A 288358-nucleotide genomic window follows, 5' to 3' on the forward strand; every position below is an offset into this window, starting at 1 on the left:
TTCATGCAGCAGCTTTACAAAACCACCACATGGGCCACGTTGAATATTCCCCTTTCTCTTGCATTTTGAGAAGCCATACATTAAACGCTCATTATACAGCCTTTATGCGCAGGAGGAGGCTCCGTCTCTGTGACGGCAGCGCGGCCCGGGATGGACTATGATCTCGCTGCATATGCATGCATGGAGCATCTTTAGAGGCTTTCTGACATGTATGATATCATTATGACTGAGAGATTTGACTTTCATAAAGCTCGACCTCGGGAAAGGGAGGGTGTGTCTGTTGCAAGGCTAATTTTTACGGTGTGAATCAAATTGTGTGTAATGTTTAATAAAGTTGACTTTTTGGGGCTGTCAGCTTCTCTCACAATTTGTTTGCGGGGAATCAAAGGAGTGAAACTCTGCTGAAGTCTGGCATAGTGAAAAGTGTTTGAGTAGTAAAGTAAAATAAAAGGAGCACCATTGGAAGTCACTATCTAAAAGAGAGTACTAGACTTTTAAAAAAAATTTTATTAGTTCTTCTATTAACAAAAGTGAAACGCACCAAAGTTTAGAAGTGTCACTGCTCGGCTGGCCTTTATTCTCACACACACTGTGAAGGACACACTTTAGCTATGGACGACTTTCTTTCACTTTTACTTTTCATTTGACTTTTTAACTATATAATTTCGCTTTCAACTCCACTTTCACAGTCCTCTTTCCTTTTTTCCAACAATAGCATCCTTCTCTGGGGTTTCTAGAGGTGTGTGCGCTGAGGGGAGGGGCAAAGGTTGAACTGGGCATCCCATCATGATAAATCACTGGTTAATGAGGAGTCTATTGTGTCTTCACACATTGTCCCCCCTCCCCCCCAACCTCCTCCTCCCGTCCTCCCCCCCCCCCCCCACCTCCTTGTGTCCCTTAGACCGCTACCTTCGGGTTGTTAAGCTGACACAGATAATGAACTGGCTGCTTTGAACTGTCCTCACAATATTGACTGGTTGCACACAGCAGATGTCTCCCTGGCAAAAAGCAACTGGTAAAAGCACATTAGGTTAACAAAGAGAGCTTTGCTTTTGAGGGGAGGGGACTGCAGAGGAGGTGGCAGCGGGGTCTGCGTGGGTGTGTTGTTGGGTGGGGGTATGGAGGGATGGAGAGATGGGTGGGGCAGAGGGCAAGCTTTAGAGTTGACAGATCTGGAGGATTATATCAAAACAACACAGTTTTCGATTATATGACGAAGAGAAGAGGCAACAAAGACACGAGGCCTGTGTTTTGAAAGAGAATATCTTCACAGGCTTGTGTCCATCGTGCTATGAATGCCCTTTGCATGCTAATCTGTTATTTAAACTTGGAATAAATCGCTCATCCTAAAGTTTGAACACTAACCAAACAGCATAGTTAAGTGCTAAAACAAAATTTTCCAAATGGTTATTTGCATTTGCAGCCACGATGTTAGGGCACAGGCTGTTTGTAAAATCTATCTTCTTAACTATATCCATGAAGTTTACATTGTATTTTAATATGTTTGCGTGTGCATTATTTTGTACATTGATATTTCTATTTTGACTATATCCCAAATTTTTGTCAGCAGCCACTTTTTTAATTATAAAAAATCACACTCCCAAAGCTGCATAATCACTGAGTTTTGAACGAGTTTGAGCAAACTGGAATTGAAAATCTCTCTCTAACATTTAGAAAACATATTTTATTGTTGAAAACAACAAAAATGTGGTTTGAAAAGCGATTGACAAAACGTTCAAAACGTTCAAAACGTTCAAAACCACGGGTAAAGTCTCTCGAATGTGACATTTTTGATTGTGATGTATCACTGATTTACACACAGATAACAAACTGATTAACTTAATTTTCAGTCTCCTTCTCCGTATTGTTGTTCAGTGAATGCAGCGCAGCCTGTGAGCCGACTGGATTCTCTCTGGCAGTGGGACGGGTGTCTAATGGGTCAATAATAAGCCGTGACTAACCGTCTCCCTGAGGAGCAGCTCGGCCAGACACACACTCACAGAAAGCAGCAGAAAGGTATGAGCCACCAACACTGATTACCATATAATTGCTGCCATTGTATTTGACATGGAGAATTAGTAGCCCGCTAGGTGGCTAACTGGCCTTTTATTCAGCTTTGGACTGGACAAAATAACACACCCACACACAGACAGGCATACACCACTCATTCTTGATAGAATATGCATTTGTGTTGCACACATATTATTTGTTAGGTAAGTCTGGAAAATGTACATCACATGAGGTACGATCGCTTCCTACATGTATTTTTTTGGTTTGTCTGTGTTGGTTTATGAACACAGTTTGATCTTCTTATATAATATTGAACTTGGTCAAGGCAATTCAAGACAATGATTTATGTGGTATTCCTTGAAGATCACACTGCACTTTGTTTCCTTTTCCGCAGCACAACTTTTAACCCTCCGAGTTCACAGTTCAGTTTTCATACACCCTGGATAATCTCCTGTGGCCTGTTCAAGGTCCGTGTTTCCCACTCTGAAAAATCAAACACGCCACCAGTCGCGAAGTTGTGAGCTTATCCCACAAGGAACCATGTCCTCGGACTTTGAGACACACAACAGTCTGATGTGGGTTCTGGCGTACGAGTCAAGAGGGTTAACAAGACCCACCGCCATGGAGCTCCTTCAACCCACGTGTGGCTAAACGATCACTTCCCCGAGCGTCTCACATTGCAACAAATCTCTTTTCATGATCACTTTTCACTCTTTCTCTTTCTTGCCTGACTGGCTCCTTTTAAACTGAGAGGGAGAGGAGAGGGATTCAGGGAGAGAATTTCTTTTCCTCTTCAGGGTTTTGTGTGAGGACGGCTGAGTGAGCGTCCATTATAGAAAAGGCCCAGACCACCACTGGATGACCCTGCTAGGAGTGACAAAACCCAATTGGTCACGGCCGCCAGCAGCTAATGGGCCAGAGAGGAATAGCCCTGGGTGGGTAATGACTGTATTCTATGCCTTTCTGTTTACGCCCTCCTGGTGCCCTCGTACCCCCCCCACCTTACCCCAGCAGCCACCAGCCCCGTGCCCTCCCTGTACCCCTGCAACCAGCTCCATCTTCTCCTGGGGTGCCGTTCATGCGCACATCTACACAATGTTATTGGTCACAGCGATTGCCCGCAGTGCACTTGGAAACAGATGCTGTGGACGGATCAGGCAGGGGGAATCAGGGGCCATATGTTTGGATGAGTCATGGTCCTCCTGCCTTTCCCACACAGTGGTAGAGAGTCGAATCGAGTTTCGGTGCTGCTTGTCTAAAGACACAAATGGACTTGTTTGAAGAACGTAACCTTCGTCAGAAAACAAGACCCCAGATTTCAATATATCTGCCTGCATCCTCAAGGGCAGATACAATAGAGTTCTTCACTATGTTGTTTGTTTCCTGCACATTGAGGAATGTTTACTTCTGGTGGATCAGTGGTGAATCGTTGGGACTCACTTCAGCATCACAACCTAAAGCAACTCAACTCAGCTTTAGTTGCAACGCACTTTCAAGCAACTACAACTGAAACAACGATGCAGGACTAGTTGACCTGCAGCAACAGTCTCTGCAGCAAAATGGACTAAATGTGTTTGAAGGCAAAGCTTGTGGATCGATCCTAGTGCTAAAATCTACTGCAGTAAAACCTAAAAATGTTCCTATCTGAAGGAACAAATTTGCAATTTTGCTTGTAGTTCCTTTAACCAATTGGCTTGCTGATCATTTATCTTTATCTGCAACCAGATGAAGTTCTAGTCTTTGGTTCAGATTGTGTAAAAGAAGCGCACGTGAGGACAATATACATTAAAACACATTAAATAAAATGAAACTTGCAATTGTGACTATATATCAGGACACTCCAGCTTCCAACAAACACAATGTTTGTGCTACATGCCCTTGAATGTGACCTCCTTATACCGACATTGCTCACTGCCAGTTTTATTCATTGCCAAGATTCACTGCGGTCTACTTTTTATATACCGTTTGTTCACTGCTCTAACATCTGCAGACAAAAATATGAGAAGCCTATTGGAGATAATGAACTTTAGTGCAATCCATAAATGAGATTAGTTGTATAAATAGCCTCAACTCCCCAAATGTTTGGACAACAAAATGACACAAAACGATGTGTAAAGCTCCTAAAACTGTATTCCAAGATGTTCAAACTAAGACATTTTACAATTTCATTGAAAATATTTGCTTGTTTTATTTATATGAAGGCAGCAACAAAACCCAGAAACAGTTGGGACATTCTGTTGTTGGTGAATGGTGTTCATCTGTATTTTACATGTTCTGCATCTGAAACATTAAATAAAAAGTGATCAAAAAAAGTTGGACCACTTATCTTTGTGTAGCCTCCTCTTTTATTTTTATTATTTAAATAAAGAGGTGTACAAGTACATAAATGTTAATATGGAAGATTTCAGCCAGAACTCATTTCCATCTTCAGTTCCTTTGTAGGAAAATGTCAGATACACATCTAGAAGTCTGTGTTTGTTTGTTTTTATTGCCAGTTGCTTGTGTTTTGGGAAATTGCTGTTGTCTTATTCTTACAATTTCACCTTGAGAAACATTTTCATGAAATTGTTCCAAAATGTTTTGTTGCAGTTTGTTTTAGATGATTGAACTGCTGGGCATCTTTACATTTGAGAGGCTGTGCCTCTCTGAAATACAATTAATTAAATAGAATACATTTTTTTTAAATTCATTTTTGTATTTTAGCACTGTATTAGGAAAATTCCATCTCGAATTGACCAATAGGTAGCAGCCACCGAGCAGTTCTCAGGGGGGAGCTGGGGGGGGGTCTTGCTCAGGGAACCCCGGTGCATGTTTTTTGCATGTACCTGGAGGAAACCCACGCACACACAGGGAGAACTTATTTTTATTATATATATAATATACAGTATATTATTATTATTGTCGTAGTACAAGTACAATTCAATTAAAAGACAACTCTTGAGGTGCAGAGTTGTTGCCAGTTGATCGAATTAGTTTTCTTGTCTTTTTTTTTGCCCCTGTTCCATCTTTTTTTTAAAAAAAGCTTGCTGCCATCCAATTCTTAATGGCTTTTCAAATGAAAGTGTCAATTGTCTCTGTTTCAAAATCTCATATTGTTTCTGTTCTACTCGGAAAATAAATGTGAGATTTGAAAATAATCGCATTTTGTTTTTCTTTACGTCAAACACAGCATCCCAACTTTTTGTAGTTGGTGTTGTATGATTTTAAATGATTTAATGAAAAAAAACAAAAGCAATGTAGGACAACAGAGCCAAAAACACCAATAGTGTACATATATTACAAAATACTAAATCTTTCTTTATATAAGAACTTCCAGACAACAAAATGCAACTCAGTGTGCTTCACAAATGATTGATGGAGCATTAAAATGAAAAATATTTCTGAACATATCATTTGATCTCAAATCTCAAGGTAATACCCTCCAAAAACAATTGGATAAATCAAAGTGGTAAAATAGTAAAAGGCATATATGAAAACAACTATGACCAAATCAATCAAAGGGACAGTGAAATAAGAACACTATATTCCCTATATATCATCACAAAAAATCAAAAATGTTTTGTTAAAATGTGACAATATATATAATTAAGTTTCATAAAGAAAGAAAATTATATGAGAGAGTTAAAACAGAAGTGAAAAAGTAGGATAATGTCAACAGATTCAAATTATGAGATAGCACATTATGAAGCAAGAAAAAAAAAAAGAAAATAAGAAAAAATAAATATCGTCCTATTAAATCTTGACAGGTGGTATTACTTCCTGGTTAGCCACTATTATATATACGACATATATGTGTCTCATATGAGCAACTTAGTGTCTGAATGGATTTCAAAGTGTGGGGTTTTAAGTATACATAATTACAATCAAAGGATGAGGCAATATAAACATTATAAATTGGACAGAAACTGCACAGTGTCCAGTGTAATTTGGAATTATAAAAAAATGTATCGACTTACAGACATAAGAAGTGCGAAGGGACCATTGGTTGGTTATTGAATTTTGTTTTTCTAAGAAAAACAGACTCCTTTGGGGGAAATAATATGTTTTGGCAGCTTGCAAATATACAATTGCCTTTTGTTTTTTTGTTGAAGACAGCAGCTCGATGGCGATAAGACATTTATTGGCAGGATGGGTTGGAGATGGAAGCTGTGGAGTGGTTGGCAGCAGATAGGAAGGAGTAGAAGGAGAAAGAGGAGGAGGAGGAGGAGGAGGAGGAGGTTGTGGTGGTGGGTAGGTCACAGTGGGTCTATTCAAGCTCTAAGACAACACCACCACAGAATGATAGACTCCTCAGGATTGTTTGTCGCTCACGGGCCATTCTCCCCCCTGTCTCCCTCAATGGCACCCTTAGCTGCACATGAGAGACTCTCACAGGTACCAGAGTGCTTGTGTGTGTGTGTGTGTGTGTGTGTGTGTGTGTGTGTGTGTGTGTGTGTGTGTGTGTGTGTGTGTGTGTGTGTGTGTGTGTGTGTGTGTGTGTGTGTGTGTGTGTGTGTGTGTGTGTGTGTGTTTGAAGGGTTTTGCAGGCTGGTGGTGGCAGTGGTGGTGGAGGTGGGGTTGTATTTTAGAGATAAAGCCTCCTCGTCCTATGGTTGATTGCCCCGCTATAGACACTCACTCAGTGGCTCTGAAAGGCTCCCTCAGACACCAGTGAATAAACTCTCACTCTTACGCATCCATACATCACCCAGCCCTCCACCTCCCTGCCACCCCTCTCTTCTGGCAGATCCACCCCCTTCACTCTCTCACTTTGAATTTTCCGGGGATTTGAGCACAACCTCTGAAATCCTCCTCCCCTCCAAAAAAGTTTGCACATTTCTACCCCCCCCCCCCCCATACACACACACACATACACACACTCTACAAAAAAGGAAAGTTTTTTGCTTTCTTCGAGCCTTTTCATGCTTATAAATGATCAGGACTCACAAAGAACCATGAAGGTTTCAACACCCAACATTTCCGTATTAACTATTGTAGACGCAGCGCTGCTGTTTGGGTATTCATGATATAACGGACATGCTAAGATAAAGATGGTCTTTTTTGGGGGGTTATAAAATGTGCTTTTCAAATCCACACAGAGACCCAATTATGTTAATTTTCTCAAATATGATGTGTGCTTTTAGTCAAATCTTTCCACTAAAATGTATAATTTCATTTTCGTGGATTTTGTGCTCTTTAAACTGTTCAGGTTTGCTGGTGACAGGAAACACTCTCGCTCTCTGTCAGTTACTGTTCTTCCTGTCGACGCGTGAAAAAGACAGATGCTGAAACGCCGACGTTATCCCGGCGAGCTAACCTTTAGTTTGGGTCTTCAAAGGCACTAGTTGGCCCCGTTGTGGCTCCTGTCAGCAGTTTCCAGGCTGCAGGAAGAATTAATCTGACACTTATTGACATGACAGGATGAACTGGCTAATTCATCCTGACTGAGAGGTGGAGACTTGATACTTTTACTAAGTTACCGAGTACTATTTGTTCAGAGAGAGTACCATCAGCAGGACGGGAAAGACTATCAGTGGTCAAAAGGACCAATATCTTCAAATTAGGTTATTTTTCTATTCATTCTGACCACCGGCATGTTTTAAATGAAGGAATTTAGAATTAACTGTGCTGAATGAAAATGAATGTCTGTGTAACTTAATTCTAAAATTTGCTGGCTTTAGTATTGATTTAATGCCATCTCGTCTTAGAAGTATGTTTGTACAACTACAAATTTGTCATATTGATAAGGACTTCACTGTTAATCTGAAGGTCTAACGTTGCTCATAGTATTTCATAATCACTTCTGTTTTTGCCCAGACTTAAGTTTAAGGGATAAAGTACTCAGACAAGATGTTTAAGGTACTTAGATAAATTTGCTAACTAATTCAGATGCAAAGTCTCCTGACTGAACATTGTAAGGCAGAACATATTTAAATAACCCACTTTATTCATTTGCAATCATTTGACAAATTTATCTACCACTGTGACAGGTCTTTGTCTACAACATACAAATACGTTTAATTCAGTTTGATTTATACAACATCAATTATAGTACAATGCACACAATGGAGAGGTAAAGACTTTACAAACAGAATGGAGAATGCAAAAAAACCTCAAAACAAAACAAATATGTTTAGACAGAAAAACAACAAAAAAAAGAAACAAGCAAGCAAATGCAAGTGTAGGAATCTACATATTCACAACAGGTGAATGACTGAGGGAAGCTAAAACTCCTTCTTACCATGTAAAAACCTTCAGTAGAACCAGACACTATAGATGGCAGCCATCTGCTTCAACCAGTTCAATCTATTTAATTATATTTTTCAAGGTTCCAGTAACAGCATAGTCACCTTAGATAGTTCAGGAAAAATACCTTAACTTATTCACATGGACAAAGTTGGAAAAGTAAAACTCCTTTTTACTATAAAAAAAACCTGCAGAGCCAGGCTCAGAGGTGGAGGCTTCCTGCTGTTGGGGTTAGAGGACAGAAAGAAAGAAAGGAGGACAGAGACAGAGAGCAGAAAACAAGTCAGAAAGCAAGCTCTCGTTGCAGACTTGATAGGAGCAGAGATCCTGCAGGACGGTGCAGAGAGAGAATCAGTATTCATGACATGTAGTAGTGACTTATGAATGTATGAAGAGTGAGAGGAGAGAAAAGGTCAGTAAAGGTCTCCCAGCAGACTAAACCTCGAGCAGCATAATTAGAAAATGGTCCAGTTTGGCCTTAAACAGCCTTCACTGTAAGTTATCAAAAAGGAAAGTTTTAAGCCTTTAAAAACTTCTGATTGCTTTTTAACTTTCTGACTTCGAACAGAAGGCTTGCATAATAACCTTCCAGTGCCATTAGAGCTCCTACAGAAAGAGAAAGTCCTGGTCTAATAGTAGTTAAAAATGACTAAATGGAGAGAGAGAAGAGAGAAGAAAGAACAGTCAAGGTCTATGATGTGGAGAAACATTGCATTACATTTAATGTAAAGTTTAATGACTTTTCCAGGATATACTTGGCCATTCTTCTGAGCTCTGCATAAAGCAGGTGTAGGGAGAAAATTGGAGTGATACGGGGTGAATGATATTGGGTGAACATGTGTTAATGTTTGCAGTATTTATTTCAGTTTTTTCCACCACAGTTCCCACCAATAGTGTTAGAGAAACACTTGACATGGCTTCTATGAATCTCTTGAATGGCTATGAATATTAAACACATGTACAGGTCGTAAAGCTGAATGCATGATCCACTCCAGGTGGAAAGGTGAGCGTTCTCAATAAGACTTTACTCATACCCCAGCTCAAGAGTGCACAAAGATTAGCAAATAAGAATGTAAAGAATCATACATTTTATCATAAAATGCAGACAATAAGAATGCGCATTATCTATAGAAGGTCTGCATAAAGGGCAGTAACGCTCCATCTGATTGGACATGTGTTGAGTATAAGCAAACCTAATTTATCACACGTTTTGCCATATGGATTGGAAATATATTGTGAAGCCCTGCAGCAGAGAGATTTTTGACTTCGTGCACCAGCAACTGTGTTCGACGGAGTAAAGCAAACTTTTCTCTTTGCTTCCATGTAGTCATCTCACAGCAGTGGAGATGAATAGAGTCAAAGTCTTGGGCAGTGTGTCTTTCCACACAGTGGTTTGATTGACAGTCTATCACAGGGAATGAGTCTTTTTTTTTTTCCTCTCTCTCTCCGTTCACAATCAGGTATCAAGTCATAATGAGTCATCTAATAGGTTTCAACCTGTTTCTATACTGTAACACACTCACACACTTTCATTTCCATTCCTAAAGCCCTTCATTTCCCAGTCACTGTCGAACATTTACATTTTCTAACCTTTATATGTAAAGCCAAGTGGCTAGAGGAGCTGAATGTTGCCTCCTTATGGTGCAGCCTGGTTTAAGCCATTCAAATTCAGCCTCAGTGTGGAGTTGCGGGGCTTTGCATATTCCTCAGTCTTCGGGGACTTCAGCGCAGGCAGGCCTATCTTTGTCTGCCCCTCAGCCTGTGGACCTCAGGGATTTCTCCACTCTGATCAGAACACCATTTAAACAAGTTCAGCAAAAATAAATAAATAAATAAATAAAACCATTTAAACTCCTGCGTCTGAGATTTATTTGCAAGCTGTTGCCCTTCTGCTCCCGGTGTGATGGTAACTGCTTTGCCTGCAGGTACTTCATTTCCTAATCTCGTACTGTAACTATGGAAAACCTCCTGCCTATTAAGTGAAACAACATCCAAGGAAAAAAATTATTGTTCAGTTCTGTTTTAACAATAAAGAAAGTAGACCGTTTCAGTCCTCTTTTCCCCCCAACTGTTATTTTCTTGCAAATGACACATTCAGATACTTGAAAATCTTACCCAACAATAGATCTAATATAGTCTCCCCTTCAGCCCTCTCCCTCACTTCTGTTTCAATCGTCTCACACACTTGTGAGGAACTATGGCTAAATTAGCCTGCTTAGAAATAGAGAAGTGCCTTAATTAAAACTTCATCCTCTGTCCAAATCCCCCTCTCCCTGCTTTTATTCTCTTCTTCTCATCCTCTCGCCCTTCTCCGCGGCTTCGTCTCCTCCGGCAGACAGAAGGGGGACATCGTTGACTTGCACTCCAGGGCTTTCACATGTTTGCCAGCCTCAATAGAAACTCCCCATTAGATACAATGACCTCGCAAATTAAAGGAATGACTGTCCAAATTAAATCAAGCAAGCCAGCTCCATGGCGGCGGCGGCGGCGCTGCTCTCAGTTTGAGCTTAGCCTGCTCTCCCCCTCCTCGCCTCCTTCTTACCCTTCAGTCTGTCTCATAAGCGAGATGTAAGCGCAGAGGGTGAATGGAGTTTTTTTTTTTTTTTTTTTTCCACAGTGCTCCTTGAGATGCTACTTCTTGCTAATTAACTGGTGCTCTTTGTCATCTCCCGTGTGAGTATGAAGGACCTTGGGAGGAATGAATGGAGCTTTCTCAACTGGCAACCCTTGCCAACTGTCTCTTGCTCTCGTGCACTTTTCATTCTCCTCTCTTTGTGCGATGTTGCAATAGTGAATGAATTGATGGTGCTGTTATTAATTAGTTTCTTGCACGCCCCCGATGCCATTATCGGCACAAACCTGTGAATTTTTTGGGAAGGAAGCGGCTCATTGTGGTGGACATCTTTGTGGTTTCTGTCAATAAAATGAATTTTCATTTGAAAGAAAAGTATATACTACCCCTTCAAAGTGTGTGTGTGTGTGTGTGTGTGTGTGTGTGTGTGTGTGTGTGTGTGTGTGTGTGTGTGTGTGTGTGTGTGTGTGTGTGTGTGTGTGTGTGTGTGTGTGTGTGTGTGTGTGTGTGTTTTTTTTTGGTGTTTTAGGATGTGAATGCTCCCATGATCCCTGGCCTCGGGAGATGGCCTATCATGGCCTGTCATCTCTAAACCTTGAAATACTGTCTGAATTCACTGAATGGTGTAAAATTAGAACATCTGTGTCATGATTTCGTAATTCCTTTATAATTCTGTGATTGACAGTTTTTTACTGTTGCTGCATCCTCCGCAGACCAGCCCTCGATCGCAGCAACTCGCCGACGCAAACAAGCGCCAGCCAATTTTCCAGCAGACAGAGCAGAAAATACAGTTACTCACATTGCATGAATCATAACTGGAGCCAGACTTCAAGCGTATGTATGAGAACTATATGCCTTTTTGGCTGTAATGTCCCATCCGTCCACTGAGATTCCAGAGGTCTTGCGAGGCTACACTTGTTGGACACACATCGTAAAGTTAATGGGGTTGGACTCGCAGACTGTGACACTGAGATTTTCTTCTCCCTTGATCGATTAATCTGTGGTTGTCCCACTGTATTAGCCTCTGAAACACGACTGTGAAAGATCTGTAAAACTGTAGACATAAAAGGCAGGATGATGGGAAAACATCCAAGGGGAGAACCATGGCCATAGATAATGGCTGGGATCACACCGTGCCCAATGAAATTCCCCCCAAAAAACTGTCTCCGTGTGTGGCGAAGCGACCAATGGGTCACTCACCGTTTCTTATTCTTTCAACAAGAAGGCAAAAGTTTGAGCTTCTTCCGTCCTTGACCCTACTCATAATTTTCAAAGGGTGACGTCTCTCCTCTAAGCTACCTCAAGTGATCTTCTGAAGCCAAGTGAAAGTTTCACATTCCTGTTCCCCGCCTCGTTGTCTTTGGAGTGGACGCTCTCTCAGAGCATTGTGCTCTTCTTGACCTTAAGTGTCTTATCATTTGGCCTCACAGAGCAGAGGTCACTCCGCAAAAGGTGACCCTTCCCCCTTCCTTCTCCATTCGGCTTTTGTACGAGGGCATAAGACATACAAGAGGTCCCTAGGAAGACTCTCCATCCAAAGATAATATACAAAGTACTCTGTGATAACACCCCGAGGCAGCTTCGAAGGAATTGGAAACACTGAAGATTTGGCAGATTTTTGAACAAGGTCCACAGACTTCAGCATTCCCCTGTGAAGTTTCTTTATGCTTTTTATAAAGGTCGGCCACCTCTTCTATGTTCCATTTCTGCCAGACTGATTTAACCCCACATCCTGCTCATGAGTATATTAGAAGAGACCGGTTGCAGTCCTGGCGTCTCTTTGTTAGTTCGGCAAATAGTTGGGACAATGAGGAAAAAAAAAAAGCCATCAAAGTACTCCTGCGTGCCACAGTGCATCTGATCTGGATAAACTGTGTCATTTCTTGCTTATTATGCCAAAACAGCTCTGAGCTTAACGTAGCTGCTAAACCCGAGGAGAGGAGGTATGAAGAAGAAAGGGGCAAATGGACTGCAGGAGACGGTGAAAGGGAGAGACGGGTGACGGTTCGGAGAACTGACAAGCAGAAGGGGGAGTTAAAGACTCAGTGGGGCAGAGGTCAGCTCACCTAGGGCCAAGTAGATCCCCCATAAGGCAAAGATAGGATCAATCATAGGCCACAGTGGGACCGAGAAACCAGCACAGGTCAGCACGCTCGGATGACTTTGAGTTGCAAGACTTTGACAGCAGAAGGAATCAGACCTGGGTGGGGCTGTGTCGCTGTGTGGAAAGTCAGTCAGATCACATTACTGCAGTCTGGTAAAACCAAACACCCGGCCCGCCGCGATGGTCATCATGCCTCAAGGACTTTCAACGGGGTAAACGGACCGGCTGATGGTCCACATCCGGGTTGAAGAGAACTGCAGTGGGCCATTAGGGGATCACAGCCTCACACCGAGGCACACAGAATCGGGCTCCGGTCACCTCTTCATCACCTTTGTCGCAAAAAATATTCAAGAGATCCTTTTCAACTAAGAAAGTTACAAAACTTAAAACACATACAACTCCATTATTAATTATAGACTGTTCAATCAATAAGCATTAGGACAGTATTTATGTTTTATCTCTTTACTGCGGAACTTGATATGATACTATAAAAAGAAATTTAAATGCCAATTTTGGTGTGGATGTAACTGTGGTTTGAGTCTTCAATTATTATATCATAATGTACAATTATCATGAAAAAGTCCTATTCACAAACAGTGTTAACCTTTATTCTCACTGAACCTTAGTACAACAGCTTGGTGACGGCACCAGCTGTCTCGTTTTTTGTGTTAATTGGGTGTTTTGTTTGTTTCCATTTTGCCGCTCTCTTGTTTATTGAATTTGTGTTGGTTGAACTTTAGTTAAAGGCCTTCTAGAAAAGAAGCTGCCAGTTTGATTTTGTTCATGACCTTCTAGTGAAGAAGCTGCCTTTTTGTTATAGTAAATTAACCTTCGTATAGTTATTGGGCATTACCTGTTTGGCCCTCTTTTGTTATATTATTGTCTTTGGGGTTCTGTTTGAAGCCCCTGGCGAGCTCAGTCGGTAGAGCATGATATTCGCAATCTCAAGGTAGTGGGTTCAGGTCCCACACCGGGCGTCAGCTTCCCGTGGGCTCACCACCTGCAGGAAAGGTCTGGGTCAATGTGATCTGGGTGACGGTGCTCAGACTGCCACCCCCCTGGGTTCTGTTTGATCATTGTAGACCTGAGAACTACCAATAAAACCCTCACTTTGCCCAAACTCACCTGCTTATTGTTACTTTCTACACCAACATCCTTCTCTTAGCAGAGCTGGGTCGTAACATCTAATAGACATTTAATGTGAAAATACCAAAATGCTACTCCAGTGCTCATTTACACCAATGTAATCGATTTTAATTGTGGTGAAAACGGCACCAAAACCCTTGCTTTTTGCATGTTGCATTGGGTTTTGGGTTGTAGTGTTGCAAGCAACTCAAAAATAGAATTGAATTGATCAAATTGTTCACAAAGCTGGTGATGCAAAATGCATGAAAACAGAAATATATAAAAAAAAAAAAGTGTGAATCAATTTTAAACATTTGAGGTTATCATCATTTAGACATTTAAAATACAAATGTTAGGTTTGGCTAAGAGAACTCAAGACGGGGCTGCAGGTGGACCGGGGAAAAAAAAATTTTAATTATAAAAATAACAATAATGAGTCCACAAGATCACAGGAGAATCAAAAATTGACATTGAAACCTTTCCAGTGGGAAGTCCAAACAGAGAAACCTAGAACTACAGGGTGCGTCCAAATACTCCTATCTCCTTTCCTATCCAACGCTGTGGATGACATTACGGGGTTAAGGAAAAGTGTTAAGAGGCTTCCTTGAGGAATTAGGGAAAGGCAATCACGTTGTTGTGACAGTCGGACCACACTTCCACTAGGTGGCATAATAATAATGCGATGGCGGTGAAGCTTAGTGACGTCTGCTGTGGGGAAAAAACTACAAATGTCAGAAAATGTAGTATAAAGGTGGTTCCTCTCACTTTCCCCTGAGGTTCTAACCTCTGATATAATGTCAAATATCTCAGGTTTGAATGTAAATCAAAGGAAAAGAGGAACTAAAGGGAAACGGCTGCAGGTGAATAAAGAACCAATCAGAGTGAGAAGAGGCTGCACAGAAACTGGACTTTACTGTGTTGGTTCTACAACAACCAGAACATTCCTAGTTGGGATCTGGATTCTAGATGATTTCAGGTTGTTAAAGGAAGTTCTAAAGAAAGCATCAGTGGTTCCTTGGCTAAAGGAGGTTCTGAAGGAAGCATCAGTGGTTCATAAGCTAAAGGAGGTTCTGAAGGAAGCATCAGTGTTTCCTAGGCTAAAGGGGGTTCTAACTGAAGCATTGAGCCTCCTTTCCTTAGCTTATTGAGAATTCCAATGCTCCTTATCATGGCCGCCATTGAAACACTTCCGGGGGTTAAGGAGAAGTGGATAGGAAAGGAGATGGAAGGGATTATTAGGACGCACCCACAGACAGCCACTGGAGTATAGTGTATAGTGTATATACACGGCGGTCATCAGGTGAAAGACACCAGGACAGGCGATCAGACATGAAGGAGGGAAGTCAAGAAGCCTGAAATGAGAGACACTGTTGTCAGAATCTCAAAAAGAGCATAAGAAATGAAATGTGCTCCATGACAAGAAGGACACCTTCAAATTGATTGTAGAAGTTAAAACTCGAGCTGTGACACTGTTTTCAAACAATCTTAAGAGGTCTGTGGGACACACACAAAAAAATCGACTCAAATGTTCATTAAATCCTTCAAAAGTTGAATGATTTTAAAGAATTAGAGCAGGGGTGTCAAAGTCAGGTCCTGGAGGGCCGAGCCCTGCATGTTTTCCATGTCTCTCTGCTTCAACATGGCTGATTGCAGTGAGCGGCTCGTTATCTAGCTTTCTGTTGAATTCAGTGATGAACCATCATGAGATTCAGGTGTTGAAGAACGAAGACATGGAAAACATGCAGGGCTCGACCCTCCAGGACCTGAGTTTGACACCCCTGAATTAGAGTATTTGATGTAAAAATGTTTTAGGATGAGTGCAAAAGAGCATTACTCTAAAATACAGCCTCTGAAAAGACCTGCTTTATAAACTCTTTCTTTCCTGCAGTCTGGAGGTCAGAAGTATTTTCTTTAGCCTTGTTCACTGATGATAAGAAACACTGAACTTTTGCTCCTGATGTTGCTCTGCGTGTTGTTGTTTTTTTTGTCTCTCCGTGTGAAAGAAGTTAAGTGGAAATTAGCTGAATGTTCGGTTGTTTTGTTGTTGATCTTCGATTAACCACGAGAGGCCAAGTGCAAGAACCATGTCTAGCATTGTTTATGCAGGGCTCAAATAGGGCCCTTTTCAACACACACACACACACACACACACAGACACACACACACACACACACACACACACACACACACACACACACACACACACACACACACACACACACACACACACACACACACACACACACACACACACACACACACACACACACACACACACACACACACGGTAGCACATGCAAACACACACTTGTGCGGGAGAAGCAGTAGCAACACTGAAAAGATCATTGGTTTCCCCCTGTTATGCAAATGCATCAAAACGCTTGAGTGAGAATTATATATGAATCCAATGAGGCTTTTTCTCTCTTTTAGAAATGCTTAGCCACAAGTACTGAGAGCCCTCAATGGCAAGCGTCCGCTTCACTCCCTGGCCATGCGTATTATTCAGCTTGACGAGACGCAAACTGACATAAGCACCCGGGCTCACTTTCACCCACTGGCAATCCGATTATATGGCCAACACGGCATCAATGCTGCAGGGCCAACAGGCAGTGAAGTCCGTCAAGCATCCCCTCCTCCACCCAAGCCCCTTCTTTCCCCATTCATACCTTCTCCTTTAACTGCCCTGTGCAGCTACCCCTCCCAAATGCACTCACACACTTCTACGGGCCTCCAGCCTTCGTAAACAACAAACCTCCGGGACAGAGCTCACAAATAGCAAGCTTTAGCCCCTATATTACATTGAGCTGGAAACATGGTGCACAGAAAACATATATTGTTATAGGAATTTGGCATTGCATTATACACGATTGAATTGAATCGACTGCACGTACTTGGAAGAACAAGCAAACAAACAGTTCCTGGCATTTTCCTGCTAATCCCAAGCTCATCAGTGCTGCTGTGAGCTCTGCACAACACAATAAAAAGCCCCAGGCAGCTGCATGCAGTGGCCTCCTGAACTCTTGTCTAGTGCCCGTTCATTCCACAACAATCACATATTAGCAGCTATATCTATATCAAAGAAGTGCTGCAGGTCATCCCGACCAGTAGAGTCACCGCCGATGTCACAATGGGACTCCTAAGCTAAACCAGTGTTGACAACCACACAGCCTGTCCTTCTTTTCCGTGCTGCGCGCTGACGCTTGGGTCCTCAGACGGGGCACCCGTTAAAGCAGTGGGTGTTTACATGACGCTACCCCGAAAGACTGCCAGATGCGTGGAAGAGAGGCTCTTCTTGCAAATCGGCCCCAATCCGTGAAACCAATGCAGAGATGAGATTAAACTCGCAGAGAGATACATTTGCAATTGATTAACACTGATCCACTGTGACAAATTGAAAATACTTTTGAGGGAGTGTGTGCAACTCTTTGTGTGCGTGTGTGTGTGTGTGTGTGTGTGTGTGTGTGTGTGTGTGTGTGTGTGTGTGTGTGTGTGTGTGTGTGTGTGTGTGTGTGTGTGTGTGTGTGTGTGTGTGTGTTGCTAAATTAGTGTTAAAAATCGATTTGTTAAATACATTAAACAGTATCTAAATTGGAATTAAAAAAACATAAAAAAAAACAACAAGTTAATACCTGATATTTTTCTGAGGCACAAATTATATGTATTCCCTTAGCTGCAACAAAAATACTCATTTGTTTATAATTTTGAAGAATTTCAGGTAGAATGTAATAACCCAGTGGCAGATTCTCCACCTGCCTGCCTGCCTCCTTCTGAAACAAGGATTCAGAGGACTACTGTGTTTCCTTTGCACCCCTCTGTTTTGTCTGGTATTAATGAGCAATTAACTTGGCATACAAGGTCACGGACAATGGTATTGGTTGTCAGATTATGCTAATGCCGTTGGCTGTGGCTGCACTGAAAGAGGACAGGGGATCCCTGTGAATGGAGAGGGTTGTGGCCTTTCTCCAAGATCAGAAAATGATATGCAAACTGTACCAACATGCGCTTTAAGAGGATTAGGGCACCACTCGACATCCATACTGACAACTGCTAATAAATGAACAGCGAAAAAGGGGAGGCGAGAGTTTCTGTCTCCTCCAAAAAGAGCAGTTCTACTCCCCAAAAAATTTCTCCAGCTGAAACTTGTGGAGTTTAAAAAGACAGTAGCAATCAAAAAGAAAAAAAAAAAGCATGTTCCCATTGATGAGATTTGATGAGTTGTAAATTTAAGGGGTGAAGACGAGATCAAAAAAAAATGACAAAGGCTCAACTGAAAGAATTCAGTGTGGGGTGAAGCAGACAAAAAAAGAGCCTGGGGTGAAACTAAGAAGTTGAACTCCCATGACCAAGTGAGGGGGAACAGGTGCAGCCAGAGTTCATACAGAGCGCTTTGTGCGCTGATATGGCTCCAGTCCATTTGGGGAAGAGGGAGGGGCCCCATGTTTAATACAAAGTTAATATCGATTTAATGCTTGTCACTGTTCTTCTGAATCTTGTGGCATTGCTAATTCGCTCAGTGTTGAGCACCAGATGCTGCAGAGACCTTCAGTGTTGAGGTGAAGCCGCGGCCAAAACACCCCAAGTGGGAGCCACTGCTGAGGTGAAGCCCGGTCACTAACTGAATCCATTGAAATAGATGTTTGGTTAACTTCACATGGCAGGAGCAAGGACTCAGTCCAGCTTGATCTGAAACCTGCGCAGCCCGTGACACCAGACGCAGGAGCAAATCGTCTGAAATAGTTTGGCAAATAAGGCAGGAAGATTCAATAACTTTACTTAAGTGCTGTTAAAGAAGATAGTACTCTGAACATTTTTTTTTACTAAGTCCTTCATCAAAACTTGACTGAAACAGTTTATTATATAATCGAAGCCGCATTTAAAAGCTATTTTAACAATTTGGTGTCACAGTTCTTTGTAAAATTGTTAGTTTTTAAATAGAAAGACTTAAGAGTAACATATGAGCCGATGCAGACCTTAAAAAAAACTTCAAATAAATGTTATTATGGAGCAAAACCAGAGAAAATCAATGTGTGCACAGGGAAAACATGCAACTTCCACACTCAAACCATTGATTTCATCACTGTGATGCAAGAGAGCTAACAACTTCACTGCCCTGGAGCAAAATGAATATCTGAATCAAAGGACATTTGTTAAGTTTTCAGAACTCTTTACTTCATCCATCATTCATACAAGTAAAAATTCAACACTATTCCCTCAAAACATTTTCTGATAACCTCAAATACATCTGTCCAGTATTCCAGTAATATCATTAATAATGTTTAAAATAAGTATAGGGAACCTAAAGATATTACATGTACATGAAAATGGTAATCATGTATTGCAGCAGAAAGATAATCATGTGGACGTTGAATGGATGGATGTTTTATTTGGACTGTGAAAGTATTTTCTGATTATTAAGAAAAAGGTTTTATTCTAGTATAATAAAATAAAAACACTGTCCACAAAGTATCCCCAACAGTACAAGAATGCCCCCCCCTTATTTACACAATTTAGAAATATATCCAAATTAGTCATTCACTGCAGTTATATTTACTATCTACCGCTTTAAATAGTATATGAGTCATTTTTGATTCCTTAAAATCACTATTAGATTAGTATTATAGTTAAAAGGCATAACTATTACTTTCATTCCTTCAGAAACAAGCCTCTAATATACTCCAATACACAAATTCACGTTCTATAAATACATTAAAGTTGTCAAAATCGGTATTCCGTGAAGTTTTTCTTTCTCATTTGAGTTGAGTTTGAGTTAAGTTGTGTGTTGGACCCCAGCATGATGAGCTCCAAGCTGTTTCGGCTGTTTCTTCACAGTTTTCACATATTTCATGTACAAGTCAAAATCCCTGTTTGTATGTGGGAAATTGTGGGAAATAAACAAACAAACAAACAAGCAAACAAACAAATAAGTGAAGAGAACTTAGAAAAAAACGTTTAAACACACGCACATATATATATATATATATATATATATATATATATATATATATATATATATATATATATATTTATTCTTTTTTCTCATTTTCATTCAGAGGTTTTGAAACCTTTGTTGTGCACTAACTAACTAACTAACTAACTAACTAACTAACTAACTAACTAACTAACTAACTAACTAACTAACTAACTAACTAACCACCCTTTTTTTTTTACATAAAAATAGCAAGCTCATCTCAAGTGTTCAAAACAGTATGTGAACATATTACTTACTTCCTCCATTATTTACTCACAATTGAATGTTTGTGTTTGTATCTGCGTGGTGATCACGGAGTGTGGGTGGACCTGTGAAGCAGAATAAATGTTGAATTCCGCTCTTATTCCCTGGAGGTGCTGGATGGATGCTGCTGCTGGCCGAGAGGCTGCAGGCCTGCGAGATGGATGGACTGGTGACCGGTGTCATATACGAGGCTGTGCAACCAGTCAGCACAATCTGTTCATCCCGGTGAAGTGAAAGGATGGGGAGTTTCCTCTCCTCGATGCACCCACGTCACCGATAAATAATGAGGGAATAATAAACAGTCAACCACCTGTCGGACCGGCGGCACAATGGCACGGCCCATACAGAGCCTCTCATGCATGGGTAACATATTTACTCAGCCCCTTTCACTTAACGAAGCAGAAAGAACCAAAGACAATTGTTAAGTTCATCTATTTGGTAAAAAGAAAAGAAAAAAAAAGGCTGGGCAAAGTCGGAAAAAAAGCCCTCCAGACTTGTAATTTCTTTACATTGAAGACAAAATACGCATACCTAATGTACAAAAATACAAGAGATATCTGAAAACTTTGTTAGGAACGCAGTGCCTGCAAATATTATATTTATTTCTTATACATATATTGATATTAAACCATATCATAAACAATATTTTCCCCTGGTGGTTTATTGTATCTCTCTATTTTATCTCTTTGCATAATGGACAGAAACGCTTTGAGGTAATCCCAATATGAATATATCGAAGCTGTGATGATATATGTAGATTTAGGTTGATGAAATATTAAAATGAAGCGATCTTTATCATCGCATATATGATAACATATGTGCAGAATGGCTTGAAAGTGCTACAAATTGCCCCATAATGAGATGTAAGCTTCGCCGTTGGTCCCTGTAGAATAATCATGTGAAAATGATGAGACTATAGAGAGCCCCGACCGGGGGAGGAGGGTGAGGAGGAGGTGTAGTTGGTGGCAATATTTCTGGAGATGTGTTTTTAATGGCTTTTAATTCAGCCCCGGCCAGCTGTTTTTACTCGGCCTGGTAAAGGAGCGGGGACGTGGCAAGCTTGCAAAGCTCGTAGAAATTAGTCTCGGTCAGCCAGAGCAGTCCATGCTTCCTGCTAACCATCTGCTTACCGCTCACAAAAGAGGGATTTCGGGCAGCTAAGTAAAGGAATATGGGCTCATAAAAAAGCTTTGAAGGTCTCGTTACTTATTGGAGGTGTAGCGCTGTGTTAACGCCCGTTTTGTGCGTCCCGAGCGCGCTCATAAAGCAGACGCACCTCTGATAAGCGTTGACTCTCTGTATAGGATCATTTCACGGAGGCGTTCCCTTTTAATTATCGGATTGTGGCCAGTTTATATTAGATTGATGTAGAACTACTTATCATTATTTCAGCTGATCCAATACGGGCCGGTTTGCTATAATAGAAAGAGACACCAATCAATCAAACTGATGTAAAAATAAAACACAGAATTTTTTATTTCAAAGTATGGAAACATTTGTTTGCTTGCTCTCAAGTGTCAGTAATAATGTTTTCTATATTTTCTTTAACACAGCAACAGTATATATTTAAATTGTGACAATTAATTTTACCGTCGTATTTACATGTGTCTACATGAAAACCGTTCGTAAAACAATTACTTTTTTTTCAAACATATTACGCACATGTTTTAATAAGTTGAAAGTAATATTTGCATTATAAAAGCATAAATGTTTTCTGGAAATTTATGTTAAAAGTCGTATAAAAATATGAGCGTAACTTACAGGGATGTGACAAAGACTTCCATAAAAATTGGTAAATAGAAATATTGACTAAAGAAATTAACTTCGGAATGTTGTGATGATATTTTTATTCTACGCGTTTTTTCAATTAATTTTTATTGTATTTCTCCGCTTTAATTGGTTTTAAACTGGCAACAGTTACGCATGTCCCCCTTCTCCTCGGTCCGCTGTGTATTTTCGCCTGATTGCTCGGCTTTAACGGGTTTTCAGGGGGAAAGCTGACAGAACACGACTATCAGGCTCCAAGTCGCTTTAATAAGAGTTTTATATGGGGTCTCAGTGTCCGCTCATATGAATGCGTTTTAAATCAAATCACAGATGCACTTTTATTCAGCCGGTTAAAATAGCAGAACAAAACAGTCTTTAGAAATAAAGCTTCTTTTTTTTTTTTTTTTTTTATCCCACTGGGCTTTTTTTTTCTACAAGGGAGGGAGAGAGGGATGGAAGAGAAAGGCCGAGGGGCGCCTCCTCCGCAGCTGAGGGTGACAGTTAGTTCATGGTTAACAGGATCAGGAGCGCACGGCTCAGGCCGCACACTTCTCCTGTGCGCACTGAGCTGCGGGGCTGTGCGCGCTGAATGAGGCCTGCGCAAAAAGAGTGATATTTAACACATCTGTTAAAGCGTTTTGATAGCAGAAATCCCTTTAAGACATTATTCCATGACGAGGGCCAGATTGAGTGTTGAGAATCCTATGAAACCCTAAAAGTGATTTACATTCGAAATGCTGCCAACATGTCTGAAAAGAGTAGAGGAAAAGTGCGCATTCGGCAATAAAGAATGAATACGCTCCTATTCTGTTAATATTATACTGGATAATTCGGAATAATATTTTATCAGTTAATATTTAGGGGCGTAAATTTAGAAAATAAATAATTAAGCTTAGTTGATCCAGCATAACAGGAGGACACCGTGAAAGAAAAAAGAAAAGAAAAGAAAAGAATAAAACATCTTTTAAAGAAGTCATTAAAAGTCTCAATATAATGCCAGAATCTGAAGATTGCTCTTTAATTAGGCGGCTTGCCTCTGCCAAACAAAACAAACTGAAAGGAAAGTGGTCAACATGCAAAATTGATGACTGGGCCTCCTTTGTGGTCTGTACATTGTGTATTGCAGCTTATGAAGTCTAATGCAATCATAAATTGCGTCCTCTGGCCAATCAGCGTGCCGGGGGATGCGGCATGAAAGCGACCCATGTGGAGAACTTTGTTGAGGCCCATTGTTGACGCTGTCATCCCTGAAAGGAGGGCCGAGGGGGGGCAGGCTTCTATAAAACCGCTCTCCCCAGAGTGAGGCAACCAGAGGAGTTTACAGCCATTCACTCGACTCATTCTCCCCCAGCTGATACCAGGAGTATTTCGCGTTTTGATTTTTTGAAGACGGGACCATGATGATCCCCAGTGTCCTTGCGCCTCCTGCCCTCTACCCAGGGTTATACCGGCCTGCCGCGGCCCTGCCGCTTCAGACGCTGCCTTCCGCCTTCCCGGCCCACTCCAGCTTCTTGGTGGAAGACCTGCTCCGGATAAGCCGGCCCGCCGCCTTCATTAACCGGACTGCCACGGCGGCGAGCGCCTCCCTGCCCACAGTGACCACCACGGTGTCATTCAGCGGCGTGCCCGCGGAGCGCGCACTTGCCACGACCGCGATGACGCGCGAATTGTGCTCGCCGAAAACGTCGATAATGAGCAGCAAGGACCCAAGTTTTCTCAAGTTTGGAGTGAGCGCCATCCTCGCACCCTCACCAAAGATAGGTAAGTGCACAGCTCAGCCTCCCCTTGAGCTGTTTTCTCACCAGATTTAATTTTCTCATCCAGGAATTGATTAAATAATATTTGTTGTGTTCCCTTCACAGCGTCCACACCTCCAACAATCCACAGCATGCACAAGACTTTCCCACTTCCCTGCTTTGATGGAACCTTTCACCCCATCTTCAGGACGCCCTATTTACCAGGTAGGCAAAACCTTTTACGCGTTTACATCCACTTCTTTAACTCGGAACTCGGCGCCTACTAATTGCATTTAAATGCAAAACACTTTCACCTCCTGTCATACACTGTTTTAACTGAAACAGAAGCAGAAAATGGACAAACAGCTAGAAAAGAAGAAATCACTGTCTTATTAATGGGGACCCCTGGCTCTGGCCTCTGCCTGGACCCACCCATCCACCCCCTAATTAACCAATTATCCCAAATCGTCACGCTTTAAATTTGAGGCGGGGTGGCGAGTTACAGTCCCCCTTGCTTCTCAGTGGGGGCGTTTTGGCATTTCCCCGGCCCCGCGTTTTCCCACAGCGCCCGGGGGGCCACCGGGCCGCTGCAGCGGCCAACAAAGCCCTCTTCACCGTGACCAATTTGGTCAGCTCCCACCGGGGCGAACCACCCACACACCCCGGAGAGTGACTTTTACCAGGCGGGCCAAAGGCGTGAACCAGTCATGCACTAATTTCCCTATTAGGCGCTATTGAGTGTTTTCAATATTCTCACAAGACCACATAGCGAGTCGTTGTTCCTGATTTTGCTGCGGCCACAGGGCAGCTACAGCCAGGAGGAAGTCCAGTTAGCAGTGAGGGGCGCGTCACGCAGCACAGGGCTCTCAAGCCCGAACCAAGTTTCAAATACACTCTCCAATCAGCCAAAAAGTCCACAGCTTGGGAAAGTTTCTCCCTGCGTGCTGCACATGCCCATTGGATAGGTTACCACTGACCTCCAATCCGCACTCTCTGTGTGCCTTAAACGTTCCTCTATTCTCCAACCGGGCCAATCAACGAGTTGCGATAAAGAATAATCTCTTAGAAAAGTCTATAAAGTCGCTAGTCCATGCTTTCATTCAGACAAATCATAATGGGGATGGAGTCTTTTCATGGGCTCAGCTGAATGCCTCAACAAAACAACTCCAGCGTCCTGAATAGCTTTTCGTGTTCATTTAATGAAAATGATTTGAGGGCAAGAAGAAAAAAAAATGCGCCATTCCCCTCCACTCTTCACTCCCCCCTCCGGGCATCAGTATTCTGGTATGCAGTTGTGTTTAGTTTGAAAGTGTAAATCTCCCTTTGTTGCTATAATATATGGCCTTCGCCGCCTGTCCAGAGTCTTTTCTACGTTAGTTCATTACTACACAATTACCGTTCACGGTTTATTAACTCCTCTATCCGCCCTCACAGGGTTCCTTAAAGGATATGCTACCTCTTTACCATACCAATGCGGTTGGGGACCGGCCAATGTGCTAATTAGTCACCTCGTGCCATTTCACTCAAAACGGAGACGTATTGCACAACTCCAAAAGGGAAAAAAATATATAATAATTTGGGGCTGGAGGGTTTATGGAGCGCGATGGCTGAACTTTTAGATTCTTAAAAAAAAGAGAGAAAAATATTATGGCTATGAATTGTTTAATTTCCTAACACCTCACCGTGTCTGTTTGCATTACAGCATCTTCATCCGTTGTCCCCATCCCCGGGACGTTTTCGTGGCCACTGGCCGCCAGGGGGAAACCCAGGAGAGGGATGCTGAGGAGGGCGGTCTTCTCCGACGTGCAGCGCAAAGCTTTGGAGAAAATGTTCCAGAAACAGAAATACATCAGCAAACCCGACAGGAAAAAGCTGGCATCCAAGCTCGGTCTCAAAGACTCTCAGGTAAAACATGTTCTGAGCGACTCAACGTCGTGCGTAATTTGCGCGCAATTTGTGCGTGAAGACGCCGTTGAACTGCGCCAAACGCGCAACTTTTTTTTCTCCTTTTTAAAAAATTTTTTTAAACTCACCTTTTTCTCCCCGCTTGCAGGTGAAAATCTGGTTTCAGAACCGACGGATGAAGTGGAGGAACTCTAAGGAGCGGGAGCTGTTATCTTCCGGTGGATGCCGCGAGCAGACGCTGCCCACCAAAGCCAATCCGCACCCGGACCTCAGCGACGTGGGCAAGAAGTCCTCCGCTGAGGAGGAAGAGGAGGAGGAAGAGGAGGACCAAGAGTTTGTGGGAGAAAGAATGAGAGTGGCGGGGTCCAGCATTTCCTCTCCCTCCCTCTCCAGTAAACACTCGGACTTCTCAGAGTCAGATGAAGAAGAAATAACAGTATCTTAATTTATTTAAAACAAAAAACAACAACAAAAAAAACAACTTATAACCCATAATTTGTTTATATGTGACTGTAACCAGATTTGTAAGAAGCTGCCACCATGGAACAAAACCCCATAAATGTCAGTGTTAAAAGAAAACTTCATCACGTTGTATTTTTTATCTGCGCGTTGCGCTCTGGACAGGATCTGCTTCTGTGACACAGTTTGCTGTTTTTGCACAGCTTTGTTGAATTGTACAGTATTTTGTACACTTTTGTATGGAAATTTTATGCCAAGAATATTGAGTTACTTCCACCTTGACATTGAATAGAGTTGTTTATTGAAAAGCTGTAGTTATTTCGTTAATAATTTATATGAATTTGTTTAATATGTATGTTGTATCATGTGCCGTGTATATATGTTTATTTCACACGTTTTTGTACAAATACCAAATAAATTGTAAACAAGTCAAATGTGTGTGAAATGAACAAAGAAACACCACTCCTGTCACAAGAATTCAATCATAAATAATCATTAATTTTATTGAATCACAATAACTTAAGACTAGTACAGTGATATCAGATTAAATTCTTCAAGCCCTGCACAGATCAGTGACGTCAAATGTCACCAATCTGCTCTGATGTAAAGAGACTGTACACAAAATACTCCTTTTCAAGTACTGTAACAAATCGGCTAGAAAAAGTCATCAAAATGCTGCGAGATAATCAACTATTTACAAAGTTATGTTACATATAAAAAAAATGTACATAGCTAAGAAGGCTAAACATTCATTGAGTTTGTGAGAAACAAAATGACTGACCAGTCAAATGCTTCAGCAACACCCACACCTCTCAGAGCAGGCTTTACACAGACAAACAGGAGCAGCCTCTTTGTGCTTACAAGGACAGTAGCAGGAGAGTTCCATCAACTACACAGACACAAAAATGGAAAAAATAAAATAATGATAATTGGCCACAAATCTGAAAAGTCCTCACAAATCAGGCTCCACGCTGCAGCAGTGTCGAAACCTGCCGTCCGGCTTTTGGCTTCCTTTTAGAGATTAGAATGAATGTTGCATAGAATTGGTGACAAAAACCATTCAAAGCAACGGAGGCCATGTTTGACTACATGACCTCGGCTTTAAAACTTTGCCTCCCCTTTCCAAAGAGCAGGCTGGGAGGTTCAACACAAAAGTATATTTATTTATTTATTTATCTTTTTTTAAGCCACTGTAATAATATCGAACCACTTTTTTCATAATCATTCAACCACAAGTACCTTTAGAACTTTATCCTCTGATTATTATATCACTATAAACAAAGCAGCATACACTAGTGTTCACTTAATTAGTTCAAAACATATTTGTTATGACAGTTTTGTTCATCACAAATCACACAATGATAAAACAGACGAGAAGCTGTGGTGAAAAAAAAACACAATTAAAGGATGGAGACGAGGTATAACATCACCACATATTCTTAGACTTTCCTAACCCTCAACAACCTGTTCTCATTTCGAGCACCGAAACACGTCTAAATAAGTATTTCTGACTCCAGATATTTACACCATGTTCTTGGCAGTGGGTCCCGCATGCATACAACTTGAATGGAAACCCAAAGCACTGCCTTCCATTCATAACTTTTCACTCCCACTGCATTGGCGACTGATATGATGAAGAGGTTGACGCAAGTCCCCGACAACCCGAGGAGAGCGTCGACTTGGAGCCCTGTTAAGCTTACAGCCGTTAAGATAGACATTGAAAACAAGAATCGGCTAATGCACGTAGGCCGCTAGAAAAAAGTAAGGCATTGTTTGTTAGGAATCAGTCCAGCACCAAAAAAGAGATTTGTGCTACAACAGCCTGCTTGGGCCAATGTGCGTGGAGAAGAGCAAAGGATTATTAAGAAATAAAAATTGCAGAGGCAAAAGCTCAACACCAAAACGGACAACACTGAAAATCTAAGACAAATCCAATCCATGGTGAATGCTAACTTCCCCCTTTTTTGTAAAAATAAAAAAAAACATTTTGCAAATTAGATTGTACTCTTTCGATTGTGAAAAAAACAACCTTGATATGTTGGATAACAGCATTTAAAAAGGTATATTTAGCTAGTAAAGGCTCCACATTTTTAAATAAGCGACTTTGGTCGAGTAACTATTTCTCTACTTTGTAGTGTTGAGAACCTGGTGGCTGTTATTGATTTGTTTTTTATATTTATCTTCACAAACTCAGACTTGGCCATAATGAAGCCAATTTCCTTTAAATTGATCTTTACTGCAGTTTGTGAGTGAAGTAAAAATTAACTAATTGAAGGGATAGTTTGCTGCTATTGCATTACTTGTTGTAATGCAATAGCATTTCCATTTCCAAGTTTTTGCAAAGCAGTTTGAATTCTCTTGAGCCTGAAATAAATAAACGTGCCTAACTTTTCTTCCATCAGTCATCTCTTAAGTGCTCTCAGTGGACACATGGACATATATTTTTTCTCAATAAGTTCCATTATTACTAACATATTTTGGGGGGATTTATAACTAAAGCTGTATCAGAGAAGTTGACATTCACTTTGGTTGGATTTATCCACACAGGAAACTTCAGCCGTGCAGGAGCAGAAAGCAGCTGCTTGTTCCCTCATCCTTCACTGACCATCCAGCCCACTGCGGCCATTATTGTCCCCAGCAGGTGCTGGTGGTCCTGGTGCAGCGTCATGGAGGGCCTGTGCTGCCATCTGCAGGAAGCTGTGCAACACTGCAGCTTGTGAAAACCAGGAGCGGCTGAAACGCTGCACGTTTCTATGGGCGATGAAGGACTCCCTGTCTGATGGCTGGTGATGATCGACAGACACAGGCTGTGTGCTTTTTATTCAGTCTGAAGTCGACGACAGACTTCTGACGTGGGGAGCCACGGGCCACAGTGGTGAAAATAAAACCAAACCAAAAAAATAGAACAAACACAATCCCCTCCCAAAAAACAAAACAAAACAGCACAGTGCTTTAAAAACCTTTGTTGCCTTTTCACTCAAATGCATTTTCCTTTAAACATTTGGGTTACCTGCACCCAAATTAAGGTGGCTGGATTCTGTGGCACAGTATCCTCAGCAGAAGGTACTTGCAGTGAGAATAGTTCCTCTTATTAGAAAAACAAAAACAAAGTGACCCCAGTGTTCCGTTTTAAAGGCGTCACAGAGTCGATTCCAGCGACGAGTCCAGGAGGTCGTCCTGGTGGCTGTTGCTGTTGGAGTCGCTGTCGTAGCTCTGCGGGCTGGACGACGTCGCAGCCTCCTTCAGACGCATCAGCATGTTCATCTGTGGGGAGAAACCGATGGCTTTCAGTCTGACATCCAGGAGGGAAACACCGTGTTTGTTTACTCCGTGTTTAATGGGAAATCTTAAAACTATGAGACGTGAAGCGTGACCTCTGTCAGGGAGGGATTTACTCCCACCAATATCTTTAAAATTCACTTTCTAGTGGTTTTCCAGCAGTACTAATCGTCCCCATACCTGGACTGACGTCCCAGAAGTGAAGACAGTCTGTCCTCTCTGTCCCTGGCTTGTTTCAGGTTTCAAAAAGTGTGTTGCTCCAACCAGCCAATCAGAAATCAAACCCTATATAGTGTCATCGGGGGTTCAGCCAATCCCAATCAAGGTAGGCCCTCCCTTTGACTCCTCCCACAATTAGGCAGCTCTGCTCTGGCACATGGCACCACGAGAGGAAGTACTTCCTCCTCTTCCCAAGATGGGCGTGGCTCTATACACGTCGCCATCGTAATTTCATGAGTATCTTTATTATTCCAATTGGGTCACTCGTGTTGTAGCCAGCAACAAAAACATGCAGGAATGTTTTGTTCAATGGTTCATCTCAAGAGTTTTCCTCTGGGATTAATAAAGTATTTGTATTGTATGCAAGTAACAAGAAAAATGAGAACTACAAGCAATGGAAGCAGAGCGGCTCACATTAAAGTGCCTTCAGATACTTTATATTGTAATAAGATTCAGAAGGAAAACAGCTCGCATAACTAGTTTTAAAGTTTATATCAGCCAGATTTAAGATATTTCAGTGAGGTTTTACAAATAAATAAAGCTTTTTAATCATTCATGTTATCTTAAATGTTTTCTAGTTGGATAGCTGTATTTTTCAATTATTTGTCTATTTCATATAATGTTTTTTTTTTTACCTTTTTTGAACATTTGTGTTCATTTCTTACAGATTTGAATGTTCTCATCATATTAGTGTCGTCTCTTTCACTGAGTTTCTGTTAAGTCACATCAGTTTTTATTGGTTTCTTCAGTTTCTATCGCAGGTAAGATTCAGTTCTAATATCATTAAAATGGGCTAAACAGGAAGTCTTGTGGTGAAACATGAAACAGCTTGTGTGTGTGTGGCGAATAAGCGTGGATCTCAGTCTGTGGCCTTTGCTCACCAGGGGGTCTGCGTCACTGTCGCTCTGCGGCGGCTCCTTCCGGACTCCCTCTCTGGGGACGGAGTAGCCATCGAAGCCGACGTCCTCCGGGCGGAGCTGCAGCAGCGGTGGCCAGTCGCCCGGCGGGGGTGTAGCTGACCACGGGTGGGTGTCGATCACCCAGGCAGCCGGGTCCTCCCACCCAGCCCGGCGGCCATACAGCTGGAGAAGAGACGGAACATCACTCAGACAAAAGATTCAAATACTCATCCATCCATTCATTTTCTTCCGCTTATCCGTTTCCGGGTCGCGGGGGTGACAGTCTGAGCACCGTCACCCAGATCACATCGCACCTGATTAAGAACCTTCATGCAGGTGATGAGCCCACGGGAAGGTGGTGCCCGGCGTGGGACACAAACCCACTACCCTGAGATTGTGAGTCTCATGCTCTACCAACTGAGCTAGCCGGGGGTAGATTCAAATACCAATAACGACTATTCTTCATAAAAAAACTGGTTCATTCTGGGTCCAATAAAAATGTTTAGTCGACTTTCACAACCGGGACCAAAGCAAACTGACGCATATGTTGATGAGCTGGTGTGTCAGATGTGTTCAATACAACAATTATCATATGTTGCTGTAATTTAGTAAATATAAAGAAGCTGTGGGGTCACAGTGATATTTTTAAATACTTGTATTCCAACAATCAAGTCATATTTATTTATTTTTTCAGTATTTAGCATTTTTTAACATTTACATAAAATTAACAGCATGTCTAAATATTATTAAAACATTTTAATCTGGATGTTTGATAACATTAAGTTATTTATTCAACATAGAAAAAACATGGCTTATATCTGCACTTCTTTAAACCTTAAGTTTGACATGCTTTAGAAATGTGTTTTAACATAGATGTTTCACACACAATTGAATTGCTTCTCTTTAAAAGTGCATTTTGTGATGTCATTTTTTGAGAGATCACTTTATCACTATCTCTTGTAATTGAGTACAGTTTAAGCTAAGCAATGTACGTCACTGCAAATTTTCTGTGCTTTTGAAAAATGGGTCGGATCGGCTGTCAATATGTGCGTTTAAATATTTCAAACAAAAATATACCTTCAAATTTCTGATCTGCGATCACAGCATGTTTTAATAATTAATTTAATTTGGTTAGATTTGGATTTAACTATCCTTCTCTGGAAGACTCACGTCTCACGTTATCTTCAGCTGCTTCATTCTGAGGCTCATAACTTTGCTTGAGGCTGTAAAGTTTTCCAGCTTCATTGTGCTGAATTGACAATTGTTACCTTTTAAATTCATGATACAGAATGTAGAGTATCGACATAACATGCACATATAAAGAAGAATTGAACTCAGATAGTACATGAGCTTATCAACATCATGCCGCATATATCTTGAATTGAGATCAATTAATGGCTCCGGCACCCAGAGCAGAATTCATTTATCCAGATGGCAATAAGGAAAATATTTTCCTGTTCTCTGCAGTGACCTGTCAGACACACAGGTTTGTTTTTAAGACTTAAATGAAATGTATTAATGTGATTATCATGAGTCTAATAATCATTATAGTCTACTAAGGTGACTGCTGTTTTCTGATGATGCATTTCTTTCTTTTTTTTATGATTTTCTGTGTCATTTTACTTAAGCTGCATTCGTTCGAAAGATTACAAAAAACTTCAAATTTCTATAAAAAAATAGGAGTTTTCTGACTTTCTGAATGAAGAAAGTACTTCAGCGTCATTACATAGTTGTTTTCCTCTTACTGATGTTTTCCTCTCAGGTTCACTTCTAAAGCTCGCTCTCCCTCAGAAATCACTTCAGGAATGAGCTCCAGACTAATTTAATCACACATAGATTAGAGGAACAAATTAAATCCATTTCCCCTTGATGAACATAACCAGACCCCCCAGGAGGGCAGAGCCCATCATTTTCAAGCGTTATTACACTTCCTCTTTTACGTTCAGGACGAGTTTTAAGAGATCCCTAAGGAAGAAGAATCAATCTGCTTTACTAATTAGTAATATTGCCAGATTAAAAACTCAGATTAGAACCACCAAGTAATCACATCCACTGTTGGTTCACCAGAGGTCAAATAAATCACTTTTGGTTCAGTTTGAAGCTCTTATCCGCATTTTGCTCATGAACTTGTGAGACTGTTCACACAATTTCTTTTGACATAAAGGGTAAATTTGAAAAAAACAACAACAACTATGGAGAACAATAACACAGTGTCACACTGAGCATGTTCCAGATCTATGAAGATACTAATATCTTTTGTGACATCAATAGCAACTTTTATTTTTTTAAATGAATCGCAGCTCCTGTCCCTGCAAAATTGTAGCAACTGTCCCATTAATGAGATATAAAGTCAGATTCAACGCAGAAACTTCTTGGTTGACATGTTGGGTAGAAAGAGCTTCTACCTTGTGACGCCTGGAGTAAATTGTGATAACTGTTACGCTACAGTGATGAAGAGGCTGATCAACTGTGACAAACTGAGGTCATATTGCAAAATCTTTAATATGTTTCTGATTCACCGTGACAAATGTAAGCAAATTCTTTGATAAGCATCTGATTTATATCTTTTTTGCACTTTTCACACGTCATAAAAACTTCACACAAATCCATTTTGGGCAGAGTTTTTTTTCAATGAAGTAAAAGTACAGACATTTCTGTAAAGGTGGACTTTACTGAAAAAACAGTTTTTGAAATATTTTTCACTTTTTCCAGTAAAGAAGTTCTGGTTTTAAAAAGTAAAGCAAAAAAAAAAGAGAAATTCACCCTCTTGATGTTGAGGCAGATTATTTTTCCTACGTCTAAAAAAGCAGGATATAACCTGACTTTATCTGAGCTGCAATAAAATCTTAAGAAAAACATTTATTTGGGGAATTACGGCCTATTCTATATTTTATGTTGTGGATTTCAATCAATATTGATATAACTTAATTGGTCCTAAAAATAAATAAAGTACAGAACCTGAAAAACATTTCAATACAGTAATATTTGGTCTCTGTTTGTCTGCAGTCTGGATTTAGCTTTTAATAATCAGACTAAGCGACTGTAATGTTCCTGTTACCTGCAGTCCTTCCCGCACGGCCTCCAGCATGTAGGGGATGATGGAGTAGTTCCAGAGATCGGTGAACCAAACCCGGGATCCCTCCACGTCCATGGGACACGACAGGAAGAGACGAGGTCCTGCAACGGGGAGAGCAGGCGTGAACCAACTGACTTTCATTAAATCACCGCGACTCCCCCGGGCAACGTCCTCGTACCGATGGTGACGTCGGATGAGCTGTGCGTCTCCAGGAAGCGGTTGAGGTGGTGCCAGACTCGCGGGACCCAGTCGATGATTTTCACCAGCTCCATGTTGCGCGTTCGGCTGCCAATCTCCGTCTCGATCAGCTTCCTCCTCAGGAAGCGACCGAGGAATCCCTTCACAGGCTCCATGTGATTAGCACACAGTACCCATCTGATGAGAAAGCACACACATAGATCAATCACTTGTTGCACCCGTCTTGTTGTAAATATTTAGCTGTGACGAGTCAGAGGTTGAACTCGGATGATGAGATTACCTGAAGTTGTGGTGAAGCTGCAGGTTGGGAGCAGATGATGTGGCTTGGCTCATGGTACCAATAATGTAAGGGCTGAACGAACAAGAAGAATAAAACACTTACGATCCCCTCAATTCCAAAGGATACCAATAAAACAAGCCAACAGTTCTCTAATCCAGTTCAAAAAAGGATTCCTCCTTTACATATTATGAACTTTTAACCTTCAAATCTACACGACAATGAGTAGGAGTGTGTAGATGTGTGCGCATGCGATCTTACGATTGCTGGTGGTTGCAGTTGAAGAGGCCGTTGAAGATCTCGCCCAGGGAGCTGACGTGGTGCAGGTTGTCCAGGATGACCACCAGGGGGCTGTCTTCTGCACAGACCCTGCTGCACTGCTCTGCCAAACCTGACAGGTACTGACGCAGCTCCTACACACACACACACACACACACACACACACACACACACACACACACACACACACACACACACACACACACACACACACACACACACACACACACACACACACACACACACACACACACACACACACACTTCATCAGATGGTGGAACAATGTTGCAACGAATCTAAAACTGTGAATAGCAGAAGCTCATGCTGTGAATTGGATTGTTCATCACTTATTCACGCTCTGGATTCTGTAAAATTAAGCTTGAATTAAGTGCTTTGTTTCATGACAAGTAGCAGTATTTTTCATTGAATGTCGAGCTCTTCAGTATTTTTCATTTCAAATGTAATGATGTCAACAAGTTTTTGTGATCCATAAACCATGATAGCTGGAGGATTTTACTCAGAAAATATTTTACCTAAAGCATTCATCATCCATTGTACCTGTTTTAGTTTGACTCCAGTCCAGTTTAATGTTATTTGTTTTGTAGATTAAATAACATGATTGATTGGTTCTAAAATGTTGTAATTTACATTCCTACAATGGCAGTTTTACAAATATTTACCCTTTTATGTTTGGGAAAAAATCTGTAAAAGAGTTTAAAGCATCACAAAAACCTTGACAGGCAGACACACATACATAACACTGTATCTGCGTGCGGTCACCTTGCTGGACTTGTGATCCACGTTGAAAGTGACGACGGCGTGTGGGGTCAGAGGTCGGCCCTCCAGCAGCAGCAGGTGTCGGGACAGCTGATTGGCCAGGTGGGTCTTCCCGGTGCCGCTGGGCCCCGACAGGATGACCCGACGGTGCTCCTTCAGCAGGGAGACGTAGCGCAGCAGCATCTGCTTCGGGATCAGCGTGTTGAACACCAGCGAGTCCACGCTTTTACTGCTCACTCCTGAAAACACACGCGTTCGAACGTTCAACGACAAGTTGTTTAGGCTGCTGCTTGTAGTTTACTCCCATTTACCATCGACCATATCCCGTGTGTACCAGCTGTGATGGGCTCCAGCGAGATGTGGTCTTAAATCAAAGTCAAATTTATTATAGATACTAAAAACACGTACAGGACATACAGCGTTTTGAAATGCCATTTCTCTCAGTACAGTAAACATAAAAGCATAAAAATAAATAAAAACAGGAAAATAAAAACAGCAAACAGAAAGACAGAAAAACAGGTCCCTGACTTAATTTCCCATCTTTTAAGGGGGTTCAGTGTTGAAAGGTGGATGGTGGGTATTTAGGGGAGTCCAGGGTGTGTGTGAGTGTTTGTGTGTGTGTGTCAGGATCCAGCTTTCTTGTGTGAGCGAGGCAGTGGGGGCAGAGCCGGGAGGGAGTTGAGTGTCCTGACAGCCTGGTGGACGAAGTTGTCCTTCAGTCCTGGCTTGGAGACTCCGCAGTCTCCTCCCCAATGGCAGCAGGCTGAATAGGCTGTGTAACGGGTGGGTGGGATCACCTGCGATGCCGAGGGTCTTGCGGGTGGCGTAGATGTCATGGAGGGCGGGGAGAGGGGAACCAATGATCTTCCCAGCTACTCTTACGATGGGCTGGAGGGTTCTGCGGCAGGATGCGGTGCAGGTGCCGTGCCACACCGTGATGCAGCAGGTCATGAGTGACTGGATGGTGCCTCTGTAGAAGGTGCACATGATGGGGGGGCGGGGCTCTGGCTCTTCTCAGCTTGCGGAGGAAGTAGAGGCGCTGGTGAGCTTTCTTGGCCAGGGATGTGGTATTGATGGTCCAGGAGAGGTCCTCTGTGATGTGAACACCCAGGAACTTGGTGCTGCTCACCTTCTCCACAGCAGCACCGTTGATGGACAGAGGGGGTGCTGGGTGCACGCTCTCCTGAAGTCCACAACCATCTCCCTCGTCTTCTCCACCTTCAGGAAGACATTGTTGTGGCTGCACCACTTTGCCAGGCGGCTCACCTCAGTCCTGTAGTTCGACCCACCACGGTCATGTCGTCCGCAAACTTGATGAAGAGGTTGGCATTATGAGACACCCATGTGCAGTCATGGGTCAGCAGGGTGAAGAGGAGGGGGCCTTGATGTTTTCTATAACTAACCGTTCGAAGCACTTCATGAGGATGGGGGTGAGTGCAACCGGACGGTAGTCGTTGAGGCAGGAGGGTGGCGACTTCTTTGGGACCGGGATGATGGTGGTGGCTTTGAGGGGTCATATTATGCAAACTTCATTTTCTAACAGTTTTCCAAAAGTGACAATCGTCCCCATACCTGGACTGACGCCCCATAAGTGAAGACAGTCTGTCCTCTCTCTCTCTGGCTTGTTTCAGGTTTTAAAAAGTGTGTTGCTCCAAGCAGCCAATCAGAAATCAAACCCTATATAGTGTCATCGGGGGTTTAGCCAATCACAATCAAGGTAGGCCCTCCCTTTGACTCCTCCTACAATTAGGCAGCTCTGCTCTGGCACATGGCACCACAAGAGGAAGTACTTCCTCCTCTTCCCAAGATGGGCATGTGTGGGCGGAGCCAGTCCAGCTCACACAGACACAGCAGATTCTGAATGCAGCACCGAAGATCCAATATTCAAATGGAGGAAAATCAAGGAGAAGCTGGAAACTTTGAATACTGAAGGTTTCTGGACCAACAAGACCATAAAGAGGAGTTGAAAAGCTGGAAAATATGACTTCTTTAACTCGGAAGAGGCCGGTGTAGAAGACAGATGTTTGTTTTGTACCTTTGAGCTGGATGTTGATGGTGTTGTCCCCCACCAGGTATCCACAGGGCAGCAGCTCTGGCGTGTGGGCTGCACTGAGACTGCTCGGCCGGTGGATTTCTCCAATGTTGTAACCTTGCACGCTTTCTGAACTCAAGCCCAGCTGGGTCACCGGGTCCACGTGGGTGATGTACTCCTGTTAGGAGACAAATTTCGTCCATTAGCGGCTTTTCATGAGTCGTTTAGTTTCTGCTGGTGTTCATGTTTCTTCATGTTGGAGCAGAATAAATGCTAACTTGTATGTAACAGAGATAAACAACAAGTTGCATTCTTGTTAGTCGTTTCTTTATCGCCGTTTATAATTACCTTGAAAAGGCGTCGAACGACTCCATCCAGCACGTCCCACTTAGTTTTGCCGCTCACACCGATGCAGCCGATCAGAAAATGCCGAGCTCGTGCCTCCTGTGATGAAACAGAAACTTCTTTTAGATACTTAATGCATCAAATTTTACAAAGAAAAGCTATTCTTTTATAACCGATCTCACCCCCTCCCACTTGCTGTCCTCATCCAGGCTGACGACGATCTTCACATGTCGGCCCTCCTTCCTCCCTCCTCCCTCTCCGCTGGTGTCATCCAGCAGCATGTCTGACAAGACAGTGAGGTCACTTTAGGTTTCATACTCACATATACCTTTAGTAATATAAACTACTTCAGTTTGAACAAGCAATTCAGAGCATATCAGTTCCTAAACGTCGGCCGAAGCCCTGTCTGTGAACGTCCAGGAACTGAGAAGGGCTGGCTGAATGTTGTCCGTCATACCCAGGCTGGTGGATTCGCTGGTGGCAAGGTTGAGGCTGTGCTGGGAGATCCCCGGGCCGGGTCCCGGAGCCTGGCTGTGTGCGTGAGCGGGAGGAGAGGATGAGATGGAGGCCTGGGAGCCCGTCCTGCTGCCCTGATTCTCCAGCTTCAGACGGTCATTCTCCGCCTTCAGCTTCTCGATCTCCCCCTGCATGCGGTTCATGGCCTCCCTGAGTTGGTCCAGCTGATGTGCGGAGCTGAGCGCCTCCAGCCGGATGTCGGTCAGTTTCATCTCCTTCTCCCTGAGCTCACTGCGCAGCTGCATCACCGTCTCCGCCTCACTGTCCAAACACTCCGACAATCTGTATGCGCACCCACACACACACACACACACACACACACACACACACACACACACACACACACACACACACACACACACACACACACACACACACACAGGACAACATTAGTTTCAGTCAATAAAGGTTAAAAGAAAATGACTTACTTTTAAATTTGAGGTACAATAAAACCAAAAAACTACATCAGACTCCCATCAATCCTTTATTCCAACTGGCAACGTGAGACAAACAAATCTGAATTGTAATGTTTTTTGAGTGTGTTAAATCATCCATCCTTTTTTCTTTTTTCTTTTTTTAAAGTCTTGATGATTTTATGCTCTTATTCTCTGTAAGGTGACCTTGGGTGACCTGAAAGACGCCTCCAAATTAAATTTATAATAATAATAATAATAATAATAATTATTATTATTATTATTGTTATTGTTATTATTATCTTTATGTGTGTGGTTCACTGAAAAGTATTTCTGCTCTCGGAAACCTGCAAATGAATTAAAATGACGAGGAACGAAATCAGGAGGCATACAGTACGTACAGTGTGTTGGAGTGTGTGTTCCTGAGCATGTGGCTGGCGGTCGATGTGCCGTTGTGAGGCAGCTTCGGGGAGGACGGCAGCGACGAGTCGGTCATCTCCTCGATGTCGGAGTGAGACGAGGCCGACTTCGGGGATTTCTTCTTGCTGAAGGCCTGTTTGAAGGAGCTTCGCAGCTGCAGGTGGAAAAGAGAGACAGACAGGGAGGCAATGAACTTCCTGAATAAAAACACACAACCCAGAGGAGGAGGAAGACGAGGAGGAAGAGAAGAGTACCAGGGGAAAAGTGGTGGGGAAACAGCTGTGAAAAGGTGCAAGTGAGGGAAAAACAATATGGGTAGACTGTCTTATGACAGAGGAGGTACAACTCTCAGTACAAACAAGTGAAATCTGTCTTATTGCTTCTTTTTTTATTATTACTTAACAACAAAATAAATTTGAGACTCAGTTAATGTCTCACTATGAATATTTCTGAAATCTATTATATTTGTGATATAGTGTAAGTGATTACGTTTCATTTTAAAAACTTATGATACACGAATAAACCATAACATTATGACGTGAGTGAACCCGTGATCCAGAGAAAGTCTTTCTACCTGTTGGTGTGCAGGATATCAAAGGCAGCAAGTGAACATTTTGTGTTAAAAGCAATAAAAAATGAGCAGGCTTAAGAGTTGGAGAAGGGCCAAGCTGTGATGGCTGTTCTCGGTCTGCAGGGGGCAGCATCCACCAGAAGTCGGAAAAGCTGTGAACTGACTGCAGAGTCCTGAGTGGCCAAAGCTCACTGGTGCATGATGGAATAGAAAGCTTGCCCATTTGAAAAGCTAACGTAGCACAAACTATAGCAGAAGTTCTTGCTGGTTCTGAATAAACTGTGTCAGATTATATTCGTTTGTTGCATGGGGGGGGGGGGGGGGGGGGGGGGGGGGGGGACGCAGCTGAATACTGTCAAAATGTTGTGGTTGGTGTTGGTGTATTTCAAGAGAAAATGTTGCTTGATTGACGCAATTTCACTCCTATTTTAGTATTTCTAAGCTTTCATAAACATCTAACACCAATATAGTTAATGTGACAGCGTTTTTCACTTGTTTCTTGTGTCGTAAGAGTTGATTCCTACATCATAAGAGGAACTTTTTTTGTTGTTTAAAGGAAAAAGGGTGGTGTTGAAAAAGAGGAAAAGCACTACAGCGGCAGTGAAGGACAGGAGGAGAGGAAATAAGTTAGTAACCTCTAAAAGGTGCTGGGATAAGGCTGCTTTGTTTGTTTCATTTCACGCAGCATACCATTCTTACCTCATAGACCTGCCACATGAAGCGAAGCAAAGGAAGACAGAGAGACAAAACAGCACATGTTCATATGGGTTGGGTGTGTCGAGGTGGGGAGGGGGGGGCAAAGATTAAAAGCTGATTCACTCGATTACCAGGAAGCTGCCAGCTAATTCTACCTCACAACCGCTACTAAGAGTCTTTCATGATCCATTAAATACTCTCCACCAACACACGCAGCCCCTATGAGCTTCACACACTGCACAGTGTCTGAGGGGCACCTGCATGGAGGGGGCCGCCTGGGGGGTCTCATCTACACAAACCATGACTACACACACTCACACACACAGAACAGGACTGTTTATTATCTCTGCAACCTAAAGCAGGAAATTCTACACGAGCGGATGTGTTTTCAACAAAGCACCACGCTGCTCTAAGACATACACAACCACAGGCTGGGTCAGTCTACGGGAGGAAAGAAGCTGCATACATCATCTTCTCTGACTTGTCCTCCGGTGCACAAGAAAGTCTTTCAACAAAACGAAGAAAAAAAAGATCATGTTTTTAAAATTCTTAAACATTTAGTTTTTGTCTGATAAAGAGGGACGGCTCTGAACTAGTTGAATTGATTTGGCAATCTGCAGGTCAAATGAAGTCCTGTTCTCCTGGAAATATGTGATGATTTCAGTTCTGCAGATCATCGAATCAATGCATGCACAAGGTCACTATTTCAGGAGAACTAAGTGGATGAAAATCCAACATGTATTCACCTTTTCCCCAGAGAGAGATGGCTAAAGAGAAGACAGCCCAGCATGTGACACCAACATATGCATGATAATGTGTAGACACGACAAAACAAAACGAAACGTGAGCTGCTGCTGGTGGGCGTCCGTTTGACATTTAACCTCCCAGCATCTTACCCAGTTCTTCTTGTTCTTCTTCTTGTTCTTGGCGTCGGCGTCCATGTTGGAGCCCACGCTGGAGTGGCTGGTGGCGCTGGCGATGCTGCTCACGCTGTCGGAGGAGTGCTGCCTCCTGATGCGCAGGTCCGGCTGCGGATTCTGCTGGTGCTGCAGTTGTGGACTGCCATAACTGCCGGCTGAGGAGGCGAAAGGCGTGGGAAGAAGGCACGAGTTTTTAACGTCAAACGTCAGGTTCAATACCTGCAGGAAATCTCAGAAACACTCTAGAATGTGTTTTTACTGCTTCTGTAGCTTCGAGGCACAGTGGTGTACTGGTCAGCATGATGTATTGGGGTATACATGGCGACTCTATAGATATTGATCTCCCTTGATCTCCTCCATGAGGTACCTCTCCCATCCGCTCTGTTTGGGACATTTCTTTCGCAGTTTTTTGCGATTTATTCGGGAACAGTTAGGGGAATCGTTAAGAAAAGTCGGCCACTGCCACTATGGCAGGAACAAGAATAAGCTTCATGTACTAGTACAGCAGTTTTTCATGACTCCGGCAGTGTCAAAGTGCTTTATACAATAGGTATCATTCACCCATTCATGCCTTCACTCATGAATGCACTTCTATACAAGGTGGTGATGGGATTGGAACTACAAACTCTGGGATTAGAGAACGACCCGCTATATCCCCAGAAGATTAGTTTCTGTGTAATAGGAGAGTTACAGTAGAACAGCCGGGTTACCTGTGCGGTCTCTTTTGGGCGTGAGTTCAGGTGTGTTGATGACGCCGTTGATGGCGGCTTGAGCGACTGCGTTCTGCTTCTTCAGCAGCTCGATAGTCTTCCTGAGCTCGTTCAGCTCGGAGTCCTGCAAAGAGGAACAAGATCGAGTGATGATCCAGCAAACAAGTCCTCTATGGAGACTTTTAAAGTGAAGCCGCTTCATCAAACGAGGCTTGTTTTTATGGTGTTTACCTTCTGCTCTGCTGTCAGAGTGAGACTCTTCAGTCTGATGGTCATGTTGCCCAAACTCTGTTCAAACGCTGCCACCAGGTGAGCCTGAGGGACAAAGAGCAAGAGTTTTTGACTTAAAGGAGAAAATGTGGGTGAATAACAAATTCAATTCACATCCATTAATGTAAGATGTAACTGTGTTCTCATGTTTTCGAAAAAAAAGAAGTAGAGAGGGAGGAAAACCCATGTTCATTTCAATCGTTTGTGTCATTCTTGCACAAACAATACAGCTGCATATACTAGCATGTGAGAAAGAGATGTACCGAGAAATAAAAAAAAAACAACATTTCTGTAATAAACACATATCATATCATATCGTATCGCATCGCATCGCATCGCATCGTATCGTATCGTATCATATCATATATCATGTTTTATTTTAATATTTTATATACTGATTTGACCTTTTATTGTCATTGGAACACTTTATCTATTACATGTTTTCTTGTCATTATTTGTTCTGTCTTAATATCACCTTGTCGATCATCAGTAAGAATTTGGACCCATTTTAACCTGCTGTGTGAAAAAAGTTTGATTGATTGATAAAGGACGAGAAGCTACCTCGGTTGACCCAGCAGAGACCATGAGAAAATTACAGTCTATTCTACGTGAACAATTGGATGAGGTGAGATAACATGAGAACTGTTGAGATTCCTCCCTCTGCCTCTGGGGGGTCGAAACCCAAACATGACATCAGTCCAGTCGTCTGCGTGCCAAAATGAAAATATAACCGAACCCAAACAATCCGGTGCAATAATAACGCCGTGTGATAAGTGAGCCCTGAAGGTCAACTTTGGACACGTTCTGAACACAACACCAGGGCCAAACAGTCACGTCATCCGGACCGGAGTCAAATCCTTACATGCTTTAAGGTAGAACAACCTGAGATGTTTGGGTGACCTCCATTTTTATATTTTGATTTAATTTTGTTTTTATGATCGAGACCAGCGGTTCCCATTCCAGGGATTAAGATCAGAGTGAAAGCCAGAGGCTGTTCTGGTGAAAATGACATTTTACTGTAATAAAACACTTGAGCGACTACACATCATTTTTTTACTTTGAGCGAGAGTGGACAAACTCATCAGAAGTTTGCTTCACTGGAAGATTGTACAAAATCAAGAAGGTCTGTGACATTTTCTTACAGCAATTTGTTGTAACAAATAAATGCAATGCAAGTCCACGGCTTCATCGTGTCACCGTTTTTGCAATATTTGTCTTTTATTTAAACTTGACTGATCTATAGTTACCTTCTTTCCTCACTCAGTTTACATTCTGGTCGAGTAAAATAGAAGTCTGAGCGTTTTGCTCCAGTGTTTTGTTTTAGCCAGTTGGAGATGAGAGAGGGGCGATGTAGGGAGACTCCAAAGAAAACTGGAATCTTTTATCTAAACTAGTCTCTAAAGACTCTTATGGAAGCCAAAAGCTTTCAAAAAAAATCATGTAATATTTTCAATTTTGTGGTTACGAACAGAGTTTCTTTCACATTGACTGACAATTGCAGGTCGAGATGGGAAAAGTGACACTTGAATAAAAGAAAGTCAGTATAGTTAGTCAACCATGTTACTCCATCACGATCTCTCATCTTTAACTGTAGGTGATTAATGGTATTCTATAAGCGAACCATGGGAAAGTCCTCCCACAAACAAAGTCTTTGGACTAGAAAAACAGATTAATTTTTTGTGGAAACCTCACATACACTCATTTGTGTTGAAGGAAAACTGAAAAACAGAACAAGTTCTTGTAGTCAACCGTGAAGCATTTTAATTGGCTTTATGAATTGAAATATTGCCTTACAGTCAATGATGAAGAAGGAACAAAATATATTTACTGATTTTATTATTTATTTATAATGCTTATCTGCAGCAGACTGATGTGACCCGACACAGCAACACGTTGATGTGCTGAGATGTACTTACGTCAGTTTCTATATTTATTTCTTTTTCGGTTTTGCCCGTTTTTGCCTGCGTTTTGTTATGATTGTGTTTTTTAAGGCCTGTTTTTTTATTTACACGGAACTCTTTTAAAGCCTTTTATATTTATTAAGAGGCCTGTATTCATCTGTGGATGTTTTAACCCTCTTACTTTGATTTCAAATCAAAGCTGCATTTCTCTGCTTGGTGGTAGATTTGTATTTTTTTTTTTATTTCATACATATCTTAAAGTCTTGTAGTATGATTATAAGAAGCATTAATGTCTAAATTGAATGAAAAGTAGTGCCCATTGGATTTAACATCTGTACTGCATTCAAAGCTGATGTTTAATATGCTGCAACAGCTAAAAACAGTCACATAATATCAACGTGATGTTATCTAATATGAATAATGCAACATAAACTATATAATTAGTTTAAATAGAATAACTACAAGTTTACACAATGTGCTATCTTCATTGTGAAGATGAAATATGTCTTGAGGCTTCAGAGAACTCCAACTCCAACTGAATAAAAAGTTGTCTAATGACATCTGCATGTGTTTGGCTGTGCACAAAACAAATCGAGGATGTCGGCGGAAAAGAAAACAACAGAGTGAACATAAATATTTCCTGTAATTCAAACATGTCAGAAGAACAAGCCTGAGTACAATCATCCGTCACCACATTGTGCTCGCTGTGCCTGCAGAACTGAAGAGCTAAATTAAATGTTGACTGACTTCAGATTTTCAGCTCCACGAGATCTTCTTGAATTCTCTGCCTCGGGGGCTCAAGGTGTGTTCGTATATAATTCATCATCTGTCATTGGTGTGTAATCAAATGTTTGAGAAAAGCCCCCCCCCCCCCCCCTCCCCCATCCATTCAACCCATTAGTTCCTTCACTGCCTCTGCAGTTTGTATCTCTGTTTCTCTTTCAACACTTGCACCAGGGCCCGCCGTACGCAGGCGTCATTAACCGTAAATCTTGAGTCCACATCTGTCCCGCTCCGTCAGCAGTGTGACGAGACTCGACTCCCTGGTGTAACGCAACACCCTTCGCCTTCCTCTAATCCACGGGGAAAACAGCAGCGTGTCCCGACTGCGGCTGCAGATTACAAGCTGAGCGTGGCGGGACTTGTGCGGCGCAGCAGGGAAGGTGGCAGAAAGGATCGTGTCTCTAGATGCTTGAAGAGATTCATCTGAAGGTTGTGCCAGTGGGAAAATTATACCTTCTGAGAGCAAAGCGCTCTGCGGGAAGTTATCTGAAGTTGTTGGTAAATGTTCTTGTGTGTGTGTGGAGGATGTTTAGGTGCGTGACAGAGACAGATTACAAGGTTTTATAGGCAAAGTCTGATTTTTTCCCAATAAAAATGAAGTCTTGAGTAGTATTTGCACTCAAGATTCAAATAGACAGGAAGTACAGTTTGATTGTACAGTTTTAATCAATAAAACTATGTTTTTCAGCAAACAGTCCCGCTGCACAGTCTTTTAGTGGTTAATACTCTACTCGCCTCACAGCAAGACGAACTCATTCAACTGTGTGCATTTCACATATTCTCCCTTTACATGCAGGTTTTCCCCTCCAGGTACTCTGGTTTCCTTCTGCAGTCCAAAACAATGCATGAGGCTCATCTGGGACTCTAAATACCCTTTAGACTGTTTCTCTCTGTATGTTCATGGTGTATTGTCGACCGGGCTCCATTTTAAAGCCAGAATACTGAATATTTATCAATCGGAACAAGGGTTCTGACAACTATTATTATCCCATCAATTCAAGTGAAATTTAACAACGGTGCTAATTTTACAATGTCAAAACTACTGTCTTTAAACTTGCAGTATCGCAAACGGAAGTAATTCCACATTTGTGCATTAGGTGGCAGTAGTCAGTCGTACCCAGTTTTTATTCAGCTCAGGTCTTTTGAATGCGTAGATGATAACCTGAATGTAGAGTTACTAACCCAAGTACATCGCTGGAATAACGTTGCTGTTATTGATTGTTTGTTTTAACAATGTTTTTTGGATTAATAAGTGAAATATAAGACATATCATTTGATATATGCATGTCATGATAAATCTTTACAAAATATAGTGGATATGTCTTTGTGTTTTTCTTTGTATTGTTTGTTTGTTGACTTACATTTGCACTCAGCTGTGTCGTCAGGGCAGAAACTTTCTCCTGGGAGGCGTCCAGCTCCCGACGCAGTTTGCGGATCTGAGGACGTAAAAGAAACCCGACATCAAAAAGCATCAATACAAAAGCTCACATGCCTGCTCCATGGACGCACGCGATGCCCGACACGCACACACATCCAGACACATAATGAAGTAAAAAAAAAAAGAAATCACTGCAGCAACAAGCGAGGGAGGCTCCGAGATTGGAGGGCAGATACGTTCGAGGTTAAGAGATGAAACGCAGCAAACGCATAAAAGAGCAGGTACAGGTGGACGCAGGTGTTCAGACAGGAACAACAGCTTGTTACAGGGTCAGTCACAATAAAGTTACATGTGTAACTGGATACAAGTGAGAACCCCCCCCCATGTTCTGACAAGTTCAGCTGCTACAAGTGGAAAATGAAAGAGGATGGAAGAAGCTGTGGGCGGGCTGATTCTTACCTCCGACTGAGATTTCTCCTCATTCTGTAAAACAAACAGCAGAAGAAGAGAAAGTCATTAACATGCTCAAAACCCCCGAACGTTCCGATGGAGAAGCAGAGCAGCTCAGTCTGGAGGAAAGACTGCACATGTCCTCACTGCCGTTTTGATTTATTGGCACTGTGGAGATGAGCTTCATAAACTGTGGAGGATATCGTCGGGTGTAATGTGTCTGGAAAGCAGAGATATCCTCCTGAAGGCATTTCACTGACAAGTCGGTGTGTGCGCGAGTCTCTTTGTCTTCACTGGTTGTACATGGGACAATAGTGAGGAAAGACAGGCGTGCAAATAGTGCGTGTAATAGTGAGCAAAACAAGCACTCACACCCTGCCGCTGTTCATCAAAACACTGAAACATGTGCGACACCCACGTTTACATGTAAGCAGCCTGCACCGGGTATTTACATCCAGGAAATGTGTTTTAAGCTCCAATCAATTCAATTTTTTTTAAATTAAAAGCCAGCTTATTAAGATGTTAGATGGATTTATGCAACATGGCTGAAAAGCATTTTAGGAATTGCATTGATTTACTGTAAAAAAAATCTGATGAAAATCATCAACTTTTAAAAAAATGTTTAAAATATAGCTTAAGTGAAAGCATGTGATCTGCACTTGTGTACAAGTACACATTCTCCCAGTGGATCTTTCCATGGTTATGTTATTACATAAGCAGCAAAGCAATAACAGCCTCATAATTATGTGATTGTCAACGATCAGCCACTAATTGCTACAACCGGTTCCAGTGTGTTTGTGTGTGAAGCAGCGTGTGAGCACATGTGTTTGTGTGGTTTCCAAAGTGCTACCGGTCCCTGGTCCACACACCCAAACACAGCTGCCGTTCACACACTGATCGCAACATGAGCCCGGATAGACACGAGTAAACCAGGCTAAAACACAGGTCTCACTTTTAGTGATAAAGCATGAACCGGCAGCTCACTGACCAAATATAATCAATAATAAGAGGAATGTTTATATTACAATTTGGTTGGAAAATCTCTTTAAAATGAACAATATTGAATTAATATCAAAGTAAATGATAAATTAGCGTCAGATGTTTTTTATTTTATTATTACATGAACTTAACATCAAAAATTCACATTTGACGAAACAAAAATCAGACCAGAGCTTCATAAAATCATCTAACTGTATTTAACACCGACAGACGATAAAAACCGTGACGAGCAGTCCACTATTCCTCAAACTTACCGTCAGTTGCCAGGGTGTGACGGTGCCTGTCAGGGATAAAGTGGCCATCATTTTGATCTCCCCTCCCTTTACTCCCTCTTTCATTTTAAACTCTCCGGCTCCAAGGACCCGTTGGCTTATGAGAGTCTGTCTGTTTCACCTGCCCAGGTGAGTAATAGCAGCCGGAGGGAGGAGCCATTTTAGAGTAGAGCTTGAATGATTGGCTGTGACGTTTGTGTGGGCGTGGCCCCAGTCTGCCTGCACAATCACAAGTCATATATCTGGGTGGATTACAGTGTTTTTTAACTGAAACATTCTGAAATATTTCATCATTTCAGAAACTGGTTTCTCTAGTTTCCACGTAGAGTTTCATAAACTGAGGAAGACCTGCTGCTTGCATGTTTTTATATTAAATTAAAATGTACCTGACAGACCAGTGCAGGCTGTTATTCCTTTCTTTTCTTTGGGGGTCGATTTGACAAGAAGAGGTTTGGCTTCGTCTCTAACAGGGGCTGAGAGCTTTTGCGATAGTAAAGATGTAAATTATTAGTTGTTTATGGAGTACTGCTTCAGAAACACTAAGCAACTTCATGAGAAGAGCAAGGCTTGTTTGTATCTGTATATCCTCAGAATTATTCCATTTTTAAAAAACTGTGAAAGAAATGTGTGTTTATACATAAATATATGCAAGTCAGGCAAGATCAAATCTTAAAATGTCCTCAAAAAGGGCGAATCTCAGGAGAAAGTTTATATTGGTAGTTTTGTATAGTGGTTTTTGGATTTCGTCCAGATTGTTCTAGAGCATTACCATCTGTTAATCTATGTGTGCTATCAGGGCCGGAGGTGAGTTGGGGGCTGCAAGGCACCAGGTTGAGAATGAGTCAGAGGAGAGCGAAGGTCAGACTCACGATACATCAGTGGTCCAATCGAAACTTAATTTTTATTACTGGCTGAATGATCGTGTACTGGTCAGTATTAAATGTGTTAGTCGAGGTTCTTGTTATGGTTAGAACTGTCGTGGCTATGAACTGGGAAAAACTAATCGTGTCGTATCAACCTCAGTTAAACCCATATTTAACTAGACTTAATGGGGATTTTGAAAAGAATAAAATAAAATAAATATAAATGCGATATGAATAAATATTTTAATTGATTGGAATTTACTTGGGCCATGATTGTTAAAGGTCCGACCTGGTTGGGACTGAATTGTTTGGATCATGTGGTGACACTGACCTCAATAACTGAGCCACTATGAAGTCCGAATGAGCAAAATGAAAAACACAATGACGCATCAGATGAGGACCTGAAAGTTTGAACTCACCGTGGAGTAAATGGAAGAAGTGCTGGAGACCAGAGACAGGGACGATCCATGGACTGAGGAGGCAAAACCAACAAGTAGAAGCAGAGGATTATAGAATATATCTGTACACACATTAACCTGATTGTCAACAGACCTCCCACGGTCTTCCTACGCAAAAGCCACCCAGCCATGTCCCGCCCTGCTCTCCCAGTTCCTCCTGCCTGCCCCGACTCGACCGGCCACCCCGACCGGAAAGTAATTACTGCAGCTCTGCAGTCAAAGATTTCAAAAAAAAAAAAAAAAAAAAGAAAACTCCTTCACCTCACAGTCAGACTGTGGTGCAACTAATGACAAACTAAGAATTACTCAGTTAATGACTCTGCTGCTAATCACACATCAGAAGCAGGCGAACAAGGCCGACTCTGTTTCCTGCCTGAGAGCAGATCAGCAGCGAGACGTCACCCGCAGAGCCAGAGGTCGCTCCGAGCCCGGCCCATCCGTTTGTTCACCTATCAGCTTCAAAAGGAGCAGACGTGAGTTCACTAGAGACTCATTTTATCTGTAGCTGGTCTAGACAAAGAAGGTGTGCTGAGACCAACAGAAGAAGAGCTGGTCGGAACGCTGTTCTTAATGCCACAAGAAATCATGTAGGAAGTACTGTAAAAGTTGGTCTTTTAAATAAGTGGACAATATATTGCTTAAGCATACTATTATCATTATTGATGATAACTAACAACAACAATACAATACTAAATGTTAAGAATTATTACAAAATGATGGCTACTTTTAGAAATAATTCAAAAATAAATAAATTAAACAAAATCACACCACCACAATAATGTCCTAAAGTGTTGCAATAGCTTCTCCTAATTACTTTGAAAATAATCTATTTTAATTGTTTTAATGTTTCCTAATGTAGCAGCTTTTGTTAATTTGATTATCTTTTCAGTTTTTCTACCATATTTCGCCCATCTCATTGTTGTTGCTGGTGTTTTGTCGACGCTGTTTTAAAGGTCCTGTATGGATAAGGACCATATACAATCTGGAGTGGCCAATTTGAGGGACTGCATTGTTTTTAGCTTTCAGCATTTATCTAGTGTAAAAAAAAAAAAAAAGCTGGATTTTTGTGAGGATACATTTAGAAGATTGGCTTATTTTTCTCTGTTAAATATTTGGAGTCTCTAAATTCGAATATTAACCAGATTTACACATTTTATCAAGATCAATATGATATGGTGCAGTTCATAAGCAGGTAATGTGGGTTATCCAGAGTGAAGGATAACCAGCTCCTTCGGACATTAAAATGATATTAGTTACAGACTGTCTGTGCTCAGGTAGATTTACTAAGCCACAAGCAGGAATTTGAATGTGTATGGGAACAATTATTGGATTTTCTTGAGCAATGGGGTGTTTTAAGATGTGTCACTGTGTGTTGTGCATTTCATAACTGTTTGTGTAATTTTAGTGTGTTTGTTTATATATTTGTTTCTGTTTGAATACTTGTTTGTACAAAAAGGTTTATAAAAAAGTTCAATAAAAATATTGTTTCAAAAAAAAATAAAAAATCAAGCAACAACTCTTCAAACCCCTCTTCATTCATTTTCCTCAGATGTGGATTAATAAGAAAGATTTCTCCTTAAAAATCTAAATAATTCTCAATTAGCCTGAAAACAGGAAACCAAAGATAAATGCAACAGATACTCATGGTAAAGCCACAGTGGTCCGACATGACGGGGGTTAGAACACATAAAGGTGAAGAAAAGAGGGTTTGGGGGGCTTAAAGGATGATGTGACAGTGTATTGTGGCGTTGCTCTCAACGGGGTCCGACAAAGTGTTGGGTGGAGGATGTGACTTTTGTTGCGTCAGTCAAACGCCGGCCGTGTAACTTTACACTTCAGGAACACACACACACAAATACACACAAAGCACAAGGTGAGAGGGGGAGAGTTAGAAAGTCACATAGGAGGTTTCTTGAATGTCACCACGGCTCTCTCGCACCTCTCCGTGTGATCCCTGTAATTATCTCCTAGTCTGAAAGGGAAGACAGACTCATGGAGCTCGGATAAAGAACGAGGTCAATCTGCTACAGGGGCGGGGGCCCTGGGTATAATAATGCCATTATTACAACGGTAATAGGAAGTTTGCACCTGCCCTTTAGCACATGTGCACATTAGGTGTGAAACACCTGACAATTTTCATTACCTAACTTTCGTACTGAACAGGTTTATATCTTTTGAAGTAAGTCGTAGAATCCATGATTGACAGGTTTTTATTCTTAGTCGCAAAACAATGAAGCCGTGCTTTTACCACAGTGTCATTGACTTTTGTTTCAGAATATAAAGCTCGAATTGATCTTACATAACATTACTATATACTTATATTTTCTCTTATTTCATTAGCTGATGACGTAGTTCAAGAGTTAAAAGAAGTGAGGAGTCATAATTTTATGTTTGAATTCTATTTGTATATTCTGTGTCCAATAGAAATACACAGTTTATGTGGGACTTTCCTTCTCCTGGTTTCCTGTTTCCATCATTTGTTTGTACCGATTAGCCTGAAAACGACTTGTTGTCCAGAGCTGCTGCATACAGACACACACGTCTGCTCAGAGGGAAGAGTGAGGATGTTTCTCAGAGTCTGGTGATTGAATAAATAAACGAAGCTTTCATGTTGGACCTTTAAATAAAGAACCCACACAGCTGATCCCCCTGTGGTTAGTTTACAAAACCAGCATCAGTTGCAGGATTTGATGTCTTGGTTCATGTCTCCAGTCAGTGTCTGGGTCCCTTTAGAGGGACAGGTGTAAAACCAAGAAGTGATGTTTATCTGCCGAACGTTTTTTTATTTATTTTTTTGTCCTACATCCCCCAGAATACTATTTGAGGAAGTTCTCTGGATGAGACGCAATATGAAAAAGTTGAGCGTGACATAGGACAATTCATCTTGTGATTGGCCGCAAGGCGACTGATGTCTCTTTTAAACACTACAGAAAGCTGATTTGTTCTTTCCTTTTTGTCTGGATCATTTTCGGCTCCCTCTCCTCCCCGAGTGTTTTGTTCCTCTAAATTAAAGCACAGTGTTTCAGTGGCTCTGACGAGACTCCGTGAGCTGGTGGGAAAAGCACTGCTGGGTACTTTTTCCAAATAAACAAGATTAGGAAAATAACAAAGCTGAGGCAAAGCTGATTATGCATTTCTAAGGGGATGAAGGGCTTTTCTCTCAAAGAGGCAGTTGTAATCCATTCTAATGTCCTCTAAACAAATGGAAATATAATTTTTCAGCACGAGGAAGTGAAATGAGGAAGAGGGCTGGGCTTCATGGTTAAGACGAGGGTATGAAGGTCTTGGAAGCGGCTTAAACTTTAACAAACATGATTATATCTTTGTCCCATTTCTTCCTACCTTCTTCAAAGCCGTCCCTGAAGGAGCCCGATCGGCTCATGGTGCGAGTCTTCTCGTCAAGCGACATGCAGGAGTTTCTCAGGCGGTTGTCGCTGCAGGGGTCAAACGGAGCGTCTTGGTTGGTCAGGCTGTTGTTGCGCATCCCTGCGAGGTTGATCTGAGCTGCTGAGGTGGGGCTTGACGCTGCAGAGGCGATGAAACGCAATCACAGTCACACAGGAGTGTATTCAGTGCAGTGCAGTTGATGTAGTGGTGGGGGATTGGGTCATAAAACCCTGGAGATTGCATGTTATCCCTGTGGATGCATGCGTTTTCTCAAAGACCTGCTTCTACGTTTATTTGGTGATTCACAATTGTTGTCGCCATGAACCTGACTATGTGTCTCTGTGTTTATTCAGCATGCACATTGCCTTTCACAAATTGTCAGGTGGAAACGGCTCTGGATTCCAAAGATCCTAAACTGATTAAACTGATTATAGAAGATGAATTGGTGTATTCCTCTTGGATATAAAGAACTGCAATCAACTCATCTAGTCATAGTTAACCTTAAAGGGGTCATATTACGCAAAAATTATTTTTTTAAAGGTTTTCCAGCAGTACTAATCGTCCCCATCCCTGGACTTACGCCCCAGAAGTGAAGACAGTCTGTCCTCTCTGTCCCTGGCTTGTTTCAGGTTTTAAAAAGTGTGTTGCTCCAACCAGCCAATCAGAACTCAAACCCTATATAGTGTCATCGGGGGTTTAGCCAATCCCAATCAAGGGAGGCCCTCCATTTGACTCCTCCCACAATTCGGCAGCTCTGCTCTGGCACATGGCACCACAAGAGGAAGTACTTCCTCCTCTTCCCAAGATGGGCATGTGTGGGCGGAGCCAGTCCAGCTCACACAGACACAGCAGATTCTGAATGCAGCTCCTATGATCCAATATTCAAATGGAGGAAAATCAAAGGGAAGCTGGATTTGGGACAATAAACTGAATAAAATGTTTTTGGACCAACGGGACTCATGTGAAAAATAAAAAAGCTGGATAATATGACTTCTTTAACTAAGGGCTTTGCTCAGAAAGCCAGAGTGGCAACCTGTTGGCAGAGGGATTCCAACCTGTAGACCAAGCCCACTTCTCCCAAAAATTGTCCAAAACTACCACATATTTGGCATTATTAGGTATTAAGCCTGTAAAACAATAATGATGACATAAAGCTAGATAGATGAGATACTTCAAATTTGATGGACTGAAATGAAAATGTCAATTTCACCTGATATTTGACAAATAACTAATTGTATCATAATACACACTTAAGTGTATCACAGAGGCAAAGTGCAGCAGAACAAAAAGACACTTCGGCCACACTTGTTTTGGGCGTCTTCCTTCATTTCCAAAGTTGTGTCCAGTCTCGCCATGATCTAACCATAAGTCAAACCGTCACCCTCTGCGTGTGGGTTGCGGGATGCTGCTGGTTGGTGCTGCGTACCGAGCTGTCCGAAGTTGAAGCGAGTGCCGGAGGGGGAGGTGAGGCTGGAGCCGGGGGAGAATGGGGAGTTGCTGGCTGACTCCTGCAGCCCGCTGGTGGAGTGGGAGCGCAGCCAATCACGGGCCTCCTCATGACTTCGCAGCTGCGGCGACGGCCCGTACCTGCAAGAAGTAAACAAAAAGGTCAGAAAGGAAGCGAGGCCACAGCACACACAAGCGGCAGAGAGGATTCTGCTGATCTGTGAGTTCAATTTTTTTTTCTTTTTTTCCCCACAATCATTGCTGGGATTTTTGTGCCGAAGCAGCAGCTAGGATTTCACATCAGACGATTCAAGACGAAACAGGAAAAACAACATCGTGTTCCAACAGAGACTGAGGCAAAAAGCAGAAAAGAAGCCAATAAGGAGGTGAATCCCAAATCAAGCCTGCAGCAGCGCAGCACAGTGACAGCTCGGGACGGGGGACAAGTGACAGGCCTCTTCACAGAAGCAGACTACGACAACAACAACAACAACAACAACAACAACAACAACAACAACAACAAGAAGCACCACCACCAACACACAAGTGCCGAGTCAGTGCCAAACAAGAAAAACACTTCTGGAGCAATTGGAAAAGCGTGAGCACAAGCCTCAAAGAGTGAATACGGACGCAGAAAATAACACAATGGGAAAAATAAAGTACAGACACAGAAGACACTTTGGTAAAACGACGTGCAAAAGCGCAGTAAGTCCAGCAGGGAGTGAGTGCAGTACCTGAGTCCCTTCTTAGGCAGAGTGTTTCTACCACAGTGTATCCCGCTGTGGGAGAGAAACACTTCAGAAGAGGAAAACAAAGGAGGCAAGGACACAAGGAAAAAAAAATTTGGCTGCATTGCTCAAAACCTACCGAACACCATCTCTAACTTGCAATACGTCTGTATACAGTGAAAACTGTTATCTGCCACTGAGATACTTTTAAATACTGAGACATTGCTCAATGTGGGTACAACTTTTTTGTTAGGGATCTTTAAATTCAAAATGAAATAAAACCACATATGGCATTTCTTGTATGTCTATTGGAAGAGTAAAACTTGCCCCCACTTATATTTGAATAATGCACATTTTCTGTCACTATTCATACATTTTCCCTCTTTTTATGTTACAAACATTACTTAGGTGCATTGTCTCTGTCTACTTGAATATTTCTTTTCTAAAATGAAGGAGCAGCAATGTTTTTACAAAGTACAAAGTCCATTTATAATATTTGTCAAAACATAGTTATTTTTTTCATTTCTTTTTGTTTTCTCTGCATTTCTTTATTTACCTTTACCGAATGGTATTAAGCTATGTGATCATATAAAACTAATATTGCATTTTATTATATTATTTTATTCTTATATTCTTGCATTCTATATTCTCTCCTTTTCTTCCACAATTCCTGCTGTCTATGCTGCTGTAACACAACCATTTCAGGATTAATAAAGTAGATCCATCTGTCTATCTAACTATTACAGAAGCTATCCAAGTGTTTATATGATTATTTATTCTTCAATTCAGTATACTAGTTTAGGGACTGAAAAAGGGTTACGTTTGTTTATATTGGAAGGTTATATTTATCTGACTTTTTGAAGAAGAATATTTTTGACTATGCAATATTTCAATACATTATACAAGCTTTAAAAAAAATTTTATAAAAAAATTTATATATATATATATATATAATTATTTTTTTATTTTTTTTATTTTTTTTCAATCAAGTCAAGTCAATCAAGTCAAATCAAGACCCATCAGAAAAATAAATAAATAAACGGCAGGGTAAACTCATATACAAAACGTTCCATGCTCGAGCCAGTAACTAAACTCCACCACAAGGTGGCAGTGTGTGAGCGAGTCACAGCAGACTGGGGTAGGTTACTAAATGAAAACACTGAAGCTGTCAACATCCACACACAGACAAACCTCACATTTACACTCTGACAAGCGTCCATTCACACGGCAGCTGAGGTCCTAAAAATAACCACAAACTACCACACAGAGAACACGCACTTCCTCTAAAAGCCACGAGGCACAGCAAACTACCACACGGAGGTGCTCGGTGGCGCTCTCTGTGCGGCAGCAGGCGGTGGGTTGGCAGGAACCTCCACAAAGCTGCTCCACCAGAAGCTCTTCTAACGTCGCATACAGGCACATTTACCTGTCCTGCTTCCGAGGCAGAGTGTTTCGGCTGAATATAGGGCTAGCAGAGGGGGAGGAGAGAGGACTGATGGAAGGAACACACACACACACACACACACACACACACACACACACACACACACACACACACACACACACACACACACACACACACACACACACACACACACACACACACACACACACACACACACACACACACACACACACACACACACACACACACACACACACACAGACAGAGAAAGTTTTAGAGGATAAAGTAGATGAAGAAATCTTTCAGCACAGGCATCAAACCGCAGGATTCAAAGCGAGGGTGAGGTCATTTAGCCTCAGAGCCGTGTCTCGTCTCCAGATACTACCAGTTTCCCTGGGAGACAATCCCGTCATGTTACACAGTCAACCTGTCAGGGTGGAATCTGCTGCAATGACCACAATTACTGTGTCATCAACTGGGGACGCCGCAGGACCGTGTGTCTCTGCTCGGTGGCAGACAGCTAACAAGTCCTGACACCCGCTGCGACGGACGCTTCGTGGTCGTTAATATCAGGACTCGGCAAGAGATCAAGAGATTTCAAGATGTATAAACTCCATCATAGGCAGCGAAAATCAAGTGCACGTTCCACTAAAGGACTCTCTCGAAGCATTTCTACTTTTACCACTGAAAAGAAGTAACTTTAGTTCTCTTAAGTTCCAATCTTTAACATCAACATGAAGGGATTTGAAATAGTTTTCCTTTGAGGCAAACAGGAGCTGCACAGACTGGAGACCTCATCAACCAACACTTGCATGTGAGTGTCAACCAATAACGTGATAAGTGGCCAAACAAGTACGAACTTAGTCAATCTGAACTTAATAACTATAAATAGTGTAATAAAATAGTAAAATATTTTACAAGCATGATTGAAAGTGTGCTGCAGAGTTTCAGTCAATGAAAATGAGAACGATCCACTTCACCAATTTTTGATAAGCAAACTGCACAAAACCTTTTATTCCCAAGAAACGCAGCCGTATCAATGTATTAATTCCATTACTGGCTGCAGTTATTACATCTTCTGTAGATTTTTTTTTAAATGCTACTTAATGTAATAACTTTATAGATTATTGACAAAATGTTATTACAACAATGGTTCAAATATCTTATTACACTACTGACACGTCATTACATTATTGGCCTTAATACATTTAAAATAGCTCAAATGATTACGTTATTGGCAGGTTTCACATTACTGGTTGTTACTTGGGTGTTTGAGACTTTATGTATTTTAAACAAGGTATAAGCTACAATTCTTGTGAGCCGTCTGTCACGTCTAAGACAAACTTTACATTTTTAAATAAAATCACGAGCCGTGGAGGAGCCACACACATTATTCATTATAACATGCACACCATGCAACCTCTAAAAGAAATAAATAAATACAATTTAAAAAAAAAAGCTCTTCTTCAGGCCCAGTTTAAAGTATTAGTGGGTTCCATCGGTGCAGTTTGACTTTGGCCGAGTGGTTTATGGTGACGACTGTTGTCAAATGTTCCATTTTTCAGTTCCCTTCAATTGTGGCTGCAGCCATGGACTGAAACTTACATAGGATCCCTTCAAGTAGCCAGCAAAACATGAGCACAGCAACACAGTTACCCTGAAATCCCCTCAGATTGCCTCCTCTAAGGGCTGCTCATCCTGGTTTGCCAGAACATTACAGCGAAGCCAAATGTTGAATATGTGTACTCTCAAAGCTTCTCGCAGTTTCTCAGTTCAGCTGTAGATCTAAATGGTATTATAAGCAGACAAAGCCTTCATATAAAGCACTTATATATACCTAAACTGGCGAGTCCTCACCTCTCCGACATGCCGGTCTTGACGCTCCCGGTGCGGCCCAGAGCGGACAGGGTGTCCTCCCTGTGCGCCCCGTGGCCGGCGCTGCCCAGGCTCATGTCGATGGACTCGCTGCTGGTGTGCATGCTGCTGACTGACGGGAAGCCCACGCTGCTGGCGCCCCCGTGCCCGCCCAGCGTGCTCTCTCTGCTCGGGACCGACGAGCTGCTGAAGGTCGTCCCCCATGTCAGGCTGTTGGACGGGCCGGTGGAGGAGTAGACGGAGCCGGGGCTGGACGCCTGTGGATGGAAGTGACACTGAAGCAATACATTCGAAATGCCCCTTGATGACCCATTACCAATCACCTGGTAAAACCACGCTGTACCACTAGAGGGTGTAGTGAGACAATCTACCACTCTTCCTCCCGATAACAATAACAGGAATGACAATTCTGACACAAACTGAAAATATGAAAACTGCAACGATCTGCTGTTAATTTGCTGAACTATGACACACTGCTGCCACCAAGAGCCCAAAAGTGGTATTTCTGAATTTCAACAGTACCTTTAAGTGAGTTAGAGCTACAGATTGCTGCAAGTTTTGCTACTCAAAAACATTGATGTAGTGTTCAAAATTAATTTTATTAAGGCATCAGCATTCAGACAAAATACCGGCCACTTGATGGACAGGACAGCATCATTAGCCTCGATTAGGGCCTGTAACAAGCGTTTTTAACTGCCCACGCCAACATTTTGTGGTGAAAAATGAATAACAACAGCAGCTTTTGAGCGATTATGACTGTGATGATATTAAATGTTTCATAATTACACAACTCTTTGATAAAGAATCTGCCCACTTTGATAAATGTGACAACATTCACAACCATGTTTTTCATGGCTGTGCTTCAGGACGACTGACTTCTGAAGTCATGTGAGCTGCTCCAATAATACAAAAGCTACTTTAGAAAAAACAACCCCATACACATCACCTAATGATTCATTACCAGTCTGTGAGAACTCGAAGGAGAGTTCATGACTGAGCACGCTCAGATGTTTCTGCCCCTCAGCGAAACAGCGCCTTCAGTAAGTCAAACAATAACCTCTGATTGCCCTTTTTTATTTCTACTGAACACACTCATGAACCTTTCCAAACAATTTACTGCATTAGTAAGAACAAATAACCCTTGTGTCCCGAACAAAGGTTTACCATTATGTCCACAAACAGCTTCCCACCTGCCCAGCACAGGTCGCTTTATTCTCTCTAAGCTCGGAGGCAAACTATTATTATTGAACCTGAACCCAAACCTGACCTGCTTGTTTGACAGCTGCTGAATAACAATTAAGCACAAACCAGACTGAGAACAAGTTTAATTACAGAGAAGCCATTAATCGATGTAATTAGTATATGATAGTTGAGTATTAGGTTTGAACTTGTATGTAATGTTGTATTTGTTTGGCATTTATTGTGTGTATTTTTATGTAAAGAGTAAAATTAAGTGTTAATTAAAAAAAAAAAAAAACACACACACATATATGGTTACTGAACAAACTCCATTATGTTAACATTAGATAATAGCAGCCAGATAAACATGATTACAGTTTAATTGTTTAGTTTAAGACTTCAGATATAATAATAACTCCTACAAATAAAGTCTTATAAAGTGAGAGAACCATAAAAGTCAGTTAAATTGATCCACTGGGTACCTTTTAATATATATATATTCAACAATTCGTCACAATCTGCATTAATTATTGCTGAGATCAGACGTCAAGATCACCAATTTGTTTTCCACATATGACAGGAGAAAATGTTTTGGGTCAAATTACTGATGGCAGATCTTTTTTATTCTTAATAATAATAATAATGATAATGATAATGATGATGATAATGATAATAAATAGTGGCCTTACATGGTAATTTTAGCAGGTTGCTATATTTATTTTTTAACAAGCCCTTGGTTTTAAGTTCAAATGTGAGTTTTACATGATAATGTGATACTATATCAACACAATTATTGTTATTAATTATTGTTAATTATTGTTGTGATCAATGATTAGGATGTTGTAGTTAACATCCCAACATTTTATTCGGTTCAAAACTTGTTTTGGTATAAGACTTAAACAGATAAAGTTTTAGAGAATAATGAAAGAAGAAATAAACTATTACGTGAAACATTTTACATCATCGTGTAATGTCAGACATAACAGCTTAGTGTGAAGATATATTAAAACATATAAATGTGATGGTTAACTAATTTTAGGAGGTTTCTGCTCCAGCAACATGAATTTAATGAATGAATGTGTTCTCATTTAAAAGATGACGATGTGAATTTTGTCAAAAAGAATCAAAAAGGTGGACTAAGTGTCTGACTTTGAGAAATAAAGAAATCAAGCAAACAGAAGCCAGAAAGCAACAAAAACAAGCAATAGTCCCTCTTTCAGAGTAACAACAAGGTGACGGGCAGGAGGAGAATGTGGGGCTAAAAATAACAGCACAACCAATCAATCAGTTTCTGCTCTCGTGACACAGTTCCAGAAATAAACCTGGCGACTTCGGACGAGATTGACCAGATTATGACTGTAAAAACAGAAGAATAGATAAAATCTGAGAACATTGCTTCAAGTGTGATGCTATTACAAAGTCTGCTTTGTTTTATCAACTAATTCCTTCACTTTGCAGCTCAGATGTGATCCCAAATGCAAACATCAATCCAAGAGCTCGTTCTTATAACAGTGATTTTCAGATCCAGTGTGATCAATCGTCTGTGTCGTGAGCTCACCTGCTCGCTGCCCAGCGTTCCTGTTCCCGATCCCAGTGCTCTGCCACCAAACAGGGGGCTGCTGGTCTCGCTGTCCCCGCCTACCAGGCCCCTGTCTGGGGACTCCAGCACTGTGGCCACATGGTTCATGGTCGCATGGGGGTTGGAGATAACGGTTGAATTCTTCATGTTTTCTGCCGTGGTGACTGGAGCCTGTTTACTGGGCTTCCCACCAAATAACCTGTGTGACATCAGGGGAGGTGGAAAACAATGTTACTCCAATTCTCCGTTTTTGAGGAAAAGGACCAGCTCACTATGTTATATTGTGTGGTTCTAGCAAGTAATTTAATCCATCAATAAATGATTTGGCTGCTCCTTCTTGACAGGAGTCAGACCAGAAAGTCATTGAGCTCTATTGACTTTGTTCATTTTTATGCTGAACGTTCTTCTTTCTCCAACCTGGGCCACCCGGAACTCAAGGTCAAGACTCTTTTTGATGCAACACCATTGAGGACAATCAAATGTGTAAAATTTTGCTTTCTGTAGGAAGAAAGACGATGGTGAATGGCGAATGTATCTTAACTTTTTTTACAGCTAGGATACATTTTTGAACAGCCATTTCTTGTCTCTACGTGGGGACTTAAGTCTAACCAGGATGAAAATGAAATAAATACAATTTCTCTTCAAGAGAATATGATTATTTCAAGTTTACCAACAAATACAAGGTAAACATCGATGACCTCAGAGGTTCTCATTGATAAAAACTGTCAAATGTATCAGTATTATTCTGGGACTGCTGGGAAACAAAGTCGCAAGCTTGTCTTCAGTGAAGGTAGAGTCAATGCTCAAATATGAGTCAAGGCCAGCACACACACACACACACACACACACACACACACACACACACACACACACACACACACACACACACACACACACACACAACTCTCTCCCAGTCCTTTCCTAATCCTGGGTTAGAGTTAAGTGGCAGGCTGTGATGGCTGGAGCCGCGGTGGGCGATAATAGCAGCGCAGTCTCTTTGAAGAGTTATCACTCCCCTCACATTAATGAGGGCAGAGCGCTGAGGTAAGACACAGCTCCCATTACCCTGCACCACACCCTCTCTCTGCCCCCCCCCCCCCCACTACACCACCAAGGCTGAGGCTTGGCAGCTGATCAGCCCCGGCTCAGGCTCTGCATTCACAATGGCCTGATTTAACCTCAAACAGATTGGATATATGTGTGTGTGTGTGTGTGTGTGTGTGTGTGTGTGTGTGTGTGTGTGTGTGTGTGTGTGTGTGTGTGTGTGTGTGTGTGTGTGTGTGTGTGTGTGTGTGTGTGTGTGTGTGTGTGTGTGTGTACGTCATGCCCATACAAGAGAGCCCCACTCAGGGTGGCTCACCAGCTCACCGTCATTGTGTCTGCAGGATCACAGACAAAACAAATAGTGAGGAATAAGTGAGGGTAACCGATGTTTATCCAATTAGAACGTAAGTTAATATACTGTAAATTTCATAGAAGTGAAATGAAATTATAAAATTAGCTACAAACAGGTGCAGCAGTTTGTATAAAGCCTCTTTGTGTCTTTTCAGACTAACGGCATTAGAAAGTCAGCCAAAGATTTATACTTGAGACAAAGTGGGAGCAGTGTTGGTAGTCTGAGGGTAGAAATAATGGAGTTTCACTCTTGATGAAAGAGAGTTGGCAGTGCTTCATTACTCCGATTTAAAAAAGAATATTTATTTTAGTGTGTTTTGTTTAGTCTGTTGGGGATCATGCGTCAATCTGTGAGAGGGAGGTAGACCTTTTTAATTTGATATTTTCACTTAAGTCAGAAGGATGAGTTGGATCCCAGAGGAAATCGTATCCTGCCGAGGAGTCTGAGAGCTCACCTTCGAAGTGTAGGCGAGGAAACCTGCTGTCGCCCAGTCAGAGGAACCGTTGACGCGCCACCACCCTGTATCGCCACTCCGCCCCTGAGGTTGTCGATCTCCGAGACGCCCTTCTCCCGGTCCGTTTGATTGGCCAGCAGGACCCCGGAGCCATTGGCTTTGGCCATGCTGATGGCGTTCTTCCCCTGAGAGGTGACGGAAAGCACGGCGGCCTCGATGCTGCTGGTGGACGAGCGGTTTCCGTTGCGGGCGGCCGCTCCAGAGCGGCTCGGCCTCGGCAGGCTGCGGTACTGCAGCGTGGACCGGGCGCTCATGGGTAGGAAGCCATCATCATGGTGACCCAACACGGATCCTCCATCCTGCCCGCCAGCCTTCAGTCCTCCAGAAAGTGAGCGCGCCCCGGATTTAGGCAACTTCCCGAGGGTGGCGGAGCCGCTGGTGATGGTGGCCCCGCTGGCGGTGACCATCGTCACCATCCCAGGGCCCTGCTTCTTGAAGCCGAAGGTGCTGGTCGGGGTGCGGGAGGTCAGTGAGTGCGCCTGGGAGTGGGGGTCTGATACAGCGTGTGTGAGTGTGTTGGTTGTTGATGTCCGGCTGGCGGGAATCGACTGTTTCTTGGCCTCGTCGCCGCTGCTGCGTCCTGCGTCTGAGGGCGAGCGGTGAAGGCCATTGGAACGAGGTGAGAGGCGGCCTTTTTCTGACACCTTGACGTCATCGGTCTTACCTGCAGGACGCATACAAATGTGCTTTAATGATACTGTTGGAAGACTTCACAGTCTGGTAACATCTCAAGTTAAGAAACTTTTATATTTCAGCATTTATTTTCACATTAATCTTGAAAGTATTCAGAAATACAAAGTGTGAGCAGCAAACCAGCGACTTTGAGAGATAGCTCTAGTCCAGAAGCAACTGACAAAAACACTAAAAGCCAAACGGTTCATATGCGTGTCTGCTAATGCATAAATACGCAAAAACCAAAAACTTGGAGACCAATGCATGCTTGAAACAGTTGAGTCCAGAAAAGGTAACTAAAGTGAGAAAAACAGGAAGTGGTGCATATATTATATATGCATATGCTAATTAACACTAAATCATTGAGATGCATTATTGTTCTATTCCACATTTTTTTGTAAAACATCACTAGTAAATATATGACTATGTGTTTTTAAACACTGAGATAGGAGCAGCTTGTAGCATCTAAAGCCAAGGTACAAACATTTCTTATAATCTCTGGTAGAAACCTTGAGAGAAATGTCTAAAAGGGGTTTCTTAGGCAGTTTTGAAAAGGTATATAACTTCATGACATTTTGTAAATGTACTCTTAAGTCACAAAAGTACAAACTGTATAAAAACACCAAAACAAATAGAGCTTATACTGTATATTTCTTTAAAATGTATGATTTGTTCTCACATCCCGTGCAAGGCATTTAAGAAATGTTCATATTTTAAGAAGTGTAGACTGATTAGCTCTGAACTACAACAAACTATTTTTCAGAATACATAAAACTTCCCTCGTCATTGACCATGCTTGCTCTAATGCTACCGACGCTTTGTTCCGCCCGTGTTACCTGAACTGTGGGCCTTGAGGCCGGCGGATCCCGTGGAACCACTGCTGCTGGTGCTTTTGGTCCGGGGCGAGGTCACCCCCACTTGGGTGCTCATGCCTCTTCTCCAGGAGCCGGTGTGGGACACGGAGGGGGTCTTCCTCCCCGAGCCGCCCTTGTCGGACTCGTCGGAGATGTCGGAGGGGTTCCGGCGGCTCCACTTGGAGGCCGGCTCCATCTTGACTCCGCTGTCAGACCCGCCGTCTGGCCTCTTCACCTCGTCTCCTGACCAAGCCTGCTGGAGCACCGCCGTGGAGGCCGAGTGCTTCTCTGCATCGGTCACAGGCTACACACACACACACACACACACACACACACACACACACACACACACACACACACACACACACACACACACACACACACACACACACACACACACACACACACACAAGGGTTTACAACTGCTGAGCAGAGTGCCTTTTATGAGACGTTGCCAAGTGGCTTTAAATGGCTCTCCATTTTATGGTCACAGCCATCATCACCTGAGCAACTTGTTAGAAAGCTCTTTATCCAGTTCAATGTTTGAGCACAAGTTGTTTTTTGTTTTGTTTGATTTTTTTCCAGCTTTTGGGAGTTTTGTCATTAAACCTTAAGTAGCAACTTCTTACTAACAAATGCCGTCACAAAAGGACTACTATATTTCTGAATGAATTTGTCAAGACTTTCTCAGAAGAAATAAACATTACAGTTCTGTTTTGATGTTCTGTTTAGTTTTCTTTTGTACTGATCACAATGACAGAAAAAAAATTTATGGAATTTCTAAAAACCTGTCTGGTTCGGTCACATGTACTGATTGTGTCAGTCCCGGTTGAGGATCCACCCCCCTGCATGTTTTATGTTACCTTGCGCAAACATACCTGGTTGCTGTAAGTGTGCAGAAGCTGCTACCACACTGGCTTCATACTCAATGCAGCTCATGTTTTAACCCTATTCAACAAGTTTCAGTGAACAAGACAAATCTCAGACTTCAGTTTGCTGTTAATCCTTATTGTGCACTCGGAAAACTTGCTTGCAGCAGCTTGAAAGCATTTCCTCACCTGCTCTGAGAATAGCCTCAGTTTACCAGATGAGGCTGGTGTCAAATTACATGCCTTCAATGCTGCATGTCTGCACACTCGGGGTTTCTTAAAGACGGGTGTTCTGGAAACTAACCAATGAAAACAAAGGGCTTTTACCTAGGTTGGCTTTTAAGCAGAGTAGGCTTTAAAACGATCTTTTCTGTTCGGAGGATTGCTTGATGAGTTGCAAAAAAAGAAATGGGCCAAGAGAGGGTAAATAATAATTTTCTATGTTCCGAATGATTAGATGTTACTCTAGTGGAGTTCCGGGATAGAACAACCTTAACATTAAACATTAAAACGTCACCTGTACAGCAACAAGAACCTTTCAGTGCAGTGGTCTTGGTCTTTTTCTATATAATTGATTTTAAGACTCTGGTGAAGCTTTTACCGTTTGAAACGCTGGTGTGATGTAGAGAGCTCGCCATAGCCTTCATTTAACTGACAGAGTAAATTACAGCTGTTGGAGGGCTGACAACTGCTTTTGAGTCGAGTCTGCAGTTGTTGAGGCAACATGACAAAAATGCGGCACACAGACCTGAAAACAGTCTTGCCTGAGGACAAATGAGACGGCCTTTATTAATCTGCACTGTGTCCGGCAGCTCCACCACGAGAAAGACTCCTTTGTTTGTGCTCTCCTTTGTTTTTTCCACCCATATCGGACACATGTCACATGCCCAGCGGCTCAACCTCAGCCACAACACACACACACACACACACACACACACACACACACACACACACACACACACGTGAGTCAGCTGACAATAATTTTTGTGTCACCAGTCAGCTTCCTGCGGCTCTTGATCACTGTTTAATGATTTGAAGCCAGCGTCAACAGCAGCTTTAGCTTTTTGTGATTTCAGAGCTGTGCCACCCAGAGGCAGCCTGACATTCCTCCTCTGTGAATGCAGAGGAATGCTGCCACGGGCCCAGTTTAGAAAAGGATGAATGCTCGCTCGCATGCGTTAAAATATAGCGTTGTGCCAGTTTTATAAGTGTCTCCATTTAGTTTAATTTGAATGCAGCTTTTGTTAGCACTGCATTGCCGTAAAGCTGGAGGAAATATAAACTTTAAATGTATGTTGTGTGTGTGTATTCATTATCATGACTATAGTGAGGTAGCAAGCAATGTAATAAAGTACTCATTTAAAAAAAAAAAAGCATGTTTAGAGGCTTAACTTGAATTAACAAACACATGAATTGCAAAGCCCTTGATCTAGGTCAAGTAGTACTAAATAGTAGTACCAACAGTTGAAATCCTTTACTCATTACATAAACACTTGCAGAGTCCCTTTGTCTTTATTTTGCTCACTGTTTCACCGAACTCTTGTTTTCATGGAGACAAATTGTGTTTTGCATTACCTTTAACCTGCATCCACAGTAAATGTGATGAAGAATTAACACACAGGAACCTTAGCTTCTCTTTCTAAGAGCTGCAATTTTCTGTAAATTGGACCAATTGCTATTATGAAATGAGTGATGCAGTTACAACTTGTTGTGGGCTTATTACATGAATGGAAACTGTTGGAAAGGTTAGATCCAGCATTCGTCTCATTCAAAGCTGTTTGAAGAGAAGCTTTGTTGCGATTTCACTCAACTACTGTTTAATTGCAGAGAGGAGTCCTTCCTATCCTGTAATAGCTTAGTTAACAGTTTCACTAATTCATCATAACATTACCACACTATTCTGGCTTTGTTAACCACAGGAGGACACAGGCGATTAAGTAGGATAAAAGTAACTTCAATTAAGTGATTATATGTTAGGAAAAAAGCTGTTTCTTTTGTGCTTATCTTAAAACTGACAGCCAATTGCAACAATCACATAATAATAAATGTTTTCACTTTGTAGCCTCAGTGAAATAAAGATACTCTAAGTAACATCAGTTTATAAGATACCGTGTTTAGTATGGCCTGCTTCACTATTTAACAATTTGAAAAATACAAAATCCCTCATTTGTATAGAACCAACACATCCCTCTGAGGTGCATCACATTTTCAAATCAGGATAATTCAATACATCAAGGTTTTGTTTCTCCTAAATACCGAGGATACACAGAAAAAAAAAAAAAAAAAAAAAGAGAAGGTATTCTTACCTGTGTGTTCAGGCCCTTGCGCTGCGCTGCGGGTGTGTTGGCGTATGAGGAGATGGAGGAGCTGGTGTTGAGGTCATCTGTGTCGATGTTGTCACTGATGCCACTGCTCACAGAGCTGCTGTCATCCCAGCTACACACACACACACACACACACACAAATAGAACAAAAAAAAAAGAGAGAGAGGCTCACTTAAGTGCTTTTCACCCAATACATCACCCACGGTGGAGTGGATGAGGGAGTCCACTTGGCTCCTGTTCAACAGATGCTCTTTGGGAACATAATTCCTCTCCCCTCTTTGAAGAGGCAAACACTAAATTCACTCATGAGACAGTCGGCAGAGCCTGGAGACACAAGAGCAGAGCGTGATGCTCCAAATCCCACAATTACAACACGGGCTCAGAGACAGCGAGTCAAACTTTTCAGACACAGCGATGCTTTCAAGTGCAGCGAGGAGGTTTTTCCATCTTTTGAAGAAGTCCCTTTAATCGTGGGAAACCCACCCAGACCCCTGCGTGCTTATGCATCCAGTTGTTGCTACACGTAGGAAAATACTCCATGATTATTTCAACAAAACTGCCAGATCTCTGTATCGGCCCCTGTGTGTCTCACCTCACGTTTTGAATTAACCAATGATCTTCTCCCTCTGTGTCCTCCCTTTCCCTGTGTATTTCAACCTTGTCCCTCTGTTGTCTTGTCAACATGTCCCTCCTCTTGTCATCTTGCCGCCCGTCGTTCCTGATTCCCTGTGGTTTTTTGTGTTCCCTTGACATTTTCTAAAATAAACTCTGTTTTTTATGAGTCTGCACGGGTCCATCTGCACACCGCCTGACAAAAATGAGAAAGACCTGCCCAGTTGAATAGAAGTAAAACTGAATCTATTAACAATGACACGAAATGGAAATGAAATCTTCCAAAAAGAAGAAACTTGGCAACTGTCTTCTTTCTTCTCTTCAGCTAAACTGACTTCAACATGGGACACACACAAACGGACACACACACTTATACACAAAAAGGATGAATGGGGTTGTCTATCATATGAACAAAGGATCGTGGGAGGGGGCGACATCACAGCGTTGTTTGTGTACAAGTGTGTGTGTTGTGTGTGTGACTCTGCGCTGTTCAAACAGACCCATCTGAGCAGAGTAAACATGTCGGGAGTTAATGCTTGATATTTGTAAATATGCGTGCGCGTGTGCGTGCACGTATCCGGCTGGAGTCTGTCAGACAGGAAGCTCAGCCAGTTGGCAAACATTACTCTGAAAGGACAGAGGGAGGTCGATTATGTTGGTGAACGCATAGTTGGCTGAAGCTGAAGACACACACACAGACGCACACTCACACACACAAATGGCACTTTCTTTGTGGGAGCCTCCCCTAGACTTGGGTTAGATTTCCCGAACCTAATGATTTTCCTTCGCTTTAACCCAGTTCCTAAAAATAAGCACAACCCTACCCAGGTAGAACTTGAGGTGTAAAGTCTTACCCTAAAGTACGGGTGAACCGCTGATGTTTCCTGCACTCTGGGCCTTATAAAGGTCCGACTCACTTCAAAAGTGTGGCGCTCACATCTTTCAAGCCTCACAAAGTGTCGAAACAAATCCATTGCACACCTTCCAGGCTACTTGTGTAACCCTAACCCAGCATGTCTGCAGCTGAAAATCTCGTGCTTTCCTTCTATGGGGACGCCTACTTTCCCTGATTCCGTAGGCAGTCGGGTTGAAGTCTGCACCAGCATGTGAGCGGGGAGCACAAAAACACACACCCACTCTGGTGAAGTCTGGATAATGTTCAGTTAAGACCAATGATGCATAAAACTGACACACAAAAGGAACGCCGTGAAATCTTCGTAATTAGTTAATTAATGTTTACCAACTCACAAGTATTTACTTTTGTTTTAAATGAAAGAAAGGGGGCAAAATCCTCTATTAACCAGCTTGAAACCATCATTTAGTTTTAAATAAAGTAGTAGCTGTTAAAAAGTTCTTAGTTTGAATATTATAAATGTACTTTTCACCAAGAATGCTCCATCGTTTCACCAAATATTCAGCAAAACTTGAAAATTCTGCAATATTGCCAGAGCATAATGGCCCACACAGTCACTTTGTTTTGTTTAATTAAATGAGTTTGGATAACCGATGCCAGCTTTCATTACTTGACAGCTTTTTGGTTCAACACAAAGGCGTTCATTTATATCGGCTTCCATTCATTTGTCATCTTTCAGATTTCATTTTTCAACAAAACAGCAAGTCACGCGGTTGGATATCCCATTTGGAAGTCTTGAATGTTTCCCAGCAATGCACGGACACACAAAAAACCTCCAATGGCAAAGATCCCAGATTTAAATTACCACCAGAACCTAATCAGCCGGTTCCTGGCAGACTTCAAGCAACATAGATCTGCTGCTTTGTGAGCTGCTGCACTAACAAGCTGACAAACAGAAAACCAGTAGAAAACATGACTTTCTTGCTGGAAGTGCTTGTTGCAGGAAAGTTCCTTTCACAGACCTACACACAGACACAGATTACACACACACACACACACAAACACACAGAATATTATGTCTACCTGTTAAGGTTGCGTGCGTTGCAGTGGGCACCAGAGCACTGCGGGAAAATGCCAAGCTGGACAGAGAGCTTCATGACTCCATGCCGCTGAGAGAGTTCACACAGTCAAATGTCTTTCTCTCTCCCTCTCCCTCTCCCTCTCCCTCTTTCTGGCTGTCTGATCCCCCCCCTCTCTCTCGCTTGCTCTTTGGGCCTGGCACTGTTCCTGGATGCAGTTCCTTTGTCACTCGTTGCACTGATGCTTCATCCCTCAGGCACTGTTCAGTCTCTCTCTGGACTAACAGGCAGCGAGAGAAACCAGAGGGAAGGACCTGCCCTACTGCTGGTAACACGAGCCTCCCCCGGGACTGTTAACCACTTCACTGCTGCGGCCATGCCGCTGATAGCGAGTGCTGAAATACACACCAATACACCCCGGGTCCCCAAATAAGCCACTTGGGGCTCAACGGGAATCGAGTGGTGACACAAGTCAAAGCCACACGATCCCGGACAAAAGCGACGGACGATGTCTCGATCTCTCGTCCCACCGTTGCCCCACTGTGTCTTTCCCAGCTTCAGTGTGTGTGTGCGTGTGTTTGCCTGCGTACGTGTGTGCGTGTGTGTGTGTGTGTGTGTGTGTGTGTGTGTGTGTGTGTGTGTGTGTGTGTGTGTGTGTGTGTGTGTGTGTGTGTGTGTGTGTGTCTGCAAGAGCAAGACTGCAATTTCCCAGACAGATCCACCCTGACCAGCTGACAAGCCAGTGCTAATTAGAGATCAGGCAAAGCGGCGTGGCCCAGCCCACGGCCTCCCGCTGGCAACGCAACCCACCAGTTACCAACCGCCAAGCTCTTTTGGGCCAATCGCAGGAGGCAGAGACATTAACCACAGGCTGCCCCTCGAGGAAGTGGTGCCAGACGCAGGCCGCAAGGTCAGTGTCTAATACATCGTCGCACTGAGGGGAAGATGAGAAATGCATTTCACTGAAAATCATAAAAATATACGTTCTCCTCATTTAACCTCCTGTAACACCCAGTCATCAGGGATTTCAAGCTTCCTCCCCCCACTGTTGGTAAGATTCTGTTGCACTCAAAGTGGTAACTTTGATTGGAAATAAATTGCAACTGAACTTTTAAGTGCAAGTTTGCTATTCATCAGAATGAATGTGTCCCTCGCAAGTGGGAAAAAGCACAGTAGTGGACAAAGAAAAGTGGCCTAAATCAAGACATTCCAGAGAGTAATCTGGCCTCTTGCCAGGCCCTTTGGAAAAGTTTCCTGCTTTCCCCAAAGGGGTCAGGGTTCAGAGGCCAAACCTCTGAAACTTTTCTTGAAGAGAAAAGCAGAGAGAGCGAAGCGGGAGCGCCAACGAACAAATAGTGCTCCGTCACGGGCCAGCCAATAGGAGTGTCTGGAAGTGTCCTGAGAAAATGACTGTGGTTGTGTTTGTTTAAACTTTTCTTGTGCGTGTCCCTTGGGACTGTGGTCGGTTGGTTTGCCGGTCAGGCCCACAGTACTGTAACCCCCCCCCCCCCCCCCCCCCCCTCCCGTCCTGACAACACCCGCCCGACTCTGGCACATGCACATAGAAGCCGTGCCACAGAAATGTACACACAGACATGCAGCCACAAACAGAGCTGTGAAGCAGAAGTAAGGGGATTTCCTGTGTTTGAGGGGTGACTACTGGTCCTCACACTGCAGCGGGATCACATAACCCCCGATCTCCAGCCCTGTCCGCACGGCAGGCAGGCGGGGGAGGAGGACGGAAGGACTCTGACCAACAACCCTCTGGGCTTGTGGGATAACATCATGGACGAGCTGACAGGTGAAAAACAGCGCCGGTGTTCTGACTTAACAAAGAACACATCAGCAATTTGAAGCCAAACAAAATAATCTTCTCATTGCTGAAGAAATATTTTCAGTTCATTGTTGCACTTTAGAGAAATGCATGCACATGCATATATTCCAAGTCACTCGTTCATCCTTATAGACTCTAAATAACCAGCAGACATCCATCATACTGAAGCCACTGGTGGACACATCCACCCTCACAAATATACAACAGCCAGAGATTTCAAAGATGGGAAGAATGCTATTTTTACAGGTGTGCCTTTGTATGTATATAGTTTTCTTTGATCGCTGCAAATATAATTTTGACAACCTCAGAGCAGACAAAGTCTCGGCTTCCTCTCTGCTGCCACTGCCAACGGGGTCCTGCAGGTTGGGAACCTTTCCTCGATGCACCAGAGACATTTACTGGGTTCAAACAGCAAAATGATCAATCATCCATTCATCTCATTGAGAAATGAAGCATTTGGTACAAATGCGATTATTTCTTTCAACAAAGTGATGAAACACCAGATTTTAGGATTTGTCTACAATAACTTTGCATTTAAACAAAAGACGTCCACTATTTATAACTTCTGCATTCGTTTGACACGTTTCAAAGATGTAGTGACGATAGTGAAGATACTGGACACATAAGAGATCTACAGACAAACACAAATATTTGCATGCAAATGTGGCTCTTTGTGTTGGAAACATAGAGAACACCTGGTGCAGCAGGGAAATCCATAACAGCAGATGCTCCAATGGTTTGGAAAAGTTGTTTTGCTCGTTTAATTGCCATGATGCCTCATAACAGTTTCTGCACTTACGGCTGTTCATTGCCTTGAGGGCCAGAAAATTTCCGAATGGATCTGAATTGTGAGTAAGCACATGGAAATGTTTTACTAGCAATGAATATTTGAAAATAAATATTTCTTTAAATTACTTTCATAACATGTTAATTATCTGTCTTGTGAAAATAGAAAAAGTGAGGAAAATTTGACTGCAGGAAATAAGCCAGGGTCACATGTTCAACCTGGTGTATATAGTGTGAACAAGAAAGAAACATCAACAAACGCGCTGATCCCTGGACATTCCATTCAAGAATGTCTCCCTCTCCGTCTCGTGTCTCGTGTCTCGTCCCATTGTGTCCCATCTTGGAAAAAAGGTTTGCCATCTCGGAGAATTTACCGCAGCATTGAGATTCCTCCGGCTGCCTCTCCCTCACACAGACTCTGTTTGAATTTACTCTTTGTTCGTGTGTTTGATGTGTAAACACGAGCTTCTTTAGTTTCGACCGACTGACCCGGATCAGCAGTTAAAAAAAATAAACCCACAACAAAACAGTAACTCTTGACACACATCTTTTCACACGGCCACACGCCTCCACCGCGCTGCATCCGCTCGAGTCAAAATTTAAAAGACCCCTTGGACAAACATGGAATTTGTCACATTTGTGCAGATAAACACACACTGCACACAAACCAAGCTATTATCACTCCAGCGCTAGAATGAAACACATGGCTGTAATTTCTATCTTTGAATCGGTGCTCGAGCAAAGTGTCTTATGAGACGTTAAGAGAGGTAAAGCTACAACAAAAGCTTTTTATTGCCCTTTATGACGGTCAGCTCCTTTGATACTGTCTTCAGAAGATGATCAATCTAACGGAGATAAAAAAAACTAACTTTTATTTCTTGAGTTAGTACTGACCCACTCGGGTTTTCTTTTTTGCCTTCGAATGCTCACACTGTCATCTCATTGGTTGTCACACTAAAGGACTGGTTGCCGACATCATCCTGTAACAGTTTAGAAGCATAAATAAAACAAAAAACTGATGAATACTGACATCTTCAAGTCTTCAGGAGTCAGCTACAGAAATATTTTACTGGATTTAAATAGTAATGATCTGGCAACACTTTCTACCGCTGTGCAAAGGTTAAATGTCTGGAAATGTGTGCTGATTTCACATCTGAGGGGATGATTTGGTGATAAAGGCTGCACACCTATTAAAATATATAAACATCTTTGAATGCAGTTTATTGGTCAAATCCAAGCAATACAAATATCAACTGCTCCAAAATGTCAAAATAAGTATGTAACACTATAAGTAAATACTCAAACATAAATCAGCCACGTTAGATAGAATGTGAAATAGTCAATACAGACTATATACACAAATGCCAGAAGAGCCAGATGTTTTGGACCAATGCACATATAACACTGCAACATGTACTAAGGCACGACATTCCTAAGAGCTGCATGGTACTTTATTTGGGTAACCTAACGGAAAACAACATACATACAGGGGATAGATATCTGGTCAAAATATTACTAATAGCTGGAAAAAAGGCTATAACAATGAACTGGGGTAAAGTGGATCCACCGACATGGGAACAATGGACAGACATAATACATGAAATGTACACAATGGAAAAACTGACGCATCGACTAAGACTACTAAAAGCACAACGAGAAGATCAGTGGAAGAAATATACTCTTTTCAGGAACCCGCATTGGCAACAGACATTTGAAAGACTGATCAACATAGAAGATGAAAACTGAGCAAAAGAACAGACAAAACAGAATGAAGCTCCCAACAGGATATTACCCTTTTCCCCTCTTTCTCTTTTCCCTTTTGCTTTTCCATTTCCTTCTTTAGCTTTCATTTTTCTTTTTCTTATATCTCCTATTTCTGTCTTGTTATGTTAACTTCAATTACATTTGTTCAGGATATACTGTTCTGTCTGTTTGTGTTGGAAAAAATGAGAAAAAAATCACTAAAAAACTAAAGTGGAAAAAAAAGTATGGAACACTGGCTTTGAGGAAAACAAACATAAACATCAATCTTCCTTTAACAAAAGCTGGGAAAGCCTTTTTTTTTTATTAGAATCTAATGGTTATAACCACAAATATCCTGTTTTCTGTCAGAAATGATTCCATTTACAAAACAGTATGAGATATGCTATGATTTTCTACAGCATGCTTTAACTCTCCAGGCACTCTTCTCTTCTTGAGCTTCTTCTGAAATAAACAACTTTATATTTAGAAGCTGCAACCTGCCTAAACTGAGTTGACTTCTAGTGGCCCAACTTATGGAAAACATCATCCAGAGGAGGTATGGAGGTTTAAAACTTACCCTCTGAAGTTGGTCCCACAAACCACTTGATGAATCAAAGTCCGACCGGCTCTGGTCTTTGGCTCTGCTTTATATATCGACTGTTTACTCCGATGGTCTGGTTCAGCGAACGAAGACGTGGGCCGAGCCGCTGACCGTTGGCCAGTTCAGCTGGACGAAGCTCAATCTGGCTGCAGCCTGAATCTCATATCAAGCTTTTTGCTCTCTGTGGATTGTTACTACATCTTGTTGCTTTCAGCTGAGCAATAAAGCAAATAAACTCAAGAAAGCGGAGAAGCACGTCCCGCCTTAAACAAATAACGTAACTGAATGGTGGGCTTAAAGATCCTGAGAGGAGAACTGTGTCATTTTGAGGCACAGAGTTTGTGAATGCTTTAATTCCCCTGTATTGTAGCCCCTCCTCTTGTTTTGTTTTGGAGTGTGTGTTGGCCTGTAGGTGTGTGTGAGGCAGGTGTGTTTGTATGAAGCCCATGGGGTGGTGGTCTGCAGACACAGGAACCATAGCAACCCAAACCAAATTTCTCCTAGGACTCCATTCTCTTTCCATTGATCTCTTCTCATAACAAACACATTTCTCCATGTACTCAATTCATTTTCATGGTGTTTTTTTTAATGTAAATCAAGGCCATCAAGAAAAATGTTTTCCTTCAAATCGAAAACTGAAGGCACAAGCTCTAACATCTCCTGACTTTTAAACCTTCTGTTTTTTTTTCAAAAAAGAAATAAAGGCTACAACAATTCAAGATTGTGACAACGTGGGAGGAAGACTATTCGATAACAGCTGGATTGAGTGAGAACATCATTAGCTGTATTTGACCTTACATATCGAATCGAACTGCTGCTGATTCAGACACGTCCCACGAGTCCAACCGAGCCTGGCTTCATGTGTTCAGAAACCACCGGGACGCTGCAGAAAGCTGTTTCCAACATGAACATGGCTCGGAGGCAGTTACAACGTTTAGTATTCGAGAGGAGTCAAAGGCTGACTGAGAGTCTGCAGAAAAGCTCTTATGGTTGAACTGAGTATTTCTGTCTGAGAGCAGGAGATAAAGACTGAGGAGACAAAGGACAGGAAAGTGTAAAATAAATGTATTTCCAAACACCATCTTCACCTGGTTGTCTTCATATCGTCACCCTCAACATTATTGGCAACTCTGTTTTATTCAAAACAAGTGAGATCCCGATGATGTAAACTGAGTTTAACATTGCCAACAGAGGACATCAGGCAGATTAAAACAGCAAAACATTTACATTCTTACATACTGAGCTTTGTTTACTCTTTAAAACAACTTATTCTTGCAAGAGGGTGAGGGATGATTTATGTGTGCTCATCATTCCCTCTGGTGTCACTTATCCTGGTTACCCAACACTGGTTTGACCTGCATCCTCCTGCCATCATTAACCAAACACTCGCAGTATTTCAGGGTGGAGCCGAGGTCCGACACCCAAACACACACCCAGCTGAGGGGTTCGTGTTAAAAAAGACCTGAAACAGCAGCTGCTATCAGCAGAAAGGACCACGCAGGAAAACCAGGAGTGTGATCAGGGAACGTTTGAGATAGGTGGAGCTGTGTCTGTAATCATAAAGAAAATAAACTCCTGGTTCTACAGCAAACAGAACTGCTGGTTCATGAAATCACAGAACCGACCGAAGCAGACGGACGGGACGACACTGATCCGCCAATTATTATTACAGCGAGAGCCCCACGGGCAAACCACAACATTCAACCAACTGAGACAGAGGGAGGGGAGAAACACGTGGAGAGCCTCTCTTCCTCCACCTGAGGCCAAATGAGATCCTGCTCAGGCCCAGACAGGAGAAACAACATATTGGGTTCTGGGGCATCTGTGTGTGTGTGTGTGTGTGTGTGTGTGTGTGTGTGTGTGTGTGTGTGTGTGTGTGTGTGTGTGTGTGTGTGTGTGTGTGTGTGTGTGTGTGTGTGTGTGTGTGTGTGTGTGTGTCTCATACTCAAATCCACAATCAAACCACATCAGAGAGTTTTACCAACATCTGTCAGCAACACACACAATAGCGGTTTTCTTAGTAAAAAGCAGAAATATATTTCAATGAGGTCATTTCTCTGAGTAATTTGACTTCATCTGATGCAAAACAAAAGCACGGTTGTTAATAAAAAGAGTTTTTCCCTTTCAGGAGAGTTTTCATAGGAGCATTAAACAATTCACACCGCAGACTGATGCACCAGGAATGCGGGCCTGCGTGTGTCTGATTGGCCAACGCATTACCCACTGGTAAAAGTCTAATCAAGTTCATGCCGTGGAGGAATATTGGGAATGAATGAGTCGTATTTGTAAACTGTGCTAACACTGGTCTGAACACGGACTGAAGAATTTAGCCCCGATCAGTTTACAAAGGGGCAAGTTTACTCTTGTTTATTTGTATAGTACCTGTAAAACACTAAGGCGATGCAAAGCAGCTTACCAAAGGCATTCACTGTGCGATTCAGTTAGAAGGAGTCGGTTAGGACGAGGCATTCGGCGGCGATGGAGTGAATCATGACTGTTGGTTTAAGGTTTTGTCCAGAAAAGAAAAATGTTTGTCTTTTCTACAGCTAAATGAGTAATAAAAACATTTTGGCTACAGTGGATTACTTGGGCTCATTGCTTGAATAGAATACGTTCATTGTGATAGCATGTGTGCATTTATCTACATTGTTGTTGAAAGTAATTGTATATGGTGCTCACACAATTGATTTAAACAATATCAACTGTCCAATAAGTTCAGTTGGTCGATCATTATAAAAAAAAAAATCAAAAAACGTACAAAGAGGATTTGTACACATACAGTATTCCAAATAACTCTTGGTGGCTGTCCAAAGCTGTGATGATAGAAAAAACAACTGCATTTATTTATTCTTCCTACCCTTTTCAGGCACGTTAATCAGATATACGAGGTGTGTGTGTGTGTGTGTGTGTGTGTGTGTGTGTGTGTGTGTGTGTGTGTGTGTGTGTGTGTGTGTGTGTGTTAATAAGTATGTGTGGGCATACTTAAACATAGAATTATATATTTTGTATAACTATATTTTCATAAGCTAAAAGTTTATTATTTATTATCAACAAATGATATTTTTGGATGTGTGTGTGTGTGTATACAGGGATATTGGTTATGTATGTGATTGTACAAAATGTTTGAATGTCAAATGCCTGAAATGAATGAATAAGAAAATAAATAACAATAATAATAGTTTTTTTTGTTTTTTTTCCAATTGTATTTATTGAATTGTCAGTTGTAATGGTATGTGCTAATTTCTTCTTTTTTTAAGGATAAGAGATGAAAAACAACAACAAACAAGTAAAAAGAAAACAAGCATAACCAGACAAGATTAGTTACAAAAGAAATGAGTTATTTATTGTTTTTGCCTAATATTAGATAAATTGTTACGCTGCTTGTGACGTTGAAGACACGATGACATGAAAAAACAATGCCTCAAGTTTTTTTTCCTTATGTTTGTAGATTTGTTCATCATTTATTTCTCTCATAATGTCAGCTAAATGATAGTCAAAAAGACTAATAAAAGAGTAGTTTATCAATAAATGTCCTTCTTTCCACTTCCTATATCAGTGACTCAAATTGTTTGAGTCTCTCTCCACTTAAGGGTGTTTCTTAATTCTGCATTCAATAGTGTGTCAGCAAGATCTCACACAATCAGGTAGGAAGAATGTCAATCAATTCTCGACCAGGCCTCCTTTATTCTAAAGTTTTGGAGTTAAGTAATCATACTGGCGTCCAATAATAAAATCTTTAGATTTTCTTTCAGTCACCGACATCATTTCCTCGACCGGCGATGGTTGCCGAGGTCTTTTTCCTGTGATTAAACTTTTTGTTTCCTCAGGCTCCCTGTTCTCATCATTTGTGCAGAGACCAGGAAAACAAGAGAAATGTCCCTTTTCACAGGAGTCTGTATAATTAGCAGGATCCTTTAACCACTGCGCCGCCTCATTATACTGATTCATGTGAGGGCTTCAGCTATCGGTCTCTGGTGTCATCCGTGTGGCTTCGCTCTTGTTTCTTCTTTGTGTCACGTCCTCATTTGGGATAAAGAAATGATATCTCTGGAAGACGTAGGGAGGGATGAGGAGAGGAGGGTGGGGGGGACCTCTCTCCTTTGTCTGCCCTAACAAAGAGGATTCGAGCGAGAAGACAGACTGTTATAGATTGCTTCCTCTCTCTCCGGCTACAGAGATAAACGACAGGGATAAGCATGCGCGCACACATGGGGGACTGTCGTCTCTATTGTTTCTGCCGATGTCCTCAGCCTCGCAGGTCCTGTTGCCCGGCGATTCATTTTCTACCACTTAGCACTGCTTTACATACGGCTGACAGCTGGTAAAACCAGTTTCTGCGGCAGGGACATCCGTCATGATTGTCCATATTGTGCGCTCCCCGTTCATCAGTGCTGCTCACTCTGCGTCCGTCCTCGTCGAGTTTGAATTGGACGGTTTGAGCAGGAAGGCTTAAAGTTTTATTTTCAAAATGCTCTTAACTGTGAACCTCAACCCTTTGAAGCTCGTAACCTCTTCGTACAGGGGTCACAAGGTTCCCCCCCAGTGCCATGGTAACTCCTGACCCCTGACACTCTCATAGGGATGTTCTGCTGCAGCGTTACAAACCAGAAGCTGTACAAAGTGTTGGTGGCGTATTAATAAGTCATAAATCCAGTGAACAAACACTGAGCCCACACGCCTCCGAGCTCTGACTACAACCGGCACAAATAAAAAAATTGCGCCTGTTCACTCCCTCCACCTGTCCGAACTGCACCATTAACCCTTCCCTTCATGCATTAAATTAACAGCATCTTTTAACATAGAAAAACTAATCAACCCGCTTTGCCCCGCAGCTCAACGGGTTTATTATGCTAATGTATTTCCATATGCTCCCTCCCCAACATCCATAATTAATCCCAAAGTAAAAGCAGTAAGCACATTTATCAGACATTCCTTCAGGGGGGAGGAGGTGTGGCTGGGAGGAGGCGATTCGTCTCATCTTCTCCTCGTTTTTTAAACTCTCTTTCTGCCCTTCTCTCTAATCTCATGAAACTGAAGATTAAACCTTCTGAAGAATCATGAAAAAAGAAATGTGAAGTTTCGGGCGGAGAACATCTCCCTCCTTAAGTCCATGAGACCTCACAAAGAAACATGAAAGCCTCAAATCAAATGGAAAAGAAGGGAGAACCCCCCCCCCCCCCCCCCCCCAACCAACATTTATCATTTAATTGCTTTCTAGTAGCAGAACTCTCTAATCAAAACAACCTGCAGGAAGAAAGGGAGAGGTGAGGGGTCTGCATGTGGAGAGATGAAAGGTGAGGAGAAGGACAGCTTGTGCTCAGCTCCACCTCAGGGCTGGAGGTGTTTCATGTGAAGGACTTTGATGTGTGTGTGTGCGTGTGTGTGTGCGTGTGTGTGTGCGCGTGTGTGTGCGTGCTGGGTAAAATACTCCAGAAAGTCAAAGGTCAAAAGTCTGGAAGACAGGAAATTAGCCACACCTGAGGATTTAGTGATAAAGACTGCTTGAAGCACTCCAAACGTCTCCAAGACACTCTCCAGTCTCATACTCCAATAATAACCAACCTTTTCTTCCAAATCTTAAACCTTGCTTGACTGTAAATACAGGAAATGAGTGTGTCTCAATTAAATAAAACACACGTCCATACCAGCTGTTTATTTCTTTGTTTGATGTCGTTTGTCCCTTTTATTTTAATCACCTCCATCCATTCTGTAGTCCATGTTCAGATCAAGCTTATTCCCTCCCCCTGCACTCTTAATTTCCACCCCCCATCACTACATGGCGGGGGGGCTCGGCTCGGCTTGGCCTTCATCCATTTCCATCTGTCAACTAGCCAGGGACCAAATCCGTCTGCAGCTCTGACAGGACAAAGACCGCAGCGTCGCACCGAGACGAGATGCTCCAGAAGAGCCGACAGATACAAAGATGCTCACTCGTTTTTCTCACTTGTGAATTCAGTGCCCTACAAAATGGATTTAAAAAAATGTACCAGAACCAGCGTGGGTTACTTCACAGAGCACAGTTATCACTAAGTCTGAGTGAAGGGAGAAGCTAATGTCTCAAAAGAGAAAAAGAAAGACACAAACATCCTGCAGGACTGTTTGTATTTAATGCATTTGATTTCATCGGGATGTTTTTTGTTGCCTTTTCCTTCCAGATAGTGACATCCTGGTAATCAAGCGCTCTACGTCTCAATTTGTTTTTCAAGTAAAATAAAACTAGAATGTCGTCTCAATGATGGGAATTAATGTTCACATGTGTGAAGTTGGGATTACTGAGTTGGGGTAGAGCGGGTACAACCTGGTTTGATCAGCAGTCCGTCACAGGGCAAAGAAAATAAATAAAAATACAAGGAGACAATCACACACACTGGCAGGCATCCTTACGGGCAATTTAAAGTAACTGGTTAATTTTCAATGTGTGTTTTCAGACTGTGAGAGGAAACTAGAGTACCTGCAGAAAAGCCATGCCTGCACAGGAAGCATTAGTAATATTATTCCTGTGAGGCGAGAGTGCAAACCACTGCACAGACGTACGGCCCAGATAATAGTTTCATTACTTTACAGATGTTTTCATTGATGCCACAAAGGTCACCCAATCCCTAAACTGCATCAATACCAATACATCCATTGTATGATCAACGTATAACTCAGCTTTCTACAGTAGGATGCACATCCACTGGCGGATTGCTCTGATTTCTTTGTTTTAGCCTTCGCAACACAAAACCACTCCTTCGATTGATCAATGTGTTGTAATTCAATCAAAACTGGGAGTTAAGAGAGAAGTTCGGGATCTTTTCGACCTACCTGTCAGCGTCTCCCTGTCCCGACGATGCATTTCGATGCAGCGTCTCTCGAACGGCGGTCATGCTGTCGGGGAGGCGGTTCAGGCGCCGAGTGTAGAGGCCCAGACCTCCGTCGGTCATGTAGCTGCAAAACACAACGAAATACACCAAAGTGGATGAGAAGAGGAGAGTTGAAATTGTGCAAACTCTGGAGGGATTCTTCTCAGAGTGGCTTTTGTGATGAGCCTGAGGAGCTCCCATCAATCAGGGATAAACTGTTTGCAGAAAAGCTTTCTCTTTGCTGAAGACAGCGAAATGTCTAAAGAGACACACTTTTTTCTCATGGAGCCACTGGTAAACAACAGCAGCTTTTAAAAGACACACACGCTCGGTGAAGAGTGGGTGTTGATTTCTACAGGAAGCATATAGTAATAAATCCTCAATACTGGGTCTGCGAGCGCTGCAGGCTGGCATATTATGATTGATTGAGTAACCAAACATTCCTCCCAAAATAAACTGTAGATGTAAGTACGGGCTAAGTGGGGCATTCACATCATTTCAAAATGGAAAATCACATTTGAGGGGAGTAGTCATTGCTTCTTGGGAGTCGGTTCGCTGTCGTCCCAGTGTGAAGCTGCTGCTGAGGCCCTGAGCATTTACACAACCATTCCCATTCAAACTAAACGAACACTAACTCATCCCACAAATGTTTACCTGTGGAGGAGATCTCTAACGGAACTAAATATTGACTCATTAAGCCCATGTGTAATTTGATGAAGCGTTTGCTGATTTAAAGCTGAGGCAGGACTGTCCGAGTGGTGAATGCTTTCTGTGTGGCAGCGTGCCGGTTACCGTTACGGCAGTTAGGTGACTCGAAAAATAAGCCAACGTACTGAAACACTCCCTGTGTTATCTGTGCATGGATCTCAGCAGGAGGAATGCCGGTACAATCACAAACAGGTTCACGTTAATAACTCAATGTTCTCTGTGTGAAGAGCTTCTGAGCAGAACCAGCTGTGGCTGCTCACTGGTGACAGCTCAGTAATTATTAACAGGTACTTACTTATATATATCCAGAAGGAAGAAGATTTCCATAAACTTTCTTTGCAAGCCACTATGATATAATAAACATTTCCCGTTATTTTTTTTAACTTTGCATGATAAGCAACAACATTAACTGAAACTGACTCATCCATGTTGGTTTCATAGGAATTGCGGAGTGAAACTAAATTGTGCCAAAGCTCACCACTTCAGCTTTACACTTCCCATGACAACATAAACACTGTTGTGTTTTGCAGCTTCATTCCACGCAACCGACTAATGGCTTTAGCTGAGGGTATGAAAAAAAGTGAAGAAACTGCAACTCCACATTAGATTCCATGCATTTTGCACGGAATAAGGTAGTGCATGACACTAACGGTGGAGTCACTTTTCAAAGATACACCCCAAACACCCAGTACTTCATAATACAACTTCACCTCATTAACAGGGGTCACCAGAGCTCGTCTTTCTAACTTACATCATATATTCGGTGAACCTTTACACAATATTACCTTTTGCCACAACAGAAATTGAGCCCTTAACTTAACCCAATGTGCCCCACAGGGGAAGCCTGGGTAAGTCATAATAACAATCCTTCCTTTTTAATTTACTTTGCAAATAACGCATTTTTTCAGGTCCAATGTTACACAGGAAAATACAATGGAATTGTATTAGTTTTCACTGAAATTTGATGTAAAATCAATGACGTTTTAGGGTGGATTTTTATTAAACTCAAATTTGTGGAAAATGTGTGGTAATTACAACAAACAAACAAACAAACAAACAAACAAACAATCAAATAAATAGAAATCCATCATCGCAAAACAGTCACCTTGAAAACGGCCGGTCAGGTTGAGACACACAACAAAACACACACAAGACACTCCTGATTGACACTAAACTGCTCGCCACTAATAAGGAACTGAGCTCCTGTCGTCTTGCTTCAGACGTCTGTTCACCTGTAAACTCCTGCAGAAGCACAAACGTGTCGCAACAAGACAGTTCACGGGCTTAAGCCAGGTAAAAAGTTTACACAGTCATGCAAAGCCACAGAAGCCAGAGTTCTTGAGTCAACGCAAACGAGGATATTTGAGTGAGTAACAATGCACGCACTGTGGTACAGAAAGGAGGAAATTCACAAAATGTCACGCTCTGGAAACAACCAGCAGTCTCCCGCACAGAGCTTCGGACTCAGACATACCTGTCTGCCTGGAACATGGTAACAGTTAGTCCAGAGCAAAATAAACAGGATCCAGGTGAGTGTTGATCCTCGCTGATAGAAATCTCCAAAGAAACGTGTCCTTTTTCAACCGTCTGGCTACTGTCTGATATCAGGTCTGAGCCTGTGCGTGAGATCTGCCGTGATGTGAATAATATCAGCAGGCGTGAGCCAGTTTGATCATGGTGATATCAGAGGTGCGTGTAGAACATCGGTGATGTCTCCATGAGTGTACCGAGTGCCCATATGTGACCTGAATGTGTGTGTGTGTGTGTGTGTGTGCTGCTGTGAGGGAGCCCAGTGTTGGTATGCAGCCAATCTCCTCAGCTCCACATGCTTCACTCTGCTGACTGGAGGTTGGTCTGTGGAGGAGGAGGAGGAGGAGGAGGAGGAGGAGGAGGACCGAGGGAGGGAAGGAAGGCAGGAAGAGGAGTAGATTGTGTATAATACCCCCAAGCCGAGGAAGAGGGTAGGCGGGAGCCTTCGTCTTCAATACTACCGAGGGGGGGTGCAGACTGTGTAAATCCACTCCAGGCACTAAGATGCTGTTGTTGTGGCTGGTTGGTCTGTTGCACATTTCTCAGTTTAGATGCGATAATCTATCTGGATGTCAAAAGGTTTTAATGTTCTTACTGATATATAAAGACCTTTGATCAAATTTAAATAAAGACAAAAAAAATATTTTATCTAAGGCTGCCATGTGATATGCAATAATATTACCAAGTATTGCGATAGAACTATGATATGCAATGAATACAAACACATATGAAGATGATGCAGATTTTTTTTTGTCAAATAACAGTGTTTGTTTTTTTTTTCTTTTGCCCGTCACACATTTACTGGCATTTCACATTCCCAGATAATGATAAGCAGAGCATAAATGTATTGAAACTGATGGAACTAATTGCAGATAGTGATATGCATATTGCACATGTTGATATTGCCACAATGATCCATCTGTGGTATGTTCTGCAATTCCTTTCTATTAATTTTGTTTCTCATACTTCAGGTTTATCTTGGCATGTTTGTTTTCTTCTTCTTTTCTCTTGCTTACTACATGTCACCAAGCTGACATGGCTGAGCAAGAGTCAACATTAAAAATTCATCTTCCTACCAAAAAGGCCATTACAGTCGAGCATTTCTTGTTTTGTCTGATTAACAAAACCCAAATAGAAGCAATATGACATGTTTATAAAGCTAAAAAGTAGGCCTTTTCTCTTTCTTTCTTTTTTTTTTCAAATGTCCATAATGTGAGAGTAAAACTGCCTCAATAAGCATCAAAAATTGCTAGTTGGAAATTTGACACCCGCAATAGTTCAAATAAAAATTACCCAAAAGGTTACCAAACTGCTCATTCCAGCAGTAAACAACTAGTTTCTTGCGCTTTTCCTCCTCAATCAAGTCTGTAAATTACACAGGGTAACAAGTAAACAACATAAGTCAAAAGACTCTTGATGTGAGTACACTCAAACACAAGCGAGGGAGAAGATGTGTTCTGTATAGATGTGAATCAACCATTTAAAAAGGCATTTGAGAGGTAAAACGAGGTTAAATTGTCAGAGTTTACTTCTGTTTCCTAAATGGAAACTCCTCTCTGGGTAAACACGCCACCTCTGTGTGGCAGAGCTGGTTATTCCGTGGAGGCGTGGACGCTCACAGGCTTGTGATGGAGTGAACCGCGACATGGCCCGAGGACGTCGGGAATAGAGGGAGCTCATCAGTCTGTGTCTGCTTTAAATGGTTAACCCTGAGGGCAGCTCCACCCATCACACACATGCCTGTACCTACACACACCGACTCACGTACACAAACACACACACATTTTGTGACTCTGCTGGCTCCACCCCCCCCCCCCCCCCCCCCCCCCCCATTGAAACTTGGGATATAATCTAGTCAGCGCATCCATTTGAGAAAAGAACAAACTGATTTTACCAGTCATCCATCACTTAATCCCTTGAGTTTTTTAAGTTGAGCGCGCTAGATACACACTACACCTGTACTGCATGAAACCCTGAGAAGCATAAACACAGAGATAAGCTTATCTCTTCATTGTGTCATAAGATCTGTGCTACTGTTCTGACAAAACGACTTGACATGTTTGACTTCATTTGGGATACAGACGTCTTCAAAACAACCATCTCCTGGATGCTGCAGCAGCATGCTGTGCAAAGATATTGTGACCTCTCATAGCTGTTGCACTAACAAGTGACTGGATGGTGGTGCAATGTGCATTATGGCTTAAAGGAGAGGAGAACTTCACGTTTGAGATGCATAAATGGACTCCACAAAGAAACTTTAAAGTGGCACAAAGCAACAAATGCAGATGCTTCAAAAAAAGCCAGGATATTTTCTATAATCTAATTAATTCAAGCAACAATACAAAAATCTCAACAGGAACCATTTAAAGAAAAAGTGAATTATGGCGCATTTTAATGGTTGATGATGAGAGAGATGTACAGTGTTCCCCACTTCAGCTGAAGCGTTTTCTACTGCAGGACAAAGTGTAAACTAAATCTCCCCTGCATCGTAACTACAGCTACGTCAGAAACAAACCATTAAAACTAAATGAAATAAATATTTTAAAGTCTATGTAAAACTGTTTTAACTGTTTTAACTGTCAGTATAACAAGACCAGTCAGTCGATCAAAACCACATTTAAGCTTCTGATTCTCAATCGGTTAAAGCATATTCACCAGAAATGCTCGTCTGGAGATCAAGTTGTCAGAGCAGGAAAAATGCCCCAGCTCACCTGTCCATGTCTTTCACCTGTCCAGGTGAGGCTCTGACTTTACTTCCTCTGCTTGGCTACAGACTCAATCACATTAAGTACTTGAAGAGCACTTTGCTCTATTGCTTTGCAAAGCTGCCGCAGGGCTGGTGAATCAGTCCAAATGAAGTCATTCTACTTCTAAAAGCCGTGCATTTAAAAATAAATAAATAATGTGCACTGATCTTATACAAGCTTGCCAACAGTTAAATTGATCTGAAAAATTAAGCTACTCTCTACAGCAGCACTGATCCTGCATTCTCTGTTTGCCGTTTGGAGGAATCTGAAGGTAACTTGGCACCTTTTACGGGTTCGTCTGATAATAATGGTGACAACAGTTTTAAATTGCACAGTCTGGCAGACAAAGTATGCAAGAGGGCCTGTTAGGACATGGACAGTGGTTTTGAGAGGAAACAAACACTTTGTGAGTCCTGTGCTGCACTGAATAAGTGTTGCTTATGCTGCAGAGGCTAAACTGTGGGATATCATCTGACATCTGGACCAACAGACTGACAGGGAGTAACGCTACTGCCCTCTTCTGGCAACCCTGCATTAAGGGAGCGTCACACGTCAGTGTAAAACAAGAAAACGTGCATCTGTGGGAATATTAAAAACAAATAAAGTAAAGTACCCTGTGCAAGCATGGAAAGATGTGTGTGTGTGTATTTCAATTTCTGTGTGTTTGTAAAATCTAAATATGCACAAACTAATCTCGACGCAGACTCTCAAATGTCAATATGCATACACAGATCGAGATACACAGCAACTCCCCACATAGTCTCATCGTCTCCTGTTTAAAATGAACAATTTTGACTTGATGAAGGTAAACCCATGTCATCTATGTTATATTGGCCTTTTAAGTCTTAAAATGAAAATGATCCAGATGTACATACCCGCTGGTAACATCGTCAGTGCGTACAGCGTTCTTGCTCAGCACGTCTCCATCACTCATGTATCCGGTCACCTCCATGGGGATCCCGTCCAGGTCCATGTCCTCTCCGGCCCTGTCTCCGAGCTCCACACTGCAGAGGGCCCCCCCCCTGCCGGCCAGCTGCCTGCGGAGGTGCCCCGGGTACAGGTAGCGTCCTCCCTGACCACCAACCCGTCCGCCGCCATAGCCGTTCCCCAGAGATGGAGCGTCGCCTGCCTGCAGACGAGGGCTGGCCTGGCCCAGCCGCCATGAGGACAGTGAGGTGCGAGCAGACGTGAGGCTGAGGATGCTTCGGCTGCCTCCGCTGCTGTTGCCGCCACCGCCGCTGCTGATGTCTGTGGTGACGCTGCCGTCGAAGGTAGTTTCCAAAGTACTGAGCAGGTAGTCAGACACACAGAAAGAAGAGCACTAAGAGTCATTACATATGTCTCAAACCCAATGCAAAGCATGACGACAAATCAGTGTTTAATTCAGTTAACTCATGTAGCAGCAGAAAAAAATGGAATGGAAATCATCAGTCTTGTAAATAAAGTGTCATAAAGTAAATCACTGCTATAATGCCACATTTTTAACAATGACCTGCAAGTAACTGATTAACATAAACATGAAATGAGCTTCTGTTTCTCTCTGTAATGCAGGAATAGTTTTCTTCATTAAAGTGGAAAAGTACCTAATTAATCCTGAACCAACTCAGTCTATCTCTCTTTAATAGCTGCCTGCATGTTCGTAGTGTGTTTTGCTGCTGCTTCTTCTTGACATTTATTTTGGAATGAGTTCATTTCAAGAAGCACAAACATCCAGATTATTGAGCATCTTCCTCCCACTAACTGTTGCATCTTCAGCTGAACTTAATGAGTGAATCAGTCTGACCCAAACACTGCTGACAGCTCATTTATTCTGTCACCACAAAACTACAATAAGAGAGACATAAAAGTCACAAAATATTTACTATTTCTTTTCAGTAAGTAACAATTAGTCCACTGAGATGTTCAGTAAATGTAATCCAGAACCCCTTTATTGGGCAAGTGATCGTCTTTGATAACTGGCTTATTTCTTCTCATTTCTTTCAAACTAATTGCGTAGTATTTGTACTATATTGTATTGTATATGTATTATAAAATTTGCGTACACGACAAGAAAACATGACACTTATTGACACAAACACTGATGTGTTTAGCTCCTTTACCTCCGATAAATCAGTTTACTCCCACTAAGTGCACCTGATGGATACTCTTATCTTCCAAATATAGAAATATGAAGAACTGCGACACAGGATTCAATCACAGCAACCTTTAAATAAATAATTTACACATTGTGCTCATGTTTAGCAGCCGTTGTTGTAAGTCCACACTGTAGGACAGTAGTACTGAATATTTATGATTCCTTACAAACACACAGTGAGAAATATGTGGGGATTTTTCACAATTTTCCCACATGATCCCTTCAAAGTAAATACCACACTATGATGTTGAGACTTTAAAAACTATCTGGTAGAATTGAAAAACATAATAAAAACACATTTCATGACCAAAATCAAATCAGCTTTAATTTTGTTCTGAAGTTTCCATGCAACTAGTTGCAATAAGAAATAGCAGGCAAATAGATAACGGTGAGAAAAACTAAACAATCCAAACCAACACAAAGACACGAAGATTTAAAACCCTGAAAGCTTCTAACATCAGAACCTCACAGCTAAAGCTGGGCTGAATCCAGACTGCTGAAGGTCAGCATCAAGAGCACAGGTCAACATGCGGTGAGAGGAAACCTGATTAAAGCTTAACCTGGTGCAAAGACATGAAAGACATGGCCTGCGATCAAAGTTGAGAAAGCTTCAAAAGAAGGATGAGGCAGCTACAAGGGAGGGAAAAGGCAGAGGTAATACCTGTAGACGTAACCAGACACAGTCTGCTGGCCAGCCAAATCCTCTATAGAGGGTCTGATGTGGTGTTTACCAGTCAACCTGAGCGGCCATTGTGAGGCGCTGCAGTTGATGATCCCCAGACAGCGGGACTTTGTTTCCCACTGCAGCCCATTTCATAAACCTCTTTATGAAGATTACTGACTTGACAAGCTCAACTTAAAAAATGCAGAGATTTTGTTTTTAACTTGACATGATGATTTTGGTGCAGGAATTAGAGTAAACTGATAAAATTACTAATGTTAGTGGGGAAATGAAAACAAGTGAAAGTTACTCTACCAGATAAAATCTTTAAAATCTACTTTCCATAAAAGGTCTCACTTCTATTCAAAAATAATAAAATAAACCAAAACAGGAAAACAAGACCATCACCACTCATTTCCAACCAGAAGTTCCCCAGATCGATCGCACCAAACAGAGCAGAAATGGTTGCCCCATCAAACTGTGTTTTTTTTTTGCAAACTGACGTCATCTTGGGAAACCTGACGCAAGGGTTTCTGGGATATCAAAGATGGCGTTGCAGCTCCTCAAGCAAAAATATCAACATTTGACCAATTTAGGGAAAAAAAAAAATCCAGACTTTCTCAAAGAAAGAGTCTTCAAGCCACGAGAATAGTCTGAAATGTTGTGAACCTGATCATCTTTCCAGTGCAAATCGAGATCTCGTGAGATCAAATGAACAAACGGGATCTTGATTGCGACACTTCGGGATAGTTCGGTAGTTTTCTTGAGCGCCAAGATTTCAACACACGAAATTTGAAAGCTGAAAATACGAGTTTGTCTGCTTGTAATGATGAATTTCCTTCAGGAAGGTTTTGACAACGTATTAAAGATGGACATCAACAACTCAAACTGGGTCCTAAACATGTAAATGTTTCCTTTGTGGATTCTGGGAGAAGAACTTTAAGAGCCTTGAAGAGAAAAGTTGACTGATAGCTTGCTGGGTACTCAGCAGTGAATCGTTCCACTTTACCTGTGTGTGACCTGAGTTCCTCGCAGGCTGGACATGGTGTCCTCCAGGTTCTGTCGCAGGTCTGCAATGTTTTTGACAGTACGCAACCGCCTCGTCTCCGGGTCCTCACCTGAGCAGGACGGCAAAAACAGTAAGAACAAGCACCACTGATCTTGATCTGTAAGAGATGGACTATTCTGCAAGTGAGCACTCACCTGAAAGGTCCTCGATGGAGGTCTGGCTGGTTTTGGTGAAGGAAACGTCTCCACTTCTGACTCCTGAGTCGGCCTCTGGGTTTACACTTCCCTCTCCGTCTGTTTGGGATCTGGGAAAACAAATTGCGGAAGGGATCAAAATGGGGAGAAAAAATCATCGATTCTGAATCTTAGTGGCAACCTAATATTCAGCAAATTGTCACGGAAGGATAGAGGCATAAACCCGATTAGGACCTAAATCTGCTGCGTTTCAAGTCTTGTGACTGGGGTCCAAAATGAATTCCCGACTAAGCGCCGGTAAAGTTTGTCTTTGAAGGATAAATCAATACGGGTCAGCCACTGCGCTGGCTGGTAGCGCTTTGAAACGATGACGTTTGAATGAGTTGGTTTGCCTTTGGTCCCTGCCTGCTGCCAGACTTTGCCCTTGTTGACTGCTGTACAGTCGCTGTCGGCAAAACCACACACTGCCTCTCACTCGGCTCTTCCTCTAACTTCTGGTTTGAAGACATAAATCTGGTCGGAACAGGAAGTTATTTCCAATGCCGTAATTCTTGGGGTGGGTGGGGGTGTGGGATGGGCGTGTATGGGGGGGTGGGGTGTGTGTGTGTGGGCGACGGGGGGGTTCTGGATGTGGGGCAGTTAGCCCGGGGTCAGGACGTACAGAGAGATGGAGGGCAGTGGCACAGGGCCTTCAGGAAGCTGATGGGCAGTAGTTAGAAACAAACTTATTGAGAGTGAGAGGGGACCTACTTCCTCATCCCACTTGGACCAGGTCAGAGGTCAGGGGCACACAGCATCTCAACATGTGCAGAAAAACAACTCTGTGAAAAAAAATGTACTAGGTGGTGCATACTTTTGACGAATACAGCAACTAATGTAATAAAGTGTTTTTAGGTCAGAATTCTTATTCATCTTCCCTGGATACACAGAAATGTAATTGCTGCACAACCTACACTAAAAAAAAAAAAAGAGAAATTGAATTCTTGTTGTGTGTGTGTTTGCACTGCGATGACCCTTCTCAGCCACCATAGTTCAACACTTTTTAGGTGCTGCCAAAAAAAGGGCATACTTCACATAAACAAGTCTGCATGAGTTCAATTATGCTGGTAAACATTTCACCCATCATATTTCAGATTCACTCTAAAAACGGTGGGCTAAATGCAGTTAAATGTAACTTAGGGGTCAGTGGTATTGCTCAGGGACCGATTAAACTGTCAGCAGTGGGATTCAAACCTGCAAACTTCCAGTCACAAGCTCGCTTCTCAAACTTATGGAACAACCACATCTATATTGCTATAAGTCACTTGTATATACTTGTGATATCAATACAATCTGTCATGCTTAATTTGTGTGGACTTTTGAATTGTAGCAGTATTGAATACGTTGGATTGGTGGATTCCCAGGATGCACTGGTTCATAGGCTTTGTTTCATCAGTATTTATGGAGCCTGATTCCATTCACAAGTTTTGATTCAAAAATTGTGGCATGACATTCAAATAAATATCTAATGTTCTATCCTCAAATCCAGGTTTGAGAATCGTCTTCTTGTTTACATTCTTTATTTTGTTTTGTGAAGCTGTGATTTTAGGTGTAAATGGTGCATCTAGTATAAATTCAAATTAAGAAATCATTTTTTTAAATACATCTGAATGTCTGAGACCAAGACTGAAATGAACCTGGGCATTAATGGAAACAATAAAACCTCCACAGATATATGTGTACATTAGATGTCTCTCTGGTAGATGTAGTGTTAATGTGATATCATTACCCATGTTTTTCTGTGCGTCCCAACAATCAAAGCCGCACTGTGTGACCGTCCGTACCTGTACATGAAAGGCGCCACGGTGGCGGTGTTGGGGTGGCTGTGGTGCTGTTGTGTTTGAGGTAGCTGCACGCTGACGGTGTTGCTGGCTGTGCTCTGTGTTGAGCCTCCTCCCGTCATGGGGGCGGCGCTGGTCTTTCCTTCTGTGGAGCCCAGGCTGGAGGTAGAGCTGGAGTGTCTGCTGTCCCTGTCTTTGTCCATGGGTCCGCGGTGCATGGAGAGGCCGCCCCCCAGCCGCATGCTCCGAGGCCGCTCCCCTGCCTCCTTTGCTGAGGAAGCTTTACCCCCTATCCCCGGGGCTTTGCTTCCTGGCTTTGGTATTCCGCTGTGTGCAGATGTGGATCCCTCCTTCTTGGCCACTTTACCCCCCTTGGGGATGAAACTGCCAATTTTGGAGGTCTTTTTGTTGGAGCCGTCTGCGTCTGCAACAACAGGTGTTGCTTCCTCCTTCAGCTCCTCCCCTCTCAGCTCTGTCCTGTTGTTAACAGAGGTACGTTTCCCTGCCTCCTTGCCCTTCTCCTTCTCCTTCCCTCTGTCCTTTTCCTTCTCAGGGCCTTTCACAGAGCCCTTCTTGGCAGTCAAAGCTCGGCTAAAAGTGCGTTGGGCGATGCCCCTCAGAGCGATCTTGGGGCTGCTGGCAGTGGTGGAAACAGTGGTGCCGGCTGAAGGGGCAGCTCCGTGTGCCGTCCCGTTGCTGGTGACGGTGAGTCCTGGCCGGACATTGCCATCCTCCTCCTCCAGCGGGTCTGTGTTGGAGCCAGTCTCAGCTCTCTCCACCTGCCCTGCTCCAGTCTGCCTCACTGTTGCAACAAATTCATTTTGAGCTCCGACACCGTTGGAGGAAGAGGCGGTGGAGGATTTGGAGGCCCCTTTACTGTTGAACAGCTTCAGCTTCTCAAGCATCGACTTCTGAGCGACAGCCTTCGGAGGAGCCTCTGTGGCCAGAGCAGCCTTACATGAGGAGTCCTTCTCCGGCTTGCTGGACTGCATGGCGGACGAGGGACTGCTTGTGGAGGAGGCGGGATGAGAAGAAGCGTTCTTGGAGCTCGTCGACTTGCTCCTCCAAGGCTTCCCGTTGCTGTTGGGCAGCGGAATGGCCGTGGAGGCCGAGGAGGAGGAGGAGGACGATGAAGACGAGGGGGGAATCAGCGTGGAGGTAGTGGCAGGGATGCTGGTGGAGGAGCTGACGGTCACTGCGGACAACGGGGCATGCTCAGTCATCACCGGAGGCTGCGAGGTCACCCCCTCTGAGGAATCTGCATCGGAAAGAAGAAACAGTATCAAACTATGGAGAAGGAAGACAAAGATGAGAAAGGGAGGATCAGGTGCAGATGAGAAAGAAAAGAAAAAACACGCAGAGGGTGAATCTTCTTTGACCCCACACAAAGCAACCTTATATGGACATGGAGGTGGAATAGTTGACACAGCCAAACGTGGCATATACTTTCCTTTGCCACCGAAACGGTTAAAAACCTCTCAGCACTAACAATGAGAGGAGCCCATCACAAACTGTTTATAAAAACAATGAGGAGCAGGCTCAAGTGCTTTCAAGTTGTGCCAAGCAGGCCGAGTCAAGAAGCAGTCGTGCTTCACTTATAAGGCTTGGACTTATATGGCCTGCTTTTGGTCAGGGACCCTCAGCTCCACAAAGACACGCTGTCTGGACACATCTGGTTCAGTGTAGTCAGACCCCCATAAATTAAGTATAGAAATACAGTCAAACATGAAAATGCTTAGAGCGGACCCCCCCCCCCTTACAGATCCATCATCTATTAAGAAGGTATCTGGGTAAATGTGCAACGTGTGGCTCAGCAGCATCTCAGCAAGCAAACTTACCGAGGACTGACGGAGAGGAGGTGAAATGTCAGCTGTAAGTCAGAGCAATTATGAAAGTAAGAGTATCCTGAGGGCTGCCGAGGTTGTTTGTGAAGTCTGTGCAGAGTTGTGCTACCGGCACAGCCAGTGACATTTGAGTATTCAAATACCAACGGCCAGAGAGAGAGAGAGAGAGAGAGAGAGTGGGAAAGAGCGATAGAGAGAGTGAGAGAGAGAGCTCAAACAAGTTTTTGTTTTCATTTCTTTTCCAATATTTTACATTTAATTTTGCAGTATTTTCTCTATATAATTGTAAATACATGCATTGAGCAATGTAGTTGTTCTGTTGTCAAAATTACTACTACTAATTATGGCACAATGGATTTTACTTACTGAAATATTGGACAATGCAGCAAAAGCTTAGAAATTATATTAGATTTTTTGATTGATTTATTTTATCTAAATACATCAGTGCAGTTTCCCTCCCTTATGTCTGGTGCACAGTGATATTTCTGCTTTTGCATAAAGGAAAATGATCATTTGAATTAATTATGAGACGAGATATTACCTACAATTCACACTTGCTACCTAATTCCAGAAGCTTATGCGACCATGTTCTCATCTAGCCAGCATTTATGCAGAATATTTGAATACTGGGCCAGCTCCTTTACCTCTTTTTCATCTGCATGCATTTTTGAAACACTTTTTCCCTCCCAATTAGAAGTAGTCCCCCCCTCACCGCCTCTCCTGTCTCCCCCTGTTTAGCATTTACTGAGAGCAGCCTGAAACAATGCAGCCTTTAGGAAGTGATTAGGGCCCAATTAGCTGTCCCAGTAGTTAGTGGTCAGAAAAAGTGGGTCAGGTTACTAATAGCTGGTTTCCTATTGGAAGCGGCTGAAAGAGAAGCGGGATCTGGTGCGATTATGAAACAGGCGGGGAGAATCGGGGGGACCGGCACTGCAGGTTGGGGATGACGCGCTGCTTTGGTGCGGGACGATCTGTGATGTTGAAGAATGGGGTCAGCTTGGATTTCAGGTCAGAAAGGAACAGGACACGGAGAGGCCCCAGACCCCGGGTCAGCGTGTCGCTGGCTGGACCCGATGACCGTTACTGAAACGCTCCAGTGGCGTCGAAAAAGGTGAGGGACAGCAGTCAATCTTTAACGTGCTGGGTTAGACGTGACACCAGATAGACGGACTTGGACACGGTTGCATTACAAATCCATCACAGGTCAGGATTCACATTTTCTAGATTTTTGGAATAAATATGAAGTAAACAAAAGAAAAGGGATTATCAGATTATTGGCATTCTTATTTGATTCTCCACCGATTTAACACATAGAAACTATAAGTGGTATGTAATATTTTTATTTTGACAAATCTGTGCTGCCTGTGATGCAGAAATAATTAATGTCTAACTTATTTAAGTAATTAGTGGTTTTTTTCTCCCTCAACTGTTTTTCATCTTTCCATAATTTTAAGTTCAAACACATTTGTACATTTATTGAAGTGACCACATGGGGATAAAAACCCTGCTGTACAGAAAGCTAATTATATATGATAACAACAATATCAGATACACAAAGACCTAAAAAAAAAAGAATTATTCATATTCACTCACTCATGCTTTTTCTGACTTCAATTTGAGAAACAAGGTTTCAATTACGAGCACTGAATGCACTTAAAGCAGTAGCTTCCCTTCAATAATAAACAACTAAATGTCCTAACGTGGACAGGCAGTGGGTCAGTGACGTAACGACCCTGTGCAGCCTCGGGGCAGATCCCAGTTTCAACCTGCTTGCAGGAAACATGCTGAAAGAATTTTGACTGTTTATCACTTAACCGCCTAAATTATGGCAGTCACTGGAGATGGAGACCAACAAAGAAAGCAGAGAAACGATAGGAACCCCTCTGCCCAGAGGGAGAAAAGATCAGCGACCACCCTTCTTCTCTAAATTCTCCTTCTCTGTGAGTCTGTCTGAGGCTCGGTCCGGCTGCCGGCTCCTCTCGGAGCATCCCGATAACATCAAGGCTTTTTGGAGGAAATCAGCCAAAGTGGACTCAAAGCTCCCTTCACGGGTCGTCACACTGAATTCTGAGCGTGTGTGTGTGTGTGTGTGTGTGTGTGTGTGTGTGTGTGTGTGTGTGTGTTAATGCTTGTCTAAAACTGAGGAAAACCATGTAATTCCAACACTGGCGCTGTGTGTGCGTGTCTGTGCTTGCATGCAGGGTTGAGAACGGGGGATGTTTGTTGTCAGTTTGCTGGGTCAGAAAGCAAAGTGAAGCAAACAAACAGTGTGCGGACGGAGCAGTAAATGTGTTAAAGGCAGCTTCAGCTGACTTTGTTTAAACATCACAAGTCCTCTGACCACTCACACGGTCGCACTGGTCACAAGACATGAAGCTGAACTCTTTCGGCAACCTGAAAATGCCCTACTTATATACAAGTCAGCCGCTCACTGCAACGGGGAAAACATGTTTGTGCTTCAAACCTCAAGTGTTTTCTCGTGTGCTGCACAGTGCAAGCATTGTGAGGTCAGCTTTCTTTAATTCATCAACACACTCAAAGACATTTTAATTTGCTCAGAAATCTGGCACAAAGTGTAAAGCAGCAGGTGTTTGCTTACTCATCATGATCTGCTCTTCCTCCCTCGCTCCCTCGCGCTCCTCAGGCTTTGTGCTCCAGAAAAGTGAGCGGGACAGCCCGGCTTTTGTGTGACGAATGAAACTTTTTAAAGTTTCTCCACATGAATACACTCAAACAGTGATGCTACGACTCATCAGATGGCCATTCATTCAGCCGGGGCACCAGCCATCGGACGCACAAACACACACACATAGATAGATATATGTGAGGTGGAGACATGCACATACACTAACACACACCCGCAGGTTCCCCCGGCGTCCTCCATCTCCCTGCTCCGTGTCACCGACTGGACACCCAGACTCTGTCGCCTTCTATTAATGCAGGAGAAGCTTCAGGTCCGTTTGTTTACTGCACAGACATACACTAACACGAATCTATTCTAGTGTCAGAACCATTGACACACAGCAGATCTGGCGTCACAGTGGAGGCTGCAAGCGTCTCTTTAACATTACAACAAGCGTATATAAATCAATATTCAACACATACGTCCAAACTATGCGATCTGATAGAAAAACTGATGTAAAGACATTTTACGTCGACTCAAAAATGTTGAGAATAATCAGTTGTGACATTAAAGGAGCAAGACGTCGGCCAATGAGCATCCAAAGGTGTTGACATTGAAAACAACAACAACAAGAAACAAGCAAAATTGACTAAATCTCAGATCGCATTTTCAAGGTTTTCACGTAAAGCTTGAATCTTAAATGTGAAAAATGCAAATGAAAGATCGACAAGTGAAAGCTGACAAACCTCATGAGTGCTGTAAACATCCAGGAGCAACAGGAAAAGAGGCAAACAGAGGAGAGATGGACAGAAGAGAAGAGGGGAGGAGAGAGCCTAAAATCATGGCCTGCCATCTAGAGAGGAGGAGGAGGAGGAGGAGGAGGAGGAGGAGGAGGAAGAGTGTTCTGTGGCAGGAGGAGGGGCTTGGCAACTACAAGAATCCGAGCAGGAAAGTTCAAGTAAAGATTCTCACTCTCCCTGCTAACAATCATGTGGCCTGCTGCTCCCAAAACTCCGCACAATGAATTAATATATAATGAAAAACTTGATTAATTTCATCAGCTGTGAGAAATAATCATAAATATTTAAAACAATAAATACCTGAAACACATCAGTGTGTGGAATGAATCTATACGATATATCAAGTTTCCCCTTTTGACTTGAATCGCTGAAATAAATCAACTTTTCAATGAAATCTATTGAAATGTTCCTGGAGAAGTTAATGAAAACATCTGGACTCCAGAATAATAATGCTGAAGCTACAAAACAGACATTTGGCATTACAATTGTTTCACACTGGCTTTGATTCTCTCGAGTGGAGTTGACCTTTGTGTGATTTTGAAGATCTTCTGTTTAATGTCTTGGCCTGTTAGGTCAGGCTGAATATTACTCACTTATTTCTATCATTATTGTGACTCTATGACACAGAGAAATGGTCTCCATTCATACACCTTCATCAACCATCGTAGACTCCTGGTAAAGACAGATGCTCGTCTTTATTATATTATTTTCATTCTCTTATTTATTTGTTGTTTTCTGTTCCATATGTTGTTTACTTTGCACATTTTGTAAAGAATATGTTGTAGAATGACTAAAAGATTACAAAGAGAACTTCTTATCTTTTTGTATTTTAATTGATTTTATTAATTTTTTTTTATTATACTTTAACTATTATTTATCTTTTACTGCTGTTATCATATTCTAAGTTGCTGAAGACCTCAAAGTTCCCCCTTGGGGGATGAATGAAGATTCTATTCTATTCTATTCTATTCTATTCTAAATCACTGGCATTCATTCCGTTGGTGCATATTTCATTGGAGGATTTTGTCTTCAAAGATACTTTTGTGAAATGCAAAGCCTTTGAGAAACACCCTGATATGTGACACTTGAAAATCTATAACTTGTAGTAACCCTAACCCTAACCCTAACCCTAAACCTAACCCTAACACTAACCCTAACCCTAACCCTAACTACTTCTACAAAAGAGGATTTGATAGAAATTCCTGAAAGATATTCCACTAGGATTTTATTCAAATTTGAAGGTATTACCCCCCAAAGTTCTTCCCTTCAGGTCTGATACCTCTTTATCCATCTTTGGGTCGGGTTGTTCTGAAGCCAATCACATAGCGAAGGACACAACCTCACACACTCCTAGTCACAACTATGAGCAATTTAAATTCACCAATGAGCCTCAATTGCACGTTTTAGATGTGAGACTATGTAAACTCCACACAGAATTAACCCACAAACCAAACCCAGACTCGTCCCAAAGAAGCGAATGGGTTCGAATCCTACCCACTGCACCACTGTGCCGTTGTATTTGATTCATGCACCCATGTAGTTATGCTCCCACATGTGTGCACTAACAAACTGTCCCCATCTCCACATCACAATCAATGTCCCACGGAGCGGCTCGCAGTGTTTGTCCCACTTGATCTGTCATTGTTTAAGCAGAGACAACACACAACCTTCCCCTCTGTCTTTCTTTCATGCTCACATGTTTTCTCTTCCCCTGTGTCTCGCTGGGTGGTCACAGCCCTCTGTCTGACGCAGGGTAATGAGTTTAGACTGCGAACACCAACACAGTCTATATAAAGACTTGGCCCACGGAGCAGTGGCAGGAGCCATTTCAACACTGCTCCAACTAAATAACCTGCCAGAGACACACAGTTTGCATGCTTCCGAGGACGGGCGGACGGACACGCGGGTTGAATGAGTTAAAAGTGGATCAGAGCAGTTTCAAATATCCGCCGGTGTGAAAACGGTTCTGACTCCAGGGCAAACACACACAGCTTTATTTCCCTTTCTCACACAGTACAAACTAATTGTACTGTAAAATCATGGCATCTTGTGTTGAAGGTATTCAGTGGAGCTATTTAAATCTTTTATTGCAGCAAAGCGGGAGGACTTGTTGCAGGTCTGCAGGAGATCATGTTCCTGTCTGCACAGACGATGTAAAGCATATTAGGAAAACATCCAAGGTTTCAGGATTAATTTATATCTCTTTAGAATCGCAAGCAGCTATGCTTCGGGGTGTTGTAGAGTTTAAATAGAAATATCTGCTCCCAATGCCACCAAACCTTGAAAAGTCAATGGTCCCTCACAGACGCACAAATAAAAGCTGCGATTGAAGCTGACCTCACATGTAGTAACTTTTTACCTTCAGGCCACAAGTCAGTACAAGTCATGCAGCTTTGGTAGGGAGAGTGAAAAACAAGCCTCTACACTTCATTCTGAAAATGTCAAATTAAATATTCAAAATGTTTAATTGCCCGATGGGAGACATTAAGCACAGGGTTGATGAGGACTTTATATACTGTGTAATGCCAAACCACTTTTTCTTGATCCCAAAGCAACAGAGTTCACTTGCATTAACAACAACAACAAAAAACACCTAAATGATTCATTGTTCAACATAAAATGACCACAAATACTGTAAGTTAAAGACTCTGAAGAGCTGAATACTTCCGAGTTATCTTCTAATTTCACTTTCCACCAGGAGCCGACGCTTCAGTTTATTAATTCCAGAGAATTTACTATAATAAACATCTGATCTCTTTGTAATAGGATTTACCTCCATCGACAACCAACGTGTGAGTGTGTGTGTGTGTGTGTCTGTGTGTGTGTGTGTGTGTGTGTGTCTGTGTGTGTGTGTGTGTGTGTGTGTGTGTGTGTGTGTGTGTGCGTGTGTGTTTGTGTGTGTTTGTGTGTGTGTGTGTGTGCGTGTGTAAGTGTGTGTGTGTGCGTGCGTGCGTGTGTGTATGTGTGTGCGTGTGTGCGTGCGTGTGTGTGTATGTGTGTGTGTCTGTGTGTGCGTGTGTGTGCGTGTGTGCGTGCGTGTGTGTGCGTGTGTGTATGTGTGTGTACGTGCGTGTGTGCGTGCGCGTATGTGTATGTGTGTGTGTGTGTCTGTGTGTGCGTGTGTGTGCGTGCGTGTGTGTGTCTGTGTGTGCTTGCGTGTGTGTGTGTGCGTGCGTGTGTGTGTCTGTGTGTGTGGGCGTGTGTGTGCGTGCGTGTGTGTGTGCGTGTGTGCTGGTGTGTGTGTGTGTGTGTCGCCTACCTTTGTTCAGGTGCGAGTTGGCTTTGGTCTTGTCGCTGAAGCCCTGGCTGCGTCTGTTCCCAGCAGCAGCGACCGAACCCCGGGGAGGGATGTCACCGCCAGCAGTGGACACCCTCGTGGTGGGGCCAGGAAGTCTGATGAATGGAGAGAGGGACGGAGAGAGTGAAAGGGAAAGTGTAAAAGGGGGAATAAACAGGCAGTGGGAGAATTTTTATGCATGATTCGATTTTTATAACTTCTTCTCACTTCTTTTTTTCTCAGATGCATATTAATATGTATATAAACATGCATTAGGGACTGAGTTACACATAAGCAAGTGTTTTTCTTAATTTCTTTGCATGTACATTTAAACAAGTGTATCGACAAAAAATAAATCTAACTAGGACTACAATCCTTTCAGAACTGACCCATGTATATAAAAAAGTCAACAAAACAACAAAATAAAACAAGCAAGAGCAAAGATTGACAAATTTACAAACTGAAAGGGTTAGGCTGAAGTTAAACACTTAGTACGCCTAACCTTATTAACAAATCAAAACACAAAATGTAGCAAGACTGAATAAGTCCCTAGAAAGGTTTTCACATGTCACAGAAAGTTTTACTACTTTGTTCAGGGAAAGCGCACATCTATATTACTGGTTATTACTATTAGATTAACTGGTGTAAGAATGTTAATTGAACATTGCATGGTTCAGAGGTTCATGATCTGCAGATCATATTTAACTTGTTTTCAAAAGAAAACAAAAGACAAACCAGTGCAAAGAAAGGAGCAATGTGCATGTCTTACCAAATGAATGCAACTTCACCAACCCCATGAAGATGTTCAATCATTTTAACATAAATGACAGGAAAATGATCTTATAGCAATTTTTTTTTTTATAAAAAAATACCATATTAAAAACATACTACACAGTCCACACTATTGATGCTTTAGGGAAATAACTGCATATACCTTCCGTATATTGAGAGAATCTCAACATCCGTTGTAAAGTCGTATTTTGGCCTTTTTTTGACCCCCTCTATTGATTTCTTGAGCGGAGTGCTCTCTGTTTGCTCTCTGGTGAGACCGCAAGGTCAAGTATGCCTCAAATTGATGGCTGCAGCGACCGCACAGTCAGCAGCCTCACTCTGCGCACTCTTTCTTTACGCTTTGTGCCGTTTCGGGTTCTCTACAGTCTCCAAGACAAATATTTACATGTGGATAAACCTGCAGTTTCCGAAACCTCTGTGGTTTGGTTGGTGAACTCAGATATTGTTGGCTATTCCTGTAAGTTTGCAGGGTCCCGCCTCGCCACACACACCTGCAGCCGTCTAACGGAGACAGGAAAAATCTGGAGTGGACAATCTGAGTGAGAGCAGCTCCTCAGGGAGGAGCTTCACATTACACATGCTGCTTTTTTTTATTTCCCATCATGCATTAGGCAGGATACTTTGGACATGGAGACAGTCTGCTGTAAATTATGAAACCTTGTTTGTATATTGTAAATCAATCAGATGCTTTATGTTAAATATGCAGGAGGAGGTGTAATCTAGACAAGCATTAACACACACACACACACACACACACACACACACACACACACACACACACACAGGTGATGAAATGCTAATTTATCAAAAAGCAATATCGCCATCATCACATCATCATCATCCTCCCGGGACCGTGAGGCGAATGCTGATAAACAGATTAGAGGGCCTTCGCTTAAGCCTCGTATACATTAAGAAACTCTCATTTCCGGCCCGCCATTCACTTTGACTGATAGTCATTTATCAGGCCATCGTGCCTTAATAGGTTTAGCCACATTATTCAGACAAGAGGAGTCCAACATCGTCAGGCTTTCAATTATAGAAGGACTCATGCTCTGTACAACGGAAATATACAATCTAAACTTTAATATGCTCAACTTTGAGGAATCTACAGACGATGTGGGTATCCATCCCTTCGATATGTGAGCTTAAATAATAATGAAATAGAAGACTTCAGTGGTTCAGATACATAAGAAATTAAAAAAACAAGTTGCTAAAGAATTGTGATTATATTGCTGCACAAAAACAAATCAATATGAAAGTAACATTTCCATTATACAGATCAATAACATTTAACATGATCACATTTCCTGGAACAGTTTAAAACAGTCGCTCCACTCACTGTGAAAATATGATTGTGTGTTACTTTAAGTCATGATACGTTCTGAATAAATACCTTAAGAAAACATGAAAATATCCATTATAACATCATAAATGTCTCTGTTATATCTCATGGTGATAATGTGTGATTCCAGTCTGCTTTTTGCAGTTGTGGTGTGATGTTTTCTTGTATTCATACTTAAAATGTAATTAATAAAAACTATTTGTGGTTGAATTTTTTGACCCTGTCAGTCAGATGAAACAGAAAAGCCTGGTGTCGCCGGTTTGCCAGATATATGTCACATTTCCATGCATACGAATGACCCTGGATTATTTCTGGGAGGATGTGTGTTTATTACTGTGTGTATGTATTTTTTATGTTGTTGATGGCTGCAAACTGATTCTTCCTGAGGAGTATGAAGCTACCTCCAAAACCGATACGTCCTCTGAATTACTTTGAAACATCAGGTTTATTTAAGGTGTTTTTTTTAATGCATCATTGAGGGTGATTGCTGTTTCTTAAGGCAATTTTTCAAGGCAAATGTACATTCAATTAACATGGTTACAGCTTTTTTCTTGATATCAAGGGCATGCATATCCAATTCTTATCTTTTCAACCAGTAATGCACATTTACCCCATAGAAATTAAATTTACATTTTATATCTGTAATGGCCTGTGCACAGTTTGCATGCTCACCATGTGTATGCACTGGTTTTCTGAGTTATCTCACGCTATAATACTTTTATGTGTTTAAGGCTGATTGGTGGCTCTTATAGCCTAAATATGAATGTGTGTCAGTATTTAACACTGTGTATTAACTTCCTAAAACCTTTCGTTTAATGAAGTTGCTGACAGTCTTAAAAACTTTTGGCTGTAACGTTTCCCATCTATTCTTACCTTTCGACTCATTAACACATGACGCTGCCACATTTCATCTCATCAAATTCAAACAGACGTTATCTTAACATACTTACTATACAGATAGGAATAACACAATATACACTATTACTTCATTGGCATGTCCACATTGGTATTTAAAAATCAACTGTCTTAAAATATAAATGCATATTGAAGATTGTAGTTGCACATGCTGGCCAGATGGGGAAGCCATTGCATCAGTTTGAGGGAGAAAAGGAGTTACAGCAGGTGGAACACAAACAAAATCTAAGATGGGCTGCATGCAAAACTTCATCTACGTCCAATTCAAAGGTGCAATTTCACTTTATGTGGCACGGCATGCTAAAAAAAAGAAAACTGTGAATGCAAAAACACTGAATTTCAGTCAAACAATCATGTGTTATAGGCACACATTCCTGCCATAGGCTCCTTGCAAGTTAATTATTCATGTTAAATTATGTGGGGGGATGTTCTTGTCAAGCAACCCCCTAAGTCACAAACACACACACACACACATACACACACTTACTTAAGGGTTATCTAAAGGTCTTTCACAGTCCATTTAGCAGGGATGCCAAATGAGGCGCGCTGCCAGACAGACCGGCCGCTCCAAAAATGGAGCCTGGAGCTTTATTTCCTCTCCACTCAACACTCGCACTCATGCATAATAGATACAGCTTGTAGTAGAGATTGCCCTTAATCACGGACAGAGAAACGACGCGAAACTCATTAAAGTACAAAAGAGATGATGTCCATGATAAAGGGCAATTTCTACCTTCCTATTTCCAGGAATAGGACGAGTCAAAGAGGTGTAGCGGAAGGGAAAGGAGAGGAAAGGAAGGAACGAGGCATGAAACCAGAAAGGCAGAAGGGGCTGACCTAGAGGTCTTTTTCTGACCAAGCGAAAACTTGAGTATTTTACTCTGAGACCCATCCCTGGAGGAGAGAGATGGAAGGGGACAGAGAGGTCATGTTTAGAGTCCGACAAATGACAGGAAATGTAAACAAGAAGGATAGAAATGTCCTCATGATGGATCGGAGCAGAAACATTAGGAAAAATCAAGAAATCCTTCCGCTTATTCTCACCTGGACTGCATCTCGGCCTGTGCTGCTTTCTGGGCTGTGCTGGTTGGAGTCCCATGCGGAGAGTGGCTGAGTTGGGCCGGGGCGCTGCTCTGCTGGCTGAGGGTGGGGTGGGTGTGCTGGGACTGGGCCGCTTGGGGCAGAGCGGGGTGGGAGTTGAGTCGTTGGGCCTGCTGGTGCTGCTGGTGCTGCTGCTGCTGGTGCTGCTGCTGCTGCTGCTTGTAGCGGGACAAGCTGAAGAAAAGGCCGAGGATGGCTTTCAGATTGCCATTTCGAATCTCTGAGGATCGGACAGAGAGACGACGTCAAGCTGGCGGACAGTTCAGAGTTTTAATACTAAAGTCTTAAGACCTTTTTGACAAACTTTCAATTGATATTCGAAAATGGACGAAGCTTAACATTAAAACAATTTTGACTTTTGAAAAGCAAAACTGCATTAGGTATCTTTGATTTGCTCCATTCGACAGACTACCACATGCTACAAAAGGAAATAAAATAAGCATTACAATCACAACAAACAAACTATGTCACCTTACCAACACCTTCATGCCTGTGCAAAGATAATACTCATGTTTTCTTGAGATTTAGGGTTGTTCTGAAGTTTATATTGTTCCATGTTTTTTTTCAATAGTAGTCTTAAGTGCTCATAAAAAAGGACCATAACATAATGACATATGTTGATCATAGTACGATATAACTTTTATGCTGTGACGATTCATTAGATTATTATCTATAAAGGTGTAAAATGTAATATTTTGTTTATTTTTAAATCAATACAACCTCAAATAATAACTCAAATCATATAAAGCAACAGTAAAGTTGTCAGCTGAAAGAATGTTTTGCTGGTGTACCATCGGAAGTAGCCTGTTGTACATGTTTGCAACACAAGATGGTGTATTGAGTCACTCAAAGACACAGCGGGAGGAATATTAGATTAAATAGCTGCAACTATCAACCCAAAAGGAGAGTCAAAACCCTGAAAGTCGGGTTAAAGACAGACTAAAGTGACTGAATACCATCACCCAATGCACATAAATAGTATGACTTAAATTGTACATAGTGCCCCTTTAACAGCTCATTTCCAGTTAGAGTTGGGGGGAGAAAGTCTCACTAAAACCCCTGCAAAGCACATTTACAAATGTGAATATTTAGGAAAACCTACAAATGAGAAGAAAGCTACAGGATGGAATACAGTCAAACCAGTTTACATAAAGGACATTTAAAAGAAGCCATAACCTCAATTTATTACTATTACTCACAATTTTTTCCTGAATATTTTTACCCACTGCTACCTTTACTCCTCAGTCAAACAAATCAACAGGTATTTATTACAGATCAGAGAAGTTGCATGTCTCTTTTGCTGTCAGAAACCATCACTGTTGATTTTGGTTGGGTTAGGTGTTAATATTCTTATTATTTAGTACTATTATTATTAGTGTTAGCCACTGGCGAGCTCAGTTGGTAGAGCATGACAGTCACAATCCCAAGGTAGAGGGTTCATGTCTCACGCTGGGCGCCACCTTCCCGTGGGCTCTCCACCCACAGGAAAGATTCTTAATGGGTGCAATGTGATCTGGGTGACGGTGCTCAGACTGACACCCCCGCCACCCGGAAACGGAGAAGCGGGAGAAAATGGATGGATGGATTATTAGTGTAAGTACTGCTACCAGTATTGCTTCTTCCATAGTTAAAAACAATTCTAGACCACAGCAGCGTGCATACTTTTTCATTATATTGTGATCTACATTTACACACCATCATGCACCAATGTGAGCTTTCTGCTACATTAGTTGAATGTATAGTTTAATCACCACTCATCAAGCCGAGATGTTTTAATGGTTCTAGTGTTTTCCCTTATTGTTCACATATTCTACCTTTGTGTATAGGCTCCAACACGCCTGGTGCAGCTTACCTTCTGCAGACAGACCCTGGATGTTGACTCCTTTGGCTGCCAGGAAACTAAGGCAGGCATCTATGTTCTCAATCTGGGGAGAGACAGACACAGCTGTAAGACACTACACATTTCCACTCAGATTTGCATATTTGTATACTGCGGGGAGGCACGCTGTGTGTCTGTGTCGGGCACGGCTCTCCTGAGACTGCAATAACAAAATGAAGATCTTGGGAGGAAAGTTGGGAGCACAAAATGTACCAGGCGGCTCAAAAGAAATGTTCAACGTTAACAATGCAGAAAATGTCAGGATTGCAGATGGTGAATGCTTCAATTGTCACTGATTCAAGGTAAAATCTGTGCAAATATGATGTCAAACTGAATCTGTTTTAATTTACTGGATTTTCTTTGGGTCTAATCACTCACGTCACCCTTTCATCCATTTTATGAGCTGCGATTTGAGATGACGATGGGTGAGAGGCAGGATACACTCTGGACAGGGCCAACACACACACACACACACACACACACACACACACACACACACACACACACACACACACACACACACACACACACACACACACACACACACACACACACACACACACACACACACACACATCACACACCGGCGGGCAATTTAGAGTCAACAATTAATCTGACATGCATGCATTTGGGTTATGGGAGGAACCCAGAGCTCAAGGAGGAAACTAACACACACTTGTAAAGGCTCCCAGTCCAGAATCGAACTGGAGTCCACTCATTGTGAGGCAACAGTGCTCACCACTGGACCCGCTAGTAAACATATGTACTGTAATAAAAACTCAATCTATCTTATCTGCCTCCCATCCCCAGTGGGGCGGGCTGGCCCCTGCTGCCGCGCTCCGGGTCTGGGTGGGTAAGGGACGGTGGGGCTCCTGGTTCTGGATGGACAGCTGACTGACAGTGACCTCCAGGACCTGACATATTGGAGGTGTGTGTGTGTGTGTGTGTGTGTGTGTGTGTGTGTGTGTGTGTGTGTGTGTGTGTGTGTGTGTGTGTGTGTGTGTGTGTTCTGTATATATAAGTATATGTCTGTTGTTTTATGTGTGATTATCTGGGGTGGGGGCTCGTACTGGGCCCTGCAGGTCTTAGAGTCTGCTGTCCGGCGGGGGGGGGGGTTAGGCCGGCAGCTCAGGGGTGGGGTGGGGCAGCGCGTGGGGTCCAGCTGGGCCAGGGTCTTAGCGACGAGGGAACTCCCTCCCTCAAAACCCCCCTACCTCATCTCACCTTACTTCACTCTACAATAGGGAACAGTGGGGCAGTGCCTAGGGTGGGGGGTCCAGGCTACTTAACTGCGGCCTTATTCCTCTCCTGACTTTGCACCACCCACAATTTTAACCACACCTAGTCACGCAGGGTCTTCAGTGCGGCTGGAATTTGGGGGGCGCGCTCGCTCAGGCATGGCGCTCACGGGGGGTGTGGTTCTCCCTCCCCATTCGTGGTTGGATTAGTGGAGAATGGGGTCTCGGTTCCGGCGGTCCCGGCTCCACTCGGCCCGGGGGCTCTGCTCCGGCCGGTCTCGACTTGGCGGCTTGGGTCGGGGCCTGGGGCCCTGCGCTCTTTATCTTTCTCTTTGTGGGCTCCTCTTGCCTGGGGGGGATTCCTCTCTGCTTTCTCCGTCTGGTGCTTTCTGGGCGGGGGTGAGGCTCTCTGGGGTGGTTCGCCAGGGCCTCCCCAGGTCTGGGGGGCTGCCGGCCGCCGGGGGGGCTGTGTCTGGGCCCGATGGCCTCGGGCCCTGGGGTGTCGCAACAGACCCCCCTACAACAGTTCCGGCCACACCCAGTGGACGAACCACACACACACTTCCACTCCTCATGAGATGTGTTGCTGATGTTGCTTGTTTTCTGCCGTCATTCATTCAACTATCAGAATCATGTTCTTCCTTTGTTGTTGCTTCTTTGTTAATTCATGTTCCTGCTTCATGTTACTGTCTAGATAGAGCTGCTCAGGCTGATTTAATCTAATAACAGTTGGAAAGTATTGGGATCAGTGTGATAACTGTAAATAATATATGTAGCACGAACAAGGGTATTGTATGTTCCCAGATGCAGCAGGAAGATGATCCATTGTAAAAACTAGTAAAGTCTACAAGGCAAGTTGTTCCGGTGACTCCTCTAAATGTATTATTATTTACTATTCTATGTTCTTGTTCACATGTTTTACAGAAGTATAATTTTCTCTTTGCGGGGTGTGTTGTAGATAGATCCTTACATATGTCCAAAATATGCTATAAAAGTAGTTTTTGTCACCTGTTCACATTGATCACATGAACACAAAGTAAATGCATGTTCATCCGCAGACTGGAGCAAACCATTTCGAATGACTTTATGTGACAGCAGCCATGGAAACCCGGACGGACTGCTGAGCTGTCATGACTCCGCCGGAGGATTTGATGGGCACACAGGCTTTGTTTAGAGACCACATGACCCATTATACCCAGAATCTGCAGCCTGGCACATGTGTTCATTGAGCAAACTGCACAAAGCAAGCTGATCACGGTGCGTCACCTCAGATAAACGAGTGCAATCAAAGTGCACCAACTGTTGCCGTCAATAAGCAAACACAACACCAAAGATATCAATATGGTGCCGTAGTTTCTCTCTCATGCTTCACACAGAGGTAGATCACTCTCTGCACTCTGAGCAGAGCAATTAGCCACAGCGCAGTCTGTGAAATGGACATTTCAGAGTGTACACAAAGGCTAAAGAGAAGCTAAATCTTCCTACAATGACATTTATTACAAGTCAGAGCAGATTTATAACACGGTGAGGCTAATCTTCAACAATGTTCTTACAACAGCCTCGGCTCAAATATAATCCCACAGCCGAGTGGAGAGCAAATATAGACCAGAGGCTCTGCGAGTAGTTTCACAACTAAAATACATACAAACTGTGTAAATGGGGTCGGCTGTGGGCTGCAAGCGGGAGGGTCCCGTTCAACCGGAGAGTAACGACATGATTACACTTAATATGCACCGACTAAATATAGCTTGACCTACAGCTCCCACCGTGGATCTCCGGTGTGGAAGTTTCCGGCTGCGAGGTGAGAAGCTGGAGTGAAAACCCATTTACATCTGCCTCTATTAATATGTGGAAACATCTGGTGACTGCAGGAACCTGCCAGTGAACTACTGAGCCTCTGGATATAAATATCCTCCTTTACTTTTATCAAATCAGTTGTTGCTGCTCTTTTGCTGCCATCGAAATGTATGTGTACTGTGTACGTTAATGTAGTTCAGTGTGTACTAACCCCCTGCTTGGTTAATGGTTGTTTTTATTTTTTCGGTATTACATCACAAATATTGCACACACACCAACATTTGCATAACTTCAGACCTTCAAATAAAAACTACTTTTATTGTTGGAACACTGCCCCTCAAGAATAATGTGCCAACTTTATCAGTATCATCATTTAATCAAGCAGATAGTCTTTAAATTTATATATAAGATAATAGGATCTACTGTAATACTGTGTAACTTTGCTTCTCTTAAACTTGGTTATTGTCTAAAAACCCATGAAACAATATCCGAGTGGCATATGAATGTGGATATTTAACGTGTTTTCAGTCCCCCAAAGAATTGATAACTGAAATCCACACTACTTATAGGAAACAACGTGCTTTAAAGTTTGTACATTTCTCTCAGATGCAGAATTAGAAACCGCCTCCACTCCAGGATAAATCATCAGGTATTTGACAAGAGTAAAAAAAAAGTAATGGAAAGATATTTTAATGATAATTGTTTCATAAATCTTCGGTACACATAAAAGATGAATAGATACTAAGACCCTTGATGACCCCCCCCCCCCCCCCCCCCCCCCCCCCACACACACACACACACCAATTATTTTTATTATAAGCCCTTTAAAGTTGCAACTATTTTATTTATTCCTTACAGTATTTAATTTTTATTTTGTACCATGGTTACACTTTGTTTCAGTCTTACTTTGTTTTGTCATCAGTCATAGATTTTAGCAAATATATTTAGTTTCCTATTATCAAATTTTTCTATTGATATCATTAGGAATCAAAACCAACCATTACTACATTCCTACCACATCCATTCACTGATAGGTCATACTTTGTTATACGTATCTACTTTCAGATTAGTTACACCACAAAGGGGAAAGTAATCAAGTATTTGTATTTCACTCCCTCACCTTCTTCCCTTTTTACAGTATATGAGTATTTTTTATTTTATTGTTTATGAGTATTTCCTCACTATGTTTGTATCCACACTGAAAAACATGAACAACAAAATAACAGAATAAGTAGATCAATAAAGTTAAATCTGTATTTCTAACTTCTTACTGCCCGAGTTGCCCGAATTCCTTTTAAAACTTAGAGAAGTTGCATTGTTACTTTCAGTTTGATCAAAGATGATTTTACACAAGGATGAAAGGCTACCAACACCTACTAATTATTGGGTAATCCTTGTTCTTTTTAAATGCCACATTTGGAACCAGTTAAAAAACGTTTTTTTATCTACAGTATCATTAGTCACATTCATCATCCACAATATTAAAGGCTCATATTATGCAAAAATCCACTTCCTAAAGGTTCTCCTACAGTACTAATCGTCCCCATACCTGGACTGATGTCCCAGAAGTGAAGACAGTGTGTCCTCTCTCTCCCTGGCTTGTTTCAGGTTTTAAAAAGTGTGTTGCTCCAAAGAGCCAATCAGAAATCAAACCCTATATAGTGTCATCGGGGGTTTAGCCAATCCGAATCAAGGTAGGCTCTCCCTTGTACTCCTCCCACAATTAGGCAGCTCTGCTCTGGCACATGGCACCACGAGAGGAAGTACTTCCTCTTCTTCCAAAGATGAGCATGTGTGGGCGGAGCCAGTCCAGCTCACACAGACACAGCAGATTCTGAATGCAGCTCCTATGATCCAATATTCAAACAGAGGAAAATCAATGAAAAGCTGTATAATGATCCCTTTAAAATAATTTAGTCTGTTTTAAAAACTTTAAAATACTTTTTTTTAGCTCCATCCTCTAACAGGCTGATTTTTGTCATTTTAAGATCTTATCTGGTGGATCAGCAACCTTCACTCCTGACATGATTTAACTACTGAATCTCACACATGCAAACAGACCAGCTGACTTCAGGCCTGATTGTGATGAAACTGCAGCGCTGACCCCTGCTGTCACTTCCGTGACCCGTGATTCCACAAACAGCTGTGAGCAGACCCGACGTCTGCTGTCCTTCGAGGTGATACAGCAGAAAACTCTGCAACAGTAGGAATGCTGACTATGTCTGTCTCTGAATACCGAAGGTTCCCTAAAAATAAAGCTCTCTGAAACACCCCTCTTTTCCCCAACACCAGGGCCTGGGACTTCACAAACAAACCACCTTCTCACTGCTCCTCAAATTCCCACTTAGCTGAAATAGCAGCCGCCTACAGAAACTATGCTTCACTGACAGACCCCCGCATCATAAATGCCAGGCCCATCCTGCTGAGATGCACCCGAGCCACACCTCTCAGGGGGTAAAAATACTGAAACCTTGTGCTATTTAAAAGCCTGTTGCTGATACGAGCTCAGCGAGAGAAATATAATTCTGGGACTATGTTCAATCAGCTTTACAAGTTCCTGGTTGAATTATATTGAGAAAATAAACAACTGTGTATTCTATAACTGGAAGATTTTCTCTAATGGTCAGTATATCTAATGAGTCACAAAAGGATAAGAAGTTGTACGTTTTCATGCTGCAACCACTTTACAAGGAACCTCAGCATCCCCTGTGAGTCTGGCTGGTGATCTTTATGGTGCAAATCGCCTGTTATGATCCTTTTCTTTTTAAAGGAAATGACTGAGTCATTATTAGGTATGGGCTAACTGGGGCATCTTTATCTGTTGTTCATCACTGTACAATGACCCACAACTTTAACAAGCTACACACACACTGTCTTTTACATACTCAGCAATACAGTAAGAATCAGGGATTTTGTTCAGTTTTCTGTTTGCAGAAACTTGTATAAAACATGTAACAAGACAAATGACTGCCAGGAAGATGAGACAGTGAAATGTAAACCAAGCATAACGCCCACCCAGCCAAACAAGTTATACATTTCACACCAAATTAACAGAATTCTGAAAACAAGAACAATGAGAGTGAAATCTCTGCATCCCAAAAAAACAAAAAACAACCTACCCTAGTTCTCAGGATGGGAACGTTCCTACCTGCCTGATCCTGATCACCTCTGCTTGCCGTCACACGTCAGACAAGGCCACAGTCACCTCCTGCTCAGCTCCGGCTCCGGCCGGCCGGCCAGCCAACAGCCCTCTGAACAAACACTTCCTCCCATCGCTGTACTGCTATTGTGTGTGTGTGTGTGTGTGTGTGTGTGTGTGTGTGTGTGTGTGTGTGTGTGTGTGTGTGTGTGTGTGTGTGTGTGTGTGTGTGTGTGTGTGTGTGTGTGTGTGCGTGGGTGTGTGTGGGTGTGTGTGTGTGTGTGTGTGTGTGTGTGTGTGTGTGTGCGTGTGTGTGTGTGTGTGTGTGTGTGTGTGTGTGTGTGACAGTGAGACCATGAGAGAGAAAAAGGGAAGGAGGGAGGGAGAACTAAAAAGAGGGAGTATGTGTGAGAAAGAGTATTACGTGTCTGAAGCAGGGTTTCATTGATGGGAGCTTTTCAATAGTCATATTCTCAAAGTCAGCCTTAAAGGGACAATATTCAATATTTTTCTTTTATGAAAAAAACTGCAAATAAACAGCAGAATGAGACACATCACCAGTCATCTCAGACAGTTGACATTCTGCTTGTACATCCACTATCAGCCAGTTTTCCTTTGTGTCACATTGTGCTTACTCTTGCAGTTTACGTTTGCACCACTAGGTGGTGTACTGAGTCGCTCAAAGAAGCAGCAGGAGGAAACAGTGGCACGGCAACCACCAACCAAGAAGAAGAGCCCAAACTCTTAACGAATGGCCTTGAAGTGACTCTACAATGCCCCTAATGTACAGCAGTGGTATCACTGAAATTTTGTAAGGTGCTCCGTAAGCGGTGAACTTCAGTGTTGAAATGGGACCTGGAATTTCATGCAAATATTATGTGTTTCGTATTGTATTTTTGCCTCTAAACAAAATCCTCATACACAGTACTAGGTGCATCAGGGAGTCTCAAAAATAAGCAAAATTATCTGTTCAGGTCCACCAGGAAAAAAGTGTCTGTAATACTTGGTAGAAAGATTTACATCTGATTTAAAATTTTAAAAGCTTTGTATTTAACCACCCAAAAAAACCTGAAGTTTAAACAGAGTGGCAAAAGACTGATTCTTCATTTAATTCAAGATAAAAATACTGTAGAGTGGAAAAAAAGAGTGTGAACATCTCTCAGACGAGATGAGCTGCAGGAGAGGATTGTGGATGTGGGCAGAAGGAAATAAAGAAGTAAGAATTCAATTTTTTCACTCAAGTAACAACACAAAACAGTAATATTTGCTCTGATCATTTCCATCTTCATAACTTCAATATTTTCCGTATAAAAAAGCTAAACATGGAGAGTTTGCTGCTGTTTTCAATCTGTTCCGTCATCTCTGTTTTCATGCTGCATCTTCCTGTTTTATAAGATACTGTTTGCTCCTTCTTGATGCATTAAAAATTTAATTGATACAAATATTACAGTGAAACATAAAAAGGTAAGAGTAAACTTCATTTTGTTTTCTTGTTACAAATGTAGTCGTGTGATTTTACGTTCTACATTACAGGGACGTCCAACCTCGGTCCTCGAGAGCCCCTGTCCTGCATGTTTTAGTTCCTCCCTGCTTCAGCATACCTGAATCGAATGATGATGTCATCACCAAGGTTGTGAAAAAGCCCAATAACGAGCCCCTCATTGCAATTGGGTGCGTTGCAACTGGGAGAGCATGCAGGACAGGGACCCTCCAGGACCAGTGTTGGACACCCCTGTTCTACAACAATATTTTCAATAAGATGAGTTTGGGAAGTGCAACAACACAAACAAACCTTCAGAGAGGTTGGAAGAAGGATGTGAGTGAGGTGGAGGAAAAGCTGGTGCTGCTCCTTGAAAAGGTCAAATCAGAATCAGGAGGTGGTCTGCATGTTCAGTTAAACCACACACAAATCTGAGCAAAACAATCAGAGCAACAAATGAACTCGTTGACCTTAAAGTTCCATGTAAAACATTTTTTTTTGCACATTTTCATTCATTCATCTTCTATAGTCACTCGTCTTCGTTGAATTGAGCTCAAATGTGTGTTTTCAGACTGTGGAGGGAAACCAGAGAAAACACACATGACGAAATAGGCTTATTATCTTGTAAAAAAATCCAGTTTACCTCTGAAGTCATCACACAGGCGTTGGTACTGAAAGTTATACAAACTCTTTGGTTTTGTCAAATCCGTGTGCGTATTAAAGCTGGAAGGCAACATGCTGAGTGTGTCCGTGCACACAGACTTTAATCCCTTCAAGTGGATTCACAGATTACAGTGGCCATTTGACTCAGATATATTATATCTTGACAGGGAATTATGTGCAGAGGTTGTGACACCTAATAGAAGAACCGATCTTTACTGGTTCTTACTATAACAGGCAGCGTGATGCAACACCCCAGACATCAGTTTTTCAGGCAGGAAGGTTTGTGTTCAGTCTTTTGTTTACAAACCAATGATATTCCAAAGGTGTAATTTCTACTTTAGTTGGTCATATTCAAAGTTATGCCCTAATGTCAACTCCTAATAGGAATTATTTCTAATATCTATTGAATTGCTCCTTTTTATAGGGTTTCAACTGCAAGTAGCTCCAAAATGCACCGCAGACTACATTTTATGATGCCCTTCCTGCTGCAACCAGGATCGGATCCCCGGGGTCCGCCATGTTCTGGACATGACCTGACGTGCCACCAGATGGGACTTTACAGGAATAATGCCAACACAATTCTTTAATTTCATTCAAACCATTAGCTGACATCAGCCGTCATAAAATAAGAACTTCCACCAGCTACGTCAACCCGTCCCTGTTGAATTGTAAACACAGTAATGGGCCATGACGTGTTGTAAAGATTTACTTTTTTTTCCTTTCATTTTCAGAGCACGATCAGAATTTGCTCTTCCTCATTCACTGCAATGAAATGGATGACTCACTCACAGAGTGTGTGTCGAAGCCGTTTATCCTCAAATCATCTCCATTTGTGAGCCACTGAGAGTGACAACCGGAGAATCTCTCGACAGGTTTGTTGATAACGTAGCGCGGTTGTCTTTATAAAACTGCCTTTTTGTTAAAATCTCATGATAATACCTGATTATTAAACACATGGTGTTTTCTAGGGATGTCCCAATCACACTTTTTGGCCTCCGATACCGATCCGATTTTTCAGAATTGAGTATCGGCCGATACCGATACTTTCCTGATCTGATACTTACATTGCTATTGCAAATATACTCAATAGTCTATTTCTGGAGCGACTAAGATGTCTGAAGCTAAAAGCACTATTGGCAGAAGCTTTGTTTAGCTAGAAAATATTGTAAAACTCACTTATTGAATCAAAATTCTTCTCAGAATGACTTAAGAACTTCCCGTGGGCTCTCCACCAGCAGGAAGGTTCTTACTCGGTGCAATGTGATCTGGGTGACGGTGCTCAGACTGACACCCCCACAACCCGGAAACGGAGAAGAGGGAGAAAATGGATGGATGAATAGTTTCCATTCATTAGTGGTGGAAATGATCTTTCTTTGTTGCCCATGGGTACAGACTGTCTTAAGGCTAAATGAAGGTTCTCTGTTGCTTGAAATTAATACTTGGGTTTTGGTATATCTGGTTGCCTGGCAACAGAAACTGTGATTGCTCAGTTCATCAGGTGATCACCTCGCTGCTTCTGACCAGCTGACTCAGCGGGGGGAGGGGGATTTCTTACTCAAATACACACAGGAAGCCTTCTCCCTGGTAGCAGGTCTTGTCCTGGTAACACTTCACAATCTGGATATGAATACATAAAGAAAAAAAACGAATACTTGGATATATTCAAGTCAAGCATAAGCATGACTTCTGCATTTATTTTATTTCAACTGCGGAAAAAATAAACTGTGTTGTGTAATATGCTGACAATTTACCTGAGCATTTATTTAAAAAAAAGAAAAAGTAGTTCGTCAGGTGTCTTACATCAGTTTTATTTCGCTCACATAGGCAAAACAAACACAGGTTTGTTTTGCTGCCGCGTCATTTTTTTCTTCACATTTCTGTCTTTTACCAACCAAATGATTCCCTACAAATCCACAGTTAACTTCAGCTCAAGGTAAAAGAGTGATTCAGTGATTAAACTCTCCCCAACAGTGCTGAGAACTCAACTAATGAATCACAGAAATACCACAATGATTTGAATACAATTCCATCTGATATAAACAGAAATAAGCAGATATATTGTCAATAAGTAGAAATTCTGACGGGATGAAGTTTTGTTTTTATTGTATTTTTGCATTCTTGTCTTGTTCTTGTTCTCGTCTCATCCTGTATTAACTGTATCTTCAATCATAGTTGTCAACTCTGTCACTGCCATTTTTAAATCTGATTCTAGAACGCTGGAAACCAACTATAGGCCAATCAGCATTCACCCAATCATATCACGGGTAGCTGAAAAGTGGGTTGGAAATCAGTTGATTGAAACACTTGGACAAAGGCTTCACTCCACTGCATCCAATGCAGTTTGGGCTCCGTGCGCACCATTCAACTGAGACCGCAAACTGTTTGTTTGAAGAAAAAGTGAAGGGTCTTTTGGACAAGAACTCTTATGTAGTAGCAGTCTTCCTGGACCTTAGGAAGGCGTTTGACACCATCAACCACCAAGCCCTACTTCAAAAACGGTCATATTTTAATTCCTCTGATGATGCTGTCCAGTGGTTCAAGTCATATCTATCAAACAGAACACACTGTGTAGTGGTTGATGGTGTTAAGCCACCTTACCTCAGTTGTCCTGTAGATGTCCCACAGGCATCAGTCCTTGGGCCCTTATTATTTTCACTAAACATAAATAACCTCTCAGATGTACTGTATATACCGACCTTAATGTTCAAATGTATGCGGATGATGCAGTCATTTTTACTCATGATTCAACAACTGACAAAATTTCATCCAAGCTTACAAAAGCCTTTACAAAGGTCCGGCTCTGCCTCAGAGATAACTGTCTACTTCTCAATACCGAAAAAACAATGTGTATGACATTCACCAAAAGACCAACAAAGCAGAACAAGCTTTCAGGCTCTATAGATGGAGATATACTTTACCTTCAAGAAACATGTAAAAAAGGTTGTCAACACTATAAAATTCAACCTCCAAAATTCTAAACAAATCAGGCCTTTTGTCTCCACCAGTGCTGCTGAATCTGATCTTCATTGTATGATCTTCTCTCACATATAAGTACCATTCTACTGTCTGGTCATTTGCTGGCATCGCTGCACTAAAACCTGTGGAACGGCTGTATAAAAAAGCCCTCAAGTTTTTTGCCAAAAAACCCTACTCCTCTCACCATTGTCCAATTTTAAAGAAATATCATCTTTTGAGTTTTGAAAACTTCCGAATTTTTAAACATGCCTGTCTCATCTACAAACCTCTGTGGTTTGGCCCCTCCCCCTTTGGAGGAATTCAATCGACGAAAAGACAGTAATCTTAGAAGGTCAGCCACGAGAGGAGACTGTGAGGTTCCATTCAGACGAACCACCACTGGACCAAACACCATTTCAATGAAAGGGTTAATAAGCTGGAATAGTCTTCCAATTACTATTGGAGACTTTTCCACTTTTACAGCGTTTAAAAAAGAGCTCAGACTCTGGTTAAAGGCTAACCAATCTTCTGATCACTGGTAAGACCTGATTAAATGTTATGGACTGGGGAATTTGTTTATATTGTAGGGGTGGTTGTAAATAGTGTGTATATCATATGTCCATGTTTGTTTGTTTTCAAATAATTGTTGTTGTCTTAAATGTACGAGGACTATGGATGGAAGTAGCCCATGGTAAAATCTGGCGAATTTACACAGTGACTGTACTGAGTGTCTATTAATGTGCTGGGTCCTCTCCAAATAAACTACTGAAGACAGAAAGAAAGTTCTGTCTTGTCTGGTCTGGGGTTTGACTCCATCTAGCCTTGATCACTTCAATGTGGTAAATGGATTTCACTTATATAGCACTTTTCCACCGCTTGAGCAAATCCCAAAGCACTTTGCTTTGTTAATCACATTCACCCATTCACACACACATTCACACACCAATGGGGACAGCTGCCATGCAGGAGCTCAGTCCATCCGTAGTGTCTTGCTCAAGGACACTTTGACATGTGGACAGATAGGGAATCAAACCCTATCTTCTTTCTTTTTAACTGCTTTCATGATTATAAATTTCCTGTTTCACCATGTCACAGGTCTCATAACGGTATGAAAACATCTATTTGCTGCTAATTGATCTCAGGCACTGTGGATGCACCCTAATGTTTAGATGTTTCATGATTCTTTCAGAAGAACTGGGTTAATTTTGGATAAATTAGGTATGTTTCCATCAGCAAACAAAAAATTAAGCAACTGAAAAAGACCAAAGTTTTAGTAAAAGACAACAGTGTGAAAGTAGGACAAATAGAGACAGCAGCTCCACAGCTGTACAACAGCAGTAAAAAGAATAAAACAATGAAACACAAGCAGATTAAAGAGAACAAACTAATCTGGATCACTAAGTAGGAAGTATTCAGGAAACAGGAAAAAAGAACCCAGACAAACAGAGGACATTCAATCTCTTTTTCCTCAAATCCCTTCGCAGGTGAAACTAAGTTCATCTCAGAAGCTGCAGCTTTGATATGACATTCCTCTATGAGTGTGTGTGCCAGTTTAGGACTGAAATCAAGCACACGCGCACACACACACACACACACACACACACACACACACACACACACACACACACACACACACACACACACACACACACACACACACACACACACACACACACACACACACACACACACACGAGAGTCTGACCGGGTGGCCAAAGAAACAAATTGACAACGGACGTGGTTCTAACAAGGAGGTGGCAGTCGTAAACACCGCCACTCTCCAAGGTCCGGATTGGCAGCATGCTAATCAGCTACCATGAGAAGGAGTTTGAGGGCGCTGCAGTTGATTCCACTGATGGAGCTTATTTCCATGTTTATTTGTTTTAGAGACTGAGGTTAAGTTAAGTGGCGGTAATTGGCAGCGGCTCTGGAAGCTCTGGGAGCTCGAGAGCAATGAAATCAAGTGCAATAGAAGTGGGTTCTCACAGTCCTCCAACACAGCTGCCAAATCCACTCTCAGGACGTGTGTGTGTGTGTGTGTGTGTGTGTGTGTGTGTGTGTGTGTGTGTGTGTGTGTGTGTGTGTGTGTGTGTGTGTGTGTGTGTGTTTGTGTGTTTATTTTGACAGTGCTGCAACACACCAAAGCACACATTTGCATAATGACTGCGGTTGCACCTGCCCTTAGCGCCGCTTGAGTGCTTCAGATTTTGCTTTAAAGCTCACATAAAAAAGGGGATTATACAGTGTTACTTACACACACACACACAAACACACACACAAACACACACAAATACCACAACATCTGAGCTCATCTGTGCATAATCAGTGTAGAGTCTGACCACTGCTGTCCACACACGTACAGTCACATAAAACTATTTGAATTGTCTCAGAGGTAAAACCTGAAATCTTCTTGCATTTCGAAAAAAAAAATTTATTTTGCAGATACAGGCTGCAAGTGAGAGAGGATACACAGGACGCTGATAACGAAACCACAGAGCTCACCAACGGCAACGAGCGCAAGGATCTCAACTGTAATCACAGCTAACAGGAAGCCCCTGGTAGACAGTGAGTTAGGCCCCGGAGGACAGAGGGATGCGAGACATCAGTATTTATGTGGAATTAGCATTTACATTATGAACGGAAGTAAATGATACAGAAATGCATGAGGAGCTAATTAATATCTAAAAAAAACCAACAACTGCTTTTTGAAAATTCCATCGAAGTAAGAAAAATTGTCAGTGAAAGGAATCTTGTTGGTTTTCACAGAGACTGGGACTCATGATAAAGTTGCCGCCGTCTCCCTCTGACCTGCTCATTGAGCCAACGCTGAGCTGCGATGCATTCGGGGAATGAAGTCAACAATAACTCCTCTTTGTAAGACCGAGGTACACAAACGTACAGAATATAATAAACGCATGAAGCATAACTGATTTTTAGAAAAATCCTTTGAAGGAATCTAATTTCATAAGAAACGAAATACAATTTGATCATTTTTGAGTTTTCAGTTATTTAAGAGTCGAAAAACAGCATCAAACTTTTGAAAGATATTAATTCCTCAGTGGCCAAGACAAAATAGTAACTGTGTTTTCTGGGGCTCAAAGGGCATCCCGTTCTTTGGAGAGCACTCAGAAAACACCAGCCTGCTGTCGAGCTATAAACAATAACACTCATTTCTCTATGTGCTTTCCTGCAGGCTCTCTCAGTCTGGGGAGAAAAAATAAAGTTGTGGATCTGTTATTCCGGGTTTTATCAGTAAGTGCTATGTTGACAGTCATTCTCCGTCGCCCATTCTTGCTTGTGCAATTGTTTTTTTCTCCATTTTATATGAGCGTTAGGAGCCATGAGACAATTATGTTGACGCTCTATAATTAAAATGAGCTCATGGGTAAAATTCTGTGCTTCGTTTTCTCAGAGGTTGGATCCTGTTTGTTGAATGCGAGTATGAAGCTTTGGACAGAACGTTTCTCCTCCAAGTTAAGTGTTGGTACAGACATAAATGCTTCAACTGAGAAATCAACCACATGAAGAAGTGACAACAGTCACCAAACAGTCCAATGATGCAACATGGACAAAGACTATTCTTGTTTTTGGTTGTTTTTTTTTTTTAGCAAGCAACTGCAACCTTCTATTTTCTGGTTTGTTTATAGGAGTTTTGTCTCAAACTAAAAGTGTTTTAGCACCTTGGAAGATCCGTGGATCTAAATGAGGTTCTACAGGAGGGCAGTGCAAATAATACTATTAAAATAGATCCGTAAGAGGAACTGAGGATTCCTGCAGTAGTAGTTTCCATCATGAATTCAGACATTTGAGTAGTTTTTTGAGTTGAGAGTACGAGTTGTAAACAACCTGTCCTATTATGACGGCAATTCAAGGCTGAACTCGGGCAACTTTTAAGTCTCAGAGATTAGACTGTAATATGTCTGCTTACAACTTTTTGTCACATTAGGAAAAATGGCCAGGTAACTAGCTACAATATTGTTAAATATATTAGTGGATTGAAGCTGGCAGTGTGATTCTAACAGGTAAATAATGCTTAATAATTAATCTAATTTAGGCTTTTTTTAGACTGGTTCAATTACAGCTTTGCTGTAGTGTTTTCTGTCGATATGAAGTTATGGTGTCTTTGTCAATAAAATATAGTGTGGTCTTTTAATTTGCATGCAGAAAGAGCCACGCTTTCAGAGACAATTCCAGAGCTTGTAATGTTTTGATTGATGAAATCTACAACCCATTTCTTTTTCAGAGGAAGTGACGGTGAAATTAGAAAATGTTGAGCTGCAGGGACAAACACTATAAAACTACCAGTCAGAAGTGGCAGTGATACTATTCCCATTTGTTCCATGTTGTTTCTAAATACCTCTTATAAAATGCATGCAGATTACTATATGCAGTAATTTTCAATACTTTCATTATTTGTCCGGTGATCTTCTCAGTATCTGTCCCAGAACTATAAACACAAGGTTTCCACTCAGTCAGGGAAGTAAGAGTGTGGCATGGCGTTTCATTTTTGAGATCTTGTTCACATATTCATGTTGCTCACTGTGAGAGCAGAATGTTAATGTCATTAAATGCAAATACAACCGGTTCTGTGACAGATTACATCTCTATCCAGGTTCAGTTTGTAACTTTGGGAATTTCACAACTGATAGTTGAATAAAATTAAAATAAATAAATAAATCTGTGACAAATATACAATCAATAATGGAAAAACAAGTTATTTATGGAAGAGATGTACATTAAAGCATCTGAATTTTAGATATTGAAGTCATTGTTCTGCTGATGAAGATACTTGAAATTAACAATATAAAACTGACAAGTCGAGAAAATGAATGAATTCATCCATCCATGCTGGCAGGGGCCAATCCTAGCTGACTATGGGTGAATATCCTGGACGTGTCGTCTGTCCATCGTAGGACAAACACAGTGACACACACTCATATTCACCCCGCTGGACAATATAGAGCAACCTCCAAACAAAACCAGAGGATCTGGACTAAACATGTAAACTTGCAGAGAGCGGCAGATGACCGATTTGGCAGGATTCATCATTTTTAATCACTGAAACATAATTGAGGCAGAAACAGAAATGACAAGAGAAGCATCACAGAAAAAGGAGGCTACAATGGGTGTATGTGTGTTTGTGACCAGGGTTCAGGGATCAGATGTGCTTTCACCTCCTCAGTTGTTAAATGTGTGTGTGCGTGTGCGTGTGCGTGTGTGTGTGTGTGTGTGTGTGTGTGTGTGTGTGTGTGTGTGTGTGTGTGTGTGTTTCTCCCTCCTCTGGTGCCTAGAGAGGCTTCAGTAGTCTGGCTGGTGGCCAAAAATAGCCCCCTCAGCTGGCACACTGGCCCAATTTACGACCCATCACATTCAGCGGAGGGCAGCTCGGGATGCTCGGCTCGTTTCCCACAGAGAGCACGAAACTGGGGAAACACTGAAATGCCACCAGCAGCGTTGAGAAGGAAATTTGCCGAGTGTCACTGTGGACAAAAACACAACTGGTCCTGAAGCTTTTCTCTGTTGTCCGTGTCGACGTTTCCTTTCTGGTCCCTTCAGAATGGGAGGAATTCTCTTTTTCTTTTGCAAGTGTAATAAGAAGAAGCAAAAGTGGCCCCAAAAACCAAAGCCTACGACGCTTTCAACTGAGCGCCAACAACCAGAAGTCGAAGCCAGAGGTTTTTTTTTACAGACTGCAGCCCACTGGACCACAAAACCAAATATAAGTAGACTAACTATTTCTATTTACAACTAACCACTGGTGACTTTTGAACCACAGACTCAAGTCGGGGCCGCAGGAACAATTTAGATGAGACGTCACACACACACACACACACACACACACACACACACACACACACACACACACACACACACACACACACACACACACACACACAGACAGGTAAATTTCACAATGCTCAGACAAAACGGACTATCACTTACCATCTGAGTGCGGCTCTTGGGGCAGCCATTGATGTCGTCAATCTTCTCATTGGCTGCCGAAACAGAGGCAGATGATGAAAAGTCTTTTCAGGCAGGTTCAGTTCATACAGTCTTCTCACTTATTCCGCTGGAGGTCCCATGCGTGTGTGTGTGTGTGTGTGTCAAAGTGTGTGTGTGTGTCCTCGACAGCAGAAGTGTTCGTGCCGGTGACTACCACTAACCCCCGTTTCTCTCCTCCTGCTGAGACATGAAACACTATCTGGTCACAGCAAATGGGAACAGGGCCGTCAGGGGCCCGGCCGGGAGTGTTGTGCTGCTTTTTCTTTTTTTTCAAAGGGGGCGTGTGTGTGTGTGTGTGTGTGTGTGTGTGTGTGTGTGTGTGTGTGTGTGTGTGTGTGTGTGTGTGTTTGTGTGTGTGTGTGTGAGGTGTCAAGGATCCCTCGTGTCCATTAGAGGCCCAGCCCACAGCAGCTGAGACGCGGTCATCAGCCCAGAGCCGACAACTGTGCCAACAGCACCAACTCCTGCAGTGCCGAGGGGCTCAGTGGGGCTCAGCGGGGCTCAGTGGGGCTCCGGTGCCGCTTCAGCTCAGGACGGCATCATGCATGCATAGGGAGAACATGCAAACTCCACTCACCATGGACAAAATGACGAAACGTGCCGGCAGGAAAGCCAACGTTTCTACTGTTTCATTGTGTCTCTTCACAGCAGGTGGTCTCGTGTGAGTTTGCATGTTCTCCCTGTAATAACTCAGCTTTTCCTTCCACTGTTCTCCTTTACTATTCAGAGACTGTTTCAATAATGAAAACTTTGTCAGGAGAAAAAGTTCAAAATAGCCAAAAGTGTTGACATGTTGATCATAATTTAACAATATTGCTGCTGCACACGGTTTGCGTGCTCCCTGACAAATTGCTCGGTGCAAACATCGACACCCACAAGAGAGAGCAACCAACTAGAACTAAACAGCAGACAGACAAGCTGTGCTGGTTGTCGTGTGCACACCAGCCACATAATTAAAAAGCATACAAACTGTAGAGAAGACTGAAATTAAACCTTAGATCTTTTAAAAAGCTCCAGATTTGGTGTAAAATTACTAGATGTGTTGTCCTTATATTTGCACAAAGGAGCAGGAAACCATTTTAGTTTTTTGTTTTGTTTTTTGGGGGGGCATCCTCTCCTCCTCAGTTTAGTGGTTAAACTCATATTTGGTTAGGCAGCTCCGACACCAGATCGCTGCTCTGATTTCACCAGTGTGATGTGAGACTTTCCCAGAGGACATGAGACAGCAGGCACAGAGGTGAATGACTGGCAAAGATTTAGTTTAAGAATGACACAAGAGTGAGTATTTAGTGTCAGAGTTTAATTGTTTTTGGAGAAATTAAGAGTATGGGGAGTGACCAGTATTTTTTGACAGATTAAACCAAGTTAAGCTATTATTTTAGCAGCCACTAAAGGGGAGTATGTGTGTCCACTGACAGATGGATCAATATATCTAATATGTTGTTTCAGTCCATCTAACATTTATGTTCACCTACTCAAAGTAAAAGCCACTTTCAGTTGACATTAAGCGAAGAAAATTGTCATATACAAGTGCAATCAAGGCCCTGTAATCATCCTAACATTGTGGAGAGCTGCCAGGATTCCCTGAGAAAAACCTGCGTAAGCACAGGGAGAACATGCAAACTCACCCCCAATTAAACATGGTTTCTCCCACCATGAGCCGACAGTCTCCAATACTACAGAACTCAGATATCCTTCATATTCAAGCACACATATAACAGATAAGTCGTATATGTTTATGAAGCCAAAACAGCTTATGCATCAAAACTGTAAAAACAATAACACGATGAATCTTCACCAATTAATTATGACAAACTTTGTGTTACTTCATATAAAGGGTGGCTATATTCTACGTACTGAGTCGCCCTGTACAGTCCTCATTCGAGAGAACACTGTGGAAAAGTTGCATAACCCAAAAAGAGGATCGCTGCAAGCACTTAACCCTTTACAGGACATTAACGGATATTTCAAGATTTATTTTTCACACTTAAATGTTAAGTAGACATTAAAACAAATTGTTGGAAAGTTGAAACTGATAAAATGACATTGTATTTTACAATATGTACTTAAAGAAAGTGTGAAAATAAGCAGAAATGTGGAAGTTTACATTTCTGATGACGTAAAATGAGCAAAGTATTGCATCATAATCATTTTTAACTTATGATGGCTAGTTTAATGGTTGAATTCATAGCATTAAGCTACATAAGGTAAACTGCCCCATGAAGGGTTAATGTAGATATAGATTTATTTAATAGAAAATGTCAAACAGAGCCTAAGATGCCTAAGTCCACCTCAGAAATGCATCATGTGCTAGTTTTTCAGAATGAAAAGATATAAAAGATATATTCATGAGGTACGAAGGGTGAAATGTGGGTCAGCGATGAGGAGAGTCACTGACATGCTGAGTCATTGGTCAGCTGGTGTCGGCCTGTGACGCCTGGAGGGCTGCAGGCACGTGAAACCACAGGCAGAGGACTGCCAGTGAAAACGACAGGACCGAAGACGCCGACTGTCAGAAACGCAGAGGAACGGCCAACTTTGACGACCCGCAGCGATCTGAACGTCATCTTCAAGTTGGAAACAGTGAAACTACACAGCGATGCAAAACACAAGCTTCGTGTCAGCTATTGATATGTTACATAAAACATGTCGTAGCAAGAAACTGAAATAGAACACTAGTAGCGTCTGTTCGCCTGCTCCGTCATCGCTGCTTCCAGCGTGTACTTTCCAGAATAAAACTTCACCCAAATGCGATTAAAACAAAGGTTTTTATTGAAATCCAAAGAAATGGAAATCTCCTCTTGGAGGAGCTCAAAGGAGACCAGCGTCTGTTGCCATGGAGATGCTCAGTGTTTCACATAGTGATGTAGCTACCTGAGCTACATAGTTAGCATCGATATGAGCACGGCTATCATGCTAGCCATGCTAACTGGGTTTGGACAACAAATGTGGCGTTGGCGAAGGTCTGCGCTCTACCGAGTGTAGTTCTTGTTTTCAAATGGAAAGGCTTAATTGAGGTAAAGGAGCGATTTTTCTGCTGGATTACATTCAAGAATTCAAAAACTCATTTTCTGTATTGAAATGTTAGTTGTTGTTTTTTTTACAATGAATGGAATAAACTAAACTTTATCCTGAATACCGTGTACCGTGAAGCAGACTGCATCTCACTATAGAGACTTTGGTTGTGCTCACACATGTCAAACTTGGTGCATTGAAAAAAAACAAAAACAATATCTAGTAGAATTCCTGCATCAACATGGTCAATTGTCATGATTTAAATGCTTGACAGACAAAACATTCAAACATCTTTTCAAACATCTTTAAACATTATGGAAGAGTTTTAGGGCCACTGAAGAAAAGAAAAAAATTCGGAGGCTGAAAAAAAAAAAACCTTCATGCGCTTCAGAAAAAGTCGAAAATCAATGTCGAGATAATTTTTTTTCACGGTGGAAATAAAAGTCGGTCCATCCACTTGCCAGCGCGTGTGACTGCTTCCTGAAAATGCATATCAGGCGGTTTAATAAAGTGGTGAAAAGATGCTTCAGGACAGAATCTAGCTCATAAACACGGTGCAGTTATCATCAGTATCAGGACCAGAAGAGACAGAGCAGCCTGCTGCCTTGTTCCGTCGCGGAAGTTCGTCGAGTACGAAGAACAAAAACACGGATCCCGGGCTGCTTATTTAAATGTGTTCTTATTAATCAAGGAAATCCTGTGTAAAATCACATGTCCATAAGCAGTAAGCAACCCGATATAGTCACAATTAAGTGATTGAATGTGATTTCACATCTACGGGCAAATGAGGGATGGATAGACGTCTCTCCGTGAAAAAAAAAAATCTTGACTTTGATTTTCGACTTTTTGAAGCATGAAGGTTGTTTTTTTTAGCCTCCAAATTTGTTTTTTTCTTCAGTGGCCCTAAAACTCTTCCCTAAAACATTCCAATATTGTAGCATGCATTGTGTCATATTTAGTCCCGCCCACATTGTGGATGTTCAGCCACAGAAAATTAGTCCCAGCATGTGGTTTGTTTACTGTGTTTAAACTGATGTTAAAATGTATGAGATTCAAAACGTGTTGAGTATGTCTGGAAGCAGTTGTATTAATGTGTAAGGCAGATCTCAATTGCATGTATGTATGAGTGTGTTCTATTCATCTTTGGATTAAGCGAGTGTATGACAAGTGTAAACACTGCCTAAATAAACATTGAAGAACTTCCTTCTTCCTCTTCACTCCGGTGTTTCAACACTTTGCCTACAAAGACATTATGAACCCTTTACATGACTTTTATATTACAATTAATTGCGTAAAACAATTTTCTCTTGCAACACTGAATAAGTCTTCTAGTTGATATTGAAAATCCAGGGCTTGTTCTTTAGACATCAGTCACATCTTCACATGTGATTAATTACTTGGAGTTTCACCCACATGATAAGACCTCTGAGTTTTTGCGAAGCGTGTGTTTCCTTACCTACGACCTGTATGATCTCAGCCAGCAGCACTCCGTCTGTGACGTCCGTTTGCAGGTCCTTGATCAGGCGCTTGTGTCCCGACTTGGCAAGGTAGTGGTTGGCCCAGTCCGTGTAGATCTGTGGTCAGATACAAACATAACCGAGGCGTTCAGATATGAAACAAAAAAAAAAAAGAATCCAGCCTGAAAATACAAGCCCCTCCACCCCCACCCCACCCCCCTCCATCAGGTCATCCACACGTTTCAAACTCCATAAACACTTGAAAACTACAAAAAAAAGTATGAATGGTTGTAGGAAATTTACGACTAATGAAATAACGGCGTGGCTGAATGGGCGCAGAGTAGCCCTCGTTCTTTTGTTGGGGCTGTGATCTGGCATACATCCGCGTGGTATTCAAATTGGGGCCATTGTGCTCAGCCGGGGCATTCATCTCGGAGCACACGGCGGCTGTTTTCAATGGGCCTCGCTGACATCACTCTCTGGGGACAGAAAAGACCCTTCACTGCCTGGGGGGGAGGAGAGGAGAGAGGCAGAGCAAGCATCTGAATAATCTGAATGGCTTCCCTCATAATTAGTCGCCAAACTCTTTCTAACCGGCTCGCTCTCCGTCATCAAGGAGAGAGTTTCTATTTCTGGGGATTTTTTAAAATATTTTTTAAAGGGGCAAAGAAAGGTTGAAGCGGAGTTGCACTGGAGATTATTCCTAAGGAGTGATGAAAGAGGCTTTTTTTTAAAATGTTTAAAAGAAATGGATACCTCGTGGATCTATATTGATATGCAGAATCGTCGGGCTCATCTGCAAACTGCAGGGGACTCTTGTCTGACATGAGGAACTTCAGAGCGCTCTGTTTCCCTAAGAGACTGGAGACGTGTGTGGCAGCTTGTCTTAATAAAGACACAACTCCCGCTACGTCTTACTCAGATTTTCACACAAACACAGAAGCAATCACCAAACCCAACAATCCAGATACTACCAATAATCGCTCCAAAACTAAAGACTGTTTATCAACCTGCAGCCGGGAAATGAGCGATAAAACCAAAGTGGAAAGTACTTGTACTTACTTACAATTAGCTGACATCGGCATTAGTTAAGTGACCAGACTTGGTTTAAACTGAATTCATTGTGGGTTTTTTTGTTTCTACAGTCGAATCAGGTTTCCATCATTTCTTTAGTTCAAAAATTATTTTGTTTCTGACTCACAGCTATGGTACAAGTGAAATCTTGAGCTGGTGATCAATCTGATGCATTCACACTGATGAACTATGATAATAATAGAACACAAAATACTTTTCTTTTAATCTCAGAGGGAAATTCTTCAACTAACAAACCTACCATTATAATATTTATAATGTGTGTGCGCGTATTTCCATATGAAAACGATCAACACCAGAAAAAGAAGAATTCTTTTAAGTAATGAAGTAGGATCAATACTTTTACTTTTTAACACATGTATTCTACAAAAGAATGAGCATATTTTTCCCTGCTCTGATTAAAACCAGCTGAATTCCTGATTTTCCAAAGTATGTTAAAGTCAGCAGTGTTGTCCACGTAAGTGAAATCTGGCAACTGATTACAGAGAACACTTACTTTAGTAGTTACTGCTAAATGAAAGCACATTGCTGTCTTATTATATTGCTGCTTTGACACATTGGCTGTCATCATGGTGGATCAGACCAGCTGAAGTTGCAGCATCCAGTGGGAGGAAGATGATCTAAAAGCTGGATGATAGCACTTATTGGAAAAAACAAAACAGATCTAACACCTAATAACAAGAAGAAGCAGAAGCCAAACTATCAACATGCGTACAGTAGGAAGATAGTTGTATTAGGCTCAAGCTATATTAGAGTCAGATCCTTCATGTTGCTGTGAGGAGGAATGAGTTTTTTCAGATTTACACTACTGACAAAAGGTGACGGATACTTGGGATATTTCTCAGGTGACAGTTTTTCACGGTTTCATGGATGAAGCACTTGTTGTGAATGTTGCCGTGAGACTACTTGCTAGAGAACATCAAGTTGTGCAAAAAGCACTCAAACATTGAAAAGTTGGACCTGTGCATCCAAAGGTCTTGAGGACAGACTAAGTTCACCTGTAAAAGTTATAGTGTAGTTTAGGTTCATATTGAAATTTTGAAAGTCCAATATCCTCTACTTTTATTTAAGTGTTGTGTACACAAATCCCCAGTAAACAGGAGTTTAACGAGATAGTAACAAGTTATGTTTTTCTGCTTGTATTTATTTATTGGTATGTATGTATGTATGTATGTATGTATGTATGTATGTATGTATGTATGTATGTATGTATCCATTCAACTTTTCGCTAAAGCGATTTAGCGAAATTGCATTAAATTTTCAGGGATGATTTTTCATCATCCAAGGACCAAACGATTACATTTTGGGACGTTAACGCCAAACCATTTCCGAATAAACCCCCCAAAAATGTGAAAATATTTCCCATACAAAGCAGATGAGAGAGGCACCTCATGGAAGAGATCAAAGATCAGCGATGTTGCCATGGAGACGCTCCCTGCTCATTGTTTCACACAATGATGTAGCTACCTGACAGGATAGTTAGCATCGATATGAGCTAATGGCTATCATGCTGGTGATGCTAACTTGGCCCCACAAACAAATGTGGCGTTGGCGAAGGGTGCGCTCTACCGAGTGTAGCTCTAGTTTCATATACAAGCAAGATAACCATCAAATATTCCAACTACTATATCATCAGTAATCAGGTATTGACTTGCTCTTGCAGTGTTGAGACACGATTCTTTACATTCCCGGTGCTGAAAGTGACTCATACGACGCTAAATAGCGGAGTGAAAACAAGAATATCTGCCCCGTTTCTAACTTCGTGAAACTCTAGTGCCTCTATTAGTTCTGAGCGAGAGCACAGCTTTGTGGAGGTCTGGTGGCTCAGGGAAATGGACACACAGCGCACAGGGCGAGATGTGTGACACGCCAGTGACCCCTGCGCCTTTGTGTTTGCACTGTAAACAAACCTGGAGTGTCGCTGCCACGCTACTCAGCCAGTGAATCACTGCTCTGCTGATGGTTCACAACAGGTGTGGGCACTTCAAAGGCACGCACACATCTTATGCACTCCAGCTTGAACGTAAAAAGGTTTACGAGCGTACACGACCACATTTTACACACAAAGAAGCCCGCGAGCGACGTTTGAAATCACACGCAGACTGTGCTCCAACACACAAACGCAGTTCTAAAAAGAGTCGTGAGTGACAAGGCGAGGTTAAAAAAAAGCCTTTAAGCAGCTGGATTAGACTCCTTCCTTTCAATTCACGTTCTCAGCTGGTCACAGGGAAAAGGAAGTGCACTCTTCAGGAGCGTTCCTTTGAAGTAGCTTCGGGCAGGTAAATTGAGGGGTTGCACTGTAATTAAAAACTACTTGAAATGGGTAGCTGTCACTCATGACGCTGAAAACCAAAGGGGGGTTGGGGGTCCAAAAGCCTGAGGCCATGCAAGAGGCAGGGTGCGAGAGGAACAAAAAAAAAATCACAACAGTTCGCTTGCTATCAGTGTTGCCACAGGTACCTTGAAAAAGTAATGTGATTACTGATTACTAGGCACTCCTTTAGAAGTAACTTAGGCCTCGTTTACACGACAATGAATTAGAGTGTATCCGCAAAACTTTCTTCACCTTTAGGGGGTCTGTTTACACGGCACCAGTGTTCTGATCCTCTGTATCTACAAAGTTTTTAATCCGGCTCCCAAGGTGGAAAGATTCTTTCACGGCGCAAATCCCTCCTGCAGAGACTGATGGAGGCTACAGAGCCTGTTACTGCTCATCTCCCCCTCCCTCCTGCTCATCCAGTTGTAAACAAACATAGCGGCCCCGTAGTGGTACGACCCGTAGTGGTACGACCCGTAGTGGTACGACCCGTAGTGGTACGACCCGTAGTGGTACGACCCGTAGTGGTACGACCCGCGGTCCATATTCTAGTTTTATCCTCCAGATCAGTAGTTTAATAGTTGAGACTCTCCCTGATATCATCCGATGAGTCATCAGTCCATACGGATGTCGGGTTCTCTTTATTTTCTTTATGTTTATAGTGTTTTGTTCTCTGCACACGTCTGTGTAGTTTCATTACAAAATCAAGCAACAGCGCCCTCCAGTGGCCCGGCATACTAACTACATCGTTGTCTCTGTAAACGCACTCCTTTTTTTTGGCGGATTAGGTGTTGTCACGTGAAACGTTGTCGTGTAAACAGGGCCTTAGTTACTCAGGGTAAATGCAGGAATCCTGAGGTTGATTTCAATACTTTTTTAAGACTTTTTTAAAAACCTTTCAAAAGAAATGAAGACCTCATCGCCACTTTAAGTTGTTGTTATCGACACATCTTTAACAGTTGTAGTTTACATTTTAACAGAAATGAGGTAAGCTGAGAAGGAATAAAACTCAAAAGAATGAATTAAACTAAAGGCAGGTTTATTGACGTTCCCCTCAGTCACAACACGTAATAACAGTTATTCAACGCCAACTGGCCGGAAAACAAGAACTTATTACAAGACTCGTCCAACATCAACACAAAGGGGCCAGCTTTTTTGATGCTGTCAACAAGCTGCTGCTTAAAGTACAGTGCTAATCCAAATCTTATGACGTATCCAGTTTTGTCCTTGCCACAGGTGAACGTCTTAGCAATGTCCCAATCAGGAAACATCGACTTAAAAATATCCGCAATACATTCGTTTGAGTTCAATGAGTGGTGATTTGCTGCTGTGTTGAGACACCAGATAACCTCTGCACGCAGCGTTGGTGTGCCGCCCATAGTCACCCTGATGTCAGCAGACGATGAAGCAGAGGTCGCGGTCGTAGCTGTTTTGGCTAGCTCACCTGTCATGTTACCAGGTGGTGGTGTTGCTGGTGGACCACAGACAGATGCTGCCAACAGCAGTCTTGTGGCTAGTACCTTGCATATGGGACTTCGGGCAAGTGCTTTCAACTTTTTACTTGACCGAAGTTTAATGGAACTCTATAAGCTTGGGTAATGTATGAATTCAACCAATAAATACATTGTAATGTGTTTCTCTAATTGTTTTTTGAATAAACTTGAGCTATATTTGACTCCAATTAAAAATAACTAGACCAACCTAATAGGATTTCACAAATTATTTTTACAAGTTACACTTCGTTCCATGAGAGTCCAGTTTGTGAATCAATACTTGTTTGAAAACAAGTAGTGAAGCACAATTCATGAACATTCAAAAGTTCTTATTTCAGGAGTCTGATGGAGGGACAGCCTCAGGAACTTGCTCATCTACATTGCAGTAGGGAAGCACCGATCCACGTTTTTTCACTTCCGATCCGATCCCGATACGTATATTTGTATATCCGCTGATACGATTCTGATACCGGAGCTCTGTTTGCTTTAATATTATTATTATAATTATTAGGGATGTCCCGATCACACTTTTTGGCCCCCGATACCGATCCGATTTTTCAGAATTGAGTATCGGCCAATACCGGTACTTTCCTGATCCGATACTTACATTGCTATTGCAAATATACTCAATAGTGTATTTTTGGAGCAACTAAGATGTCTGAAGCTAAAAGCACTATTGGCAGAAGCTTTGTTTAGCTAGAAATTATTGTAAAACTCACTTATTGAATCAAAATTCTTCTCAGAATGACTTAAGAACTTATTTAAACTTTATTCAGTCATAACAAAATAAACCCAATTACACTCTTCGGTCTTGTTTCTCTTATTTATATTAACTTAAACAACTTCACCTGGAGTTTGTGGCAAATATATATATATTTTTTAAATGAAACCCAGTGAATCAGTTTGACTAACATATAAACTACATAAAAAACTACAACATAAACAGTATTCAGTAAAAACCAATCAGAAGAACCCAATTCTACTTCAAAGTGTCTTTGGCTGGTTGGGTTGAAAATAAGTCCTAAAAAAGTGCAAATACAATAATAAAAATAAATAAATCTTAAACATAAAAGCTCTTAGGCTCCAATGTAACTTCTTTGTGTATTAAATTTCAGTTTACCTTAAAGCAGTATGAGAGGTTTGACCTGAACTGTCACAAAACATTTACATTTCAATGTGAATTATAAACACTTAATTCCACTTCAAAGTGGTAAAACCTGTGTGACAAAAGTAGTCTGATTATAGTTCTCTCAAAAACTAATTCAGAATACGATCTTTTTTCTCCCTGGCCTTCTCCCAAAAAACCTCCGTCCACACCTCACTATGAACACGGCTCAACATGAGTCCTAACTGAAGGAAGCACATTAAAAGTGACACGTTTCATGTTGTCCTGAAATAATATTATTCAAACGCATTTTTTGTCACCAATACTTATATTATTGGTACATTGGTACATATATCTGAACATTGAGCAAGTTGCTATCAAGTAAATACCCGATGCATCAATCTCCATCCCGTCACAGAAAAAAAAGATTTAGTTGGAAACATGCAACTCAGAAACTATGTTTATTATTAAAGAGAAAAAAAAAACTAAATAATCTGCAACATGTGGGATCAACCGCACACTTACTGGCACTTCTGTGATCTGGCTGGGGAAAATAATAGGATAAGAAACGGGGGTGATAAGAGACAGACATCAGATCTGGGAGACATTTTAATAAAGCCACATGGTTAGAGGAGCGGAGTGCTGAGTCCATATTGATTCAATATCCAGGAACGATTTGTTAACTACATACATAAAGAGAACCACTCTGTATATTGAAGAAGAAATTCAAGAATTGAATGGGTGTGGGAGCAACATATAGGCTAAGTGGTTATTAAACCGCAGGGCAGTCAATGCAAATCAGAAGGAGGCAGAGTTCATTTCCAGCCAATGAGCTGCAGTCTCTTTATTACACTCAATGAACCGTATCTATCAACACATCGTGGACTGAAAGCTTGGAATAAATACATCCGTTCTCTTGTTAATCGTGGTTAATTGATGATTAGATATGACCTCATTGCATTTGATGGCGACTGTTTTGTATTCTATTTCATCTGAAAACAAAAGAAGGAAGATAAGAGTTGTGTATAAGTTAAGACCACAGTATCAAAAACCATGTTAAGGCTCAGCTCTCGTCACATCGTTCTCACTGGGTTTTCTTGGTTTTCTCTGGATACATATAATAAAGTAAAACAGTATTTGTCTATAAAGCAGTTTTACAGTGAGATTAGATAACATGAGGATTGAAATATGTATTGAACTGGTCACACACATCCATCTGTAAATACTATGAGAGTCATGGATTCATAACTGATGAGCATACATATTTATAAGAGGGAAAATCCCACTATTCCCAGTAACGCCCACTAATCCAACCACTCTCCTCCCGGGATCTGGGGGCCTTTCTTCCCAAGATATAAATAGAAAAGGGGTCAGGGACATTCTCGTCACCCAAAAACTGCCCGACACTGACTCATCACAAGTGTTTAAGCCTTATGGAAACGCTCATGTGTGAGCTATAGAGCGAACTGACATCCCGGTTTGGGAGCATAACACTGAGCTGGACAAAATATGGACAGAGGTCACATCACACTGGCTTTTAACGTTAACTCAGACCATCCAAAACAAATATATTCAAATAATTTCAATTATTTCTTCGTTTAGGATTCAAGATGCAAAATGTGGCTTTAAAGCTCTATAGATTCACCAATTTACATTGTACTCTAGTGTACGAGGAGAAAATTGTGTCGATAATGAACCGTCTGTAATTAACCAGAAATTCTGTTACTAATCAATTCACTGGGGACGGTACCCAAAACTGAGACCACAGAGAAAAGCTGACTAATGTTGTACAAGTAAAGCAGCACGAGCATTAATATTTACCGTGAGGGTGCAAGCATTGTGGATACAAAGTATGAATTTAAAACAGGAGCCGCAAATGGTGAACACGACCTTTGGACGTTTTCACTCCATTCAACACCAGGAAGCAATAAAGAATGGTATGATGCTAAAATTGGAAGTCCTGTTTAGGTTTTAAATATAATCATTTACATTAAAACTTTGACAAGACACACGTATTTGTCCATGAAAGAACAAGAAAGCTATGTGGGAAGCAGCCAGCCGGCTAACAGATCCAATACCTGAAAATGAAGAAACAAGTTTGTTGGCCCGTGAAATTAAAAGGTTACAAAACTGTGTGATAAAAGCAACAGTATGCAAAATAGCTCACTGTTTGCTTTAAAGTCTATGCTGCACATGTAGCTGTGAGCACTGATATCTGCGCTTCCATTATAGTCATTGGAAATGTTGGACTTCATGTTTTGTGAACATACAAGCAAGTCTACTTCTTGATTCCTTCTTCAAAGAAAATCTGATTAAAATAAATTTATTAGTTTATTTAAACAGGACGGTGCACATTAACGAACAGGCCAGGCTACTGTAAATTTGCTGGATTTAGCACCAGGCTAATTTCCATCCGTTGTCCCACATAAAACCATGCAAGGTTACAAACATATCCAAACAATAAAAACATATAAAAACAATATGGTACAACAGAAAAAAGGACGATAAAATAATTATTCTTAAAAACCTACCATAAAGTGCAAATAATAAAGTGCTTATTCAACAGTCTGACATAGGTAAAGTGGCATTTAAAAAAAAAAAAAAATGTTAAAGTGCATGATTGTCCTAAAGATCACAAGTTTGGTTGGTGATCAGCCATATTTTGTACTGTTTTTTAAAACCGACAAAGTATTCCAGTTTATGCAACCTTTAACAGATATGGCATTCCGGGCAAAAGAGGACTTTCTAAATTTAATTTCACAATCACCGCTGTCGGTTGACCTGATATTAGTAAGAATATTTCTTTTTTTATTTCTTTTTGAGGACATACTCAAGGAAGAGTGGAAAAAATATTCTGTACATGCTAATGGGGGTGTTGAAATAAAACAGATTCACTCTATCACTGCATTTACACACACACACACACACACACACACACACACACACACACACACACACACACACACACACACACACACACACACACACACACACACACAATTTGGCCTCCTCCACAAGGCTGTGTAAACAGACATCTTGACATCTAATTACAACCTTGTAACCAACCGTCCACGCTGCCTCCATGCCAACCATCAATTCGTGACCATGCGCCGCACAGAAAGCCCGTCCCCTCGTTCGCAGGAATAATATCTCATTTAAGTCTTCAAAAATGACACACCATCAGTTCCTCAAAGCCGCTCGCAAACAGCCATGAGTCACTCCATCAGACAGCTGCATCTTTTTGTGTCGAGCACACAAACACTCAAATCTGCCCCCGGCCTCCCCGCTGACTCGCCGTGCTGAGTCACCGGGCTGCAGGAGGGCGTGACGCACACGGGCCGACCCCGCAGCGCCGGGGTTACTGAGTAAGACAGAGGACAGCCGGGGCATCACACTGAGAGCGTGCCCTTGAACTGGAGGTCGCTCTGAGAAATTAAAGAGTACAAACGCAGGAGTTGGGTAAATGCTGTGACGCATGGTGATGGAGGCCGATGGGAGGAGATAAATGGATGTACTTGCTGAGACCAGGTGTGGGTATGTGTGTGTTTATTTCTCAGGCTGTCACTCCGGCGGTGAAGTTACTCGGTATTACGTTTCTCTTTCATCTCGGTTAGTGTTCGCTCGCACACCGACTCCAGAAGCGACGCCATGTTGTCCTAAGCAGACTGTCAGCGCCTGCATCTCTGTTGATGGGTAAGTAAGTATTTCCTCAACCAATGCTGAATTCCTATTTATCCAGTGATGAAATGTTTGTTTTTTATCAAATGTTTCAAAATTAGGAATCAGTTTGGCATCTCGAAGTCAAAGCAGACACATTCCGTCTAACAGAAAGCAGCCCTCAAATCACAAAAGAGTTCCTTAAATCAATGACGAGTTTGAAAATATTATGTCGTCTTTTCCACTTCTGCAGTCTTTCTCTTCACTCTCAAAATATTTTATTTTGGCCCTTTAAGATTTGAATGAAGATGTACAAATACTCTTTTGAGACCAATTTGCATCAGTGCACATTAGATATGGATTGAAGCAGATTTTTGCTACGTTTGGAGCTTAAAAAAGCCCAGACATCCAATAATGTTTCCCATTTTTTTACTTTAGCTCTTCAGGGGCAAACCAATCCTCTCCCAGGCCATAATCAAGATATCATTTCTTTTGTGGGTCCTGGGTGCTTGATTGCTAGTATTCACTCAATAATAACCCAAAGGTTTATGATCATAGGCATGAGTAAAGATGTAGCCTGAATGTTTTTTTGCATTTACAATGACCATATTATTGCTCCCAGTTATCTGAACCTGCTCATATTACTCTGGAATAAGACCTTGAATACTTTTCTAACTCCACTTGGGTTATCTGAAGAGAATATTACATATTTTTCAATGACAGACTCAGATGAGTTGATCCACACAACAACAGAAAATCACTACATCTTTTCACCAGTCAGAGTGTTTAGGCAGAAGGTGGACATTTCTTCATGTCTTACATGCAGAATATAGTGGAAAGCAGTAGTATCACATCTGCAGTGGTGAGCAGTCAGGGGCAGCAGGGCGAGCACTGCTAGCCCTATCAAAAGTGCTTTTTCTTTTTTTTATATAATTAAAAAGTGATTCTGAAATCTGTGTCTGGAATCAATTAGGCTGCTTGTTCAGTTTGCAACTTTATCCAGACAACAACTGGTTATATTTTGTGGAGCTCAAATCTCCTACGTCCTCTAAACGCACCACAGCAGTAACTGCATTGCTAACCTCTGATGGAAGCTGGACGCTGCTGTTGGGTTCAAATGTGGAGTGACAGGATCATCAGCCAATCAGATTCTGATGTGTTATTGACGGAACGCCCTCGGGCAAGCAGAGTTTCTCGTACTGGTCTTGGTGTCGTCATTGAAATGAGCTTCACTGATTGGCCCATGAGCAGGTGTGTGATGACGCACTGTTATTATCTGCTAGTCTGGAGGAGATGGCGGCGAGTTTAACAACAAGATCAGGTGATACGATAGCGGACCTGCTTCTGGGCTTTTTCAAGGCACCAGTTTGCAGAAAAAATGGAAATTGTGAGTCGAGGCGAGGAAGACCAAAGGCTTTGTGCAGCATTTTACAGCGTGAAACTACCAACAGTACGACTGGATGACAGCTAGCTGGAGCACAACAAGCTGCTCTGTGGCCATGTTGACTCTTCAGTACCAGAACATGGAGTAGCAGTGCTTTTAGCAGCGTAAACAGCTTCACCAGGGCAGCCATCATTCATCGACAAGTGATGGGGGAGTGATAGTTTTTTTTACTTTGTCTGGATTACATTGGCACTGCTGTTGGCATTTGGTTCTGTTTTTGATTGTAAAGTGGTGTTCCCCATACAATCGTGGCAGCAGCCACTATTAAATTACGTCAGGTTTTGGTTTGACCAAGGCAGTATCGCTCCGTTCATTCATCTCTGCAGAGCCTCTTTCTCCGTTATTGTCATTTACACAGACAGACGCCGCGCATGCATGACAGTAGTGCGAGACTCAGTCTGAACCCCGTCTCCGTGCAAACCTGTGGGAACCACTGGAAGATGATCTGATGGCGATACTGCACAGTGGTGTCTTGATATGTTGTGGTTGTTGATCAGCTGTCCCGTTGGTGTTGATTAAGTACTGATGCATAATAGTGGCCTTACATTGGATTCGGATTGTGTTTTTACTGTAGAACATAATGTGTGGCTGCTGCATTGGCTGTATCTGCATAGGCAACAATACTTTTTTTGGGGGGGGTGGGGGGGGGGGTTGTATTTTGTTACTGCTGGCCCTGACTGAAACAGCACCGCATGCTACTACACATCTGTATTCAGGACAGAGAAACTAAATTATAGTTTCAAGTCTAAACAGGAAGTGTTTTTAATTTCATTGAACAGATTTATATGCTTACATATCTGAGAGGTTTGACAGTTTCTTGTCATTCCCATTCAGATTCCAGCATAAAAGCGTCTTTTTTTCTCCACGCGACAGTAAACCACAACACCTCGACTCCGTCCGTCCAGCCACAGTTCTCACATACAAAGTCAGCACAGCAACAGTTATGCTGATAACTTCAGGACTAATAGCCTCGTTACTTCCAGGGTTCAGTAAGCAAGCTGAAAAGCGCCGTGCTTAACATGCCATTATGAACTAATCTCCCGACACGAGCACAAACTATAAAGAGAGCGCAGCAGGACCAAAGCTGCCATAAAGTGCTATCTCTCACTGGAAGCTTTCATATGGAGCCAGGACTATAAACGGCTTTCATTATAATTCAGGTAATGACGCCGAGTGCTGAGTCTGCTGAGGACATGTTCTGATAACAGCCGTTTTCCTCCACTTTTTCAAAAGGAACTCAAACCGAGGCCTCATCCAGAGACCGAGTTTAGGATGGCCAGAGATTTATGAGGCAGAACTCAATCCCAGCAGTGAGGTTTCACCCAGTCGTTGCAGTGAGAAAACCTGCTTCCCTCAGACACTACTGGAGTAATTCCTTGCTGCTCCTGGAGATCCGTTTCCACCCCTTATGTGTCTATTTAAAGTTGACCTCTTAAATCTCTCTCTTACGTTCCCTCGAGACAAGTCAGAGGTAAATGCGATCGCTCCATCTTCACTTTAAATGTTACAGTCATCAACAGGTGGATTGGTAGAAATAGCACTCAAGCTTTGATCAACATCTCGCAGCCAACCCGGGTCCCTTACCACTTTGTAGTTCTGGCAGGTGAAGCGGCTGTACGTCCTGGCTGGCACCCAGAGGCCGCCATACGTCGCCATCATGGGAACTCACCTCGATGAAGACGAGTAAAAGTGGCAGGCAAACAACTTCAAAATCTCTTAACTTCCAGAAAAGGAGTCTTAAAGACTAAGTCCTTGATGACCCTCTTGTCTCCTTCCCATCTTTATGTGAGCATCTTATCTGGGTTTACATGTGCTTCTCTCGTATCCTCCTCTTTCCAACTGAAGCCTCAGATATGCTGACACTGTGTCTAACTCTTTCTCTCTCTCTCTCTCTCTCTCTCTCTCTGGGTGTCACTCGAACCATCTGACTCACAGTTCCCCCTTCTGCAGCCCGGAGAATCAAATACAAGGAACATATCACCCAGAAGTGCAACTTTTATCTTTTAGAGCAACAGAAATATAAAATAAATCTGCAGCATGTACACGGCTGATAGAGGTTTTTCACACATCTCCGCGTGAGAAAGTTGCAGATTCACCAGTCTCTCTCAGGTGAAGGAGTATCTCATGTAATATTCAAAATTGTGTCAGGAGTTTGATATAACAAGAACAACAGAGTTGAGTTTTAAATGTTTTTTAGTGCATTTTTGTGTATGAAGTTTATGTCACCCTCAACTGATGCTAAAACTGATGTTTTCTGAATGAGCTCCTAACCTTGACTGACAGAGCACTTCAGTTTCCTTCCTGCACACCTGGTGCTGTTAATCACAGCAAACACACACACACACACACACACACACACACACACACACACACACACACACACGAAACGCGGGAGGTCTCAGGTGTCAGGTAGTGGGTTGTACTACGTTATTTTGAATCCAGCCACCCGCTTGTGTCATCAGGTGATTAAACTCTAGCCAGTGAAGTTATGTGCTGACATCAAGACTGTTCTGTTCCATATAAATACACGCACATGCACACGCACGCACGCACGCATGCACACACGCACACACGCACGCATGCACACACGCACACACGCACACACACACACACACACACACACACACACACACACACACACACACACACACACACACACACACACACACACACACACACACACACACACACACACACACACACACACACACACTCAGTACTTGCTGCCTCATAATAACTGCTCATGTGGTCATTGGTTCTTTCATTAAACTGTAGGTTGTTGACTATTTAGCTGTTGAAACACTCTGGATAGACAAAAAGCGAACATCGGGATCCTGAAGTTACGATGGGTATAACTCAGGTCACATCTTAACATGGAGTGTGTGTTGACAGATGGTCACATCTGCCCTAAAGCTGGATCAACCTGTGACCGCTGTAAGTGTGTGAGATCAAGCATCGATGGAAAGTCACGCAGACGTTCAACACATCATGTTGGTCAATGTAACACAGCAGCTCTTTGAGAAAAGGGAATCCACACACTCTAACAAATTCAATGAAATTTTATTTATGTAGTGCCAAATAGTCATTTCAGGGTTTTTCACAGAGTAAACCCAACAAATTCACATACCTGAGCAAGCATAAGCGACTGTGGAAAGGAAAAACGTATAGCCCCGCCCCCTTGTTCGTGATGTATGAGGCAGCCGATGTTAGCTTAGCCACATTCTTTTCTACTCAAAGTGCTAAAAAAGAGAAATAATCAAGCAACCGACAATGGATATGAGTTGCAGTAATGTTAATTGACAGATCCAGTGTGAACATGAATAGTGTCGCCATGCCAGGCCACTAATAATGAAAATGACCGTCTGTTTGCAAAATACATGTTAAGTTGTGACCTGGGCTGGAGCCCGCCCCCTTCGTGACATCTCAAGACCCCGACGTTGCCATCTCAGTGTTATCAGTAACTCTGTGCTACAGACAGGCAGTCCTCAGGTTTTGCTGTTGTTGTTCCAGAGAGAGGGCATTCAGAGGGATCCAAACTATTTATCTGTTTATACAGTGGAATTGACGGCTATTTTAAGAGCTTTACAGAATGTAGTTGAAACTCAGCAAATGGATGTTCTGATGTGCTCAGACTCTGTATCCGTTCTTCAAAGCCTGAACTCTTTTAACTCCACAAGACAAGATATTCTGTTTGAAGTATTGTTATTATATTCAGGACTTGTTCAAAGTGGGGTGCATATTACCTTTACGTGGGTACCAGGACATGTGGGTCTGATGGGGAATGAGGTAGCAGAGAGGTGGCTAAACAAACTTTGGTAAGAAGAAATATTGATGTTAAGTTGCCACTTGGGAAAAACGAGGGGAAATCTCTAATATGGATTAGGATCATGGAAGAGTGGCGGGGCAGATGGAGAACAGAAACGCGGGGAAAGTTTTTATTTAATTTAACGAACACTGTAAAATAACCAGTTCCTGAATTAGAAAAGTCTAGGAAAGAATAAACAGTCTGTAATAGAATTATCTTGGGGCACACGAATTTAAACAGTACACTACATTTAATAGGGAAGCATGAGACATGGGTATGTGAACAATGTTGTACTCAAGAGAAAGTTGCACGAAGAAAAGACCACTCTGGAAGCTGAATTGAGAAAAGAAAGAGTTCACCAATTTACAATTAATAGTGTTGTCCTTTGTCCAAAACCTCTAATCACATTCCTCGTGCAAACGGTGTTAATAAAATATTAGTCCCAGGTCACACTCCTGAACAGTAGGGGGCAGTAGTGCTCCATTTAACCAACCGCCGTTAAAATACAATGAAGAAGAAAAAGAAAAAGAAGGAGAGCGGGTGCTGCAGCAGCTGAGTGGCACACGGTTTCACAAGTTCATCAATCAAGGATATATACTTACAGAAGGTAATATACTTTGAAACTACAATGCGCTAAACAGGACAGCTATGAACCTCCGGCGGGATTTCAACATCTGCTGTTGCTCGTAGTAATAACTGACGCTAAAGGAACTCGGTCACCAGTTAAAATGGTCAACTGTTATTATGGAACACCGGGTCGGTCTTAGGCCACATCCACATGAGCCAAAACTGAACCCCGGGGTTCTCCAAACAATTTCCGTCCACAAGTCACTATGAACACGGCTCAACATGAGGCTTCAGGGCATGTAGTACATATGCCAGGCCTTTAGAGGTGCTGTGACTCACCAAACACCAAAAATGCAGAAGAAGACAGCACATAGAAATTTAGAAGTAGACTCCTGCTCATAAACTTCTATATAACTCTGAGTACTATAGGTCTATGTCCCTGCGCCTCCTACTGCTAGCGTCAGTAGCTTCTGCAGCTCCACCGGAGCTTGTAGTCCGTGATTGTTGTGGTTATTAGGTGACATCGCGGACCCAATATTCAGAATATTTACTTTTTTCACACCTTCAAAAAAATTGTACGCACAGTGCACCGCGCCACTGATTAAATAAACGGAAAACATCTTTCCTTCTTTTTGTCTTTCCGTCATCTTGTCTGTTTAAGAAACTTTTAGGCTTCTTAAAAGTCCTCCTCACTACTTTTAATGGTTTTCCACCTTAGGAGCTCTCTTAGGGCTTAAGATGCACTGCGAATTACTTTTATCTTAGTAAGGAAAAATTCTAAGAAAATTCTTAAATTTCGAGGAATTCTAAGATTTCTTTTTATGATTGACGTCACTAAGAGCTCCTTTTAGCCTTAGGATGCTTCGTGAATACAGGCACAGGTGTTTTGACGTCCCCCACGTTGTTTTCAGACGCCATCTTGACGAGAGGCGGTGAAAGGAGGCGTGTTGTCGCCGGTTCGACCAAAGAATTACAGCCCGACAGTTTTTCTTAGTTTATTAAAAAGGAAAATACCCAAAAAAAAAAAACGACAGACAGTGAACGCATCGCAGCAGCTATATAGGTCAAAAGTCACCTTCTGTTCTGATTGGCTGAGCAGACATCAACTCATTTCATCTTCAACATGTGGAACTCAAATGAATCCAGATTTTTAGCCAAAATAATACAGCAGACGGCGTTCTGCCGGATCGTCACCGCGTGAAAAACTTAAATAAAAAAAACTTTAAAGTGCAACTTTCCAAAGAAAATTGTCTACAAAAGTGTGTGAGCACCTTGCATGGCAGCCATTCCTCCTGGTGTGTGTGTGTGTGTGTGTGTGTGTGTGTGTGTGTGTGTGTGTGTGTGTGTGTGTGTGTGTGTGTGTGTGTGTGTGTGTGTGTGTGTGTGTGTGTGTGTGTGTGTGTGTGTGTGTGTGTGTGTGTGTGTGTGTGTGTGTTGAGTTGTTGAGTAGACCTCTGTTCGATTCTGATGCTCCTGTTGTATTTTGTCTCTTTTGCAGCTCTATGTAAGTTATATTTAGAGAAACTTACCAAATAACAACGTTTCGGTCAACCAGGGCCATTTTCAACTATAAATTGAAATTTATGGATTTCTATAAATTTATACTTTCTAATTGATTCAACATCAATTTACTGGTACAGAATTGTATGTTTGATTTTTCTCTGATTTCAAAAAGACCTGAAAATATCCTTTAGTAACACTTTTTGGTAATTAAGATATTTCTTAGGTTGCCGTATAAATAATTAAGCAGTTTCACATCTTTGAACAGCATGAAATTACCCCTAATCTGGAGGAGGCCTTTTTCACTGTTCTTGCTTCTACTTATTTCAGACCAAAGGTTGACCTCTTTACCAACTATAAAACTGATTGATTGCATAACAGTATCATCTAAAAAAAACATGCTCTTTTTGAAGATCACCCCTGCTGCCAAGTCTCATCAATAAGGCCGCAGCGTCTCCCCAAGCTGCTGCAGACCCAGGGTGACATGTGGTGAAACATCCCCTCCGACTCCGGCTGGCCCTGCTACCAGATGGCTGGTGGGAGAATGATGGATGAACTGATGGGATTCACATCACACAATTATCCACAAGGAGGATGCGGTGGACAAAGGTGCGAGGGTGACGGTGTCCCACTTATTTAACAGAAAGTCTACGTCTCACCTAATACACCCAAGCTGTGAGTGTAAGAAACTCCCTGAGCCTATAGGTGAGCCAACGCTGGGGTGAAGAGAGCCCTCATCTGCACAGCTCTGTGAGCAGATGGCTTGTGAGAAAGCCGTGTCTGTATGGCCTGTATGATATGACAACAGAGAGCTGAAATCTGCTCTGCCAGCTGCTGCCCTCCTGCCTCCTGCTCCAGAAGAGCAGGAAACTTCCAGAGACTGGCCAGTCAAAAAAAGACCAGGGTTTAGACAGTAAGGTTCAATTGATGTTCAAACATCTATTGACTTCTGCACCTGCTTCATCCAAATTCTGGCTTCGAAGTTTGAATCCAATGGATTCCACTCATATATCGCCTTTTCGGTACTTCTGCTGGCACTTACTCACGTGCAATGGTGACAGCTGCCATGCAAGGTGCTTAATCCATTTAGGGTTCGGTGCCTTGCTGAAGGAAACTTTAGTGTATACACAGTCAGAGATGTGGGATCGAACCTGCCACCTTGCGAAAGACAACTAAATGAGCCACAACAATGTTAAGTGGTACTTTCGTACTTGATGATAACTTCTAGCCTTCCAATAGTTTATCTTCATACCATCCTGTTCATTGGTTTTCACACTAACACCAATGTCATAACACTGCAAACAGCACTTGAAATCACACAGACAGACGTCATGCAATGTAACCTCCAAGTCATGAACATTTCTTTTTTCAAACAACACAACCTTACTCCAGATGATGACGGTCTTTAACTTTGTCATATCTATCATTTGCGCTCAATGAATGAACTGACGGTGAGAGAAATTCAAAAGTGTACGTATGCATTGCTTGTTCTTATTTTTCCCTTCCTTCCTTCCTCTCACCACTACATCACCGCTGTAGCTGGAGCTCATGTCAGTGCTTCTCTCCAGCCAACAGGACACACCATGGATGGCTCTGTGGGGCCCTGGTAGCAACCCGCCAATCCACCCCCTTCGCTCGGCGCACTCACACAGGCCTCTCAAGTGGCTTTAGCCCGCAGAAGGCTGGAACAGGTCAGCTCTAAATAAGCCCTCATGTCTCTGCTTGCTCTCCGTTTGGCACATGAAAGACATGTGGCTTGGTGAAGCATGGAGGCCATACAAGGCACATGGTGGACAAAACGACTTGGCCTGAACTCTGCAGTTTAGAGCATGGGAAAAGGAGTCATGCATTGAAGAGGCCAGGACACAAACACAATCAATATGTGAATCATAAACCATTGTACTGAATGAAGAAACTTTTTTTTTTCAATCCAGTGGTCACATATTTGATAAGAATTTGCCCATTTTGTGAGCAATTTGTGAGAGTTGTGAATTACAAACACTACTAAACACCCCAGAGTGGCGTTTTTTGGTCACTGCACAGCTGGGATGGCACCGCAGCATCTAATCAGGACAAACCCTGAGACAAGCAGCCTGATTCACATGAAGCACAGCAGCACAGTATTAGACAGGGGTTGGCTTGCTAGGGAGACGTTGCTAAAAGAAAAAGAACCTGAGCTGATTGCAGTGATAGGGCTGATTTGCATGGAAAACGTCTTTAGCAGCAGTTTGCTGGTCCTGAATATCACTTGATATGGTGGGCTTCACAGTTTAGAGTGCTTCAGAGGTGGTGATAAAGATCCTTTTATTTACAAATAAAACTGGAAAATCTTTCCGCTGCTTCAAAATTCACGTTCAAATCAAGACTTAGTTGTACACATATTGGCCATTTAAAAGATCTTTGAAGCCTTAAGGCACATGTTGTTTACGCACTTTCAATTCCTGAGGTTTAACTCACATTCAAGGACTGAAAGGTAAAATCTGAACATAAATACTATGCTGGTTTATCCAGCCTATAGTGGTCAGTGGCTGGAGGGCCGACACACTCACACCTACAGTAGACTAAAGGCAGCAAGATACAGCATGACTTGAAAAAAATGATATGTAAGACAGGCACCTGTGGTGATATCTTTGACCTTATATCTGCGGTCTTATCTGGTACAGTGAAAGCTACCATCTTGGTTGTGGGAGCACAGACAATTTAATAATACTTGTGTTTTACAGTCAGAGGAGTTCAAGTATGGCCGCCGTCACAGCCATGAAACCACAGACAATCTGAGAACATCTTCTGACCATTTCATGACCAATGCCTCACGTGACGATCAAGCAACACCCGCGATGAACCAAAACAGGAGTTTGCTGACTCCCAAGCAGGTGAAATGCTGGACCGCATCCACATTTTCAGGTTACATGGTTATCTTTGTGTACTGGAATCCGTCGTGACAGCTGTCACTTTAGATTCAGTGGAGTGTGCGTGCAAAACTTAGCAAAACTACGTGCAAAACTAATCCTAAGAAACCCACGTCACACCATGTAATCAATCTATGACTCTTCAAATTTCACATTGTTGGAGCCTTCCAGATTTACCAATCATCCCAATATCAAAGTCTTTGGGCTGCATTTAAGAACAATAATATTATTGCATAGCACCTAAACTGAATATGATCAATTTCATTGCAAATCATCAGATTACAGATTTTCAAAGCTGAGACATGCAGCTGAATTCAACAGCCAAACAATTACAGTTTGTAGGATCAACAACTAAGTGACGGACAAACAAAAGGGCCATTAAAGTTAGTGTCTGTCACGGCTACAAGACCCACTACCAGAAAACACCACACAATAACTTTAAAGACCGATATTCCCTCCTCTCATTCTTTAATCTGCTCTGCAAATACCAATATGCCTCGAACCGAGATTAAAGCCCATAAAACATGCATTGTGATTCATGCTGCACAGGTCACATGTTGACATGAGCACTATGACAATCAAATAATCAATGGACCTGTGATAGAACGGAGGAGGATTATGGACATCGACTTCACTTCATAATAAAAAGGAAGGTCATTTTAATCTCTGTGAGTGTGTGCACATGTTCAACGGCGTGTGCTTTTGTCAGCGTCGCTTTCCCCTTCTTCACAGACAAGCACAAGCAAATTCACGCAGGTCCCTGAGGGCCAGAGCCCCCCACCCCCCCCACCCCCATCACCCACCCCTTTTTTCACGCTGTGCAAAAGGTTGGCGGTGTGTAATTAAGCTAGCCCTTCTTATCGGCTCATCTCGGGGCTCTGGCAATAACCTGCTCTGCTTCCATCTCTCCTTCCTCTCTGGGCTCATAGGAAATCCAGATAAGGACCAAGACTGAAAGAAGAGAATGTGCACGTGTGCGTGTGTGTGTTTCATCTGCCAGTGTTGTGTGTAAAGTCAACAGGGTGCTCATTATACAAAATGACTTTTATTAAACCTGCTGCTTCCTACTTTTATCATTAACATCAGCCTCCACAAAAGGCCTTTTTTCTCATCTGTTTGCTCCACATGACCCGACCGGCTCCGTAGTTTATCTCAGTGTCCCAGATGCTGTTGAATATTTACCACCTCTGCGGCATCTTACCTATGTCACAATGAAAAGCGGGCAACAACTCGGAGGCGAAGACGGTCCTCTTTCTTATAGGCGCTTGAAAGGAGACACACACGTCTGTGTCGGCTCGTCCTTGCTAAGCCTGTTTCAACTTTCCATGCAGACATCAAAGTAACACAAGTATCAGGTGAGCGGGAAATCGTGATGCGCGCCTTCAGCACTTTCTTCTCACATTAAAACAACCGATGCTAATCCGCTGCGTGTCTGCAATCCAACACCCGGGTGACTGCGAGGCTTTGAGTTGATGAGACAAGCAGTTTCACTGACACACAAATGTATAGTAGAATCTAAGAGTCGAGGAGAGGGTGGTCTGAAGATGCAGGTTCGGAATGAAGGATGTCAGCGGCGTATTCACAACAGAAAAAAAAAAAACGGTGAATGAAAGATGTACTGAAATGCACAATTTCAATAAGCGTCTTGAAGCTTTTGACTTTTTTTGTGATGACCTGGAAGAGTTCAGCCTACCAGTTTCATGGTGAAATTGTTCTGCTCCCAGCGGCACAACATCAAACTCATGACGCCCGTCCCCACTGCCGTCCTGAGAGACACCTGCTTCGTGGTCAGGTGGACTGCCAGTCGTCCAGCGAGGCCCAAAACTGAGCCATCAGCATCAGGTTGAGGACGAACTGGAGTTCAAAAATCCCCAATAGTTGGAAAAAAAACAAGAAAATCTCCCAAGTTGTTGGTTGCAGGTTTTAGAATTGAGTCTTAACTGAAGCCACTGTGCAGATCCAGGAGGAACAGGAGAGCTGCTGCATGCTCGAGCCCCTGCAGGTCTCTGTTTGCTTGAGGGGGGGAAGCGCTCGGGCCCTCCAGCTTCTCTCCGCCCACTTCGGAATACAGACAAGGGGAAAAATAAACGCAGGAGGTGAAAAGCAAGAGGAGCTCCAAAGCCTCCGCTGCCGCTCAGAGACACAGCCAAACCAAACGCACCAGGAGGAGGAAAAGAAAGACTGGACCCCCCCAGTTCCATTGCCTACAGCAACACATTGTGCTCTTCAAGGGACCACTGGTCGTATAGGGAGGATAAAGAAAAGAGAAAAGGACCTCCTAACCTGACTACCACCCTTCCCCCTCGGTGACCTCACAAAAAGTGAAGGAAAAGCACAAAAAAGAAAGGATCATTGCACCCTTGATGGCAGTGGAGTGAATAAACAGTAGGAAGTGCAGAGCTCAGAGGCTAAACCACATACAACTCAACACCAGCCATCCCTGTTCTATTTATTATTCCTTTAACTAGCTCCTCCGCTGTCTGTTAAATAAAAGGGGCCAAGTTTTATGTCCTTCAACCAAAGACGCAGCAGCCTGGTCTCTGATCAGATATCACCCACAACACATAGCAGCAGCTGCATGCGTGTATTTATGTGCATGTGTACAGTGGCTTCATAACCTTAGCCTCTATGTATATGTGCTTATGCGAGTGTGTGTGTGTGTGTGTGTGTGTGTGTGTGTGTGTGTGTGTGTGTGTGTGTGTGTGTGTGTGTGTGTGTGTGTGTGTGTGTGTGTGTGTGTGTGTGTCTGCACTGCAGGATGCCCTCCGTTTGAGCTGCTTCCAACCCCCTGTGCACACACACCCCACTACCGACCACAAATTACAAGCCAAATTTCAATTTTGGGAAAGGCCCAAGATTTACAGAAAGTTCCCACAGTCGGGGGATGCCTGATCACTTCCAGCAGGCCGGACGAAAAATGCTTTAAGCTCTTCGAAACAACAACAATACCCAAGAAATGCAGGCAGTATAAAGCAACGACGTGTGGTGTTTTCACAGGAATAAATCTCTGTTTTGCTTCTCCACTGCCAAAACACAACAGCAATGACAGCTTTCACACTGGATGGCTGCTGGTAAATTATGCATTTTATTTATTCAGACTGATTTCCAAAAGAGAAAAAAAAAGTAGAAAGTCAGCTGAAATGTACCTCAGAGTCAGTGTACATCCAAACTACCACTTTGGTGAGTTATATTTTGCAGAGCGTGTAAGCAGCAGATGTGTGGTTTGTGAGTATTCATCACAGGCAAACAACAACAACAAAGGTCATATAAAGTCACTCAGGCAGTGTCAGCAGGATCTCTAGTGAGAGGGACTTCACAATGAAAGTTAGACTAATTGACAAACAAAGGCTCCAGCATCCGTGAGGCCGGTTTTAGGAGGATGTCGTAACTGTCAATAAACCAAGACATATAGTGAAGTCTAATGCAGAAACTTTGGTGTTGCAATAAACATCAGAAAAAAAAGCTGTGAGATTGAGCAAATGGGTAGCACACAGCCAGACTAACCATGATGTGAATGTGGATGGATGACCTGTGACCAATTGAAAGATCACCTGAAGGGAGCACCAACGGGGCAAAACGTAAAATAAGTCAAGCCACTCTTGTACATGAGCCTGCAGTGTTCAGTCATTTTGACTTTCCCTTTTCTTTTTGGTTACTCATTGCAGTGATTTAGATTTGGTTGTGGGTAAAATAAGTTGCGTTACTACACTTTTGTGTACCGTAATTGCCTGACTATTGACGGCACACAATTATAAGTCACACCCACCAAATTTTGAAAAATAATTAAAAAAAGGTTGGAGTTACGTGATGCACCTGAACGCATCACCCATGTATCGGCAGCATGAAGCTCATAACCTGTAAAAATCCATAAATGAGCCACATCATTGTTTAAGCTGCAAAGTTCAAAGCATGGGAAAAACGTAGCAGCTTATCGTCATGAAGTTGTCTTAGTCGCCAAGCCTGGGTGTCATTGGGCTGAATACTCCTCCTGAAGTTTATCTGAGAGACTCATTACACCAACTTGTGGTGCAAACTAGTATTACAACACTTAAATGTGCTGAAACAAGGTGGAGGATATGACAACTTTGGTGAACATATCAGCAACATATTACAAAGTTGTCTTTGAAATTATCCCATACTCATTTTGGGTTACTCAGGTTAATATTTGATTTAATACTATTGAACTTTAATGTACGGTGGCCCAGAAGGGCCAACAACACAACACACCAACAAAAGCCGCAACACAACAACAAAAGCTGCAACACAACAACAAAAGCTGCAACACAACAACAAACGCTACAACTGAAGGACGCAGCAGTCGGAGAGCTTTTAAGAACTTTTGTGTTGTGGCTTATGTTGTTGTGTTGCAACTTTTGTTGTTGTGTTGTGGCCTTTGTTGGCGTGTTGTGTTGTTGGCCCTTCTGGGCCACCGTATTAATGTCTTTAGGAAATTTCTAAGAAATTCCTACATTTTGCAAGCATATCAAGCTGTAGGAGTCCAAGTTTTGAGCTGCTGTTGGTATAAGCTGAAAAGTCCATTAATCTTGGGCCCCGTTTACACGACAACGAATTCGAGTGTATCCGCAAAACTTTCTTCACTTTTGGGGGGTCCGTTTACACGGCACCAGTGTTCTGATCCTCTATATCCGCCAAGTTTTTAAACCGGCTCCCAAAGTGGAAAGATTCTTTCACGGTGCAAATCCCTCCTGCAGAGACTGATGGAGGCTACAGAGCCTGTTACTGCTCATCTCTCCCCCTCCCTCCTGCTCATTCAGTTGTAAACAAACATGGCGGCCGCGTAGTGGTACGACCCGTAGTGGTACGACCCGTAGTGGTACGACCCGTAGTGGTACGACCCATGGTGGTACGACCCATGGTGGTACGACCCGTAGTGGTACGACCCGTAGTGGTACGACCCGTAGTGGTACGACCCGTAGTGGTACAACCCGTAGTGGTACGACCCGCGGTCCATATTCTACTTTTATCCTCCAGATCAGTAGTTTAATAGTTGAGACTCTCCCTGATATCATCCGATGTGTCATCAGTCCATACGGATGTCAGGTTCTCTCCATTTTCTTCATGTTTATAGTGTTTTGTTCTCTGCACACGTCTGTGTAGTTTCATTACAAAATCAAGCAACAGCGCCCTCCAGTGGCACGGCATACTAACTACATCGTTGTCTCTGTGTCCGCTGCTGCAGCGTAAACGCACTCCTTTTTTTTTTAGCAGATTAGGTGTTGTCACGTGAAACGTGGTCGTGTAAACAGGGCCTTGGTGGTCAATAACATTCATCTGTTTACCAAGTTACATATTCAAAAAAAAATTTAACTGTCACGCACATAAAATCAGCGCACACGCAGCAATGCCGCAACAAAAACTGAATGCAAGTGTCAACGTTTGCGACTTTAATTGAAGATCAATGTATGATGCAAAGTTTTAAGTTGTAAAAGACATTCTAATGATGTAGTCAGTCTGCTGTCACCACCACTGTGGACTCCTGTCCAATGTTTTTGTCTGAGTCTACTCCCTCCAGCGAGTCCATACGTCCCTCAATTTCCCCCACTCTCCTCCACCAACACAGAATAGTCAGCCAGTAGACCCGTCCTCCCCCTCACCCCCACAATTACCCCAGTCATCCTCCAAGGCTCCGAGCACTCCAAAGTGGGGGGCACCCAAAACAAAGGCCCTCCCACGGCGGGGTGATCCCCCATTGTCCCCGACACACTGAGGTTTATCTGGGACTGTGAAAGAAACCATACTCCAGCCATTCACCGCAGCCGCACTTAATGAGCTTGTTGAAGGCCTGTACTAAAACTGTTAAATGCAAGCACTAAACGCTGACATATTATTTGCGTGTCGAGTTAGAATGCCATTAAATCAATGCTGGTTAGGAGCAATGGGAGTGGGACTGTTTTCAGTCCTGTAGATGGAATTTTCTTTGGAGGATGTGTGAAAAAAGACCGTTTAAATTCAGTTTCAAGACGATTCAGCAGAATAAAAAGAAAACAAGGAAGTAAGGATCACAATTACATTTAGGGTTGTTTTTTTTTGTTGTCCTTTTTATATCTATGGCTCATGGTGCTGTCCACCACTCCCACCATGTTTACAATCACTGACAGTGAGGTATCTGCCATGTTTCTGTCAGGAAAATAGTCTGTGAGCAGTACAGAGACAGCAGCTCTTCAGCGCCAACAAGTTTCATATTAGATTAACGAAATGAGTTCCCACTAAAATTTCAGGAACTACATTTACATTAAGTAATTAGCCACTAACGTCTTGCAGCAAAAGCAGTGACATTACAGTTATGTTATACATCATACAGTAATCCCATCAATGCTGGCCACTACTTATTTTCAGATGTGTTCTTCTTTACTATAAAAATGATAACTAGCATCCTAACTTATTCACAAAAAGAGGGTGTTGTTAAATACAGTTCATAAGCTTGTTTTGGTGATTCACAACTTCACAACACTGGAACACATTGACATTAATGATGTTTGGACTTCAAACTATTCATAACATGTAAAATCACTGTGACATAGCATCTTTAGTGGCTTTTAAGATTATTCACCACATAAGAGATTCAGTCCAACTTGCAGTTTTCCTTGTACAGAGCTCAGAAAATGACATTCAAGCTATCTGGCGTCCATTTATAGACGTAATTAGAAAATGCTGAATCCATGAATGCCATCTGGGGGCCATTTTACCAGCTGGGACTGGTTTACCGATTAAACATCCAACCTGACAGCGATGTCTGGAAACACTTGTCCCACAACCAAATGCAGGAAAGCTAAAATATGGAGATATTTAGGAGTGAAAACATTGTGCTTTCAGTAAAATATAAGCCAAAGAAGCTAAATCCAAAACATTTGATGGATATGAATGGAATTTCTAAAATTTTTGTTGAAAAAGTAACACTTTTAAGAGTTTTGAAAACGCAGCATGTAACCATTCAATTCACTGTTATTAAAAAGTATACATGTGGATGATGAACATGTATGCGAATCAAACCGACTTGGTAAGTTCAGAGTCGATGAGAAGCCTCTCTAATGGCAAATTTGTGTTCCCATTTCAGCGTTCAGCGTTTATCAGGGAAGCTTAAAGCCTGCCTGCGTCGCCTCTGTGAGCACCCAAACGTAGAACAACAAACGAAAATACACACACACACACACACACACACACACACACACACACACACACACACACACACACACACACACACACTCATTGTGATTCCATCCAGGTCGAAATCAAAGCGAAAGTTAAAAAAAACTTGAAATACTCCCTGAAGCAGCAGAAGAGCGCTGAATGGAGAAATGTGAAAATCCACTCTGTCATCTTTTCACTGACAGACAGCAGTGACAGAAGGCTGAGCAATATTTCATCGCTGTTTTCGTGCCTATTTACCCTCAACAATCACATCGAAGTCACAGCTCAGGATCAGCCAGACCTCTGTATCATGATCTAAAAGGCTGTGCATCTCGGCAGAAAAAAAATCAAGAATACAATCACATCATGTGGCGTCATTTAGGTTTAGTAATGAGAACTAGAAGAGTTTGAATAATCGACCATTTATTCTTTTGTTACACCACTTTATCCAACCTGACATGATGGGATGTTGGAGGAGGGACACACCCTGGACAGGTCACAAGTGAGCAATACATCGAATATAAATGTTTTTATTTTCACATCCGTCTAATAAAAGAAAGACTTAAACAGGAAGTGTGTTTAATCATCATCTGACTGCTCCACATTAAAATTAAACAAAAAGCAACAACAAAACATCCATCCATCATCTGCATGCACGAGTCCGGGTTGCAGGAAACTGGAGTCGATCCAAGGTTCCTCTGTAGTGACGCATGGCAGCACTAATCTTCATCATCCCAGACCAAGTGAAACTATGGTCGGTATCACCAATACCAATATTTTGGTAAAAGCCTCATGAGTGACGGTGTTTTCTTTCAAAATATCGCTTTTTAATCGTCACCAAACTTTCTGTACTTCATGTGAGGATCTGGAGCTCCAGCATGAGCAGGGAATTCATACATATTAGCATCACTAGTTGTGAAAGAAGCATAAGGTATAGAACTGGAATGGCAGTTTAACTTGAAATTTTTTCGGGAATTTATTATTTTTTTTATATAATAAATAAATAAAGTCAGTATTTCTGTTTCTACCGTCCCTTGCCTTGAACATGTTTTTCATCTTTCTTTATTTGGTGAACTCGATTTACATCTTCTGTATTTGTTGTAACAAACTTTGATGAGTCGCAGACGTCGATGGCTCTTCGATGGCTCCACGCAGGTTTATGGCGTTACCCCCGCTGGTGTCTCGGCCCAACGTGGCCTTGGGCACGATCCTCTAGGGAGGGTGACTTCAGCCCTGATGACCCCTGCCTCCCGACCACTCGGTTTTGTTTTTCCTCTCCTGCCTTCTGCTTCTAGCTAGAGATCAAGCTGATTGCGTTAGCCTAACTGCCTCTGTCGTGCAGATTCCCCAGGGGGCGCCGCTCACAATGACCCGTTTGTCTGCTCCAACCGGCCGTACGTGACAACTAACGCCAGCAACGCTGAGGAGGAGTAAAACCGAAGTGAGGAGGGCACCTTGGAGGGCGATCAATGGAGGGATGTTGACTCAGGAGAAGCAGATGCCCGGTCTTAATTAATATGGTTATGTCCTCAGCCATGACCTCACACAGGAAGGAGCAAGGACGACTGTACAGGAAGTGGAATCTGATCGAGACGCATTAGGCAGAGATGAGGTCATTACGGCTGGAGCCAACTGCCATATGATCACACATACCTCCTATAAAGGGTTAAAAAGAAGTAATACAGATAATTAAGATGGAAATGATTTAAAATCCTTATTTAGAGGGGAAAGTTTAAATGTAACTATGCTTTTGTAACTATTACTCCTGCAGCAGGTTCATTCAGTGATAGAAGAATACGCTGAACTTCACCATCTTAACATAATTAAATCCTGAGGGAGCTTTCTTTTAAAGCTTCAAATCTAGAAATTATTATTATTCTTTTATATCACTTGCTAGTCACGAATAGACGATTCTTACCTGTCATGCTGGGTTTTTGTTAAAGAATTTAAAGACACACCGCCAAACATTCCTTTTAAATACCATTCTTCAATTTGAACACTGAGTAAGGTAATTGTTAAACTATGATAAGGACATGTTGGACCATTCTTTTACTTTAATTCAGTACGTTTTTTAGGTTTCAGGCTTTTCACAGAACTTTTTTCTTTGTTCTAATATTTCAATGGTTTTCTAATTCATTTCTTTGGAACAGACTTTGCTAAAATGTCCCCAATATTATTGAATACAGTTCTGTGCAAAATAGAGGCGACTTTATCATTGATGTCAGTGGATAATAGGCACTGAAGAAGTTGCAAGTACTCACTATCCTTGGTGCAAGTACCATTACTTATGTGCATCATTTGCACATGCAAATAGAATAAATGGTCAAACGGAGATGCCCACCCACACGGTGACAGCTGGTGTGAATTAGTGGCAAGAGAAAGAGCACTGTTATTCCAAAGAACTCAAAGCACACACAGTAACATCATATAGTCGATTGTGCAGCCCTACGTTTTTGTCACTGTTGCTTCAACTCTCTCAAATAATACCAGTTTCCTCCTGATTGAACTTAAAAGCATTTCTGTGTCATGTTATAGATGTAGATATAGTGCCTCGTTTGGTTTAAGACGTAAAACGAGTGTTGAGTGATAAATGTTTGAATTGTTTGTATTTTGTTATTTTCAATGAACTGATTTATTTTTCGCTCATTTTGCAATTATTTTCCTGACAGATAAAGCTCTAACTGTAATCTTTCCAAGCAAATTTTTATGGATTTGTCATTTCAGAAGTGTTTTTATTAAAGAATAAATCCTCTCACAATCAAAAGAGAAACAAGACAGGACCGTGTTGCAGTATGAGCAGGTGTTTTAAATATCAAATATAGTTTTATATAATCGTTACGGTAAATTTGGAAAACAATTAAAATGAACAACAACTTTAACCTAACTCAAACTGAAGTTTGTAGGAGCAATAAAAAATGTTGAACACAATTCTGTCTTTTGAAACATGCTGCAGTGAGAAAGAGTCCCGATAGCAACTGGGAAAGAAGCAGTCGCGACTTCATCCTCAGATAAAAGCCAAAGAAGACTTGAGCATATCTTCCCATCTGACCGCAGTCTTTCTCTGCCTGAAACCAGTTCTGGTTTTGCAGCCTTCAGGCAGTTTCAGTCCATCCTGCTGAATCAGCCGGATACCCACCTCTGTTTTTCTTTCAGTATTATTGCCATTATCAACATGGCTTCACTCCTGCCAGACTCTGATAGTAACATGATCGACTGCTGTTGGGTTAAACCTCTTATCTCTAGAAGTGTCACATCATGAAAACTGTCTTGATTTTAGCTTAACAAAGGGCATTTCTACCTTCAGAAATTGAGGGTTTCAAATGACAAAAGCGACTTCTAAAATCAGGAAATGATGAGGTGCATAAGTGGAATCCATAAAGATCACTCAGAGGACCTAATAAGATCTGTGGCTTTTCTCTCTGCTCCTTGTGTAAACGGCTGGACTCTGTTAAAAACCTTGGTTATTCCCTCTTAACAATGAACTCCTCAACAATGAATCACTGGAACGTCCATTAAATCTGGCTTTAACTTGCACTGCCTCCCGAGGAGACATATGTGCATGTGTGGTCCTTTGTCATGGTAATAAAAATAGAAGCAATATAGTTACCCTGAACCCCCACCCCACCTCCACAGCCTCCCACCCACCCAATCTGTCCTGCTCTGGGCGAGCAGCAGGGCATTTGCAGTCCAATACAGCGGGAGTGTGCATTGCCTCTCACCTGCTGGGACAGGACATCAGGAGGCTGAGGTGGGACGTAAAGGCTATAAAAAACCTCATTATTGCTTTTCACAGGATGCTGCAGAGGAGGAGGAGGAGGAGGAGGAGGAGGAGGAGGAGGAGGAGAGAGACTCTGGAGATCTCGTTCAGGGGTCAAGTGAGATGAGCTTTAAAGGCCGATTCTGACATTCACTGACTGAAGGTGTTGATGTGAAATATATTTTGCCATAATAGCAAAATGCTTCGACATCCTGAATATTTGTATTGATTTTTGTATTTGGAACAAAATGTTGTGCTTGAAAATGATCAAAAACAGCATTTTAACAAAATTTAGGTTGTAAAGAAATACTATGATAACTATTTCAGAAATGGATTCATAATGATGGTAATCTGAAAATATCCATTTAAAAGCTAATTAGTTCAGTCCAGAAATTAAGATAAGGCCCATTTTCTCTCCCTTATGGTCCTAAAGCCAAATAGCCATCATTTATTGCTAAACAGTAAATGGCAGCACACCTCCATATGGGAGGAGCTGACAACCTCAAAGATTTACATTTAGCAGATAAAAATAAATTAATCCAGAATGAGGGTGTTTCCGAGAGTCAACTGATCGCGGAGGGTGCATGTGATGAATTTATACTTCAAAATTTAATCAAGCCATTCGACTCAGTACAACTCCTTATGAGGAATGAGTGAAGATTTAAAAAAACTGAATTTTAACACCATAAAAAAGCACAAGAATTTTAAAATCTACTTATTTTGATGATATGTAATAGGAATCTGTTGGAAAGTGTGAAACCGACCAAAATTACACCACTTACAGTTAAACAACTCCTAAATGGCCAAACGTCTCTCTACTGTCTCAGAAAAAAACTTTCATAATCCTGTTAGCTCATCCTGATCATCACAATACCATACTAGTGTCCTTCCAAAAAAATAAATAAATTAAAGATTTTTACCATTAAAAGTGATGTGCTCTGAAATTCTTTTAACTCAAGAAGGCCATTTAACTGTACAGAAGAGCCTGTGAGGAGCGGAGCCGGTAAGAGCGACACCCGGATATTACTGGGCGGACACGTCACTGTTCACGGACACATTACCTGTTAACACACCTTAATAACAACCTGCCGAACGCGGACATTGGACTGGTTTTCCTGGCAAATTTCAAGCTGAGCGACACTAAAAAAAAATAAAGATTACTGGAATATTCAGGCGGCTGGTGCTACATGATTGCCTCCATACTCCACCCTAGACTCACTTCCTTAACGTTCCATAACGTAACGTAACAATCCAGAAAGTATCTCCACTTCTGCTGCCCGGCGTTCTCCACCTTTCCTCAAGTAGTTTATGTTTCACTTCAGGAGTTCTGAGCCTCTGGATCTTTATTTGCTTTTAAATTGTGACTGTTCAGACGGGGAGACGGAGGATCTCCACACACAAGCGTCCAGTAGCTCTGGAGCATGAGCAGTACAGGTTGCACGGTCGACCTTAGAGGCTAGTGCACAGGGTGGATGACGATTATGACATCACGCGTACTCTGCGCACACAAAACTTTCACTTTCCCTTAACAGCAGAGAACATAAGGCCCGTGGGCCAAAACCCACCAAGAGGCTCCAATCTGGTCCGGCCAAGTAAGGAGGTTATAAAGGATTCATACTCGTTTTATTTTGACATTTCATTGTATTTTGCACCAGAATGTTTCATTAAAATTGACTTTATGTTGAGATTGTAATCCTTTTCAGTACTAACTGTTTGATAGACAATTTCATTACATCCACTGTGACCACAACAAAGAAAAACTTTGAATTGTAAATTTAAAGGTTATTATGGCAATATTTTACCAGTCTGGTCCACTCAGGATGAAACTGGACTGTATGTGGTCCTTGAAGTAAATTTAATCTTATTTAATGATTATATTGTATACAGCTTATATACATGTATATATGTATATATATTGTATACATCTTGTATTGGTTCAGTTATGTGCTTTTAAATAACCATAACATATTTGATGTTTGGTTCCTTCAATATCAACTGGTCCTACAATTTGTCCTCGTGACCCGTCCCTCCGTAGAGAGGACACCTGTCTTCAGGGGACACTTGCCCTTGGATTTTAGGACGTCCCTACATCACAGGTTTTACTCTATATATAACTATCAGTCTATATAGACTTATTGCAATTGTGGGGCATTTAATTACCTCTGAATTCATAAAAACTCAATGAGTTCACACATATCACTGAGCATACACATGAACGGTCAAACCGATTCCCCGAAATGAAATTACACTCAATTTAAATTATTCAAATTAGGGCAATCATAATCTCTGGCAATTACAAATCTTCAAGAATGGAGGATGTAGAATTAATGGAGCTCTGCATCATCAGTGAATTTCTCACAGTGATGTTTTAATATCCTGACTAAGCTGCTCATTACTGGATGGGGGGTCAGTCTACATTGAGGATCCTTGTTTATTCGCAGCGGGCTGATCTTGGTAAATATTAGCAAAGGTAGCCGATGACCCCGGTCCCACTATATTTTTGTGTGATTCTGACTCAGCTCTCAGCCTAACATGAGCTGTCCTAATGAGTCTAATAAAGCAAGTCTTTTATACAAAGTCTGCCTTAAGCCTTTATCTGGAAAGATACTTATTAAGATAGTGGCTCCTTATCACACTGGCACACAGACAATTCTCTCTCTGTGGTTGTGTGCTCATGTGTGAATGAGCGAGTGAGTGTGTCTGTGTGTGAGAGAGAGTATGTGTGTGTTTTACGTGTCATTCTGAATAGACCTCACAAAGCACCAGAATTTATTTTTCCAGGGTCTCCTGCAGTGAATGTGGCTTTCAGAGGTTCTTGGTTTAGATCGTTTCTCTTTCAAGGCTGCAGCTAAGAATTAATGAGCGACAATGAATGTTTGAAAAACAAAAAGGAAAAAAGAGGGAGGGAGAATAAAGGAGAGGTTGAGGATAAGGCCTAGCAATAAATAAATAAATAAACAAACAAACAAACAAATAAATAGGGTGGCCTTGAATGACTTACATACACCATCATTTTTCCATTTTATTGACTTGCATGCATTTCCTACAGATTCACTCTAAACGTAGCTATAACCTCAACTTGTGGACTCAAACCATGAATCTAACTTTACCTTCTCATCTTTAAAGGCTTGTATTTTATCCCCCATGATTTAAATAAATCCCCACACACACACACACACACACACACACACACACACACACACACACACACACACACACACACACACACACACACACACACACACACACACACACACACACACACACACACACACACACACACACACACACACACACACACACACACACACACACACACACACCTTCCTTTTTTGTGTTTTGGTCACAATAAATGTCACTCATGTTTGGGCAGTCTTTCTTTAAAACAATTTTTCTACCTCAGTCGTGGCTATGAGGGGCCTCACACATCAAACACACATCATGTTTTAATGTATGTCATTGACTCGCATGCAGCTTTACTCAAAGCACAGCTATAAAAAACTACTTGCCTACCCAAACGTTGCCCACTTGTCACACATTGCAGGATGACTACTATTGGATATATTCGCCTGTAATGTCTTGAAACATATTTTATGTGGTTTGTTACAGAAATCATCTAAAATTACACAATTATAGAGTTAATCTGATTTCAAAATTCATAAGCAAATTATATTGTAGTATGCTTTATAAAAATATGTTTCATTTCATAGTTTTTAAGTTTTAAGATCTGCCCAAGTTAGAAACAAAGAAATAGTAGATAGGTCTAATTGTAAAACCTGAATTCACATTATTGGTGCCATTTTTTCAGTGTATATATTTTCTTGTTAAATACACAAAATGTAGGTATCCTCATGTGCAGTTATATTTCCATTAGATCAGGGGATATTGCTTTGACTTGTATTCATTTGTTGCAGAATGACTCTAAACACAGTCATAACCTCACACCCTTAACTTAACCTCAATATCAGTCTAACCTTAAACATTTATGTGCCTGAACATTTGTTCACGTCCTCAATGACCTCAATTCGTCTACAAGTCCCCATGAGTCCATATGCGATCAGGCCTGTGTCCCCACAAATGCAGACAAACAGGTATGCATAAACACATACTGAATGAATGGAAACGGGTGCAGGAATACACTCTGCCACTAGAGGGCAGCAGAGTATCTGTGGGCAATCTGTCAATAGAAAGCGTAGCATGTCACACAAGCTTGCCATTTCACACAATGTCACACACACACACACACACACACACACACACAAGTTTTCACCAAAAATCCATTTACACGTTTCCAGACCATCACCTCCACTTCACAATCAGCAGATTGTGCCAGACTTCTCACACACACACACACACACACACACACACACACACACACACACACACACACACACACACACACACACACACACACACACACACACACACACACACACACACACACACACACACACACACACACACACACACACACACACACACACACACACACACACACACACACACACACTGAGCTTGGCGTTCGATACCGGCCCCGTCTCTGCCTGTAAACCGCCTCGACTCGCCCTCTGCCTTCTGCTGCTGTCAGTGCATTAAAGATTAAGTCTTTGTTACAGGTGTGAACAACATGTTTGTGTGTTTAGTGCCAACTGGGCCATCCAGCTACATGCTTGAGAGGAGCATGAGCTCCAACTATCACGAGTTCACTAATCCTTGAGACAACTACTGACATGCTCTGTGTGTATATGTGTTCAGGGCCAATGCTCTTTGTGTTTGAGTCAGTTATGTACTTCATAGTTGATTTAAGAATTTTTTTTACAAATCAACAGTATGGATTAGGGAATTAATGAATGTAATAACTCATGAACACATAAACTCAACTAACAGCCCTGGTAAAAAAAACAAAAATTGTGGGGACAGTTTGATAAGGCACAAGCAGAACAGATCAGTAATAAAGGGACTGTTTGTAGAGGACCAGGTAAAATATACAGTAAAAGATCCGATGCCAGTATCAGTGGTTTACTACAACAGCTAATGTGCTTTGGCTTGTACTGCATATTTTATGAATGCAAGGTTTTGCCTCAAATTCCTAAGAAACAGATTGGAATCTCAGGGAACAATCATGTATAATTCATGTGCTGATAAAATACAGGATGTCAGAAATGCAGACAGTTTGAGTAAGAAAGGACGCGTTTTCCTTGTTGAGCAATGACTCAAGCCTCAACCCACACGTATGACTGTTACTGTGGGTGCTGAAATCATCTGCCGATCGTGATTCGCCGAGTAAGAGAAGCTTGTGGAAAGTGCAAGAAAACTGCAGGTGGGAACCTCGTCTCTGGAGAAGCTCGTCTCATCTCGCTCTGCCCTCAGAGCAGATTGGGTTCAGGTACTCCACTGAGACGTGGGCCTGAAAGTAAAAGGTTCAGAGTCTTCACCTGCAATTTGCCTCGGAGCCCCTTCTCTCATTCAATAGCTCCCTGGAGTGAAACATGGCAGACGCAGTGCAGAAAGGAGGACAACAGACCTAATGTAAAGATGACCAACACTGATTGTACAGCCAACAAACGGGAATCATCAGAAGATTTGTCAAACAGTCATCGACGACCTCTCGCTGTTACGCTCAGCTCGGATGAAGTTTTTCATATGACTGGTCAGGAAGGTCAAGGGTTAACCCAGCCGAGGGTGAAGACGGCTGCTTCATCAGCACCACAGGGATGAAGAGCGGAAGAAAGGAAGACAGAGAGGAGCGAGAGAACGTCACGGAAACTAGGTCAGTGAGAAAATGTGATTAGCCACTAAACAAGCAACGCCACCAGCAAACTTGTGCCATGTCCTCCGGCAGCGAGACGCCGTATCTCCTCCTCAAGTGATTAAATATCGAATCGGACCCGGATTCCACGCTGGACGCCGCCTCTCACTGAGAGTCACACTTACAGTGAGGACAGGCTGGCAAGCGATGCACTTGCTGGCTCGCCAACGCACACTCTCACCCGGACGGCTTCTTTGGACTCGCTGCCTTACATGGTGCTGGAGCGATCCCTCGTGCCGTTGGAGCCCTTTTGCGTGGGGTTGCTAAGCACAGCCAATATTTCACAAACACAGCAAAAAGCAGCCACCCTGATGCAACCTGCTACGTCTCTTTCCAGGAACTCACTGAATCTGGATGAGAGGTTTCTTCACGCCAAAATGAGCCAAAAGCAGGACGGCGATGAAGAGATTCTCTATTCAATTCTTTGGATTTCTGTAAAAAGCTACCCTCAACAGTATTTACGTCAGGATTTCTTATAACAACATCAATCTCTCAAGTTTCTAGCACAGCAGAGAACCCCAGTAGGAGGTTGTATTAGAGGTAACTGGTTCATATCCTGACCTGAGTGTTTCCATCGTCCTCTGACTCCGGCGTGATGCTTCTCCGAGGCCTTGAGCCCCCCTGCTGGCTGAACGAGGGGATGTGGCTCTTAATGGGTGCTGGGTGCAGAGGCAGGGCGGACGGTCTGCTGGGACTCTGGGGTATTGGCAGGGCACTGTGCACCGGTTTGGGGAGTCCCGACTTCATCTTTGAGGCCACGAGGATGGCTGGCATCTTCTCCCCAGCCTCCTACCGATCACACGCTCGCCTCCCTGCCACGCTGGGGCAGAAACCCTGCCACGAGCTGGGAAAACAAAACTCCTGAACTAATTTGAGAGACGGATCCTTCTGTCAGTAAGGAGGTGTCTCATTAAGTTTGCAACGGATCTTCTACTTGAGTGAAGTAACGCATGCAATTTGTCCCAGCCCCAGTCTTAACAGCTTCGGTTGGATCTCGGCAGGGGGTGAGCTAAAGCTCTCCAACATGCAGCACGGGACCACTTCTGAATCCACATGTCCCACCTGTTTCCTTGACACCAGGCAGCTTCAGCTTCTCGTTTTGTGTAGAAAAGATTAAATTGTCCTCTGACTTTTCCTTTAATGGTTTCTAAATGGAAACAGAAAAGTCCTCAAAGGAAAAAAGAAAACCCTCTTCACACCTGGTGACAGAGCGATCGTTCCCAGCCATCTCTTTCCAAGGACTGATTTGGAGATAAGATCCTCGAGGACGCAGAGCTCCTCTCCCGAAGAGCTCCTCGCCGGCAGGGCTCTGTTAATTACACCACTGCTGTCGGACGACGGGACGAACGACTTGGCTCATCGAGCAGCGGAGAGGTTGGAGCAGGAACAGGGAGATGGAGAGAGAGAGAGAGAGAGAGAGAGAGAGAGAGAGAGAGAGAGAGAGAGAGAGAGAGAGAGGAGAGGAAAGGCAGCAGCGACTGCTCAGCCAATGAAACCCGCCTGCCTCTCTCTCCCTCTGCCTCGCCGCTAAGTCATGGTTAGCAGCAGGTGTGGCTTAGTTCAGGACTGACATATGTGGAGAGAGGCTCAACACATCGGCTCAGCGCTGCTCCAGCCTGTCTCTCGCTCATTTCTCTATCATTTTTCTTAACACTAAACAACATAAGCAAATTGTTTGGGACTGATGTGATGTTGTTTTTAAAAAGGTTGCTCATTTATGTCAGTTTATTGTGGAGTTTTTAATGCTCTAATATTCATTTGGATCAAATTAAACAATTACACTTCAATAGCAACTATCAAATACCATTAATCTGCCTTCAGTTTCATTTTGTTGTGTGAATAAGGGGATGTTGAATTGTCTCAGCAGATATTTAATGAGATTTTCTGAGAAGGCTTGTGCCCTCAGGAAGCCTGATGAACCTGATGACCCCTCTGGCTTTTCCTTCAACCGCCAGAGACTCGTAATCAACTCGCTGTCTAACAGTTTGTAGCTAACAAACAACACAGAGTTTCATGATCCCCAACATCCCCTGACCTCCAATTCCTTGTGATTTTTCTTTGATTTATCTCAACAACTTGATTAAATTCCTGTCAGACAGACTCATCTCTTCTCCAGCTCTATTACTCTCTCCATTTTTTAAAGATGAGAATGTCCAATTAGTGGTCTTGTGTCAGATCAGCCCGGCTCCCAGCAGGCTTCGTGGAGCTGCAGAGGCTTGACTCAAGTCCTGCTGCAGAACTGAAGAAAAAGAATTTACATTTTCTCCTCTTCTTCTCATCCATCCTCAGCTAATTTGCAAGTTTACATCGCCATCAGAGTTTAGAATCAAGATTTGTGGACAGTAAATTTGCAAAATCTAATTATGTGCAAATTTAATGTAAATTGGTCATCTATGCATCCAGTGAAGCATAAATTCATTTATTTAAATTAACTGAATTATAACAATCACATTTAGAGATTTAAAAAATATGTATCGTGCAAGAAGAGGACAACGTAAAGATTACTTAGTATAGTTAGTTTAATGGATAACACAGGACAAGAAATCTGGTAGACTGCAACAGGACCAGAAATCTACATGATTGCCGTAAACTAATTGATTAATAAACAGAAATCTGTGCAATAAAGTAAATGTATACGCGAGCAAAGCTTTAAGCTTTATTGATTCAAACAAGCCTCAATAAGACAACATCAGTACTGTTGGAGTCTCATCAGAACAGATGTTTACTGTCTTAACATCAATTCATGTGACCTTCAAATATTTGGACAATGCTTGAAAGGCTGTTTATAACTGCATAAATGTTCTTGAATGTTAACTGCAGTCCAGTGATTAACCCTGTTTTATTAGAAGGAATAAGTACAATCTTCCTCCTGGCAAATGTCAGTCATGTTGAGTGAGAGAGACCGAGCCAGATCAGGAAACAGGAGGCGTATGATGATTCCATTCCATAGGAAAAGTGTGAGCTGATGACAGTATAAGTTCTTGTGAGATTATATTTCATCATGTCACAATCCACATACGTTTGTTGGTCAATCATGGAGAACTAAACATATTTTAGACATTTTATATTAAAAACATCAATGTAACCAAAGGTCTTGCTATTGGATTGATGCATTATTTATCTCATTAATAGTGAAAGTCAAGGACATGGACAATTTACTATTGAGAGTTTATAACGCCTTATAATTGGAGGCCTAATTCTCAGACGTTACAAAAAAAACTATGTCTTCTATATCTCTAACCATAATTGTGCAGTCACAGTAATTTTGCTATAACACCAGGATTTGACCTTGTTTCAAGCAGTTATGACAAGAGGACCAGTCCGCCATGAATATCTAAACAAAATCCCATGTAATTCCTCTACAAGGCTGTAGAGATATTTCAGTCTAAATCAGCAAATACTGAACATTGTTTTCCCCAGAATAATGCGACTGGTCCAGAGACTCCCGGTCTTAACCAGTCATTTACTCTGACATCATTTTCCCAAAATGATCCATAGTGCAGTAGCTGCTTACAACATAAAACCAAAACAAATTACCACAAATTACCCACATCAGCGACATCAGAAAGCACGTATCACACAACAAATTGTGGCTCCTTAGTATTCTAGTTCAGTGTGAAAAGATCATTTCAGCTCATTTCATAATAGCTGGGGGATGGGGCACACATAAACAATCATAACACAGATTGTATAAGAGCAGCAGTAAATCCCCAAGAGGACGTGTTTAGTATGTTAATCTTAATCCTGTTACATTAATCTTAAATTATGCTAATACTAGTATCTGATTATGATTTAGAGTGAGTGATTTGTATTTTAAATATTTTGACCTGCAATGACACAATTCTGTCTATACAGTCACTATATTGAGATTTAAAAAAAAAAAAGATAATAATTATATTATATATATACTCCAAAAAGTTTTTTAGGGGTGGCTAAAGACAACATAAAACGTGATGATTTTTGTCTAAATAGCTCAATACTTCTAATTGGTTTAAATACTGTATGTTGTGCACATATTGCATGTGCATCTTTTAAAAGGCACTGACTCACACTGGATGTATCTTAATTTATTGTTTCCCACCGCGATTGCAGAGAGCATCATGTATCCTAGAGCATCAAGTGAGAAAACTACATGTTTTCTTCATAGATAGCCTCATATTCTATACATCCAACTATACATCCATAGGAGGAAAAAAGCCTTGCATTATTCACCTTGTCAGTATCTACAGGCCGCATGTCAGATCAGCTCTGGACTCTGTTGTTAACCATTGAGTATAAAAGCCAGGAGGCTTCAACGAATCAAAACACACACATCCTGACGTCACAGCACACCAGGAACGTTTGAAACATACAGGAAAACACAATAACTCCACCCTTGCTTGCCTCAGACGTCACTGTCTCTCATTTGGAAAACGGGGGAAAAAAAGCATCGGTAGCAAAACAAGAGAAATTTCTGTTTTTTTTCCAACCATTTCCCTGTGATGCCAAACATGTCCCAGACAACAGTCGGTCCCAGCGCAGCACTTCACACAGCTGGGGGGGGAAAAGGCACGTGTGATTTATGAAGCAACCTTTGAAGGTACCCGTTTGACAGTCCAGTGCAGTCTAATAATAGAGCCGTTTGGAAGTAAATGGGCGGTACTGACAGTAATAACTGGGACACCCACGACCTCACTCCGCTGTATATTTATACTGCATTTCTACTTGGAATGATAAACATTCATGTGGGGCAGTTGGTGGGTGTTTGCTCAGCGCTCTGTAGCCGAGGAGTGAGAAACACAGATTATATATAGTGTTACATTCAGGTATACTCAAGAGCAAAGCTGTACTAACTTATATTCAAACTGTTGTTGTCAGCAGTTATGGTCTTATCGGTTCCAGAAACACAAATGTAGTTAGAAAAAGAAATCTGAATAGTCCTGCTGGAGCAAAGAATGTCGGCAATGAGTGAGAAAAACGACAGGTGAAAGATGAAAATCCCCTCCATGACAGATAAAAACAAAAGCTGAGAGGTGTTTATTCTTACTTTGACAGAACCTTTTATATTAATCCCGTAGCCGTCTGTGGAAACACTTTTTGTTGTGGAGTTCAAAAGTTTGACTGAAATAAATGAGGAGACAGAGTTTTGTCACCGTCTCCTCTCTCTGTTGTTCCAAACAAAACTTCCTGCATGACTGTGATGTAATTCTCCTAAAGAAGAGACACGTGGTTATTCCCTGGGTGGAGGTTAATGTGTGGGCCGTGTTCTGAACTCACTCCACCACATTTTCACGACTTCCTCAACAAACCCTTATGGTTTTATTGAACAACATATAGTGGGAGACATAGCAGCACTGAAACCAAATTAAAGATGACATTTACATCTGAGCTGTCCTGGTATTTTAATACTCCTGCCCTTTCAGGTGGAGCTGCAGAAACACAAAATAACTGACCCCTGTGGATTAACTGATGAGGCTCGATTGATACAGGGAAGTCACTTTAATGCATTAAACTATAACTAAAAAAACTAAAAACCCATTACATTATACTTTTTTTTTTACAATCTTAATATTATTCAGTGCGCCTGAAAAAGTTCCTTTCAGTTCACAGCATCCTCATCACACTGTGACAAATGATCAAAGCGTTCAGAGTTTTATTCCGTTTTTAATTGAAATGAAATATTGAATGTTTAAATTGCCTGTGCTGGACCAGGACATTTATTTAGGAGCAGGGCCAGAGGGTGGGGCTAGAGGGCAGGGCAAGAGGGCGGGGCTGGAGGGCAGGGCAAGAGGGCGGGGCTATAGGGTGGGGCTACAGGGCCGGGCTATAGGGCGGGGCTACAGGGCGGGGATGGGGGCGGCGTTTCTGAGGGAGCTGGAGTTTGGCAAGAGGTGAGCAGAATGAGAGAGCCGAACTGGAGAACCAGCAGGAAGTGTTTTGTTCTAACTTAATGTCCGACAGTAACCATTGGTAAACCTTTTTTAAAGTGGCAGTTTGCAAGCCAGTCCTCATCCTTTGGTTCAGAACATAATGACAGATGATACAACATGGCTGCAACACACGAATCTAATCTAGGCTAAGAACAGTAGCTGTTACTACCTTCGGTAAACCACTTCTCTGTATATTTCAATATCTATGAATCAAATCTGAAATAAAAGACAAACACAGAGTCACATTCATACACCTCACCCAATTCCTCCGCTGATTGTTTTCATTATCAGAGTCAGCAGAGCAGAACGAGTGGGCTCTTGCTGACAACAGTTCCACTAACTGGAGCAATGGCCTGACATTTCCACCGTGGCAGCACAGGATCTACAACTTGACCTACACGCGCTGGCCGATTCCCTCACGCAGAAACAAACATGCACGCACGCACGCACACACACACACACGCACACACATACACACACGTGCACAAAGCTATTTACAGTAATGAACAGTGGCAGTGCTGTGAGGCCAGATCACAGGGTGAAGAGAGGCGAGTCCACGAAGCCCAGCAGGGCTCTGGCACCAGTCAAGTGGAGCTGGGTAACACAACACACAGTGTCAGGATAAACACGGGCAAACAAACAACAACACACTTATTACTGTACACACTCCACACTAGCTTAGGAGAAAAAGATGAGCCAGCCGGAAGGAGGAGGAGGAGGAGGAAAAAGTCTTGTTTGTTCATGCGGCATGAAATCATTTGGAGATACTAGAATGGAATGATACAATAGAGTAAACTTACAATAAGGAGGAGAGAAGAGAATACGTGAGTCAGTTTGAATCCTGCTGTGAGTGTTTGTGCCTTTACCAGGCTCCAGCTGTGGCACATGTGTGTATGCAAGTGTGCATAAGCATATGGGTGTGTATGCGTGGCTTAAAGGGGTCTCTGGGGCAGTGTATGGCAGCGGTCCCTTCCTGTCGCATGTCACCTACACAGGTCATCGCGCTGAGCCGAGCTCTGTCTGCTCGCAGGGAACGCACGCACGCACGCACGCACGCACGCACGCACGCACACACACACAGCAAAAATGTTAAGTCTCAGAATTACAATATAGAAACATAGCCCATAGGAACCTTCAGCCATTCCCAATACAAGAAATACAACAGACTTACTACATCATATGGAACAGTGGTTTCCAACTGGGGGCCTTGGGGATTCCTTACGGGGCGATGAAAGAACCTTTGCCAACTCTGAGGTTGACAAAATTTGCACATGTCAAAGAAAATAATAATAGGATACTTCAAGAATCTACTGTAGAGCAAATGAGGAAAACCGTCCATTGTTTTTATTTAAAAGGGTCTGAGATTATATGTGTCTGCCACTGACTCAAAAGAAGAGATTTTTTTGAGTTAGTTCTGCTGGAGCTGAGAGACATCAAAACCATGCAGGACAGTGGACCAGGACTGGGAAGCACTGGATTAGATGTTGTGATTTCAAATAAGGGTTTTCCTCTTCAGTTATGTCATTTCTTCAGCAGAAGCACGTTTTTGTTTCAGAACCGACGAATTTCAACAATAACACCAAGACTTCTTCCTTAAAGTGTCACATGAGTACCAGACAGAACTTCTTGCTTTCAACCCTTTTACTTACTTCAGCTTCAAAATATGTTCACACCTTCATACTTGGTTTTATACGGCAGCCCAGAAGCACAACGCACCCACAAAAGGCACAACACAACAGCTACAAGCTTAAAAGGGGGTAAACGTTTGAATACATCTGTCAGTGTACAACCAGGTTGACCTCTCCACCAATATGGGACAAGATTTTGACCCCACAAGCATAGAAACCGGGTGCGGGGCGGACGTGTCCCTCCCCCCCAATAATTGTAAAACCACGGAAGACAAAATTATTATGATTTTGACATTTTTAACTTGCGTTCTTTCATTTTGACGGTGCAGCGCAGCGTCCTCTCAGAGTCCCCTCCTTCAGCGGCTCTGAGTGTTTCGGGGGAGACAGCAGCAGTGGACAGCGGGGATTTAAATTACAGGACTTCGTTTGAAGGAGGTAAAACTGTCTGTAGAGAACGCTGCAAAGAATATGGCTCATTCATTACATCATGTTGTTTGTTTACATTCATATTTAGGAACAAAATCTGTTGAATGAAGTCGCCTTAATCCTGGGACGGTCATTGGTCTTTTATTTAACTGATAACTTTGTCAGTGTTCCTGAGGATCATCAACACTGGACTAAATAGTTTATCATCTTATTTCAGTACAACGCCTCAGAAGAAAAGACTGAAACTGTAGCAGGAGTTGGCTTTTTTTTTTTTTTTTAAGAGTAATATTGTGAGTATTGTTATAAACAAGGACAACAACCGAATCACGCCAACATTTATCAACATGTACGACTTTATATTAGATATGTGTAAAATGTCTCCTCAGGAGAACGATAGAACTTAGAGCAGTGAGGCAGGTGAAACAATGGAAGGTGGAGAGACTGAGGAAGCTCAGTTCAGCTCTTAAATTGAGGAGTGAAATGTGGATTAGCTCCTAATACTTTTGAAACAAACTATTTTATGTTGAGATGAACTGTAATCCATCTGGTTAAGAGACAGGAGAGGAGGTGGAGCTTCAGGGTGTGAGGTCAGGTTTAAAAAACATATTATTGATTATAATAGATCCAGAAAGGAGAACAGCTGAGGACTAATGTCAAGTAGATTTTTATTAAAAGATACCTTCTCAATAATTATTTCATTATTTCATAGTACTATAAAGGTTTAGGTTGGGTTTTGATCAGCTGATCAGCAGCAATACCCCACCAGTGTTCTGAATATCTATATGCTGAGATGCTCCATCATGACCAATGAGTGATCTTTTCCCCCAGTTTAGTTATAAAATGATTCACATTTCTGCTGCACATTCGACCTGCATCTCTGAAGACATTCTGTATGTTCAGTAGCAGGAAGGAGACAGGAGGAGGAGAGGACAGCACAGGGCTGGAGGGGAGGCCTTAAAATAAAGTAGAGAAATATTTCCCTGTAAAGGTGAAGCTATGCTGTAAACAGTTAACATTGTATGAGCCTATATACTACATCTGTATATCAGTTATTAAAAGTCTTTATTCTGTCTGACCAAACTCTTAACACTGACTTTTTTTAGCTTTTGTTTGTTAAATACTGTTACTGTACATTAAAATATGTATTGTCTGTTGTAAATACATGAATGCCATGCAGCGACATCAGGGGCTGGAGGCAGTGAATCAAAGTGAGGGAGGGAGAAGAGCAGAGCGACAGGTAAGAGAGAATAACATAACAGCAGATATTTTATAAAAGTTCACTAAAACGTTTACAAGTTGAGTTGCTTGATCATTGTAAGTTTAAACGTATTGAACTTTATTGGACAAGAAGTCAATATGTGAGCAATTTGTGGCTGCAAATGACAAGAGGAAAAAAACGAGGCATAACATTAAGAAGTATAATTATATAATATCAAAACTTAGCATTTTTGCATTCTAACCATCTGATATTTAAAAGTGAATAACTTTTGTCACATTATGCATCTTGTTTATAAATGTCAGAAAGTTGTTACTGGAAGAACCAGTTCAATTGCCAGACAACTGATATAAATGCATTTTTTACCACAATCAAATGGATTTAGACCAATAAAACATTAAACCATGCACTTGAGTGTGATACTAAATTGGTCTTTGTTCTACTGAAATATTTAGCTTGCTATTAAGTGTACAGTCCTGTGATGACATGATCATTACACTTTGTTTACGACTAAAGCCAGAAAGAGCGAGAAGCAGTTTTTTCTGAGTGGTTTGTGATGTAGTTAATTATTGACATTTCTGCCTAAACTATTTACGGATCTGTCAGGTTTCCAATATGTGTCCCCCCCAATGTTAAACTCATTCCTCCGCCTTTGCTCATAACGTGACAATATGTTGACGCACACAGCAGTAAATAAAGTCCATGTGCACATGAGATAACACAGGTGGTGTGAATAAAAGCCTAAATGTAAGACAGAAAAGCACACACACCAAGCCAGAGGAGACAGTAGCACAACAGTCTGGCTGCAGTAAACTGGGCCGACAGAAAAGGAAACCAGGAAGAAGTCACTACGGCCACAGCTCTGAGGTGTGTGTGTGTGTGTGTGTGTGTGTGTGTGTGTGTGTGTGTGTGTGTGTGTGTGTGTGTGTTGATTTTAGAGAGTGAACAGTTGCAGTGGGAGGGGAGAGAAAGCCCATAGCACACCGTCTCCTCACTTGGTTCTAATGAAGCCTGCATAATTAACCATCACGAATTGAACCTAACTTGCTAATTAAATACCAACAAGCTCAAGGCAGGTTTGTACTTGAATACATTTTGTTGGACGTGTATTTTTAACCCCTTGTACTTAGTCACACATCAGCCATGACTTCTAAGAATCCTCTCCAAAACGTTGACATTTAGAATAATAACCACAGCTTTAACTCTTCCCTGATGCAAGAAAAGAGACGACAGTAAATATCTTATGAATGGATGAAGGTGAAAAAAGGGACAGAGCATACATTACAGCCTCACCGTCTGCTGACGCAAGAAAATGTTCCAAATGATATACTGTTGGTAATGTTCCCGCGTCAATATTAGCTGAACTGACCTCCTTCATGCCTTCCAGTGTTCTGACAGGAAGTCACGCTGAGAAGAAGCTGCTTGGCCTAAATATCCCCAAACCGCCAGGCCCCTCCCACCAGCAGGTGACATTCAACTGTATCACTGTTTCTTAGTGGAATAATCAAATGGCATGACATAACAGGGACGCAATAACGTAACAGGGATCATGATAATTCACCACGAGAAGTGGAAAGTCTCGGCGGTGTCTGTGCCCGTCTACAGATCATTTGAATCCACAGTCTGTGAGCTGTCTGGTTCCACTCACACCATTATTGCTATGGCCTACCGCCCCCCTAGACCTATTCGTCACTTTTGAAATGACTTTGCTGGGTTTCTCTCCCCCACCCCCAAACATAACCCTGCTGAGTGACTTCAATATCCACATAGATAACCCTAACCTCCCTCTCACCAGAGACTTCAGTTCCTGCCTGCAGAGCTTAGGATTTCGGCAACATACCTCCATTCCTACACACTGTAAAGGACACATTTTAGACTTAATCTGTTGCTCTGGTGTCGTCGTCGTCGTCGTCCCCCCCGGACCTTACAGCTGACGAATTCCCCGTAACTGACCACTTTCTCCTCTCCTTTACTGTTAAACTCACTCTCTCCATCACTAACACACCACGTCTCATCTCATTCCGCAATACCAAGAACATTAATCCTGCCACTCTGGGGGGGGGAGCGGGACCGGGACGTGGACAAGACAAGTGGACAAAATGAACTGACACAGACAACAGAGAACGGGAGGCTTAAATACCCTGGGAAGGGGTGGCCACAGGTGGACTCAACGAGGGGTGCACACAGAGGGAGAAGGCCATTGGTTAATTGGAAACATGAGGTGAGACACACTGGTAGACACAGGGCATGTCCGAATTGTCCCTCCTATCTCTTTATCTATTGACTATACCTTAACTCCTGGATGATGTCATGGGGTGAAGGAAAGGTGTTAGGAGGCTTCCTAAAGGAGTTAGTGAAAGGTGATCACGGTGGTGTGGCAGTTGGACAGCACTTTCACTTAGTGACGTCATAATAATCCGACGGCGACGCAAGTTAGTGACGTCCACCATGGTGGGGAAAAAACTACAAGTTTCTGAAAATAGACTACAAAAAGCACATTTCTACCACTTTCCCCTGGGGCTCTAACCCCTGATATAATCTCTAATATCACAAAGTTTGAATGTAACTCAAAAGAAAAGAGGCTACCAGGCGACGAGGAACTAAAGTGAAACGGCTGCCAGGTTTGCTGGGGCCTCCCCGGGCCTGGGGGGCTGCTGTCCGCCGGGGTGGCGATGTCCGGGCATGATGGCCTCGGGCCCCGGGGTGTCGCTACGGGTCCCCCCACAACAGTTCCGGCCACACCCAGTGGACAAACCACCCACACACACACACACACACACACACACACACACACACACACACACACACACACTTCCACTCCTCACGAAAGGTGCTTCTGAAGTTGCTTGTTCTCTGTCATCATTTGCTCAAACTCTCAAAATCATGTTCCTCTTTTGTTGTTGCCTCTTTGTTAATTCATGTTCCTGCTTCACGTTACTGTCTAGATAGAGCAGCTCAGGCTGGTTAATCTAAGAAATCATTTTACTGTCTAGATAGAGCTGCTCAGGCTGGTTAATCTAAGAAATCATCTTACTGTCTAGATAGGGCTGCTCAGGCTGGTTTAATCTAGGAAATCATGTTACTGTCTAGATAGAGCTGCTCAGGCTGGTTAATCTAATAACAGTTGTAAAGTATTTGGATCAGTGTGATAACTGCAAATAATGTATGTAGCACAACAAGGGTATTGTATGTTATCCTCTCCCCCCTCCTTCTTAACTTCTCTCTCTTCTCTTCTCTCTCTCTTTGAGCGTTCCCCCCCGGTCGTGTACGGCAGCCATGCCAACTTCTAATAAAGGCAGCAACAAGAGGAGACTCCAGGTCTCTCCCTGTTGCAAGAGCAAAAACTGTTCTGACTCCGAAGGTTCTCAATCACATCATATTGTTGGCCCAACAGGCTGCCGAACAGGACAAGGGCAAGGGGGAAAAAAAAAAGAAAAAAATAAACGGCTGCCAGATGAATAAATAACCAATGCAAACTGAGAATAGGCTGCACAAAACCTTCACTTTACTGTGTTCGTTTTACAACATATGTATACCATTCATAGTTGGGATCTGTTTTTTTAAAAATGATTTCAAGTTGTTCTAGGCAGATTATTGCTTTGGTAACTTACATGATCTGCTCCTTTTTCAGTCATCCTGAGTTTCCCTGAACGCTCCGATGAGCGGGTTCCTTTAAATGTTGTCGCCTCAAGGAATTGTGGGGCAGCATGAGCTGGTCTCCTTTGGTAAAGGAAGCATCAGTGGTTCCTAGGCTAAAGGAGGTTCTAAAGGAAGCATCAGTGGTTCCTAGGCTAAAGGAGGTTCTAAAGGAAGCATCAGTGGTTCTTAGGCTAAAGGAGGTTCTAAAGGAAGCATCAGTGGTTCCTAGGCTAAAGGAGGTTCTAAAGGAAGTATCGGTGGTTCCTAAGCTAAAGGAGGTTCTAAAGGAAGCAACGAGCCTCCTTTCCTTTGCTTATTGAGAATTCAGACAGTCCTTATCATGGCCGCCACACAAAACACTTCCAGGGTTAGATAAGGAGATAGGAGGGACAATTCGGACGTACCCACAGAGACGAGACAATGAAATCCAAAGGTCGGCAACTTGAGCGCCGATACAGAAAAACAGGTCTCAGTATCCACAAAGAAATGCACACTAATCACATCACATCCTATAAGGACTCCATTGCTTCCAATATTTCTCCAATTTGATTTCAGCTAACAAAGGAAACACTAAATCTCTATTCTCCCTCCTCAACAATATCACTCAACCCCAGGACTCTCTCCCTCCTCACCTGTACACAACCTCCGTCTGCAATGACATCATGTCTTTTTTCACAGATAAAATCCAGAAAATTCTCCAACACCTTAGTACAAATCTTCATTCCAAAATCTCAACAGGCCTTCACCCATCTCCACGCCCATTCTTCTCCTTCCAGCTCCCCACTCTCTTGGAAATCACAGAACTCATCCAAAAATCCAAACCATCCACCTGTCAACTGGACCCCCTCCCCACTCCTCTGGTCAAATCCTGCCTCCCCACTCTGGTCCCACTAATTTCTGCCATCAGTCTCTTCTCCTTCACCACTGGAACAGTTCCCACAACCTTCAAAACTGCTGCCATCACCCCCATTTTGAAAAAACCTGGTGCCGACCCCTCCGACTTCAACAACTATCACCCCATCTCCAATCTACCCTTCATCTCTAAAATCTTAGAAAAAACATCTGCCTCCCAACTCCACTCTCCCCTATCCCATAATAACCTCTATGAGAATTTCCAGTCCGGTTTCCGCCCACTCCATAGCACTGAAACAGCACTAGTCAAAAACCCCCAACAACCTCCTTATGGCAGCTGATTCTGGACCCCTCACATCCTCATCCTCCTTGACCTGAGTGCGGCCTTTGATACCATCGGTCACACCACTCTCCTCAACAGACGATCCTCCATTGGCCTCTCCCACCCTCCATTAGACTGGTTCACTTCCTACCTCTCTGGCCGCACTCAGTTCACTCAACTTAAATCCTGTAAGTCAATCCCTTTCTCTGTCACCACAGGTGTGCCCCAGGGCTCTGTCCTGGAGCCGCTCCTTTTCATCATTTACCTCCCTCCCCTTGACAATATCTTCCGGAAATTTAACATACATTTCCACTGCTACACAGATGACACCCAGCTCTACCTCACCACTAACCCTCTCCGCCCTCCCACCCACCTCCTTCACTGATTGTATCTTCGAAATAAAAACCTGGTTCACCCTCAAGTTCCTTAAATTAAACAACATCAAAACTGAAATCCTTCTCGTTGGCACTAAGTCCACTCTATCCAAAACCAGCAGCTTCTCTATCAACATTGACAACTCCTCCATCAACTCCTCCTCCTCCAATAGTCTGGGTGTCATCCTCGACAGCACTCTATCATTCCAATCTCACATCAATAACGTTAGCCGGTCTGCCTACTTCCATCTACGGAATATCAATCCCCCCCCCATCTTTTCAAAACTGCTTATTCCTTATGATGCCAATCGCTCTGTGTCTTGTGTTGTTTTCACAGTTGTTTTTACTGTTTTAATGCACTGTTTTAACCAATTGTAAGGTGTCCTTGAGTGCCAAGAAAGGTACCTTGAAATACAATGTATTATTATTATTATTATTATTATTATTATTATTATTATTATTATTATCAATAATAAAGAAGCCAGATTCGTGGACTTTAAGAGCAATTACATACCCGAAGGCTGCGATACTAAGCCATTCACTACTGGTAACAAAACAGAGACGACTAGGACAGGATGAGGAGACAGAGGACAGCTGGTAAAATAAACAAGGACAAAACAATGGAGTCTGGAAAGGGAATGAGAGAAAAGGAGGGAATGCAGAAGAGCTTTTCTGTACATGTTATCTTTGGATAAATGACTGGATAAGATAGCTTATAGCTGACGTTGGACAAGATTGTGAATTTAGACCAGCTAATCAAAACTTGCTAACAAATTTCTGCAGAAAAACTGAGAACAGTAACTCTACAATCTTCAGGTAAAAGCATTTTACTCAAGATTTTATATACATCTCAATTCAAAAAATGTTAAAAGTTTGTATCATCAGAGTTTTACTCTCTTTTAATTTATTCCTTCAATGTCAATATCTAAATTTTCAGTGTCTTTATTTCCTCATTAATTGAATTTGCTAACTTCTAGGCAAACACTTTTTTGCTGCAGATGTACCGTGTGCAGAAATCCATTGCACTGTGTTAAAGAGACTGATTTGTATTGTTTTGTGTCACTGGAAAGCAAATATTCCTTAGGGGACCTAAACATGACAAAAATCCAAGGTGTGTGAATAGATAATGATAGTTACAACCTTAAAGAAACACATTTTAGAATTTCACAGCTGTAATGTACTTTAAAGGATATCAAATGTTCATTTTTTTGCAGCTCCTTCTGTCTTTGCACATTTTTGTGGTGCAATTGTTCTTAACTGGGCATGATATAAAATCTAATCATGCCATTATTGTACATGGGGTGGCAGTATTGAGTCCCTTTAGTGCCGCTCTTTGACATTTTGGTAAATAATGTGAAACAGAAAATATAACTGTGCATTTTCCAAGACCTTCATTTTAATTATACCTGCAGCTGCTTCTTTAAATGACTCAATACACCATCTTGTGGTGCAAACTAGTATTTAAAGGGTAAACAGGCTGAGGCAAGTTAAAAGATCCAGATCACATTGCACCAATAAGAACCTTCCTGCAGGTGGTGAGCCCACGGGAAGGTGGCGCCTGGTGTGGAACATGAACCCACTACCTTGAGAGTCTCATGCGCTACCAACTGAGCGAGCCTGGGGTTAAAAACATGATTCAACTTAATTTTAAATGTTAAATTGGTTTACATGAACAAATATATTACAATATGTACCTTACCTATCTGCGTGAATAAATACATTTTTTAAATATAATACTCGGCATCATTGTACCTTTGGAAAAAAACAATCATACCACTATACTGTTGAAAATTACAAATATTCATTTTCAGTAATTTTCAGGGGTATTATCGTTTTTCTGTGGTCACAAGTCATCCCCAATGAAGGTCTGCAGATTAGTTTACTAGAACTGCCACTGAACGGTTAACCTACATCAAAATATTCACAGCACTTTACTTGAATCTTGACAGTTGTCACCTTTGACAATAACGCACTCCAAGTATGAACAAAAGGTTAGACTAAGAGAGCAGTCTTTTTTAAAGTAAACTCCCCCAAAAATGGTACAATCTAGAAACCTTTATATTCCAATGCCATTACTTAAAAAAAGAAAAAAAAAGGGTAGTTTACTTTCTTTTCCCGTGCTGATTTGTCAGAGAACAAACAGCGATTAAGCGTCGACCAGAGTGCGCTCAGATCGTCCCATATTCAAAAAGTGCTCTGACATATTCCTCCCCAGGCGGTTTATCCACAGCTCATTATTGAGCCCGTGCATAGCCAACATAACTTTCTGTGCACTGCTGCACAACTAAGAGCTCATTAGTGCCATAGCTTAAATCCAAAATAGAAAAATGTTGAAGCCTAAATAAATAAATAAATAAATAAATAAATAATATGTCGGTGGACAATTTAGTCTAAAATTGGATTTCAAAACCTACTAAACAAACCTAATGACTGTATGTAAAGTGTATCAATTTATTATGTTAATAATCAGGTCAGAGCTGATGCATCAAAATAAAATGAATTTGAACTGACAGCAGAGTAGTGAATATGAATCATGTGATCTATATGAAATAAACATTGATTTTTAAAGTATATCCACGTACATATTCCTCAGTCTGGAGCAGCCGAAGGAAACTTTGCAGTCGGACTGAAAGCACAAACAGTGGACTGCAGAGATTTAAAAAATGCAAATAGCATTCACCAAACAAAGTGGAAATTTTGCGAGGTGGAACTGAAATGCATTATTCATCAGAGGCTACAGAACAGTCAGGATTTGCATGTTCCTCGCAGCTGCGAGAGGAGTAATAATACTTATGTTCTTCTGCCAGGTTGCATCACTACAAATGTGAACGTGTCACAAAGCTGTATTCATCCTGACTTCTCCGACGCTGCCTGACTGTTTTAGTAAAATATCCCAATTTGGAAGTGCAAAGAGAAACTTCAGGAAACAAGAACATGTTGTCACACATTTTATAATCAAAACTTCCCTAATCTGTGGTTTGCAATTATTTTCTCTTTTGAAAAATACTTTCATTCTCCATTATTCATTTTTTGGGAATTAACTTATAACAGTTTCTCACGTAGCTGTTGCACATGAAAACTGCTTCTCCGACACGCAAAGTGAGCTAAGTTGTGTTTTAAAGGGCCGTAAAATTTAAAGTAATATTCCACCGCCCCCAAAAAATTCTCTCTAATATCAAACACTTGTCCACCCGTAGGCTTAAAAGGAAGCTGTAAAAAAGGAGAGAACAGCAGCTTGAATCCATTTCGGTTCCAGTGGCGACCATAACACCAAACTGTATCAGAATGCTGCAGTGAAAATCTCACGTACAACTTTCCATTGTCTGACTAAATGATCCACTTTTCCCAAACAGAAACATCACCACAACTATTTTAGTTTAGTTTAGCTAACTTAAAGACAAAGTATGATTCGACGTGATACAGATAAATGTGGTTACATGATCATGTAGGGTTCCAATCGACATAAAAAAGCAATGGATAGGAAGTCAATCGTTATATTAAAACTTAAAATGAATACTATAATGGCCTAAAATGTTATGATATAAACTCAGTCATAAAATTATGAAATGTCACTGACTGAAAGTCATTGATTTAATCTTCTTTATTGCGGCTCCGGTGAGTAGTAAAGAGGGAGCAGCAGGTCATTTTTGTCTGAAAGTCGATTTGTTTTCCAAACAGAAAAATGGAAAAGTCTATATAATCGAGCGACTTTAACAAAGTGTCAAACTGGGAAGAGTGAGCAGCATCTTGTGGCGTGAGACTGGATAGGTCCCACAGAGCAATCAGTGTGTGTTACAACTGAGATGCTTTCAAATCAACCAAGCAAAACATTTATTTTTGATTTGTTGCATTGTGTGTTAATTGCAGAGCTTCGGTGTGTGTGTGTGTGTGTGTGTGTGTGTGTGTGTGTGTGTGTGTGTGTGTGTGTGTGTGTGTGTGTGTGTGTGTGTGTCTGTGTCTGTGTCTGTGTCTGTGTCTGTGTCTGTGTGCGCATGCACTGTTCATTCATGAATTATACAATATTAGTTGGGTGGTCATAATGTTATGGTCGGTTGGTGTTTAGGTCAGTAATAAATCAAAGTAACCGACAAAGATGAAAAAAGAGAACACAACCAGGGTCGCGTTAAAATGATCAATATAATTAATGTAAATGAGGTGTGGAAGAGGTCATAGGGCACCACCACCACGGCCCCGATTAACAAGTAAACAGGAGTTTTGTTTGTGTAAATACCTTGTCGAGGCCACTAAATTTGTGAAACGCTCAGTGAACAATGAGTCCAGTTTAATAGACGCAAAGTGAAATTTGAGTGATTGAACATGTGACGTGAGGGAACACGGGGGGAGAGTGAGGAAGTGAAGGATAATATCTGCTCTCCCAAAGATCACTGATTTAGTTTGTCTTTCAGTCAGATTTAGATTTTCAACATAAAATGACATTAAGGAAAACAATGTGTGAAGCACTTTGAACACTTTTATATTTGGGTTGAAGTTTGTGAACCGATTGTGTTGGACTCCACTGTTGGCAGAGAGCCAAGCAGCACATCAGAGAAAAAGGTTTAAAGGTCAGGAAAGTTAATGAACGTGGAAAAGATGTGCTGCTGTCTGCGGTAATTAACATGGCCAAGAAATAATAGAAGAAAACTCACTGGCTCTACTTTCACGCCCAAAACAGAGTCCTGGGGCCAAGTTCTCCACGCACAATACAGGAAGTACTCCTCATGCACATGCTGAATGGATGACTGGGTCAGTGTTTATGCACATACAGTACACACACACACACACACACACACACACATTTTGAGATTCATCTCACAGCACCCACTCACTGCGCACAGCCCTCCATCTGGCCTGCATATGTGAGCTTCTGCTGAGAGACCCGAGTGTTTGACAGAAACTCGCACTCAGCTGAATGTAAAAAGCCGAGCGCTGCGGAGGAAACATCACGGCACGGTGAGCAAAGCAAACCAACAAAGACACTTCTTACCTGAAGTGTGAAGGTCGGGGCATCACACAGGAAGGATGGAAGGAAGCCGGGGGAAAGAGACGGAGACAAGAGAGACTCAGGTTAGAAACGTGCAGACAAATAGCTTATGTTCTTTCTTAGAATCTGTCACATCAGTATTTAAACCATGACTCCACCAGATGTGATGAATTCATAAATGGAACAACCACAGGTCCTGACTTCCAAAGATCATTACAGAGTACAGGAGTGTACATGTGTGTTGTTGGTGATCGACTACCACAAGATCACATGCACAAAGTTTTATTAGAATTAGGTGGAACCATCTGCTGGAAACTATTGTTTTGTTTGTTTCTTTGACCAGGAGATACCAGAGATGATCTGGTATAAAGTTCAAGCTGAGGGGAAAAACAATAGAAGCGGAATGAGACTAATGAAAAGATCGCAAGACCTAAGAAGGGGTGAAACACAGAACATGTCTAAATCCACAAATAAAAGCCAGGAGCAGCCAGCGGAGGAAATATCTCCCACCGCACCGACTGCAGCACCTCTCCTAAAGACTGAGTGAGTTTGCACCTTCTTTTCAAACGTGGCGAAAAACAGATAAAATCATAAACAAATGTTTTCAGAAGCAAATCACATTGCACGTTATACATTATTGAACAAGCATCAACTCATCTGAGTGTTTAACGCGCTGCGAAACGCACACACCTTTTAATCCATACGTTCATGGTGATTCTGTGTGAGACGCAATCCTCAGTAGATCCTGTTAGTAGATCAGCGTCCACATGAGAAATATGAAATGAAATATCAAGTTTGATCTAACAAGTTCAAACCATCAGTGGATCAGTCAAATACATTGACTCATGTCACCCAAACTGATCTGATAACTCGTCTCTCCCCATACCAGGAATGACGTCCAGAAGTGAAGACAGTCTGTCCTCTCTGTCCCTGGCTTGTTTCAGGTTTTAAAAAGTGTGTTGCTCCAACCAGCCAATCAGAAATCAAACCCTATATAGTGTCATCGGGGGTTTAGCCAATCCAAATCCAATCAAGGTAGGCCCTCCCTTTGACTCCTCCCACAATTGGGCAGCTCTGCTTTGGCACATGGCACCACGAGAGGAAGTACTTCCTCCTCTTCCCAAGATGGGCATGTGTGGGCGGAGCCAGTTCAGCTCACACAGACACAGCAGATTCTGAATGTAGCTCCGATGATCCAATATTCAAATGAAGGAAAATCAAGGAGAAGCTGGAAACTTTGAATACTGAATGTTTCTGGACCAATGAGACGAGGGGGAGGAGGTGAAAAGCTGGAGGATACGACCCCTTTAATCAAATTTAAGTCATGCCATTGTTAACAGCCACTGAGATCCAGACAATTATAAAAAAATGGCTTTACTTGTTTTATCATTTCTATCGTTTCTACTTGACAATGCAGGTTGAGCTTACACACACACACACACATATATATATATATATATGCATTTGTGTATATGGTGTGATATTGATGTTTTTTAACAATATTTTACTTCATGTTGGACTTCTTCTAATCAGCTATACAATCAGTTAACGTCGCTTTCGTAAAGATTTCCTCCCAAGGATTATAGATTATGAGGGCATTTTAACAATGTTTCTAAAAAAGTCCTAAAACAACTGAAAGGCATTTAAAAAAAAAAACCCAACAAAACCACAATAATAAAACCAAACATTTTTGCAGAATAACAATTTTCTTTCAAAAACAAAAACACAAGAATCTGATGATTTTGTCCGTTGCTGGTTGCTGAGCAGTCAGGAGGCAAACTGTGCCGACAAACAGTCATGTTTGGCCCTCAACCCGCTGAAATCTTTGGGGGAACCACCCGTCATGTTTACGGCGTACTTGTGCAGACGGGGTGCCAGAGCTGAAATGTGCTGCCATGTGCTGCCCACCCAGCTCAGCGCCACTTACTCACAGCTTCCATTCGGTAGGTAATGCTGTTTGCGCGGTGATGTAAAGCCCATAAAAACGGCTTCATGGCACGCGAATCCAGCCTGAATGTGAGGTAGGCACACACCTGTTTTAACAAGGACAAATTTGCGACCGTCTCTCATTCAGATGAACTGAAACGGATGAGAGAGAAGTTGTGGGATTCACCAGTGAGGATCCTTAAAATGCAAACAGGAAATTAATGGCACCGCAACTAACAAACAAGGGTCCTAATGTAAGCATTTTGGGTATGGGGACAGGAAATCAAATCTACAGCCTCATTTCCTGCCTCCAGGCTTTGATGGAAACTTAAAGGTTACAAACTGAATTTTATGAAATGTTGTAAAAAAAAAAAAAACCTTGAAAGTTTCAAGTAAACGTTCAAAGTGGAAGAGAAAACACACGGGCTCCAAGCCGCAAAATGGAACGGCAATTAAAGGCTCTAATTTGGCCGAGGCTGGCAATAGACAGGCCGCACCACAAGCTGCTGAATCAAACCAGATCAGCAGCAGGCTGGCACTTCAAAACTCAGCAGTCCATGGATGGAAATTCATTTTGTGTGTGCAAAGCATGCACATGCAGTTAAACGTGTTCCCGGGGCTGCAGCTTGCAGGAAGCTCGTATGCACCTTGAAAACCAAAAAAAAAGAACACACACACACACACACACACACACACACACACACACACACACACACACACACACACACACACACACACACACACACACACACACACACACACACACACACACACAATTACACACAGAAGCCCTTGGCAGTCAAGCATCACCATCACCATTTGGAGCAGCTTGTGAAGGACTCTGAGCGGAAATCCCCCCACAAAATAAAAGTAAAAAAAAAAATAAAAGATGGAAGGCAGCCTCGCCGCCGCTCAACGGGAGCCAATTTGGCTGTGATAAATCTGACTCCTAACAGAGGCACCCCGGCTCACGGCCACGATCGCTGGAAGGTGCCTTCCTGTTCTCACGCTGTGTGAGAGACTGGGTTGCAAAGGTTACTCTCTTTACACGGAAATGTTTTCTCTACACAGCTTTGCGCCGCTGCACTCCAGGGAAAGACGCACTTCAGAGGCACAGATTTAATAAGAAATAATAAAAGTAGAATCCATGTCTTTGAAGTCATTCGTTTTTTTTTGTGTCGCCAAAGCGTGATGCTGTTAAAGATTCTTTATCGGCACAAACGATCCAATGGATGGCAAACAGAAATAAAGCTACCACTGCTTTGTGCTCTTTCAAGTGGAAGGAAGCTGAGGGGCTGCGTGGAGGTCTCATGGTTAGCAGGTTTGATCTCGCAGGTTTGGGCCTTGCTGTGCATTTTCCCTCCAATAGTTCCTGCGAGGGTAAACGCTGCCTTCATCGACACCGAGTGGATGGAGGGATGAATGGACTTACCATCCCTGAACGTGGGATTTGTTTTCACACCATATACAACTGGAGAGAAAATGTATATAAAAAGGACAACCACCAAGCTCGTTATCTGTCTTTCTGCAGAGCTTCATGATGATTTATTGATAGAATCCAGTGAGCTGCAGCAGGTAAACATTGAAAACATGCAGGACTGCGGCCCTCAGGGACCAGGAGCGCCCTCCTCTGATTTAGAGCAATCAGCAATTCATGTTCTTGGACTGTGGAGGGAAAAATAAACCTGCGCTACTGGAGAAAACACACGAGGACATTCAAGGGTAAATATAACACAAGAAGACTTGTGGCCAATAATCAAACCGGGATATTCTTGCTATGAAACCAGAATACGAACATCAACGCTGCTACTTGGCAACCATTTATACAACATATGACAGATAACAGATAAACAACCCAGCATGTAGCCTTCACATACCTTGTCTTTTATCCCTCAGTTATTACAGCACACGTGATTTCACCACGAGTACACAGTTGTACAGATTTAATTCCCCCCAAATGTTTGCTTTAGTGGAATATGAATTTGTAAACTGATTGTTATTATAACGGAAGTAGAGTTGGTAATGTAATGATTGGTAATGCAGGTCTCATGTATTTTCTTTCCTTTTTTGTGGAACTGAACATTTAAAAGACGCAAATATAAGTCAATAAGTTTCCATTTTGGCGAAAGTGTTATTCCTTTGTGGTTCTGTGATGTCAATTAGATTTAAATTGACACTACTATTTACTACTACTATAAATTTGCTATTTCATCTTAACCTTGAAAACATGTCGCCTCCCTTATTTGTTCCTCTGAATTCAAGCAGGCTGACAGGAAACCTTTGGAAGTCCCTGCATGCTTGTGATCACAAGCACACATCACAATGTGAATTAGTTGAATTTATTGAGTTAAAATATCAAATGCGTTGCCGAAACGCTCCACGTTTGATTCTGCTTACTTGCAATTATTTGCAAAAAACTGAAACAAGATTATGAAAATGTAATCATCTCAATCTGAATACCTGCATAGCTGCATCAGAAATTAAACCCTGTGTCATTTACATCCCAGCTGCTCGCCGGATCGTCCTTGACGATGTTCAGCCAAGAGTCGATGCAACCGTGTCGCTGTTAAGCCGCCCAGTGGTGCTTCTCTTGCAGCAGATGCAAGTTGAAATGCAGCTCTTACTGTTTCTGACAGCAGCAATCTGGAGATCAGATTAGAAGGTGTGCTCGTTTATCAGTAAGCAATCCTTTAAAGAGCTTAGCGAGTGGCCCGGTCTGCCTCCGACAGCGTGCCGGGTCACGGCGGCCTCTCGCTCCGTGGCGCCCACACTCTGCTCAGAGATAATCCCGTTTTCTGCAGAGCATTCATGCCAACCTAAAGTCAAACACTGAGCAACAAATGCAGCAGCACCGGGGCGAAAGACAAACACAAAGGATGAGCGTGTTTATCCTTGGGATGACAAAAAGGGGCAGAGGATCGAGCGAGGCTGCGCTGGAGAGACTCAAGGCCGTGAAGGAGGAGCTTTTATTTGTCCTACGTGGATTCCTGAGTGTTGAGCATTCAGAGAATGCACGAGGCTGAAATCATGTTCACGGTTTTACTTTTATTACCCTGAGGTCCAAAGTAAACTATTTTAATTGGATTTTTCATGTTGGCCACCAGCAAAGTCATGTTGATGAAATGTGGATGTTTAACAGTGAAAACTAAATACACAAAGAAAATATGGAGCCCGTGCCTTGGGCGGAAACAAAGAGTAATGACACAGAAACGTGGTATGTTTGATAGATTTTGCGGGCGTAAAGTAAAACTGTATAATTAATCGTCATGAAAGTAGTACAGATGATTAGGGAACGTATATGTCCTGTTAAAAATGCTAAAGCTGAAACTTTTCGATCTTAATCATAGCATGACACAAGCTTTGTAAAGTACACACTACAAGTTATCATTTGAACACTTCTACTTTGTGAGTCCTAAATTGGCAGATTAACTTAATGCATTCATAACTTTGAATTGCACTTTGCTTTAACTTCTCGAATATGCTGTGATTTAACTTTTACCTTCATCACATTGCCACACTGTAAATGTGGATTTTATAAACAGACAGCTGTCAACAACAAGAACGTTATCATGTACATCTACGCATGTCACTGGTCCCTTCAGGAAATAAACTGAACAACGAATTGAGCTGTTCTTATCGTAGCGTTTGGGTAAAGGGAAAGCATTGGGAATGTGGACGTTAACCATCATTTCACTCTGCTAATCTGTTGAGGTCGCGTCGATCTTCACCTCGTTTTCTGCTGCACTGTGTCGGTTGTTCGTCGCACTGTGCAGTGGAGAGACACCACAGCCATGAACTTTATGACAGATTGTCTCGAGGTCACACAGCTCTCTGCAAAACCCTCCTCGCTGTAGGAATTTACACAACAGGTTTTAAGATATCGCCATGATTTGTTAAATTTCTGGTTCGATACAAAGCTGCTTCTAGAACTCACAAGCTGCATGTCGTTGTTGATTTCATTGTGGTAAAGTGAGTGAAATATTGGGTTCCGTCCTCCTTTAAACAAATAAACAATGATAGATATGAGTGAAGTGATCATGGATGAACTGAATTTCATTCATTTGCAGAGCCAATAACATCCTCAGAGAAAAGTTCAATGTTTAATACTTTTGTTTGGTATCTTATTGTTTTGCTAATTAAGAAACTTTTTCAAACGTTTGAGTGAGAGGTCTTTGGTCTAAGTGAAAACTTGTTGTTGTTGTTTCAGAAATGTTTTTCACGTTTTGAAAACAATATCCGTGCCATCATTTGGATTATTACCTAATGTTAGAAAAAGCCTTTGTAGCCATAACACCAAGATCCACGTTTTGAGAATGACGGTGACTTATAATGATTGTTGTGTAAAATGAACATTTTTAAAGCAAATCCCCACTATAGGACTTCACAAAGAAAGAAATGCTGTAACGGAAGGGTTTAAACTAATAAAAGAGGGTTTGTTGTGCTGGTGATAACCTTGGTTTGCATTTCGCCTCGGTGGATTTAAGCGACAGTGACGGATAAAGAGGCCAAGCCTGCACCTTTCTCATCAGCACACCGCAGTTACACCAGCTGACAGCAGGCGATCACTGCCATGGCAGGAGAGATAAAGAGTTAACAGATCGGACAAAAAAAATAAATAAAAGGAGGACGGAGACTTGAAGGGGGACAAACACTGATGCAGGACCTGATGCAGACAGCCTTCAAAAGAGCCATGAAATGATCCTGCAAGACAGCTGAGAGGCTAAATCCCTGTGCAGATATGTACCGGGTGGAGAGGCGAGACCGACAGATACATGCTGAGTGGAGGAGGGAGAGGCAGAGGAGGGAGAGGAAATGATGAGGAAGAGCAGATGGGGGGGGGGGGGGGGGGGGGGGGGGGGGGTTCTTGCTGGTTTGCACTGGGAGTCACAAAGGCCCGAAGCGTCCTTTACAAGCCTCAACCATGTCAGATCACATCAGCATCGCTGCCAGCTCCTCCCCCTCCCTGCACATCCGTGGACCAGCGCACACACGGAGGAATCTTCATGTCTGTGCACGGACACACACACACAATCCAATCTCCCACTTCGTCCTGCACCCCCGGTGGTCCGATTTCACACTTAGCTTCGAGAAGCCCCACACACACACACACACACACACACACACACACACACACACACACACACACACACACACACACACCCAGCTGTGTGTTAAACATGGATATGAAGAGGTAAGCATGTTCGGTGGTTGAATCCTGAGATGCTGAGAGTGACAGGCGCCTCACTCTCTGAGCTCCCTGAGGATTTCACCACAAATACCCCATGTTACCGTTCTCCCATTGCTTTCTCCTCCTCCTCCTCCTCCTCCTCCTCCTCCTCCTCCTCCTCCTCCTCCTCATCCTCCTCCTCCCCTCTTTGCTTCTCCCTCCATCAGTATCAATTGTGACCCACTTCAGCTCTCTCTTCTATATCTTTAATGACCAGGGCTAAACTTTCCCGGGGAGCACATTAGCCCCCGGTGCCTGTCTGCCTGCTTGAGGACGACTGCACTACAATGCAGCTACAGTGATATGCCAGTAAGTTAATTCTGTGTAAAATTTCCTCTGAGAAGTCAGATTTGTTTGACAGTCTTTTGAAGTTTTGTTAAAAAGGGTTAAGAAACTGGTCCACTAAAGGTCAGGGGGTTTGAGTTATACGTTTGGAATAAAGACATTTAAAAATGCTGTCACTGAAAGAGCGAAGAAGGTCTGAGTGTTGTGATGTGTAGTGTTGTTGTTGAATGGTTTTGTGATGTGCTGCTGGTATATCCAATACAACAAAGCAGGTTTTCCAACTCGCCTCTGACGCTTCAATCTTGCAGTACAGGTTTGCAACACAAGGTGGTGTATTGAGTCTAGGAAGCAACATAATACACACGATGGGAGCAGTGGTTAGCATTCTAAACCTCCCAGTGAGAAGGCCGTGGGTTTAAATACCAGTCAGGCTCCAGCACCCGGCGACCCGCCACAGAATAAAGGAGCAAAGAAGATGTTTCCATTGATGAGGGAACCGGTAGCAGAGCAATGGCTAAGGGTCTTGATATTAGTCCATGTGAAGAGAACGTATATGCCGTTTAGCTATTTATACAACTTATACAATGGTCAATCCATGTCCATCCATCTTTTATACATGCTTTATGCTACTTAGGGTTACAAGGGCTGAAAGCTTTCCAACAAAATACCCTTTTGCATTACGAAGTTGGGTTCTTTTAGTATTTGCTGGTTATTGGCTGAAACAAATAAATATCAACATGAATGTTTTGCTGAGATGTTCATGTTGAATATTAAAGCGTCTGCAGCGAGTGGCTTTCTGAATGAAAAGCAGTGTGTATAGCCTGACCTTTCTCACAACATGTAGCCTATGTGATAGGCGCAAATTAGTTGAATATGATTGTAATATTGTAAGAGACTGAACTGTTGTGTTTCTCAATGAAAATCTATCGACTTTAAATGTCACAGAAGCTGGATGAGAGGAGATGTGCAGGCAAGCAAATCCCACATATTCAGTATTTCTGCAGCGTAACCTGTCCCACACTGTGGACTCCACAAGCAAATGTCTTTTCTCATTCTGAGCATGAACGCCGAGCTGAATTCGTTAACTCCAATCAGCCACAGTGAGGCAAAACTTTTGATGAGCACTACAGTTTAGATGAAACACCCGAGGAGCAGCTCGCTGTCAAAAGCCTCTCTGCGGTCTGGGACCATCCACCCTCCACTGGTAGTCACCCCGAGGCAGCTCCTCAGAAACTGTTCAGCTGGCATCCGTTGGCAGCGTGCGTGCAGCGTTTTTAAATGAGGTCTGAGAGGAGATGCTCATGTCTGTGCAGCCTGAATGAATTCATTTGGACAATAACATTCCCCTGTTCTCAGTGCTGAGCTGAATAACAAAGGACATTAATAGATGGACGCACTTCCCTTTTTTAATCACCGACGTTTGGAATAATTGGCTGCTTTGGAGAAAAAAGTATTCCTTCAGGGCTTAATGTAGATTTGCCCACGACATGACTCAGCATTTTCACAATATTACATGTTATCTGTCTGAAAAGGTAAGAAACTATCGGAAGTGAAAAGGCTGATTACGCAACAGAGGGACAGATGTCTTCTCATGGGTTAAATACACAATGGAAGCATCTTGTCAAGTGTTTCTTCTGTGGCTTTCCAGCCTGGAAAATGTGGTCTTGGAAAAACAGCACTGTCTTGGTATTGGCGTCTCGAGTCAACTCGAGGTCGTACAAAGACCAAGCTAACGTGTGTGGCGGGGGGACGGGGGCGTTCTGTCGATCCAGTTCCCCCATCTTCTGTAAGCCTAAATGGGATTAGGCATGTGGAGAAAGCAGAGGAATAAAAGTCAGCTTCAATGTGGTCAATCAGGTGCTTTGTGATTAACTGGACAGTAGAGCAGTTGGTGGGCGGCGCGACAGAGACGCCACCCGGCTGTCCTCAGAGTTTATGACGAGCTCCGGCGCGGTTATGAGAGTTATTACTTACATGGCCCTTGGGGGCAGGCAGGTACCCGACAAAGGAAATAAAAAGTGACACCAGAGATTCTCAGTTCTCCCCGGCGTGTATGGGGAAAGCCATAACAGGTATATATTGGATCATAAAGTGTGAATGGTTTCACTGAGCTCCTGCGTGGTCAGGGGTCTGTCCTGAACCCCTTCAAACCCTGGATATTGACGTTAGCCCGGAGAAGGGTCATCTCTTCATTTTGGCCCTGAAGCCAAGAGAGGGTGACATCACCGTGACCTCTGCTACTGCTGAGCTCCGGATTTTATAAAGCCTCAGGAAGAAGGAATGGACAGTGGAATCAGCTCAAACGCACACAGAGGCTGAATTAGGGCTTTAATATAAGTCTTTATACTCTGTCACCTCTTCATAATTCCTCTCCTGGGAACGCTTGGTGGGAGACAATATAAGTCTGATCCGATGCATCAGTGAGAAATGTTGTGCTTTTTGCACTCCAAGATAATCAGCTGCTCTGTTCAAATTCCATAGATGAAAAGCAAACAGGAGACCAACTGCAGTATTCTGCAAGCTTTCTAGAAGATTTCCCAATGCAAGCAGCATTCATAATAATTGGTATTCACACTGCCCGTAATGCATTAGTCTTAAATAAATACTGTCTGCCTGTTTGAAATACAAACCAGCTGTGTAGCCACTGCTTCCTCTCGTCAGCCATTACTTACTTATACTGCTAACATCCAGGTTATCAAGCATCTTCCTTCAACAACCTGACTACTGGATTTAATCTGTCATTAGACGGTTCTAATGTATCACAGCAACACAACATCACTTCTTTGTGTACATTATCAAAACATCCAGATTGAGTGAAATTAAGATGAACACTTTTAAAGGTAACATCTAATTATTTAGTCACACTAACTAGCAACTATGATCAAGTAACTTCCAGTAACTTGCACACCACTGCTTATTAGTATGTGCTTTTAGTTTTACAATAATAATTTTTACATCTGTAAATTGCAACTTACCAGTCAGGCCTTTCTGTGTGAAGTTTGCATGTTCTCCCTGTGCCTGCATGAGGTTTTTTTTTGTTGTTGCTTTAAATCCAATTAGTCTGATTTAATCCCACAGCCCAAAAGCATGGCTTGAGAGGCTGTGAGTCAACAGACACCAACAGAATGGAGGGTGAGTCCATTGCAGGAGTTAAGTGAGGTCGTTCCTCACCAGGAGGCTTGTGTTTCTACCTAAGCAGGTGTGATGAGCGGCTCTGGAGCCGGTCCCAGACTACCGCTGGCTACCTCCCAGCTCCTCCTCGGCTCAGCTGGCTCCGAGCCACTGGACTCCACGGCCGCTGAGAACTGCACACTGGAAGGTAAGCGCTGACAGAGACAGATGCAAACCGGAGGAGGCTAACTAAACGCTTTCTAAAGCTTTCCTCGCCGCCTTTAATCCATCGCATCCCCGGGAGAGGATCGCTTGTTGGGAAGAAACCCAAGTTGGCGCCTGCGATGTGCTTTAAACGCTCAGAAGGCTTTAAAAGAGAGGTCCAGGTTATCTGCTGAGCATAGTAGAGCAAGCTCCCTCATGCAGTTAGTGATTTATTTGTAGCTACTTAAAAAAAAAAAAAACCCTGTCAAACAATACGGTCAGATCGTCCCTTCTTAAGTGAGCTCAGCTTCTAGTGTTTAACCTTAAACTGTCATTTAGACTGTTTTCATTGAACAATGTCTCACTAGTGCCTACTATCTCAGCAGATGATCAACTTCAAAGGACATACAGTACAGTTTGTGGTCAGGAAAAATGACTTCATCCATGAAACATCCTCATCTGTACGTTATTATATACCGTCCCTCTAAGAGCGGGTCCCATGACTCCAAACTCTCACGGTCAACTTAAGAGCCAATTCTGATTCAAAACTGTCTGGAAAATTAAATTAGGCTGACCCTGATTGAAACGGGTCCGTCAGACCCAAAGAGCGGCTTGATAGAGAATGTCACAGTGTTTTCGTCTGACAAAGCGGTGTGTGCTCATAACGGCTGAGAGGCGTGACTCAAATCAAATTCAATCAGCCTGGTTTCCCTCCTGAGGTCTCAATTTCCAGCTGGGTCTTCTGAAGGAGAAAAAAAAAGTAAGTGGTGTAATTACTGTGCTCAACATGGAGGCTGATGAGCAGGATGTACTGGGCTCCTCGCAGATTGATGCGTTCTCTCTGTGGGAGGACGATGACGGTGACGGTCCTGACAGCTCAGATGGCGAAAGAGTCATCGACTCTTCTGATTGGGCTCGTTTCTCTCGGGCTTATTGATCCAGACGTCGGGCTCCAATGACACTTTCACTCGTTACTTGACACAGGCTACTTTCTTCACCACTTCTGGTTTCCTCTGAAATCATTCCCCTTTGGCTTCATTGTCTTTCGACCAGAGTCTGGGAGGAGGAAGAGGAGGAGGAGGAAGGCCACAGTAGCTGCAGGTTAATTTCACCTTCCCTCAGAGGCACTGCTGAACACGGGAACCAATCATGCATCTACACCCTCACATTAACGCTTCACTCCCTCCTGCAGACGACATATGAACACATCAGAAAAGAAAAACGGGACTGTGTGATTCCAGCAATCTCACACGCTGTACGACGTTGACGACATAAACATCAAGTTTGCCTGCACAATGTCAACCTTCAGCTAAATCCAAGGTTGACAGCTGCTACACGTACGTCAATGGGCAGGAACAACGACGACATCCTGTATGTTGAGAGGAGTTTTCTGAAGCATCTGTGTGCAGGGAAAAGCCAAAGAATAGGAGGAGGAGGTGCAGAATGTGGACCTGATCTTGTATTTTACCTCAATATGAAACGGAACTCTAAAGGCTTTAAAGGGTTACAGTACTTATTGGGTTGATTGTGTCATTTTCTGCTGCATGTTAAGTCGCCGGAGGTTGAAGCAGTGAGACGGCCATTCTCCATTTTTAAGAATGTCAATGAATTAGCTCAGGACGTGCCTGATTGCAAACCTGTGAGTCTTTCTCATTTTATCAAAACCTTTAATAATCCTCTGATGAATGTTGGACATAAGACCACCACTTTGAGCTGCTTTCTGTCCATTTGTGTAAGAAAGACTTGGATTTAACACGTGATTTCAAATTTCCTAAGTGCATCTGGAAAGCTGAACTCAAATAGCAAAAATTGTTTGTTTGTTTCGGTGGTTGCAGCCGAGGATTGTAGTTTAGCACAAGGTGCACACAACCATTCGCTTTGGATGGAAAAAATTCCGAGATGCAGCCGGGACGATTTAAGGTATTGAAAAAAAAAAAGAAAGTAAAACATAAGGACAATAAAATATTATCAGTAGAAATGCATTTCTTTCCAGTCATTTGGAGGAATCTGTGCCAGGAGTGTATTAAATATGGTAATTTGAGGAATGGCGTGTTTGCGTTGAGCTTATCTTCAAACCGGCAGCACGCTGGAGGTAGAATCCAGCATGTGCAGAGCAGATAGGGGATTTCTAATTAGGAATTGTCCCATCTTAATAACAGACATCTTTGTCCGCATTCTGAAGGGTTTACATCTCGTCCACATGTCTGATTGCTTGGCGACAAACAGGAAGGAAACGCCAGCGTTGTGAGGAGGAAACAACTCTGCCGACTCAGCAAAGCCGTAAACATAAAAAATGTCCGTGCCTCGTAACTGTGAGACCCTCGGAAAGCAGCGCACAAGGAAAATACAAGGAGACAGATGGCTTCTGCTGTCCCTGCGAACGCCCCAAATATGCAGCGCTGCTGACTATCGTGACTTCACGCTGCCCCCCCTTGATGAAGGACCAAGGCCTGCGTACATGAAGACATACGTTACGCTTTGCCGAAGGAGCAAACATCGCTGACAGGGACCCACGTTGTGATTCAGAGCTCAAGATTCAGAATGCAAACAAGCCAACACGCCGTTACTCGAGGGAGGCCTCTCTACGGCGACGCATACACGCCCGCTCCTCGTCTTTTTTCTGCTGTTCCCATGGCAACATGTCGCCTCACTCCGCAGCATATCGACGAAACGGGTTGAAAAGCACAGAAAATAGCAGGCAGAGCTATTTCTGCTCATTAGGCACTCGGCGTGGCGGCGACCGACAGAAGCTGTTCAGAGCTTTAATATCTTTCCACAGATGCTCTGCTAAAGACTGAAACTTAAAACCGAGACCAGTCGAGATCCAGGGGGGCCCGAAGGCCCCCCCACAACAACACGGGTTGTAATTAAGCTCCACAGTAGGAAATTCATACAAATTTGGATTTATAGATTTTATAAATGCCACAGACTTTATTCAAGAATACATATTTAAAAAAGGACATCACCGTTCAGATCTCACTTTCAAGTGTACAGGGACAAAGCCTTAATGAGCTGGAGATGTGAATTAAAAAGTACTTTACTATGAGTAGTAGCAGCTATAAATGCCCCCCTGTGGGGGTACTGCAGCTTTTTGTTGATGCAGTGATTGCTTTGTTTTAGTGGCTCGAAGAGAAAATATATATTAGAATCAAAAACTTAACAGAAATGTTGTAAAATGGAGTTCCCTCATAAAAAAAAGTGTTATATTCTCCTATAATTCTTGATGACTTTTTGTAAATCAGCATTAATTACCATTGTAGGTCGTTGTAACGAGGGTTTGTAATGTTGTCTCTACATATTCTATAGAAATTAGCATCCATGGGCAGAAGTGTCAGTTGTTCAGGTAAGAAAACTCATTTCCAGGTATGTTTTAATGTTAGAATGACAAATTCCATAGAATAAAATCATGTGCATCTCTGGAGGAGTCTGGGTTGGGTTCACTTGTGTACTTTTGGCCAGCACCGCATTTATATCTCTTTTGTTACACACGTTTTTTCATAATGTGAAAAAAAGAGAGAGACCAACTGACCATGTGACCTTTTCAAATCTTCTGACGATGCATCATGAGGGGCCGGTCAATTTAAAGGCACAGTGCAGATATTACAGGCCAAATAAATCAGATTTCATTAATGAGGAAAAATATAGTTTGTGAACACATTTCTTGGAGCTGTAAATGTGACTATGTTTGATGAACTATTATTATTATCACAATTATTATAACTATAATAACAACAACAATAATAACAATAATAATAATATTATTAACAATAATAATAATAATAATTATTATTATTATTATTATTATTATTATTATTATTATTATTATTATTATTATTATTATGCTGTGAAAATGTCTGGGATTACATTACTAAGGGATTACATCTTATATTTAAGTGCATCTACAAGTCAAATGTTCCATAGAAGCACAATCATATCAAGTCTATTTCAAGCATCACATTTCAAAATGTCACATGCGACTCTGCAGTCTGTTAGTACTCATTATGAAGTTTAATTTACTGCCACATATAAAACATGATCATGCTCTCGGGGAGAAAAGTCCCTTTCTACAATCTATAACGTAAACTAACGCTCAGAATAAGAACAGAAATCTCCTGAAGCACATAGAGAGCGCAGAGCTTGCAGTGCATTATGCTGTACTGTTTTTAACAGCAGCTAAATAGATGCCGTCGGCGTGACAGACAGATGCCAGCAGAAGGGAAAAGGAGTGGCCACAGTGTTTTTATTAGAGCCCGAGTGACGCAGGCGCTGGTCATGTTGTGGTCGGAGGTGTTGCGTCTGTTGCCGGACTGGGGATCCGGGGGACCACCTATGATCCCTCAGTGGGGTCCTCAGCAAAATGAAGCACAATATTATTCCACTGAAACGGCCACCTGCATGTGTTTTGAGAACATAAAATATCACTGCTCCTTTGCTCGTTTCTCATTTCTACAATTCACCAGGACATAACAGAGGAGGGATTGCAATTAACTTTTAAGCATTCAGAGGAATATTTAGAGGATAAATCTTTCTAAAAGCCTCTTTTTTTTGCAGCAATCCCTTATTTTCCTTATTTTCCTGTTCATAAATGACTTGACTTTGTCTCTCACTTCAATACTCTCATTTTTTATTATTCAGTTATGTCCTCAATCTAGATCAACAAGTAAACCAACGGTGCATCTAAGACACTTTCAGACACACTGACATTTATCAAACGATCATCAATTCCAGTGTGGCTTTAACAAGAAAAACTAAAAATTACATGTTTATTATGTATATTCCTGAATTCAAAGTATAAACTTTTGATTTAATTATTAAAAGTAACTGTTAATTATAAAACTAGAAATTATAATTAATATTTAATAAGATTAAAATCATGCCATATCTTTATTTTTATTGTTTTTAGGATTTTAATAAGTACATAAAATCTAAGAGGATTTATAAAATTCTGCGTAACCTTATCTTTTTTTTTATCCTGTTTTTACATTCTGGATGATTTTCAACAACATTACTACTGCAGTTCCAAGACGTTAGTAGACCTGTGATCTGGAAAATGTTGGGGGGAAAAATGTACTTGCATTCTGCTTTAATAGTCTAAATGAATTTTCAAGACTTCAGCTTATTGTGGTTTAAGCTGTATAGATGTTATATTTCTCCTTTCACTGGCTTCAGAGTTCCACTAGAACCTTAAAGGTTTCTGACTTTACTACGATGTTGTAAAAACCAGCTGAATGGTTATTATTTTTCAGATTCTAGCAGTGTCACCATGTTTTACATGATTATTCACATGCTCATTCAGCAATTCTGACAGCTTCCATGCAAAGTACCCTCGCATTAAATGTCAATTTTATCGATTTTCCAAAAGAAAATTTCAAGATTGAACTTCTGATCCCGAGACAGGAGGTAAAACAGCTCTACGCCTTGCAATTTTACAAAACCAGAGATGAGCCACAAACCTAATCAGTTCATGTCACATATATAATGAACCATCGTGTTAAACTTGAAAACATTCACACAAAGACGTCAAGAGATATTGTCCAAAGAGTGGGACAAACATGTGACATGCTAACATAGGAAATTGGGCCAAAAGCCATTTAAGACGGCTGCAGAGTGACTTTAACTCATGTCTGATAATCCCAAGGTCAGTTTGATCCCCCAGCTTAGACTGTCTGGTGTCAAACTGTCATTGAGTTGCTACTGACAGAGAGGCGGTCCGCTTGCATGGCAGCTCCGTCACCATGAGTGTGAATTAGCCCGATAAAGTATTGTGCGTTCAGACTGCTTAAAAGGTAAAAATAGCTTTCAATATACAAAAAGTTCATTCTCAATTTGAAAAAAAATCAACAGTTTAAGTCCAATATTATTGCTCATCCTCTTTGATGCTGAACTGTTTTACTATAACTCACTTGGTGAGAAGGTCTTTACTCAATAAGTCAAATTACCTTCATGTGAAGAAAGTGACTCATGTCAGACAATAGAAATCCCCAGGAGATGAGTTCCACTTCAGAAGCTGATTCCAGTATTAAGACTTGTCACTAAATCTCATTAAAGCTCTCCACTAATACAAATTATCTCCAGAAAGCGACAGGCAGTTCCTTGGTGGTTATCAATCCAAGCATTTTGTCGTGTGCGATTTCGTTCTATCGAAAGTGGATTAATGCTTCCTTTAGGTTTTGATCTTCTTCACCAGGCACAGGGGAGCAGTTTGAGTACGACAGCTCGCACTGTACACATGTGACGACCAAGAGTAGTGGCGCTGCGACTCGAAGGCAAAGATGAAGACAGTGCTGACCACATGCTGCAGCATCGCAAGACTTTTCAATACAAAGACACTCAAAGTCCATACTACTCCAACGGTGCAGGCACAGTGCTTCCTTTATATTAAAACCGTGACGCAAATTAAAGTGTTCATTTCCATGAGAAATGTCCCCAGAAACCTCTAATGGAAGGCTCTGGGGTGGGAGGCAGGGCGGCCACATGAAGGAAACCAACCAGCATCACAACTTCTGTTCCACTTCAACTGTTTTCCATTGGAACCGTTTAGCTGAACATCTGGAGTGCAACACCCTCATCTGGTATCATCCACTTCCCTTCCAGTTCGCCGTCCCGCCACTGTGCAATGAACAGCATCGCTTCCACTGCTCGTTTCAACCGGACCTGCTTCAGCTGTGAGAGGAAACTCTTAACCCACCAAGAGTCAAGAGGAAACACTGTTCTGGTGCTCTGATTGTTTTTCTTGACAGACTGATACCAAACCAGAACAGCAGTGAGCGAATCAGGTGTGTTGATGACGACACCCAGCACTGATTCTGAATCAAAACCGAACCAATTCCTACAATATTTCAAGTAAAGGATGAAACTAGCCGAGGCCTCTCAGTCTTCCCTGGGCGTTTACCACAGAAACCATTTCTCCATCCGTACATCACCAGCTATGATGAACACGTACGCATTATCACACCCGAAACGCTATTCAGAACCACCAATTTACCAAAAAGGAGAACATTCAAATGTGCAGAATGTTCAAACCAGGAACTGTCCTGCTGTGAGGCACCAGTGCAAACCACTACACCTCCACAAAGCACAAAGCAGCTACAGACACCTCCATGAATACTCTCTGTTGTCTTTTGGTTGATATCATTGAACTGTGGTGTGTGTACAACCAGTCAGTGGTACGAGGGTTCCTGGAATCGGTATCTGGAGTTAAGTCTTTATAAATGTATTATAAAAATTGTTATATAATCAAAAGAGCACAAAACCTAAAAGAACAGGCCCAGTACCCACATATCATCGTGTCAGAGCTTAAAGGGTTAAATGTAGATTGTGTCATTCATTGGAAAAGCAGATCTGTTGTTTTTTTTTGTTGAATAAATTAAATAATTGCTGAGTTACTAATGTGGCTGCATGATATCAGGCGAATCTACAATATGTGATAATCTTCTGTCTAATGATAACAGTCTCTTTCTCTTGCCAAGCAGCTGCAACTGGAGACTTCCTAGAAGCTGTTGAGCTCCGTTTGCACTCTTCAATCATCTGCCTTCTCATTCTATGTACTCGCTCGTTCCAGATAAGAATCAGCCAATCACAGCCCAGACAATGGGAAAGAGCAGGGAGACTCTGCACAGGTCGTCAGTCCAACTCAAGGCTGACACAGAGGAGAGGAGCTTCACACAGAGCAGCACCGAGCTGCAGGGAAGCAGTGACTATTCAGATCTCAAACTAACCTCCTGACACCACAACGTCTGAATATTCAATTAATCGGGTCCAGCCCCAGTATTTTGCCCGTTTTAGTGTCGCTCAGCTTGAAATTTGCCAGGAAAACCTGTCTGTTGTTCGCGTTGGGCAGGTTGTTCCTCATTAAGGTGTGTTAACAGGTAAATATGTGACCGTGAACAGAGACGTGTCCTCCCAGTACAGGGGGTTGCTCTTACCAGGTCTGCTCCTCACAGGCTCTACTGTATCTCATAGAGACGGCGAACAAGTTTTAGACATTCTGGCCCTTGCTTTGAGTTCATCACAGAGTCAAGCCCTTACATAACTGGCTGTGGAAGACAGACTGGCATTGAGCAGTTCTTCCAGGGATGGGGTCCACGCCTTCAGCAGAGGCCCAGAACGGGCATTCTTTCCTGGGCTGCCACAACTCAGCAGCTCCTGCCAGCAAAACCTCACTCACGGATAACAGAGGGTATAAATAGACTTGTGGGTAATGAGGCATCATGGGTACAAGGCACCGAAGAGACAAGACAGGCCTGACACGAGGACATTGGGTGTCATGACTACAGTCAGGCTGAATTAATGCAGCCGGGCATCTTTGTCTTAAAAAAAAAAAAAAAAAGCAAAAGCAAATAAAAAGAACCCGGGGAACCATGTTCATTCTAAAGCACTGTGCTTTGCTTGGCTGCCGCCTCCCTACAAACAGCTCCGAAGTGAATGACTGACTTATTTGGTTGTACTTGGAACCAGTGTTGGGCGCCAACAAAAGCAGTGAGTCAACAGATTTAACCCTGGACAACACGCTCACAGCCGGAGAGGCGGGAATCGTGACAGTGAGAAGAAAAAAAAAGACGAGAGAGTTGACGCGACCTTTCAACATGTCACCTGTTAATTTACAGACTGCGCAGCCGTGATGTTTGAGGAGAGGGCTGCTGAGTAAACAGAAAGCCATGTGGGGAGACCTCCAGCGCTTGGAGCACCACCAGCAAGGAACAACTCAAGACACACAAAAACAAGTACATGCAGATTGTACAAGCAGGAAACGATAAAGCCTCGACTTGACAGTTCTCTTGAACATAAAGTAGTGATTACGCTCTAGAGTCCAAGCTATAGAGTCAAGGTTGGGTATTGGAGCCTTTCTGTGTGGAGGATGCATGTTCTCAATGTGCATTAGATCGCACTGATTAGAGATGATATACCCCTTCAATATTTCAACATCAAGTCATCCCGGGTGCCAACAGGCTTCAAGTTCGTGTCACTAAAGTCTAGGAAATATGACAAAAACACAAAAAAGTCAACAAACTGCTCTGCATACTGCAAGCATGCTAACGATCGTAAAGAAATAGAAACGCAAACAGGGTACAGTTAAAGAGAGGAGAGAGCACTGCTATTCAAAAAGTGAAATCTCAAATATATATTAAAAACGATTCATTGCAAGTTAATTCATTTCACAACTAGAGCTACACTCGGTAGAGCGCAGACCTTTGCCAACGCCACATTTGTTTGCGGAACCGAGTCAGCATCGCTAACATGATAGCCGTTAGCTCATATTGATGCTAACTAGCCTGTCAGGTCACTACATCCCTGAGTGAAACACTGAGCAGGGAGCGTCTCCATGGCAACAGACGATGATCTCCTTTGATCTCCTCCATGAGGTACCTCTCTCATCCGCTTTGTATGGGACTTGTTTTTGTTTTATAGGATTTGTTCAGAGACGGTGAGTCGTTAACGTCCCAAAATATAATCGACTGATCCTTGGATGATGACAAATCATCCCTGACAATTTCATGCTATTCAGGTGAGTAGTTTTTGCGAAAGGTTGGTAAAATACATACGTACGTACATACATACATACATACATACAGACAAACCAATGAATGAATAAATATATGCAAATGAGATCAACGAAAGTAATTTGTAGTAACTGTAGTAATTTCTCTGGAATTGAAGGACTTTAGTCTGGATAATTCACTGTAATTGTATCATGAGGTTGAAAATACCCACCACAAATCTTCAGCTGCACAAGCAAACACCAACAGATATCTACTGAATGGAGAAAACTATGTTTCTGAAGCTCGTCACATCCTGCATCAGTGCCGTTTAAAGCCAGACCAAAGACTTTCTACACTTCAGCTGAACCCTAACAAACCACAGGAGAACCAGGAATTAGTTTTCCGATGGTCTCGCTCAACGTACATTGAAACCAACGTACATGAACCCTCATGCCACAGCGGCATGAGGGTTCATCTTAACTGGCCGAACACACCCTGAGCATGTATCCTCGCTGACATTTGACAGCTTCTGCTCGTACTCCTGTGAGTGAGCCTGAGCTAATACGTGTTCTTTAATGGTTCAGTGGATTTATTTTAGTTTTCAGGTTCTGACAGCTGCCACTAAAGACGATTTTGCATTAACGGCACACCAGATCCTGCACCGTCCCACACCGAGATAAAAGGCCACGTTTTTTTATTAGAGGCTGCAGCAGCGACTCTCCCACGCAGCACATCTGGACACAGCCTCTGCAGAGCAAACTGCTTTGAATTTGAGCTTGTGGAGCAGCTGCGTCTCCAGTGACAGCCAGAGCGACAACACCAGATCCCCAAAGTCCATAAGCAGAATGGTGGATGTGGACGTCAGACCGTGCTACACTAACACAAAGAGACAAGTCAACATGGGCTTCAGCTTATTGGGGAAAAATAAATAAATATAATATAAATATATATATAAATATAATATTATATATATATATATATATAGAGAGAGAGAGAGCTTTCATTTTATGGCTATACTGTTTAAACATTACTAAAAGGACATGATCAGTTATCGTTAACAGTTGTACGTATGTCCACTTGATAAATATACCTACTTCCCCTATTCACTGTGATTTTTCTGCTTGTCATTGTCCATTCAGCTAAATATGCAAATGTTCAACTCTCTTAAAGACTTTTTTTTCCAGTAGAGGAAATATGGGCTCTCTCTGTGCTCTCTTCCAATCACTTTATCTCTACTGATCTATTTATCTTTCGTGTGCTATTTTCTCTTTATTTGTGTTCTAATTTTAAATTTCTTATTCTTCTATCCTATAAAAAAATGTTTCAGTGTGGAACATGTACTCAAAGCATTTCACTGTATATTATACTACATATAATTGGGTGCGATAAATAAAGGACTTGGCTTACAGCTATATTAGCCAATCTGTTGATAAAATACTTCAAGCAAATAAACAAATACAAATACAAACTTTCCATCCAATGAATTATTCAAGAAAGCATTTATGGCATAATCACTAATATTTTTGTATTTGTAAAACTAGGAAACCATGGGAATCAAGTCTCCCTCAGACTTTCTATTGATGAAACTTAAATTAGGTGTGTCTGCTTCTCTGCCGTTGCCTCCGATGGGTTGATGACCTTTCAAGTCTTGGTCCTCAGTCAGCCGGGCTCGGCTCGGCTCGGCTCGGCTCGGCTCCAGCACCACTCCATTGTGAGCTGAATAAATCAGTAAAGTGGATGAATGGATGGAGCAGGAGTGAAGGCACCATGGTGATGTGGTGGTGGGCACTCTGCTCTCAGAGGAATCCCACCCTGGAGGCTTTTATTGTGGAGTTTGCATTTCTTCCCATGATTCTGTTTTCTCTCCGGGTATTTTGGCTTCTTACGTCAATTCAAAGACAAGGGAGTTAGTTCCGTCGGTGACACTCAAGTCTTTCATTACATGTTTGACTTGATGGATCTGACCTCCTGGACATAGCAGGTATAGAAGAGAGCCAGATAGGAAGTGCTGATTCCGTCCACTCAAAGCACTGCTCATTGAGAAATTCATTAATGTTGTTAAACTCCAGCAAACAGGTTAGACAGATACATCCATTATGGAATTGTGATCTTCATTCTGTATTTACTGTCGGTACGCGGCTCATAATATCAGGGTGGAGATACCATGAAGATACTTGGAGGCAATTATAGGGATGATTTTCCACCAAAGAAACAAAAAACTTGTGTGAAAACTTCCCCTGTCAGAGAGATGTTACCTGAGAATAATGTGGCTCATACAGCAAAGCAGCCTGTACACAAAGAACAACGGCACACACACGTATTCAGTCACCTCGATCTCTTTATCGTTGCCTTAAGCCTTGTTCTTGACGTCCTTCTGCTGCCTATCACCACTGGAAACGATTGGTTGCAAGGATTTGGCTTTTAATATATTACTTATGATATCCTTACAAAGCAGTGAGCTTGCATTTATTTACATGTAATTCATCAGTTTCAATCCATTTTCAAAGTTGGACCTGTTGGGGTTTAGCATTGAACAACAAATAAGTTGTAAGTGGTTCAATTATCTTGACCACATTTTGTAATGAGGCAGATATGGGATAGTATTAAAAATGCTCCCCTGTGACAAGAGTCAGCATCAAGTTTGAGGACTCCTGAAAACTCCTGGTTGGAATCCAGCGGCCTCTAGTGGTCAATTGTAAAAAGAAATACACGGATCAAATGTAAACATGTAAAGATCCAAAATGTGTGAGCTCCAGCTGGTACGTCAATAAATGCAGTTTATGTTGCAGTAAAAATGAGCAAAATATAAGAAATGCAACTCAACCGTGCGCGGTATGGGCCTGCAAGTATGAACAGGAAAATAGTACAGCATCACTAAAACACAGAGTGGAACCCTGAAGAGAAAGAATAGAGAGTGTGAGATGACACACCGAGTGACAGTCAAACCAAATATATCATTACATGAGCAGATCTCGCCCCCAGAGCCACTTTAATTCAATTAACTCTTATCTGTGCGCATCCATAATCATTTATTCTCTTTTTTTCCCCCTTGAGTCACACCCGGAAATATCTGTGCACTTCATGAGATGGGATGGAAAAAAAACTAAAAATACAACCTTAAAGGGATGTAGAATACAATACCCTAATTTGCATAAATCTCCCCTTAATTAAGACATTAAACATGATCTTATGCTGCACACACACACACACACACACACACACACACACACACACACACACACACACACACACACACACACACACAGAGAGCATGTGGGCCTGCCTGAAGACATCCGCGCATGGTGCGATTTCACACTCATTGTTTCTGCAGACAAAAAGGATTAACCACCACCGAGTGGGGCTCATCTCAGTCTCTCTCTCTCACACACACACACACACACACACACACACACACACACACACACACACACACACACACACACACACACACACACACACACACACACACACACACACACACACACACACACACACACACCATGATGCACCCAAAGACACAACAGGAGGATCAGTCTGTCTGTGAGGGTGAAACTCATGTACAAACAAAAGCAGTCCAAGCGTCAGATCAGATTATTACAAGTTACATGTATTTACTTTATCTCAAAAATGATAGATGTACATCTGGTTCAGACATAATAAAGAGAAAGAAAATCTGAAGTCAAGTTTTCTGACTAACCTGTTTCTGATTATTATTATTATTGTTATTATTGTTATTATCAACAGGAAGGGAAATATAAATACAAGTTTTCAACGTACAATGAATCATTCAAAAAAAATTATATAATTCCATGTTCCAATGATATTTTTTAGATTTGTTTTTAAGAAATAGATATCAAGAAGTTCAGTTTGTTCTTTTCCACAGATCAGAAAATATGTTAAATATGTGCCTCTTAGGAATCACCACTAGGTGGCAGCAAATAGACTCATAACAGTAGAGAAGCTCTGCTTGGGTTGGATTTTGAGTGGACGCTTGTGTTTGTGCATCTGAGCAAACAAATGACTGTAAACTCAGTTAAATATTACATTTCAATGAGCAATAAGCACTGAAACTGCAGGAAACACTCACATTTGGTGTATTTAAACTCAGACTGAGAGAGGAAAATCTGACGAATGGACGATTCTGCCTTAGAGAAACGACGTCACATGGAGTGAAGGTTTGTAGTAAAAAGGGATGAATAATGTAGAGAGCAAGAAGGAGGGTCTCTGGAAACAAACCCGAGACATCCAGTGTCTCTGCTGCCACAGCAGAGTAGACAGGAGGAGGAGTGGGCACTCAAAACTGTGAGTGACACACACAAACACACACACACACACCATGAAGTGTCTTTTTCCCTGTGGTGGAGTGAGGTGGAAGAGAGGGAGGTCACCCGATGAGAGGAAAGAAAAGGAGATAGAGCAGCTCGATCCATTAGGAGGTTTGTGAGAAATACAACAAATGAAAAGGGCTTCCAGAGGAGAGCTGTCGAAGCGGCCCATTACCTCATTCTGACACACACACACACACACACACACACACACACACACACACACGCACACACACACACACACACACACACACACACACACACACACACACACACACACACACACACACACACGCGCGCGCACACACACACTCGCCGATGCCCCCTATGCCTCTCATGTCAGTGTTCACACACACACACACACACACACACACACACACACACACACACACACACACACACACACACACACACACACACACACACACACACACACACACACAGGTTTTTCCCTCCACAGGACAGAGCCAATTAAAACGCCCCGCTGATGTTTTAGTGCCAGCACGCCTGGATAAGCAAGAAAGCAAGACACAGTTTGAGAATGGAGGGGGAAAGAAAAAATGAAGGGAAAGAGAGAAGAGAAGATTTAGAGGGGGTGAAATACAAGAGGGAGATGGAGGGGGTTATCAAGGTAGTCTTGGAAACCAGAGAGGAGAGGAGAGGAGAGGAGAGGAGAGGAGAGGAGAGGAGAGGAGAGGAGAGCAGAGCAGAGCAGAGCAGAGCAGAGCAGAGCAGAGGAGAGCAGAGGGGTCTCTGAGAGCTCCAACCCTCCAGCGACTCTGTGTTGTTTCTGCTTTCACAGTCCTTATGAATGGAGGCTGGCATCAACCTTTAAGGCGCCGGTGTCTTTTCTGCATGTGAGGCGTCTCTGAAAGTTAAAAATGTCTGGTTGTCTAGAGGAAGTGAGAAGCACGTTTTAATAAAACAGGTTACAGATTGTGTATTACCACCATTCTGTGCAAATATGAGGTGGTGGAAAACCTCAAATCAGGCAAAACTGTGACTCCTGACATCAATTTCTATCAAAGACGGGATTTGAGTGGATGAAATACGAACGATGTGGAGTGTAAATGACTCGGCGTGTCTCAGTGGTGCAGACTCTCAAGCCGAGGTGGTGAATTTGAGAAATGACAGCAGAAATGGTCAGTTACACGGGGTTAATGTGGGGGGCTGTCGGGAGACGGCGCAGCAGGTTAACTGACCGCAGCTGTTTCACCTCTGGGAATAAAGGAAGATGCATGGGCGCCCGGTCTAATGAGACCATTACTGGCCTCCCGGTGCCCCTGGGAAGTGCAGGAACACGAGAACACAGCCGCATGCACCGGGGTAATTAAGTTTTATGGCATCTCAGAATCAGGGACCAAACCCTCGGATAAGTAGTGGCTAAATTATTGTTTAATGATTAAACATTTTACCGCCTTTTCTGTCGCTGTCCTGCCCATTCGCCACCCTCTGCTCTCCTGTTTAATCCTTCTCCACGCCTCGCCATGTTCCCCTCTTTTTTCTCCTTCTGACCTTTAACCCTTTATCTAAGTTGGATTTATTCTGTTGACCTCTTCTTTATCATCTCCTCTCACAATCTCTGCTTCTCCGCCGTAATAAATGCATTCATGAGATGTTGAGATTTTGGGTTCCAATTCTGATTTCAGTCACTGCTCATCAAACATTTCTCATCTCTCAAGTAGATTGTAGAGAAAGAAATGCAGGTTAATGTACAAATAACGGAGTTCCAACGTGTCTAAATGACACATTAAGATCTTTTATTGCTTCTCACATGAGAGCAATGTTTGGGATCAGGCGTTCCGGTATAAAGCTCGATGCTGTCGGGATGCAGAGGCCATAAAACGCTGCTGTATCTCACCTTTTATCTGAACAACCTTCGACAGATTGGCTCAGTACGTGGACACAATAAGGCCACACCCACTCTCACAGACATTGCAAAAGCTGAAGCCTTCGAAATGAAAGCAGCGAGCAGTTCCTAAGGTCTGCTCCAGATGTTAGAAAGCAATCTTCTGGTTTTCTTTGATATTCACAAATTTGGAGTCGGAGCCTGGGGACGCCCTGTGATCCGTGGCACCCCTGAAGGGGTTCGAGGCTGCAGGTTGGAATCCATGGATCAAAACAAACCGTAACTAACATCTATAATTAGGAATCTGTCTTTTAATGGCCATATTTTGATTAAAAGAAAGAATAAATTTAAACACAGCATATGTTCCTCTATCCTTCAGCTCTTCTAAAAGTACAGAGTTTGCATTGAAATCCATGTAAATGTATTGTAAGTTGATGTTAAGTCATCAAACAAGTCGGAGGGAAACACAGCATGAAATGTTGCCCTAAAAAAACAAAAAACGCAAACTCAGCAAAATGTGCGAATAAAGTCCAAAGATTCATGAATGTCTGGCTTTATTTTATTGTCTGTATCTGGTGTCAAGGTTGTTGGGATTATTTTTTCCTCCTCCCTTTGCGACAACAGTCTCCTCGCTACATGAAGCACCTGAGCTTCTAATGGGAATCTGCTGGCTGGAGCTGCTGACATGCTCCCTGCAGACGTTCCTCCCTCCTTCCCCATCTGTCTGCTGTCTGGGCCTGCTCAGTGACGGCTCCATACCAGCGGCGCACAGAGCTCACGGCTGGGACTCACTCACACACACACACACACACACACACACACACACACACACACACACACACACACACACACACACACACACGCACATCTGTGACACAAGAATGCAAATCCACAGCGAGGCGCGGTGCCAGAAGCATCCAGTCGACTCCAGAGGGGACCACAAACATCTCGACACTTATCTTGTGCACTTGCAGGAGATGCAGCTCATTTATTTTAAATGAACACAACCCTGTAATTTTGCATTCACTTAATTTTGCGTGTAATTAAACTTTGCAAGCTTTTTCCTAATGATTAAAAACGTATAATTTCTTTCTTGTTTTGATCCGCGGTTACGAAGGAGCTGCAGAGTGAAACAGTGGTTTTGCCTTTTCGCCTCACATGAGAAGGTCCCAGTTGGATTACAGGCTTGGGGCAATTTTTGTGGAGTTCGCATGAACCTGGGTTGATTAAAAGACCATAACTGCCTGTAGGTGTGAATTTGTGGATGTGTGACTTTTTGAGGTCAGTGATGGACAGGCGACATGTTAACGGTGAACCCGACCTTTTACCCTGAAAGGCTCCACATGACGTCACTTTTGCTTCTAAGGTATCCAATAAATATCAAGCTCACAGCATAGAAATGGTATTTACAGGTGTGTAGCGCAGCATTATGTAATAATGGCGCAACATGCAATAATGTAATAAATGCTCAACTCATTATGTAATAATGGCACATCTTGTAATAAAATTCTCGAGAGCATTTTGTAATAAACTTTGACGCTTATTACAAAATGCAGGTTAAATGATTAAATGCACTCAGTGGCACTTCAATCTGGTTTCTGCTGATCTCAAAAGTTTAACCTGATTTAGATCCTTCATTCTACCGTCGCTGTGTTGGCAGGATGTGAGCAAACGCAAAGAGTGACATAGAATTATAGTCCAACTGAATCTTAATTTTTATTCTCATGATTGATCATAGAACCATGTGTATGAATAAAGGACAAAGTAGACTTTTAAGTGGAACACCCACATTTTGTAATAACTGTTGCAATATGCAACAAGTTATTACAAAATGCAGCAAAGTTTATGAGAAAATGCCTTTAAGAACTTTATCACAAAATGCGGCGTTATCACAGAATGAGTTGAAAATGTATTAATTTATTAGATATTGCACCATTATTATATAAAGCGGCACTCCAAGGTGCATCTGATCGAATGTGAAAGGAAAAAGCTTGCAGAGGGCCTCCAGCCATCGTTTTTGATCACAATTAGAAAATTGCAAAACTGGGGCGTCCATATATGACTTTTCATCTATGCATGTGATTATCTCTGTTACTGAGGGATGTTCCTGGCTCACAAATGACCTGAACACTGAGTGACAGAGCTATTAAGAGTAGCTGACTTGTCTAATGAAATCTAGTACGATGTATTCAGGTTCAAGGTGTTCATTAACCTTCTGAAGTCAACCGTCAGTAACGTTTGGTCTTGTGAGGTCATTGTCATGATGATCTTAATGAAGGGTGGGATCACAGCGTCTCTGGGTAAATGATGTCAAACTGGCCCGAGTGTGGCTCGCACCTCTCGAGGAGGAGTTTTCATGCAGGTTAATATTCATGTTTTGAGTTAAATGTTATTGCACATTGCAACATGCAATATTGTGTTTATGAGTACTGATGAACTGCACTGATTTCCAAGGGGGAAATCAGTGCAGTTTTTTTTCAAAACCTCAATCTAGCTGAACACTCACGGTACACGGTAGCGCCAACTAGAGCCAGCTGGCTGCACGACAGTTAAGCGGCCTCGTACATAAATAGAATACGAGCAATAACAGATAAGTTGGAAACATACAGTAGAAATGATAGACAGATTGATGTCTAAGTAAATCTTAGAAACTTTGTGAGAGTTTTCCACCTGTGGAATAATGCACAAAGCAAACTGACAACACCTGCCTGGACACACTGAAAACAAGAAGAAAGGAAATGTTCTCTCTGCTGGGCCACTTCGTTCCACCGATGTCTGTTTTTCTACACGAGAAGGTGAAAAGTGGCTTCTCCCATTATCCTGAGTGTCTCTGCGCACGACCAGCGAAGGAGAAATCATTATGACTCCATAAATACATTAACTCCACACCATCCTATCCTCAAGAGCCTCTCTACCCATAAATTATTTAATTGTTTCATTTACTACGTCCATTCACAATTATCCTTTCAACTGGAAAAAAGAAAAAGAAAAAATCCTCCTTCCGCACTGGGGGGAGGGGGGGGGGGTTATTCCTCCCCGTCTTCATAGCAGACACACACCGTAACACAGCAGCTTGTACAACGTGCTGGTCTTTTATGAGCACGCAGGAATAAAGGTATAAACTCAGAAATGTGTGAAGAACAAACATGCAGGGGAGCTGGTGAATGCTGTTAAAATCTCTTGTTAATGAAAGTGTATAAATGTAGGCAAGTGAGATCCCATAGACACGCTGAAGCGCAAACACACTAAATTGGACTCTGTGAAAGAATATTTAATACGTTCTCGAGAGTGTAAATGGCAGTTTGAGACTCTCTGGGGGAACCAGCCACGCCACATGGTGTCACTTTCAGACTATGGCCAATAAGCCCAAATGAATATGTACATAATACAATCAACAACAACAAAAAAGGAAACGGATTACATGTCAGATATGTGAGTTGTCATAAATTGTTATTACCTTGTTCAGATAAATAAATAATAAAAAATTAAAAAAATCTTTTGTTAAAATCATGATGAGGCTGCATTAACTGGATACTGCAACTGGACTCATCCTGTCCTCTGACTGAAAGGCCTCGGGTGTAAACCCTGAGCATTCACATTACATTTCAGTACTCTGAATGAAGATGAAGTATTTGGGGAACTGCATAACTGAGAGAACGGCTAGTGGAGTTACTTGTTAGTTAGTTAGTTAGAAGGAGAACCATAGATTTCATGTCTAAACACACGTGTAAGGGTCATTTATGTTCGAGGTACACACAAAACAAATACCTGTGTTTAAAATGGAGTAAACACCCCCACCTTCACACCTCCATGGTCCAACTCAAGTCAACAATAACGTTGGAATGGCGACGTGGAGAAAGAGGCACAATCAGGGGCTTGCTTGCATGGGGGGAGGTTGCAACACTGGCCCCACAGCTCCTGGTGGTACTGCTCTGTTTGGTCCACAGCGGTAAAGAGACTGATAGAAATATAGAGGAGATGAACACAGAGTCGAGCCCATTTCAATGCATTTCAATGCATTACCCAGTGTATTCAGAGGAATAATATGAATGAATCTTTATTGTGATCCCATTATTGTGACTCTGATGTCTTCAAAATCTGTCATTTAATTCAATTTGCAACAATAAAAACAAGATCAAACTCTGTCACATTTATAATTTGGCTCAACATCCTACCACATTCTCACCAAATCTGAGACGACAGGTGTTGAACGTGCAACTACAACCAGCCTGCTTCCAGTCCACAGAATGACCCAGCAACGTGCAAAACTAAAAAGGCATGAACTGCAATTTTAGAGCAAAAGTAACGGCCATTCTGAAGCGTCGCACAGCTTCACTAAGAGGAGAAGACCCATTTAAACCTATGAACAACAATGTTAGAAGCCTGAAATAACATGAGCAGTGTGTGAAAACATGAACGCTGCAGAAATCCTGCAGCCTGAGAGGCTTTTCATCAATAAAAGTTTTTAGAACGGAACAAAAAAGTGCAAAAACTTGTAGAAAGACAGATAGAAAGAAAACTTTATTAATCCCATTGGGGAAATTCCTTCTCTGTATTCAACTCGTCCTCCTCGAAGGGATTCCTAACCACACATAGCAGGAGCAGTCCGGCTCCGGGGAGCTAATGGGGGTCAAGGGTCACCTGTCCGTTGTGGGATTCAAACCTGCAAACGTCTGCTTCTCTAACCCCTCAGCCACCACCGCCCCAATTACTGACCTGTCCAGTAAAATCACCCATAATAACAATCCTAGCTTTTCCACAATCCAACAATGTGGCTCAGTGCAGCGCTCACCTTTCTGGGTTTATTAGATAGAAATCAGAATTTCATCTGAAAACATCTTCTCCCATTTACTTTTCTAAAATCCCATCGTTCCTTTCACCCTCTTCCTCCTCTTTGCTTTTGCGTCCTCTGTTCCCTCCTCCCTTCTTTTGTTCTGGCCATTCTTCCTCTACACGGCTGTGACGTTCTCTACCCTTTATGAATAAAACATTCAGACAGGAGAAGAAAAAAAAAAGAAAAGAAATAAAAGAAAAGACCCAACTGATGGACTGGAGGACTGGAGGACACATGGAAGCAGACACAGCCAACACAAACACAAACGTCTGCATGAATGTATGAGAAGCTCCAGGATCGTCTCAGCCTGAGCAGCTCATCAAAATAGAAAGAGAAAACTCCCTCCTTCCTTATCAGACTTGTTTTTTCTATCATTTTCCACCCTGTGTAACTTGTTTCTAATCATTTTTAAAATGTTTCCCTCTGAGTGTTTGAATGCTGCTTCTTATTCCCTCCCGACTCGGCGGGCGTCCCTCCTGTTTATGCCAGTGAGGATTTCCCTGAGAGCATCCCCTCCATCCTAAATGGGATTACATGAAATTCCCTCTGCCAATCCTTCCAAACCCCGTATCCCGTACACCCACCCCCTCCCCTCCAGGAAAAACCACAACACACCACACAAGAAGAATATATATAATCCAATTATTTCTGTAAGAACTTAATCACATTTTACCAAAGCATGGCTCCTATTCACTGTAACACCGAGGCGGGATTCCTTTCTACTTCCTGACAGGGAGCACAAAAGTAACTGCCACCTCGCTGGCATTTCCTATTGATTCTATCTGGCCTCTTTTTGCAATTAATTCTTCGAGTGGCGACACGGATCCTATTATTCCCGATTCTGGCCGGACAGCCCGGCGATCCATCTGGATAAAATACCATTTCTCTGGCCGACGCTGTCCGACTCCTCGCGCTCTTCCTCGCGCTCTTCCTCGCTCCCGGCCTGCTGACAGCCGGCCAGCTTCTTAATGCACACAATTGATTCTGTGGCCTTTCGGTGCCGGAGCAACACGAGGAGCTAATAAATGGGGGGAGCCTGCACACTGAGTCTGCGACCTCAGATGGATGACCCTGCCTGTCCAGATAACAGGCTGCAGAGGGAGGGATGGCGGGGCAGGAAGCCAGGGCGCCGGAATCCATCGGCTTGGTGGACGAAGACACGCGTAAGAAATAACTGCGAGAAGGAACAAAGCATAGGAGACAATGAAGGGACCAGATTTTTCTTATAACCAAAACCTTTGAGATAGCGTGGCCTAGTTTACTATTTATATGAGAGCAGGGCTCATGCGTGTGCAGGTACATGGATGTGTGATGATGTGGACATAATGAGGACAGATGAGGTCACTCTGGCAGTTGGGGTGGTACACCTGTAGGGCTGCAGCGGGGAGAGGGGATGATGTATGGGAGCCCAGGTGGTGTTTGGATACTCTGCACCAGACTGCTCTAAAGCACAGAATTAAAAATCTGATGATGGAGCAGGACATCTACACCTTAAAAAGAGAAATTCTAGTCTAAAGAATAGGCCCCATCGTAACTTAACAACGTCATTCAAGAGATGCTCAGAGCACAACAAAGCTAATCAAGTTCACTAATTGTTGCATTATGAAAGATTAAGAAATTGATCTTTATTATAACTCACCTGATATAAAATTAAAACATCATTTTTTGTATTTGTGACTTTGAGAAAGACCAGATCACATTTCAGTTACCTCGGGGTTTCAAAAGAAGTGTTTTCTTTCCTTTCCCATCATCTTCTCTCTGTGTGTTCCGTCAAAGGAACGACAAACGTCTGCGTCACCACATGCACATCAGTGACTTTCAGCAGCAACAACGTGACGGTGGCATTCAGAGCAGAGCCGTCCCCGGGGTCTGACCCCGCCCACTGTGTACCCACCCCACTGAACTCTGCTGTCAGCAAAACAGAAAGTCTTCACAGGAAGGGCTTGAGCCAACAGGTGGAACAAAAGGGTCAAATATTCAACGTACAAGGTCAGATAATTGTCTGCAATGCGTCCCCCCCCCCCCCCCCCCAAAAAAAGTGCTTGCTCATCCCAGAGGAAATGTGCACCGTCAGCAGCTTCAGAGCCAGACAAGGATTTCCAAATGAGTGCAGAATAAACCTCAGCTGAGTTTGTTTTCTTCAACTCGCCCCCCGGTGAGACAGAAAGCTGATCTAAGCGCTCTTCGGAATGACTCTTTTCACTTGTGAGCATCTCCTGGAAGAGTCCCTGTTGCCGACCGAGAGAGTTGCTTGTCATTTTGTGTCAAATTCCATCAAAGCAAATTCAATAAACCCGAGGAGCGGCGGAGTGACGAAGCAGCGGCTCGACTGAGTCGGGTGCCGCAGTGAAGCCGGTCGGTCACAGCAGGAACGTCTTATCAGCAGTGACATGCGGGAGCGTGCTGCTCAGAGAAGAAATCAAAGGGGTGACGACAGTCGATGTTATATGTGATTTCCCCGAAGCCCGTCCTGGAAACTTTCTGGAGTGACCGGATTTGTTGAGGGAGCTGCACGTTCAGGCTGTGGTGAACTCTTTCACCTCACAGGGAGAAAAGCTCTTGGTTCTGCACCGCTCTGTCAAGTTTACACACTCTTTCTGTGCATTAGTAACTTCAGGGTACTCTTCTTTTACCTCACAGCTTTTCTCATCCAGCTGGTGTCTTCACATTGCTCATAGTGTGTGGTTGTCTCTCGATGTTTGTCCTGCCATGGAGATGTATCTGATCAGGCCTCAAGTCTTGTTTTGTCTTGTCCTGTCTTGTCCCACCACGCCTCAGCTCGTCCCGTCCCTTCCCGTCCCTTCCTGTCCTGTCCCGTCCTGTCCCATCCCATCCTGTCCCATCCCATCTCGTCCTGTCCTCCCAGCAGCTTCTTCACACGTATTGTTTGAGCTCTTTGTACCAATAAAGTCATATTCAGAAACCAGTGGTTTAGCAAAGCTTTGTAATAGTGGCCCTACATGAATACTGCAGCATTTTCAGCATTTCGGACATCATTTTCAAATCGTTGCCCTCTAAACATGGAATTTTAAAGAGGCAAAAAAAACGCAGCAATGTCACAGTCACAGTCTTAGGCCTCGTTCACACTGCAGGAAAAAGTGATCCAATTCAGATTGTTTTACTCACTGTGACTCATATCAACCTGTTTTGTTTCCACGTTAAAGCTTGACAAGACCAGACAAGACAAGGTGTTATTCTACACCCTTCTCAGCGCTGTGTGATATTAATCCTTTCTGTACCAAACTGCATTTGGTATAAACTGGAATAAACTGTTCATACAAACCGAGTCCTGCTTGTGAGTCGTGCATTTGAATCTAGTGAAACCCCGTCAAAGACATGCTTGTTAGACTAATTGGTGACTCAAATAAAACTGGAAATCCGTCCTGATTACAGCCTGGCTCCTGTACACTGTAAACCGAGCTCAGCTCTAGCTCTGGGATGGAAGATGGTTGGATGATAATGCGATATTTTCAGCAACTTATAAAGTTGAAGTTTAGTGTAATGCAAATTTCTCACTCATCGACATCTGCCTCAGGTTTTTCTCCACATTCTGCGGAGTAACGCCTCCACTCCTGGTGCAGATAAAAGGTCTGTTTCACCCGACTGTTCAGACGCCATGAAATAAGCTTCCCTGACAGTTTCTTCAGGAGAGAACTCGAGTACGAGTTTACAGCCCACACACTTTTTCCACTTTCACGAAAACGTCTGAAATCGCTTGGCAAACAAAACAAAAACTCCTTTGCACATGTTGCATGATGTAAGTTTCCTTGGGAGTAGATAATAATCGTTAACTGAAGAGTACATGGATTACTCAAATGAAGTGGATTTTATTCACTGGTTCTGCTCTTTGAGAAGAAAAACTAATAACAGCCTCCAGGCAGGAAGCTTCATATCATCGATATGCAGCAACACCTCGATGTGTCAAAACCCGGTTTCCATCTTAATCATCTCTCAGCTGTCAGTAGATGTACGGATGTGACAAGACGCACTGTAAAGTGATGTGGTGCGTTAGTTCATGAAGGCACAAAATGCTGCCAATACAGAGTGACGGGAGGAATAAGACGTCTTACATTATGCAAAGTGTGTTGAGAAAAGAACATGAGGTTAAAAAAAAGGAGCAGAACTTGATAACAATCATTAGAATTATACTATCAAGCTGTGAGAAGTTATGTTGTCGTTTATTAATGCTGTGACAACTACTGTATATGCATATTAACAAGGTGAGACCTGTGAGGAATTTAGAAGGGGGTGTTTGTTTGCGATGTGTGTGTGTGTGGAAAATAAGAGGGTTTGAGACTTTACAGGGACGTCTTCTCACGTCTGAATTCGACACAGGGAGGCTTGTTTGACACGCTTTCTTTCTTTCGTCTTCTTCTTTCTTTTTTCCTTTGTTTCTGAGCGATGGGTTTGGTATGTGGAGAGTTGAAGTATCTCAGGGTCTTGTTCACGAGTGGGGGGAAGATGGAGTGTGAGATCGACAGGCGGATCGGTGCAGCGTCTGCAGTTCTGTGATCGCTGTATCAAAAGGCGAGGCTCTGGATTTACCAGTTGATCTTCGTTCCTACCCTCACATATGGTCATGAGCTTTGGGTCATGACCAAAAGAAGGAGATCCCAGATACAAGCGGCTGAAATGAGTTTCCTCCGTAGAGTGGCTGGGCGCACCCTTAGAGATAGGGTGAGGAGCTCAGTCACCAGGGAGGAGCTCGGAGTAGAGCCGCTGCTCCTCCACATCCAGAGGAGCCAGCTGAGGCTCGGGCATCTGTTTGGGATGCCCCCCGGACGCCTCCCAAGGGAGGTGTTCCACGCATGTCCCTCCAGTAGGAGGCCTCGGGGCAGACCTAGGACACACTAGAGGGGTGATGTCTCTCGACTGGCCTGGGGACACCTTGGGGTCCCACCGGAAGAACTGGAGGAAGAGTCTGGGGCGAGGGAAGTCTGGGTACCCCTGCTTAGACTGCTGCCCCCGCGACCCGGCCCCGGATAAGCGGAGGACAATGGATGGATGGATGGATGGATGGATGGATGGATGGATGGATGGATGGATGGATGGATGGATGGATGGATGGATGGATGGATGTGTTTTGGTATGGACTAGCTAAACCAGCAGATGGCAAAAATGCAACTTTATGGATGCAAACTGCCCTGAATTCATGATCAAAAGGAGGAAATGTGAGGTAGATTGTAATTAATTTAATCAAAAACCACATTTTTAGCTCAGAATAATGTCCAAACCATCAAGCAGGAAAAGCTCAAAAATAAAAACTGTTTATGGGAAGATCACAAACAGTTCAGTTGTTAGCTGCCATTGCATAGATATATAATGTAAATAGAAAATTATATATTTTTTGGGTGTTGCAGTTTATGAAGGGTAACAGTCTAGAACAGGCCTCTTCAATTGGCGGCCCGCGGGCCAGATCCGGCCCCCGAGACAATTTCTACCGGCCCCCGGAATGTAGCGTAGATTGTGGCGTGTGCTCGCAAGAGCCAGACTGGCGATAGCTTTTGTGTCTTTTAATCAAACTGCAAAACAGGTAAAATTAGGACTTGTTTTAGCCGGACGTATATTTTGAGGGACAACACTTGACCAATCAGCTTTTTGGATCGGTGCCAACGTGCTGCGCTCTGATCTTCCGACTCATTTCTATGAAGCTGCGCCGGTAACCAGCCAAAATGTCCCTCTCTACTTTAAAAAAAAGAAAAGTCGACTCAGAAAATAGGCAGTTCAACAGCGAATGGACTGAAAAATATGCCTTTATTGCGCTGGAAAAGAATCCGGTGTGTTTAATCTGCAATGAGTGTGTCGCTGTTTGTAAGGAATACAACTTGAAAAGGCATTTCACGACAACGCATGCGAACTTTGACGCCACTTTCCCGCGGGGCTCTGCTGCTCGGAGGGAAAAGTTATCAAGTCTTACATCTTGTTATGAGCAAAGACGTCGCATTTTGTTTCGTGCCTGTTCGGATCAAGAGAGAGCAACTGCGGCATCCTTACGAATCGCATGGATCTTAGCTAAAAAGAAAAAGCCATTTACTGACTCGGAGACAGTGAAGGAGTGTCTGCTTGCATCCATTGAGGAGGTGGTAACCGATGAGAAATCCCGAAAAACCATCATTGATTCCATCAAGCAAATTCCAATATCTGACACGTCAAATATGAGGAGAGTGGAGTCCCTGGCATCTGACGTTTTCGAGACGCTTTTGGACAAGCTGAGGAAGGCCAAGGTGATGTCTCTGGCCGCGGACGAGTCGGCGGATAACAGCGATGTTGCGCACTTGTGCCTCTACGTGCGATTTTTTGATGGGGAACGTTTTCACGAGGATCTGCTTGGACTAATCCCCATGGAAGGACACACAATACCGGTGACATTCTTTTCTCCAAAATTGTCTCGTTCTTTGAGGAGAACAACTTGGATTTGTCGCGGATCAACCTGTTGGTGACGGATGGTGCGCCCTCCATGGCCGGCAGGCACCGCGGGCTGGCCGCCAGAATGGCCGCTGCGGCTCCGCAGATCAGAGCGCTACACATTGCCTCGTCCACCAAAGCGTCCTGTGCGCTAAACTCAGTGGTGAGATAAAAGAGACCATGGATTCTGTCATGGCAATCATCAACTTTATCCGTTGTACATCCAGCTTACAACACCGCCTTTTCCGCAAACTGTTGACGGACACGTCTGCTGAATATAAAGATTTGCTTGTTCACAATGACATTAGATGGCTGAGCAAAGGTAATGCATTGAAACGTTTCTGTGAACTAAGGGAGGATATTCTGATGTTTCTGCGAACTTCAACATTACAAAAAGCTGGCAAGTTTCTGTCTCTGATGGAAAATGAGGAGTTTAATGCGGCTGTTTGCTTTCTGAGCGACATTTTCCATCATTTGAACCAACTAAACATGGAGCTGCAGGGCAGAGAGAAGACAGTAGCAGAGCTTGTTGAGAAACTTCATGCATTCCAAAGAAAGCTCTCCCTCTTCTCTGCTGATCTTTGTCCTGGGAGGATGCTTCACTTCCCCACATTGAGGAAATCTGGTCTGAAAATTACCAAGGTGATGTCAGGATTTATAGAGTCATTGAAAAACAACTTTGCCAGTAGGTTTGATGACTTCAACATCGCCACTGAAGTTATGAGATTTGTGAAGGACCCTTTCTGTGTGAATGTGGAGTCAGACTTTGCATTGAGAGGAAAGGAGCTGGTATCATCATTGGATGAGGCGTCTTTACAACTGGAACTCATTGACATTCAGTCATCAGCTGACTTGCAACAGTCATTTCAGAAGGCAGCTTTTGAAAAATTCTGGACCTGTGAAGTCAGCCAAGAGAAATTTCCACACTCAAGGGATCTTGCACTTTTTCTTTTGACAATGTTTGGTTCAACATACACTTGTGAGTCGTCATTCTCACATATGAATGCAATTAAAACTCATGACCGCATGTCCCTTACTGACCAGCATCTGCAAAACTGCCTGCGCATTGCCTTGACAACCTATACACCTGACTTCACTGGTCTTGCGAGGTCAAAAAAATGCCATTTTTCCCATTAGATGGCAAATCTTTTCGTGTTGTATGTAAGTGATCAGTCAAACAAGCAATGAGTATTGTTTTATGTTTACTGTTTGGCTCAGCTGGACTGAAATTTGGGGTGTCTGATGCAATTCCATCAAAGAAAATGTAGTGAAAAGCCCTCAGCAGAGGAACTGCTGAACACTGGCATTGTAGAGAGGCCAACTGAGGGACGGTCACAGTGATTATTCTGTCTTCAAATAGATGATGGTTATATGTTATTTGAATCATTTTGTCTTGATAAAGTATCTTGCACTTTTATTTTGTTATAATTATATTTGGAGGCATACTATGCACTTTTGTTTTGGATTTGTTGGTGCACTAGGAGGTTGTTTGCCTGTTTGATTAATTAAATTCTAAATGACTGATTTGGTGCTTCAGTTTGAAATACCATGCACTGCTGTGTTGCTGCAGTTCTCTTTATTTTGCACTTTGTTACTTTTGTTGTTATTTTTGGTGGAGATACATTTGATGTTGCCTGTTAATCAAATGACTGGAATCATAAATATTGAGGATAGCGACCTGTAAAGTTGTGTTGGTACAGTTATGTTCAATAAAGTGATGTTTACTGTTGGTTAATTGTTTTTCTCTAATTGCCTGTTAATATGGCCTGGATATTACTCGCCTGGTCAGATTTTTTAATATTTAAACAAGCAATTTAAGTGTCACAATGGCAGTATGTGTCAGTGTAGCACAAAGTACATTGTTAAATACTTGCAAAATACAATACATTGATTTCTTCAATATGTTGTAATTTTTTCTTTATTTGTTACTGTAATTACTCATTTTGTCCGGCCCCTTACTTTTCATCAGTTTCATGAACTGGCCCCGATTCCAAATGAATTGAATAGCCCTGGTCTAGAATTTCAGTTTGATAGGCAACCAAGTGCCTTCAACCTTATTTTAGTGAACCTTTTTTTAAACATCCAGGACAATGACGGATCACGTAAATCCTTTGCTGAGGAAAAGAGACCTAATATACGTGAGCTTTTACGCTTCTCCGCGACTTTATTTGGAGGTTTTTCTTCTTTCCTGCTCCCATGTCTGAACAATGTGACAAATTGCATGTTAATGGAACATGTAGCAAAAAGAGCCTAATGCATTGGAAACAGGCGTAAGTGGAATAAAATTGGCAGTAAACATGGAGACAAGCGGGCGGCTCTACAAGATGACAGCACATCTGCACTGATGGAGCTTTTATGGAGCCGGGGCCGCAGTGACGACAGCACTCACGGCCTCATAATGCAGCGATTAGCCTCAAATGGAGACTGGATGCGGTGGCGCTGCGGCAGCACCCAGGTGACAGCATTGCTCCCCGGGGGGCAGAAAACCTGTCAGCGGGGACAGAGGAGCCCTCCATCACCGCCACTGCTGCTGCCGCTGCCCACGGCGCAAGCTGGCAGGGCCTCCAGGCCAGGAGCATCCAGGCTTAATACCCCCCACCCCCAAACACCACCACCACCACCCAACACTCGTCCCCAAAGGAGTTATAAATCACCTGGCTGCTGACAGCGGCGGCGTGCAGAGGAGTCACCTTGGGTGGAGCCACTGGCTACAGCGCAGGAAGACGTTTCATTGGCTAATTATTCTTTTTTCCCCCCACCACAACCGCCATGTGAGACCGTCGCATGCAGGAAGGTTTGAGCTCAGTACTTGTCTCAGTCTGTTCCTGCCTGGTAAGGATTCGTCCCCTGTGATTCCAGCATTTGTCACCGTATGAAAATCACTGCTCTGCACTGAGAAGACAAACACTGCAGCTGCTCGGATTCTCTTATCTCAGTTTGGAAACATCGTGGAACAAACAGGAAGTAATGGAGCTGAAAGATGAAATTGTATGTGTGTTGGGGGCGGAGGGTTAATCCCTCATCCTTGTCTGACAGGTTGTGTGCAATCCACCGCCTCTTGTCAGTCACTGCCTGTCACAGACCAGCAAGAAAATGATGTGACGGTTTCAGGATTCACTCACTGTCCAACCATCAGACGCCCCACCCCATTCAGCCCCCCCCGATCCCACCGCTGGGACACACACATTTATGTGTTTTCAGGGTTGGAGGAACCAAACATGTCACGTGACATGCTTTTCCTGGTCATGGTTCACAGTTGCATCTATATCAAAGACATATTGTTGCTTCTTTGACTGTAACCATCATAAATGGTAAATGGACTCACTTACTGTATATAGCGCCTTTTCACTGACAGCAGCCCCAAAGTGCTTTACATGGTTCATCACATTCACCCATTAACACACACATTCACACACCATTGGAGGCTGCAGCCGTGCAAGGCGCTGTCACTCCACCTACTGCGGTGGATCTTTTGTTTGGGATGCAATGGAAAATCTTTTTAAACCAAGATCATATTTTCACATGTGTTTACTTTTTGCATCTTTGATAGATTCAGTAGATTTTCTCAAGCATCTTGTTCTTGCACTAGTTAGACTTGGGTTTTGTTTTTATTAATTTTTTGTCAAATCTTCTCAAAATCAAGGCAAACGTTCAAAGAGCAGCCTAGTTTTCAAATTAAAACATATTTTTCCTGAATATTATTTTTTTTTTTCATTATTTTGTACACATTTTATGTCCTGCGGTGCATGCTTCCCCTCTGCACTGTCATATACTGGATTTGTCCCCCAAGGTACAATTTAAAGTGATGTACTCCTCTGCAGCTCACAATTAGACCTCAAAACAAGCAAGTGTTCCTTTTTGAGTTCTCAAATAGCACACACACTTCTAAATGCTAAGATGACATAAGGAAATAATGAATAGATTTTACTTTCAGACTTGAAGAATAGAAATGTAGAAATAGATCAATCTGGAAAATTGCTCATACAATTAAAAAGACAACACACAAAAAAGACAAGCATCTTAAAAGAAAATCAGGAAATACCAGCAATTTTAAAAAGGATACTTCTAACTTTTAAGCAACATTTTATAAAACCCATCGTTGATGTACATGCTTGTCCATGATTTATTTTATTTTATAGCACTGTATTAATCAGAGGGGGCTGAGGGTCTTGCTCAGGTACACCAAGTGCATGTATTTGGGAATGTGGGAGGAAACCCACGCTCACACAGGGAGAACATGCAAACTCCACACAGAAAAGCACCATGCACGGAGCATATTTGAACCCATGACCTCCTTGCTGTGAGGTCAGAGCGCTATAACCACTGCACCATCGTGGGGCCAAACAATATCCTTCTTCAGCTCCCATTAAGTCCTTGACAGTTATCAAGCATCGTTGAGCAAATATAAAATCACATCCTGACTATTCTCCCTTTAAAACGAAACAAATCATGCTGAATGAATATTTGAAAAAAGGCTTGACACTGAAAGGAACTTGTTTAATATCTTTCTTCACATATTTTGGAAAAATCTGTCATAACTACAGGCATGTCTGGGATTTTAATATGCACAGCTGACATGCTTCTTTGTTCACACAGAAAATTACCTGTCAGCGGACTAAAATAACTGAACTGCATAAGATGATTAAACCAGCACAACAAGCAAAAGGCTCAGCCACGTGTCAGATTATTGTCTGCAATTGTTTGATGGATGTAATTCAGCCGCCCGCGGACCTTGTTACATTAATTCACTGATAAGCACAGTGTGCATTGAATATTAAGAGAGTCTGTCCAGTCCAAATGATTGCAGAGATTTAGCGGACAGCTTGTAACACAATGTGTGCTGTGACACTAAACATCCATGAGTTTACTGATTAAAAGCTCCAAAGATAATCTTAGCTGTCAGCAGCATATCATCCCCTCAAAACACTTCTTCATCAGACGGCTGCTTAGAGGAGCTTCCTCGAGTTTCAGAGCTGATTTTGGTGGAATCATTCCGCAGTTCGACAGCCTAATACAGTCTTTCACTTTTAAAATCCTGCTTAAAACTTTGATATTGATGAGGCTTGAGGCTCAGGCTGGTTAGGGTAACCATGAACCATTTTCTTAGTTCTGCTGCTTTAGGTTTAGGATGCGGGAAGACTATCAACATTTCATCCTCTATACAGGCGTTGCATGTCATTAACCCTCGTGGGTCAATTTGCGTAAAATGACACATGGCTAGTTTGCATGACGGAGCAGGAAGGAAAATGCAGATTTTAAGCTTTAAACCAGTTTTTAAATGTTGTTGATAGGCCAAACAAAACCAGAGTCAAAACCTGACACTCCTTTTCTATTGGTCAAAAGTCCACCCCAACCAGCCAATCAGGAAGTTGCATCACTGTTGCTATGAGGTAAGACTGTGTCTCTCGTGGCCCCGCCCCCGTGCAGTGAAATGTGTTCGATACCTGTTCCAGAACTAACTAACTATGATAATAATAATGATAAACACATAAAATTATTATATATGTATTATATACATATATAAATAGATAGATAGATAGATAGATAGATAGATAGATAGATAGATAGATAGATAGATAGATAGATAGATAGATAGATAGATAGATATAGTATTGTTATGTAAACAGTTGCATACAAATGTGTTTTTTGGATAACTTTGTGCATTGGTTTGTACATATATTATTAGATATGCTTTCTACGTTGTGGAAAGTTTTATTACACATGTTTGTGGGTCCTGTTCAGCCAGTATTTCAAAATGAGTAAATAACTGTAGAATCTTATAGGTGAAGTTGTGCTGGAAAAATGTATTAATGTTGAAATATAGAGGTCAAAGCAAAATGTATTAAAAATGACAAATTGACCCCAAAGTGTTGACTAACCCTAACCCTGTGTTTTGCTGTTTGTCCAGAGTACTATGAACCCTGATCAACATATCCAGGATCTCTCTGTTTCCTGGGTTGACTTATCCAGATGTGCGTGATCCTGATCACCGTTACGACGAAGCAGGTTATCAACTCACTGGTTCAACTCAGACCTAGGTGTGAGCATTCACGTGAAAGGGGCGGAGTTTGCAGCGTCTGACCAATCACATACACGGAGATATCCTGCAGTGCAGTTTATAGATTACTGAAGGTGCAGTTATTCTCTGAGATTATGAAGAATTAAAACACTGTGATCACTCAGTTTTACTTTATTACAGCAGAAACGTGTCGGGCTGAACTTCCTCACTGATCTTCTTTTACTTTAGATTCTCCATCACTTGTTCTGAGGCTGAGTTTCTCTTGTGTTTTATGTTGGAATATTAATTCATCACCGTGACGACACGAGTAGTTCTGGTTCCATAAATACATGTTTCTGCAGTTCTGTCAGGTGTGATCATTAAGCTCATTATTCCAGATTAACCCTCGTGGAGATAAACAGACCTGGAACAAGTCAAGAACAAAAACATCTTCAGAGCCTCAGAGACCAGGATTTATTTTATTATGTCAAAAAGATTGTTCTATTCAATTTATCATCTCCTCTCTGCTGCAGCTCAGTGCTGAACCTGCCCACCAATCACCATCATTTAAGAATGGGCGGGGCATTTTCTAAGAGATCTGATTGGTCAGGAGGCGGAGCTTAGCCTTCTTATCCAGAACATAACCTGCTCCAGAGCAGGTTAGACTTTCAACATAAGTTACCAGGTGATTTATCCTGGTGAGAAGTGAGCGAGCGTCGTAGTACAGAAAACCAGAGTTAATCCTGAAGTTACGTGGATAAGAGAAAATCCAGCTTCGTAGTACAGACCTCTGGTCTTTTCTCTGTTTACAGATGTTCTCCACCATCGACTCACTTTTCTCCCAGAGAGCACTGAATCATCACAATCACCTACGATCGCTCCGGGGCGATTGCTATTTTATCCTCAGGGTTGAATATTTGGTGCTTGGAGCTGACTAGGATTGTTACGATACAACAAAGCAGGACCGTCATGTCTGCGAGGATAAATGAAGGACGTCTCTGTGGATCCAGACCACAGATTACACAGAAACCAAACGTAAACAAATCTCTACAGTGCAAATACAGTTTGTATCAGAAAGCAAAAGACGCGTTTATCTTGCAAAACCCATTCCAGAACATGGTAAGAAAGGAACTCCAGAGCCGTTTATATTTATACAGCTAAAGCTGAGACGAGCACGCTCCAAACACCAGATAAAACCTTGGATTCATGTCTTTATCTTCAGTAAACACCAACAAGTGACCCTGATCCAGTGCCTACGTTAAGCTACAGTGAAAATCCATTCAGCCATTCATCTTTTATAACCGCTTCATTCAAGCCAGGGACATTGGACAAAGGGCAAAATACACAGCAGGCCAGTGAACCACTCACATGCACACAGACAGGAAACTCAGACCTGCACGTCTTATCTACTGCGGGAGGAAGCCTGAATACAAGAGAGACGCCATTCAGGCACAAGAAGAACATGCAACTCAATACAGAAAGATCCACACTGGAGATTAGAAAGACAACGTGAATTTACATGACAAGAGTGTGAAAACTCTCAATACCAGAAAAACTTCATTTTGAGTAGCGGCCTACTATTTCTGGAGCTGATAAAGAAATCGCACAATAATAAAAGTGCTAATTTGTGCAAATGTTACATGAAAGTGATACTTTGCTGCTCGGGGGCTTTCACGTTGCCATCCTCAGTTTTCTCAAGTCATCAGTCTGTGTGTCGACCGCTTTAATTAAAAAACGCCACCACTTCCTCTTCTCAGCCAGGAATGTGTTATGTGAGGTGAAAATGCAGGCGGAGGGAGGAGGAATTAGAAAATCTAATCACGGCTCTATCCACAGCTACCTGTGTGACATCACGGTCAGGTTGGATCTCTGGAACTATAAATAGCCTCTTTTTTAAAATATTCAAGTGGATTTTCACTGTGATATCTCCCCACAAAGGCTTTTACCTGTCAGGAAATTTAAAAAAAAAAGACACTGGGTTAAAAGATCTACTTGTTATTGATCTTAACTTTTAGGCTTTTTCCCTGTGTGGTCTATTTCTGTTATCACGAAAAAGCGGATGGTGTCAACGTATTTATAGCCGATGCTCTCTGTTGTTTCAGTGATATCAAACAGCTTTTTTTTGTGCAAATACCTGAGCATCAAAGCACAAAGGCTTATATTGAAGCTGCGCTTTGCACGGACACAAAAGCTCCACGCGTGGGTATTTATATACGACGGTACGAACCGTACTCAGCGCCAGACTCTTCCTTTAATTAATGTAGTTAAAATAAATCCCAGACGAGGAGTTACTGTAAACTAATGATTAATTTAGCTCCTTATTTGACAGCGTGCACGGTTTGCAATGTTTCCGAGATGCAATAAAACTTTATTGTCCCTGTGAGACTCTGTGTGTGTGTGTGTGTGTGTGTGTGTGTGTGTGTGTGTGTGTGTGTGTGTGTGTGTGTGTGTGTGTGTGTGTGTGTGTGTGTGTGTGTGTGTGTGTGTGTGTGTGTGTGTACCTGTGCTTCCACGCTGTACATACTAATTACTTTAAATGAAACTTCAGGTTCGTTGGATCTTCTTGACTTCTAATGACTTCAGCTGCTCCTTTGTGCTGCAGCCGGAGGACGACTCTACTGTCACATGAGAAAAACACATTTCCACTGTGACTTCAGAGTAGGTCACAGTGACCTGTTGTGTAGTGTAGTGTAGTGTAGTGTAGTGTAGTGTAGTGTAGTCTTAAGTAGTGTTGTGTTGTGTAGTGTAGTGTAGTGTAGTGTTGTGTAGTGTAGTGTAGTGTAGTGTTGTGTTGTGTAGTGTAGTGTAGTCTTAAGTAGTGTTGTGTAGTGTAGTGGTGTTGTGTTGTGTTGTGTAGTGTAGTGTTGTGTAGTGTTGTGTTGTGTAGTGTAGTGTTGTGTAGTGTAGTGTAGTGTAGTGTTGTGTAGTGTTGTGTTGTGTTGTGTAGTGTTGTGTTGTGTTAAGTAGTGTTGTGTAGTGTAGTGTAGTGTAGTGTTGTGTTAAGTAGTGTTGTGTTGTGTTGTGTTGTGTAGTGTTGTGTATTGTAGTGTTGTGTTGTGTAGTGGCCCTGCACGCTCATGAACGAGCTCTACATGATCCAAGCAGGAAACTCGTGAGGAACCATTGTTAGAAATACCGAGGTTTGGAAGCTGCTGCCTGCCGAGCTTTGGATTGTTGTTTCAGCCCGAGATGCCAGATATGATCTTTTATCAAACTTTAATTCAGAGCTTACTCTATTTATCTAAACTAAACCTCTTCGAATCCCCTCTGAATTCCATTTAGATTTGGATTTTAACAGTGAACGAGTCCAGAGAGCAATAAATAAGTCAATGAGTATAAGGTACAGTTGCAGTTAATTAAACTGAACCTGGGCGTTGTTTGGCCTGCGGGACACATACTGATGTCCTTTTATTCCCTGACCAGCCTGCGTGAGGTCCGTTTGAAATAAAGAAATAAGAAATCAAAATAATATAACTACTTTGCTTTCATTCCTACGGTGAGCACTTTGTTTGTAGGACTGTTAGCTGACTAGACTCTCTTGTAGAAATGGAAAGACTGATGTAGAATTATTTTTTTTATGAAGTGGAGGACTTCCAAACTCTTATTTACTGAAGCCAAAAGGGAAAAGTACTCCAGACATTGCTGTATAGGAGGAAATAGATTGATATTCACCAGGATATGGTTTGAACGTTAAAGCTCAGCCAACTACAGGTTCACACTCACGCGCCACCTCACAACCCCAAGTACAATGACACAGCGTACTGATACTTTTACTTTTCAGTCAAAGATTTCCACACAATAGAGAAACACATCAATCACAAGTGATGACGTGAAAACTTCAAAATGTTGCTCCAGTGACTGGAGCAACATTTTTTTACCTTGGTGCCGCGGTTAGCACCATTGATTCACGGTATGAAAGTTTAAATCATGGCAGGGGCTTTTGTACTGAAGGTTTTCATTTCCTCCCTCTGCCTGCATGTTGGTTTGTTTTTTTTCCAGAAGGCAATGAAACTGCATGTTAGGAGTAAAATAGTGACTTCAAATAAGCTGTATGTGTCCGTTTCTGTCTCCTTCACCCTGTATTTTGATCCCTGTCCCATGTTGTAGTTGTATTTTTATATATATAAATAAATATAAGATATAATATAAGCGATTATATTATTTGTTTAGCAGCCTGATTGGGTGGTGCACAGATCTTTAACAATATTCTGGAGCAAGACTATGTCTGGTACACGTCACATGACGCTCCAAGTCCAGAACGCAGGAGAAGGAGTGACGCAGGCAAACAAACAGGCACAGAAATCTGCTTTGGTTTGTGGTTTAAGTCTTTAAAAAGCTGAGTGAACTGAGATTTAATGCAGAGAAATTCCACTGTAATCAGTTAGACGAAGAATCGATATGCAAGTGTTGTTCGTAAATATCTGATCTTTGTTGAGTTGTGTCTATTTTATCCTTCTACTACTGGAAGAAAATACACTAACATCCACAGTTACATTAGAGTTGTCCACAAACTACTTCCATCATTTCCTGGAGCGGATGAGTTTATATTTGAAAGTCTGTGGTTGAACCTGCGACACTATCAAAACTCAATTTGAAATGTATTAACAGAAAGGCTTTTTCAGTTTCAGATTGAACTGCATTTTTTTGAGTCATAAATAAAAATTAATGATCAATCATCCAAACTGCGTTTTAATTTTCTTCTACAAGACTGCTAATTCTGTGCCTTAACTAAAATGGAAAAGAAAATGATGTTCATGTTTTAATTTTCAAAAGATGCCCCAGCAAATAGTGACCAGAATTCATTTTGAAATGTCAAATTTTAAAATGAAAAAGCATTAGCAGAGATGCTTTTTCATTTCAAGGTTCTGGCTGCATAGTTTGACTCATAAATAAAATTATTAAAGCATCATCCAAACTGCATTTTCATTTCCTTATTCAGGTTGAACATTTTATAACAGAACTCAAAAGAAAACCTAAAGAGGGAATCGCTTTTTCACTTTCATGTCCGCCGCGCGAAAAAGGATCAATTTCCAAACGGCGCAGGGGAGTGACGTCAGTCGCCGTCTCCTTCCTCCGACTGCCTCGCATCTGAACGGTGAAACCAGGAAACAGCGTGGCAGAGGCGTATTGTCAGGTTCTCTCATAGCGAGGGAACGCTGCTTGTTCAGTGATCTGCTCACGTACTGTGAGGTTGTGCAGTCACTGAACGTACGGTCGTCGTTGAACACACCACGGCCGTTGAAGGTACGGTGGTCGTTGAACGTACCGCGGCCACTGAACGCACTGTGGCGGCTGAACGCACTGCGGCGGCTGAACGCACTGTGGCGGCTGAACGTACAGTGGTCATTGAACACACCGCGGCTATTGAAGGTACGGTGGTCGTTGAATGTACGGTGGCCACTGAACGCACCGTGGCGGCTGAACGCACTGCGGCGGCTAAACGTACGGTGGTCGTTGAACGTACGGCGGCCACTGAACGCACTGTGGCGGCTGAACGCACTGCGGCGGCTGAACGTACTGTGGCAGCTGAACGCACTGCGGCGGCTGAACGTACTGTGGTGGCTGAACTTACTGCGGCGGCTGAACGTACTGTGGTGGATGAACGTACTGTGGCAGCTGAACGCACTGCGGCGGCTGAACGTACTGTGGCGGCTGAACGTACTGTGGCAGCTGAACGCACTGCGGCGGCTGAACGTACTGTGGTGGCTGAACGTACTGCGGCGGCTGAACGTACGGTGGTCCACAGTCGGGGCTCCTCCAGACGAGCATTGAACGATTCAGTGAACACGTCTTTTTATTAAACTGATTCTCGTCATTCAGTCACTCTAAAGAGCTGCTTTGCCCCTCATGTCTCTTCTCTTGCTCATGCTCAAATATGCACAGCGCCCCCTGGTGTATTAGATGCGCAGCACAATCAGAAGCAGTAGAGCCTCTGACGTCACTCTCCCGCACCGCTTGGAAATGCGAAGTCAAATAAAGTTTTTTGATCCTTTTTTTGCGCGGCGGACATGAAAACGAAAAAGTAATTCCCTCTTTAGGTTTTCTTTTGAGTTCTGCCATAAACCTGAATAAAGAAATACAAAAACAGTTTGAATGAACTATTATTAATTTTATTTATGAGTCAGATAATGCAGCTATATCCTTGAAAGGAAAAAGCATTTTTGCTTATGCATTTAGATTTTCAAATTTGACAATTCAAAATGAATTTTGGTCACTATCTGCTGGAGTGTCTTTTGAAAATTAAATCTTAATCATCATTTTCTTTTTCATTTTCATTAAGTCACAGAATTAGTAGTCTTATAAAAGAAAATTAAAAAGCAGTTTGGATGATTGATTATTAATTTTTATTTATGAGTCATAAAATGCAGTTTAATCTGAAAATGAAAAAGCATTTCTGTTAATACATTTCAAATAGATTTTTTAACCATATTCGCTTCCATACGACACTCTGATCACTCCAACAACACAAAGCACATTGCTGCAACGTGGACGTCTCTCTAGGATGAAATGGAAACATTTCTATGTGTCTCCGTCTTTGTGACAAAGACGGATGGCAGCACAGAAAAATGACACTTAATTATAGCAAACAAGGCTTCATTCATTCTGCGGCTACAAAAATGTGTAATTTGACTGTTTTCTTCGCCGTTATCAGGCTTACCAAATAACCAAGGTTATTGCAGAAAAGCTCAGAGGTTCATGATGAGACTCGCTGTGAAGCACAAAGAACTGAGTGTTAAAATCCACACATAAACACCTCAGCAGGCCTTTATGCTCCTTCATACAGATAAAATACATGACATCACAATCGGGTTTTTTAAGGGTTTGCTAGAATAAAATATATTTTTTTAAATGCACTCACTTTATTTGTTTGGACTATGTGTCTGAATTAAGATTAATTTATTGATCATCTCTGTACATAATCACCGCTTCTCTTCGTATTCAGTTTGGAAACATTTAACATTTAGCTTCACTGGAACTTCAGACGACTGGTCAGTGTGAGGGCTACAAAATATTTTCTCCCAACGACCAGGAGGGCAGATTGTTGACTTATAGGCGTAACAACCAGATAACACATTGACAAATAAATAGAAAATCTATTCACCGCCTGCCAAAAATACATTATGTTTGTTAATTTGTTGTGGAAAACACTCAGTAAATTACTTAGAGATGTGGAGATTAAGATTAGGATTCTTCATTACTTGTTTTAATGTATTTCTTTCATTTCTTTTGAAGCTTTAATGTATTTATTTTATTAATATTCTTTACTTTTATTCTTAAAGCTTTTCAATTTTTTTTTTTACTTCTTTAATTTCTTTGTAAAGCACTGTGAATTTCCTTATGTTTGAACGGAGCTCTATAAATACATTTGCTTTGTCTATATTTTGTTAGAGATTCAAAAAAGAGGCTTGATGAAACGTGTTTATTCACGGCGTGTTGTGGAGCATCGTTTACACCCTGTATAATTAAATGTTCTATTTAAGTTGATTTATTTTGAAATGTCCACTTCTCTTGTGTTTAACAATGGCTGTTCCTTTTCGTGTTTCGGTTTTATGGGAAAATGTATGAAAAAGGTGACTTGTACACTGCAACTGGATGGTGTTTTTTTGTGCTTGTACTCAATCAAATTTACAAAAATACTCCAATAGAATGTGAATGAGCTTTTTTTTTTTTTACCATTTTGGCTAAAAATTGTTTTCTCCACATAAACTTAGTTAAATCAACACTCTTGCTTTAAACAGTACTGAATGTGTAATGCATGCAGTAAATCGAGAGTAATTACAATCTTGTCCAAATGTTTCATTGACCTCCCTCCTCCCATCGCCTTCATTGATTTTTGAAGAAAAGAAAAGAAACGGGGGGGGGGGGGGGGGGGGGGGGGGGCGGTGTCGTTCATGCGGTAACTCACTTTAAGTCCAGATTCGTGTGAGCTAGTTACAAGTACTACCTGCTGTAATTTGTGGTGATTTAGTAGAAAACACAATGAAAAAATACATGAGTGGAAATGAGTTTTACTTCAGGTCAATGTGAACAGAAACCCTGGCAAAAGAAAAAGAAACACACACACACACACACACACACACACACACACACACACACACACACACACACACACACACACACGCAGTAAGCCTCAGTTACCATAGAGACAGGGCACTCTGGAGATATTGAGGATTTATTAAAAAGGCCTCCTTGGCAGTGTTATCCCCTCCACCGCCTGCGAGCAGAGACTGTCACCACGCTGCAGGAGAAGCAGACGCGCTGCAGCTCAACGTCAAATGACTGGGAGGCGGCGCCGCGCTCACTCGCCTACTCGCCTACTCGCTCGCCCTCACTGGCTTCACTCTTGTCACGAGGATAATGACCAAATTTAAGCGGAGCGCCCAGCACCTGCAGCAGGGATATCATCACGGCGGGGGGTAATGGAGGTGAGCAGTGATGCTGTGTGGAAGTGGCCGCAGCACTGACAACGACTTTCCTCCACTGGTCTCCCAGGGCCCCTGAACACACACACACTCTGAGCTAACAGAGTGGCAGACAAGTCTCGCCCCTGTAATTGGACGATACACTGGGTAAACACCGGAGCTCGGTCCCCGTCAACATCAGCCACAAGGCAGCGGGAGTCAACAGAAGCCAGACAGGAAGTGACACTGGGTGGTTTTAAACGAAAATCTCGGAATGGGATTTTCTTTTCCTCCTCAATCCGAGACACAAGCTGTTTTCAGACCAAAGAGTTGAACTGAAGTCTGGAAGCGACTGCTCAAAACTCTGAAAGGTGAACTGAAGGCCTGAAAGGAAGAAGGTTCCTAGTGAAAAAGTGTGTCCAGTAATAACCTAGATAAGGATAAAGATTGTAAAACACACAGTAGATTTTAAATAGCCATCAAAACAAGGTCTTTATTAAAATACAATGAAATGACGTGGAGTATCAAAGTGTTTATTTTTTCATTTATTAAATGTTTGGTTGATTGTTTTGTTGGTTTTTTGGAGAGAAGTGGAAGTGGCTCTGTAGACCGCTGGGACTTTATAGTCATTTTGTTAAATATTAGCTGTTAATATTCATTGGGAAGGATAAATTGAAATGAAGGGGCAGAGTATACAAGTTAATATTCTGTTTCCTTTCATTCAACATTTGTAATTTGTAATGTATTGTAAACTTTTGTTCTGCATGGCAATCTATTGAATTGTTTGGGTTTTTTTATTTTTATTTCTACAATGAATGAAATAAACAAACAAATTATAACAAAAAACTGCTGGTCGATGGGGCTTCGTGCCTTGAGCCTGCATGTTTCTCTGGCTTCTTCCAACAGTCCACAGACGTACTTGTGATGTAAATCGGTGAGTCTAAATTGGATGTAAGAGTTGATGTGTGCAGAACATTGTCTGGGTCTTTGTGATCCCTGCAAGGAGCTGGCAAGGTTGTACACCGCCCTTTGCTTTGTTGGCTTTGATGGGCAACAGGACCCCGTGACCCTTTAATAAAGTGACATCGCGGAGGGACAGACGGACGGACGGCAACGGTAGTGGTTGGGTCACCTGTGACTCTAAACGACTAATGACCTCTGCAGGATGTACCCACCCTTCACCTACTGTGAGCTGAAACAATCCACATCACAAACAACTCCAACCAAAGGAGACCGACGTAAAAGCAGGAGGAAGGTAGGAGCACACGGAATGTCTTCATAACGCATAATGCGTTTCAAATTTCCCCACAAAAAATTTGGAAATCAAAAACTCAATGATCATCAAAGTTCAGTTGAAGATCAATAAAAGCAAAGTGGTAAAAGTAAGTAAAAATAGGTATGCATGGGGTAAAATGGGAAGGAAGGATTAATGGATGGATAACTGAAAGAAAAAATAAGATAATTAGATGCAATTGATATTCATTAACTCGTCTAACGTGGAGCTTGCTGGGAGTGATGCACACGGTGCAATACATATCCTGAGGCTTTCTGCATCCGATTTAGATCAATTAGTTTGGAAACTAAATCAAAGATCACAAAATATCTGTGGGACAGGAGAGAAGGGGTCACCGAAAAGACTCATTTGTAAGGGAAACGAAGGATGAATCACTTAAAATGAATCTGATGTGTTCAGAGAGCAGGAGAGCAGGATATAAAAGCTGAGGTGACGGATGATGGGTGGATGGATGGAGGGTGGATGTCAGGTCTCGGTGTCTGCCTCTGTGTGTCTCACCTCGTGTTTCCAATTAACCAATGTTCCACTTGTGTCCACCCCTTCCTTGTGTATTTAAACTCCTCTCCCTCTGTTGTCCTTGTCTGATCGTCTCGTCAACATATCATGTCTCCTCGTTGATTTGTCTCGCCTCCTGTCGTCTTGTCTTGTCGCTCCTGTTTTCCTCGTGTTCCCTGGACTTTGTCTCAATAAACCTGTTTTTTATGGAACTGGCTGAGTCTGCGTTTGGGTCCACCCTGCACAACCCTGACAGTGGATGGATGCTGGGTGGATGGAGGGTGGATAGATGGGGGTGGATGGAACACCCTCCATCCACCAAGCATGGAGGGAGCAGCTGGGTCAAGACTCCTCATCCCAGGAACTGAAATCAGTTTCACCCAGGCTGTTCCACCTGAGCCCCCCCCCCCCCCCGGAGGGCCAGAGGACCAGAGGACGGCTGAGCCGGCGACACTGACATTTTAGAACCGCAGCGCGAGGAAGCAGTGGCAGGACAAGAAAAGACACGCTACCCATAATTTCCCCTGCACAGCACAGAGACAGCCTCCCTCCCAGCAGGAAGTTAACTCGGGGTTACGCGGGGAAGCAGGAGGACGGCTGAATGTCAGGAAGAGCATGGCAAAGTGAAAGAAAGGAGAAGTGGAAACAGGGTGAGATAAAAGCCCGTCATTCCCTTTACTGAAAAGATCAAATATGACTTCTAGAGGACAAGAGGAAAATGATGAAATGGAGCGACAAAAAGAAGCGTGAAGACACAGAGAGACAAAGCAGACAGAATGAATGTGACTGCCGGTATCTATTTGTGACGTCTTCCAGTCACCTGAGACTTTCTTTTCGCGACCCCCACTCTCACTTTATTAACTCTCCCCGCTGCCTCGCCTCAGATACTCTCATCATGCTGCACACTTTCACCTTTGAAGTTGCCTTGCATGCTGAATCTTTTTAAAAAGCATTGCCAGGGGTCCCAGCCAGGCAGCCACAACGCGGAGAATGGGACGAGGGGGGGGTCGTCTGGGATGGGATTTATATTCACCATCACACAGCCGCAGCCCTGCACCTCCAGCAAAGCTAAAATTGATAAGAACACCCTCAAAAAGAAAGAAAACAACCAAATCAAGACGACTGGCAGAGGGAAGAAGTGCACATCCCCACTGATTCTGGTCAACCAGGGACATTCACATTTGTGCCGGCATGTGCAGAAATGTTTAAAAAAAAAAAAAAGAGTGAGAAATATCAAACACACAGCCAGCAGGCGGAGTGTGGGTGTGGGACACAGGAGGGAGATTAAACTCCTTCCAGGCACAGGTAGAGCTCTAATGAAATTAGCGTTGGTGTTCAATCAGCTTTGTCTGCAGAAAGAAGAAGACGGAGGTCCCTCGTTCAGTCAGCACTGTCAACGCAGACTTTCGCGAGAGGTTCAAAGGAAAAATTCACAAATGCAGTGGCATTTTACACATTCTCAACCAGGTGCACCTTTATCTTAAGATAAGTCGACATTATTTATCCAAGGTATTCCAATCTGTCATGACGGGAGTAAGAGCCTTCATGAAAAGGCCAGAGGGATCTTCATGTTCTTGGATCACTGCATAGAATCTGTGGTGCGCAAACGTTAAGCTGCTCAGGAGAATAATCACCTCCTGTTTTGAGGATTTCAGCATTCTTACATCCTTTATGAAACTATTGACGTTGCGCTTGATGTGAAAATACTGTGAACTCATAAATCGACAGGCTGGAAGGTTTGAGTTCAGTGGGCGTGAGATCAGAGTATCACCTGCTTGGTGTCATTATCCAGTAGCTGCATTTACCCTCGACAGTAACGAGATCCTTTAACCCTCAGTGAAATATATGGAAAGGAAAATGTTCATTTAAAGGAAAAGGTAGATTATGCGGGAAGTTGTTCAAGGTTTTCATGACACCAGCATTTGAATTTGCTTCAGCATTAAATCGAAAACTGAGTGTGACGCAACAATAATGCAACTTTTGGTGTGTAGATTGCATGAGGTGCATTATACTAGTGAGATAGTAGCCAAGACCTTCAACCATTGTTTTCACTACTTCTCCAGCTGTTTCCCTGGGTGGCTCAATACACCCTCCTGTGGTGAAAAACTTGTACTGCAAGACTAAACAGGCTGGGGCAAGTTGGAAAACTGCCTAATTTTAGTTGATATTATAGCAACTAACTTTTGAGATGACATAAGGACTGTTATTTTGGTGTATTTGAGTGATATTTGTTCACATTTAATGAAATTATCTGTATGTGATGACTGTACATTAAAGAACATTTCAGGGCTTCAAAAGAAAAGAATAATGGCATCTTTTCAAAGTGTCCGTATGAAATGTCACAAATGAGAATGCTTAAATAACATTGGAATACTTAAAAAATATCTGTAAATATGTTTATATTTAGAATGTTGAACATTGTGAAAGTATTGAAAAGCAACTTAGGGGCAGACACAATATGAGCAAATCTTCTTTTCTGCTCCTTTTCGTTCAAAATGTGAACTGGAGGTAAACGAAGACTTTATTTTTTATTTTATTTTAGTTTTACTTTTGAATAAAATAAAGAATTACAACAACAACAACAAAGTAGCTCAAAGTTGGCTTTTAACATTGTTAAAAGTCCATTTTGCTTTTATTTAATGGGGGGAAAAGCAGAAGCAATAGAAATCCCAGTCTAATTATTGGGATTCTCCACCAGTCTATCTATATTCTTTAATGAATTGTATCCCTGTGGCAAAATATGCAACAAAAAAAAAAAAAAACCCAGACATCCCCAACTTCTTTCAGATTACCTCGTGGGACTCCAAGCTGCTCCCAGATTAACCAAAAGCTCCAACCTCTCAAGCTGGGTTCCTGGTACAGCTCTAATGGGAGGTCACCAAGGGGCTTTCAAATCAGTTGCCCGGACCACCTCAACTGGCTCCTGGCACAGTGGAGGAAGAGGAGCTCAGATTTAAGCCTCTCCCAGATGAGAGCGCTTCCCATTCGTCTGTGTAAATCCTCTTTTCAAAGAAAGATATAATATGGCTGCAAAGGGCATTAAATGTATGAAAACAAAGAGTTTATACACACATTAAGAATTGTTGCCATTACTTATCATGTAGACTCGGTTTATCACGCTATAGGATGAGAAGCTATATAAATCAAACTGCTTTACTTTTCCTCCTCTCTCTCTCTCTCTCTCTCTCTCTCTCTCTCTCTCTCTCTCTCTCTCTCTCCCTCTCTTGGTTGTGACAGTGCAGTGAAGGCATCAGCAGCACATTATGAAGCGGTGAGATGGAGAGATCAAGGTGATCTCCCTCTACCTCACTTTCTTCTCCCTCCTCTCTGAATTATGCATTTATTCAATCCCCACTCCCCCAGCCTTTCATTTCCTTTTCTCCTCTCCCTCGTTTCATCGGTGCACACACTCGACAACAGTGGGGAGAGGAAAACAGCTCGTTACAGCGCCCAGATAATGTCCGGACACGGCCATTAAGATCGGACACAAAAGAAGAAGCTGTTTCTGACTGTCTGAGTCTCTCCCTGTTGTTTGAAAAAGCAGCAGAAAAGACAAAGCGTTCAAAGACTGTCCATCGCTCTGCTCTTTTCACATCAGGGTGACCCCTCCCACCCCTGGGATTTCGCCTTTTCCCACGGGTGATAGTGGCGCCCTGGGACACATAATTAAATGTGTGTGGGGCAGAAAGACCACATCCGGCGAGCTGGGTTCATTACAGTCGCACCGCAAAACGCAAGTCAAACACACAAAGTGACACACACAGACCCACGCCGTGGCATCATTGTGGGGACTTTCCACTGACACAATGCATTCCTGAGCAACTGTACCTTAACACTAATCACCAGCTTAACAATGACCCTCTCCTAATTATGACCTGATCGTTAAAACTCTGTCTCAAACACATTTAAACCAGAGCAGAATCCTTCATTTTAGGCCCACGAAGGCTCGTCTGACCCCACAAGTGTCACGTGTTTCAAGCTCTTGGTCCCCACAAAGATTGAAATACAAGACTACAAACACACAGACTTCCAAAATTAGCTCTTGTCTTAGATCACCAAGGTGGCAAAATTCTTAAATCCTTCAAATGAACAGAGTCTGTCAGTTACACTCGGAGAATAAAAGCTCCCCCGGAGTGAAACGAATCCCTCTGAGCTCATACAGTAGCTTCAAAACCCACAGTCAGCAGTCAGCGGAGTGACAGAAAACCAGCACTGATCAGCGGGGGGAAAAATCAAAATGCAAGCTGTCGCTGCCACTTACCAGACTTTCCTTCAGTGTTGGTAGGCTTGAGTGGAGTGAACATTAAACCGCTGCAGCACGGTCCCAGTCTAATGAGTGACATCACTGTTTATATTCAAAACTTGAGACAAACAACCAATCGTCAGCAGCCACTGATGTGAACTTGGACCTGAAAGTCCCCTGACTTCTGTTTCCCGTTAAACCATCAACTGGAAGCGTGACAAAAGTTGAATATTAACAACCACGATGACAGGGACTGGGCGGCAGATGACATCATGCAGTGAAAACCACTAAAGCCTGGCAGTAAAACAAAGTGAAACCAAATACAACCGCCTGCTGAAGCAACACTGTGACCTCGACTCACCTCACTCTGGAATCCAGAACAATCAAAAACTTAATGTGATCATGTGAAATCATCCTTTTCTCACTACACTGTAAGATTAGTCTGATGTTATCTCTATAAACTTTGAAGTGATTGTAGATGTCTTTTCTTGAAATGCATGCTAGTTTAAAAAACAAGCGTGGCTGCATTATTTACACAGAGAAACGGATCAAGATGTCCAGAAGGATGCGCAATTAAGATATCAAAATAAAAGCTGAAAAGGAATAAAACTAAAGTCAAAGAAAGCATCTAGGTTCTATTTTGTGTAATAAGTTGTACTGTCATTTTATGTAACGTTATGTTACTTTGTGTTACGTGTTTTAACAGGTCTCTCTTGAAATTAAGAACGCGGATATCAAAGAAATGACAGGTGTGACGGGTAAAACTAAAAAAATGTGTAATTTATCATTATTTACGACTGAATAAGCTGAAATGTGGTTAAATGACTTTCCTTCTGAAATATGAAACCTATGATGTGCTAACTTTAAGAAAAGAGTAAATGTGATTTGTCCTCATCAACACTACAGGATTAGTGAAAAGGTTAAAATAATGTCCTTGTTTTGCACAATTGAAGCTGTTTAGGATTTAGTTTAATAGCTTGTTAGCTGGAGTGAGAAAGCCGAGAATAACAACCAAAACAACATGCCTGACCTGATAATAATGTTCAAAGACGGTTTATGTGACTTCTTTATTTTTCAAAGGGGAAAAAAATAAAATCACAAATTGAAACAGCCAATTTGTCTGACTATTAAAACGATTTCAGTAGCAGCCTTCATTTCGATCACTGGCCCTTTAAATTTAACTCTTTCAACCGTTCTGGATCCGCCAACACCTGAACGAACCTTTGCACCTGCAGAAGTCAAGCGACGAACCCGGGCTGCATTATGCAGCACATAATTAAAGCCATGCTTGGTCTTATTTAATATTGATGTCCGATAATGAAGGGATCACAGGCTTGAGAGGAGACCGACTGTCTACCTGCGTCTCTCTGCTGCCGCCTTCATCTCTAATTTTCTCTGACGCGCAAAAGCACTGCAGCAAACACATGCATGGACAGCTGCAAAACACACACACACTCAACAGCATACGTATTACCCAGTGCCGTCTCTACTGCCTAATGAGGACTCCAGTGCATACATCGTGCGTGCTGTGATATGGCTTTCAGGTGGTTGGACAAAGGAACGCACCGGAGACTTCATTACCTACTAATTGTTTTCATTTGCAGTATTCCGGGACTGAACAAGGACAGATTTGCTGTAAAGAAAGGTGGATAGATTGAGCCACTTATGCCTGTCAGCAGATTATGAGTAAAATAAATGACACTTTTACAGCAGAGGCTGGAATAATAGATATAGATATAGCCAGTGATATGATGGTGTTTGACAAAGGAAGAGGGATTCACAGCTCTTTCCCCTCCCTCTTTCATTCTCAGTCTATCTACTGCTCTGTTCTCGCTGAATCCCAGACTAATTGAATTAGAGCTGTGTGATTACGGCTTATATGGCGCAGCGACAGTCTCTCGTCCTCGTCGTCTGTGCCACTGACGGTCCTTGGTATGGATTGGGAGGAAGGCATAGGGAGGGGCCGGAGCTGTATTGAACTAATAGACACGCTTCATACCATCACGGTCAGAAATCGGATAATCAGGGTCCGTTACAGTAAAGCAAAGAAGCTGCTTGACTGCAGTGAAAAATGAAGGCATGCCAGTGGATAACTGGTTCATTATGCAGTTCAACGTTGAGGAGCAGAGGCTTCACATTATAATGATTCCGCAAGACATCCGAGAAAAGCAGCAGTCGTAACGACCGGCGCTGTGATTTTCACTAGCCTGTTAGGATCCGTCATAAAGTCAGCGCGGTGGACGAACAGGAGCCGTGGACATGCTCGGCCCCGATGGCCTCGGTGTGACTAGAGAACCGACCTTGGACACGTAAATCTCGGGGGAACGTTCATTAGCCCACAACAAAAACCACAAAGCTGCTGGCAGCGGGCCGCGGGCATCGGGCCGCGGGCCTTCAGACGGCGCTGCCGGCGTGGTCATTCACATCTGAGCACTCCGGCCGGGAGGCGGAGCAGAAGTCAGCTCCCTCAATTCTAGCGGCTCTCCTCGGAAGATGACCAGCGTGCCAACTGTGTGGCGTCTTTAAGGTGTTAATTAGCCGTGGTGCCGAGGCCGTTTCACTCATTTGACAAGTAGGTGGATCCTGCTATTGACGGCCCCTCAACTCTCACTGAGCCACTCAGTGTTCAGCAGCAATGAGAACCCAAACAAATCCTTCAAAGGAAAGCAACCAAACAGAAATCCTCAGAAGAAATGCAAATAGGGATTTTACGTATAGTCGTGTCAGGAGGCAAAATCCTTCAGTAAACTGGCTTTGTTCTTAGTTCCTCACATCAGTAGCTGCACAGGAAAGTAGTAAACTAAGATTTACGAGGCCAAGTTATTCCAGTGTGGAGTTTGCATGTTCTCCATCTGCATGTGCTGGAAAAGGCTCAAATATGATGAAGTGGGTAGAGAGATGAATGGCTGGTCTGACGGATGGATGGAAAGATTTCAATAGATTTCCATCAACAGGACAACACATTTTATTCGTGCCATTAAAATTCCATATGCATGAAATTACGCTCGCAGCGCAGTATCCTTGTGCAAGCAGACAAAGAAAATAGACCCGATGCAAATGTCAGGAAATCAAAACCAAAAATGTCAACTGACTGGTGTATTTGGATAACAGTAATGAAAGATCATTAGCAGGTGTGTAATTGATTTAGCGTGCACGATATTCCTATTTCTGAGAACCATTGAAGTATTGCAATATCAAGGAACACAAGCAGTCACAGGTTTTATTCACAATGCAAAGGAAGCACATACTGTATAAAACAGAAAGTCTATTCTAGAAAGAATAATGAGATTATCAGCCAACAGCACAAACTAACTGTTCCTACTGAAACCACTGGGTCATATCTCACTTGTTTATTATTCTTTACCAGTTAGCACAGGGAATGACCCACAGACAAATACATATTTGGTCAATTTGAGAACATTTGAACTGAAGGGATTCTTGTTAAGAGAAATCTCCCAAAACTTACAAGCAATAAAAAAGGGATCAACAGATTTAATCCCGAAGTGGCTCAGAAACTAGTTAATAAAGACAGTAGTAATCCAAGGTCAAGTCAGTTCACTTGTGTGAAAAGGGGATATTTCTGCCACCATAATGGTTGGAAGCAGCTGGCCCATTTCCCAGCATGCTCCTTTTGCAAAGTGGTCCGTCTGATCAGGCTTCATTTTGGAAAAGTAACTGTGCAGCGAGAGTATTTAAAGATCTAAAGCCCTCCGGCGGCTGCTGCTCAGCAGTGTCTACAGCTGCCTCCTGCGGATAACTCCCCCCAGGGCTTTCACAAACACACAGACTCAAATAGCTTCATTCAGTATCGACAGGGGATGAGGTGACGACTAAAGAAGTAGAAGAGTGACACTTTCAGAACTTGTTTAGGTTTTGTCCTTTGAGGGACAGCAAGAGAATAAAAAACATACGACAGTAAACAGGGAGTCGGACACTTAAGATATAAAGAGGAAAGGAAGTTGATTTAGTTGGACCCAAAATGATCTGATAAAGTAAAGAAAAGTGATATTCATATGAAGTACAGTGATGTATAAGCCTGCTTGTGAGTTATATAAACATCTGTCCTTGTTCCTGTTTCAAATGTGTTCATATAGTACAGTTTAGCACCTTTATGCTTAATTTGTACCAAAATGTACAGCTCTAACTGACGGACACGATTATGATAAAGGACGACCTGATCATGACGACTGTCGGATGGACAAATTGAGAAAATCTTTAAGGTCCATTCAAGAAGGCAACGGAAAATGAGGAGCAAATAAAAAAACCTTCTTTGAGAATTCTTTGAGCTGAAGGATTCCCGGACCAACTCCAGAGAGAGACACTTGGGTCCACCTCCAACAGGAAGTGATCAGGTGGTATCAATTAATGTCCGAAACATCCCAACTGGGTCGAGTTTCTGTAGATGGTGAAGCTGCTTGCTCTGCCACAGAGCGAGGCTCACGGCGGTGGGGGATGGGGACCAGGACCAACCGAAAAGAGGAGAGCTTCTTACTATTATTCACCGTATTCTTTCCTGGTTGTTACAGTCCAGTCTCAGCCCACCTTGACAAGGTCAATTTAAAAAGACTGGAAGGTCTCGGTAAAATGATTGAACTTGTTAACGGGTCAAAATTAGGAAAAGTAAAATCATTGTACTGTTTTAAGTGGACGGTTGATTTGTCCAAATATGGAAATTAAAATTAGTAGAAAAAGCATTTTTCTGTTCTTCTCTTTCACGTTACATCATCACCACATGTTTTTTTTCCATCTATTCTAAAAGAATAAATAAATAAAAATATTATAGTGTGTTTGATGCGCTTTAGGTCAAAACTGTGATTTTCTGCAGGTTTTTGGGGTAGTGTATCGTAGGATGCTCGTTCAGTCAGAACGTCCCCCAGTCTGGTATTTCCTGTGAAATGTCAACATTTATTTTCAGTTGTTTGTTTTTGAATTGTTTCAGATAAAGCTGGCAGACTGAGACACAAACCAACCATTCTGAAATATTGTCACAGCTCAACCATGATTCAGTTGGGCTGGCAGAACATATCCATCTTCCTGTCCAATGCCAATCCTTCCCATACTCTTTATCTCAGTCCGGGGCTCGTTAAATGGGCATATCCCAGTCTATCTTGTCTCCAGCCCCGAGCTGTCACCCCCATATAATAAGCCATTCACTAACAGGCGGGGTAATGAGAGCGCTGCTCGGGCTGGGAGGCCGGTCTCCATTATTGCTCTACAGACCGCTGCTCCACCGTTAACCATTCTCACAGACGGCAGCCCCCTGGAAACATTTCACAGTTTCACAGAGGCTGCTCCCACATTTCCAAACTGCACTGAGAAACAGGGAACCAGCCAAACTCCCAAGAGACGACCCAGAGGAGAGTGTTGAAAGGTTACGCACACCCCTCACTTAACAAGTGCTGCTCAAATTTTGACAAATGCTGAAGGTTTTGGCAAAACAGAAAGGAGGAGGAAGGGGGGGCGGACTTAAATGTCCAAACAGGTTAAAAAACAACAATACAATAGGAAACAGCACTAAATAGATGCAGCACAGGCAGGCAAGTGTTTTTTTATTTGCTTTGAAATTATATCTTGTCTTGATCTTTGATCTGAAAATAAATCTGCAACCTTAAACTCACCTTCAGCTGGGTTTGGGTTCTTTATATAGAAGCCAGCACCACTGGAGACAGGACTGTATTTCACATTTTGCTATAAAGGAACGTTCATGTCAAGAAACTCAAGACATGGCTGAAGGTAATTATCCATCCATTCTCTACACGTGATTTATCTAACTGCTGCTGTTGAAACTAGGATCTGTCTATTTGATAGATAAGATATACTGGTGACCCCAGGACAGAGCAGCTGAAACACAAACTCACTCTTTCCAATCCAAGGGGGAAACAAACTCTACACAGGATGCAACAAGCTGAATTTTGAACAACAAACACTGACCCTGGTTAAATTGAACCTCATACCCAAGCAGAGATGCTGCGTATGCAAATACCATTATTACACCACCAAACAATCCATTAACTTAGAATTATTGTCAAAGTATATTGTTCCAAAATTTAAAAAAAAAAAACTATAAGGTAATAAAATCAAATCAAAACTTCACTTTATCCTGAAAATATTCACATTGATATTTCTCCAGCATCAGTCTCATTCAAAATTAAACAGGGTCGACCCACGTTATATTTTCATTCATAGCATTTGTGAGTCAAGCCATGATTTTGACCTCTGAGACTGAGAGTATAAGAGAAGGTTTTGGCCTCTGGGTTTGCAGTACGTTCTCCTGTTTTATTACAGCTGCTGGTTGTGTATTGAATGCTAAATGAATGCGGCAGATCTGCTGCGGCTCCCCAAGCGGTCTTACTCATGTAGGACTCAGTGATGCTGGTGAGTTTTCATAGCCCCGCTGCCTCTGGTGGTGCTCTGCACAGGCGGCTAAGTGTGCATCTATTACGTTGCAATCGTAGGATTGATGCCGATACATCAGCAAAGTGCTTCAGAGTGCACGCTCCATGACAAAAAGCTTGAACGAACACGTGTACATTTGCGGGTTGTAACCTACTGAGATTTTCTATCCTAGAGTACTTTTCCTTCCAATGTAATCTAAGTGTAGGCTATGCATGAGAAATATCCTGTAAATAGCACACAGTCAATGCAAATGCATGTGTGTGTTCATGCAACATTAAAATAAATGTATTACGACTCTGGTTACGAGGTGCAAAACATACTAGGAAGGCAAGCAGCTGTTTTTAATATATCTTCACATAGAAGCGCGTTACTGCAATGTCACCATTTTAGGTAGTAAAATGACAATTTTAGGTACAATACTAGCATTTTAATGCGTCATCATCACTTCTATTCATATGAGAAAAAAAGTTTAAGATTTATTCATTTATTTTTTCACTTTAATTTTACCAGTTAGTTCAGTTGAAAACCACTTATCATTTACAACGACGACCTGCCAAGAGGCACCAATGAGGCAAAGAAACAAATATAAAAGTATACATACAATAGAATAGTGTCACACAATCTTAAAAAAAAGAAAGTGGTATTTACAACGATATATCAATATTAAGAAACAAAACGATAAAAGCTAAACGGAAGTGCAGTGATCTTTACAGGTTGTTTGTAAATGAGGAGAGCGGAATAAAAGTATAAAGTTTTCAGTGATGTTGCAGATGATTTCAGGTATTTAAAGAAAAACTGGACCAGCCAGGATCCACAGCACCTGCGTATTTACAGTCTGGACTTTTTTAAGTTTGTAAGAGCTGTTTGCTGCTGTTTGCATGTTAGTTTAGTCATTTATCTCAGCAGTTTTGTTGCTGCTTTTTCTTTGTATCTAAAATTAAAGAAATTTCATTAACAATCAAATTGTAGTGCATCTTAATTTAAAAATTTTTTTTTTAACCACCACACTTTACAGCCTTTGCTTTCATTCTACTTCATATTCCCCGCCATGCAAAGTGGTCCTGCCAATTTTTATTTGTTTATTTATTTACGAACATGTGCAAATTTAAAAAAAAAAAAGAAACAAACAGAATAAAGAGTAAAAACAAAAAAGAGACACTCCTCCAAATGAGTAATCCAGAGATCACGTGACACACACTCCAATTTTGTAATGTAATGTAAAAAAGGAGGTATAGAAAGAAGTCTACCTTTTTTAATCCTGCCTCTTACATCTTTATCATTGCAAATCACACAAAATACATATTTTTTTATTTTTCTTAATTTGCAGCAATGTTGTTCTATCCTACACCCAAATAACAAAAACAGTGACGATATATCGAGAGAGATTGTTTCCCCTCCACCAATAAACAGAGCAACAGCCCTTGTTCTCATGGCAAAACCTTGTGCCTCGCCAGAATCAGCACTTTATAGTTCCTTTTAAACTGTATAAGGTTTGATATTTTACACCAAACACCTTCATCTTAGAGTCGACCTCAATAACAATCCAAAGACAACCAAAGACTTTCATCAAGTTAGAACAGAAAACAAAACTCAGGGTGACCCTGAGGTGGGTTCAGGTTAAGTCAAAGCCACTCAGCGTCCACAATGGTGTCTTTACCAGCCATCTCCTCGTCTGTCTGGCTGACAGCTCCGAGAGGCCCTGCTGCTCCTCTGTCTGCAGGACCATCAGTAACTCTGTGGGCTGGTAATCTCCTGTGTCATCTAGATATATGCATACACACACACACACACACACACACACACACACACACACACACACACACACACACACACACACACACACACACACAGCTAAAATACTGTGCAGAAGCTGAGCCAGTCATCACAACCTGCCAAAAATCACTGCCTATAACTGTAGTGGCAAATTTCCCAGGAGTCAAGCAATCAGGCAAAAGTTGTGCCAAAACACAAACCGTCTGCCTCGTCACATTTCTGCACTAAAACCACAATTGTCAGCGAGACACTATTGTTGTTTTCACTGGAGCTACGACACATTTAACTGCTCGAATGTTGAGGTTGTGTTAGTTACTGCATTGGGACGCTACCAGCAACGACACTTTCTCCAGATCATGTCCATCTTTAGCTGCTTCATTGTGAGGAAGTGATGAGCCCTTCCAGATAGTTTACAAAATGTCTCTGCTCATCAGTCGGACCTCCACAGGTGGCAACAAACCTAATGATGTCTTAGACTCTGCCAGCATGCCTCCATCTACCGCCTCCAAGCTTTACAACCGACATAGAGCGGATTGTTTTTCTGCACTGGAAGGTGAATCAGGACAAAAAAATACCTCTTTAAAAATCCAGAAGTACATTAATTAGCCTTAGCATTATGACCAAATACCTCATTTTACTGCCCAAACAGTATTAATCCACTGGAGCGTTGACTCCATATGGACGGCAGGATAACATGCAGAACATGTCACAGAGCATCAGGTGCCATGTGATCTCCAGCAAAACAACCTGCCTGCTGCCATCCAGCATCATATGAACCATCTGATCAGGCCCCATCCCTCCATTGCTCTGTGGTCCAGTTCTGACGCTCACAGGCCCGTAGCTGTGGACAGAGGTTGATGGGCAGCTATGCAGATGAGCTGAGATGAACTGCAGAACCAGTCTCAACTTCTGCAGCAATATGCTTGCCCCTTGTGTCTCTTAACATCGACATTGAGGGTGGTTACATACCGCCAGACAGACTCCACCCACTGATGAAGAGATCATCAGCGTTATTCAGGTCGCCTGTTCGTGCTCGAGATGTTGTGGTTGACGGGTGTAAACTTAATCAGACCAAACATAAAACTGAGAGAAGGTTTGCAGATATTTGAAGCCTTCATTCAAGACATCAGACTTACTTAACGACAGTCAGCGAAGCGGCTCAATAAAGTCGTCAATCTGCAGCAAATTCTTCCACAGTGCGTGACGCCTGACACACACGCTCTGTCAGGAAATGTAAATCCTGTTTGTTCCGCAGGAAAAAGAAATGGCAGCTTTTGAGATCTCCAGCATCAGTTTGAAAGTGACGTTCTTTTGAAGTAGGAGAGTTCTTTATGTTCGTCCCCTCGAGCGCCTCTCCTGCTGTTAGACTGGTGAGCGAGGGGGCGAGCGGGGGGGGGGGGGGGGCTGAAGGAAATGTCATGTAGAATAGAAAACCCCTGAGCAGAACACATGACGGTGACTCAGCATCTCTAAAGGCCAGACGACAAGCAGCGAGCGTTCAGACCTGAGCGAGGACATTCAATATGAGGGAAGAGACGATATAAACCTTGCATGACGAGGCAATTTGATGTAATCACAAACCTGGAAGGTACCGATCGTACTTTGTAAGTTTGGTTCTAAAAAAGTTGTGTGTTTCTAATTAGAAGAAGATCCCTGAACTGCTTTTAAAGGCTCAACATGGTAAAGTTTCTTCAGTCTGGAAATACAAATCATTGCAGCGATGTGGGGATGTTGAGGTTCTGGCTCGGTCGCACGGTGGAACAGTGGTTAGAGCTCTGGCTTCACAGTGAGGAGGTCATAGGTTCGAATGCCTTTCTGTGTGAAGTTTGTATGTTCTCTCCTCGTGTAAGCTTGGGCTTTCCTCCGGCTTCTCCCCCCACAGTCCAAAAAACATTCCCTGAGCAAGACCCTCAGCCCCCCACCAGCTCTAAAAATTGCAGAATGGGTTTTTCTGGTCTATGAGATTCAATCATAGAAGGGTTGAAAACAGATAAAAAACAAACTAAATTGGCAGTGCCGGTGACATGAAATCTGCTTTTGTGACCAAAAATAACTCTGAGCAGTCAAAATCAAAAGAACTTTGAGTAAAATCATGTCGGGAAGACACAAGTTTGCACATATAAATATGCTAAAAGGAAGCTGCTCACACTGCTCTTGTCAATGTTTGAAAGTATTTTCAACATCGTCTGCAGTCATGCTTCTTAAATGCTTAAAATGATCATTGCACCTTAGAGCAATAAAACAATCCCTCATCTTGATTTCAGTTTATCCAAACCAGAGAGTCAGTCACACACCTCACAGTCAAACACACAGATTAATAATATTTACGAGCCTCAAATGCAGAGAGAACGTGCAGATTTTACACCTGGAGGTGTCGAAGGCCCGACACGGACCTGAAACAGGAACCTTCTTGTTATTACGTGGAACTGGAGTCACTTGTCACAGTTCCACAATTTATCAGGTCTGAAACCAAAACATTTTTGAAACCACTCATCCTCTAATACATGGATGTATGGAAGATGTATGGAAGATGTATGGAAGATGTATGGAAGATGTATGCGATGGCGCTAATCTCGAGGTACAGTGTGGACAGGTCGCCGGGTTGACAGAGTGTAATTACAGAGAAACAGACAACGACACGTGCAATTGATTTACAAAATAAAACACCTAATATGCACGATTTTAGACTGTGGGGGGAAACTAGTGAAAACCCCCACAAGCACAGGGATATCATGCAAACGAGCCCAGAGTCAAACCAGTGATAATCACCATGTGAGGTGAACCAAACATGCTCTTGAAACAGAATCATTAGTTTGGAGTTTGATGAAAGGAAAAGCTTGTTTCATTCTGTCCTTAACGCCAAAGCATACGTGATCATTAGACAATAAAACAATTACTTAAAAACAGCATGCGATCTCAGACTATTGTGATATTTATTTTAGTTCTACTTTACAGATTGACAATGTGCATGTTATTCAGTCTATTTTATGACAACATTCCACTTTCCCCCCGTTTGAAAATGCGATGTCACACACGCATAAAATTAGCACGGCCACAGACATCCGTGGCACGTGCTGTTTAGCGTCACACCTCGTTATCCGCACGCCAGACTAAATGGCAAAGCTGCCAGCATCTAAAATGTATGAACGCATTATGCAACACGCAGCGGCAAACTCCCACCTGCTCCCCCCCCCCCACCACACCCACCACCCCCCCCGAGGCTCCATGATTGGCATTCATGGCCAAAGTTACGGTCGCGCACTCAATTACCACTCCCATTACAGGAGGGGAGGCCAGAGGTCTTGACGAGACCTGCTCCTCTTTGTGTGTTAATGTCGGGCAGGTGTTGGAAAAACAGGATGAGGAGCGTCTCAGTTTCAAGCTCCGGCCAATGAGGGCGAGATTACAGTGCTAATCCAATGTTTTTCTGACACCAGCAGTGATCCCTTAATCCAGACGGCTGCCGCTGCCTCGCCGTCTTCAGCCATTTAGCCTGCCAGGAGCCTGGCCCTCCCTCAACATCCAGAACACACAAACACACACCCCGGGATACAGACACCAGCTGCAGGGCTCAGCTGTGTCACAACGCCTGCTAGTGCATGAGCGTGCGTGCGGGTGTGCGTGTTCGCATGCATCAAAATAAATGCATATATACATTTATGCATACACAGATGGCAGAAGTGTGAATAGCTGAAGATAATACATCACCTTTTAACAAAAAGACCGATACTTGAGCATTTCTGAATGCGACTCTACCAAAATGCACAAAGCGTAGAAAGGAAAGCAGACGAGAGATGTTTATACGCCCGAGCTTCAGTGAGTGACAATCTACTGTACATTAATGCAGGAAGCCCTGCTCAGATCTCTGTGTGGGCGGAAAAGGAGGCGATAGCGGAGGAAGAGGTCACGTTTCTGACAGCGGCAAATTTTATACAGAAAAAAAAAAGGTTAGACAGCTGTGGTATAAACAATGCTGTCAGTGGAGGTGCGTGGCTGCCTGCCCTAATAAGGCCCATGAGGACAGCTGTAATGCTCGTGTAATTTCAGTGTTTGTCTTCACACATGAACAATACTATCGTGAAAATGTACATCCAAGCACAGGAAGCACAATATGAAAGTGCGTTGATGAAACTGGCCCAGGGTGTGGTTGTCCTAGAAAAGTATGGTCACAGCATATGGTGGCTTTTCCTGAGTGTTGGCAAAATGTTTAGTTCAATGACAAAAACTGTTTTTTTTTTTAATAATAACAGCCTTTGACAACTTATGTTATGTTATGTTATGTTATGTTATTGCAAATTCAAAAATATTTACAATATACTGATAACAGGCTTCAATCCACTGTGCATTCATACTCAGGTGACAACATTTCAAATATGAATGAAAGTTATCAGTTGAATTTCATTCAGAAAAAATGTCTCGAGCAGAAAAATCATTACAAAGAAAAAAGAAAAGACCAAAAGTGACACACTGCTCCACTTCTGAAAATACACATTCATATGGGAAGGAAAAGCTGGTGTCAATTAGTGGCGAGAGGAAGAACACCAGAACTTCTTCCACATAACAAATCAACTCCATCTTCAAGAGCTTCAATGATTCACTTCCATGTTGAATTTTAAATAAATCCTTACTTTCAGAGCCCTCCAAGATGTTCCCAGTCTTCGATACCAGGGGTGTCAAACTCATTTTCTTCAGGGGCTGAATTTGATCTCGAATGAGCCGAACCAGTAAGACGAGAGCGTAACTAACATCAGAACAGCCGACATTCCTCTTTGTTTGATTAGGAAAAAGTTTACATTGAAAAGCTTTTCACAAAAGCAGAAGTTGAAATCTTTACATGATGCACCTCGTGTCCATTTACAGTTTGTTTTCCTGATTGAATTCTAATAACAGAACAGAAGTTTAACTTTGTTTGCTAAAAGATCTGGAATCTATTAGAAAGAGTTTCTTTTCACGAACATGTTGGGAAACACATTCAGCGTCTCAGTTTTCACAGATCTACAATCATGTGATGACTTTCACGTAAACAGTGTGACTTCTGGGAAATATGGAAGAAGAAGTAGATAAATAAATCTAATTCATTTTTGCAATTTTGAATCTTTGTGTGCTTTAAACCATCTTCTATCCCTGATTATCATATACGCAGGGTTTTATACTGTGGGACGGAGCCAGGGTGCCAAGAAAAGGTTCACATGCAGAGGTAGAACACACACATCTTATTGCACAAGCGTCGACTGGTTTTTGCTGCCTTGACAACTAATTACTATTTCATTCTGTGATTAACCCAATTGGTTGAATCACCTCGTTTATGCGTCTTGTTATTGTGGTACTTTTGCTTAAAGGACTTTAGGTGGACGATGCACAAAAGCTTGGGGGGGGGGGGGTGTTCCACATTAATCCAAAAGCAGCAGTGAATCGAGCCCATAACTGAAGTTTCATCAACCGGAGCGTTGCTGGAGAAGAATCCTGGGCTTGATGAGGAATGACGTTCTGCCCGGTGAGGCCGGCAGCGGTGTGCGGGCCGTAAACAGCCTCTGCTGAGTCTGTGCAGCAGAGGGAGGAAGTCTTTGTAGTTCCCCTCAGGTCTGAGAGGAACCTGTGGTAAATTCCAGCGGATCGCACGGAGGAGCTTCCAGCATCTGGGCGGCATGTGTGAGTGTCCTGGTTGATCCGAGCGAACAACGGAGACCATTTCCCAGGCTTTGTTCCGACTTTTATCGCATAACACAGCTATCCATCGTTTCGGATGTCCACGTACATGTTCATAAATCTTCAGAGTTCTTTGAAATGCAGTATGTAAATGCCCAAACGTGCAACGTAACGTTAACATGAAGCAGAAGGGCTGCTTGAAAATGTGGCTCACGTCCATATACACCAGAGATGTGGCTGAAGACTAAGTTCTCTGTCCACAAAAGAAACTTTCACCAGCTTAGAAAAGTCCTAAAACAGCAAACATTTGAACATTTGAAATAGTATGTAGTAAATGTCAAACTGACCCGCTTTTAAATATTAAAGAATGAAAAATGTTAGATAAACAGTCACTGTCAAAAAGCTGACTTGAAGTTCAGGCTTTTGGGCTTCACTGTTTGCATGTTCTCCCTGTGTGTGCATGGGCTTCCTCCAGCTCCCCTGGTTTCCTCCCTCAGTCCAAGAACGTTCGTTTGAAGTCGACCTGTGACTTTAAATGGCTTGTATGTGCAATACGATGGATTGGAGAGCTGCACAGCGTCTGACCTGCGTTCACCTACTCAGCTGGGATCAAGCTGGACAGAACAGATGGATTATAGATCACAAACTGAGCACAAAGCAGCTTTCAGAACTCTGTTATTAAATATTTGCTGAGGTAAGACGGTGTTGTCTTTGGAGGAAAACACTGTTTTAATTCATATTTACTTCCAGCAGTGTCAGAAAACCTGAGACAGCTCTAATGTGACGCTCGCATGCAAACTTTCCATTACTGGAAGTCAAACTCAGTCAGAGTTTGAGATGCAAAAGCACAAGAAGACAGAAACGAAAAAAGAAAATGTAAGTAAAATTGATATTTTTAACGGGAAAGCTGTACAATAGTAAGCACTAAAACCAGTGGCACTATTTTACACAGGCTAATAGTGTGACTCCACCTGAAATAAGCTGACTACATTGGAAGCACTTGCTGAAAAAAACCCACAAATTCCAGAACATTTCAAGTGCATTTTCTCATATACAGCTCAAAATATCAGGTGAGCGAGGAAAACACAAGGCACAACAGTGTTTGCTTTGTATAGAAATATACATTTAACATCCCCGGGGAATTCACAAGTCTCTGCTGTCTGCCTCGGTCTTCAGGCGCTTCTCATGCCGTCTCATCAAACAGGTAATTAAAACCAGCTTCTGCGGGTCTGCGGTTCCAGCTGAGGGTACACACACCATGTAGGTGGGCTCCAAGCGGTGCAAGCCACAGCTTTCCATTTCGTAATCACGCGTAGCCACCGAGGACAGAAAAGTGAAGCTTGCGGCCTGCAGTGGAGGCGACATGCGGCCAGTGAGGAATTACTAGAGTCCAGGCTGCGTGATGAGGGAGCCAGACCAATGTTATTCTTCTGTGGTGGCAGGGAAACACTCACAAGACAGCCGAGAAGCAACGATAACAACACTCCATTACAGCATGAGGGCTTTTCATTATTAGGAGTCTTTCACATGGAAACAACTCGCTGCATAACACTACATTACTTCCAGCTCGGGAGTAAAAGCCTCCAATGCTAAGTGGATGGAAATTTGAATCGACTCTAAGTTTCTCCACACAGTATTTCCACGCAGCAGCGGCCAGAGAGCGTGTTGACAGGAAGGCAGAATTAATGCAAACACGGTGCTGAAAAATGAAAATGCATTCTTAGATGGTTGGCGCGGTGGAAAGAAAGCGTCACCGGCGGACTAAAATTAGCTGTAAGGTGATGTTTGGTCGTTCCCCTCCCTCCTCTCCTTTAAAACACAACTCTGCAGCCTCAGTCTTCCCCTAGAACATCTGAAAGCCGTGATATTGGCCTGACGATCAATAGGCCTGAATGATTAAAACTAACCCTGGTTCCTTTAGTATGAACAAACTCATCTGAGCTGTGGTGCGCTCTAAACGTTTCCCCTTAAGAAACAGCTCCAAGCTGCTTCCAACAAACTCTTCTGAGACTTTATTTAATGCTGCTTTCCTCTTGTGAGACTTTGTTTAATGCTGCTTTCCGCTCATCTCCAAACTCGTAATTTAGAAATCAGCTGATCAACGCTTTGCAAGTCGTATCACAGTTTAGATATATGAAACATTTCACCTTGTTTAGATGATGAGATCATCAGGCAGCGCTGTATGTGTGAGTCATTGGAAAGGCACAAAGCACCACATTTTCAGTTTATAGGTGGACTTCTGTAAGTCGTTTGATTGGTCTGGTATATTAACATATACTGTCTCACAGAAGTACCCTATGGGATATTACTGAGTGACAACACAATGTTGCTCCAGTACCACAAAAAAACCCCTCCATTACTACCATAGTTCACAGACAATCAAGCAACACGTCACAAAAAGAAATCATTCTCGAAGTCATCCAAGATAAAACCTGTGATTCCTCCCCCGGGGGAGAGTTTTACGTTACCTGTAGCGGGTCCTTTGGTTGTCATGACAACACAGGAAGTTGGTCATGTTATGATCATCAAGCTAATTTTATTTTAGGAAGTGGCATTAAAACCTTTTTTCTGTAGTATTTCTTAGTCAGCTCGCGCTGCTAAAAACCATCATATTAGCCTCGGTTTTTGTTTGATATGTTTGCAAAGCTGCACTGATGAATGCCATGTGACTCGGTGGGAGAAGAGCGAGAGGTCCGGACGGTTAAGCTGCCAAACCTTGTTTTCTGTTGGTCATCCAGGCGAACACGCTAATTATTAACCTGCATATATATTCTCAGAAAACTGTATGATTTATTAGACAGAAGTGAGAGTCATTGGTTTTTTGTTGTTTTTATGAATCAAATGTGTTGTTGTTGTGTTTTTGTTTACAGTTTTCAGAGTGCACCACCAAGCAATGCAACTTCTGTGAGGACGAAACCTTGTGGACATCAGTATGAATCGTGGATTCTCAATGACAGTTACATTACCCATTCTCAAGCCTGGAAACAGCTCGGTATCAACATCAGGATCACATCTTCATGGAGGGTTTTAATCTCCTCTCCTCTCCTCTCCTCTCCTCTCCTCTCCTGTACTATTTATTGTGAATATTGTAAAAATCCAGACACACTGCTGCTTGTACAACAGTAATTTAGTTTCGATTCACAGGCAGCCCAATATCCCTACATCCTCTCCTTAAGGTTCAGTGTGTTCTAAATTAGCTTTAATAATGTCGCCTAATCTTTTCTTTACTGGCTCAATTTCTTCTATATCAAGGTTAGCAGAGTATTATTGAATTATCTTTACAAACAGCAATAAACTCTGTGTGGTTTTTATCCCCATATTAGGTCTGTATCACCAAATTACGTTTGCCATCATCAAAATAGTTCTTAGTTTAATTTGTTCTTTAGTTTATGTTTGGACATTAACAACTCCTTTCTTTCCTGTTCTTCAGCATTAACAAATGAACCTACTGGTCAACAGCCCACATGGCAGCCGTTTGTTAAAGTCATAAAAGCCTCATAGAAATGTGAGGTACATCCCCAGTTTGAACAGAAGTTGTTTCTTCAGAATTTATTTTTACGGGTGTGAGTAACAGAGTTACTCTTTCGGTTGCTTTGACTCCTTTACACGTTTTACGAGCTCCCAGCTGGTAAATACACGACCACAATCCTCCCTCGTGTGCTTTTATCCCTGCACAACTCTCTGAGGTGGAAGTTACAAAAGTTCTGCTGAGTGAATACAGATCATTAGAGCCGGCAATAAGCCACATGTTCACGTCTTTTGTCTGAGCGCCTAGAAGCTGCTCTAACTGCGAAGCGAAGGAGACGTTTCCTCGATGGCGGCAACACTGGCAGCCTCCGGTGCTTTGTCACTGTTCACAGCAATATTCTCCTCACATGCAGCGAGAGAGTCTGGAGAAGAAGTGTGACGGGTTTGACAAAGTCTTCTCTGCTGGACGGAGCCGCCGCGCCGAGAAGCAGCAATGTTCACACATGAAAACATCGTTTCTACTCTTCTTGTTTGATTTATCACAAATCTAAGCTCTTGAATCACAATGAGATGACGTTCATGTCCTGCTCGTGTCGGACGGGAATTCTCCAGGTCAGCCAGGTCCCAGGTTGCTCTGAACTTTGATATTTGCCTTTTTTTTCTTTTTTTATTGAACTTTATAACAAACATTCTGCAAACAACTGGTACACAATAGATTTTCTGGGTTCCAAAAGCATCAAATAACTCAAAACTTAAACAAACCTTTAACTAAAATATGAATTTCTTTATATTTCTCCATCCTTTTTTCTCCCACTGTCTCCGACTCTGGAGAATGTAAATATTACTCTGAGTAGTGTTGATAATTTACTCTTCTGTTGTAATAAATCCACTCGTATTGAGTTACATTTAATTGCTCATTAACACTGCATTGTCAAATAACTCTGAGAAGGTTTGATGTTACACTTTACTGTGTTGACTGTTTACTCTCTTGCAGTGAAAAACTCAGAGTACATACCAAAAGCTGTCAACGCTGCACAGTGTTAATATAACCAGACAACATTTTCTGAAGGCAATTTCTTATTGTGGCAAGAGATTCAGAGTACTGTCACATGACAGTGAACTTTTACCTTTATGCAAAAGACAATCAACAGATGGGGTTTGGTTTTGACACCCACCAATCGAGACACCACGGCAGGACGACATGACACACAAAACCCTCTTCACTCCAGGTTGCCAACTTACAAATATTAAACAAAACTAAACTAGATCAACTAACTAACCACACAAACTAAGCAACAAAAACACAACACAACACAATCATTACCAACACTAACAAGCCTAATATAACCCAACCCAACTCCCATAATGCATTGCAGCGATCAGCTCCGTGACGCTACGATATGTTTCGGCTGGCAAAGTGTTAATCTAACAAAATCAAGATGGTAAAACGTTGTAAAAGAAACTTAAACAAACTCAACAATTCAGCCTTGGGTAGACACTGCCTACCCTGCCTGCATGTCACCGCTCTTATTAATCTTACACTGAATTTACTCTTTTGCAGTGTCAAATTAACTCTCTTCAGAATACTTTTAACTTTGCCTCATTTATCTCTGGAAATTGACACCAACACTGGGGGGCGTTTTACTGGGGGGGGGTGTTGTGATAACTCTGATAGTCAATGCACTTTAACACTGCATATTTAACACTGGGGAATTTACTGTGTACCTATACTTGTACATGAATGAAAATATGTCCAAGATATTATACCAAATAAACAATACATGTTACCAGTGGAGCAAATAAAGTAAAACAGATCAAAACACTAAACGTTTCACTTTTTAAACAGAATGATTGTTTAGCACACAGATAAACGGTTTAATGTCGCCTTCAGTGTCTGTCTTGCTCGATATTCCACATCATGCCAACAGCACAAGACATTTGCACCAAGAGGAAAAGCAAGTTTTTCTTGCTGCGTGATGAGATTTGACAAATGGAAAAGCAGATTCTTTTTTATAGTTTATAATAATGTAATCAGGGGCTTTTGGCCCTCGGGCACTTTCAGGTAATCAAATCTGACCCTTCAGTGTTGAAGGTTTGGATGCTCTGGCTTTCTTATGCTTGTTTTGGTGAATTCATGGCTGGATAGAAACATGAATGTTGATTTCATGATGGTGAAGCCTGAACTACAACAGAAGTTTGGCAGAACCTGAACAAACGTCAGAATCACGCAAACCTTCTCTCAGGATTCCACTGATCACAGTGCAAGCTTGAGTTGTGTCATTAAAGCTGAATATTTCCTTCTCATCTCTGTTGCCTCCCTCCTCTGTAACCCACTAGAGCCCCCGTGAACACCCCCACACCAGGGACGGTTTATTTTAAACAGGTTCACAGAAGAGGGCGGGGTTACGACATCTCCACATCATCTTCATCAAAATCCACATCCACCCCACTGGTCTAAGTGGCGCCGTCCCGTCGGGGGACGCTCACCTGTCAGCGTTAATGAGGGGTCCCGGCTCAGAAAACCAGTGTGAGGTGGGGGGCTGGGAGCCTCGGCAGCGCTTCCTGCGTGATGGATGACGGATGGGAGATTAGGAAAGGGAGAAGCAGGCTGATTTCTGTGGGGAATAGTTGTAGTAACAACATGTAAAGGCTCTTTGATAGAGCACGGTATGCGCTCGTAGCTATAAAATCTTCCTCGACTGCACAAGCGTCTCTCAGCAGTGCCACAAACATTAAAAAAAAAAAGAAGATGCAGCACCTACATGAGGAACTGCGGCTGGTTTTAATTCACATGATGGATGAAGATGTAAAAGAAAAACAAAGATGAGATGAGTAGAAATACTTGTACATTCTCAAATATGAAGATGTTTGCAAACTTTTGGCTTAAATAATTAATGTGAAAACAAATTCTGTAACTTTAAAAGGATATATTCATCCTCTATAATGAAGTTTTAAACAAACAAATTTGATTAGAAATAAGCACTTTAGCTCATATATTCATCATTTTGTACCTGCTGAGCCATAAAAAAGACTCATAAAAAAATGAGGTGGGGGTATGAGAACGAAGCGAAAGCCAATATGTGGGAGACGGGAGAGGCAGGCTGTTTACGACAAAAAGCCCCTTAGCGTGGTTGTGCTTGTTAACGTGGAAAAAGAAAATACCCCCCGTGTGTCTGCAGGCATTTGGTGTTTCAATATAAAACAACTGTACCGGATTGTAATTATCTTCCCTCGGCACAGCTTTTCTCAGCTGCGAGGTCACGAGTGTTTTGCATCTCTACAGCTTCAGCATGTGCACAGAGTGAAACGACAAAGTGTCGCAGGGAGCTCGAGTCTCAATTTCAAATTCCTACAGATGCACAGTGTCAGACCCGGAGGTGTGCCACCTGCTCTCAGACCCCCTGCTGCCGCCCACCCACCTCTCTCATTCACCCCGAGTGTGCTCAAGGGCGCGGAGCAGGAACAGGATTCATGGGAGGGAGTTTGACGTGGAGATGGGTCTCACACACACACACACACACACACACACACACACACACACACACACACACACACACACACACACACACATTGAAGCCCTGAGGACAGATTTTACTTGCACGTCATAACGACAGAGACTCTCAAACAGCCGAGTGCAGTCGGAAGATGAAAACCAACAATCAAGGTGACGGGGCTGTCAGGGAGGCGGCGGCTAACAGACAGGTGCAGGAAAAGAGGGAACGAAACATTTGATTCGTTACAGAAATACTGGAGCAAATCAGAGCGATGATTCATGAGTGATTACAGAAGGGATGTTAATGCATTGCCAAAACAAACAAACAATTCCACAAACTCAAGAACATTAAAAAAAGAAAGAAAAAAAGGTATCTGTTCATAGTCAAATGTTAAAAAGCTGTTCCAACTTATCGAGTCTCATCTACAACCCAGATTGAATTGCTCCCGTTTGAAGACTGATACGAGCAACATGTAGCGAGGGACAAAAATAAATGGACCAGAATGGGTTTGATGCTGACAAAAATATTCTCTGTAAATCTATGAAGATGAGATATACTGTCTGGTTCCCAAGAGAAGAGCGCCCCCCTTTTCCAAAGATGTGGAGCATGCGAAGAAAGAACAAACCTCACTATTTGGGGACCTCCCCCTTTAAAAAATTTGAAAAAATAGACCTTGAATTGTGCATGCTAATGCATTGTGGTCTATTAGATACTGCATTGTGGAGTACTAAATACTACATTGTGATAAATTGTAGGACCAGTTGAACAAACCAAACACCAAATATGTTATGGAAGAAACATAGTTATTTAAAAGCACATAACTGAACAAATATAAAGTTGTATACAATATATACACATGAGTATAATACATACAACAAAGTATACAAATAAAATACTAAATAAAATTTGACTTCAGGGGCCACATACAGTCTAGTTTCTTCTGGAGTGGCTGAAGGTGTGTGGCATCAGGAGAATATTGTTATGATAATCTTTAAATTTACACTTGAAAGTTTTTCTTTGTTGTGGTAGTACACAGTGTACGTGATGAAACTGTCAAACAGTTTGAAAATGACTATAATCACAACATAAAGTCAATTATAATGAAACATTCTGGTGCAAAATACAATGAAATGTCAGAAAAATCCTCCTATAAGTTCTATATAACCATCTTACTTGGTGGTTTCGCCACTCTGAACCCTTTTGTGGGCCGGCTCTGGCTCCCGGGCCTTATGTTGGACTCCCCTGATATATTAAAGTGAAAGTGAAGTCAGTTCATTAAAGTGCGTTAACAGTTCAAATCTCTACGATCAGAACCATTTGTCCGCTCTTATCGGGTCTCCTCCTCCGAGGTTCTACTGTACACATATTTTAAACGGCAAACCGTCCACTATTTTTTCGTCCATCTTTTTCTAAAATGTACCGTCTAAATGACAGCTGGGCGGCTCGCAGCCTAAAACAGTACATGTTATCAATAGACGCACACCCTCAAGGCTCGCACTCGCGTCTCTTGGGAACTAATACGGTATGAATGTAAATGTAAAATTTCACCTATAATAGGTTGTTGACAAATGGAGACATACGGCGCCAATTCAGTGGCAAAAACACGAGCGCATAAAACTGTAATTGCGCACACTTAGACCGCTCTCTGCGCGCTCGCTGTCTCGGCTCGCTGTTACTTCTGTCAGCTAACCTCCACTTTGGGGGCGGGCATTGCATCCATGGCCTCGTAATCCCCCTCCTTTTTGATTGGTCACTTTAAACGTCACTGTTTCCTGGTCAAATTATTAATGACAGACTATCCATAGAATTAATGATTAGGGTTTTAATATTACTTTAAAAAAAAATAGGATTTACATTTCTGTGAACAACCCAGATGATGGAAAATTAGGCGTTGACCAGACGTCAGTTTAGCTGGCACAGTAAAAAAAAAGAAAAAAAAAAGAAACCTTGCTCCATACATTGGTCCCAGTATAAAATCTAATGAAATCTGAGAGATAAATATGTACTGTAAGACTAAAGGCTGTAAGAAGAAAGACATGACGTCATTTCCTTCAGCCAGCCCCCTCCAACCGTCCGGGCCAAAGTTGGTGCCGCACGTTCAAAACTTTGGCACTTCCGTGTGCTGCACATGCGTGTTCCAGCTCGTTAATCACTATCAGTCATATTTTAATCATGTTCAGCAAGTAACATCACTGCTGTATGAGCCCCGCAGCTCGTTGTCGGAGGGCAGGCTTACGTGATGCGCCTGAACGCATCACTCAGCTCCTGCAGTTAAAACCAAACCAACATCACGGCTCGGACAAGAACTCTTTTGTTAGTGAAACAGTTCAAAGAAATGTATTTCTGAAAACATTGGAAATGAGAAATGAGCTGTGCAGTTGAAAACGCTGCTTCACAGATGTGTGCCTGCCGTGAGGGGGCGTGGCCTACGAGTTCGACAGCTTCTTCACGGAGTATGAACTCTCCGGCAGCTGGCTGACGTCACAGCCCGACTTTTCTTCTTGTTCCTATGGGAGCATGCAGGAGCCTTTATTTGCTCAGCCTTGATAGCCCCCACTGTACCTCTGACCGGGAAACAGTGACGTTTAAAGTGGCCAGTCGGAAAGGAGGGGCGATTACGAGGCCGTCTATGCAATGCTCGCCACCCCCTAAACACCAAAACTCAACGTCACCACATGCGGAGAGGTCACAGCGAGCGACAGCTAGAGGCAGCGAGGGCAGAAAGTGGTCTAACTGTGCGTCATTACAGTTTTTATGCACTTGTGTTTTTGGCGCTATAGAGACTTCTACTTTTTGCCGATGATGTGTCCTTTTGGCGCCGTCACATGAGGGCCTGCAGGGTGGAGGAGTGTGCGTGACGACAGAGAGGATTGTGGGATCGGTCACAGATTCAGAGGATGCAGTCTTTTAGAGAAAACATCACAGGCTGGAAAAAAAAAAAAACCCCGTATAAAATATTCGGATGCAGCTCCACCCTCCTCCACGTTTGACCAATACAATGAAAGCATGAATGCAACGATTTCCCGTAGATAACTGCCCCGTCTGACCTGACATTCACACAGTAAGTCTGACATTTTACGGTCGTTTTGCTTCAGCCGCACACTTTTATCACCGCGCCCTGAAGTCCTGCATGAGGACGAGGAGGTGATCGTCTCTCGCCTCCCTAAACACACCCGCCATTATTCTGCTGCACTGCTTCGTCTTTGCTCTCAAAGGTCGGGTCAGCCGCAGAAGGTGAGAAATCTCCATGAGAATCACACGCTTTTGTTTCCCTTCCGCAGCCCTGGGAAGTCTGAGCTGCAGTCCAGCACCGCATGCTGATTAATCCAAATAAAACTAATTAACATGAATTCAGGTTTGACCAACAAGGGCTACCTGCTGTATTCAGATTCCTTTTTTTTTTTTTTTTTTTTTATCCCAAATCCTCATATGTCAGATGCGCCTGCAGAAGCTCATTAGGTTTGCAGACGGAGAGCAAGGTGAACAAAAAAACTAAACTAATTATTTAAATCCTCCTGATTCCCAGAGACACGGCCTTGATAGTGGGACAGTGGATCACCTGCCCCTTGTTGACACACACACACACACACACACATACACACACACACACATACACACACACACACACACACACACACACCATATAATTAATATATAATGGGGCAGCAGTCAGTGCAGGCTGGCAGAATGTGAGTGAGGACTGAGGGTTTTTTTTATTATTTTTTTTACGATGCTTGTTTTATTATTCATAAAGTGGATGAGGTTTCCTGGATGCCGGGCTCGTTGTTGGCTGGAATCCTAAAGCTGCTCCATTCACTCGCTCCCTCCGACACACACTCGCACAGCTACCGATGTGTGTGAGAAGCCGATCCCGGGATCCTACACGGGGAAAGACTGCAGCAGAAATATTCACCATTTAAAGGAAGGAGACACCAGGATACTTGAATGGACCTTTACCAAATGCACCAAACCGTGTCCGTCATTTAAAAGACAGTAAAAAGCAAACTCCAAATCAATGCTGTGGCTCTTTGCCTTCCTCCGTAGCGGTGATAAAAGCCCAGGTTCAATAGCTCATGTCACCACGTTATAGAGCCTCACACAGACGCTGGCCTCTGTGTTTTAATATTTTATTAGTCTCATCCGCCAGCTCCTACCAATCAGTCGATATCCTGACAGAGGCAGCGAGAGGGAGGGAGTGCAGACAGTGGCCGAGTGCAGCGTCAATCATTTTTACAGTCTCGGTTGGGTAAAGAAGAATCCAGCAGATGTTAAACACACAGGCGCTAAAGCAGCGTCGTGGAGCGGAGCTTTAAATATCACCTGTGACTGTGACTAACCGAGAACAGGGAGCAGGGTCACTTTCTTTGATCAAGATTTTTGTTTGTTCTTGTCAGTTTTAAAAGATCAGAAGAGAAGATCCTGACTGCACAAAGAGACCTTTCAACAAGGCCACTTTAATATTGTGCAAAAACAGCAGCTTTACGTTTGTAATCATGCTGTGATGGAGCTGTGAGAGTCAGACTAATGATTCACTCCAATGGAGGAAGATGCTCTATAGTTAGTGTTTCATACCAACATTCAGATGGACCGACAGTTTTCTAAATGTAAGCGAAGGTTTATTTGAGGCTGCTGATATACAACAGGTACTGTGCATACATAATAATGTTAATGTTACTCACAATCATCCATCTATAAAGTTTAGGACTTGTGAGGCGATCATCCACAAGGGAACAGGAGTTTAGTGAAATAGCAGCCTTGAAGCAATAGCAGGAACATGCAATTACAAGTAATTCCGTCATTTGGAACGTCAGCAATTCTATAATGATGATTAGTTACGGCTAAAGTAGTAGCGTTAAAAACACAGACTCCTTTTTACATGCACGTTATTCCCAAAGGTACTTTAACAAACATCTGAGCTGAAGTTCTTCATGTCGGTGTTTCTTTAGTCTGACACACACTTATCCTACCCCGAAAACATAAAACACCTTCAAACAGGAATGTTTTAGGTTCCCGCAGGAGCTCGACGGCAGATCTCACGTTATAGTTACAACACCGGAACCGACAAGAACATCCTCACCGCGAGAGGAAAATACAATAAGTACATGTCGGGGGGGGACCGGAGGTACATGTAATATTGGTTCATATACTGAGCTCACTTTCACAATGCTCCATAGAAGTTTTTATTCTATTTGTTAAAAAAGAACAACATTAAAACTGAGTTTTATCAGGAAAAAACACTAATATTTATTTTGAGGCTCAGGTTTGAACCTAAACGAAGAAAAGTCTCATTGAGTTGTAGAACTAGACTCTGGCTTGAGGATGATAAATGTACGTCTGTTCTGCTCACTAACAGTCAGTCCATTAAACATCCTCATTTCAAAATGTCGTGTTTTCTCTGTTATATCTCATTTTAAAGAAATGAGCTTAAAGGGGATTTGAAATATCGATCGAAATATTAAAAATGTCCCCTCTGAGCCCGGTCTTCCTTACAACATGAATGAAATATGAAAACATCTGACCGTCAGAAACACATATAGCACAACACTATGGTGAATTCTAAATGTCACTTGTGAATGTTAATGTGTGGAATATTTCCCAGTTCATAGATAAACCAGTTTAGCTCCAGGCATCTGGCATACGAGTAAGGAAGCCAACAGGAGTGGGAGGATGTGGAAGATAAAACTTCTTTATGTATTGTGTGAAGAGGACAACACAATAAGAAAATTAATATAATGAAATACAGGAAAGAAAAACAATTCTGGTTGCATACAATTCTGGTTAATCTCCTCCTGCATGACAACAGCGTCAAAGAATCCTTCATAAAGATTTATTTCCTTGGGAAGAGGAACGAATCGCCCTGGTGGGAGTCGGAAATATCTGCATTCCAGTTAATTAACAAACATTTGTGGCAAAAGACATAATTTCAATTTGTTGATTATTAAAACCAAATAAGATGATAAAATATCAAACGAAAGGTCTCATACACTCGATGTATTCGTCACAAAGAGAAGGGATGCATGGTGGTGTAGTGGTTAGCTTCAGAGCTTAAAAGAGAAGCAGCAACAGATGAAACCTGGAGGTCAGTGGCAAGAAATGATTATAAAAAGAGCCCGAACGGTTTAAATTATGACTTAGAGTGATTAATTAATCCAGCTAAAGGGAGCGACGTGGTTCAACTTCTGTGACGGGAGTTTATCCTCCCACACTTTGAGAAGCCGTGGTGTAGAAGATGGTTTCTTCCTAATTTAATCGTAAACATACCTTAAGAACAGGCAACTCAAATCAGCATCTACACATCTCCAACAGCTCAGGGACAACATAACACATCTGGAATCTAAAAGAAACTGCTTAACCATAGAATAGAATAGAATAGAATAGAATAGAACAGAAAAACACTTCCAAGAGGGAAATTCTAGAAACCATTCTTGAAAGTCCAATGTTTGTATTATTCTCCCGTTACTCCTCCTCCTCTGCTTCCCACCACCGCTGCACAAACTCAATGAAAAAAAGGGCAGCAGAGATGCAGAATAAATAAATTAGCATTGCAAAGCGGCTGGCGTGATGGCGGCGCCGTCGGTCCAGACTGCGGATGTTTTCTGTGTGGAATGTCCACGTTCTCCCTGTGCATGTGTCGAGGTTCTCTCAGGGTCATTTGGTTTAATCCCATAAAGGCTTTCTTATTGTTTTGAAGTCTCCTTGAGTTCTCATAGTGGATGTTGCGTGGGTGTTGTCTGTAGCGGTGGTCGGTGTGCAGAACACTGATTCCATTTACTCCAGCACGCCTCTGCTCACTACCTGTGAGCGCAGCGCCAGAGGAGGCCGTCTAATATTTACGCACGGCACAGCGCCCGGGTTATTCCTACAGTGTGGAGGGGATGGTGTGATAAACAGCCCGGCTCCAGCACAATCAATAGAAATTAAATTAGAAACAACTTCCGCCCACTGGCCCGAGTCCAGCAGAGTCGAGGGGGAAAACCAATGAAGGGAACCTGACTGAGGCCTGAATCAGCGGGAAAGGAAACGTAGAAACTTTCAGAAATGTCGCCTCGTCACATCCGAACCACCAACTGTGGCTCTTAACGTTGTTTTCTCACAAATAATTAATCATTTGCTTCGTTTAAGAAGCCGGTTCTTCACTCACTCCAGGGAGTCTTCAACTTTTTAATAAACTTCCACCAAGTCGAGGGTTTCCGCCTTGAAAATGTTTTTTCTTTCAAGCACAGGAACTTTCTGAAGCGGCACACAGTCCGTCTTTCTCAAAGTACCACTGAAATAAACTGAATGCCAATAGATATTATAGTTGAAACTGGTTTGCATCACTGGCGTCAGAACAGTAGTAGTGCTGCGGTTTGAACTCACTTCTGAGATAGAATTTCTTCAGGTCAAGTCTGGAATTGTGCAGCTTTTCAATGTTTGTACGTTTTCTTCTTCTTCTTCTTTTGGGTTTAACGGCAGTTTGCATCCAGAAAATTGCATTCCCGCCATCTGCTGGTTATCGCTATCTAGAGTCCTTCCTATCGTTCTCGATGTCCCTGATGACTTTTTCCCTCTCTCTCTTATCAGCAGCTTTTTCCTCCCCGATGACTGTTTCCCTTCTTCTTCTTCTTCTTCTTCTTCTTCTTCTTCTTCTTCTTCTTCTTCTTCTTCTTCTTCTTCTTCTTCTTCTTCTTCTTCTTCTTCTTCTTCTTCTTCTTCTTCTTCTTCTTCTTCTTCTTCTTCTTCTTCTTCTTCTTCTTCTTCTTCTTCTTCTTCTTCTTCTTCTTCTTCTTCTTCTTCTTCTTCTTCTTCTTCTTCTTCTTCTTCTTCTTCACTTCAGTTCAACGGCAGTTCGCATCTGTGAAGTTACACGACCGCCATCTGCTGTTTCCAGCCAGTCCATACCATCCCCACTACTCAGAAAGAAAGAAAGAAAGAAAGAAAGGATGCTTTTCCTGTGTACAGGAGGGTTTTATCTGAACCCTAAAATTAAAGGTGGATTCCTTAAAAAACTGACGTCATTTTTTTAAAATCTGCATCACTTAATGCAAACTGCAAAGTGATGAACGGCTCCAAAGCAGACAGTCAGATAGTGATTATTATTTCAAATCATGTTGGAAAAGTGAATCCAGATTATATGAAGATCTCTGTTGGAACCATCTCTTCTCGGGTTTCTTCTTCTTAATGAAACTTGTTCTTCTTAAACACTGCGGATGAGTTTGTTTTCCCCTGGTTAGATGAAACTTGAAGCCAATCAGACTCCTTCCAACAAAGTATGACATGATGGAGGACTTTTTCAGTGCTACATGTAAATACTTCTCTTTGTTGCCTTTTTTATTTGTATTTTTGTTATTTTCAAGTACCTGGTTTGTTCTTTGCGCATCCGATCAAACTGCCCGACTTTCCCTTCGGAGCTGAATTCAATGGTGCGACACCTTGACACCTTGAGCAGCAGAGAACGAAAAAACTGAGCAAAATGAAAAGAGATAAAACCAAACTCGCCGCTGTTGATCAAAATGCCGTGTGCATACTCAGACATTTCCCCAGCCAACACTATCAACATCCAGATCTGCCGTCAGCTCCACCTCTCCTCCATATTCTTCACACCGCCTCTCTGGAGGATCTAAGTGAGATGATGGCATTATGAGTTTCTTGGTATTCAGCGGAGGAGGCGGTGCCTGGCTCGTCACCATTACCCCAGAGGGGGTGGGAGGGGACGGCGACATAAAGGCAAGAGAAGAAAAATAGAGAGGAACCCACATGGGGGGGGTGGAGAGGAGGGAAATGTGTACTTAGTTTCCACAGCCAGTCCTTTGTGCCTTCAGCAGTGCCACTGTTTCGTTCTCCGCTGTGTTTTTCTGAGCTCTCCAGTCCTCCGCTCCCGTCGACTTCATGATCGTTGAGCATGAATGGAAAGTTTTGCAGGACTCCTCAGGTGTGCACACAATGGCTCAGCTCTTCCTCCCTCCTCCTCCTCCTCCTCCTCCTCCTGCTACCGACACCGAGCCACTCCAAAGGCAAACACAGCTCTCAAAACTGAAGGAAATCCGCAAACTTTCACTAGTATGAGCAAACATTTCCAAGGAAGGAAACAAACAAACAAACAAAGAATGTGCCACTGCTGAGCAAAGAGCTGAGTCATTCATAAAGACTCTTTCACTGAGGACGTGAGGACATGAGGACATGAGGACATGAGGACGTGAGGACATGAGGACGTGAGGACATGAGGACGTGAGGACATGAGGACGGGCCACCGGTCGCAGCGTTCACAGACAACTCTCAAAGAAATCTGGTTCACAATATCTAGTGTGAGTCACAGAGGACGTTTGACTTGGATTTGGAACTTGTTGAATCCAATTTGCACAACTTTCTTCAGGCAAAATAGCAGATGCAGATGTCTCAAAGCCATCTTGAACCCTTGTGTGAAACGAGAGGAGGAATGAGGCTTCGCTGTGTCGGCCTTCATCCTGCAGCTTCTTTTTCACATGAGCTCTATTATCGCCTCGGCTTGTCATGATGAAATGATTGCTCAACTGGGAGGATTGCCTCCATTGTCTCACGTAACTGACACCCAAATGTTTCGTGACATTTTTGTCTCCATGACTTGCCGTTGCATAAATTAGCCATTTCTTCAAGGAATGTCCAGCTTTTGTTTTTAAGGACATTTTCAGTCAGTATTGTGCCAATTCCGGCAGCATTCATGTACAATAAGCAGAGCACCAATTTAGAGAGTGATTTCAAGTGAAAATTGATGAGAATTTGCTGAATTTATTGATGTGTTTTTGTGAGATTAATAATCAATTAATAATCGACTAATAATCGATTAATAATCTACTGACTCAAGACAAAAACAGAGGATATGTATTTTGCAGTTGATGGCGGGTCATTGGAGCTTATTTGAACTGCAGTTTGAACAGTTTTTGTGTGAAGAATATTTACAGGACGACATGATGAGGCATCTGCATAAAAAGTTTTCTCAATTCCCAAAAGCCACTTGTTGCTGACGATTCAAAGAGCATTTACATGTTCTTTTATGATTTGCATTTAAAATAACCGCTGTGCTGCTGCTCCTTCCCAAAATGCATGAACACACTCGGAGGTAAAGGGAAACGTCTCAGTATATATGTGCTGTTGCGTGTGAAGCCAGAGCACAGCCGATTTAAAACAATGCAGATCCCTCCGCCGGGTGTCCTGGTCCTTGTGTTACCAACCAGAATGAGCCTCAACAACCAGGAGGTCTGCGCTCTGTGTGTGTGTCTGTGTGTGTGTGTGTGTGTGTGTGTGTGTGTGTGTGTGTGTGTGTGTTTGTGTGTGTGTGTGTGTGTTTGTGTGAAAAACATTGTGCTATTAAAGCATGACTAAATCAGCACAGTGGGGTGAGGGGCCTGGAGTGCCTCACTCGCAGCGAGGGGCTCGCAGGAAATCAATGGAAGAGAAAACCTCTTCTGGAACCTGAATGGCCTCCGGCGAAAGAGGCGCGACAGAGCGGTGGCGGTGTGTGTGTGTGTGTGTGTGTGTGTGTGTGTGTGTGTGTGTGTGTGTGTGTGTGTGTGTGTGTGTGTGTGTGTGTTTGGGGGGGGGGGGGGGGGGGGGGGGGGGGGGGCTGGTCGATGGTGGAAAAGGTAAAAAGCGATAGAAAAGGGGGAGGAGGCAAGCAAGGTGATGGTGGCGGTATAATCCATAGGGAGAGACAGCAAAGAAATGATGGATTGGGGTTGGGAGGAGCGAGGAGCGAGGAGTGCCTACCAAGTAAATCTGCACACAGAACAAGAGCCAAATATAAACACTGCTGCTCCTCCGGTGAGGAATCTTGCAGCCGGCCACACTTGGGAGCGGCGGGATTTCAGCTGGAGCATCATCCATCCACACGTCACGTTTCCTGCTACTGATCGGGTTGCAGGTCTCGCTTGCAGAAAGCAGCTCTGACACTCGGCGTGAACAACCCCGAGCTCCTCCTGGAGGATCCCTATCGGTTTTCCACAGAGCAGATGTGCGTTTCAGATTTTACCTCCAGGGCTTCTGCCAGTTGGGAGCAGGTCGATAATCTCCACAGGGAGGCTCCTGCTGGATATCTGAGCTGCTCTCTCTGGAAGACTCCAATAAGAAATGCCTCCAAATATGAAGTATTGCTCTTTTCTTTTGAGTGAATGAAGTGCAGCAGTAGTGGAGAGAAAATGTTTTTACAAGTATCACACCTGAGTCCTGTTTAAGACTTGCAAACATCATAAATGGAAAAATCTAATCAAAGCCAGATTCTCAGTTTTGTATATGTTGGTAAAGTCTGTCAATGTAGAACAGATTTGAACAAAAAAAACAAAAAAACAAACATGCATAAAGAAATTCAAACTCTGCAGACACAGATGTGTTCGCCGCAGCTTTATGAGCAGCCAGAAATCTGCTATCTCTCTCAGCACTGCAGCATTTCCATTCATTAGCATTTATTCCATCTCGAACAGGCTGAGGGCGAAGAGCCAGAGAAAACGGAGAGAAAAAGGGGGAGACGGAAAGAGAGGAAGCAGATACATCAAAAGCGAACACCTAGTCGGCTGCACGGCGCTGAACCGCACCAACAACTCAGGCTGCCTCGTTACATCGCATCCCCACATTCACTCAGCCCCAATTAACATGAGGCGGCGACTGCAGGACGCAACGGAGTGCAACGGAATGAGAGGAGAGAGGAGAAATAAACTAGTAGGAACCTCAAGAACACGGATGTTTGTTAAGTCTTTGTGCATCACTGGCTTTCATTAAGGCAGTGCTTCTGGATCGGGAGTCCGACTCCTCTGTGGGGAGCTACATCAGATCACAGCAGGAGTCAAACGCTGTCTGCTTGGATGTTGATGACGTTTAGGAAACCAGACACTTTTAAAAAATATACAGATAAGAGATTCATCAAGTTTTCCCTGTTTTGAAGGGTCCTGTTTTTGTACTATGTGTGCGTGTCAAGAGGTGAAAGGGTAACTGGGTTTCTTCATTTGCTTATGTCATTGTGTAAATGTTGTGCTCTGCTTGAGCCAGGTTATACCCAACATCATTTTGAGCCTTTAATGTAATTCCAGCACTGAAATCAAAGAAATGAAAGAGTCAGAAAAATCCCAAATGCATCATCTCCTGCAGCAGAGGTAAGACATGTGATGCTTTAGAGCGGACATCTGCATCTAATACTAGAGATGTCGGGGACACATTAGGACCACCTGTCCTCAAGTTAAAAACCTCCAGAGCAGCTGGAAAAGGGATTCAAATGCAAGATGAAAGCGATGATTCTTTTATTGATTTCATCTGTTAAGGTTTCTTTAATCATGAAGTGACACAGAGATGTGGAGGGGGGAAAACAAAATCTAAGGAAACAGATATAAAAGACAGAAGGCGGGTTCAGAAAGATGACGGAGATGTGAATAATTTAAATATGGAGCTGTCATGTAGAAAGGTGCTTGAAAAAAAGCCTTCATGCACTTCAGAAAAAGTCGAAAATCAAAGCCGAGATTTTTTTTTTCAGGGAGAGACGTCTGTCCATCCCTCATTGTGGATGTGAAATCACATTAAATCACTTAATTGTGACTATATAGTGTTGCTTACTGCTTATGGACATTTTACACAGGATTTCCTTGATTAATAAGAACACATTTTATAATCACCCTGGGATCCGTGTCTTTATCCTTCGTACTCGACCAACTTCCTCTACAGAACATCTCAGCAGGCTGCTCTGTCTCTTATAGTCCTGATACTGATGATAACTGCACCGTGTTTATGAGCTGAATCCTGTTCTGAAGCATCTTTTCATCACTTTATTAAAGCGCCTGCGATGCATTTTGAAGCAGTCACACGCGCTGGCATGTGGATGGACGGACTTTGTAAAAATAACTTTTTTTTTCGGCGCGGAAAAAAAAGTCTCGACTTTGATTTTCAACTTTTTTTCTGAAGCAAATGAGGTTTTTTGTTTTTTTTTAGCCTTCCAATTTATTTATTTTCAGTGGCCCTAATATTCTTCCATCTTTTCATGCTCTGAAATATCCGGAGAATCTATAAGACACACACACACACACACATATATAGTACAGTAGTAGTAGTAAGACTGTAAATCCTTTAAAGGAGACATATCATGCTTTTAAATCCTTCCTTTTTACATATAAATCATACAGTTGTGGTCTATATAAAGCGGAACTGCAATGCTTGGGTCTGAATTCCTCATTATTAGAGCTCCACAGGCCCCATTTCTACCCCTTTTCTGATGTGCTTCTGAGAGCAACTCGTTTTGGGGCGGTCTCTTCATACCCCGCCTCCTCTCCAGGTTGCAGAGATGACACTCGGTTCAACTCCACCCTGTTCGGCCATCTTTGTAGTTTGATAGAACAGATACAATTATCTAGCAGCGCAGAAACTTTATATTCACACATTATTTACAAAATGTCAACAAGGGAAGATCTGTCCATCCAGCCATACATGTTGGAGCCAGAGTCGGACCCGGCGGAGCGAGATGAAAATGACGATGATGCACCTACAGAACAACGTCTTCATATGGATGTAACGCAATGGTGTGTTACTATATTTACACTAACTTCTCCATCCATGCCCACTACTACAATACTGCCTGTATTACAACGACTATTTAACACAGAAGTTACATTCTAATCTAAAACGAGCACACAGCGCTAACATATGAAGACGGTGCAACTGCTAATGCTAACAAAACAATGACAGGGACGTCTTATCATCACACTTTTTAGCGTTATATACAGCTTACCGAAGTGCTCTGTTCGTCGTCTCCATAGATAGAAGGAACTGACCGCTCAATCAGACGAAGTCTTTCGGCAAATCCTTCTTTATACTGGCGGAGGTTGCTGAAGCAGTCGTCCTTAAAGTGATTCGCGCACACAAAAATGACCTTACCCACAGATGTGGGTACATTTCTGTGAAAAATAAAACTCAACCAGGCACTTGGAAAAGGTTCTGATGCTGGGAGACGGTGTAACGAAGCTTGTGGGTTACTACATCCAACAACCGAACATTTCGACTTATCCTCTCGTAACTTCGGCACCCTTAGGTTGGACTACAAAATCGCAGCGAGAAACAAAAATGGCGGATTGCTCGAAGTGTCGATGTCCTAATTTGGCAGTTCCGCTGAGAATACTGTGACGTCATTGTTCAAAAAACGTAATAGAGAATAGAAAAAATCGAAACCGATCGCAAAATATGACCAAAACAGAATATAAAGATATCAACGGAGCACCTGAAGAGACTACTTTGAACTTTTCTGTACTTCTAAACACTCTAAATATACAACAACATGCATTTAAGGGCTAAAAAAGTGGATTTAGCATGATATGTCCCCTTTAATATATTTTTTCAGATGTACCCCCTAACCCCAGTACAAAGAGGGCACAGTCTACCGAAGCCAAATTCCTTGTGTGTTAAACATATCCGGCCAATAAATCTGATTCTGATATAAATGAGAAACTTGGACACATTAGTCTACATGAGTTGCGCCAAAAAAAACATCTTGTTGATCCAACTGAGCAAAAACATCCATTTTATCACAATCTCATCAACTCCAGGATTTATGCCAGTCCAGTGTTAATATACGTGTACACTAACCTCACATGTGTGCAAAGAGATTTCCAAGGAGGCGCTTCATGAGTGGAGCAAAGGACTTTGAGTGCAGGGAAGTGGAAATCAATTTGGAGCATGGTTATTTCCCACTTTCTATTTACGAGACCTCTCCCTATTTACATATCTATTCTCTATTTATCTCCAGCAGCTTTAGCGGATATATGGAATGACAATAGCATCATTAATTTTCAGATATGCAGGTCTTCCAAGAAACGAGGAGGAACTATCACTCTGCACATATATTCATATGTGTCCCCATAAAGGTGTTTTATATTAAAAGAATGCAAAAACCTTCTTGTGCATCTCTGTCGGTGCCCATAATTACATGGTAGTCATGAAGTATTTGTCCTATTTTTCCTATTTCCCTCCTTCGCTCTGGCCGACGGTGCAATCAGCTGCTTTTGTGTTTGATTGGACAGAAATCCTTCAAACCTCTGAAAGCCATCAGACACCAGATCGCAGTCTGTTCTGGAAATCTAAGATATTATTACAGTTTCTGAACGCCCGCATCACAAGAATGGCCACAACTTGTTATTTATTTTTACTTTCTTAGACAAAAGTATGCATTTAGAGACAGATACTTATGGATTCTAAATCCTTCTCCAACAAAATTATTAAGTTGCATCATTTTAATGTCACAACACATCAACTCTGCTTGTGGCAGATTTATGCTAAAATATGTGGAAAGAGTGAAACAAAAACTGTAAAGGCGGAAGTATAAAACAAAGGTCACATAAAGTCTATGCAGTCTGCCAATAGCTCTAAGTTATTAGGACTTTTTGCAGCAGCATAAAGAAGAAAGTTATTAATGATAAGCAGAAGTATTGCCAAAGGAAAAGCTTGTATTCCTCCAATCTATGTAGAAAAGTCAGAGTTAGTTTGTCATAATAAATATACAGGATTCATGTCATCATATGAACTGTGAGCACTGATGACTCAACGGGTTTATCGGCATCCTCTTTTTATTTACACTTTACACATCATCTTATACACCACTATGGTGTTTTACTTACATGTATCCATAATGAATTAACATTCCCTGCTTGTGTTTATCCCCATCCTGAAGTAATTGTATAAAAGTGTCTAATGAAGACTTGCCAGAAATGGAAGTTAGAGATGGTTAAGTCTTAAAATGAGACAATTGCCTGAGCATCTCCCGGAGAAAGAAAACAACAAAAAGATCATCAATCTACTTCATGTGCTACTTGCAACGAATGCGGCTAAAAATGCTGAAATACTAGTTTGCATCCTGATAAGTGCCTGCAGTGGACATGTTTCTGGTGCTCCATACTCGAAAAAAGGGAATTTATGCAGAGATTCAACCCTAGGAGACACTTGAATACTCAAACATAATTGATTTGCAAAGCTTGAGGCTTTATAACGTTCACTTCGTAAAGTGCTGTGAGGTACTTTCCATGCTACTTTAGTTTGCAATTTTCTGAACTTCAAAAAAAGGCCTGTTATGTTGTATTACATATAAAATTAAAAGGGGAAAAGAGTCAAAGATTATCAATTAGAAGGAGCATCGTAGTGGTGACAGCGGCACATGAGCAACAAGAGGGAGTGAGACCAGATTTTACGCCGTTTCACAGATCTTTAACCTCTTATCTTTGCCTCCACTTCACATGGATTTACTTGCCAAACTATTCTGGGCATCACCTGAATCCACCGAGGTCCACCTTCCCTGGTTTTAAAAGCAAACGTTATCTTTACTGGTTCCAAAGTCTGGCTGCGTTGCCTGACACAAAGAATACTTCAAGGTCTCGGGGTTGAAAAAAGGTTTTGTTGCCACTGATTGCATCATCAGGGCGTCGGATTCATGATGAGATAAGTTGCAACCAAACGCTACGATTCCCACAATTAGTGACGCGAGTAATGGAGGGTGTCGTGTGCTGAAAGATAAAAACTGAATGATTAGGCCAGCTAAAGAGAGACTGAGCTTGTGTGGATGAGCATCAGGTGTGCTGACCTTTACCTTCGCTTTTCTGTCTTCTACTGCAGGCTGTGCAATCGATGCAGTGTGCATGCATGTTTCTGTGGTATCTGGGTGCATAGATTAATCTTATCTGCTCCCAGCATGCATCTGTCAGATCGTATGCACCCATCCATCCATCTCCTGCACCATTGATCCAAATTAAGGTCGTGAGAGTTTCTCCAAGAGAGAGTTCGAACGAGAACCGGTCTCCACTTCACCACAGAGCAAACACAGAGGAATAGCCAAGCACACTCAAATACACACCTACAGACAGTTTAGGGTCAAGAATTAACCCCGAATGCATCTTTTCGGAAACCGGAGTGCAAAATGGATCTACAGGGAGAATTTTAAAAACTCAGAAGTAAAAAGAAATGTATGTTTTTATAGAAAATATCAAAACAGACAACATGAGGAAATTATCATTAATTAATTAATTAATTAATCATTAATAATCATTAATGTAGAGCAATAGAAACTAGAAATAAGGATCAAATGGTCAATAAGGGAAAGTATGTTGGTGTTGCAGCTGCTGAAGGAGCCAACGACTACACTCTTCAGTGGCCAGCAGGTGTAGCAACCTACTAATAAAAACTACACCAATTATACTTTTTTTTACCAACATTGACCAATCCTCTTTGATGCAAAGGTGCAGACACATTGCAGTGCAGCAGGGATCCGATGGGGGCCAAAGGCCTTGCTCAAGGTGCCACAGTGGTGGCACGTCAGCCATGGGAGTCAAACCTGCAAAGCCCGAATCCGCTTCTCTAACCTCCAGGCCACCACTACCCCCATCCTAATGGCTGCCATGCAAGCTGCTCAAACCATCCACTGGCAGCAATTTGGGGTTCTGTCTTGCTCAAGGACACTTCAACAAGTGGTCACGGGGAAATTATACATGAAATATAAGAAAAACTACCTTTTTTTTTTAAAACATACAGCAAGAAAGGCTGGAAAAGTACTGGAGGTTGTTTGAAATGTTGTCAATTAGGTTCATTAATTGGAGATTACAAATTGTGAAACTGTACAGACGTTGAAAAGACTGCCATTGTCAAAATATACTACCCTTATACCTGCATGTAAAGTGGTTTAACAACAAGTGATTCATTTAAAAAGGATCAACAAATAAATCCCAAATGTCCAAAGAGAGAAAAGACGTTGCTGGAAGAAGCTATTCGGCCTGTCTAAAGCTAAACTAAACATTGGGTTAAATACACTGAAACACAATGAGGAATGCATGTGTAATAAATAAACAATAACCAAAATAACGTTACAGTAATACGTTATGTTAGCAAGTACACTTTGGAGTGCCAGCTGTTATCAAGGCGATCCATTTTCACAAACTGTCAATCATTTTCATGAATCAGTAAAATGCTTAAATTCCAACATCTGCTATGTTGTCTAAGTTCAAATGTAAATAAAACACTGTTGTACGACTATTTTCTGAATTACTTCACAAACACTGTGAATAGGTGTGAAGTCAGAGCAGGTCACGTCTTCTACAAAGACCCTGTGAGCTTGTTCGGGGCGACGAACAAACTGGGATCAATAGAGAAAAGCAGAAACAGCAGAAGTGAGAATCATCTGGGAAGAGCTACAGTGATGGGAGGAGGAGGAGGAGGAGGAAGAGGAGGAGGAGGAGGAGGAGGAGGAGGAGGAGGAGGAGGTGGGGGTAGAGGGTGGGTGATTGATCCCCACTTTAGGAGGCGACGATGGTAGCGAGAGAGAAGGAGAAGAGTCTCGGGATGGAGGAGTAATCTTCACACCGGCTGATGAACGTCTCTCCTCACCTCGTACATCATCGGCATGCGACGGCGCCTCCGGCCTCCAGTCGATATCGCCGCGGTCCCATGGCCGTCTTTCTTACCTCGTATCGCGCACATTCTCTAGAAAACTGGCGCGGTGGAAGGTTTCGAAACATTCGGTTGTTACTTAAGAAATTAGAAACTTCTTATAAATACTAACTTGTTTTGCGCTTCGGGGCAGCATGACTTCTGGGGAACATGCATAATGCAATAATTTTGTCCAGAGCTGAGATAACAATATGATTAGTGATGGAAAACAAGTGCAAATCTAAAAGCACAAAGATAAAGAAAGAAGATCAACATCATGTAGTTTGAGGTTAATGTGTGCTCATATCTACCTGGGCTGCCTCTTGAGTGTAGCGCCATCTGCATCTTTGAAGTTCACAGTTCAGTCAGTTTCATTATATATTAAGTATATTATGCCATAACGATATACTGTGCAGCCCTAGATTATATGAATACCTGCAGTCTGATGGTTGTGTACACGTACAATATTCAAATAGGAATCCATCTCCCTCTCAATGTGAATGAGGTTCAATCAGAAAACTGTAAGAAATAAAGCGAATACATTTATTTCAAGTAAGGAATGACTGCCTACTCTTGAGGGTGAACTTCATGCCTTTAAGTTTAAACTCTTTGTTGTTGTCTTCTTTATTAGTTTCCGAACAGCAGTTGTGGTCCAGACACAATAAAATGTGTTTGTGTTAATGAGAACCTTTTATCATGAAAAGCAGAAATCTTTATTTGTAGCCTGCAATGGTTGCAACTGTTATAATTCTATATGTTCAATACAGCTTATTTCATTACACCACAATATAAACATCCATCCTTATTACTGATGGGAGAAATAGTCACATTAGACTGTGTCGTCTCTCACTGATCGCAGCCCAATGAATTTAATCAAAGCACCTTCTGCTGGCAAAGAGGGAACATCCAGACTCGACAGAACGACCCCATCGGCTCGCAGTGCCAGCGACATTCGAGCAGTGAGGTAACAACATTAACTACTTATTACCCAAACCCATCCTCATGACCACATTGCCCCTGTAAGATTGTACATGGACCCCCATAGAATATGGACCCTCCCTTATATTTGCACTGAAATGTTAATACATTTCAACCACATACATAAACCTGAACATAGACAACTAAATACAATAGGTAGTAAATAATAACTTTATTATAGATCAACGATTAAAGAGTGACAAAAGGTTCAAAGTGCTTGCCCATGTTCTTCAAGAACATGACTTTGCCTGATGGTGCACATAGAGGTGGCACATTTTCTACGCCATAGAAAACGGACACAGGTACTATAATATACAGTACATTAAATACAAGGGGTACATAGTCTATGTCATACATAGATGATATAATACAAATTTTATATAGGGGTCAAATACATTTAATTTCATATTAATACAAACGAATGTTTATAAATATGTTTATATTAAATGTATTTAGAATGATCCATTTCCATATCATTAAGATTCATTTCCTAGTCAAGAGCATTTATGAGAAGCATGTTTATTTGTGGGGTCTTTTTCCCAGGGGGTCCATATCCAATAGTACACTCCCATCCTCCAAAACCTCCAATATAACCTGCTTCCAATCCCCACATAACCCCCTAACCTCCGTTCATCTGACAACGGCCTGATGAATCCAGAAAAATCTTATTCCTTAAGATTATTTTTGAAGCGTGAATCCGGGACAAACAAAAATAAAACAAATGGACCGGAGAGCCTCATTTGTAATGCCTGAAAAGCCTTCACCGTGAAAAGCGTCTCGAAAACGAGGCCAGCATCCTGCGAGCGAATCATTACTGGAGTTTGCTCTGCTGACACACTTTTACGAGAAGTCAACACACACCTTGAAGAGTTTCCTTCCAGCGACCGTCACCTTTATGCAGACAACAGCGTCTCGGCAGGACGATAAGATAAGAATTGAAACGGGCCGACAACCGCTGGCCCCAGCGCCCGTAAACACGCCATCATCAATCATGTCAACGCACACCTGAGAAAATGCTTCAATGCCAAAGCAATCAAAACAAATCTGCTCCTGCTCTTTGTAATCTGAGGACAGTGGATTTATCTTCATCTTGACGCTCTCTTATTTCACAGCATGACCAACTGAAGGACATCAAACGGCCTCACATCCATTGATCTTTGTATTTTTAGGTGAGTTCCACGACAGGCTCGTCTTCACGTCCCAAAAATGCAAGAGTCCAAACTCTTTAAAGGGGAAATAGCACACACAGCTATAAGAAAGCAGGGTCTTCAATATTATCAGGTCTGCTAAGAATATTAATACTATGGGCTTGTATTATAGCTACAATATGGATTCTATATAAATCCACAGAGGTCATACAAAACAGACTTTTTCATTCAAGATTCAATAAAATATGCACCTATTGCACGAAATATGCACGATTATAACAGTGGAAACAAAAAAATGAGAAAATAATATAACTAGAATGAACAGTGGAATAAATCAGATGTGCTTCAGGACTCACACAGACAGACACGTACCAGAATATTTACCAGTCAGACATAAAATTCTTCAATGCACTTCAGAAAGGGTGTGTTTCGTCTGCGAGTTCACTGTGGTAATGACTGGGAAATAAAACTGTTCAGAGATGCGGCGGTGTGTGTTATGATGGCATTGTCTCCGAGGGAAACAGTTTCTCATACAGATTCATAAAAAGGGCGTAAAATGAAACGAGTCAACTTCTCCTCTCTTGTGAAGTTAGAATTTTACACACTTACAGTCGTCTTCTTAGCAAAGGTGCAGATATTTTACTCTTCACTTGTTCTATGTTTTTAGTGACAACCAGGAAAGCATCTTAAATTCATCTAATATTTAGAAATGTTCCAATGGCCATCCATTGTCCATCCATCCAACACGTCTTTTTAGACTTTGAGAAACCACGAAAAAAGCAAATAGAAGTGCAGAGAAAACATGTCAACCTTGAAGGGGTCATATTGTGCAAACTGCACCTTCTACTGGTTTTCCAGCAGTACTAATCGTCGTCATACCTGGACTGATGCCCCAGAAGTGAAGACAGTCTGTCCTCTCTCTCCCTGGCTTGTTTAGGTTTTAAAAAGTGTGTTGCTCCAACCAGCCAATCAGAAATCAAACCCTATATAGTGTCATCGGGGGTTTAGCCAATCCCAATCAAGGTAGGCCCTCACTTTGACTCCTCCCACAATTAGGCAGCTCTGCTCTGGCACATGGCACCACGAGAGGAAGTACTTCCTCCTCTTCCCAAGATGGGCATGTGTGGGTGGAGCCAGTCCAGCGCACACAGACACAGCAGATTCTGAATGCAGCTCCTATGATCCAATATTCAAATGGGGGAAAATCAAGGAGGAGCTGGAAACTTTGAATACTGAAGGTTTCTGGACCGACCGGACCAGGAGGAGGAGGAGAACAGGAGGAGGATAGGACTCCTTTAATACTGTCACACCCACATATCTAACATTTTCACAGAAAAATAAAAAAGGGCTTACAATCACTGAAGTTAAAACTCTCCAATATCAACTGTCACAAAGTACAGGAGGCGCAATAAGAAGCAGATACAAGTGAAGTACTTCATTTCACTGCAAGTAACTATTGGGTGACACTAGAACAGGCGTTTAAAAATGCGGTCAATGGGCCCAAACAGTCGTCGCAAAGTGCAAAGGAAGCAAAGAAGGGATTAAACTACAATTCAACAAAAAACTAAACTGCTGTTCTAACTGAAAGTTCAGTGAGACTGCAGTGCGTAACAACGTTGACACCCACAACTCGAGAGCAAAGAAAAATGCTCATTGATCAGGTCAGTGGTTTTGCAGTGAAAACTCACTCCTATTTTCCAGCAAAAACGAGAGCGAGTTTGGTAAACATCAAACGCTGAAACCTGCAGATAGCCAGATTTCTGTTAGGTGGTTTACACAACAGCGCTTTCCAGTGAAAATGGCAAACTTCCAGTGCCTTGTTGGTGCTACGAGTCAAACACTACAGGATTTTCAAGACGCTTCATCTCCATGTAAACAGTGAAAAAGGAACTTTTCTGAGATGCTGCAACTGGACCGGCACACTACGGTCATAGTAAATAGTTCTGCACATGCACAACAAGGATTAATTCATAACAATAAATGCAGTTTGTGCTGTTCAGTCTTCAATTTAACAGCTTCTCTAATAAAGTGCACATTTACTCCAACGTCATCTGAATCACATGTAGAGACACCTTTTTTTTATACGTACTGACACAGAGTCGGCCAAAACAATGAAGAGTTTGAGGAGCTTCAATGTTTACAGCCCACTGCTCTCGGCGCATATACATTGGTGGTTTTAGCCGATTAAAAACAGCACCCACTAGTGGCCCAACAGGAAAACTACATCATTGTCAGCGTTTCTGCCGGTATCGTGTAAACATTGAAACATAATGGAGCTTTACAAAAAACAGCATGTTTCCCACATGAGTGAGAAGACACACAGTGGTCCGATTCCAATCTATGAATTACACTTTGTTTCCAAGACATTTTAATTATAACAATGATAAGAATAAGAATAAGAATAAGAATAAGAATCATCATCATCATAATAATAGAGCATTTTATTTGTATTGGACTACATTTTTAAATCTCAAAGTGCTAAGCACAATACGAGCTCTAGCAACTATATAGGGGATATATGAGAACACTTGTTGACAGAATTTTGCCAAAGAGGATTGGAGAAGCAAACATTTATTTAATATTAACTATGCATATGATTGAATAAATGCAGTAATTTTCCCAAGGGGAACAATAAAATATATCTTCCTTTTGTTATTTCTGTGTGATCATTTCATTGGTTTTACCCACCTGAGAATAAATCTCCCCACCTGAACTAAAATCAGTATGACAGCCCTGTTTTACAACATGTATCTGCTGTACATACATAACAATATCACTGACCGTTCTTATATTAAATGCTGGTAAACTGTTGTAAAACTCTATTGAACAGGAACTCATATTTTCAGCTTTTCCTGTTAAACAATCTTCAACAGCACGTAGTGTGTCGACGTGCCCTCGGATTGAACTATGGAGCCCAATGATCATCTGTATTCAGCTCACAGTAGCAGCAGAGGCCCTGCAGCACACCTCCACGTCAGCCATTGAACAAATCGTCTTAGCGGCTCATTTTTTTTGTCCCGTTAGAGAAAAGCGAACAGCAAAAAGGTAATATCGTGCTCCACTTGTATTAGCACATCACCCCATTGCCGTTGCTCCGGAGGCAGAGTATTTCACGCTGCATTTCAATGGGCTGTTTTCCATACTCGACTGTATGACTGTTATCACCCATCGCACAACAGAGAGATATGGCTCAGGCTTTATTGCATTTCCATAGAGCGGAGTGTTTCTCAGCTCCTGCATGGTGTTATCTCACACAGCTTATGGTGATCCTTCACTGGGACTTACTCCTCTCATCAATTCTGCACGTCGCTCTGCTGAACCTCTGGCGTCTGATTGGCTCGCCGCTGGGGCCGCCTCACTGGAAGCGAGCTCCCCGATTGGCTCGGCCGTGCTCTTCATTAAAGAAGACTTGGACAGCGAGCTGACCCCTTGGAAGGTTCCAGAGCATGTTATGATAAATAGGCTTTTATTTTCTTTTTCCCATCTCCGACACCACGGCCCGTTTATATACACATGCATGTAAGCACAGACGCACACGTGTACACAAGCAGGAAGCGTGGACACGCCTCACACACCTGCAAGCTTCTCAAATACGACAATGCCAAAAGGGGCTCACTGCAGTTTAAATTAAATATTTTGCCAACACACAAACAGCCTCATTTGCATTCTCAATGAGCTAAAGTGCTTAATGTTTGGCAGGTGGCGTGAATCTCTGCGGATCCAATTCAGCTTCAACCCACTTTTATTCAAGTGCCGCCAAATATCAATGCAGTTTAACTCTCATGCCTATTACAGAGATTTATCTTGTATTTGACTGGGAATAAACGTGCCATCCCACCGTGGTTTAGCCTTGCACACATGCAGCGTGGAAAATCAGGTTGGCCCTTTGCTTGTTTTTACTTGTTAGTTTTTTTGATATACCAAAAAATTCACACAGAAATGTGGCATACAGCTGTGACTATAAACAAATATCCCACTGAGGGAATAATGGAGCACAATCTGGCTGAGGAACACACTGAAAACTGACTAATAAAATCATACAAGTCATCATAGCAATAGTTAAAAAGACATCTTTTTTTTTTTTCAATGTGCACGTCTGAATGGATTTACAAGAAACTTGTAAAACTTGCCGGCCAATCAGTTTTAACGGTCCACAGAAGCTGGCATCAGTTTTAAGCCACCATCACTGGACTCTGCACTTG

The 288358-nt window shown here is 42.3% G+C and overlaps 2 protein-coding genes across 2 annotated transcripts; one reads left to right on the top strand and one right to left on the bottom strand.

The window, feature by feature from the left end:
• Nucleotides 1-23432: 23432 nt before the first annotated feature.
• dbx1a (developing brain homeobox 1a) lies at nt 23433-26564 on the top strand (the record flags this gene model as incomplete). The annotated part of the gene is made up of 4 exons (XM_080458790.1): nt 23433-23796; nt 23898-23996; nt 25474-25676; nt 25825-26564. The coding sequence occupies 4 exons, from the start codon at nt 23433-23435 to the stop codon at nt 26119-26121; spliced, it is 963 nt and encodes a 320-aa protein (XP_080314916.1). The 3' UTR covers nt 26122-26564.
• Nucleotides 26565-26620: 56 nt separating this feature from the next.
• Nucleotides 26621-166216, bottom strand: nav2a (neuron navigator 2a; the record flags this gene model as incomplete). The annotated part of the gene is made up of 39 exons (XM_080458209.1): nt 26621-29399; nt 30515-30715; nt 33591-33709; nt 33787-33983; nt 34087-34158; nt 34345-34496; nt 35144-35379; nt 37176-37350; nt 37521-37616; nt 37700-37800; nt 37975-38315; nt 38848-39020; nt 41030-41208; nt 41764-41887; nt 41995-42078; nt 46079-46153; nt 46555-46578; nt 49099-49151; nt 52480-52662; nt 53951-54111; nt 54705-54749; nt 56125-56190; nt 57961-58235; nt 60716-60935; nt 62587-63310; nt 64155-64476; nt 67348-67477; nt 81678-81800; nt 87576-87986; nt 90505-90613; nt 90699-90808; nt 92522-93776; nt 101045-101178; nt 104949-105005; nt 105156-105432; nt 107065-107137; nt 124307-124359; nt 128838-128955; nt 166004-166216. 39 exons carry the CDS (start codon nt 166214-166216, stop codon nt 29274-29276), a joined length of 7587 nt encoding a protein of 2528 aa, XP_080314335.1. The 3' UTR covers nt 26621-29273.
• Nucleotides 166217-288358: the final 122142 nt, after the last annotated feature.

Source organism: Lipophrys pholis, assembly GCF_963383615.2.
Source record: "Lipophrys pholis genome assembly, chromosome: 2".
Lineage (NCBI taxonomy): Eukaryota > Metazoa > Chordata > Actinopteri > Blenniiformes > Blenniidae > Lipophrys > Lipophrys pholis.